The 209,155-nt window shown below is 49.8% G+C and overlaps 5 protein-coding genes and 1 non-coding gene across 12 annotated transcripts in view; 1 reads left to right on the top strand and 5 right to left on the bottom strand.

Annotated features, from left to right (window-relative positions):
* CENPA (centromere protein A) overlaps window positions 1–3,411 on the bottom strand; it is a 7,581-nt gene extending 4,170 nt beyond the window's left edge. The window contains exons 1-2 of one of the 2 annotated variants that reach the window (XM_070379252.1): window positions 3,172–3,411; window positions 145–254 (exon numbers count right to left, since the gene is read on the bottom strand). In XM_070379252.1, the coding sequence (XP_070235353.1) occupies window positions 145–254; window positions 3,172–3,265 (204 nt within the window). In that variant the 5' untranslated portion in view covers window positions 3,266–3,411. The remainder of the gene's footprint in view (window positions 1–144; window positions 255–3,171) is intronic. The other variant, XM_070379251.1, reaches the window with a different exon arrangement.
* A 4,950-nt stretch (window positions 3,412–8,361) lies between these two features.
* On the bottom strand, window positions 8,362–25,545 carry SLC35F6 (solute carrier family 35 member F6). The gene is made up of 6 exons (XM_005895705.3): window positions 25,347–25,545; window positions 16,390–16,462; window positions 15,142–15,313; window positions 14,443–14,655; window positions 13,648–13,758; window positions 8,362–12,117 (listed from the first exon to the last, which is right to left on the bottom strand). The coding sequence occupies exons 1-6, from the start codon at window positions 25,421–25,423 to the stop codon at window positions 11,648–11,650; spliced, it is 1,116 nt and encodes a 371-aa protein (XP_005895767.1). The 5' UTR covers window positions 25,424–25,545; the 3' UTR covers window positions 8,362–11,647.
* Window positions 25,546–45,253: 19,708 nt separating this feature from the next.
* KCNK3 (potassium two pore domain channel subfamily K member 3) lies at window positions 45,254–84,303 on the bottom strand. Its single transcript, XM_070379243.1, has 2 exons — window positions 83,828–84,303; window positions 45,254–48,579 (listed from the first exon to the last, which is right to left on the bottom strand). Exons 1-2 carry the CDS (start codon window positions 84,108–84,110, stop codon window positions 47,654–47,656), a joined length of 1,209 nt encoding a protein of 402 aa, XP_070235344.1. The 5' UTR covers window positions 84,111–84,303; the 3' UTR covers window positions 45,254–47,653.
* Window positions 83,919–187,737, top strand: CIB4 (calcium and integrin binding family member 4). Of its 6 annotated transcripts, XM_070379245.1 has the most exons (11): window positions 105,272–106,047; window positions 106,307–106,454; window positions 107,903–107,990; window positions 134,692–134,788; window positions 136,248–136,317; window positions 136,852–136,886; window positions 146,237–146,333; window positions 178,501–178,642; window positions 185,107–185,216; window positions 186,082–186,170; window positions 187,572–187,726. In XM_070379245.1, the coding sequence occupies exons 5-11, from the start codon at window positions 136,261–136,263 to the stop codon at window positions 187,600–187,602; spliced, it is 561 nt and encodes a 186-aa protein (XP_070235346.1). In that variant the 5' UTR covers window positions 105,272–106,047; window positions 106,307–106,454; window positions 107,903–107,990; window positions 134,692–134,788; window positions 136,248–136,260; the 3' UTR covers window positions 187,603–187,726. The 6 variants fall into 6 exon arrangements, with proteins under 6 accessions (XP_070235347.1, XP_070235346.1, XP_070235348.1 ...); XM_070379247.1 differs by lacking the exon at window positions 136,248–136,317; XM_070379249.1 differs by lacking the exons at window positions 185,107–185,216; window positions 186,082–186,170 and having other exon boundaries at window positions 187,572–187,737.
* On the bottom strand, window positions 134,324–134,396 carry TRNAE-UUC (transfer RNA glutamic acid (anticodon UUC)). Its single transcript has one exon. It is a non-coding gene; the product is annotated as a tRNA-Glu (tRNA).
* A 1,764-nt stretch (window positions 187,738–189,501) lies between the features above and the next one.
* Window positions 189,502–206,313, bottom strand: CIMIP2C (ciliary microtubule inner protein 2C). Its single transcript, XM_005895703.3, has 4 exons — window positions 206,196–206,313; window positions 192,690–192,963; window positions 191,024–191,136; window positions 189,502–189,663 (listed from the first exon to the last, which is right to left on the bottom strand). Exons 1-4 carry the CDS (start codon window positions 206,267–206,269, stop codon window positions 189,519–189,521), a joined length of 606 nt encoding a protein of 201 aa, XP_005895765.2. The 5' UTR covers window positions 206,270–206,313; the 3' UTR covers window positions 189,502–189,518.
* Window positions 206,314–209,155: the final 2,842 nt, after the last annotated feature.

Below are 209,155 nucleotides of genomic sequence, written 5' to 3'. Positions count from 1 at the left end.
AGTTTTCAGGAGCTGAAGTGTCCCTGATCAGATTATAGAAGAGGTCCCTTGCCGTTTGGGCAAGAGATGACAGGGCCCCAACACCCGGGAAATTTAAACAAAGGAGGCTGCACAGGGGTTGGCGGGAGGCTCCCTGGAGCTCACCAGGCGGCAGAAGGGGCTCTTTCTTAACAGCAGGTGTGTGGTCTTCTGAAGAGTTCGGATCTCCTTCAGGACTGTATGTCTCCGGCGAGCAAGTGGACGGGAGGACGTGCCTGAGAAAAAGAGTAGAGTCATAGAGTAAAAGGCAGTGGAAAATATGTGGTGTGCTGCAACCTGGCCATCAAACTGCCAAATGTGCATGCTCGGTCGTGTCCAACAGTGCAACCCCCTGGACTGTAGCCCATCAGGCTCCTCTGTCCATGGGATTCTCCAGGCAAGAATACAGCAGTGGGTTGCCACGCCCTCCTCCAGGGGGATCTTCCCAACTCAGGGATCGAACCCCTGTCTCTTGGGTCTCCTGCATTAGCAGGCAGATTCTTTACCACTAGCGCTACCCAGGAAGCCAAATAGTAGACTGTAGATAACAGGCTCTCCAAAGCAGGGATTTTTGTCTATTGTAGTCATTGTGGTAATCTTCAGCAACTGGAGAACAGTGGATCAGTGCTACATAAATATTTGTTAAATGAATGAATAAATGATCCTTTCAGGGTCCTACTGACCCTCAGTGATGATCCTTTGAGGGTCTTAATTTAAATGCTAACTCTTTCACGCATTACCTTAATCCTAACGTAATGGGAAGCCATGGAAGAGCTTTAAGCAGGACGGAGAGACGATACACTTTTATTTAAAGATCACTCCTGTTCCTATGTAAGGAAAGTACTGAAAAGGGACAAGAGTGGAAGTCATGTCATAGCCAGCTTAGGGTGGGGGCTTCGATGAGGCTTGTGGGAGTAGAAAAGCAAACAAGTGGCATGATTAGGACGTGATGTGGCGGTAGAAGTACCTGAACTTACATTTGGATTGGATGGACATGAGGCACAGGATGAAAAATCTCTTCCAGGTTTTTGGCTGTGGGAGGTTGTGCCATTTACTGAAATGGGGGAAACTGAGGATGAAGAGGCAGGAGGAGAGTAACCAAAAGTTTGCTTTAAGATATGTTTGGTGAAGAACTGACTCGTTGGAAAAAACCCTGATGCTGGGAAAGATTGAAGGCCAGAGGAGAAGGGGATGACAGAGGATGAGATGGTTGGATGGCATCACCAACTCTATAGACATGAGTTTAAGCAAGCTCCAGGAGTTGGTGATGGACAGGGAAGCCTGGTGTGCTGCAGTCCATGGGGTTGCAAAGCGTCGGACACAACTGAGCTACTGAACTGAACTAGTGTGACATACCCCAAAGTCACACTAGTTGGACATAGGTATGTGGAGTCAGAGGTGAGACCCAGGCTGGAGATAAACATGTGAGAGCTGTCAGAGTGGAGTCCTACTGGAGTCAAAAGGAGGGATGAACCCCCTGGGGAAGGGAAAGAAAGAAAAAGGAGACCACGGAAGTCCAACATCAACTTGCTCAAGAGATGGCATAGGCACTAACCACTGAGCAGAAATTACAGAGTGTATGTACCACGGAGTCAGGGGGATGGAGGGTTTGAGGAAGAAATGGCCCACTGTGTCGAATGCTTCTGAAAGACAGGGTAAGAGAAGGACACAGGCATGTCTAATAAAGTTGGCAACACAAAAGTAGTTGGTGACCTTGACAGGAGTAGTTCAAAGGCACTAGACACAGGGGTAATGGTTTTGAGGAGTCAGATTGGAATGAGTTGAAGGGTCACTGGGAAGAGGGGAAAACAGACCCATGGCGACACTAGTCTCAGGGCCTCCGTAACAATAAGAAAGAAAATGTATAAAAATGAAAAACCGATTCAAAAGTCATTATTTGTACATAATAGCTCGCTTGAAAATTTCAATTAAAGCAACTGAAAGACTATTAGGATTCACAAGAGAATTCAGCAAGTTCACTAGCTGCAAAGGTTATTTATGTTTGCTGCTGCTAAGTGCTTCAGTCGTGTCCAACTCTGTGCGACCCCATAGACGGCAGCCCACCAGGCTCCCCCATCCCTGGGATTCTCCAGGCAAGAATACTAGAGTGGGTTGCCATTTCCTTCTCCAATGCATGATAGTGAAAAGTGAAAGGGAAGTCGCTCAGTCGTGTCCGACTCTTATCGACCCCAAGGACTGCAGCCCACCAGGCTCCTCCATCCATGGGATTTTCCAGGCAAGAGTACTGGAGTGGGGTGCCATTGCCTTCTTAGGAAAGAAAAAAATTCTATGCACTATAGCAACATCTACAAAAAACCGATAATACTTTCTTCTCCCTGCTCTTAGCTATGGAGCAGGAGACAAGTAAAGAGGTTGCTGATGGTTAGGTCTCCCATCCACCAGACCACAGCCCAGAAACTGAGGACCACAGACCAGTCTTCTTTCCAGGCACATACCTCTGGAAGAGGACAAGGTGAGAGAACAGGTTGAGTTACGGCACTCTGGTTAAGGCCCAACACAGCTACTCACTGAAGGAAAAAAAAAATCAAATCACCCCCTCCCCCCCCGGAATACCTAAACAGGCACCTTCTAAAAGTAAACTGTTGTTGTCACAAAACTTTTGTGAAGTTGTCACCAAAAGTAGCCAATAATTTTTGCGACTGAAAAAAGCACAAACACTGATTTAAAAAAATCCCTGTGGGATTTTTCACCCAGTCTGTCCCGCAGACTGGATGACCTTGCTCAAGTTAGCAGGTCTGTCTGAGCCTGTTGTTCCATTTGTAAAATGGGCACAATATAAAGTTGAGTAACTTCGTATAAAGAGTTTAACATAATGCCTAGTGGTAAGCAGTCAATCCACGCTGTTAGAATCATCAAGAATGTCTAAGCCAGTCCTTTCTCTTCCTCGAAACTGCTTTCCTCAGTCCCCTCCGGGTTTTGGACCTTGCTTCCGTACCGATGCTGGACAGAACTGCTTTGCCCCCTGTAGAAGAAGGCCAATGGACCGGGATTGGGAGAATGGGCTCGATCCCAGATCAGCAAGAAGCCTCAGCTTTTCGTCTGTGAAATGAGCACGCGGACTGGGTCCGTACCCACCTCACAGACAGGCTGCAGGCAGACCGGCTCGGAGGAAAAGGGATCGTGGCGGGTTACCTAAGGACGGGGCCGGCCGGGGGGCGGCGGGAGCCGGGCTCGCGGGGCGCCTCCTTGGTGTTTCGGGCTTGCGTTTCTGGCGGCGGGGGCCCATGGCGGGCGCGCAGGGCTGGAGCCCTGCGGCTCCTTCTAGATCTTCTGGGTCCGGGGGCAGAGGCTGGGAGGGCCGGGCGCCTGGGTGCTACTGGAATTGCCCGCACCGCCGCCAGTTCAGTGGCGGCGTTTTTTAAAAACCGAATCCAGCGACTCCCAGTGGCTGTCTCGGAATGCTCCTAGCAAAGAGCGACTGCGGGGAGGACCAATGAGAGCACAGGCCCGAGGGGCTAACGGCGGTGGTGATAGGAGGAGACTGCAGGGACGAGGCGGATTGACGGTAGGAACCAGCCAATAGAGACTTGAAGAAGAGAAAGGAGGCGGGAACTACTCCGGCCCTCCGCTCGCTTGGAGAGGCCCGCATGCTTGATGGATTAGACCCAAGTAGTCCTGTGGCTTTTGGTCGGAAAAAGAAAGCTCCATTCTAACCATGTAGACGGTACGTGTGTGGAACGCATTTCTCTAGACGAATCACTTTGCGCAAATATTTTACGTTTTGCTCTATTAATCCTAAATTTGCTTTTAAAGATTCGGAGACAGGCCCAAGGAGAATGTGACTATTCTGTGCCTCGCCTGAGACTAGGGTCACCCCGAACACCCCACGAATGCGACTCAGAAATGAGCGTTAAGAAAAAAAAGAAAAAAGAAAGAAATGAGCGTTAACTCAGTTCAGTTGCTCCGTCATGTCCGACTCTCTGCGACCCCATGGACTGCAGCACGCCAGTCTTCCCTGTCCATCACCAACTCCCGAACCTTGCTCAAACTCATGTCCATTAAGTCGGTGATGCCATCCAACTATCTCATCCTGAACGCTATTAATGATCAGGGTCGTGGGATAGCCAGGATGGGGACTCTGACGATGAGATCAAGCAGGGCAGGCCTCAGCTCTTTTCTTGGATCACATGCTCCAGCTTTTCAATAGAATCATCCCAAGGGAAACGATCCTTCCCTTTCTGTTGGGAGATAATATGCTTGAGGGCAAATGTAGAAGTAGATAGTTAGAATAAAGGGGGTTTTATGCTTTTTTTGTTTATTTTACATTTTCTAGATGTTCTATAGTAACCTGTAATCAGGAAGAATGTTACAAAATCAGTGATTTTAGAGAACCCTTATTCACTGCTGGTTGGTGGGGATGCACATTGGTGCAGTCACAGTTGAAAACAGTATGGCGGTGGATCAAAAAATTAAACATAGAATGACCATATGACCTGGCAATTCCACTTCTGCATATATATTCCAAAAAAGAGCAGAGGCTTGAACAGGTATCTGTACAATAAGGCTCATAGCAGTGTTATTCACAATAGCCAAAAATGTCTAAGTGAATGAATAAATAAAATGTGGTATACACAAACAATGGAATATTATTCAGCCTTACCAAAGCAAGGAAATTTGTATACATATTACAACATGGATGAATCTTGAAGGCATTATGTTAAACGAAATAAACCAGACACAAAAGGACCAATATTGTATGATGCCACATATATGAGAAGCCTAGAACAGTCAAATTCATAGAGACAGAAAGGTAGGTTGGTGGTTGCTAGGGGCTGGGGAAGGGAGGAAAGGAGAATTATTGTTTAATGGGCACAGAGTTGTCGTTTGGTAAAATGAAAAAGTTCTGCAGATGAATGATGGGTGAGGGCTGCACAGCAAATGTAAGTGTACTTAATGCCACTGAACTCCACTCTTAACTAATGGTCAATGTGGTAAGTTTTATGTTGTGTATATTTTACCACAATAAGAAAGGAAGGAAGGAGAGAAAGAAAGGAAGGATATGGGAGGAGGGGAAGGAAAGGGTAGGGGAGGCGGGGAAGGAAAGGAATGTTTGGTTGAACCCACTGAGATATAGTCGAATGACAGAAGGCTGGTTGTTATTCAGTGACACAGAGGCACAAAGTCCTACTATACTAGTCCTCAAGACCTGTTAGTCAGACAAAGCAAATCTTCACTCATTTTGCTTTAGACCTCGAGTGCCTTCTTTGCCTTATTAGAAGTAAGTAGAAAATAAGGTGGGTTTCCAGGTGGCTCAGTGGTAAAGAAACTGCCTGCCAGTGCAGAAGATGCAGGAGACACGGATTTGATCTCTGGGTCTAGATGATCTCCTGGAGTAGGAAATGGCAACCCCCTCCAGTATTCTTACCTGGAAAATACCATGGACTGAGGAGCTGAGCGGGCTGCTGTCCGTAGGGTTGCAAAGAGTTGAATACACTTGAGCGACTGAGCACAAATGTTAGCACAACATTGCATCCCTAGTAGTTACTGAGCGACTGAGTAACAACAGAAATAAGGTAGAAAATAGGTAAGTAAGTAGTTAATCACACTAGGGGATTTTAAGTAGAACATGGGAGACCCCTGTAAGTTAATGATTACTCAAAAGAGCAGGTTTACTTAACCACAAGACCAAGCAGTGCTTTCTTAGCAAAACTGCCAAACAATTAAGCACTGGTGGCAGGAGACCCACATACTGCTCAGTGAGCTCAGCAAGTTAATGATCCCTAGGATATGCTCTCTGCACACATGAAAAAAAATAATTTGTAAACTGTACTTGACCATGGAGAGACATGAAAAGTATGAAAGACAAACAAGTTACCTAATTGTGAAGGGACCCATCTAGCATCAAAGTCAGGATCAGAATGGACACCAGGACCATCATCTTCAGAGCAGGATTTGGCACTTCTGGGAGAATGGGAGGCTGGCCCAAGGACAAGAATTCTGATTTCTGGAGAGGTCAGGGCCAGTCCTTGTATATATGTGGGTCTGGGGCTGGCATCTGGCCAGGCATCACCCTTTTTGAATGGCAGTGGGTGACTGAATTATGAGTGAACTCCGTGCCCAAATGGGCTCCTTTTCTTTGGGTATTAAGATAGACCATGAGCCCCAGGTAGTGGGTAAAGCCCCAAGTGGGTAAAGAACCCACCTGCCACTGTGGGTTAGACTCAAGAGACATGGGTTTGATCCCAGGGTCAGCAAGATCCTCTGAAGGAGAGCCTGGCAATCTACTATAGTATTCTTGCCTGGCAAAACCCATGGACAGAGGAGCTTGGTGGGCTACAGTCCATGGGGTCACACAGAGTCAGACATGACTGAAGCAACTTAGCATGTATGCATGAGCCCCAACCAGAGTCCCTGGTGCCCCTTGCTGGTCAGCACAGAAGAATCTCTGGATCATCAGTAGGAACAAAGACCATAGATTCCTGGAGATGCCTGTGAATATATCTGGTTCACTTCCTTTATCTGTGGGACAAGGAGACTGATGCCTGGAGAGGAAGGGGCTTCTCAGGCCACTAATTAGAGCCAGATCTGCAACTCTGGATTCACAGTCAAGAACTCTACTCACTGCATCAAGAGGCAATGGAACCCAAGTCTTTACCTTAGAATGAGGAACAGAACCTGAGAATAATATTCTGCATCGAATTTTGGTGGCCCTTTCCTCCTCTGACATTTATTTTGTAAATAAAAGCAAACAAAACACTATTTTGTACTGATGACTTCTGATTTTGTGATGCCCATGGTGATTTCCCCCTTGGCTGTTTCAGAATTTGGGTGAGAGTTCCTGCCTACCTTGAAATGGTAACAACTAACTCTCAACAACAGGCAGACTAGGTTGATGTGGGTCTATGGACCTTTAAGGCAGTATCTCCTTGAGTTGGCTGGCTGGAGCTGTGCTTGGGGATGCTCAGTGGGTCCACTGGTGATGGGGGGTGGGCTGAAGCCTGGTCCAGGAGACATAGTCTTTGGTGACAGCTTACACAATAGACCATCCAACAGCCAAGGGCTCAAAAATATAAGTCTACTCTTTGAATGTCTCCGATCTTCATCCTCTCCACCATTTCTCTAGTTTGAAAGTGTTGCCACTCACTTGTGTCCTACTCTTTGAGGTCCCATGGACTGTAGCCCGCCAGGCTCCTCTGTCCGTGGGATTCTCCAGGCAAGAATGCTGGAGTGGGTCGCCATGCCCTCCTCCAGAGGATCTTCCTGATCCAGGTATCAAACTCAGGTCTCCTGCATTGCAGGCCGATTTTTCACCATCTGAGTTACCAGGGAAGCCCTTCTATAGTTTAGACCCTAATTAACCAGTGTTTTTTTTGTTGTTTAATTTTTTGGCTGCACCACATGGCATGTGGGACACTTGTTCCCTGGTTAGGGATTGGATTCGATATCCCCTGCATTGGAAGCATGGCGTCTGGACCACCAGGGAAGTCCCCAATGGGCGTTTTACCAGTCTTTGCCTTTAGTACCTCCTGACGCTAGTCAAACCTGTCTCCATATAACAACCAGGTGATCTTTCCAAACAATTTGGGTTTCATCACTCCTTTGGCACCCTGCTATCCTAGGATGGAGTTCTAGTGGCTCAGCAAAGCCTAAAGGTACAGCACTACCCAGGGGCCTGTGCCACTCTCTGGCCTTGTCTCTTGCCACTCTCTGTGTTGTACTCATGGCCAGCAAACCAAGCTACTCACCTGCAGCTCTTGAATTCATCATCTGGTTACACACTTAACACACTTCTGTGCTTTCACCAGCTGTTCCTTGCTCCTAGAATGACTTTCCTCTTCCTCTCCTCCCAGCCTGGAAGACACCTGCTCATTCTGCGACACAGGTTCCAAAGGAGCTGACAGCTCTGAGCGCTGAGCCGCTCTCCCTGGCCCCACCGCCCCCGCCCTCAAAGGCTTTTCACTAGGAAACATTGTGCTGGGCTCCAGCTCCTTCCTTACACATCTGACTCTCTGGTTTTCTCTGACGGATCCAGTTCTTAGAGCACATCAGTTCTCAATCAAAGTTTGAATTACGGGATAGAAATCCTATATGTGTGTGTATATATATATATAGAGAGAGAGAGAGAGAGAGAGACAAGACAGATGTAGAAAACAAACTTATGGTTACTAGGGGGGATAGGGAAGGGAGGGATAAATTGGGAGGTTGGGATTGACATATACACACTACCATATATAAAACAGATAACTAATAAGGACCTACTGTACGGCACAGTGAACTCTACTCAATACTCTGTAGTGACCTATAAGAAAAGGCCATTACAGAGGCCTTTTACCTGTCTATCTAAACAGGAGTGGATATATGTATAACTGATTCACTTTGCTATACAGCAAAAACAAAACACTTTTTTATTTTTTGTTGCACCATGTGCCATGCAGGATCTTAGTGTCCTGACCAGGGATTGAACCCATGCCTCCTGCAGTGCTGCAGTGGAAACATGGAGTCTTAACCATGGGACCACCAGAGAAGTCCCTAATACAACACTTTACATCAACTATACTCCAATAAAAATTCTTTAAAACATGAAAAAAAAAATTTTTTTTTTTTGACAGAGTTCTTACTGAAGAAGGGCGATCTATAAACTTTTATGGCTATAGGAGAAACCCCCTGGTGACCTCAGATTTTCAAAGGATGTAGTCAACATAAGGCCGGGTGGGCTCTTAACCAAGGGAAACATGAAAGAACAAAATCAATCTGCAAGCACATCAGGGAGGTGAACACACTTAGGAAGCAAAGAACCTCCCTCTTGTAGGCAGCCAAAGTCTGGAGAGGTAACATCACTTGTCTAAAGCCACAGTCAAGGAGGGGCGGGCTGAGGACACAGGTCTCTGACTCCCTTTCTGCTTCTTCCCCCCAACACCACGTGCCCATCTGGTCCAATCCTCCTACCATCCTCATCAGGGGACTCTGACCATCTTGAGTGTGGTTCAATTGTTAAGAGACCTCTGGACGAGTGAAGGCAAATGCAACCGCCTGGCACAGTCCTAAGTCTCTCTTGTGGGCAGTGAGCCCAAGGGCTCCTCCAGGGCCTGGATGGCAGCCCTGGAGGATGCTCCAGCCCCAGGGTTTTCCAGGACCACTATGAATCGGGCAGGGACTGGTAAGTTCACAATGCAGATGGCCTGAATAACACTGTATCTGAACTGATAAGTCTGTTATCAGTCAATTCTAATTTTGGGGTCCAGGGCCCCCTTACCTTGCTCAGAGCAGTAGGCCACAGCTGCAGACGCCCCCACAACCCTCGAGGCTCAGTGGGAGAGTAGGGATCCTATCCTCTCCACCCCCATGACCAGAACAACACAGCACAGCCTCCCACACTCATCCTTTGAAGCCCCCCAGACACCAGGACAGAGAAGATACACCTCCACGGTCCGGAGGGGTACTTAGGTTCAACATAAAAATTTCACAAGGCATCCTGTTTTATCTTATAATCGACATGAGGTTTACACTCTACTCCACAATAGTGTAACAGAAGATCCCCCCAACCCCAAGCAAAACTGATGCTCTGCATCAGGGCTCTCTGGGACCTAAGCACCTGACAGCCACCCTGGTGGGCAGAGCAGCCTAACAGGACACTGCATTGCAAGCATTTACAGGTACCTTCCATTTATTACCTTAGGTTAATGCCCACAGCCATCCTGTGAGGCCTGGCCTCCCCATTTTAGAGATGTGAAGACCTAAAGCCAGGTGCCTGCGTGGGTGGCAGGCCTGACTATGATTCCCCCTCCCCATGCTCTGCTGCCCCTCACTCCACAACCCTTCGATGCTAAAATCCACATGGTCCATGATTTGTTTACTTTAGCCAGTCCTGGACTCCCAGCCCTGCTCCGATGGGAGAACGGGATGGGAAAGGACTGAGAACCAGCAAATCTGGCTTTGCCAGTCCCTGGCTCTGTGCATTCCTGAGAAGTGTCTTCCTCTCTGGGCTTCAACTTCTTCACATGAACAATGGGGGTTGGGACTGGATGATTTCTCTGGTGCATTAGAGTTTTTCCACTCTGACATTCTAGACATCACCTCCAGGAATGTCCTAACCCTTGTGTTTCTTCCTTCTCACTGAAGAGAAAAGTCCGTATTGCCAATTTCCCTTTGTTTTTAAAAATAAAACCCCTGAAACAACACTGTAAACCCCCCAAGCAGCTGTAGTCCCCACCTCCTCACTCTCCGTCTCCTTCCTCCTGTGATACACACCATGGCCCAGAGGAGCTCACGGCCCCCTGAAACTCAGAGCTGGGGGTACAGGATGGTAAGAACCTGCTGGATCCCCACAGCCTGAGGGCTTTGCTGGTAAGAGATTCCTTCCCCATGATCTATTTAAGGAAGGCATTTGGTGTTTTGTTTTCATGATAGAGCTGCCCAGGGAGTGAAGTGAGGCTCCAGAAACTACCACAGAGTGAGGACCACTGGAAAGAAGGGTTGCTCAGCTCCCTGGGGTCCCTGCTACCAGCACCCTCTCTTCAGGGGTGGGTTACCTGGAGGACAAGAGCACAGGATGTACTTCCGCCCAAAGATCCCAGAGACACTCGTATCGTAGGTGGGGCCACAGGTTTGGAATCAGGCAATCCGCACTTGGAATGTTGCCTCCATGAGGACATCACCTGACCTTCTCTGGGCCATAGTTTTCTCATCCACATCTGCCTGTGCAGGCTGTTATGCACTAACATGTTAGTTATCTAACTAACTAGAGAGCAGTGATAGCAGCATCACTCTGAATGGTAGACTCCTGGGAGACCCATCACCCTGGAGGGCTCTCCATGCAGTGGGGGTGCTGGGGGTGGAGCTGAGGCCCAAATGCCCTCGACACCCCAGCCTGCCACCCGATCATGTAGCTGCATGGCCAGAGCCCTGGGCAGGAGAGCCCTTTCGGCCCAACAGCTTAAAACTCTGGTACTCAGCTTCCTCAGCTTTAAAATGGAAGCTGAATCAGAGTTCATAAAAACTGTTATCAAGGGCTGCCTGGAAACCCCCTGTAATCTCTCCCAGGTGGGCAGGCCCGGGGGTGTGAGCGAGGAGGAGCACCGTGGGCAGGAGGCATTTCCAATAAACGGGCTGTTCCTCCTTCCCCAGGCTGGTCCTACACCATGGACACCTTGTACAGAGCAGGAGCCAAGGCCCAGAAGAACCTGGCACAGGGCTGGGGAGCACACAGCGTTTGCAGCAAGACCCCAGCTGAAACTTCAGTCTCCAGTTAGGGAATATCTTACAAGTCGTAGAAAACGGGGTACTTAGTTCTGTTAGAATTTGCTCACTGACCTCTCTTCCTGGGAGAACCACATTTAGCTTATGACTTAAGAGGAAGCCCTAGGGCTGCTTCAATTCTACCCCATGATTTAGCTCTAGTATTCCAGGGGGTCTGGGGGGCTGGGGAAGCCTGGCAGGGGTTGGGCATGGAACTCAGGCCTCAGAAGGGGCTGGGTAACATCTCTCTGCATGGGATGGTGACAAAGGAAGACCTGGATGTTGTGGCAGTGGCTGCCCTGGGTGGGGGTCAGTGGGGAGGGGGCAGGGTGAGGCCTGGGGGACAGAGCACTTGAGGTTCACCAGCCCACGTGGCCTCAGCCTCAGGGTGAACAAGGAGCGTCCAGGTGGTGGCAGAGGCCCCACAGGAGGCTCAGCTGGCACTGTTGATGGCAGTCCGAGAGCCCCCTAGCAGCCTCTCGTGCTCGCCTTCCTCTGCTGGCGGCCGGCCCCTGGACAGGCGGGCCAGCAGTGGGCGGTGCAGCCCGTTGTAGAGGGCGGTGCCCGCCAGGAGGATGAGGAAGCCGAGGATCTGCAGCGGGTGGAAGGCCTCCCAGCCCAGCGCCAGGCTCAGTGCCCAGATAACAACGGTGCGCAGGCTGTCCAGTACCATGCGGGTGGTGGCACTCAGCTCCTTGGTGACGCTGATGCCCGCGAAGTTGAAGAAGGCGATGCTGCTGATATTGCCCAGCAGCGCCAGCGCAATGAGTGGCTGTCGGCCCACCTGGCAGAAGGCGTCCAGCGCGTCCTCCAGGGTACCGCGAGGGTTTCCGCTAAAGGAGCCGGCAGGGATGTAGTACATGGGTACCAGCAGCAAGGAGAGGATCACGAAGCCAAAGAGGCCTGCGGGAGTGGAGGGAACACGTCAGGTTCTCTGCTGGAGCCCTGGTCCCACCGTGCCAGGGCTCCGCTGACCTCTGGCCACCCCTGCCAAGCCGCCCTCAAACCAGCTCCTTCCTTTCAGGTCCTGGAGGCGTCCTGCTAGTTAGAAACTCAAAACTGCCTACTGAATGGGCTCTGGCTGCCCCTTCTCCACTTTTAACCTGTGTTTTCTGACTGGACCAAGAACAGGAAATACATTTTATACTGTGACCAGTGCACAGTCATGTACGCACTGCCACAAAACAGCTATCCTTACAACATACAATGCTGTCTGATGTTTCTTAAAATTCGGTTCTATTCACTGACAGAAGGATTGGCTGGCTGCAAGCACTACATTGCTCTCCCAAGTGTGGAGAAACACAGCTCTCTAATTCAGTGCCGTTGGTCTGTGACAAGGAGCTGGACTGGAATGCAAATCAAGGCACTGCTTCACTCAGAAGTAGCTTCCCTGGTGGCTCAGATGGTAAAAAATCCACTTGCAATGCCAGAGACCTGGGTTCAACACCTGGGTGGGGAAGATCCCCTGGAGGAGGAAATGGTTACCCACTCCAGTATTCTTGCCTGGAGAATCCTCATGGACAGAGGAGCCTGGCAGGCTACAGTCTGTGGGGTCACAAAGAGTCTGACACGACTGAGTGACTGACGCTTTCAATTTCACTCTGAAAGTCATGCTAGAAAAAAAATAAGTGGAAGCGATCAGTGTGCTTGATGACATAGTCGATGTAGGTGGTTCACGTTTTGTCGTAGGCCCTCGGCTCACAGTGCGCCAGGCACAACCAGCTCCCCGTAGAGACTAAGGGTCACACCTTGATTGCATTGCTCTAATCCACCCTGTTAGTATTACATTTTTAAAGCACTGATTTTGATTTACTTTCCTGCTCAAAAACCTTTGGTAGTTTTTCCCTGCCTGTCATTTAAGATCTAAATCCGCTTGCCTGATGTACAAGGTTCTCTACAATGTGGCCCTGACATATTCAATTCCTGGTTATTTCCCCAACATCAAATGTGTACCCCTGCCCAAACTATTCCTCACTGGTTTCCAAACTCATGTCCAGCTCCCCACATCTCCTCTGCATCTGCAGTTCCCTCCTTCCCACTCTTGCCTGCTGAAACCTGCAGCTCAAATGCCACCTTCCCTGGGCCATGACACTAGATATGCTTGGCAAGTAAACTATCACTTGAGTAAGGGTGGACTGCCTGCTCCTTTCTTCGAGCAGCCCCACTGCTCTAGGAAGTGGTCGGCTTCCCTAAAGTGCGGCTTGCATCTTATTCATCTTCGCCTCTGTCCTCCTTTAGCTCCTGGCTGAGTGCATGGCACGTGTCAGAGTATTTGTCAACATGTACGTGGTGAAGGGAAGGATGGGAGGCGGCAGGCTCAGCCCTCCCAGAGGTCCCCAGCACCCACCGGGCCCTCACCACCTTTTCTCCACGTGCCACCCTGCAGGGCTCACTGCACCCAGCGCCCCCCTGCCAGCCCGTGTTCATACACACCCTCTGTGCCGACCGCCCGCAGTGGATGCACGTTGTGCTTGTACACAAACTTCTCCTCCAGCACCATCTGGATGGAGACGATGATCTGGGCCATGATGATCAACAGGTCCCCTGTGGCAAAAAGGAGGGGCCCAGTGTGAGGCCAGGGCTCGGGGAGACAGCTCCCTCAGGGACGGAACAGCCCCCCACGGCCCCTGACTCTGCAGGGCATCCCTGAGCCTGATCTCCTGGCCCCCGAGGGGTGGGGCAGGCCAACAGGGCAGGCACTGTTACCCCTCCCCTCTCGGGTGAGGCTCCAGAAGGCCCGCGGGTCTGAGGGCTGCACAACTGGGGTAAGTGGGTCTTTTGAGAAGCAATGAGGTTTGAGATGGATATTTCTGGCTTAATTCTGCCTCTGAGGGACCAGGGTGGCACTTCACAGTAAAACTGCTGCAGGCCTTCCTTTCCGGGGCCGTAAGACTGACGGTGATGACGAGCACAGTGCAGAGTGCCGGCTGATCACTGGGTAAGTGCTCAGTAAACGTTCATGCGTTTCCTCTCCTAGATCCCGTAGGTTGTGTGGCTGTAAGTAAACGTAGCCTGAGCCCTCTCCCTCTCCGACCTTCCCACTTCTTACCCACCCCTCTCTCATGCTGCTTGGCCCTGCTTGCTCCCATCACCTCGAGAGCAGGTGCAGGCCAACAGCTGGTACCCCACACACCCTCCCCCGAGGCTTGGTAGGCAGCAGAGCCTATCAGATGCTTTCTCCCCTGACTCTGTGCGGGGCAACCCCTGGACGCCTGTCCCCGGCCACACCTGTGATCACTTCGCTGAGCTTGTGCTGGCTGTCGTGCTTGCTCAGGAGGTCGGCCAGGCCCACCACCACCAGCCCGGCAATGGTCGCAAGGATGCCCAGCCACTGGCTCAGTGCCAGCCTCCGTCCCAGGAAGGCCACTGAAAACAGGCCTGTGAAGATGATCACGGCTCCCCGCAGCATCTGGAAGCTGGAGGCACTGGTCATGTTCAGCGCTGGAAGAGGACAGATGTGTGATGTGAGCTCCTGAGGGCCAGGCTGCTCTGTTCACTGAGGTGTCTTCAAAGCTGAAGGCAGCTGACACGTGCTAAGTACTCAGTGAATGCTGGTGGTATGTGTGTGTGTAAAGGATTGTGTGTGTGTGTGTGTGTGTGTAAAGGGGGAACTGAAGATGAGCTCTGTGTGTGTGTGTAAAGGGGTGTGTGTGTGTGTAAAGGGGGTGCTGAAGATGAGTTTATGAGGATGAGACAGAGGATGAGATGGTTGGATGGCATCACTGACTCAATGGACATGATTTTGAGAAAACTCCAGGAGTTGTTGATGGACAGGGAGGTCTGACATGCTGCAGTCCATGCAAAGAGTCAGACACGACTGAGCTACTGAACTGAACTGAAGATGAGCTGGGGGTGGGGGAAGCTCTTTCACCAGCATCCCCCTGGGGCCACAGTTTGAGCCCTTGGCAGCCTGGCCTGGCGACTCACCCACATACATGATGCTGGTCCCTGTCATGTCGCAGAGGGCTGGGGGCAGGAAAAGGAGAGGGTTGAAGGGCTGTTGGGGATCTGCGCTGGTGTCTGGGTGCCGCGCAGCTCTGCACCGGAGTAGGTAGAAGGCAGCCAGGCAGGAGAACTCTCCCAGGAACATGCCCACTGCCTGCAGGGATGGAACCAGGCCAGTTCAGAGCTGGAAGGAGGTTCACCAGCAACTAATTTTTTTTTTTTCTTTTGTCCATGCCACACGGTTTTGGGTTTCCCTGGTGGCTCAGATGGTAAAGAATCTGCCTGCAATGCAGGAGACCCAGGTTTGATCCCTGGGTTGGGAAGATCCCTTGGAGAATGGAATGGCTACCCACTCCAGGATTCTTGCCTAGAGAATCCCATGGACAGAGGAGCCTGGCAGGCTACAGTCCATGGGGTGGCAAAAAGTCAGACATGACTAAGCAACTAACAGTTTACATGGTTTTGGGATCTTAGTTCCCTGACCAGAGATCAAACCCAAGCCTTTAGCAGTGAAAACACAGAGTCCTAACAACTGGACCACCAGGGAAGTCCCATAACAAAAATGAAAAAAAAATCATCTTTCTTCAAGTAAGAGATAACCTATAAACCCAACATGTAAAACAGACAAACGCAGAGCTCCTGTGTGGGAGCTGCCTACGTCTACTCCTTAGCGCCTCAGACACCTCGATGGAAACCCTAAGGCTATAGAGCCTGGCCGGAAAACCCACCAGTCTAGGCCACTTCCTGGTCAAGTTCTAGATGGAGAAACTGAGACCCTGAGAGGCTCAGGAACTTATTTAAGGTCACAGAGCAAGTTGCTGGCAGAACTGAGGCTGAAATTTGTCTCATCCACTTCCCAGTCCAGCAATAAGGTACCTTCCATTGATGGTGCCTGCCCCGTCCTAGTGGGTCTGGGCTCCCCATGGTTGGAGAGCAGGTTTCACTAGGGGTTGATTTTTCCAAACGGGTCCTGACTTTGTCATGGTGAGGGCTGGCCTCAAGGTGTCCAGGACAGGACCACGCACCAGGACTTGTGCAGGCCTCCTACAGGGAACAGGGCCTTTGGCCCCTTCCAGGGGCACCCCACACCCTGGCCTGTGTTCTGGGGAGGGAGGCAGAGAAGTAGGGAGCAAGGGGGACTCCACCCCTAGGACAGGAAACAGCAAGGCCTCACGGGGGGACCTGCCCTGAGCCCTGGGAGACAGAGCTGGAGAGAAGAGGCACAGATACCTGGAGGAAGGGATGCTGAAAGCTGTGTTCCTGGCTCCCTCCACAGCCCGGGGCCACGAAGTTGTCCGCCCACCTGCAGCAGACAGAGAGAAAGTCAAACCCTGCAGTGCACGGGTTCTCCCACTTGGTCCCAGGCCTGCAGAGAGCTCACGCCTCCTGATGCCAAGAGGCCAGACTTAGGGGATTCGGCCCAGAGTGGGGTTCCCCCTTGAAGGGGCTAGTCTTCACAGTAAGCGGTCTTCACCTGGGAGTTGGGACAGAAAGTGGGGGCCTGGGCACCTTTAGCTGAAATCTCATGAACCGCTAGCAGAAATTTAGCATTTCTTCAAATTATAAATACACTATTGCAGGACCTACAACTCTGTCACACATGGAAATCACAGCTATTCTCATTTTCACATTCGAGTCACTGTAGATACTGTGAAGTATCACTTACACTCTTCACTAGTCAAAAATTACAGTAATCAGACCCACTGCTTATAATTTCATGTGTTAAGAAGTGCATGCACATACCTGTTACTATATTACAAACTGGCTTTTTTAATGTCTGGATAATCTTATTTCAATGCAATTAGGTTTTTCTGTAATCCTTGGTGTTTTATTTGCACACTTCAAAACACTACTCTAGGCTTCACCAGACTATCAAAGGACCCATGCTCAAAAAATATCGAGTCCCTGGTCTGCGGGTCACATGGGCCCTGGGAAACGCCCACCTGACACGGACCGCCTGGTCACCTTCACATAACCTGAAGGGTCTGGCAGGGTTTTCTAGCAGTGGCTTAGAAGCAGGTGGCAAGGACATGGCGCTGTGGAGTGGCCCGCCAGCCAGCGCCCAGCAGATGGGCTGACTCTGGCATGTGGCCCCACTGAGTCCAGAACCTGTCACGGCACAGTGCTCTGGGCTGCTGCTACCAACCATTCTGCACTGACCAACGTCTGTCACTAAAGCTCTTGCCCCTGAATTTCATTGTCACTGGGCTGTGTTATGTCCCTGGGATTGAATCTCTCCTTCATCTGAAAGCCCTTCATATATTTGGAGATGTTTCCACCTTCTGAATCTTCTGGTTAAGCAGCCCCTGCCCTTGCTAACCTTTCCTTCCCTGGCTGCTGACTTCTGGAAGTGCTCCGGTGGGGCCAAGCCCAGACCCAAGGCATGTGATCTGGCCTGGATGGAGTTGGGCAACAGGGAGGCCCCTCTCACGTGTTGGACATCCTGGTTAGTTGACCTGGCTTGGACTGTATCTGCCATATCACACTGCTGACTCAGGTCAACACAGGCCTAGGGCTACTTTCTATGGGTCATTGACCTGCCTATGCTTCCCCCACTCCGGACCATAGCACCCCACGCATAGGCAGTGGCTATCTTTAAAGTATAAGGCTTAGGTGTGTGTGTGTGTTAAGTCACTTCCATCGTGTCCGACTCTGCAACTCTATCAGCCATAGGGTCACCAGGCTCCTCTGTCCACAGGATTCTCCAGGCAAGAATACTGGAGTGGATTGCCATTTCCTACATGAGGGGATCTTCCTGACCTAGGGATCGAACCCACGTCTCTTCCATCTCCTGTGCTGGCAGGTAGGTTCTTTACCACTAGCGCCACCTGGGACTTCTGAAATGTCTTTCCTAACAATATCTGTCAAGAGCAGCTACACTGTGATCCCCACCTATCTTCCAGCTCCTCTCTGTACAAGCCTCAGCTCCCAGAGGGCAGGGAAGCCTTCTGCCTCCTGTGCCCTGAGCAGGGGCCACTCCGCTTGCAGATCTGAGTTTGACAAAGATCCTGAACCAGGGAGACCTGGGTTTGGTCCCTGGGTTGTGAAGATGCCCTAGAGAAGGAAATGGCAACCCACTCCAGTATTCTTGCCTGGAGAATCTCCATGGACAGAGGAGCCTGGCGGGCTATAGTCCATGGGGTTGTAAAGAGTCAGACACGGCTCAGCGAGGAACACACACAAGGCAGGGCTTCTCTGGGAGCTCTTTCCCACAGCTTGGGGCAAGGGCATGATGCCCAGATGCAGGCAGCAGGCAGGGCGGGCTGAGCGGTTATGGTAGCACGAAGCGGGAGGCAGAGACCACATCTACAAAGAAACCTGAACACATCCTAGGGCGAGTGAACAAAACAGGGCTATGGCAGACTTATCTCAAGGTGAGAGACCCCATCCACTCCCAAAGATGTGAGGAGGGATGTTAGGAACAGTGCTTGCTTGGGAACAGTGGAGGTCAAAGGGGAGCTGATGGGCCCTTAAAGAGAAGTGCTAATGTGCCTGGTTGGGAACGTAGAGGAAATCTGGGTCGGGGGATCAGGATGTAACCAGACCCAGTACCAAAGGGGCAAAGAAAGCCCCCACTAAGGACAGAAACTGCCTGTTCTCCAACGGGTCTCATTTCTGCCTAATCTGCAGTAGATTCTGGCTTGGGGATCCTTCCCCGTGCAGGACAGGCCAGCCGCCACGTGTATGGCCTACCCAGGTAGCCCACTCTCCAGCCAGACTCACTGTCACAGACAGAGCCCTGGCGGAGGGCCTGGATGAGGCAGCTGAGCGAAACAGAGAGAAGCAGGGCGAATGAAGAGGTCAAGCTTTACCAAGGGCACAGAGACAATGGCCCTGGAGCAAGTGAGCAGGTCAGAGAGAGAATTCCCAGGGCTCCTCCAGGAGGAACAGGGGAGGTCTTGCCAAGTTCATGGTCAACCAGAAGCCTAGGATAAGGGCTGGTATGAAAGCCCCTTCTCCTGGGGCCGCACCCAGAACACAGACGGGTAGGCTCAAGAAGACTCCGATCTGGCGGTGGGGCCACCTCCTGGAACTCCCGCTGGGCTACTGCCTGTGCACTTGACAGTCACAACTCACATCTGTGTGACTCTCTGGTCCCACACTCACTGTCACTAGAGAGGATATGAACTCAGCATCCAGTAACTTCCACAGCTTTCTTTGCTCCTAGAACCTAATTATACACAAATTTAAACTGTTTGGGTTTCATGAATGGACTTCTAGACCCCACTAGACAAATGGGTAGGTGGTGACTACAGTCCAAATGCACAGTGCTAATTTGCCACCTGGTTTGAGTTGCCCCCTGCTGGTGGGACCAGCCAGGCCTGCCCTTCCCTAGGGATGGGCACCTCAAGGAGCACTGGAGGGCTGGTGCAAAGCCTCCTCCCCTCCCCTGGTGCTGTCTCCTTTCTCCAAGGGTTGGGTCTGCCTGAACAGACTGGATTGGGCAGGTTCCCAGCAGGGGAAATGGAATCTTTTTGTATCTGAGGGACTGGGGCAGGCTTACAGCCCCAGGGATTAGGTGTCAGGACAGGCTGCCCCACCCAGCCTCTTGGGGCCAGGGAGGAGTTTAGGCCTGCAGTCACTTTGGGAAGGAGTCAGGCTTCCCAACTTGGCCCTGGGAAAGGTTTGGCTCACTGTGCAGTTACAGAAGCCCTCAGGTAGCACAGAACCACGGCCAAAAGCCAGCCCTGGCTCATCTGGGGGTGACATCAGTGACTCCCCAATGGGATAGCACTTGTCTCCTTGAAAAACGCTTCCCTAACGTGTATTTATAAATGCACAGTTCATTGTGTACTAACTTTGTACCAGATCTGTATTTCTCCTTGAACTGGCTGACCACTTCACGTGGGCTTTGTGGTTTAAGTCTCATAACAAGGACCCTTGTTTTAGAGACTGGGACTTGGGCGAGAGAGAGCTGTTTCAGCCTCATACAGTTAACGGGTGGATCTAGGCCCAAACCCACCTGCTTGAACTTATTTTCAGAAAAGGTAGCAGGATATATGGAAAGGTCAGACTTGAGACTTTTGAATGTCACAGGTTGGATGAGTTATAGATTTCTCACCTATAAAAGGGGGATAATGATGCCAACACTGATGAACTCGCAAAAGTAATAAATAAGACATAAAAGACCTGGCAGATGGCAGGGAGTCAATAAAAGTTCTTTTCTGTCTCTTCTCCCTTTCTCCTCTGCTGTTGTAATGCCAAAGAAGATGAAGCTTAACAGTTCTATGAAGACCTACAAGACCTTTTAGAACTAACAAAAAAAAAAAAAAAAAAAGATGTCTTTTTCAGCACAGGGGACTGGAATACAAAAGGAGGAAGTCAGGAGATATCTGGAGTAACAGGCAAGTTTGGCCTTGGAATACAAAACGAAGCAGGACAAAAGGCTAAGAGTTTTGCCAAGAAAATGCACTGGTCATAGCAAACACCCTCTTCCAACAACACAAGAGACAACTCTACACGTAGATATCACTATATGATTAATACTGAAATCAGATTGATTATATTCGTTGTAGCCAAAGATGGAGAAGCTCTATACCGTCAGCAAAAACAAGACAGGGAGCTGACGGTGGCTCAGATCATGAACTCCTTATTGCAAAATTTTCCTCTGGGCTGGGTGGGTGTGGCCCCAGCTCAGCTCCACCTGAAGGCTTCCAGGGAGTGTCCCTCCTCTGCGACCCATCCTGCAGAACAGATGGAGGGCCAGAGTGCCGAAAAGAGGAGGACAAACTCGGCCATCATCTCGGGAAGCTCCTAGTTTCACAGACAAGAAACCCAGGGGCCAGAGAGGGCTTGGGCACACAGGGAAGTTCTAGTGCCTGTGAGCCTTCACCCCCTGCTCTGTGCTCCTTCCTCAACACCGAGCACCTTCTTCCTCCTGATCCTTCCCACTTTCCTGGCTGAGGTGGGCCCTCCACTCTCTGGACACTCTTTTCTGGGGATAGCCATGGTCCCTAGGGCAGGAGGCCTGTGGGGACCCAGGAGGCTTAGGCTGAGGCCACATGAGGAAGTGCCTCCCACTGGCAGAAGCGGGTTTCCTTGAGTTCCCTGGGCCTCAGAGGGCTGCGGGGTGGGCTCGCCTTCCTGGGGGATGAGTCATGCTGGCGTGGCCTGGCCCAGTCAAAACTCCCAAGCTCAGCATTCCCAGAGGGGTGTGTGTGTGTGTGTCTGCGTGGGGCTGGGGGTTGCGGTCAGAGGCTGAGGAAGTGGCTGGTGTGGCTGTCTCGGATCCATCAGTTGTTGTCACCTTCCCGAAGAATCTGGGCCATTTCTGCTCACATCCTGGTGAGTCAGCCTCTTTCTCCTGTTCCGGACCTTAAGAAGGGCCCCAGGGCTTCTCCACCCTCTGGGGTGTCACAGCAGGTGGCTCACGTGGTAAGAAATGATGACAGCCCTTCCGTCTCTTAAGGATAAGAAGACTCTCCTCAGGAGCTCTTACAGCATGTTTAAGAGGTGGGGCAGGGATTTTGTGCCCATTTTATAGATGAAACTGAAGCTTGGAGAGGCCCAGTGACTCATCTAATCCCACAGCTGCCAAACCACATGCTCTCTCCTCTCCTACACTGCCCTCCCCATTGCAGGCTTTCTCCAGATTTCAGGCTTTCTCCAGCCAGCATTAACCCCTTGGAAGCAATTATCCTGTGCTGCTCACAGGGTGCGGGGGAGGGGCAGTTGCCAAGGTGAGAAAGTCAGAGCACAAACAGAAAGGAGATTGACAGCCCTTCCCCAATCGAGGCCCATGATCGCAGGCCCCCTGCCCCCTTCCTGCAGGGTCCCAGGACCCAGCGGGTCTGGTGGCTGGAGAACATGGCCCCGTGGCCCTTCATGGGGGGGTGGGCTTCACAGCCTGCAGAAGTTTAGGAGGGGAGCTGAGCCTTCCTGAGTGAGCATCTACTTGACCCTGGCTCTTTATGTACAGAACCCCAGCTGGATTCAGGAGGATGCAGTTCCAGAAGGCACACTGGTTCAGGCAGACAGCCCCACGCAGTGCCAGAGGAGGCCGAAATGTCTGTTCTCTAGGAGGCGCACCAGCAGAAGGCCTGGTAGTGGGGGAGAAGCAGCCACAGAAAGGAGAAGGGAGGGGACCTCTGCCCACACCCAAGGGCCTGCCTGATCCATGACTTTCCCTTCTGCACTCAGGTGACCCCCAGCCCAGCCCAGCCCAGGCAGGCTGGCTCCTTGCAGGGCACCCAATCCTCCTGAGTGGGCAGTGACCTCCTCCAGCAGACAGCTGACCTATGGTCGCAGCACAGCAGCAGCACGTGCTCACGCCCACTTCCTCATCCGCTGTCTTCAGTTCCCAAGAAGCCGGGGAGGGAAACATGCTCACTCGACAGCCCAGACACTGCAAAAGGCTACTAGAGACTCTAAACCTGAACCCTGAGTAAGCGTTGGGACAGAGGCTTCAGTTGCTTGCCACCCGGGCCCAGAGCAAAGGCACTCTGATGGCAGGGAGGGGAGATGCCACTGATAGGGTTACAGCGTCCATAGGCACATGCTTGTCTGTTTTTGTCCAGGGAGGTGTAAGAGGAAGCCCCAAGGAAGAGGAAGTTTGAGGGACTGGACCAAAATGCTGAGACCTAGGTTCTAGACACCAACCAGCTGAATCATATACACACATAAACTTTCCTTGGGACCTTGACTGTAAATTGTGGGGATTAGAATGGATAATTTCTATGTTTCTAACAACTCTAAATGCCCCTGAGAATGATTAGAGAAGTCCCCAGCTTCATTCATACTGGAGGTTAAGAGCATGGATTCTAGAACCAGACTACTTAGGCTCAAATACAAACTCTGCCACTTCATAGCTCAGTTGAACTTGGGCAAGCAAGTTACTCTTTCCAGATTCTCACTTTCCTTATCCAGGGACAAGAAATGTATCTACCTCATAGGGTGATTATGAGAATTCATTAACTCACGAAAGGCAGCTGGGGCAGGACCTGGTACATGCTATTCTCTCTCTGGGTATTAGCTGGTTAGCACTTACTTGCTGTGGTCACATTCCCGTCTGTCTGTCCCTGCTGGAAACTGGAGGTCAGAGTGTGATTTCAAATCGATAATCCCCATCAGGATGTACACCGATGCTTTCCCATGTTCTTTCTCTGAGAGCATTCTTCTTACAGTCTGGCCTCAGAACACTGCTGAGGGTCCAATACTAGGGCCTGTCACAGGTAGGGAGGCTCCTGAAAAGCCCATCAGGTCACAGGCAAAGGCTGGGTCCCCACCTGAAAGCCTCTTTCTGGCCTCTCAGGTAGCCTCCAGGGGCAAAGCCTCCTGGGGCTGAGGATCCTCTGGTTTCTCACCAGACTGGTTTTGACCTCTTTAAGGAAGGAGCTGAGTCAACACAGGTAACCTCAGTAGTAACTCAGCTCTCCTTCGGGACAGTGGCCATGGCACATCACAGCCACCCTGTAAGCACCAGACTGAGGCCTGGACTTGTGGGACTGATGGACAGTGACTTGTTCTGTGGCCTGCAGATCCTAACAGAGATGGAAGACCTCCGGTGGAGTTTCCTTTACAGCTAAGCGCTCAGCAAGAGGAGCACCCTTCAGGAGGCCTCAGGGCCCAGGAGCCCAGCACAAGACACAGACATGGCTGGCCAGAGCCCAATGGGAGAGACAGGTGGGCCCCACCCAGAGGTCCACTTTCCTGTGGAGAAGGGAGGACACTGTGCTTGTCAAGCATGTACACATCTGTCTCATCCACTGCAGATTCTAAGCATCTCAAAGGCCAGGACCTTCTCTTGGTCACTTCTGTCTTCTTCCCTGCGTCTAGGCAGTGGCTTCCATACTGTAAGTACCTTATACGTGTCTGAAGAATTGAACAGAAGACCTCTCTCCCAGACCTCTCTTCTGGGGCATTTCTCACATCACTGATGGGGTGCGCTGGGGAAATACACTCTAGAAAATGAATAAGATACAACCATCCCCACCAACCCCACGGGCCTGGGGCACAGCCCTCAGGTGACTGGGGTGACTCCCCTTTGCTTCGAGCCTGGCAAGACCCAGGTGGAAGTGAGGTCTGACTGGGAGAGGGTCACTGTCTACTGTCCTCCACATGCACCTTGGAACTGGCTCAGAGAAAGGCTGGGCTCTGGGTATTGGGGTTCTTGGTGGGCAGGGGGCAGGAAGGCCCGGTGCCGAGCTAGGGACAGAGAAAGAGCCAAAGGGCCATCAAGAGAAGGGGCTGTCTCTCGGGACCTCCTGCTTGTTACAAAAAGGAGACTGTGCTCGGTCCCTCAGTCTCATGACAGCCCCAGGTCATCAACCCCCAACCTTCTGAGAACTGTCCTTATGGGCCCATGAGCACCACGCCCTCTGACATCAGAGCAGAACCCCCTCTGCCTGCCCTGTCTGGGTTAACAACACTCCTGTTCTCCCAGGCAGAAGCCCAGGAGTGACTATTTGACCCTGTGGGTCAGGCCTTGTGGTTTCACTGTGCGCCTGGTCTCTCCCACCTGGCCCTTCCCTTTCCACCTCACCTCTACCTCCAAGGTCCCCTCATCTGCTCTGCAGCAGCCCTGGAGTGGTTTTCCCTCCTGCAAATTACTTTTCACCCTGACCACCAGGTTCACTGAATCACTTTCTCAAAAGCCCCTCTTTGATTGTGGGATAAAATCTAGCCTGGCCACTTGAAGCGAGTTACAATCCCCTTAGATCTTGCTGTTCCTGCTTCGAGGTTCCCACCACAGCAGAAATTCCACCCAAGCTTCAAGGCCCAGCTGAAACCAGTTCTCCAGGAGGGGCCTATGGAGCACCCCCTACTCTGTCATCGCAGCCCTCCATGCTCACGGATCACTCGGCTAACGTGGCATCTATCGTAGCCCTCCCCGGCCCACAGCTCCTGGAGGGCCGCGCCCCTGATGCCACCTTGGAATGGGCAGCAGAGAGGAACGCCCTCCCATTAAAGATGTTGAATTGGAAAGTGACTGGCTGGGATTAAAGCAGGGGCTCGGATCTCCACCCAGGACACTGCTTGCTCCTCCTCGCATTCCCCGGTGCCTTGCACCTCTTGGGTGGTCTATGAACCGCGTGAACCGATCAGAGAAACTGAGCTGGCTGGTGAGGCCAGGAAATGACAGCCGCGAAGGGGGAGGGCGCAGGAGGAGGGCGGGGGTCGTCAGCGCCCCTGCGGGCGGCTGCAGACCCTACCGAGCCCCAACCCCTCCCGGTCAGGCCCGGACTCACTTTGCCGAGAGTGTGTTGATGGAGCCGGTGACGAGCATGAGCCCGGCCAGGAACAGCTGGTACTTGGTCCAGGCCATGGCGGCGGATGCGGGGAGCGCGATACTAGAGGGTCCCCCCCGCAATCTCCGCGCTCGCTCGAGATGGTAGCTCGCTACCCGGTCACCCGGGGGTCTCGGGCGCGAGCGCTTCCGGGCCGGGAGTCACGTGACCCGAAAAGGCCCCGCCCCGCGCCGGCTCGCTCCGCCCCAGGGAGGGCTCCGGGCCTGGGCGTCTACGCCCGCGGTCTCGGTGTGGGTGCTCTGCCGGACGGGATTTGCGAGCGCTGGTCCCCACAGAGTGACTGGCAAGTCACGGCCCCAGGTGCAAAAGAGGCCCTTCTGCAAAAGAGGCTGATGGGGCGATGCAATGACATTGCATCCGTGGATGTTAGAGCACTTGGTAAACCCTTTAGAGAAATTGAGCTGAACAATGTCAGAGGCAAACCACAAAGTAGAAACGCCCCGCGTGGGAATCTCGTCTCTGCAGGGTACCCAGAGAACTCCCAGGTGGCCTGAGACTAGTGCCTAGAGATCCCAACTCGTGGTGTGGCTCACATCTTCCAGAAAAGTGGTGTAAGAGTAGTTCCTGCTCCCTGGGAGACCATTTTATAGCAAAGGAAGCTAAATTGAGAGAAGCCAAGTGGTTTGCTTTTGATCACACTACTGAGTGATGGAGGGGGGTTTGCACGCAGATTGTTCAGTGTCCCCCAAATCTGTGCCTTCTAAGCTCCTCCACCAGTCTCAATCCACTGCTCCTCCCTGGATTCCTGGGATCCTGCTCAGGGGTTTATGTGCAAAGGCGTCTCAGCTTTTGAAGTCCTACTCCTGGTTCTCAGCTCCCAGCCACCCTCTGTCCTCACCTCTGGGCCTCTGTCTGCAGCCCATGCTCATGTCATACCACAGGCTGGAGCTCAAGGCCTGGAAAGACCTGCTTCAGACCCAGTGAGCACATTGCTTCATCACTGCAGATCTTGTTGCTAGAGCTGCGGAGATGGGGCCTGCCTGCCCACTCCTCCTGCCTGCCCTAGGACTGCCTTGACCTTGTGAAGATGACCAGTGTTGAATCAGGAAAAACTCTCAAGGGGCTGGACCAGGAAGACCTGATAGAGAAGGTGTATAAGTGGGATTTGGGACAATAGTAGGAGGTCACAGGATAGAGGGGAAGGGCTGTCCCACAGGGGTGAATGGCAGTGCTTTGCCCAGAGGTATATGTGGGCATGGAGTATGTCTGGGACCCACAGATGATCCGGGAACTTTCCTACAATGTGGCCTGTTCTTTTCAGTCAGTGGGGAAGTCGAGAGATGCAGAAAGAGGTTTCTTCTGCGCTTATCTTCAACACCACCACCAGTTTCCGGTAAAGGGATTACTTCAGTTTTCCAGATATACTGAGTGAGATGCTGAGGTGTGTAGAGATGAATGAATTTCTGTCCCAAGGAGCAGACCAGCTCGGTCCACACCAGCTGCATAGCCCATCCCTGTGAGCTATGACACACTACAGAGCTGTGACACACTTGGGGGCTCTGGACTGTTCTCCTCATGTATATCAAGCCAAGGACACTGTCTTGAAACAAAAATTATTAATGATTAGTGGTGTCATCAGCCCGACATGATGTCACTAGTAGCACAGTCTTTGTCTCCACAGTCACATCATAAAATGAATTTTAATTTATCACGATGTTCTGATCATTCATCAAATTACTGTTTCTCGAGTCAGGAGACAAAAGGATTTATGGGCAAATACACTTGGAATCCTCTAAGTGCCAGGCCCAAAGCTAGGGAAGGGACCCCAAAGACAAGCAGGAGACCTCAAGGAGTTGGGATTTCATTGAGGAGAGCAGTGAGTTTACCACTCACCATGCAGCAACGTGAGGATGTGTAAGAGGCAGTGTCAGTCACTCAGTCCGGTCCAGCTCTTTGCAACCCTGTGGACTGTGGCCCCCCAGGTTCCTCTGTCCATGGAATTCTCCAGGCAAGAATACTGGAGTGGGTAGCCATTCTCTTCTCCACAGGATCTTCCCGACCTAGGGATCGAATCGGGTCTTCCACATTGCAGGCAGATTCTTTACCATCTGAGCTATCAGGGAAGCCTGTAAAAGGCAGACAGGATTGTGGAAGGGAGGGATCCCCCCGAGAGGGGTGGGAGTAAGGGCATGACAGTGACAATCAGAGCTGTCCTGGAACAGCCACCCAGTCTGTGCCAAGAGTTTGACCTCTGTGACCTCAGTTTTCACAGTAACCCCGTGTGCTAGAATTCAGGGGAGCTTTGAGCAGGGGCTTGAAGAATGAGCAGAATTGCTCCAGGTGCAGAAAAGGGTCGTTCCAGACAGAGGCAACCACGTGGACACCTGAGGGGTTGGCAGCCAGTGACCTACAATGAGGTTCTGAGTGTCTGCAGGTCTGGCTAGACTACACTTTCCACAGTAGAAAGTAAGGTTGACATTAGTGGTCCCAGGTAGCAGCAAGGCTTGGGGCCTCAGAAGATTGGAATTCTGAGAAAAGTAGAGAGGAATCAGGGTGGATACTGTGGACAAAGGATATAACCTGCCATTTCAGGAAATGGTGGCCATAAAGGCACCCCCCCCCACCCCGCACCTGCACCCTGAGGGGATTCAGTTTGGAGAAAAACAGGATGCTGGCCCTCCGTGGTTAAGGTGCATATCAAAGGAATAATTTCAATAAGCCCACACGCCTGCATTGCCCCGTACAAAGTAAAGCACTAAAATCATTAACTTGAGGTGTCTGTTTTTTTTTGTGTATGTGTGATTAGGAGGATTAATGTTAACATTAGGATTAATGTTCAACCACAGGTTTTTTGTTTTCCCCAGCAAAAACTATATATTCTGGCTCCTCCCTTACCTTTAAGGAACAGTTCCTCAGAGCTATCCAAGAATCGATTCCCAGGCTACAGTCATCAGTAAGTTCATCAAATAAAAGTTCTCCGTTTTTAGGTTTTTGTGTGTGTGTGTGCACACGTGTTCTTTTTTCAATTGACAATATGTTCATACACTGGCTTTGCAAAATCCTTCAGATTGTTATTTGATGAAATTCAGGGGTAGAGCTTCAGGTGTATTTTTGTTGCAGTGAAAAGGTAAAAGAGGTAAAATGGTAAAATGAATTTTTCTTTCTTTCCCTTTCCTGAGAGCAAAGAAGATAAAGAGAATAGTGAGCGGGCCTGATCATTCCTAGATTTTACTCTAATAACTGTTCCTAATCTGTAGTCTAGAACTAAGCTTGCTTTTCTCAAAACGAACTTGACACTATGTAACTTACATCCTGCACCTAACTCCCCCAGACTGCAGGAGCTGCATTCTGCACCTGTTATCTTTTAACTCCATGCTAATTACATCCTGTACCTGGTGCTTACCTTTACCCCAGACCACCCTTTGTGGTCAGAAAGAAGGCTGAAGTACAATAAACCAGAGACAAAGGGACCCAGTTACCGGGGTTACCTGACTCCAGCTCTGACTGTTTTGAGACAAAGCTAGAAGAATGCAAGACCTTCACAACTTCAAGCCTCATCATTTACCCTAAAACCACAAGACCCAGGCTGTACAAAGTCTCTCCATTCCCCTAGGAGGTGGGACACAGTTCCTGAGGTACTGGTCTGCTGTGTTCCCCCTCGGCTGGCTGAGGACTAAAGCCATCTTTGTTTCCTCCAAACTCTGCCTCCGTACTTTTTGTTCGACTTCAGTGGGCAGAGAAAGCCAAGATTATGGCAGTAACCTTTTGGATGCAAATTTGCCTCATGATTTTGTAAGTCCTGATTTCCTGGGTTTAGTAACATGTTCTCAAACGAGCCACAGATGTTATTAATACTGGGTACTTGGCCTGGATCTCTGCCCTCCTAAATTTCTGGGGAGATCTGGTGTCCTTGAGGATGCTGCTTAGGGAAGCCAGTGAGGACTATGGTGGCTGGGGACAGTGGCGATGGATGGGTAAGGTGAGGTGGGCCAGGGAGATTAGGGGCCCTCCGGGGCCTCCTCTCTTCCATTCTGAACCTTTACAAAGTCAAAGGTGGGTCAACCTTCTTTGGGTGGTGATCTTGCCCATCAGAGGAGCAGTTGTCTTCTACTTGTTCAGTTTTTATTGTCTTGATTAAATTTAGTTTGCCTTTAGGTGATCTTTAGGTTGCCCAAAGATCACCTAGAGTTACCTGCAAGGGGGCAAATGTAGCAAATTTCAGCAAAGGGAGGAAATTTACTGAGCATTAGGGCTTCCAAGGTGGTGTTAGTGGTAAAGAACCCTTCTGTCAATGCAGGAGACCTAAAAGACTTGGGTTCAGTCCCTGGGTTGGGAAAATCCCCTGGAGGAGGACATGGCAACCCACTCCAGTATTCTTCCCTGGATAATCCTATGGACAGAAGAGCCTGGTGGGCTGCAGTCCATGGGGTTGCAAAGAGTCAGACATGACTGAAGTGACTTAGCATGCATAGCATTCACGCATAGGGGTGCCAGAGCCCCAGAATTCTCCTGTATAGATGCGGTGGTGGGTGGTGGGTGGAGATAGGAATTTTTTCATGTATGCCTAAGAATGTAGAATCTTCAGGAGTGCAATGACATCTGTGCAAGTTGTCTTAGGTTGGGGAAGAGAGAGAGGCTAGGTCAGCCACTTAGAGCAAAGTGACTGGGTTCAGTCACTTAATCATACAGAGCCCTTCTTTGCTATCTGTAAAATGGGAACACCGTCCTCAGCTTGTTGTACCGAGAGAGAGAGAGAGAGAGAGAGAGAGAGAGAGAGAGAGAGAGAAAGAGAAGGCAGGCAGATGCAGAAGTGCAGGGGGAGGTGTGGGGAGAGTTACTGTACCTCCTGTGAGGTCAGGGCTGGTCTAGCCCAGTGGTGCCAAGGCAGATCTCAGGCTGCACATTAGGAAGCACTTCTCCTGATTTGCATAAGTGTGATCCAGGCTTTGGGCCTTTTCTCTCAAAGTCTAGGACATTTTGAACAAATTTGCATGCTACCTTCAAAGAGCCTCTAATTTCCAGAGTAAAGTGAAACACATCACTGCAAACTCCTGCATTTGTATTCAAAGCTTGTGAACGCCTGCCTGTGGCTTGTCTGAAAGATTGACCATTTCCCCAATCAATTTAATCACATTTTGGATTAAGGAAGTATAGCAACACGTGGGCAGACAGGCCAGGTCAGACCTGTTTTGACTTGAACAAGTTTTTGCTGTACGTCCTTGGAGCATTTTCCTCCTGTGCAGACTGTTCCCCGGCTAGAAGGTGCCCTCCTGATGGGCAGGCGACCAGACCTGAGTCAGGCTCCTTAACCTTCTTCTAGGACCATCTGTGCACTTTCTTATAAAATCCAGTTTTATCTAGAGCCCTGCTAAATCAGTTTAATTGGCACCTCCCCCACCCTCCGTATCCAAGGGGACCATCTTTGTTATCTGATCAACCTACCCCCCAGGGGATGTCTGATTACCCTGGCCTGTCTTCAGCAAGAATCCGGTTAAGTTGGTTCAGCCAAAATTCCCCTCACTCCTGATATTTCCTCTTGGCAATTTTCCATCCATTGACCCCTTCCCCAGCCCCAACCCTATAGATCCTGACTAAGCTATAAATTTCCCATGTTGTGTTTGGAATTGAGCCTTGTTCTATACTGAGGTCTCCTTCCCTCTATGGGAATCATCCTGAATAAAATTCTGTTTCTGTTTAACTAGTGTCCAGCTCTGTTTTGTCTTAGATGCTGGACTGTGTATCCAGTTGCCCATCTCTTCCAACAAGGTGGGCGTTGCAGGGCAGCCATCTGAGACTGTGGCTGGAAGGAGGAGAGAGAGGTCTGGGAAGAGTGGAGCCAGGATCAAGTCTTAGCTCTCTCCTAGGGGAGAGCCAGGAGACAATGGAACCAGGCTTGCCAAGGCCTCGAACGAAGGGAATGTAGATGCTGTGAACTGGTGCAGATGGGGTAGCTGTTGTTCACAAGCTCTTCCGGACTGACTTTGGTTTCTATGGCGACCAGAGATGATTAGATTAGGTGGCACCTGCTGCCTCCAGTTTCAGGATCTCATAAGGTCATTTTCAAATCTTTCCTTTTTGCCTTTCTTCTGTAACATCTTCTTTGGCCTTAAGTATTTAAGCTCTCATTATATTGAGTTTGCTGGTATATGAGACCAAAATGAATCACAACTGATAATTCCAGCAATTCCACTTCCAGGGATTTATTCTAAAGGGTTTTCCATATGTGTTTGTTAAAGCAGCAGAGGATTGGAAACCACGTAAATGTCCATCAACAGTAAAGTAGTTAAGTGGCAGCTCCATGTACCCCCGACAGGCTACATGGATCCTGTATCCATGTATGGCTTTACAAAGGGTGGTTTTACAAAGTAGGGCTTTACAAAGGGACAAGCAGTGTGACTTTATAAATGGACAAAAAGACTCTTTATTTGCTGATGTTCAGTGACTTCAAAGATACCTTACTAAGTGCCCTGTGTAGGAAATGCTACCATTTGTTTAAGAAAAAAATTGTAAATTACGAAGTTTGCTCTGGACAGACATGTAGAAATTGATAACCCAGGACTTGGATGGTGGAGGGCTAAAAGACTCACTTTTCACCACATACCCTATTGCTACCTTTTGGATTTTACATCATATGTATCTTTATCTATTCAAATATAGGTAATAAACAGAATAAAGGATTCAGTACCAGGACAATGGTGCACTGTGAACAGGACGGTTTGGTTTTACAGCTACTAGAATTGAGATCTGCTTCCAGACACATAGCTTCCCTGAAACTGTGTGTGAAGTCCACAGTCTTGCTACCATGAACTGGGTTATGATCCTGGAGACTGAATACTAACTTGCTGTGTACCTGTAGGCTGGTCACTTCACCTCTCTGAACTTCAGCTGGATCACCTGACAACCTAAGGGCCTCCCAGATCCTGCCGGTTGCCCAATACGAGGTTCACCACACAGCCACTAGATGGCGTGCTGCACCTGCAGCTAAAGGAGAGACGCTATGGCTGGGGCCCACCCAGCTTTGAAAAAGGTCTGTGAGTCACCTGAGAAAGCTTAACATCAAAAAGCAGCTCCCAGGAGTATCTTGGGCATCGTAAGGTGAGTGATTCAGAGAGACGTGGAATAACAAAAAGAAGCTGAGGGCTCAGCTTCTCTTGGTGCCAAGGGTAGAGGATGCAGTTAAGTGGGGGTGGCAGGGTGACCTACTTTAGAGGTTGCCAGGACCCCAGGTTTGGCACTCAAGGTTTCTGACTCCCTGTCAGTTTAGCGATTCATTGGCCTGGGCACAGATCCTTGAAGGATATGACCTATGGAATCAATGATGGGCATGTCTGTTGACTTCTCTGAGCCTCTGTTTCCCATTTGCAAAAAAGACATAATAGTCATATTATATCCTATAGGCTTGATCTGGCAAATAAACTTAAAAAAAATTTTTTTTTTGGAGTACAGTCGATTTACAATGTTGTGATAGTTTCAGGTGTTCAGAAAAAGTAAATCAGTTATACATATGTGCTCGTGTGTGCTCAATCACTTCAGTCGTGTCTGACTCTTTGTGACCCCCATAGATTGTAGCCCACCAGGTTCCTCTGTCCATGAGATTCTCCAGGAAGGAATACTGGAGTGGGTTGCCATGCCCTCCTCCAGGGGATCTTCCTGACTCAGGGATCGAACCCATGTCTCCTGTGTCTGCTGCATCTTCTGCATTGCAGGCAGATTCTTTACTGCTGAGCTACCGGGGAGGCTCCACATATACATATACTCACTCTTTTTTAGATTATTTTCCCAAGTAAGCCCTTCCAGAGCACTGATGACAAATAAACTATTATATGTAGTTCCCTTAGTAGTGTCTACCCCTGACAGAGAAGAGCTCAGTAAATGTAGCTGGTATGCATGTAAAGAGTGGAGACTCAGCTGCCTCCACAGAGAACTCCTTTTCCTGGGAACTGATATCCAGGACTGAGCCCAGATGGGAGGCAGAAGGTCTTCTCCAAGAAGGAAATTCCCCAATTGAGACAGCAGTTTTCTGAACTATTGTGCAGATGGAGCTAATCATCGCAGGGCTCACAAGGCATTCCCTAACCACTAGTGTAGACGTTTCTCAGATTTTACTTTTTATGGGGACATTCAAGGAAAGTACTGCCTATCTTTGCTTGAAAGCGGTTCTGTTTAAATGTTATAAAATGTAAACGCTATGGAATCAGAAGGGAGCCTGGCCTTTTAAAGAAGTTTTTGGCCAAAGCTAGCATTTAAAACTGCTGGAAATCAGTAGGGCTGTTAACATGTAATTTTTAGCGACTCCAGGCAAATGGCCTTTTCTCCACAGTGGAGATGGGTTTTAGCCAGGAGGGTGCAGGCAGGGCAAGCTTGTCAGGGGAGGACGTCTGTCTCCTCCTGAGTGAGACGTGACCATGTGGGCAGGGCATCAGCACCTTGGAGCTCTCTTTGCCGCTGAGTGGCTCCCTCAGCTGTGGAGGTGCCTGGAGGAAGGGGCGTCCTTCCCGACCACCCCCTTCAGCCCAGGCACAATGTGGACATTTTTCACCACAGGAGGTTGTGCCTTCTGGGAAGGGGCTCCTTTTCCATTCCAAGGGGAATCAAAACCACCTTGCTTCAGGCCTGAGAGTCAAGTGGAAATAAGTTTTCCTTTCTCTAGCATAGACAGAGCTGTGGGAGACCTTTACTGAAAGCATAGATCCCATTCTTCTTCACTTTCTTTCTCCAAAGCAGTGGTTCCAGCAGGTTCCTGTAAAAGGGAAAAAATGCAGATTCCCAAGTCAATTACCTGGAGATTACCCAAGGTCTGGTGAGCTGGTCTTGGCTAGCAGGGCTGACTCTGTACTATCTGATGGAAGGACTCCTGCGTAAGGGGTCTTGGGTTAGCACTGAATGATCCCAGAAGCAGGGGCTGCAGAAGGGCAGCAGAAGGACCACAGAGACCCCATCTCAGGGCTGTTGGCTGAGCTGATAAGCTGGGGCAATTCCCCCCGTGGGGGAAAGAGCAGTAGCGGGGCCCAGACTGAGGGCAGTGAGCTGCTGGTGGGAAGGACGTTGCATTTTCAGGCCTGGCTCTGCTCCTTCCCGCTCGTGTGACCTGGGCAGGTCGTTCAACCTCCCTGAGTCTTGGCTCATCAGTAAAAAGGGGAGAGTAATTCCTGGCTCATGTGGCTCCGGCATCTGGTAGGTGTTCAGCATTGGTGGCTGTTATGTTCCCTGTGGTAGAGAAATTTAACTTGGCCCCGGGGCCCTGGGGGACAGGCTTCAGGGTGTCTGCCTGTGCTGTGGGAACAGGGGAGAGGGTGAGCCTGTGCCCCACATAACTCTGCCCATACATACCCTCCCCCCTGCCAGGGACCCCGCGGCCAGCCTATCCAGGCATCTCCCTGATTCTTACTCTCCCAGTTCAGAGCGTGACTTCCTCCTCGGTCCTTCTCAGGTTTCAGGTTTTTGTTGGGTGATATGAGGCAGATTGAGATGCCTTTGGGGGGTTCCTTCTAACTCTTTAAATCCTGCGCAACGATGAGTTCTGTCCTGTGCAGACTGAGGCAGGGAAATGCGAGCCCCACTTGAGGCTTCACGGCCCTGCTGAAGACGGGATCTGGGCTCACACTGACTCCCTGGCAGCTCCCGGTGCGTCCTTGGTGACAAGGGACATTGTCCACATATCAGGGTCAGATTTTTCCCTGTGAATCAACAGGAAGGAAGAGAGACGTGCTCTCCACAAGTGTTAAATCCAGAGAGGCCTTTCAGTCTAATCCTGGCTCTGCCACTTTCCTTGTATGACTATGGACGCATTATTTTAGCACTGAGTCTCATTTACAAAAGAGGGACAGGATAAAGTGGTCCCTTTGGGGCCTTTCAGTAACGGCAGAGACAGCTTGGTCCTACCCTGAGCTATCTCTAAATTTCCTTGTGAAGATCCATCCTGTCCTCATGTTTTCTGGGCCTTTCTTGAGGTTGGCTTGGAAGCTAAAGCTCCCTCCTCTTAAGCGTTTTAGCTGTGGGACTTTAGATGAGTCCACAGGCTGAGCTGAAGCATGCAACCCTTATTTGTAGGGTTTGACTGCTTCACGGGTTCAGAGAGGAGACAAAGGGATCAACTGTAAAGTGCTGCTCTGGGTATGGTAGATTACAAGGTTCATCTTAACACCCCAGGCAGCTGCTGTTCAGTTTTGATGCCTGAATTGAAAACAGGATGACAGCAGTCTGGTCTCAGGCAGACAGCTGGCTCAACATCCTGGGAGCCCATTCAATTTGCACAGAGCTGGTCCTGGGGGAGGTGGTGTCCTGGGGGACCCACTTAGGTCTTCTGAGTTTCCTTAGCTGTTGGCTGGTAGAGGAGCTTAGTGGACATGTGGTACCTGCCCCTCCTGGCCTCAGCACACCCCTGCAGACCTGTGTTCCTCCTTCCTGCCCTGGAGGCTGGGCTTCTGGGGCTGCTGCCGCTGCTAGAAGAGCTGAACTGTGGGTTAGCAGCACATGTGACAAGGAGATCCAGGGAGATCCCAGCACAGGGTTTTGAAAATCTTTTCCCTTTCTGGCTATGCCACAGGCCCTCCTTGGCCTCCCTGGCAGGCAAGGGGTGGAGCTTGTTCTCAGGTCTGGAAGAGCAGCTGGGGATTTGGGGCCCTTCCAGCTCTTGGAGAAGGGCCTGCTGTGTGCCCCAACCACCCCCATCAGGCTGGTACAGAGATGGAGCAGTCCTTCTGAGAGCAGGTGTATCCATTAGGGTGGAGTGGGGGAAGGTCCCTGCACTTTGCTTCCAGGTATATTCTTGGAAACTCTAAATTATGTGCATTGTTCCTTTGCTCTGAAACTCCCCCTGGCTCCCTGCTGCCTGTGGGATAATACAGCCACACACTGCAGCTTGGTGGACTTGTCCAGGGTCTCTCTTTCACTCCCCTCCTCTTTTTTCTCTTTTCTCCTCCCGGTCACAAGTCCACAACTGTCTTTTGATCTGCTAAACTGCCTGCTAACTGTAGGTACTTGTGAGGCTCCAGAGATCTAACCATGAAGGAGACAGACCCAGAGTTCCCTTCCTCAACCCCATACCCTCCCCTTCCTAAGGCAGCTCTGAGCTCTTTCCAGTGTTCTGGAATTTTCTGAGAGGGTTGCCTTGTCTGAGCCTTCATTCAAGCTCCCGCCCCTGCAGTGCTTTTGGCATTGGCTACATTCCAGCCTTCCTTCCAGGCTCATTCAGGGCCAGCTCTGCTCTGTGTCCATCCCCTCCCTGGCCAGCTCTCCCCGCGTCTGCCCTTTCCTCTCCCTGGAAGGTGCATGTACCTGGAAAACCATCGGCACAAAACAATCAAGACAGTGAATATCCATCACCCTGGATCTTTCCTGGGCTCCCTTTTAGTGCCCCTCCTGGCACTGTAAACCGTCAATCTGCTGACCGTCGATCAGCTTACACTTGCCAGAGCTTTATATGGATGGAATTCTACAGTATGTCCTTTCTGCCTGACTTTTGTCACTCAGCATGATTGTGATGCATCCATGTTGCAGGTAACATGGGCTCATCCCTTCATGTTGCTGAGTGGTCACTAGTTCTCGGCAGGGAAATACCCGGTTGGTTTATCCATTCACCTGCTGATGAACCTTTGGCTTGTTCCTGTGTTTTGCTATAAGAAATAAAGCTCAGCAGCTTGTGTTGATATGGAGGCAGCACTACTCAGGGAGCTGGCAGCCCCCTGGCTCTGTCACCCACTCCCTGCATGCAGGTCCCCCCTCCCGGCTGAGCCTCAGTGTTCCCTTCTGGAACATAATGAGGACTCGTGGATCTTAGGGTGCCTCTGGCTCCCACAGCTGCTGTGTTTCTGTGTATGTACTGTCCTGGTCCCCCAGGGCCTGTCCCACTCTGTTGTGCTCACAGTGATGGAAACTCTGGGCACCTCGCAGCCCTCGCCTTGTTCTAGAGCTCTGAAGAGGAAACTCCCATTCCTCATCAGTTCCTGTGGTCTCAGGCTAAGGAGCTTGCAAAGGCCCGCCTGACTTGTGCACACATTCCCTGCAGTGCTCATCCCTGTTCTCCAACTGGGACTGGAGTCTATGCCTCATGTGGAGCATCCTCCACCACTGGCAGCAGAGAGCTGGCCCTCAGAGAGCTGGGTTTTCCTGCCTTGGAAGGTGGGGGGCTCGGGCAGAGGAGGTGCAGCTGGGTCTGCCCCTGCTCTCTCTCCCGGCCTCCCAGCAGCCTCTGCAGTGCCCTACTTAGACCCAGGGAGGGGTCTGTCCATCTGTTCACCGCAGTGGGCTGGAGGGGGTGGGGCAGCCACAGACTCAGGACGCATCTGCGGCGCCAGATCTGGAGGATTAATCCCCAATCATTTGGGTTCGGGGAACACTGAGCTCGCTCACGTCCCTGCAGCCTGATGTCACCCCTCCCCCAGCCCTCAACCTGCTGCTCCCTCCTGGGGGCTCTGGAAGGGCGGTGCTCAGGCCCTGTCTTCCAGAGATTTCTGGAGCAGCCACGGGTGCCTAACTGCCTGGGAGGGGAGCTGGGAAGGTGAGAAAACAGAGTAGGCACAGCTACCCAGAGGGTGTGGTAGCTGGTGTGGAAGGTGGGAGCCCTAACACAGGGTCAGAACCCAGTTCTGCCACTTGCTGGTTGGCTAGGTGACTTTAGGCAAATGATGTGACCTCCCTCACCTCCTCTCCTCACCTAGGAGATGGAGACAATTGATGTGATGAGGGATGTGATAAGGATCCGGTAACACATTTAGGCCAGCTCCTGGCATTTGCTTAATAAATATTCTGTGTTCCACCTGCCCCAGCCCCAGCTGACCTAAGGGACCTGGATATCAGTGGCTTCCTGTAGCAGATTCCAGCTCCTAGGTCATCTAAGTACTCCAGTGATTGCCCCCTGCCTCTCCCCTCAAGGGTAGACCAGTTGCCTGAGAGAGGAGCTGATTTGAGCCAAGAAGTGAGAAGTGGATGAGATGAGTGGTGCTCAGGCCCGGAGCTGGGGCTGAGATGTGGCTGGGCAGAGCTGAGCTAAATGAACATGCCCAGATGAAGTAGTGGGGGAAGGGGGTGAAGGCTGAGCTAGCAAAGAGGCACCTGCTATTTTCAGCAAGTCCAAATCCTCAGCTCAGGTCACTGACATCCCAGGAGACTAGACAGCTATGGACTAGAGAGCCCAATCACTTGTGAGCAATGATCAAACAGACAATTTTAGGGCACAGATAAAAGGAAGTGGTAAGTAGCCGGAGTCAGTAACAGTTCATGAAGAACATGCTGGAATAAATGTCACCCCCAATGAAGGGTCATCGATTTGGTTTTGTTCTCTTCTGATATTTTCATCAAAGTCTTGAATAATAGCACAGGAAGCTGGATTATTGAATCTGGGCGATATGGAGCTGGGAGAGAGCGGGAGTAGATTTAATAGTGGAACCAGGCTTCAACATCCAGAACATCATCAAAAGCCTGACACCAACCAGATGAGATTCTAGTAGTGCTAAGTCAGCGAGATCTTACACCAACATTAAGCAAAGCAACTGCTTCGCTACAGTGCAGGAAGAGACCTGAAAGGGACATAGCAGGCATTAACTGTTTCTCTTACCCTGGCATTTGCTATCTGGAATATGCACGGTCAAGGACAAAGAGATGTTCTCAGTCCTCCCCAGCCTGGATAAGTTAGCAGGAGATCAGAGTCAGGAGGGAGGCTCACTTTAGTTATGAGTTGTCAGCCTGGGGGAGAATGCTGTGGTTCCATCTTCCCCAGCCTGGCCAGGTTGGAGCCGAAGAAAATACCAGAAGGAGAGATGGCATCTTCTTCCCAGGTTAAATGTCTACTTAGCCAGGAACTTGCTCTTTCATCTTCCACTTATTTGAACAAGTCTGATAAACACTGGGGACAGGTGGCAGGAGTTCCTGGGGGCCATTCGCACTCCCTCTGTCTGGCATGGTGGGTGTTCAGTGAGCCAAGGGGACACTGGAAGATGGTTGGGCCACCTTTGGATTTTTACAGATTCCCCCAAGAAGGCAGGCTGCAGGGCCAGAGGAGGCTGGCCTTTCTGTGCAGGGGGACCCCCGCAGGCTGGAGCCTGAGGACACACTGGGTTGGCCTTCTGTGGGAGGGGGCACTGAAGAGGCTCCTGTGTGGGTTCTGGAAGCCCCCATAGGGTCCCTCAAGAGCCAGCACTGGGAGCCAGGCTACACGCTGGGCTTCCCTTGTCTTTCTAAGTCTTCATTCCAGCCAGAGGCTGTGGAAGGGCCAGAAATAGAAGGAGGGGGTGGGGAAAAGGAGCATGCCTCCATCCCTTTCTAAGTCCTTTCAATTGAAGGATGGTCTATTCTGGGAACAGGGAGAAATACAAGCATTAGAATGGATTTGAGATTAAAGTTTTAAACTAGACTAGACTGGGACTTCCTTAAACCCAAGAGTGACCACAAAGCTCTGCGATTGGCCCCAGCTGTTATTTAAGAGGCAGGAGTGGGAGAAGCAGGCTACCGTTGCTAAAGGCTATGAAGGCAGCAAAAACAAGTCCACCAGGTTCAGACAGTGCAATAACCCTGCAGGCTGTGGGGCTTTCAGCTGCCAGGAATGGAAATCCATCTGGGACTTACACTTTCTGTCTCCTGTGACAAGATGGCCTGAGGTCAGGGGTTCCAGGGGCTGCTCACTGTCACAGTGACGGATGAGTTCTGTGTCTGCTCCTTCTGCCAGCCTCTCTGTGCCCACAAGGTCTTCTCTCACGGCTGCCAGGACTCCAGGCATCACACGCAGACCTGGCAGGATCCGGTCAAAGTAGAGCAGCAGTTCCTCTTCTGGGATTTCTTTTAGGAAAGCCTCTCCCAGTAGCCCCCAGCAGACTCCTCTGAAGAACCCATTAATCAGAATGGAACACACACATACTAACCCAATCTTTGGAAAGATGCTTGAGGTCACTGAGACTGGCTTGTTTCCTGGAACTGGGGTTGGGGAAGGGTGAGCACCCAAAGAATGTCTCCCTCTGCCTTCGAGGCAGAAGGGCGCAGGGATGGCTCGATTAGGTAATAAATGCTGTCTGCCACTGGGCTTCCCCAGTGGCTCAGCGGTAAAGAATCCGCCAGCAATGCAGGAAAAGTGGATTTGATCCCTGGGTCAGGAAGATTCCCCTGGAGAAAGAAATGGTAACCCACTCCAGTATTCTTGCCTGGAGAATCTCATGGACAGAGGAGCCTGGCAGGGACTTAAACCCCATGGACAGAGGAGCCTGGCGGGGCTTACAGTCCATGGGGTTTCAAAAGAGTTGGACATGACTGGGGGACTAAACAGTGACAATAGTGTCTGCCACAGTGGTTCACACGACAAGCTCCAGGAGAGTTTTGGTGGGCTGCAAGCTCAGCGTGAGGTGGCGCCCATGTGTTAGATGTGCTGTTAAGTTGCATTAATAGGAGCATCCAGAGCAAGGGAGGGGAGGGTCATCACCTCTGTGCGGCTGGACCACCCAAGGCAGATCAAGCTCCTGGGGAAGAAGTAACCCAAAGCTCTTCCAGAGAAGGGCTGATGAGAGGTCTAGATGCACTGTTTATGGAGGTGTGGATGAAAGAATAGGATGTTTAGCCTGGAGAAGATTGGGAGGTACCTGTCCATGTGGGGAGCTGTTCTTGAATAGGAAGAATTCAATAGAAAGAATATGGCCGATGTCTCCATATGGTCATTAGAGATGCTTTTCAGTGAATCAAGGGGCTGCCTCAGAGGGCAAGGGTCCTGTAAATGAGGCTGGATGGCCTGGTAGGTAAGATGCTGAGGGGATTTTTGTTTTGTGGGGGAGGCTGGACTAGAGGCTTTCCAGGCAGGGATGTGCACTGAGTATTTGTCAGAGATTCCTGGGTGGGGCTTTGCCACTTACTAGCTGTGTGACCTTAGGTAAGTCACTTAACATCTCTGAGTCTTACCTTTCCTATCTACCAGAAAGAGGGTAACAGCATTTGCCTGCCAGAGTGGTTGTGAGATCTGTCAATTCGGGGGTACACAGTAGACATTCAATAATGAATAAACCCTTGATTCTTGAGCATGTCCTTTGCCTTTGGAGAAGAGTTGGCACAGTACCTTCTGGAAGCCAAAATTCTCCTTGGAACTTCTTGTGGCCTGGAATGAGGGAAGAATGAGAGTTTTTACGACAAGGGTGAGGACAGAGCACAGCACAGCCCAGGCCAGGCTCCCTGCCCCAGCAGCAGCCTCGGTCTCTCTCCCTAGTTAAACCTGCGCAGTTGGAAGGACAGGACCACTCAGACCCCGACACTGGGTCCGGAACAAGCCCAGGGACCTAGGCCTTCTTCCTACCACTCCAATCTGGTAGTCAGATCAGAATATTCTGTGGTCAGGGATGACCTGTTCACATGCTCCCTCTTCAGTAAATGAGAACTGTGGAAGCGTGTTGACTTGGGGACATGGCTTGGGTCAAAGGCATGACCATTTCCCGGGGAACCCCTGGCCCTTCCAGGTGAAGGGCAGGGGCTGTTTTTAAGGGTGTTCTTCTGCCCTTAATCCAAAGTCCAGGGCTCTGGGTAGAGTTTGCTCAAGTGAGGTGGGTAAAATGTTTAGGACTCCTTGGGGCTCTCCAGCTCAGGGGAACCAGCCTGGCATGCTGTGGGGGACAACTGGGGCCCAGAAGTACTGGGGCTGAGCAGGAGCCCTCATCCAGCACATCCATCATCAATATGGAAGTGAATATGGAACGGTCTGGGCTCTCAGGACCTTGTATCTTTCTTTAGTTTTATCATCTGTAAAATGGAAGTGTTAATCCTCGCCGAAATCATAGAGTTGGCCAATGAACCAATAAGACAAGGAAGTGAGAGGGCTTTGTAAATGGAAAATGCCCCTTGTGTGGACTTTGGGGAGTTCATGGCCAGAGGAAATTATGGAGAAGATCAGGTCAATTCCATCATAGCCCCCATCCTTGTGGGGGGGGGGCACCACCTACAAGGCCCTCCCCTGCAGCTGGGCGACGAGGGGCAGGAGTGTGAGTCTCCTGGTGTTTGTCCAGATGTAGATGTGGGAAACTGCCAGCATTGGAGTGACTCAATCTCGGAGATTAGCAGCTTTCATCTGAAATCAGAGTCAGGGAAGGCTGGGCGCTTACTCTGTATGGGTGTGTGGGAGGGGGCGTGGAAAATGAGACTATATCTGGATACCAGTCCTGGCTATCTTGCCTCATGACCTTGAGTGTCTCACTTCCTCTCTCTGAACCAAAATCACTTCCTCCCTTCCTCTGAAAAAGAGGAGCTGGACCAAAAATCTAGAGGGAGTGTGCATGTGTGTATGTGATTCTTCGCAATCTTTAATCAAGGTGATGGCAGTGCCTGAGGCTGTTGTTCTAGTATCACTGGGCGAGAGCCGGGGACCGTGTCCACTATGGACTGGGCAGTTCAAGGGCCCCTCAGGAAACAGAGTCTCAGTCTTCTAGCCTGAACTCAACTTCAGGACTGAGAGGGGGCTTCAGCTTCCTGCTACTCAGTGCAGATGGTGAGGTTTGCCCTGGGGTGGGGCTGTTGCCTTTTGCTCTGACAATGTATCTGTTCTGAAGTCCTTCCTTGGCCCTAGACACCCCTTCCCTGCCTCTGGCTTCCTGAGATAAGTTGTGGTAAAGCTGTTGGCCTTGAGGGGGCAGTGCTGAGCCTGAAAAAAGAGCTAAATGGTTCTGCCCACCTGAGGTGGAACAGAACTTCTTGGCTCCATCAGGATCCGTCATCTTTGAAGGGAGACATTTTAAAGTTATGGCCTCCCCTCACCAAGGTTCCAAATAAGAAACCACATGTCCTAAACAGCTCAATGGGCTTCTCAGGTGGCACTAGTGGTAAAGAACATGCCTGCCAATGCAGGCGACGAAAGAGATGCGGATTCGATCCCTGGATGGGGAAGATGCCCTGAAGGAGGGCATGGCAACCCACTCCAGTATTCTCGCCTGGAAAATTCCACGGACAGAGCAGCCTGGAGAGCTACAGTCTATGAGGTCGCAAAGAGTCCGACATGACTGAAGTGCTTTGGACACATGCAAACAGCTCTACAACTTCTGCCAAACCTTTGCTGAAGACGTGGCCCACCCTGGGGACAGGATGCAATGAGCTGGCTGAGACCGTGCCCTTCCTAGCCAAGAGGCCAGGGCTCAAATCCCGACTCTGCCACCAACCCACTGCCTGATCTTGGCAAATGAGTTGCTCCAAGCCTTGGTTCGAGCTGATGCATAATCGGGAATAAAATATGTATTTCATAATGCCACGGCCTTCAGTTAGAGAAGGAGTTATAAGCTAAGCTCCTTTTAGAATTTATTGAGGGGGAGAGGTCAACCTTCTCCCTTCATCAGACAGAGATTTCAGTAGGTCAGCTTTCCCAAAGTGCGCTCTGTGGGACTCAGTGTATGAGGAGATGCCGTGCAAACAGAAGAGCTGGTGCTGGGAGTACATTTGGGCAGCACTGGATGGAGCCCAGGTGAACAGCTGTGTCTGGGGCCAGGCTTCTCAGAACCTTCACTGAGCTAAGATGTCTTGGGATGCTTCACGCGTGAGCAATGTTTTTCCCCGCCCCACCCCTAGGGTTCACCTGACCAAGAAACTCTTTCCACAAGGCACACCACGGGACACATTTTGGGAAGTTTCCGTTGCAGGCCCTTTTCTCTCTTAGCTCCCAGGAAGCTTCAGTCTCCATCTGAGGCCAATGCTGAGGCACCATATCAGGCGGAATCATGGTATTTTTATACCCCTCCCTGTGCTATGGTGCTGGTTTGCTATTTTTGTTTTGCTGTACATATACTTTTTAGTGCAGGATGCCTCAGAGGCTGGGTGGAAGTGAGGAGGGTGAGGGAGGCATCATCTGGAGATAAAAGAGCCCGCGCAAGGACCACAGGCTGTTCCAAGCCCTTAGGAGCTATGGGCAGGGGCTGGGATGCTGTTTCAGCACTGCCACCTTTCAGATCACCCCTCGGAAGACTAGGATGAATGCAGCCCCTGGGGCATTGCTTCCAACTCTGATGATTTTGCTCTAGGCAATGAAGAAAGGAAGGCAAGGGTCAGCAAGTTTATGTTCTGTAGGAACTGCTTAGGAAAGTCAAAGCAATCTTGGACCGGTCACTGCTGACCTCAAGAATGACACTCTTTCTTAACTTAGCTGTTCTAAGAAAGATAGAGGCAGACAGGCTGTGGGCAGGAAGCCCTGGCTTTTGATGAGGTGTCTTATGTACAGATGAGCCAACAGGAGCTCGAGTTCTGCAGTGGCCAACCCAAGGGCTGAGGCCAAGCAGTGTGGTCCAGGGGCCTTCCCTCAGCTACAGGGAGCAGCCAGGAGTGCCTCAAAGGCTGGCTGTATCCTGCTTCCTGTAGGTGCCACCACTTCTTTCTCCGATTCCTGAATCCCCAGTAAATAGGTCTTTCTCTGTATCTTTCAAGTGACCTATGTGGGTAGGTGGGAGGACTGGGATAAGGTGCCCCTGCCCCTACCCCTTTTGTTTCTCTAGTGTTTTGATCTGCAGGGAGCAAACCATTAGTAGGGAGAGAAATCAATTTAGTGGGCTGTGACCAGCATTTTATAACATGAACTAGAACAGAAAGCATTAGAGTGCACTGGCTGTAGTACAGGTTTCATGAAAGACAGACAGACAGGTACATAGATAGGCATGGGTTGTGGTGTCAAAAGCCACTGTGGCTCGCACTCAGTGACATCTGGAAGCCAGTGGCTAGCTGATTCCAGGCACTGGCACCAGCTGGGCAGGGCCCATCTGCTCCTGGGTCTGTCCTGGGCTCTGGGGCCCACTTCCAGGCTGAGCTGTCCCTCCACACCCAGAGAAAAATGAACCCTGAAGAGAACCTCTATGTATCTCCCCCTGAGCTGCTGCGTTTGCTGTGTGTGTCCGCAAACCCCAGCGGGGGAGTGGCTGCTCCCCAGTAGCGACAAGGGTACATGATAACAGAGGCAGCTGAGCCTGAGCCTGGTCTCCATGGACAGTATTTATTAGGCGCCATTCTCGGTGTGAAGACAGATACACAGGAGGGGCTGAGGGCAGGCCGTGGCAGCTGCGGCCTTTGGGGTCCAGGGGCTGCCCGGGGTGAGGGTGTGGGCGCAGGGGCGTGTCACCCACATGTATTGCATATTCTGTGGCAGTGTGCCCAGGCATAAGGCATTGGGGAAGCAGAGAGGCTGCCTGCAGTGGGAGGGGTGAGGGAAGCAATGCTGGCCTTCCAGTTCGCTAGGAAAGACCCGGCTGGAGATGGAGCAGCCCACTCTGTGAGCGCCATTTGGCCTCCTTCCCCACCATCTCCCTGCAACTTTGGTTGTGGCTCCCTCGGGACTGACGGGACGGGACCCCTCGAGGGCAGGGTCACACACAGGACAGAAGCAGCCGGCACCGCCCCGCCCCCCAACGAAGACATACAGGGCACCCCCAGGTCCTGGGCCCTGCTCTCTATGGCACCTGGGCAGCCAGGTCCTCCCCACTGAGACAGGGCTCACACACAGACTTGCTCCCTCCCAGAGGAGCCCAGAGGCTGAGCATATGGTAGGGGTGGGGCTGGGGCTGATCACCCCGGGGGCCCCCACTCTAGCTTCCCTGAATGCCAGGGCCGGCCCTGCTCAGCAGTGTTAAGGAGCTGACACGGGAGCAGCGAGCGGGGGTAGTCTGGAGGGGGAGAGGCCCCTCACCCACCCCTCGATGCTGTCCTGAGTCGCAGTGCCAGTTCCCGTTCTGGGTGCCAACGGTGAGGAGCCTAGGGTCTCACCTCCATCTGCTGCACTCCACCTGGGCTTCCGGATCGCAGGTGGGACAGGCAGTGGGTACGACAGGGAGGGCCGTTCCTTGCTGCAGCTGTAGTTTCCCTCTAGCTCCTTGGGACACAGGTACCTTCGCTGTCTGTGGGGCCAGAGATCATGTCCCAGGAGGACACGCCTGTGGCTCTCTAGGCCACTCTGCTGGATTGCCAGACTCCTAGAGCCCAGCTCCTGGCCTTTCTTTTGTGAGTCTCAGCTTTGCTTACCTGGCCCTAAGGATTCCCCTCTTTATGAGGAAGAAGTTCAGAGACTGTGTGGGGGGTGGGGGTGGGGGTGAGCATCCTGGCCTGTGTCAGCAGCCCACTAAGAGCCCTGCCTCGTGGTCAAGTGGAGGATCAGCTGAGCCCATCACAGGCTCAGTCCTGAGCTCTGGTCCTGGTCTAAGGCCCAGCTGCCCACCCAACGCCGGAGTGTGCAGGCCAGGAACTTTGCTTGCAAAGAGCAGGCAGAGGAGTCAAAAGGCAAGAGCACTGGGGACAAACAGCCTGTGTTCTTGCTCCCCTTTGCCTTTTCTTACCCGTGTCACCTTGGGCAAGTCACGTCACACGTCTGGGTTTCAGTGCCATCTGTAAAATCGGGGTGAGAACTCCTGCCCTGGTGACTGGGGGGGGAGGGCAGGGGGGAGGTTGAGAATCGAAGGAATCGGTAGAGAGGACAGGGTTTTCCAACTCACTCCACAGATCTAAGAGTCAGTGATTAGTAGCAGCAGCCAGGGACCACAAGGAGGAAGTTTTCTGTCTGATTCCAAGGGTGGTGTCTGATCTGGAAGGCTGGGTCTGCCTGCAAGGATGTACCTGCAGGCCAGTTAGCTCTCATCTACCAGGGGGACCATCCAGCAGACTGTGGGCCCCCTACCTGCCCCTTCCCTTCTCCACCCCTCCTGCAGCCTGCCTGCCCCTGCTTCCATCTGCCTGCCCTCTGGGGACTAGCTTTAGGGACTGCTGGGTTTCCATTTCCTCCAAAACTGCAAAGCCATGCAAAACAACACCAAAGGGAGTGGGAGACTGGGAGACACAGCTGGGGATGAGTAAGGGGAGTGGGACTGAGTGGGGGTGACCTCGACAAAGACACCCTGACTTCTGGAGCCAAGGGAAGGTAGGAGACCTGGAAGGACAGAGGTATAAATAGAGATGCACACTTACACGGAACACTAATTTCCCTCCGGAAGGAGGAGGGGGAGGGGTTGGGGGGCTCTGGATACCAGCAGGGGCCTCTGCGAACTGGCGAGCTCCTTATTTTTCCAAAGGGATGGGAGGCTCCCAGCTTCTGCCTTCCCTCCTCCACTCCCCTCCCCCCAAGTTTCACATTTCTCGGAATTTGCAGGGCGCAGATGGGGACTCCGGGGTTCCTCAGAGCCCCAGCTCCTGCCGGCTGGTGCAAGCAGGCACAGTCGGAGATGGGGGGCAGGGGGAGGGTGGTGAGGGGTGTAGGGGCGCCCCCACGAGGCCGAAGGCGGCTGGGGCGGTCCCTTCGCAGACCCCTGCTGCTCCTGGGGCAGAAGCCCCCTTCCCCAGCACCCTGCCCCACCCCGCCCGTGCTCCTAGGTGCTCCAGGCCCCGGAGGGGGGCGTTCACACGGAGCTCCTGCGCTTCATGAGGCTGCGGAAAGTGGACAGGCTGTGTAGGCCCGTGGACACGGAGCTGATGGCGGAGCGCTGCGCCCCGCTGCAGAGACAGCGGTGCGAGGGCGTGTCGCTGTAGCGGCCGCCCCCTCCCGGCGATGAGTGGCTCTGCTCGACGCACGTGTCGGACGTGGAGAGGTCCCGCGGGATGATCATGGGGATGGAGTACTGCAGCTTCTCGCGGCTCTTGTACCAGAGGCACGAGCACATGGACTGGAAGTGCAGCACTTCGGCGTAGACATTCCGGAAGCCGCCGCCGCCGCCGCCCGCTGCGGTGGACGAGGCGGTGTCGGTGGTGTGAGCGCTGCCGCTCCCGCCGCCCGCGCCGCCCGCACCGCCCCCGCCGCCCGCCTGCCCGTTGCGCGTGAGCAGCGCGCGGTGCTCGGCGTCGCGCTTCTCGTCCTCCGCGTTCATGGTCATGAAGCGCAGCACCACGAGGTTGAGGAAGGCGCCGATGACCGTGAGGCCCGTGAGGATGTAGACGAAGCTGAAGGCCACGTACTGAGGCTGCGTCTGCAGCGCCTGGTCCTTCTGCAATGCCACGTAGTCGCCGAAGCCAATGGTGGTGAGCGTGATGAAGCAGTAGTAGTAGGCCTGGAAGAAGGTCCAGTGCTCGTAGTAGGAGAAGGCAGCGGCGCCGATGCACAGCGTGCTGATGCACGAGAAGAAGCCGATGAGCACCATGTTGGCCATGGACACGTCTGCGCGCCGCATGCCCAGCCCCCGCTTGGCTCGGTGCAGCAGGTACTTCACGAAGGTGTTGATGCGCTCGCCCAGGCTCTGGAACATGACCAGCGTGAGCGGGATGCCCAGCAGCGCGTAGAACATGCAGAACACCTTGCCGCCATCGGTGCTGGGTGCCGCGTGGCCGTAGCCTAGGGGAAAACGGGGCAAGAGGAGAGAAAGCACATGCTGATGGGGCTGCCCTTCCAGAAACCTGCCTCCCTTCCCCCTGCTCTCTCCTCATCTTCTGCCACGGTGGTGTGGAGTCTGGCCTCTTTTTCCCGACAGGGAAGCCTGGCCTACTGCAGCCCATGAGGTCGCAAAGAGTCGGACACGACTGAGCGACTGAACTGAAGAAAAGACAACACACAGTTATGGGCGCATCCTTGTTCCCAGGCACGGTGCTAGTTCCTCACTGATGAATTTTCGTTTATTCTTCTGATCACTCCCTGGGGGTCGGTAGAGAGGAAGAGGAAGCAGGGAGGGTTAAGTGCCTTTCCAAGGTCACGCTGTTTGGAAGCAGAGCAACCTGCCTTCAAATTAGAGTCTGTTTGATCAAAGACCCGACCTTTTTCTATACCCAGAAGAGGAGCTGACTGATGCTGCTGTTGGGAACTTAGTCATGGATAGCATGAAGAGCACTGGCGAATCAGCTGGGAAACCTGGCTTCTAGTTCACTGCTTGTGGGCATTGGACCTGTTCCTAGTCCTCTCCAGGCCTCAGTTTCCTTGACTATAAGGGAGGAGGTTGGACTTACTGAGTTCTGACATTCTGGGATTCGATGTGAAGGGAGGGAAACTGGGTTCCTTGATGAGTTCCTTGCTGCCAGCTAAAGCTTGGGGGGTAGTTCCCCACTGGGGCTCCCAGAGGCAGCCGGCCCACTCGTGTCACAGAAGGGGAAAGGAGACAGTCCCCTCCCCCCATGAATTAGTGCTCCACAGTCCTCATCAGACTCTGTCTGGGGCCCTGTGGTCATCCTCTGTGCCTGCCCCCGAAGTACCATCTGTCCTTATGGGGAGGTGGTGTTGCCTTTGTCAAAGCAAGAGCCTTCCAGGTGTTACTATCACCAGGCAGGCAATCTCAACCCATACCATGCCCACCCTGCCCTTCAGTCCTTACCCAGCCAGGAGCCAGGCAGAGGCAAAGCCTCCCTGTGAGCCAGTTATCATATGGCCTCAGTTGAGAGTTCTGCCTGGAGGACTTCCCTGATGGTCCAGTGGACAAAAATCTGCCTGTCAATGCAGGGGGCACAGTTTCGATCCTTGGTTCGGGAGGATTCTACATGTGTTGGAGCAACTAAGCCTGTGTGCCACAACTACCAAGCTGGTGTTCTAGAGCCTGCAGGCTGCAACTCCTGAGCCTATGTGTTGCAACTACTGAAGCCCGTGCGCCTAGAGCCTGTGCTCTGCAACAAGAAGAAGCCCCTGCAGTGAGAAACTCGATCAACATAGCAAAGCGTAGCCCCTGCTCACCACGACTAGAGAAGTCCTGTGCACAGCAGCAAAGAACCAGTGCAGCCAAAAAAAAAAAAAGTTCTGCCTGGAGACACAGAGGTGAAAGGACCCTGGATGGAAACTCTGAAGCCATTGGCACAAGTTCTGGCCCTGTCATTAGTGGCTGTGTGACCTTGGGCAAATTACTCCCCCTCTCTGAGCTGGTTTCCTCATTTGTAAAATGATGCCTACTGGTCCTGGCCCTGCTTCCTTCACTGGGTTATTAAGATACTTATTACTTTTATCAATAGATTATTATAATAAAGTAATGCTTTCTATTTCCCCCTCCCTTCTCAGCCTTACCAAACTTAACCAAATGCCTCTTCTTCCCTGCAGCCATCCTGGATTGCTCACAGCTGGAAGCGATCCCTGCCTTGAGTGGCACTGAGAATGTTCAGCTTTGAAGTCCAGGCCCTGCTCTGTCACTCAGATCCCCCAACTACATATGAACAGCTAATATTGGCTTGGGGTCTGTGGGAGTGGACATTGCTGGACCTTGTCATATTCCTCCCTACCTGCCCCCCCCTCCCACACACATTGCCAGCCAGGCCTGTGGGGTATGCCCCAAATTCATTTGGTGAGTTGATGGCAAAGCGGGATGCCATCTTCCCTGGTGTCTGATCTGCATTCAAATCCCTACTCTGCTATGGACTGTGTGTGTGTTTCGTTTGTTTGTTTTAAAACTGTCTGAGGAGGACCTCCCTGGTGGTCCATTGGTTAGGACTCCTTCCACTGCAAGTGGCATGGGTTCGATCCCTGATTGGGGAACTAGGATCCTGCATGCCACTCGAGGTGGCCCAGAAATAAAAATAAAAAAACCTCCCTAGCCTTAGTTTCCAACATCTGTTAAATGGGGCTAATAACTAGCACCTGCATCACAGGGCTTTAGGGGCAAAATAAGTGAGAGAATGTGTATAAGGCACTTAACATAGAGTCTGGTACATATCAAGTGCTCGATAAGAGCTCACTGTGATTAATAATGAATGAAGCGCCAGGTTTCCTCCACATTTCCAAGAGATCACCTGGGCTGGTGGACAGCTCTGTTCCAGTAAAGTCAGCATCGCTGTGAATCTTAAAGCTTAGGGAGGTCTGGGGTGCGTGAAGTTGCGGGCTGCTCTTAGATTGGGTTCCCCTGCTCCCCAACTATGGTAGCTGGTGACAGTGTCATCCCTTGCCAGGAGCCTAGATAGCTGAGCTCTGGAGTCGCTGGGCCTGGCCTGTCTGGGCCCCAGCAGGGTGAGAACAGATTGTGCCCGCCAGCTTGGCCACGGCAGCCAGACCACAACTCACCTAGACAGCTGGGCGGGCCCCGAGCCAGAGCAGCTCCTCATCCTGTCCTTCCCTGTCCCCCAGCAGAGGGTGTTGGGGAGAGCCTGGCACTGTGGCTGGGGCTGAACACAGATTGGGAGGCATGGACCAGCCTTGGCTTGACCACATGCTGGCTGTGTAACCCTGGGCAAATCCATTCCCCTCTCCGGACCCCTCTGGCCTGCTCTACACTGTGGGGGTTTGAGCTTCAGCTGTTAATTCCTACCCTGGCCATCACCACTACAGCTGCCGTCAGGAGTAAAAGAGAGAGAATTCCCTACTGCTCCAGGGATTAAGACTGCATGTTTCTGTGGCCAGGGGCCCAGGTTTGATCCCTGGCCAAGGAACTAAGACCCCAAAAGCTGTGTGGAGCTGCCAAAAAAAAAAAAGTATAGCAGAGACTGGACATGAAAGTACTTTGGAATTTGTGGAGTTCTCGAAGGAAGGAGCAGTGAGCGGATCTCACAGGGGAAAGCCGGCCTGAGAGTGTAGTCCTAAGGATCAGGAAGTTCCCGTGGGGTCAGGCAACTGTATCCCACCGTTTGAAACATATGCCACTGTCACCACCACTGCCACATCGTCTTGTGTTTGTTCATAAGCTGGGACTGTTCCTGATCCTCCATCCTTTAGGAAAACCCAATGCCTGCCTGCCTGGCAGCCTCAACGCCCACTGTGGCTGCCCACAGAGCCCCCCACCCCCACCACAGAGCCTCTTGCTCCTGCTACAGCCACTGTCCTGTCCAGGGTGGCCCCTGCCTAGACATGCCTCACACTCTCAGTCAGATGCCCTCCAGGGCCCACTCTCCCTTCCTACCACACGCTGAGGCTTCAGATCTTATCCTTCAGATACATTTTAAACTTTAATGCTCAAAAACTTCCTACAAGGTCGTTATTATGACTATCTCCATTTTTTATGGTTGGAATAATGAAGGCTGGAGAAGCCTCGTGAGTTGGCCAAGGCCTCTAGACACTCTGACTCATCGCTCATTCCAATGCCTCAGAGCCAATTTATCACCCAGAAAGGCAACCAGGATGGGAAACTGAGGCCGCAGAGAAGAGCATCCCACTAGGAGCCCTGTCCCTGGACACTGCCCTGAGCTGGACGTGGGAGAAATGGCAACAGGGGTGCGATGCCAAGGCATTCGGACGCTTCTCCAAGCATCGGGCCTAGGCTCAGTGTGCCCCCGCCCCTTCACCCGTTCTATTGTCACTGGGGGAAAGAGCGAGGGAGCTGGGAGGACCTGCTGACGTGGGCACCCAGCTTGTAGGGGTGCCAGCTGGGGTGGAGCCTCTCCCTGGGGGCCCTGGAACTTCTGGGAAGTAACTGGGCGTTTGGCAAGGCCTGTCTGCCTGCCAGAAGGCCAGCCGCCTGCTGCAGTGCTCGCCCCCATCAGGCTTGGGTTTATGAGGGAGAGAGGGACTAAGGGAGTCCCCATTTTCTCCTTCCTGTCCAGCCCCGCACATCTCAGGGTGAGGGGCTCCCTCTGTCCTTGTGTGACCCTGACACACACAGAGGCTGTGCTCTGGGGCTGATTCTCTGAGGGTCCTCCCTCACAGTACCTGATGACCTGCCAGCCAAAACTCTCATCCTGACCAGGAAGCTCAAGCCCCTGCCTCTCAGAGTGCTGACTGGGGCTGCGCCAGTCCCCTCTTCTCCCAGCCACCTTTTCTGAATCCACCATAGACTTAACGATCCTCAGAGCCAGAAAAGTCCTTACTGACTATATGGCCTAGTCTTTATGTTGTACAGATGAGGTAATGGAGGCCCAGAGAGGGAGAGTGACCTGCTCAAGGTCACACAGCTAGCGAATGGCAGAGCCAGGACTATAACCTGGGATATTCCATCCCAAACTCAATGCTCTGGCCTCTGGCCTCTGTCTCAGTATAACCAACGTTGACCTGTTCATTCAACCAGAACCCAGCAGCCCCTGCTTGGGGGCAACCCAGCTAAGAGATGCCTAGAAACCTGGCTGGAGCATAGAATTTACCTGAGGAAGCCAGGTGGCTGGGTGTAAATAGTCATTATGAATATTTTGAGACAACAGGAAAAATTAGGTGGGATGGGAACCTTGGGGCCTCAGTTCTTCTCTTTTCTTCCCAACATCACCAAGGGGCTCAGAAATTTGCTGAAGCTCTGTCTTCCAGGGAGACGCAGAGGGTTGGGGTCCAGCCCTCCCTCTTACTGAACTTTTTCTCCCTGTGGCCTGTTTCCTTCTAATCAAAACACAAATAACCAGCCTGAGCCCTTGGTAATGGCCTTGGCTGGGTTGGACTCAGCGGTGTGGTCCCATTGACCTCACATGCCCGCAAGCTTGAGTGCCTGACCTCTCACTCTTGGCCTAGCTGGCAACACGGTTAGAACGCCGGCCACAGCCTTGGGTGGAAGTACAGTATGGGACTTGGAGACTGGAGATCAGGGACTCTGACCCGGCTCTGACCATAACCAGCTTGTGCCTTGGGCAAGTCCTTTTTCTTCTCAGGGGTTCAGTTTTCCTCATTTGTGACATGGAAAAATAGGATAAGATAAAAGGTCCTCACCTTTCCACCCTGGCTATGGATGCCTTTCTTTTTCGGTTTACCCACTCATTCATATAGTCTAAATTTTGAAGGATTTTACATACAAAATATAATATGTTGATCAGTACAGTGTAGCTACTTCCTAGAATAGGCACTGAATAGATAATTGTGAAAAAATGAATTATTTTCCCATCAAAATTAATTAGAAACACATTTGCCAATCAGAATTTCTGATTAACATGGGATAACTGATTTTAAGAGACTGAATTAAGTTATTGTTATGCTTTTTAAATAATGAAAATGGATATTTCTGTTTTCTACAGGAATCTCTGCAGTTTCGTGGGACTCCAGCCTCTGGAGTCAACGAGATTTCAACTGTGACCAGGTTATTTAATCTTCTAGGTGCCTCAGTTTCCTCATCTGTAAAATGGGAATAATGATGCACTGAATTCATGGAGTGGCTATGGGGATAAGTTAGTTGACTTAAAATGCTCAGGATGTTGTGTGTTTAGTCACTCAGTCATGTCCAACTCTTTGCGACCCCATGGACTATAGCCTGCCAGGCTTCTCTGTTCATGGGAATTCTCCAGGTAAGAGTATTGGAGTGAGTTGCCATGCTCTCCTACAGGGGATCTTCCCAATCCAGGGATCAAATCCAGGTCTTCTGCATTGCAGGCCAATTCTTTATTGTCGGAGCCATCAAAGAAGCCCAGGGATGTTGGAATCAATAAATATTAATCATTATTATGAATATGTGGGGAAACATCAAGATTAGATGGTTGTTAAAGTTCCTTTCAGCATCCACATTCTGAGATCAGTGTTGCCCAAAGGTAGATTTCCTAGAATACTAATTTCATGGACTGTTAATAACTGTTGGGTGAGAAAAGGGTTGCTTAGTTAAATTAAATTGCAGGGAATGCTGAATTCAACTGGATTCATTGTCATTTAAGTGGAGGCTATATCAGAGCCCTACACGTGTTTGTGAGCAAGGTCAGACAAAGTTGGGAGAATGTGCTTACGTTTTCCTGCTTATGTAACCTTGGAATGCTTCTCTTACAGTGCTTATTGCTGGACAAATGTTCCTTGGAGCAACAGTTTGGGAAACATTCTTCTGTAGCATCAAGAACTCTATAGTTCCTTATTCCAGGTCCCTGACTTTGAGATTCTCTGGTGTCCCGCCTCTGGTTGGCCCAGCCCCTCTGTAGATTAGAAACACACAGCCCTTGGCAATGCCTAGCTGCAACCTGTTTCTGGGTTCCCCGCAGACTTAGTTATCTAATGTAAATACGGCCCTGGCCAGGCTGATGTTTGCCCTAAGAGAAGGTGGATGAGGTGACCTGTGGCCAGAGATGCCCCCAGGCTGTGCGCTCTGGGCCAAGCTGGGCTGATGCAAAGCTGCACGTGGGGAGGAGGTGTGACCTCAGGGTGGTATCTGGGCCTGGTAGGACAGCCAGAGAGGACTGGGGGCTCGAGAGAGACAGGGCAGTTCCTGGGGACTGGCTGTGAGATCCTAGGTGCCCCCCGAGGGGGTGGGGCTCTCCTGCTGGGCCTGCTGAGGGCCCCTCAGAAAGGCCCGCAGAGGACTAGCAGGCACAGACAGGGAGCTGCCCCCTCCGTACAGAGGTGGCAGCGGTGTGAAGCCAGGAAATAGGAATGGAGGTGCTGCTGGTGCCTTTGGTGTGTTAAAGGAGATGTGGCGGGAGGAAGCTGCCAAGATTGCCCAGGCCTTCGGGAGGGAGGCAGGAGAGAGGCTGCCCAGCCTGGTGGAGGTGGGGCAAGGAGGCAGGCCTCCTCCTTCCATCCTCCAGAATCCGGCTCAGACCTCGCCTTTTGCAAGAACCTTCATAGCACCTTCCCAGGGCTGGAGGCGCCTCTCCCTCTGCCTGGCTCCCAGGCCTAGATTTGTGCAGAGGAGCTCTGCAGGACTCTGAGCTTCCGGAGGGCCTGCAAGTCCCCTCGGTGTCTGGCACAAGGCCTGGTGGGTGCAGCTGCTCAGATAACGCTGTTCAGCCCAGACAGCTGAGAAGTATGAGATGTGGATGAGAGAAACCTCCTTTAGACACCCAGGGTTGGGGGAGGGCAGGGAGGAGAGGCCATTGTGACTCACAGCTCCTGCTCTCCCGGTGGCCCTCAGGACCCTGCGAAGTGAAATCAGCTTCAGGGCCCAGAAGGAATCCCCTCTGTCCCAGGCCTGGCTAAGGCCTGAGGTAGGCATGGGAAACCACTCACGCTTCAAGGATCTGGCCTGGGAGGAGGGACCAGTGCGCAGAACCGGGTCTGGAGTTTGTCCCCCTCCAGGCCAGAGCGCCAGGGAAGGACAGTTCTCAGGCACAGCCCCCCTCCCTCGGCCCTGCCCCTCTCGAGGGCCTCTCTTCCCATCTTCCTGGCTCCTCTTCCAGCTTTTGTCTCTACTGCCCACCATGGTCCTCCCCCTTCTCCACCTTCCTCCCCAACTTTCCCCTGTGGGGGCCTTCTGTCCTCTCCTCTTTCTCTCTTTAAGCTCGCTCCCATCCACAGGTGCCCCATGACTCTGGCTCAGGGTCTTCTGATGTAGGACAGTCCCCCTCTTCCCCCCTCCCCAGGCCCACATGGGATTAGGGGGAGTTGAGGAGGAGGGGCGGTGCTGGTGTCATGGAAAATCGCCGCGGCAGCCAAGGTCAGTGTTTGCAGACACAGCCTGGCCTGAAGCCAGGCCTGCCTCCCTGGCCAACTCCCTCTGGCCTATCCCAGAGGCCAGCTTTGCACAGGGGCCCTCAGAGGCACCCCAGGGCTGTTCTGGGTCCCAGGGGCCAGGGAGCCATCCGTCCTGGAGTATGGGAGACTATGTATTTCAACTTGTTCTTTTTACAGATGGGTAAACTGAGGCCCAGAGAGGGGCAAGGACAGAGCCAGGACTGAAATCCAGGGCACTCTGATCTTGCTCAGTCCTCATTGCAGAGGGGAGCCCTCAAAAATCTGTTCTGGTAGGACAACGAAGAGTGAAGTTTGTTGTAAGTGTCCATTAAGTCAAAGGCTAGCTTGAGGTGGGTGATGGGGCCGAGAGAAGCAGACCCAGATGATGAAACCACGGTCTTTGACCTCAAAACACCTTCTGTTTGAAAGCAAATCAGATGCAACATCTCAGGAGAAGCACTTTGAAACCTTCAATGCCCCATCCAAAGAGAAGGTTGTTTTTACACAAATTATTAAGATGCAAGGCAAAAGTGGGAAATGGTTCAGGAAGAGTTTAAGATGGAACCTCAGGGAGAGCTAATGGTGAAGAACTCCAGTTCAGGTATCAGGAAGGGCTTCACGGAGGAGATAGTATTTGCCCTGATCACTGAAGGATGGGTGGGAAATACAGGGCTCTGATGGAAGGGAGCTGCTAAAACAGACACAATGCTGGGAAGACACGTGGCATGTTAGGGGCAGAGAAAATTAACCCAAGGCTGAGTGGCATTCTCACTAATGGAGGGTGAGGGGGACATGACCAGACTCTCTCAAGAAGGCAGCTACATTATACATCTCAAGAACCTTGGAAATGTATCTGCCTGTGACCCTGCAATGCCACTTCTAGGAATCTCTCCTGGCAAAAGAACCAGAGATCGGAACTAAGATTTATGAACAAGGATGTTTATAGCAGCATTTTCATTGTGAAAAATTGCAAACAGTCTGAATGTTCATCAATAGGGTCTGGCTAGACATATTAAGGTATATCTATGTGGTGGAATATTGTGCTGCCATTAAAGTGCTGTTCTTAGGAGTCTCTTAATTACATAGAAAGACTACTATTGAATATGACATACAGATGGTAGGATACAACTCTTTATGTAATGGGTTCCCACAGTAAACATACAAATATGAAAAAAGTAACTACACACACACATACACACACATAGAAATAGAAGCTAAAAAGCTCCTGAGAGTTTATCTTTGTATCATGAAGTGAAGTGACAATCCCTCAGTCGTGTCTGACTCTGCAATCCCATGGACTGTAACCCTCCAGGCTCCTCTGTTCATGGAATTCTCCAGGCAAGAATACTGGAGTGGGTTGCCAGTCCCTTCTCCAGGGGATCTTCCTGACCCAGGGATTGAACCTGGGTCTCCCTCACTATAGGCAGATTCTTTATATCTGAGCCACAGGGGAAGAAGCCCCTTTGTATCATAGGCTCATGATTAATTTTAATTTTCTTTTATATATATTTTCTACAGAAATCTATTACTAAGTAGAAAGCAATGAATATTATAACAACAGCAAAAACTGGGGGTTATTTGGAGCAGAAAGTTCACTTGAATAGAGAAAGTTGGTATGGGAGCAAAGTTAAAATGTGAAGAGCTTTGAAGGGGAGGGGCAGGAATTTAATCTTAACTTGAAGGCATTGAGGAGCAATTGACAGCTCCTGAGTATGGGAGGCCCATGCCAAGGAGGTACGGAGATGGATTTTCCTGGCACCCCTGTGCATATTGGTGGGGATGGCAGTGAGAAATGGCAGGAAGGATGCAACAGGAGACTTCTGCATGGTTCCATTGTCAAGGGCTCAGGCTTAAACTAGGCTCAGGAGGGAAGAGCGGAGGGGAAGAAGGGAGGAGAGAGGAAGAAAAGAAAGGAGAGGGGAGAAGGGAAAAAAGTAGATACACCATGTGTGAGATGCTCTCATATTTACTTGTGGATTTAAACTATAAGGCCCATGTGTTAGTCGCTCAGTCATGTCCGAGTCTTTGTGACCCCATGGACTATAGCTTACCAGGCTCCTCTGTCCATGGGATTCTTCAGGCAAGAGTACCAGAATAGGTTGCCATTCTTTTCTCTGGGGATCTTCCCTACCCAGAGATCGAACCTGGGCCTCCTGAATTGCAGGCAGTTTCTTTACCATCTGAACCACCAGGGAAGCCATTTAAGGCCCATGAGGGCAGAGATTTTTGTCTCTTTTGTTACTACCAGTTTCCCCATACTTAGAAGAGTGCTCAGCACATAACTGGCATTTAATAAATCTCTGTAGAATGAGTGAATCAAGGAAAGGAGACCTCAAAGATGAGCCTGAAGGTTGAATGTGGTGGAACCAGGGAGGATGGACAGAGCATGAGGCCCAGAGTGGGCCGTGTTTTGAGCAGCAACCCTGGGTGTCCCAGGAATGGTACCGACCTGGGGACTGTCAGGGCTGTTCTATGCCAGCCACTGCATCAGGCAGCCATGGCCCAGGCCTGTGGCCTCTCTGTATCCTGTGACCAGCTGGACAGAACATGTGTGAACTTATAACTTCTAACAGATTGGATCTGGTGGAGTTTTAATTAAATGAATCCACCAGGGACAGTCTGGCATTGAGAAAGGAATTCTACAGCACAATTTAAAGTGGACTTGGCCACCTCAGCAGATGGCTGGAGATGCCAGTCCCCCCGCACCCCCCGCCCTTGTGCTTCTTGAAAGGCTGTGTCTGTAAGTCTGGCATCTGGCTGGCCTGAGTCCTACACTTACACACTCTCTGTCTCTTCCTGCTTTGCCCATGGAAGAGAAGCAGGCTCGTGTTGGCATCTCTTTGTCAGACTCCCCCAAAAGGGACTGAACTTCTCCCAACAGGAAGTCTTGCTGGGTCATGGGGGCAACAGTGGCCAGCCTGGGTGTTCCCAGTTGACTGCACCACATGTTCTGGAGCTGAACCTGCTGGGAGCCTGGCCACCTGAAATTGCATCCTGCAGGCAGTGTTGTGTGGGGTGCAGCAGGGCCCAGAGGGTACGGTAAGCAGGCATGGAGTTAAAGAACACCCAACCAGGAGTCAGAAGTCTGGCTCTCATCCTAGTTCTGTCACTACCTTGCTGTAGGAGAGAAGATGGTGAACTTTTTCCTATAAATGGCCAGATAGTAATATCTTAGGCTTCACAGGCCTTTTGATCTCTTGCAACCACTCACCTCTGCCATCATATCAAGAAAGCAGCCATAGACAATATCTAAATGAATTGGCATGGCTGTGTTCCAATAAAACTTTATTTACAGAAACTGGAAGTGGACCATATTCAGTCCATAGGCCCTAGATGGCTGAGCCTGCTATAGGGTCTTTGTTAAGGCATGTCAGCTCCCAAGCCTCAGTTTTCTTACCTATTATATGGGATGTTCAATTAGAAGATTATTTCTTCTCTGACAAGCTATATTTTAGGATTTAATAAATTTCTAGCTCCCTCTGTTCCACATACCATACATAGGCCCTGAAGAGAGCAATGGGTTTTGAGCAGGGTCTGGAGCCCAAGCCTGCATGTGAAACTGGTATTCACAGCTCTTTGGAGGCAATGGCTGCATTTCCCGATTTCTGAACACTGTTCATGCTCTTTTCCCCTCCCTAATAGGCTTCTACTCCTCCATCAAAGCCCATCCCGCAAGTCACTCCCTTTGTGAAGCCTTCCTTGATCCCACCCACCTAAACAAATCCCGGCTCCTGGAGCCTTTTGTTCATCATTCTCCATTCCACAAACATTCATCCATTCAGCCCGCAGACACGTTTTGAGCCCTTAATATAGGCAGTGCTCTAAGTTCTAGAATAATAGCTATGTCTGTGTTGTACTTAAGCAGCACTCTGTCATTTACAAAGTAATTTCTCTACATTCTATTGTTTAAGCTGGCACAGCAATCCTATAGAGGAGGTGTTTACATTATTACTATTATTTTCTATTTTACAGATGTGGAAATTGAGGCTCAGAGAGGTAAAATGTTGTATCTTAGGCCATATATGCCAGAATCAAGCTTGAAATTCAAAGGCCGTTCTCTCACCATTGTACTTGGCCACCTGGGGACCCTCCAGGGTGGGATGGAGTCAGAAGACCTGGGTCTGCTTCCAGCTGTACCGCTGTGATCACAGGATCACAGGCAAGACCCCGCCCTTCTCTGGGCATGGGGTTCCTCCTCTGGGAAATCAAGAGCTGGAGGAGATGCTCTTGAGACCTGTGACATTCTAGGATCCTGGGCTTACGGAGGGGCCACGTTCCCTCCCCTATGAACAGTGGAGAAAGTGGTGTTCTCAGGGGGACTATCGAGTCTTCAAAGCCATAGCCCTGAGCCTCCATGTTATGCGTGTTAGACCCATAGTTGCTGGGACACTTTGCAGAGCTGTCCCCGCCAGCACTGAGCAGAGGCTGGGCACAGGGTGAGAACCCTTGGACTGTCTTGGGGAATGGAAGGCTGGAGCCAGGCTGGCCCCGCTGAAGCAGAGGGGCAGCCAGAACTGACTCCAGAGACAAAACTGAGTCCTCACACAGCCTCCCAGTGCAGGAGGCTGCAGAGAATCAGGGAGGAGACTGAAGCACGTCCCTGCCTGTCTCCCTCGGGAAGTCCTGCTGGTCCCCAGATTCTCCCTTCTAAATGCTGAGCCCTGAGGGGCTCCTAGCCCCACCCACAACTAGCTGGAGGGACCAGTCTAGGGCCTAGAGTGTCTCATTTTCGCTTCTTTTTAAAAAATATTTATTTGTTCCCTGGTGGCTCAGACTGTAAAGAATCTGCAGTGCAAAGGACCCAGGTTTGATCTCTGGGTCAGAGAGATCCCTTGGAGAAGGGAATGACTGACTCCAGTATTCTTGCCTGGAGAATTCCATGGACAGAAGAGCCTAATGGGGTTGAAAAGAGTTGGAAATGACTGAGCCCCTAGCACTTTCACTTCCATTTATTTATTTGGCTGCGCTAGGTCGTAGTTGCAGCATGCAAGCTTAGTTGCCCCGTGGCATATGGGACCTTAGTTCTCTGACCAGGGATTGAAACCACGTCCCCTGCATTGGAAGGCAGATTCTTAACTATGGGACCACCAGGGAAGTCCTCTTTTTACTCTTTAGTTGCTTTCTTCTTCCTTCTTCTTCTTTCCCTCTTCTTTCCTCCTCTTCCTGTTCCTTTTCCTCCTCCTCCTTTTTGTCTCATTTTCTCCTCTCAGTCTCTTGCTGGATGTGGAAGATGGGGATGGGGTCTTGAACTTCTAAGGAACTCTGTGCCTGGCGCCCAGTAGAGCTAATGGTAAAGGTTATGGTAGCAGTGATGTAGAAGCAGCCATAGTAATGGTAGTAATAATAGTAGCAGCAATAGTAATAGTAGTAAGTCATAAAGCTTACATTTATGGAGCATCTGTGTGCCCAGCACCATACTAGGTGCTTTACATACACTATTTCATTTAATCTTCACAAAAACTTTATGGGATAGATATTATCTCCACTTTCCCTATAAGAAAACAGAGGCACCTAAAGTTTCTGCAACTCATTCAAGACCACACAGCCCATGAGTGACTGAGTCAGGGTTTACAAATTCAGGCCTATCGCCTCATGCAGCCTAACCAGTGTTAGTTCATTAAATGCTCCATCTGGAAAGCAGGTTCCCTGGTTTTGAGCTGAGGAGACTAAGCTGAGCGGCTGGGTGACCAGGTGTGTGGTGTGTGGCAGAGCCAGGCTGAATCCCGTTGTCTTTCTCACACATACCAGTGGCCTCTGTGGTCTCTGGACTGGGTTCAGGGATCTGGGTCCATGGCCCATCTGAATTCCCAGATAGTCATGGCAGCTTGTTCCCTGTCTGTCAAAGCAGGTGCCTTCCCCGGTTCTTTCCAGGCCCTTCTCCCAAGAAGCCAGGTCCAAGCGTTTGCTGGATCTCCACAGAAGACACTCTCCACTGGCCCAGGCCAGGCCAGTGGTGGAGGAGCTCAGAGCCAGCCCTGGAAACTGGACTGAGTGGGCATCAATGGGGGCCACAGGGAGGCCACAGCACTTTGCTGGTCTCAAAAAATCAGCTGGAAAATCAACAAGGTAAAAGGGCTTTATTCCCTCTTTGCTGGTCTTAATTAATTGAACAAATATTTTTTAAGCACCTACTACTTCGTGCCAGTACCAGGCTGAGGGTGGGGAAGGGTCACGGGGCCAAGGATGGCTCGGTCTTGCCCTCCAGGAACACAGACAAGTCAGTGGGCAGGTGGGAGAAGACTGTCCTTTAAGTGAAGAGTTACGCTGGATATGGTGAGTCTATGCAGAGGGGCCCTTCTGTGGCGGTGGAACTGCAGACACCCAGGAACTAGAAGGGAGTCAGAAGGCATGCAATGTTGCCAGTGATCCTGTGGCTGGGAACATGGTCTCTGAAGATGTCCCTGGACACCTGGAAGCATTGTTCAGGGTGGATGTGAACACCTGGCTGGTGCACCAAGCTGCTTGGTCCTGCTTGTCACTAGAGATTGGATCAAGGTTCGTCTGAGGCCGTACTCTCTCTCTCTCTCTCCTTCTCCTCTTTCATCTTCTCCTTCTTCTTCCTCCTCCTCCTTCTTCATCCTCTACCATTTACTCTTTTTTAAAGTACACTTTTAATTTCAGACCAATGTTAGGTTTGCAGCATTATTGTTAAGAACTGCCTTCCTTTTTTAAACACTCAGAGCCTCCAGTGAGGCGTTGCTGGCTGCTATGTTTCCATCCCATCCCCATTGCCTTCTCCCAAAAAGGCTTCCTCCTGTTCTGGGCTGCAAGCGTCCCCTTCTCTCAGCTCTGCACACAGCATCCATCTCTACCACTCCTTGGCCTCTTGGCAGATGCTGCCTAGTGTATTTAGCCATCTCCTTAATGCACAGCAATGCCTCTGGGAGCAAAGCTCCTTTCAGACAAGTCTGCTTGTGCAGAGTGGAAGTTTGGCGGGGCAGCTGGCCTGGGGTGGTGCTGGACACTGGACAAGGCTTTTGAGAGGCAGTCAGGGCCTAGGTCTGGTCCCCCAGGTGGGGACTTGTCTCCTGACCTCCCCACCCTTGTGGCTGGGTCTGGAGTGGCAGGAGGGAACCAGGAGTGGGTGGAGTGTAAGAAGGAAGGGGAGAGAGTGGGGGACAGCCATAGGCCAGAACAGAGCCTATGCTCTCTCTGCTCTTAGTGCCTCTACTAACAATGGCAACAGTATCAGGAACCCAGACACCCTTGCAGCAACCTTCCCTAATTTTCACCAGGACCTTCAAGGTGGGCATTATTAACTCCATTTTGGTGAGGAAACCAAGGCTCAAGTTAAATACTACTATTCCCAAGGCCATGCAGGTAAAAGTTGGAAAAGCTAGGATTCAACCAATATCTTTGGCTTTCAAAGTCCAGGCGCTTTCAGATGTCCCTGGGACCATACACTTTGTGAATAGAGCATGCAAAATATGTCCCACAGGTCATCATTCTAAGACCATCGGAAGCCCCTCAGGGTAGGATCTGGGTCTTAGTCTTAGCTCTCTGCATTGATCCTGGTGGCATCCTGCCAAAGACCATCTGTTCTCCCCTTGCCTGCCTTCTGCCAGTCTGATGAATCCAGAAGTTGAATGGCCAGTCCTTTCTGTCCCAGGGAACAGCCCCCTAGAGGTTCTCTTTGGAGAGTCCTGGGATGCTCCAGTAAAGGCCTGGGGTCAGACACAGCAGGAGGTGAGGAGAGGGGAGCTGGAGGGCAGGGGGCTGGGGCCTCCAGGGAAGCTCTGGGGAAGAAATGTCTGGGATGGCCGCCCTCTTCCCACGTCTTTGGAGTTGTCCTTCCTGCCACACCCTAGTTAAGGATGGACCCAGGTAGCACCTTTGCACCAAATGGCCCGGGCCCAGGCCACAGCAGATTGGGCCAGGGCTGCACACCTGGTCTAAGAGGACCCACATTATTGGCTGGATAGACCAATCAGGTTGTCTCTCCCAGGGACTGGGCTGAGGGTTGAAAGCTTGCACAGCTTTGGGGAGCTAAGCTGCCAGGCTACCAACAGCTGGGTCCTAACTGAGACCAGAGGGAGCCAAAGCCACATGTAAGTCAGGGTTATAGGGGAAGAGAAGCCAGAGTGAGCAGAAACAGCAGAGACAGGGATGATGTGGCCTGATAGAGATGGAGAGAGAGGCCTGGGCTTCTGACTGGTGACCTTTGACACTGGCTAGGTGGTGCTGTTTCCTTTCAGAAGTCCCCTTTAACTCATCCTGGTCCAAGGAGACACTGTGCCCTGGCTAAGCTCCATTCGCTACAGATGGAGAAGCCATGCTCCCGAGCACCGGGTCCCAGGTGTGTCTGGCAAAACGAGCAGCACAGCAGAAGGGCCCTGGCTGGGTTCAGGGAGATCCACACGGGCACAGTGCTCTATAGTGTTTAGTAAAGTGAAAAGTGAAGTGAAAGTTTAAGTTACTCAGTAGTGTCTGACTCTGCGACCCCATGAACTGTCCATGGAATTCTCCAGGCAAGAATACTGGAGTGGGTTGCCATTCCCTTCTCCAGGGGATCTTTCCAAGCCAGGATCGCTTCCAGGTGTCCTGCATTACACACAGATTCTTTACCATCTGAGTCACCTGGGAAGCCCATAGTGTTTAGTAACATTCCTGTGAAATCCTACAGCAGCCCTGTGTCATCCAACGGGCAGGAGTGGTCTCCATCAGATGTCTGGGGACATGGAAACCTGATAAGATTGGCGTCTCACCTAGAGCTGAACCTGGGACCCAGGTCTTCTGATTCAGGCCTGCTGTTCTTCCGTAACCCACAATGCCTTTCTGATCCCTTCTTATTAGGTAGCTGGGTCACTTTGGGGTTAATGTGTGTGCGTGTGCTAAGTCACTTCGGTCGTGTCCAATTCTTTGTGACCCCATGGACTGTAACCCTCCAGGCTCCTCTGTCCATGGGATTCTCCAGCCAAGAATGCTGGAGTGGGTTGCCATGCCCTCCTCCAGGGGATCTTTCCAACCCAGGGATTGAACCCGTGTCTCCTACATCTCCTGCATTGGCAGGCGGGTTCTTTACCTCTAGTGCCACCTGTAGTACAAGGCCAGGCATGTGGAGGGTCTCAGAAAGTAGAAACTGTTGTCAGTATTATTTTTTAAAGTCGGAAGCTTTCCTTAGTTCCCCAGATGCACACAGCACAGTCCAGGGATTTCTGGGCCCAGCATGTAGGCTGTGCACAACCTGATGCATTCCCTACTTGGTCTACTCAGTCCCGAGTTCCCCAACACTTCCGGTCCCCTCTGCACTTCCTCATGTTGTCAGCCTGCCCTGAGTTGCCTCCCTCATCTCTTCTGCCCTCCAAGGAAGGACAGCTCCAAGGCTGCCCCCTCTGGCACACCTTCCAAAACCCCCTGTTGGAAGAACGGCCCCTTTTTCTGCCCCTGCCACTCTCTACCAGGTGTTGGGTTTTGCCTGGAGGTGGGTGCTTCTCCCACCTTTTTCAGTGTCCATGGTGGATCCCCAGCAGATGCATGGAGTCAACCTGGATGGATGGGTTGGGTTCGGCAGGGAGGCCTTGGAGCGAGCGTGGCCCCCGTGGTCTCTGTCTCTGCCACCTGCTTCCCACTCTCCTTTCTGGTCATGGCTAGTGGCCCAGACAGCTCTGGGCTAGCAGGGAATTGGGGAGCAGATGCCAGGAGATGTGAAGGAGGTTTTTCTTAGGCTCAGCATCCTCCCCAGGGCTCCGGAGCTCAGATGGTATAGGTTGGCACAGGGCCTGGAGGAGAGGGACTCCAGGTAACAGGGACTTCAGTCTGGAGGCAGCTGCCAGGACCTTTTCTCCCTCTGAGCCGGCCTGCAGACGTGGTGTCCCTACCTCCACCACTTACACACGCATGTGTGTGCACATACACGCTCACTCACTCAAACACTCCACACGTCCCCCAACGTGGCATCTTGGCTCGACCTTGTCCACCATCCAGGGCAGAGAGCACAAGAACCAGGGGGACAATGGAGACAGACAGGCCCAGCAGCAGGTACATCTGCACTTCAATAAACGGAGAGGTGCCCCCACGGGATCTGGCCTCTGAACTCCTGCTGTCCCTTCACATCCTCAGGGATCTAAAGAAGCCGCCAATCACAGCTCCTCCCCCACACAGGCTCAGACCTGACCCCGAGTCTAAGATTCCACAACTCTCCATGGAAACACAGCTCACTCCACTCTGGTCCTATCGGAAATGTTCCTGAGGTGGAATGAAGTGAGACTCAGGCCATGGCTTCTCAGCCATCTTCAGGGGCGACAGCAAACAGCTGTCCCCATCCTTGGGGACACTGCCATTTACACAGAAACAAGGAAGCAGACACTCAGCCCCAGCCTGCCTCCTGCCGCCTGACTCACCGGGCTTGTCACCTCTTCTCTGACCTCTGAGTTACCAGCCTTTTCGATCATCTCCGCCATTCCACCTGCCTTGAAATCTTTCCATCTACACGGCTGCCCAGAAGCAGATGAGAGCCCCGCCCAGCCAGGGTATAATTGGAGAATGACTTCCTGGCTCCTATGGCCTATAGACGATGCCTGTTTACGCAGGGAGGTCCTGAGCTTGCTTTCTGCGGTGCCTAGTGCTGCAGGTGGGCAGACCAGGCATTCTCCCCAGTGCCCAGCTCTCCCCAGCTACTGCTCACAGTGCTGCAGTGCCTTCTCCTCCATCCCCCCACCACCCCCACATGGAATCTGGGCGAGCTGGCTTTCTCTGCCCTTGACTTTATTTAAATGATTAAACGCCTCTGTCACTGCTCCCTCCTTCCCAATTCAAAATAGTCTTAGCTGAGCTTTATATAGTGCTTACTATGTGCTGCTGCTCTAATGAGCTAATATACGTTACCTCTTTTAATCCTCTAACATCCCTATTCTGTAGGTACTCTTATTATTCCTATTTAAAGATGCAGGAACTGAGCCACAGAGAAAGAAGTTAAGGGACTTGCTCAAGGTCACACAGCAAGTTCTTGGCAGAGCAAGGCTCTCCCCATACTGCTTTTCCTTTTGCTTGGCTCTTTTCTTCCAATTCCCATTCCAGAAGTGGTGAGGCCTCCCCTCTCAAGGTGGAAGCCCTAATACCACGCTGCCTCTGGCCTTGGACTTTTCTTACTGACTCTGACTTACCGTCCATTTGAGGGTATTTTTAAACTGTCTCTGCTATCTTCTCACTATTAGCCTTGGGTCTTCAAGAAAGGGAAGGGACAGAAATAGGGAGGGAAGAAGGGAGGCCTACCATGCCCCTCTTGCTTTCTCCTCTCACCCATCAGGATGCCCCTGTTTCATCCACTAAGACTCCTATCCCCAAGAACATCAGGAATTTTCTGAGTACCAGACCTAGTACTCTGTGGGCCGGGCTGCCCTAACTACATGGCACTTTGGGACCAATTAGAAAAGAAATGGGCCCCTCGGGGTGGATGCAGTCCCTGGGAGAGTGCATGGTAAGCAGGCTAGACTTCAGCAACCCACACCCTTCAACTGGATTTTTTTTTTTTTTTTGCACAGTGCACAACCTGGACAATCATACATGGCAATCTTTACTGTTGGCCTCCTCATTTTCCTTCATATTCTGGCCATGCTTAACCCTGATGGCCAGTCCTCTTCCTCTCTAGAAACCCAACTCTCCTGCTCCCCACTGGTGCTTTGCAGTCTCCCCTGCTGCAAAGGGAAGTCTTTGCAAAGACTTTGAAGTCTTCCTCTGCTTCCTTCTCATGCACCCTGATTTTAAGAGGGGACCAAGATTCTGCCTGGGCTGTTCTGACTCTGGTTCCAGAGAGGCCACCAAGCTCTGCTCTATGCTGTGTCTCCACTGGCCACCTGTCTGAAGTACAAGCACCCAAGCCTGGCTTGGCCACTGGCACCCATCGTTCCCCCCATGTTGGCCTCCCTGTACTGTCCACATTCCTCAGTCAACCAGGCTGAACATCTTGCCTTCCCCTCCTATTCTCCCCCCCCCCCACCTAGTCCTGGTTGTTCTTCTTTTACTAGTTCCACCCTTTCTTTCTGTTCCAACAGCCACCCCAAGGGCCCTCACCCCTTCCAGTCTGGACCTGGGCAGCCGTTCCTCGCTGTCATCCCCCGGCAGCTTTCTAATCTTCCTCACACCTCCTTCCAGATTACACTCCACTCTGCACTTGTCACTCCTCTGCTCAGAACCTTCCACGACTCCCCGTTGCCTACAGGGAAAGAAGCCCACACTTTCAACCTGCCTTCAGCGTCCTCCACCATATGTCCCTGACATTCTTCTCCAGCCTCGCTGCTGCACCAAACCCAAGGAGAGGGTTTCGGAGCTAACTTTTGGCAGTGCTTTTCTGTAGCTGAGCTCTTGGGAAGGCTTCTAGGGAGGAGGTGCAGGGGGTGGGTGCTGGGGTGGTGGGAGTTCTGTGCTTGTCACAGTCCCCGCTGCCAATGCCCTGGCCCAAGCCTTTTAATGGCCACCAGCAGTCTGACAGGTGCCTTTCACGCTGGGCAGCCTGGATTAGAGTTCAGCCAGACTGAAATGTGGACAGCAGGTCTTGGGTGGTGGTGGTGGTTGAAGGATGAAGAGAACAGAGGAGACTTTCACAGCCTGGGAGTCACTCAGGTGAGGAGGCAGGCTTGGCTTTTAGGGAATTTAGCAGGACTGTGGGGGGCAGCCTGTTTGCAGGCAGACTTAATTGCAGTACTCCCTTAGGTCTGTGCAACATTTTAGTGGATCACTCACCTTCTGAGGGAGATGCAAGACTCACTGTCATTCACCCCACTGAGAAAGTAGGAAGCTGAGGCTTGTGCAGGTGAGACGACTTGGTCAAGGTCATGAATACAAAATGTGTACATCAAAGGCAGGATGGGAGTTTTGGGTGTCAGGCGGCGGGCCTTCCACGCCAACCCACCTGCTGGCCGCAAGTTGGACCCAGGCTTTCTGCACAGCAGAAATCTCCCTTGGCATCCAGTGAGGGGTTGGTTAACCAGGGCCTTCAGCAGGGAGCCCTGGGGCAGGGGTGCAACTTGCCCTGCTTCACTCCTGGCCCAAACTGGCACCACCACCTGGGAAGGGCAGCCAGCCAGCCACGTGCCAGCATTACTTTAAAAATAAACCAGGGAAGAACGTGACTTAAAAATAACCTGGGGGACATGTGAGGAGCTAATTACTATTGCAGCCCCCTGGCAGAGCTTTGGGGAGCACGCTTGAGCCCCATGGTTCCATGTGTTGGGTCCCCTCTGCTCATCTCTTCCAGGTGGGGCCCGGGTACCAGGACCTCCCAGAGCAGCTGGGGGGCAGACAGGGCCTCAGAATCCTGAGAGTAGGAGCTGGAGGTGGCTCTGGGCTTCCTGGGAAGCCTCCCTCATCTTGACCTGGATGGGGACGCAATAGAGGGAGGGGAGCACCTAGGCTGGGCAGAGAGCTCCAACAAGAGTCCTGGGCCCCACCCGTGTCTTCCCACTGGAACCAGACTGGCTCCAAAAGGGACTCTGAGGTTCCTGACGGCCCTGCTTCATCTCTGCTGTTTTTGCCAATTACATCTCCCAATTGAGGACTCCTGAACCCCACTAACCACTGAACCAGTCCCCAGAGAAGAATTTAGAGACTCATCTCTGTGCACTGGGGTAAGACTGCATGGCCCTCCTGGCTGGCCCCTCCTGGCTACTCCCATAGGCATTCTGGCCTGTGAACTCACATCTCTGGATCTTCAGTGCCAAGAGGGCTTGGTCTGCAGCCCAGTCAGGCCCAAAGAACCCCCCAGGCTCTTTCCCCAATGGCGGTCAGAAAAGCAGGAGCCACGCTCCCATCCCGAAGGCCCCATTCCTGCAAGGCTACCGGTAACTCTTGCAGATCCCCCCTACTGTCGGCACATCCTGAAGCAACAGGGAGGATGGGACACCGGGCCCAGCAGAGACTGAAGCCGAGGACAGTCGTGTGGGATCAAAGAGAAAAAGCAGAGCTTTCCTGGCGGAGGGAGGCAGAAGCCAAGATTGCTGGAAGCTGACAGAAATGATCAAAGGACAAGGATGGATGGGAGGGGAGGAGGGAAGGAGCAACAGGGGAGAGGCAGGCAGAGAGGCAGTTGGGGGAGGGGGCTACTACACGATGGGCTGGGGCTTTGAGATCAGACAGGCCTGGACTCAGGTCCCTGGCCGGGTGCCCTGAGCCAATAATCTGGCTGGACCTTGGGCCTCATTTGCATAATGGACATAATGATGACTACCTCATGGGCCTCTGCAGGAGCTTTGTAAAGCATTTATGAAAAGGTCTAAAAATGGGGAGCTGGGATATTGTTTGTTCTCTCCCTGCTTCTCCTGGAATCAGGCCCCTCTGTTCCAATTCAGGCTGGTCAGATACAGTGGATGCCCCTACCGCTCTTTCCTTCCCACGTTCCAGGAACAAGCTGTTGAATGTTACACCATGTTTTCATGGTCAGTGTCCCCAGTGGTCACCACATGGTCAAACACACTGGTTGTCTCTGTGGTCTTTTGACTTGATCACCCAGTAGCAGTGGGCTCAGCCGACAATTCTCTCTCTTCTGAAACAAGGCCTCCTGGCCCTGGGAACCTACACTCCCCAGGATCCCTCCAGTGTCCTGGCAGGTCCCTTTCCTTGCTTTACCCCCCACTGCTGGAGGAAGGGTCTGTGCTGGGCTCTTCTCTCTCATTCTTCCTTCTCCCCAGTTGATTTCATCAAGCTGCCCGACTCTAAATATTATTTCCATCTGATAAGACCTAAATTTATATCTCAGCTTTGACCTCTCCCTTGAGCTGGTAGACTTGTCTGTCTAACTTCTGTCATGGATTTGTAATAAGCATCTCAAAATTAACCTCTGTGTCTAAAACAAGAAGTCTGGAATTTCATCTCATTAACAAACATTTGCTCTCTGGATTTTATTTCCTATCTCAGTAAATGCTCAGTAAAAGGTAACTTCACTCAGTTGCTCAGGTCAAAGACTACCATTGATTATTCCCTTCCCCCCACTCCCATAGCCCTCTGGCTCCCTCCTTCCCCACAGTGCGTACATCCTATCCATCAACAGGTCAGGCCAACTCTGTCTTGAAAACACATCCTCCATCCACCTCTCTCTGCAGTCTTCTCAATCTCCACCTGAGTCCTACCCACCACTATTCTCTCTTTTTTAAGTTACTGAGCTGCAGCCTGGCTGGTCTCCCAGCTTCCCTCTTATACTACAGCCAGCTGACCTCCAGCAGCCAGAGGGAACTGGTGAAAATTTTAAGTCATATCCCACCACAACCCCGCTTACAACTTTCCAGTGACACTTAAAAGTAAAATCCAATTCTTGACCATGGCTTCCAGGGCCCTGCGGGATCCAGCCCTTCCCATGCCTCCATCTCTTTGTTCAGTGTGCTGCAGCCACACGGCTGTTAATGCTCCTGTTCCTCAAACATATGGAACTCTGGAAGGCTTCCCCAGATGGTCCATCCCTCCTTTCCATCGCTCTCTACCCCATTCTCCTGTTTTACTGATTCCTGGCACTTGTCACCATTGAGATGACGTTTTTTGTAATCACATAATTTATTTTATCAACTATCTGCTTCCTCTGAAATGTAGGCACCATGAGGACCAGGGCTGAGTCCCTGGGGCCTGGAGTGGTGCCCAACACATGGAGGATGCTCAGAAAAAGAAAGAGAATGGAGGAATGACTGTGAGGGTGCCAAGGGAGTGGAAAGAGTCAAGAGGGCTGGGTTTGAGGACTGTCTCTGATATTGAACTGCTGGTGGCTGGGGCAGGACTCTCCCCCTGCACCCTGCTCTGGTCTCAGTATTCTCATCTGGAGGAGAGAAGGGCTGTGCCGAATTGATGATTTTCAAAGAACTCAAAGGACCCCAGGAATTGTGGTAATGCCATCCATTGCCAAGCTGAGCCCTTATGGGGCATGAGCTTGCTGGCATCAGCACCCAGACCTGATGCCATTCCAGTCAAAGGCTGGGGAAGGTGCTTGCTGGCTTGTGTATGCTCTATAACAGGTCATCGTGTAATGTTCCATGGATATTTTGAGATAGCAAACCATTGTGAGGACCCATGGGGCTCACCCCAGCCGCTCAGAGGTCTAACAGGTCTAGGTGGGGTGTGGAAGGTTGGTCTGTGAGCAGGACCTTAGCTCCTAAGGCCCTGGAAGCCTCTGAGCTAGCTGAGGGTCTGGACTGTAGGACCAGCTCAGGTCCAGAGGCAACCTGACAGGAAAGACTGTCTCAGCCTCTCTCCTGGCCAGCCTCCTGCCCGAGAGCTCTGGCTGAGGTCAGCCTGCTCTCAGCATCATTGCTCCCTCCTGAATCCCATCCTCGACTACTGTAGGAGCTGCCAGCTGTTAGCAGGCCCCCCCTCTTTCTGGATGGGAGGCTCCTGCATTCCAGCTGTCCCAGGGGCTGGGGCAGTGGACTTGCTCTGCTGATAAGCAAGGCTGCAGCCACAGTCAGAAATGCTCTTTCCAGAAAGGGGTGACTTGGAGGTCCTGTACAAGGCTCTATTCTTGGGAATGGACCCAGAGGAAGTCCCTCCAGGGCTCAGCCATCACGGGGTGAAGTGGGGACAAGAGCATAATCCTGGGTAGTGAGCATCTCAGGAAGGGTTGGAAGTGCAGGGGTTGGAGTAGGTCCTAGCTGAGCTGGAGCAGAGACAGTCCAAGCATAAGGGCTCAGACACCACCAGCCCAGTCCCTTGCAAACAAGGCCAGGGTGGGATGTGACTTGCTGTGTTTCTCATAGCCAGGTAGGAACAGAGCAACAGTGGAGGGGTCTGTGTCCCCTACTTTCCTTAGCTCAGCTCTGCAATGTCATCAGTCACGGCTCCAAGAAACGACATGTAGCCCACCTCCATGAATTCGGTGGATGATCCTAAGGGGCAGAGAGGGGGCATCAAGTCCTCTTTGGTGCCTGGGGAAGATGAGTGCTTAGGACTCTGGGGCACAGAGCTGGGCACAGCACCCAAGGGAAGGGGGCTGCCACTAAGTTTGGGTCCAGGTTTCTCTTTCTCTGGCCCCGCCAGGAGGTGGACCCGGAGGGGTCTTTCTCTGTCTGACCCTCCTGGTAGAAAATCGATGATGTAGGGTTATGCTGAAGATGGGCTCACTCTGGCTCAGCTGGGCCAGATGGTATCTGTTCTTGGGTGAAAGATGCTCACAGAGCTGAGGGGGCTCTTCTGGGCTGATCCTCTTCCCTAGGGTCATTCGAGAGCTAAGCCACGGAGGAGCCACCTCCTGTCCCAGGACTCCCGCCGAGACCCTCTCAGTCCGCTTCTCTGGGGGGAGTGGGACACATCCTTCTCCTGGAGCCATCCACTGACGCATAGTGTCACTGCCACCTGGCTCACCCCAGGAACTCCAAAGATTCTTCCTCAGCTGCCCCTTGACTGTTTCTCAAGTACCAAGGAAATCCAGAAAGAGAATGCTAGCTGTGGCTGGCAAGTGGCCCAGTCTTCCGAGTACAGAATGCTGATTCAAATAAGCTCTCTTCTCTCCCGTGCTTCCCAAACCTGGCTTCAGATTCCCCTCACCAGGGGAATTTTTAAAACTACCAGCCTCCTGGGCTTAGCTTAGGCCTAATGATTTCTCTCCTGGGGGCAGGGCCTGGACGCCCATTGCTCTGACTCTAAACGACTACTTTTCTGGGGACAGGCTTTCTACTCAGCTCACAGGGTCCATCTTCCCTGTCCTCCCTCTGCAAACGGGGGGCGGGGGAGTAGGTGGATTGCCCGAGCTACCCCCAACCAGGCGTCTGGCTCACTCACTGGCTATTTTTAAGAACCACCACTCTATGTTCATCTCTAATCTCAGGTTTCCATCCTGTTCAGTGCACGGAACTAAGAGCACTCCGTGAGGCCTGGGGTCACTCTCTCCGGGCTTTTTCACCAAGGCCTGACAGTTTGGGTCTCCGAAGAGAGCCCCTAGACAGTCCTGTGGCCAGCGGGCTGGAATGAGCTTCTCCGGATGTTTCTCGGATGGTTATTTCTGCACTGGAGCTGTGGTCAGGAGAGGCCCTGCACATTCCTGAAGAGGGACACTGAGTCCATGCCAAGCCATGGAGCCTCGAGCAGAGATGAAGGGGTCTGGGAACAGGGCCCCGGGGTGGTCTCTGCAGAAAATGTCCACATAGCAGTGGGTGACAATATTATCTCCTTCAGCTCAGTGCTGTCCCCTGAACACCATCCATAAGCCTGGGTTTGTCCTAGGCTTCAGAGCGGACTTTTGCCCCAGAAAAGGAAGCGTGGAGAGGGGAGGAAGTAAAAGCACTTCATGGGGGCTGGCTGAGGTCTGCTGGGTGACCAGGGTGGGGCTGAAGTCAGACAATCAGGATTCAGGTAATGAATCCCAGGATTCATTACCCTCTGGTTCAACTCGTTCAATTGAGGTGACCCACTGGTTCAACTGGCATGATGGAGGTACCTGGTGGTTCAATTAGGATCAAAGGGGCATCCCATCCTGATCCCTGGTCAGGATCCAGTGGGAGAACACAGGTTGGGTCTGTCACTTCTTTCCTGCAGTGCCCGTCAAATCAAGTCCGCCTTCAAGAGTCCAGAACTCGGCCCCCTCTAAGACTGCTTCCCTACACCTTCTCCAGGGCACACTTATGATCCCAGCCTGTTGCATGCTTCTTCCTTACCCTGGAACTCTCTCACTGACAGTCTTCACCTGCTAGAGTTCTCATTCTTCATTCATGCCTTCTTCAAGTACTACCTGCTCCAGGAAGCCTTCTGAGGTTCTTGTTCTGAGTCTCTCCACTAGCATTTGAGCTTCTATGGTGGCTCAGTGATTAAAAAAAAAAAAAAAGTCTGCCTGCCAGTGTGGGAGATATGGGTTTGATCCCTGGACCAAGAGGATCCCCATATATAACCATTCATCTTGTGGTTTCAGAATTCCACTGGACCAGGGGCTCCTTGGGGAAGGACCTGGATCTAGTTTTCTATTCTCTTGTGCTGTGTACTTAGTAGCTCAGTCATGTCTGACTCTTTGTGATCCCATGGACTGTAGCCTGCCAGAATTCCTGCTGGAATTCAGTCCATGGAATTCTCCAGACAAGAATATTGAAGTGAATAGCTATTCCCTTCTCCAGGGGATCTTTCCTGATCCAGGGATCAAACCCAGGTCTCCTGCATTGCAGGTGGATTATTTACTGTCTGAACCACCAGGGAAGCCCTTCTGTTCTCTTAGAGCCTGGTATAGCGTCTGATAGAAGATCTCAGGAGATCTCAACAATTTTTAGTAAACTAAAAATGAAGTTTGGTAAACCTAAAATGAAGGCTAAAGTCAGTGTCGTTTGGAAGGTGATCCAGAGGGTCTGGGAGTCCCTAGGACATGATGAGTCCCATTTTGGGTTCTCTAAGTCTCCAGGCTGCCCCTTTGAAGATCAAGAATCAAAGCATCTCAGAGTTGGCAAGAACCTTAAAAGTCACTAATTGCAGCTCCCAGAGTGATAAATGGGAGGTATATGATGATCTTTCTGATGAGTCAACTTGGCTAAGATTCTGAGCTTTTCAATCAAGTACTGATCCAGAGGTTGCTCTGAAGGTGTTTTGTAGATGTGATTAAAGTCCATAATCAGTTGACTTAAGGGAGATTATCCTAGATTACTGGGTGGACCTGAATCAATCAGTTGAAATTCCATAAAAGGTGACGAAGACTCTCCTGAAGAAGAAACTCTGCCTGTGAACGGTAGCTTCAGCCCAAGCTGGATGGAGTTCCAGCCTGTCCTTCCAATGTCCTGCTCTATGGATTTCATTCGCCTAGCCCGCCACTACCACTGTGCAATCCAATTCCTTGCAATCCTTCTCTTAATATATAACCCCTGTTGCTTGTGTTTCTCTTACTGATCCCTGACTGCTATAGGTGACCCTGAAGCTGCTTCTGGGGTGAATCATAGCCCTGCCCCAGCCTCAGAGGAGAGACTACCAGCTCTGAGACCATTGACTCTGACATTCCAGGATCAGATTCCTAAGGATTTTTCCAGTCCTACACAACCTTGTTCTTAAAACCACAGTCCCTAACTCATGCCTAACCTCAGAAGTCAGGTCTCCAGGTTATTTAGATCCTTGCTACTCAAAGCATAGACTGTGGGTCAAGAGCATCAGCAGTCCTTTGGGGGCCTTGTGAGAATTGTAGACTCAGACCCCACTCCAGACCTATTGGTTCAGAATCTGCATTTAAACAAGGTCAACCCAGTTATCAAAGAAGACCATTGGGGAAGTATTAACCTAGATAATTCTGAATTGCTGAGCAAGCCTTCTCCATTTTCCCCTGGGGAACAGTTGTTCTGTACAGATGGGGAGACCAAGGCCCACCAGGGTCATGCCTGTGTCTCCCATGAGTAGGAGGGTAGCGGGGAGAGAGAGAGAGGGAGAGAAGAATTTGTCTAAAGAGAGAGAAAGAACTTAGTTTCTACTCCCAGGCCAGGCTCCTGCCTTGTATTCCCTGCATCCACATGATTCCCTCATGAAGGCATCCTTGTGTGTCACTGGAGGACGTGGGAGTGGGAAGCAGGGGTGGTAAGGAGCCACTCTGGTGAAGGGGAAGCTTGGGATGTTGGCCCCGCTTGGTAGGAATCCCAGGGGCCACAGGCCAGCTCTGGAAATGGGACAGTGAAGGCATGCCTGCAGCAGCAGCAGTGTGGGGTGGCTCCAGATGAGGGGCAGGTCTCCTGAGCCACCTGGGAGCCGCCTGAGTATGGGCAGTTTCTGGACAACGGGGAAGTGTGGACAGACTGGGAGCCAGTCACATCAGTTGGGCCAGTGACTACTCTTTCGACAGCCACAAAAAGCCATTTGTCATGCACTCTCCAAGGACCAGAGGCTAACAGGGGAATCAGCAGGGGACTCCAGGCAAGCAGGACAGATCGGTTGGCAGCCTGCTTTGTTCTCTGTGAGCCTGGGAAGTGAAGAGGGGGTGAACAACAGGGAAAGAGGTGTCAGGAAACAGGGCTCCCTTCTCCTCCAATCAGAAGTTTAGTTTCCACACTGTTAAATGAGAGACCTAACATTCTGATTTCTCTCTGGGCTAAATGCTCAGTCAGTCCTGAGGTCATGATATCCTGAAGCTGAGGTCACAGCTGAATGCCCTGAGTGACCCTGGTACCCACCCTCCACCATTTGTGAGATTCCTACAGAGAGGAGGGCAGAGGCTCCGTGGGGAGCAGGCAGCTGCATAATTCCATGAAAAGATAGAGCCCTGGGTGTGTAAGCCCTGTTACTGTCATTTTATACTTGTATAATCCTGGGCCAATTTTTGAACCTCTCCAAGCTTTCCTTGATCATAATAGAAGGATAAGGCTTGCCCTAACAGGGTAGTTGTGGGGATATAGGTGGTAAGAAGCACCTTGGAGAGTGCCTGACATGTTACAGACACAGGTCAGTTCCTTGTATCCAGGTGGGGATGGAGTGGGAGGGACGGAGTGCCCATCCTGGGTCTCTGCTAAGGTTTGCCTAAACCCATCACCATCTCAATCAGAGCTGGGTCTCTTCCCTGGCTGCTGGCTGTCGGCAGGGAAATCGTTTTTACTTTTTTTTTTTTTATTACAAAATCAACTCACAGATTTACCGTTTGTGCTGCCAGCTGAAAGCTGTTTATGGCAGTGATTTGCACTACATTCATCTGTGCTTGTTTATGTTTTCTTTGAAAATACTTATTGTGTGTGTCCTGTCCACACTATGTATGGCCAGGCCTGTGTCTTCTATTTCTGTCCCATTCTTGCCCACACGCCCTCCATGTCTCCAGCCTCCAACCACGATGTGTGGGAATTGGACTGCAGGAGGAGGCATGATGGCCAGAAGGACCTCTGATCAAATATACCCACTTGGTGAATGAAGAAACTGATGGCCAGAGGGGACCAGCAACTGAGCTTAGTGGAACTGGAACTTTTGTCTCCTTGTTCCAGTCTAGGATGGGGTCTCCTCATTCTCCCTGACTGGTTTGCTGCAGGGTCTGTCTGCTCATAGAAAGGAGCATGGCCCCTGAGCCTGGATATCAGGCAGACTCCAGGCATGAGCAAGGACATGGGAAGCTGGTTTGGGGGAATGGAATTAGGAGGATGAAGGGAAGGATGTGGCAGGTTCTGGTTCCCAGTCCCACTGTCCCCACCTGTTAGGAAGGAGTAGGGGTAGCTGCAGTCATAGTAATCCTTGGGAAACAGAGCAGTTCCCTTCTGTAGGAAAAGGGATAATACACGAGCAATAATATTAATAACACTTACAACTGTAGATACTGTTTATTAAGTATATACTCGGTACCAGGCACTTCCTTTACATTAGCCCATTTAATCCTAGGAGGCTGATATTATTCTCCTGTTTTGTAAATGACAAAACAAGTTCAGAGAGACCAAGTAACTTGTCCAAAGTCACGTAGCTAGTAGCAGGGGGTGGAGGTGGTAAGTGGAGATGGGGGTTGACAGATGAACCCAGGCACCCATGTTCCTACACCACCCCCAGGAAAGGCTGTGCAGTCGAAGCAGTGGGGTGGTCCATGGGCAGGAAGGATGGAAGGACCGACTGAGAGCGGACAGCAGAACTGTTTCCGGCTGAACTAGCCCTCCATCCCCATGGTAAGTCAAGAGAGGTTGGGAATAACCAAGTGAGAGGCAGACAGAATGATGCAGGGGCTTATGAGGAAAACAGGCTGGGGTGATACAGAGGTCTTTACTCTGGGCATCCAGAGGGTTGTATCTGCAACTTGCTATGTGAATTTGGGCAAGTCACTCACCTCTATGGGTGTTTGGATGACTGCTAATGTCTCCTTTCACACTTTTATTGAGGACTCTGGGATTTTGGAGGGTGGTAGGTCACTTCTGTATTTTCTTCCTTCTTGGAAAGGTGTAAGAAGTTCAGGTTCCCTCATGAGCCCCCTGCTTGAATTCACAATCTAAGGATTCCCAGGCCATGTGGTGAGCCTTAGGAGCCTGTGTCCTGCTGAGAACAGGCTGGAAGCTGGGGAGAAAGGAGAACAGGTTTTCCATCCTACCTTCACTAGCTAATCAATCACCTGGTCTCTTGTTGTCTTAGAGCCACAAGGATTCCAGGGACCTGCAGTGAGAGAACGGGCACCTGTGAGCCCATAACAGCCTCCAGGAGGGCCTGTGCACACAACTGTGACACGTGGTCTGGGTTGGTCAGGGATCCCAGCACCAGGGAGCAGAGGCTGGCAGTAGCATCCTGGAGCAAGAGGCCCTCTCCTTCTGGGGAGATTTTGCCAGGGGGAAGAGACAAATCTTGGCTGCTTAGCATCCCCAAGATACAAGGCCTGGGCTGGGTTCTTGAAACAGAGAAAAAACTGGCAAAAAATCCAAGGGCATGGGAATCAGAGAGGCTCCACTAAATTCATACATTCAAGTCACAAGACCATGGTGAGTCACTGACACTCAGAGCCTTAGGCTCCTTTGCTGAGAAATGGGGATAATAATGCTCATCCTGAAGGGCTGGTGAAAGAATTGAATGAGGGACTGCAAATGAAATATATGTGTGTTAGTCGCTCAGTCGTGTCTGACTCTTTGCGACCCCATGGACTGCAGCCCACCAGGCTCCTCTGTCCATGGGATTTTCCAGGCAAGAATACTGGAGTGGGTTGCCATTTCCTTCTCCAATGAAATGTATACAGCTTGCCAAAGAGGAGTTATTAAGAGATGGCTGCCATTGTTAATGTTGCTGTTGCTGCTGTTAATAATGATAAATAGATAAATAAATAAAGAGGCAGAGTGAGGCTTCCCAGATGGTGCTTGTGGTAAAAGAACTCATCTGCCAATCCAGGAGACACAAGGGACATGGGTTTGATACATGGGTGGGGAAGATCCCCTGGAGGAGGGCATGGCAACCCACTCTGGTATTCTTGTTTGGAGAATCCCATGGACAGGGGAGCCTGGTGGGCTACAGTCCATAGGGTCACAAAGAGTTGGACACGACTGAAGCTTGCCAAAGAGTAGTTAATAAGTGGTGGCTGGCATTATTATTGTTGCTGTTGGTGCTGTAAATAATAATAATATTAACAAAGAAGCAGTCTGCGCAAGTGGGAGGAGTAGGGGCCTTGGAGTCAGTTTTGGCTACCCCACTCCCATCACCTCTTTGGTTTCTTCTCACTAGAAAAAGGGGGTGGCACCAGCTGATCTCAAGGTCCCTTCCTGCTCTGACAGCCTCTGGGCTATGAATAGATGAGGCTGGGGCCCCGGAGGAGTCTAATGACTCAACAGCTAGAGAGGTTAAGCTTTCCCAGAAAAGTGTTTCCGTTTGCGTTTGATGAACTTAGGGCCCAACAAAGGAAGGGTTTCCTGTCTGGAAGACTAGGGATGAAGGAGCTGGAGGAATCCTTGCAGTTCCTGGAGGCTGTGACTAACCAGGTGAATGACTAACTCAGACCCTGCTGACCTTCAACCAATCAGGGCTGCTCATGACCACCCTACGAGCTGGCATCACTAAACATGTCTTGGCCATGCCAGTCCCAGCTGGCTCTGGGTTTCACGGCATATGGAGGCAGAGGAAGCAGCCAAGAAACTGGCAGGGGAAGGAACACTGGGTTTTGAATCAGAAGTCCCAGCTTCTTGCTCTAACTCCACTGCTCACCAGCTGCATGACTTTGGGGGAGTCCTTTCCCCTTCCTGAGCCTCTATGCCTTCATCTACACTAAGGGATCTAACTACCTGCCCTGGAAACTTCCCTGAGCTATGAAGGCTGAGACTTAAGAGATGAGATGAGAGCACATTGTGAACACTAACACAATGAATGAATGAATGAGAAATTTTGTCATCATTCTATTCCAGTAGGATTCCTGGTCCCCCAGGAGACCTATTTGGGTCCCCAATGTGGTCAAGTGGACACAGACTGCTGCCTTTGGGTTTTGAGTCAAGATCAGTCTGATGTAGGGCCCTTTCCAACCATCTGATCACAGCCCACAGAGAATTTTATTAGACCTGAGCCCATACGGATAGCTTCCAGCCAGGTGGCATAGCCAGAGTGAGAGGTGACAAAAAGCCAGGAATCATTGGGTGGGGCAGAGTGGGCAGTGCCAGTCTGGGGCCCCCACAGAATTAGGGTGGTGCTTTGATGCTCTCTCCTCTTGCCAAGAACCTTATAAATAAATAATCACCACAACCACACTGTCTGCCTCTGCCCCCAGCTTTTAGCATCTTTCTTGGTGAGGACTACAAGCACTTTGGAGAATGGCAGGAACAGGAGAGGAGGAAGGATGATGCCCTCTCATGTCTGCACACCTTAAACCCATCAAGAGCATTCTGTGAGTGTTCCTGTGTATTACTGGGTACTGTGCTGGCACTAAGAGCAAAAAGATGGGAACCACAGGGCCCTACCAACATGGAGGTTAATTACACCTCCTGTGGTTAAAGAGACGAAATACTCCTCCTGAAATGTAAATAGCCATGCAAAGCAGCCTACACTGTGTCACTCAGGTCTTCCTGACAGCAAGTCCTGCAGTCGTCCAGAGCAGTGGCCTGGGATCCTCTGGAAGACTTCAAGGAGGAGGTGGGGTTTGAACTGGACCTGGAAGGTTAGCTTAGACAAGATAAATAGAAGACAGAGGAAAAGGCAAACCATACAGGCACACTTCAGGTTTTCTCAGGGGACAGGTGGGCTGCAGTGAAGAGATCATGTCAGTAAGAAGTGAGAAATTAAGTTGGACATAGAAATTGGAGCCAAGCATGAGGTCCTTAAAATTTGGGATAAGGAGCATGGGATTATGGATTGCAGGGGAAGCAGGGGGCCATTGAGGGCTTCTGAGAAGGGAATCAGTATGGTCACAGCTGTGCTTTGGGGAAATTCTTTCTGGTAGCATTGTCTTTGTGAGCTTGTCCTGAGGGAGAATGAGGCTGGAGGTAAGGAGGTCAGTGGGAAGTTACTGTGGGGCTGGGGACCAGGGTACTGAGAAAGATGGAGGCATACACCAAGGGTGAGATATATGGAGAGAGAAGGGGGTGATTTAAGGATGTTCAACGCTCCTGAAACCCTGGCAGGTGACTGGGAGGTGGGAGAGGGGAAGAAACCCCAAACCAAACCCAGTCCGGTCCTTCCCAGGAAAGCAGGCTCCTCTTTGGGCAGACCGGAGTCTGACCAACCTGCCCCAAATTCCCAGCATCAGCAGGAAGCAGAAGTGCCCCCACTTGGGCCACATTCACTCCTGGGGTCCTTTCCTTCATCTTCCAGAAACCATGTAGCATAGATCCCTGTGGTCTCCAGACAGCAGCGGAATCTCAGGGCAATCCTGCAGTGGACAAACTGCAGGCACAGCGTCCAGTTCTGCTTTTTACCCCTCTCCACTCCTGTTGACTCCCAGGAAAACACTGCCATCTTGTTATGGGCCATGCCAAATGGCAATGAGCCCCTGGGAGCTCAGCCAAGGTTAGGAGGGGGACCAGTGAGAGAAGCAGGAATGAGAAAGACAGAGGAAACAGCTCCTGGAAGCATCCCAATGAGCTCTGGGGGAAGGTGGACTGGGAGGAGCCCTTGAGATCATTTCAGCCAACCCCTTGTTGTCTGGAGGTGAACTTGAGACAGGCAGGGGAAGGGACCTGCCCAAGGTCATATAGTGGGAAAAGTGATAGAGCTGAGCTGGAATTGTAGTCTTGGGGGTAGACACGGTGTTCATTCCTGTTTGAACACTTGAACAGCACATCAAGGGCCTCACTGGAGATTCTTTCCTGGATATCCGCTTGTGTGTGTACCTGTGTGTGCACCTGTGCCTATACTGTGAGAGAGCCTGAGTGTGTGTGGCCTCTTACACCATGGTCCGCCCTGGCTGGAAGAAGGGAACTGGGGCCATTCCTATGAGGTGACTGTTTTCCTGGGACAGCAGTAAAGAAGGCAGACAGGGTTGGATCTGGCTTCCAGCACCAGTTCTGCTGCCCTAAGAAAATTAAAGGCACTGGCTGGCAAAGCCTAAACTCCTGGAGCTGGGCACACACACCCATGGACACACACACACACACACACCCCAAGCAGTACTCATAGCCACAGTTATGGAGTATTTCAGACACCCGAGTGGCCCGCTGTGCCTCGGAGTGCCAAGTAGCTGCACCCAAACGTCTCCCTAGAGCCCCAGCCGGTGTAGACACTCTGGGGTCCGAGATCCCATGTGCAGAAACACGGTGGAGCCCAGCGCTCCCCACCACTCACACTCGGCGCCCTGCTCCAGGGCCCGACCCGGCCACACCCTCCTCCTCAGCCTCCGCCGGCTGTTCCTGCCCCTCTCAAACACTTCAGAGTCCCCTGGGGCCCTCTCGCAGCCTGGCAGGGACAAGTTAGGGCTGGCCCTGCCGGAGAGTCAAGTCCGGAGCCAGGATTCGACGCCTCCCCCGAGCCTTGTCCCCGCGGAGCAGACACGCCAGGCTGAACTCGGGTTTCTGAGAGCGCGGGGTTCTGCGCCTAGACCCTCTCCGGGGGGAATTCCCCAGCCCCAGTCGGCTCCGGACTCGCCCAGAACCTGGCGCCCAGCCCCTTGGTCCCCGCCCCCCGCCCGGCGAGTAGTTACCGATGGTGGTGATGACGGTGATGGCGAAGTAGAAGGAGCCGGCGAAGCGCCACTGCACGCCGGCCTTGTGCGGCTTGAGGCGCAGCACGACGCGCTCGAGCTCCTCGTAGCCGCCCTGGCTGAGGTTGTAGCGCGCTCGCAGCTCCTGCTGCCGCAGCTCCAGCCGCTGCCGCTCGATCATCTCAGGCTCCGACTCGAGCGCGTCGAAGACCGCGGCGCCCACCAGCAGGTAGGTGAAGGTGCACACGATGAGCGCCAGCGTGCGCACGTTCTGCCGCTTCATCGTCCCGCCCGGGCCGCCGCCGGCCCCCCGGCGCCCCCGGCCCGCGCCCCGGCCCCAGCCGCCGCTGCTGCTGCCCCGGAGGCGGCCTGGGGCATGGCTGCGCTCGCCGCTCCGCGCGCCGGGCACCCACTCCGCGCGCCCCGGGGCGGCCGCCGCCAACGCCGCCGCTGCCGCCGCGGAGCTGTCCCTTCAGCACCACCCACCGCCCTCCTCCGCCCGGCCCCGCTCCCGCCCCCCGCCCCCCGCCCGCAGGCCGCCTCCTCCCGCCAGCCCTCCCGCCCAGCCAAATAAGGACTGGGGAGACGCGCCGAGGGAGGGAGGAGGGGGGCTGGCGGAGGGGGAGGGGAGGGGGAGCGAGCGGGAGAGCCACGGAGAGACCGGGCAGGACAGAGAGAGAGAGAGCGCGCGGGCGAGAGGGAAGAGACCCAGAGAAAGATAAGTAGACAGACAAACGCATATAACTACAGAGGAAGAGAGAGAGGAAAAAGAGGCAGAGGGGGGTGTGACGGACAAGGAGATGAAACCAGAGGGAGGCTCAGAGACACAGAAAAAGAGGAGGCAGGCAGAAAAATACAGAGTGAGAGAGGTACAGAGGGAGAGAAGAGAGGTACAGAGGGAAAGACGGAAACGGAAAGAGCGGCAAATGGGAGAGAGACCTGGATAGCTGGAGATGAACTGATGCCACAGAAAAGGAAAAGGAAGGGAAGGGGAAAGGAACCGGGTAGATCAAGCCCTTACCCCACCCCAGTCCCATCCCTCTACCAAAGTCACAACAGGGATTAGCTGGACTGGACCCCGGGCCTTGCGGTGCTGCCCTCCACTATGTGGATGAGGAAACGGAGACCAGAGAGGTCCGGTGACGTGTGAGGGCACACGGTGAGTTGGCGTCAGCACTTGGACTCAGCCAAGCTTTCCCGCCTCCCAGGCCAGAGGCCCTCCCCTGTGCCAAGCTGCTGGCTGTCTTAGAAACAGAAGGGCACAGCTGTAGACCAGGGCACGCATGGGCCAACACCCAAGGGAAAGCCCTGCTCTCGTGAAATGTGTCCCTTCCTGGGTTAGCACAGCGCCTGGAACTGGATGAGGAAGCACATGCTGGTAGCCTGGGATAGTGGCACCCAGTCCCAGGTGCCCTGTTCCACTCCCCAGGGGCCTTCAGGGACAGGCTTGACATCTAAGGCCTCTGTCCTGCACCAGCTGACCAGGCTGGGCTCAGGCTGGGCTGCCAGGGATGGCACTGGACACCACCATGGGGCATCCCCACAGAACTGGGATCTAGCTGGAATAGGACAGGTAAGGGGCCCAGAGCAGAAGGTTCCCTGACCACCTGGAGGAGGAGCCAAGAGACCTCCTCCTATGCCTTAGATTTTTCATTTGTCAACATGGTGCAGTGGCGGTGAGGAGCGAAGGATCTGGGACCCGGGCGAGGCGTCACTGCCCCTCTCAGAGTCTCGCTTCCTTATCTCCTCGATGAGGTGTCACAGCAGATGATCCCAAGCCTGCTTAGCTCCAGACAACTCCAGACTTGGATGGGCTGAGTGAGCAGAATGATTGGAATGCAAATTCCGCTGCCAAGGAGGGTCAAAAAGTCTTTCACAGGACCCTGGCATGGGCCACGAGGAGAGACATGGGAGAGGCCCCAGGGCCCTTGACTCAGGGTGGGTTCAGGAGGCAGCCAGCCACAAGCGGGAGTACCATCAACCCACATCCTGGGCTGACTGTCACTGTGGGTCACTCACTACACTGCTTCTCCCAGGAAGGCCACACACCTATCCCTTCCTTCCTCCATTCATTCAACTAGTATGTATCAAGCATCTGCTGTGTATCAGATGAAGCTTGTTACATTCATTATCTCTAGTCTTTACCACAATCCTGAAAGGAAGAAATAGTTCTGTCCATTTTATAGATGAGGAAACTGAGGCCAAAGGCAGTGCAGAGAATCCCCCAAGGGCATGCAGCTGGGAAGAGCCTTCCTTCTGCCTCCCAAGCCCATGTTCTTCTCCATAACTCTTCAAGCCTCATTTTTTCCCCCACTGTAAATGGGATAGCTACTTATACTACCTTTTGAACAGATTGTTGTAAGGGATCAAAGAGGCTGACATGCATGCAAATCAGACAGTATGAGGCTGTATAACTTCTCCCCTAAGACTTGGGTCTCTGACCAGAGCCTGGTAGGAGGGCCCTATTGACTGGACTTTGTCCCCTGCACCTCCCCTCAAAGTTCTTTGGGTTGTATCAGGTTCTTTGATCTGCCACAAACTTTCTGGTCCTGCCCCTTTGGCCCTGAACTCAGCCTATTGCAGAATTTCCCTCTTGGCATCTTCTGGCTCTTTGGAAGAAAAGTACTGCCTTTCCTGGCTTCCCAGGGGTGGAGGCACAAGTTAGGTTCTACGTAACTAACCACCCCAGAAGCCAGTTCCCCCTAAGCCAGTCTAGAGGAGCAAGTGGTTCACCAGGTCTGGTTTTCAGTGTGAAAGGCTAGGTGTCCACGGTCTGTTCACCGCTGGCTGCCAGGCCAGACTGCTATGCAGAGGAAAGGTGATGTTATAGGGAAAGAGCTTTGGAAAAGGGGAAAAGCTCTCTTTAGGGGCAAGGCATTTATTATTAATTATGATGAAGCTTGTTCTCACAGTACTTCAGAACCGGAAAGACCTTTAGAGATCATCTAGCCCAACCTTCTCATGTTACAGATGAGGAAACTGAGGTCACGTAGTGAGTATGGGGTCCAGGATATCTGTGCCATGGCTGGGGTTTTTCCTGCTACCTCCCATTATGCTTGAGACAGGACTCCTGCCAACAGAGGAACCCAGTGCCCCTGGAGCCCAGGAGGGCAGCCTAGGTCTCCTCCTCCTGCCCTTCCTCCCTTCCCTCTTTTAAGGAGTGGGGACCAGCTAAAGTTTCTGAGTAACCCTCCAGGACCTACAGGCAGGAGTCCCTTGGGCCAGCCCTCGACCTGGGTGTGATTGGGCCTAAGGCCTCAATGCCTATCCCATTCCCTTCTGTCCAGGACTCCCAAGACTGATCTGTCTGTACCTCCAACCCCCTGACGAATTTGTGCCACCCTCTGCCGAAGGTCAAGTGTCAGAAAGCACCTCTGTCAATCCAGTCTGTTGTAAAGGATAAAAACCGCTCAGCTATGGCTTCTCTACTTTCTTTTTTTTTTTTTCAATCCGTTGGTGACTCTGGTGGAGGAATCTTTGGGCCAGCAAGAGAGATTTTTTAATATCCTTTAAATTTATACTGGTCAGTCTTCTGTACAAGGATTTTCTGAAATCCTGTCCAGTACAGAGAACACAGGGTGGAGAGCTGAGAGACCTGGGCTGGGGTCCTGGCTCTGCCACCTGCTTGCTTGTGGGCCCGTCACTCATCCCAGGGCGTCTGTTTGCACAGCCATAAATGGAGGGGTTTGGATCAGGGCATGTCTGTTCCCTTCATTTATAACGTCCCATGACCTTCCTGGCCTGCTTCTGCTTCCCTAGTTCTTCCCAGAATCAGATGAAAAGAGGGTATAGCCACTGCTTTTAAGACTTTACTTTGTGAGGAAAAGGACAGTCAAAGTTAGGATGAATGGCACAAAATTTAGTTATCATTAGTTGCTGCGTATTATTATATACTAAATATCACACACATACTATTTTCCTTTTTTTTAAATTGGGGTATAGTTGATTTATAATGTGACAGTTTGCAGGTTTTCACAGCAAAGTGCATCAGTAATACATATACATATAACCACCTTTTTTAGATTCTTTTCTGTTATAGGCTCTTACAGAGTACTGAGTAGAGTTTCCTGTGCTTATTTTCCAGATTTATATTCTACCCCATTCCTAAGCTCTAGGCACATCCAAAGATGCTTTTCTTTTTTAAAAAGGGGGCGTCACCTTATTACTTTTTAAAGTGTAGCATTTATTTATATTTTGGCTGCGCTGTGTCTTAGCTGTGGCACGCGGGCTCTTCGTTGTGGTGTGCGGGTCTCTCTCTAGTGGAGGTATTCAAGCTCAATAGCTGCAGTGTGTGGGTTTAGTTGCCCCACGGCATGTGGGACTTTAGGTGCCTGACCAGGGATCAAACCTGCGTCCCCTGCGTTGGAAGGCGGATTCTTAACCACTGGACCACCAGGGAGGTCCTCCATTTCCAAGTACTTATATGCTTCACTCTTGGTTCACGTGGCTCCGATCAGCTGGGATGCTGGTACCTCCTTGTCCCCTCTATTATCTCTCTGTTGAACTCCTATTCAGGCTTCAAGACCCAACTCAAAGGCCATACTCTGAACGAATCGTTCCCCAGTTGCCTCCAGTCAGAACCACTGGCTCCTTTGTGCTTTTGCAGGATCCTATGTAAGCTTCAACTAAGTAGACATTGTCTTCATCTCTGTCTCATTATCTTCCTTGGGGCGGGGGGTGGGGAGTTGTACTCACACTACAACTCCCGGAATGGGAGCACTGTACTTTACACATCAGAGTCTCCCCACATGTGGACTCAGTACGAAGTGAAGGGCTTAAAGCATCCTTGCTTGCTGGGATAGAAACTGGCAGTGAGGCCAGGGACATAGACTGCAGAGTCTATGGGCAGAAAAGCCCCGGTAATCTGCTTCTGTGACTCTTTCCACACTGATATTTCAAAGACTGGAGCGAGCCCTGCCTGGCTTAGAGGAAGAGGATAAAGATAAATTTGAGAGTCTGGAAGCCTCAGGAAGCATGTAGGGAGGGGGCTGAACTGGGAACCCAGGTCCAGGAACTTAGTCCCAGTGATGCCCCCTACTACCAACTAGCTGGCAGACTCGAGAGAGTCACTTTGTCTTTCTGTGCCTCAGTTTCCTTTTCTATAGGATTAAAGTGTTGACTATCTTGAGAAGGCTCTTCCCACTCTGACCTTCTATGATGCTAATGACAGGTCTAGCCCTGTGATTAACAATGCTCATTCTAAAAGGTAGAGAAGGAAATGACAACCCCCTCTAGTATTCTTGCCTGGAGAGTTCCATGGACAGAGGAGCCTGGTAGGCTACAGTCCATGGGGTCGTAAAGATCTGGACATGACTTAGCGACTAACACTTTCACTTTCAAAGGGTTGGGAATGTGGTCTGAAGGATGAGGGGCCCAGAGCCCTCTCTTTCACTTTCTAGACCCCCTTCATTGACCAGTTTGGCTGGAGGACTGTGCAGTGGGTGCTGAGGAAGAGGGAGAAGGGGCAGACCCCTAGTCAGACAAACTGGGGTTCAAATCCTGGTGCTATCAATTACTACCTGGACCAGAGCCTGCCATGAAGTTCTGGCTGGACCAGGCCTAAGCTCGGCAGGGCAGGGATTGATTGGCCTTAGTCCTCTGCATGCTCCACAGTGCTTGGTACAGCCCCTGGCACAGACGGAGCTCTGGAGACACTCCTCCAGCCATCCAAGTGGCCCTGGTGGGGCTAGGTGGGTTGGCAGGGCCTGGAGTCCATGGTCCACTGTAGGAAGGGGTGTCCGGAGCCATCTCAACATCAAGCTGGGGCAGGAGGGTGGAGGAGTGGTGCTGAGAAGGGGGAGGAGGAACCTGGGGACCCAGGAGCAGCGGGAGGTGGCTGACACGGAGAGTTGCCCCAGGGATCCTGGCCCCTGAGGGCAGGTTGATGGGATTCAGGGCACCCAGGGTAGGACCGAGGTGTTTCTTGGTGTGCCTCTGTAGGGAGAGACATGAAGGATTAGTCTGGATTTACAGAGCATTACCAGTCCCAGTGCAGCCGGCTTGCGTTTGTCAAGAAACACTATTTGTTTAACATCTCAAGCCCAAACCAAACACAAAAGGCAGCTGCTCACAGAGGAGAGGCTCTGGGAGCTGTTAGGGGGAGAGTGCTACCCCTGGAGGTGGACACCTGGCTCTGTTCTCAGTCCTGTCCCAGTGGGCTTGGTGGCCAGCTCAGACATAGAGCCAGGTGTCCTGCTTATAGAGTGAGAACCAGCCAGTTTTCATGCAGATGCTGTGGGGACGGGCTTGCTCCCTCAGTTAGCAGAAAGTCTCAGTCCAAAGTCGACACCCACGCACTGGACAGATCCCAGTCTCTGGAGACAACCTTCTTGGTGGTCTCCCTCTTTCACTCAGAATATCACGCAGAGATGAATATCCTCCTGTGTGTCCTTAGGGAATTTCCACTGGGACGCATACTCAGAAGTGTCACGGTGCTTGTGCCCACTGCAGGCCCGAAACACCACCAAGCTGTCCTCTATGTGGCTGTCTTGGTTTTCACCCTCCCCGGCAGTGCATGAGTTGGCCTGCTTAGTCCTCACCGATGCCAGTATGATTCACTTTTCTGTTTTTGCTGCTTGTATGTTTCACTGTTTTGATTTTTTTTTAAACTAATTTCCCCCTTTCTCTCCCTTTCCCTTCTCCTTTTAACATCTCACCTCCCCTACATTACTAGGGTCTTAGACAGGCCAGCAGGTGATGAGAGAGTGTGATCTGGGAGAAAACCAGCTTCTGTTCTCCAGCCTGGTGTGTGTGTGTGTGTCTAAAGGAGGCTGTGAGCTTGAGACTTTCAATTTCAGGCCTGGTCTCCTTTTCCCTCCTTCTTCTATTTGCCAGCCCTTGTCATTTTCCCCTCCACTCTCATTCTCCTCTCTGTTTGGCCAAGTCTTATAGAACAATTAAAACTAGAGGAAACCTTAGCATGGACAGTGCTGATAAGGAAACTGAGGCCTGGCAAGGGGAGCTGTACCTCCAGACCTCACAGCTTGCCGGGCCAGGGCCGGGACTCGAGCCCAACTCTCCTGACCCGCAAGCCTTTAGCGGCAAGGCAAGTGCCCTAGACTCTCTCCCTTCCCATCGTTAGAATTAAGTCCCCTAAGCCTGTCCTCAGTAGAGATTCTGGAGTGGCCATGACCTGTATCTCTGACAAACCTGAATTCTCTGTTGCTGCTAAGGAAAAAAATAAGCCTGGAGATCTAGTCAACAGCCTCACAAATCTTAAAATCCTCTTTTGCAGGTTTATGGCTTATGAGAAGCAAGCAGAGGCAGCCTGTTCTCAGCACCAAACACAATAATTATAACAGCACTTGCAATGATTAATCAGCCAGTGACTATTGAGTGGAGTCCGTGAGCATGCATGGCAATGTGTGTGTGTGTGTGTGTGTTCATCCAGGTGGGGGAGAGGGCAATGGAGGTGACTGTTTCCAGCGAGCAGGTTTTAGATGTCAGCCCCAGTGGAGGGGCTGGGTTGCCAACTTGACGCTCCTTGGGTAGAGAGTCATGATCTGCCTGGGGCTGCAGCTGTTTCTCCTGGGAGAGGAGTCCCATTTCCTGTGGTCCTGACTCAGCTGGGCTGAGCTGGGCTCCTCACCGTACTGGGAGAAAGGAACTGATGACCAGAAGCAGGTTCCAGGCTGGTCAGCCAGATTAACGAGAGGCTTTACCTGCATGATGTATACAGCAAAACCAAGGAACTTGGGATGTTCGGCCTGGAAAAAAGATGCAGAGGACATGTGAGCTGTCACATGGAGGAGGAATTAGCTTTGTTCTGGGTGGCCTAGGAGGGGCCAATGATCTGTGTGGAAATGCTCCAGTGAAAGAGCTTTCGGCTCAAAATGGATGGAACATTCTCTATATCTCTGCAGAAGCAATGGGCTGCCCAGATGTAATGAGCTCCTGGTCAATGAAGGTATGCAGGGATGGTCTGATTTATCCTTTGGGTTCAGAGTTGTTTTTTTTTAATCTTTTTCTCCTTCCAGTTTTTTGAGGTAAAATTGACATATACCACTACGTAAGTGTGAGTTGTACACTATAATGATTTGACTTACATATATCATGAAATGATTACCACATTAAGTGTAGTGAGCATGCATCATCTCATATAGATACAAAATAAAAGAAAAAAAATTTTTTTCCTTGTGATGAGAACTCTTAGGATTTACTCTCTTAACAACTTTTGTATATAACATATAGCAGTGTCCATCATTTATCATGTTGCATACTGTATCCTGGTACTTATTTATCTTGTAACTGAGAATTTGTACCATTTGACTGCCTTCATCTGATACCTCCTCCCTCCACCCCCTGCCTCTGGTAGCCACAAATCTGATCTCTTTTTCTACGATTTTGTTTGTAAAGTATAATTGACCGGTGACACTATGTTAGTTACTGGTGTACAACGGTGATTTTTCTATACATTACAAAATGATCACCACAGTAAGTCTAGTTACCATCTGTCACCAAAGATATTACATTATTATGACTATGTTCCACACACTGTACATTTCATACCCATGACTCACTTATTTTGTAACTGGAAGGATGCACCTCTTAATCTTCATCACCTATTTGGGTTTGAGGCTATTTCAGAAGACACCAAGGAGCTAGTACGGTGCTGGCTCATGGTAGGCCTGCAAGAGATGCTTTGTCACCTGATTGCTGACAGTACTGAGTTTGGGGGCTGGACTAGATGCACTTCGTAGTTCATTCATGGAACATTTCCTCTGTGCCAGGCCCTTTGACACTGCTGGAAAGGCTACAATTCCCTGGCCCCAGGAAGGGTTGGACCTGGGGTTCTTGTTGAGTCTTCACAGCACTGCTTTCTCTCAGCTCCCCTGCCCATCCCCAGCCCAAGTCCCCTCCACATATACCTGCATCATGCAGAGGCCCAACACTTACAGGTAGGAGTAAGGGCCTAGAGGCCCTAGGGCTCCAGCAAGGGAAATGAGCCTCTGGCAGGCTAATTACTGGGGACTGATTCTATTAAGCAGATAGCTCGCTCTAGGCAAAGCAATTACATCTAATCAGCCCCTTGCAGCAGTCCAAAGGGACAGCCGTTTGAGCCAGACACACGCATGAGTAGGAACATCAAAGCAGCCGGAGGCTCAGGCCTGGGCTTTGTCTCAGGCCAAGGGCTGCTCAGAAAGTGGTCCCCTGGCCCCTTCCGGGGGCTGCCCAGATCTCAGGCTGCTATGTTGCTACAGCTCCACGAAGCAGCCCTGAATGGAGACTCAATGACCCATACTGATACTCGGCTCTGCCACCAAGGACCTGAGTATCACTGGAGAGTTTGCTTCTCTGTCCCAAGACTCAGTTTCCTTATCTGTCAGATGAGAAGGATGGACCAGGAAGGATCTAGTCCAAGTCTGAAACTGGAGTTCATCTCGATATTGATCTGTATATTTAGAAATGTCCTAAGAGGGAAGATCTAACACTGTGTTCTTATTTAAAAAAAAAAATAATAATAATAAATGGATAAAGAGGCAGGAGGAAACTTTTGGAGGTGATGGATATGTTTATAACATAGATTGTCCTGATGGTTTCATAGATGTATGTATACTTATCTCCAAATGCAACAAGTTGTATACATTAAATATGTACAGCTTTTGTGCATGTCAGTAATATCTCAATGAAATGGTTTTAACTAAAAAACAACCCAAAGATGTTAGTCTATCTAGTCTACCTGGTTTGGATTCTAGTCCAGGCTAAAATGAGTTGACCACTAGAAGAGAATTTTTAAAATCCTCAAACATGGAAATATATGCTGCAGGGTCTAATTATTCAGGCTTTCTTTTTTAAAAGCTGAAATAATGTATTTTTTAAATACATTACAAATGCCCTCCTGGAACTTTTTGCCTCTAGAAATTCAATGAAATATGTGTACCCTAAAAACCAGACAAGATTTTTTTGACAGTGAATCTGGCTTCCAGATTCTTTGAGGAAGCTGGGTCATGTCAGTGGGGTAAGGAAAGGGAGAAGAGGTCCCTGGAAGTGAGGGGGTGATAAACAAGATGGAGACAGGAGGGTCCCTGGGCTGACAGCGTCTATTCTATCTGCGCTGGTTCCTTTCCCTGAGGAAGAACTCCCTGCGAGATACCTGGATGCTGTCAGAATGCTGAGGGGGAATTTTTTTTTATGTATTTAAAACTTTTTTTAAATTTTATATTGGCATATAGTTGATTATGCCAGGCTTCCCTGGTGGATCAGATGGTAAAGAATCCACCTGCAATGTGGGAAACCTGGGTTCAGTCCCTGGGTTGGGAAGATGCCCTGGAGGAGGGCATGGAAACCCATTCCGGTATTCTTGCTTGGAGAATCCCCAGGGACAGAGGAGCCTGGTGGGCTACAGTCCACGGGGTCGCACAGAGTTGGCCGACTGACAACTAAGTGCAGCACAGCACGTAGTTGATGGACGATGTGTTAGTTACAGGTGCACAGCAAAGCGATTCAGTTATGCACACACATGGATCTAGTCTGTTTCAAATTATTTTCCCATTTAGGTGATTTCAGAATATTGAGCTGAATTCCCTGTGCTATACAGTAGGTCCTTGTTGGTTATTGCATGTGCCAATCCCAAACTCCCAATTTATCCCTTGATCCTTCCCCTTTGGTAACCATAAGTCCGTATCTGTTTCTGTTTTGTAAATAAGTTCATTTGTATAACTTTTTTTTTTTAGATTCCACATATAAGTGATATCATATGATATTTGTACTTCTCTGTCTGACTTATTTCACTTAGTATGATAATCTCCAGGTCCCTCCATATCACTGCAAATGGCATTATTTCATTCTTTTTAATGGCTGAGTAATATTCCATTGTGTATATAAATCACATCTTCTTGTCCATTCATCTGTCAATAGACATTTAAGTTGTTTCCATGACTTGGCTATTGTGAATAGTGCTGCTATGAACAGAGGGGTGCTTATATCTTTTTGAACCATGTTTTTATCTGGAAATATGCCCAGGAGTGGAATTGCTGTATCATATGGTTCCTATATTTTTAGTTTTTAAAGGAATCGCCATACTGTTCTCCATACCGGCTGTACCAATTTACATTCCCACCAACAGTGTAGAAGGGTTCCCTTTTTTTCCGCACTCTCTCCAAGAATGTTGAGGAAGAATTTAAACATCAGTTCCTCCCAGCACTAACATTCTAGGATCCTGGGTTGGTACTAAGCAACTGATGTGACCCAAACTCAACATGTGGGCAGCCTAGTGGGGAGGACCAGGATGCAGGAGAGCTTTGCAGTGACCAGCTGTGAGACCTGGGCAAGCCATGGCCCTTCTTTGAGCCTCAGCTTCCTCCTCTACAGCACAGGAAAATGAGGGCCATCTCCATGTAGGCTCTTTCACATAGTGGTTGGGGGACTCCAAGTGAGATGATGAATGTGAAACTGAGAGTAATTAATTAATTCTATTAAAAGGTGAGAATGTAAACCAAGAAGCTTCTGTATACCAAAGGAAACTATCAGTAAAATGAAAAGGCAACCTATGAAATAAGAGAAGATATTTGCAAATATTTGCAGAGATATTTGCATATATCTGATAAGGGGTTAATGTCCAAAATATATAAAAAACCACACAACTCAATAGAAAAAGGCTAAAGCATTCAGTTAAAATATGGGCAGAGGATCTGAATAGACATTTTTTCCAAAGGAGGTATACAAAGAACCAGCAAGTACATGAGAAGATGTTTAACATCACTAATCACCAGGGAAACTCAAATCAAACCCTTAATGAGCTACCACCTCACACCTGCTAGAATGACTATTATCGAAAAAGACAAGAGATGACAAGTGATGATAAGAATGTAGAGAAAAGGGAACTCTCTTGCACCGCTGATGGGAATGTAAATTGGTGCAGCCATTATGGAAAAAACAGTATGGAGGTGCCTCAAAAACATTAAAATAGAACTTCCGTGTGATGCAGCAATTCTACTTCTGCATATTAATCTTGAGGAAATAGAATCATTATCTCAAACAGTATCTGCACCCCCACTTTCATTGTAGCATTATTTACAACAGCCAAGATTTGGAAACAACCTAAGCATCCATCAGTGGATAAATGGATAAAGAAAATGTGGTATATATACAATATAAAAAAGATATAAAATAGAAGAAAATTCTGCCATTTACAGTAATTTAGATAGACCATGAGGGCATTATGCTAAGTGCAATAAGCCAGACAGTGAAATGCAAATACCATATGACCTCACTTTTATGTAGAATCTTACAATAACTGAACTCACAAATACAGAGAGCAGATTGGTGTTTATCCAAGGCAGAGGGTGGCACGTAGGCTCAGTGGGTGAAATGGTCAGAGGGTAGAAACTTCCAGTTGTAACATGAGTCCTGGGGGTATAATGTACATCATGGTGACTATAGTTAACAACCCTCTAATGTGGATTTGGAAGTTGTTAAGCGAGGAGATCTTAAAAGTTCTCATAACAAGGAAAAAAATTATAAGTATGTGTGGTGGATGGATGTCAACTAAACTTACTGTGGCAATCATTTAATAATATATACATACATCAAATCATTAGATGTAATATATATATGTCAATTATATCTCAATTTAAAAAAAGAAAAAAGATAAGAATGTTATTATTAACAACAGCTGGAACCCAGGTCTCCCTCTCTAATCCGCCCTTTCTCTGTTTTGATTTTCATGACTGTAGCTTGAGAGCAGGATGGCCTTGCTGGAGCAGACCGTGGGGACCACCTGACTTCCAGCTTTCCCTAGCCTGGGTGATCTCGGATGGCCAGCGCCCATGTAATCAGACCAAAGCCTTGGTCTGTCATTGAAAAGAAGTCTTGGCACTGACGCAACCAGTGGCCTTGCTGGGCCAAGCATAGCCTTTGGGTGTTTGTTGCGGGGAGGAGAAACAGCCTTAATTCAGATGTGGCTTGAGGACAGCTGGTTTCCCTGGATCAGACTGGCAGGAAAGAGGAGGGAGGTGGGATATAGGGGGTGGGGGCACCAAGCTGTCCTGGACTGACCTGCTCATCAGCACCCCCATTAGTCACTTGCCAGGAGGGAGGCTACAAGGAAGAACCATGTTATTCCCCATATTATTCTGAGAATGGTGGGAAGGAAGGCTGGACTGGAAGGCTGTTGGAAAGCCTGGAGTGGCAGCCTAAGAAATCTGCATGGCTGGATGGAGGCAGAGGAGGAATGTGACGCGTGCTGGGGCAGAGTTATTCCCTGAAGAGATCACAGCCCTCAGAGCCAAGCCTGCATCCCTCGGTGTGGGCTCCTGTCTTGTGTGATCTTCCCAGTCTGCCTCTCTGGTCTCATCCCCCTTGCTCTGCTTAGGGCTCTTTGCACCAGCCATTCTGTAATCTTCACAGTCCCTCCAAATGTTTCAGGCTCTTTCTTCCCTTTCTGCTGGAAACGCACATTGTGCCAGCTATAGATATGATCATACTTAGTGTTGCCCTTGGAATGGCAGCATTCCCATTTTACAGATGAAAAAACTGAGGCTCACAACAAAGCAAATGGGCTAAGCTCTTACAGGTAAATAGACAACAGATTCAGTATTCAACCCAGATCAGTTTGACTCCAAATTCTGTGCTTTCCCTCTTTTGCCACACTCCCTCGCCAGAAAACGATTGAGTGAAGAGCTAGGCAGCAACAGGGCAATAGAACAAAAGGTGCTATCTACACAGAGACTGGCCCATGGCTGGAGCTTACAAATACTAGTTGAGTGAATGAATGAGCAGCTCAGAGAGGAAGGCTGTAGGTGGGGTCAGGACTCAGCACCTGGGCTTGTCCCTGGTGGGACAGATGCTTGACTTTGAGTAGGAAACAGGGCAGAACTGTGGATGAAGCCAAGCGGCACCAGCTTGCCAAGGAGCTGGGAGAAAAAAAACGGCCATGAACGAGCTGGACTCGGTGACTGATCCCAGATGGAGAGGAAAGAGGAGGCCAAGTTGTCCATGGCCCAACCTTAGCATGGTGCCCCAGCACCCAGTCCAGGCAGGGGCTTAGAAGGGTCTCCACAGCTATGCACATATTGAAGGATGCCTTTGAGGCTTTGATCTAGGTGTCTGGGAGAACAGCCACGTCTCCAGCGCATGGAACAATCTGAAGGGGAAGGGACCATCCCACCCCTGGGTGGAGGTTGGTCCTGGTACTGGGTCACCGTGGGCAGGCACAGGTGGGTTCCTGGGCTCTGCGCTGTGTGGATGTCAGGTGACACAGAGATGGCATCGTCCGGTGATCCATGGAAACCACAGCACGTCAGGGAGCTGCAGATCAGCGAGGAGGCAGCGCTTAGGTGGAAGGGCACCGAGACGTCGGGGAGATGGAAAAAGTGATGTCGTTAAGGAACAATGTGGCCAAAGGAATGAGCTGTAATTTGCTGGATCCAAAAGGACAAACGAGAAAACGGCTGCCAGAGGCCCAGGAGTGTCTGATGATGGCCTGACACGGTCCTGGGGGAGGGACTGAGCCCCAGCCCAAGGCCAGAAGGGAGTCACCCCATAAGCTCTGTGGACCTTTTCTGTCCCCCTAATACCTTGCCAAGCAAACCCTCCAGTCTATTAATAAAGGCTTGATGAATTGAGTCAGGACAAACCTCCTGGCCAAAGAACTCTACCCTCTTTGAATGGAGTGGATCTAAGGAGGCAGCTATGAGGAAGAGGAGAGACCATAGGTTCTTTTTGTTGTTGTTGTTAAATAATTTTTATTTAGTTTTGGCTGTGCAGGGTCTTCGTTGCTGCATGCAGCTTTCTCTAGTTGCGGCCAGTGGGGCTGCTCTCTAGTTGTGAGGGCTTCTTGTTGCAGTGGCTTCTCTTGTGGAGCAGGGGCTCGAGAGCACAGGTTCAGTAGTTGTGGTGCACGGGCTCAGTTGCCGTGAAGCATGTGGGATCCTCCCAGACCAGGGATCGAACACGTGTCTCCTGCAGTACCAGGCAGATTCTTAACCACTGGGCACCAGGGAAGTCCAAGAGCATAGGTTCTGAGGTCAGCATGCCTGAGTGGGTTTCTACTTTTTTACTCTAGTCAAGTTGAGAACCTAATTCGCCTTGGGTGGGGCTCCAGCTCACCTGCTACACTGTGGGGCCCAGTCTTCCACAGAAGGGTGTTCTCTCCTGCAAGTCTGGGGCCAGGGAACTTCAGGGTCTGATGGACTGGGATTCCAAGAGGTGACTGACCTCCAGGGACTTCACTGGGCCGTACGAATGGCCACACCAAGGCCTCTGTCCACCCATCAATGGTGAACCCAGACATATGCTCTCCTGTTTGCCCCAAAACTCAGTTTGAAGAGCATATCCAGTATATGTGTGGTCCCATTGTCATCTCCATTTTTTCAAGGAAGCAGGATATCTCCAAGATCCACCTAGATGGTAAGTGGGGGAAGTGGGACTCCTGGGTGGCCCCCCACAACACAGTACTATCTGTACATCTTCCTTCTCTCTCTGCACACACCTGTAAAGTCTCCCCCAGGGCCTGTCATTGTCCTCAGCTGCCAGGTCAGTTCTCCTGAACTCCTTCAACAATAAGTCCCACTTCTTATCTCCTGTATCTGAGCCCTTTCACTCCCAGGCTGGACCAGTCTCCAAAAGATTGGGAGAGGGCTGCAGAAAGGGAAGCCCGACACCCCTGTATGGAGAGGGAAACACGGCACAGAGCTGGCCTGAGCCAAGGTCAGGCTCCAAGCTTTCTTGTCCTCAGGTCTGGCGAGAGCTGCAGAGAAAGGCAACAGGCAGAGAAACACTGTTCTGTTTTCTTAAGCTCCCAGCTGGGTCTGAGAACACCAAATCCTCTTTGAGAAAACAGAAAGGGGATTAAAAAAAATCAAGATATTAACCTTTTGAAATTGGACACCCCCCTCCATATAGAGATTAATTTCTCTCCTAAGCGGTTTTTTCATTTCTGTAAACATGTTGATTCATGCCGGCATCATGGCCAGCCTGGATTATGGATGGATGGAGAGACAGATGACCTCATCTCAGCCCTGTGCGTACCCAGGTATATGTGTGTGCACATGCACACACGCACACACACACCTGGAATAGCAGAGAGCCCTGGACAAGGAGTCGCAGATATTGGGCTTTATTTCCAGCTCTGCTGCTGAACCTCAGATTCTCATCTGTAAAAGGGATGCTTGGACCAGCCAGGTTTCTCAGATTCCTTACCAGCTCACTCTCTGGCTCTGCCTGGCAGTGTAGGTTGCCCCCTCCACCCTCACCCCACCCCGCCCTCGGCTTCTCAAGGGCCCTGCATGTTTCTCCCAGGATTTCTCAGATAGCTTTCAGGCCTGAACAGCAAGCACAGGCAGGGCGGGGGAGGGGAAGCATGCACTTTGGTTCTGTGTGGGGCCAGAGCAGCTTTTATGGTTACTTCAGCTCTGCTATAAATGCAAAGTCACCTGTAAAACACCCAGCACGTGATCTGAGAACATGGTTGGTGCTTCTCCAAGCGGATTCCTTCCCTTTCCGCTTCCTCTTTTTAGTTTACCTGGGTGCTCACACCCATCTGAGGCCTGGTTCCTTTCATCAGCCTCATCCGCTGGAGAAGCCACATTTTTTTCTAATTTTAGGTTCCCCTCGGCATGTGTCACGTGGCTCTAGGATGAACTAGAGAATGGTTCCCATTGCTTTTATGATGAAGAGCTGGCTCCTCGGCATGGCCTGCAGGGGGCTCTTGTGGATCCGCACTCCTAACCTCCAGGCTGGCCTGGCAGTCCTGCCACTCTGGGCTTTGGGAGCCTCTTTCATATCCCATCCTGTCATGCTGCTTCCTCCATGGCTCCACGTGAACTCTGTCTCCGCCCAGGTTGACCCCTGTGTCCACCTGGTGCACACACCTGCTCTTCTGATGGTCCTGCCTCCAGGAAGTCCTCCTTGACCCCAGGGAGGTTACATCCCTTCTGCTGTGGTCCTCTGTTCCCCTTTCCTTCCAATGACAAAACATCATCATAATGAAAAGACCGGTTGTACCTAAAGCATCAGATGTCTACCTTCCTCACTGGGCCATAAATGCCAGGAGGGCAGGGACAGGCCAAGTGTCTGTTTGATTCAACACTGCTCAGTGTCTGGGCTCCACAGTAAATGAATGAGTCCAACTGAGTCTAAAATCACTCTCTTTAAACTCAGCTTAGAACCTTCTATGAGGTCCAGGCAGAACATTTCCTAAAATAGCTTCACTCTTCTCTTCTCTAACTCTGACCTCCACTAAAGGTTTTCTCTTTTCCCTACTGATGCCACAGATTCTCAAAACCTCAATTTCTTTTTAAATATACTTCCGACCTGCCTACACCAACAGCCCAACCAAGCAACAGTTTTCGTATCCACATTTCAGTTCCTTCCACCTTCCGGCAAGCCCAATCATTTCCAAACCTTGGTTGTGTTCTGATTCTTGAGGCTGCAGCCAGCTGTGGTTATTCTCAACTCTTGCTGTCACGGGGGAGGAGGGTAGATGTGGGCTAGCCCTGACTCAGCGAGGACCGGGAGAGAGGCGCTGAGTGTCCTCAAGGGCCTTGGGTAGGGCTGGGCCACTGAAGTGGTCTGGTTCTGGCTGGAGCAGAGGTTATGTGAATCCCTGTTAGACAGTCCTTTTGGCCAGTGTTCCTCAAAGGATGCTCATAGAACAATGGTGTCTTGAGATGTTTTGCAAAAGAAAAATCCTGTGCTCCAACACATTTGGGAAATTCTGAGCATCATTCAGAGTTAGTTCTTGTTTGCAAGCTTCAGATGCTAACTCTGCTAATTTAAGCTTAAATGGGATTTCTTCTAAGAATCTTGGGTAGCTCACAGAATCTCCTGTGGGGTCAGAAAACCAAGGTCGGAGGCAGAGCAGCCAGGAACAATGCCCAAAGTCATATTGTAGCACTGGCCCCAGGAAGACCCCATGGTTGCTGATGCCAAACTTGTGCTTTATACTGCAGCTTGTGCCACCGGCTCTACCAACACTGGAAGCTGCTTCTAGAACTGCCATCACTGTAGCCTCTGGGAACAGATTGTAACTGCTGCCACCACTGCTGCCATCACCCCCATCAGAGAGGCATCTGCACAGTCCCTGCTTCCTGGCATCACGGTCTAGGGGTGGAGTGAGGTCACGTGCCTGCACCGTAGCTCGAGAGGCTGGGTGCTGTGAGTTCCATATTTCACTTTCTGCTTCTGTACTGGGAAGCAGCCTCTGCTTGAGCACGCAGGGGGAATCCTCGAACATAGGAAGGGAGGGCAGATGCTGATTGGTCCAAAATGACCACTGTTCTCTACACTGTGGGCCCTAGCCACCTACCTCAGGAGTGTGCTGTGCTCTGCAGGGTCTGCCATTCTTAATACGATTGACATTTGGACTGGGCACTTCCTTGTGGTGGGCTTTCCTGGGCATTGCAGGATGTTGAGCAGCATCCAGGCCTCTACTCACTAGATGCCAGTAGCATCCCTCCAGTGGTGACAGCTAAAAGCATCTAAATACATTGTCATAGGTCCCCTGGGGAATGAATTTGCCCCCGGCTGAGAACAACTGCTCTAGGATATGTGCAGGAAACTTGTAATATGTTTGAAGAAGCAGGATTGATTTAACCTGATTTCCCAAACTTATTTGACTATGGAAACTTTTTTTTTCTAACTCCCTTTGATTCTGTCTCATAGAACTTACTTCTTTGGGAAATGCTGAGTTGATAACTGGGGGCCTCATTCTACATGTTTCATGGAGGTTGGAGGATTGCTTGTGGCCACACCTGGTTGAGGTCCAGCTTCGTGAGGACCCACTCTCTGGGGAGTTAGTTGTGACTCTCGGACACATCCCAGCGTCCAGCAAGGAGCTTGCAGAATGCCATTCACCACAGAGTCAGTCTTTTCCTCTTGGATGTGAACCTGCCCTGCAGACACAATACTTCTCTGACCCCCAGGCACACTGCCCTAGGGACACACCTCCACCTGTGGCAGCCCCCTGGAACCCCTGCACTGTTCGACAAAGGTCTCTCCAGATTCAGGCTCAAACATGGCTGGTCTCCAACATGCTGGCCCAGCCTCCCTGCACGTTCGCTGTATCCCCACATGTCCACTAGGTCAAGGCCCACGGAATGCCCTGGATACACGGCCAAGTCTGCCCCAACCCAGGAAATACCCCACCACCATGCTGCAGGATGGGCTTCACAGGCCCTTGCAGAGAGAGGCCACCACTCACTGGCCTTACCTTTGGGGAAGAGATTTTGGAGCTGCTGCTGCCAGGCTGGAAAAGGAGTGAAGGGAAGCATGTGTCCTTGGCAACTCAGGTGTCCGTTCTGGAGACTTCTGTGATCCACAGTTTTCTGCATGTGGATGGCTCCACTCCTGTGTGCAGCTTCACATTTGGAGCTCATTCACGTGGCTTAGAGTATCTCTCACTGACCTTGGCTCTTCACCTTGGAAACCTGGGGCTTTGGAAGTATAAGAGTGTCAGGGTTAGACAAAACTGTGTTTGATCTTGGTTACGGCTTAATGGTAGAATGATCTTGGCCAGGTCACCCTTCTTTTGGAGTTTTAATTTCATCATCCATGTAGATTTTTAAAAAGCACTTTATCTGCTCCTACATTTGATCATTCTGGATTCTAGGCCCTAACAGGTGGCTCCTGGGTGAGTCTCACTGAAGCCTTCCTGAGGGTTTAGGGGCTCAGGTTCTGGACCCCAGGATGCATCTTCGTGGGGCAGGGGAGACAACGGGAATGAAAAACAAAGGCTTGAAAATGCCTTGGATCCCAACCAGCCAGAGGATGCGCGAATGGAAAATTCCTGCTGTGTATCAGAGGCCCACCTGGCCCGGGTGACAGCCAGCGAGCCAGACACACAGGCCCCACGGCGGTGTGTTTAGACAGCAGTTTTCCTGCCCTGGTAGAAGTTCACCCTGCCCCCCACCAACGCTCATCCTGGGGAGTGGGGAGGGGCACGGGTCCTCACTCAGGCCCAGGAAAGCTTCTTGTGTCTTCATATCTGAGCAGGGGCTGGGGAGCGGTCCTGGGAGCTGTGATAGGAAGAACGAGCAGCGGGAGGCCTGGGTTTGGCCACCGTCTGCCATGAGCCCATCTCTGTGACTCAATCTAAGCCTCAGAGCCCTTGTCTGGGTGTGTGGGGCTGGACAGGGCAGTCTGCAGGGTCTCCAAAAGCCTTGGCAGAGGCCTACCTTCTCTCGGAGATCCCACATCTGCCTTGGGAGAGGCCAAGTTCCCTATCAAGGGCAGGACCTGGGGGCAGCTCTCAGAAGCTGCCTCCACCCTTAAGATCACCATCCCAGGAAGTTGGCCAAGCCATGGTCTGGGGCTATGGGACCTCTCACTTTGCCAGCACTCTGAGCGCCCACTGAGGCCTCAGGGTGATCCCTGGGAGGCAGGCTCAGGCGAGTGTCATGAAATGGACCCACCCTACTCACAAACTGGGGGCAGAGGGGTGGAGGTGGTAGACCCAGAAGAGGCTAAGAGGAGCCCTGAGCCATAGGGACAATGTTGTCCAACACCATTTGGGGGAGAGTCCCTGAATATGGAGACACTCCAGGGACAAGGCCTCATGCTCTAGTGTGGCCTGGGAAGGTCTCTGGGCAGCATCACGGCCAGGATGGTGTGGCCCTCTGACCTCACACACAGCCCACATACCCAGCCTCATGTGTCTAGGGGTCAGACCACACTGAACACATTGGCCAAGGCTGACCTGCAGGTCCTGACTCTTGGGAGTTTGATTGGCAAGTTGGGCCCATGGTTTGGATCAGTTCTAAGAGCCTGACAAGTCCTAGACTGGCATAATGGTCAATTCAGTAGGGTCATGCCATTGGGAGGTCCCTTGATCAGTGCTGCTTGGCCTACTGGACCCCACCATCCCATCCCCTTGAATTACCTCTTCTTAACTCAGATTCCCACAGAGAGAATCCCTCTCAGTGCCTTTTACCTCTCCCTTGGGTGCCAAGAAAATGTGACAAATTTCCACCCAAAGACACCACTGCTTCTGAACTCTGCCCATGCCCAACCTGTCTTGGCCCAGACCATCCCTTAGGCACTTACTTAAAGGAAAGTGCTGGAATGACACTGCAGACAAGCTGGGGCAAGGACAACCCTGGCCCAGACGACAGCTCCCTCTGCCTGGCTGATTGTACTAGCTCACTGGAGAGGGTTTCCTGTCCTCATCCTGGCCTACCCCTCCCTTCCTTTCCTCCATCCTTCTGTCTAAGGCCAGAGTTCTTTCTCTGAGCCCCCTGGTCACTCAGAAGGAGTGGTCTCTTTCTCAGATCCCAAGTCAGCCCCTCAGCCCCGGGTCACACCTGCCTTCCCTGAGGTCCCAGCTGCAGGGGCTGCCAGGGACTCACTCCAGGGAAGCTGTCTGCACATACCACCCCACCTCCCAACCCCAGGTCAGTTTCAGAACCCCTTCCACTCAGGAAATCCCTTCTCTTGTGTTTTGTTTCCTCACAGTTTCCAGCTTGTGTTTTTTTCCTTCTGATTCTTTACAGGAGCTCCCAGGGATTTGGAAGAAAATCCTTGCTTGCTCCTTGAAAGAAAAGCTATGACCAACCTAGACAGCATATTGAAAAGCAGGGACATTACTCTGCCAGCAAAGGTCCATCTAGTCAAAGCTATGATTTTCCCAGTAGTCATGTACGGATGTGAGAGTTAGACTATAAAGAAAGCTGAGCACCGAAGAATTGATGCTTTTGAACTGTGGTGTTGGAGAAGACTCTTGAGAGTCTCTTGGACTGCAAGGAGATCCAACCAGTCCATCCTAAAGGAAATCAGTCCTGAATATTCACTGAAAGGACTGATGCTGAAGCTGAAGTTCTAATACTTTGCCCACCTGATGCAAAGAACTGACTCATTGGAAAAGACCTTGATACTGGGAAAGATTGAAGGCAGGAGGAGAAGGGGACGACAGAGGATGAGATGGTTGGATGGCATCACTGACTCAATGGACATGAATTTGAGTAAACTCCAGGAGTTGGTGATGGACAGGGAAGCCTGGCGTGCTGCAGTCCATGGAGTCGCAAAGAGTTGGACATGACTGAGCGACTGAATTGACTGAGGGATTTGGATCGGGCTTCCCAGGTGTCTCAGTGGGTAAAGAATCTGCCTGAAATGCAGAAGATGCAGGAGACCTGGGTTTGATCTCTGGGTTGGGAAGATCTCCTAGAGAAGGGCATGGCAACCCACTCCAGTATTCTTGCCTGGAGAATCCCATGGACAGAGGAGCCTGGTGAGCTACAGTGTATAGGATCGCAGAGTTGGACATGACTGAAGTGACTTAGCAGGTATGCACCCAGGGATTTGGGTCACCTGGAAATCTCTTTCTTGCCTCTTGGGAGAACAGAGTCAACATGACAATGTGCATCTCTGAAGTCCAAGGATGCTCCGTGATGGGGATAGTCGGGAGTGTGCACACATATGTGTGTGTGTGTGTGTGTGTGTGTGTGTAAATGCACATGATTTGGGCACAGACTGGGTCTGCACAGAGAGACAATGTCTGCCTCTTACAAAGGTGATCACAGACCTTCTGCTCCCTCTTTCCAGGTCAGCCAGGCCAAGTGAGGGCAGGTTCTGAGAGCTCAGCTAACTTCCCTTCTGAGTCACGCCACAGAGCAGGGCATGGTTTCCAGGAGTCTGAACCCTGCCTCAGGGCTCTTTCCATCCTGCGCTGCTTGGATATTAAGAGAAGGAGGTGTGAGCCCAAATATCTGTAGTGGGGGTGGTTTGGAAGGTAGGTTAACCCTGGGGAGGGGTCAGTCCTCAGTGGGGTGTGGGATGGTTTTTGGAAATGATCACCAGAGGATTCACTCACTTTTCCAGAGCACTCCTTTGGTCCCACAGCTCAGGGTGCATCCTGATTTATGAGGCGTGGGATTCCAGCAGCTCTGAACAGGGTTCTGGTTTCTGCCCGGCTTGAGCTCCCAGGAGCGGCAGGAGGGAGGGGCTGGCGCTGGAATGTTAGGAGTTAGGAGGTTGAGGGAGCCGAGCCTGTTAGAAGTTAAGCGGGCATCTGCCTAGGATGGAGGGTGATTCCACCTGCCTTTGGCTATAGACCCTCTGGCTACAAAAAGAGGATGAGCGTCCCAAAGTCTTCGGGAAGCAGTGTCCTCAGAGCAGGTAGGCCCCCTGGACCAGCAGCAACTCCCCATCGGCCCCCCTCTGGGGGGCTGGTCACTTTTGCTTTGAGACTGAGTTATTTGTCACAAAGCATGACAGTGTTGATTTGAGCCACCAAGAAAACTTGTGCACTGTGGGTTTTCTTCCATTTAACAGATGAGGAACTGAGGCTAAAAGAAGGTTAGGTTAAAAGAAGCTGAGGGCTGCCAGGTCTCACAGCTAGAAAATGGTCAAGCCAGTTTCCAAACTGACATCTTCTAGGTCCAGTCTGTCCACGAGCACAGATGGTGCCCCCTAGCCCACAGAGGGCCAGTGTTGCGCGGGGGAAGGGACCTGAGTGTTTAACGATCAGGTCTAGGTTCCCATCCCGCCCCCACTAGTACTGACTGTGTGAACGGGGCCATGTTGCCAAAGCTCAGTTTTCTCATAAATAAAGCAGAAGTAATCAGAGATGCACTGGAGCTGGCTCATTCTCCCTCTCAAAAGCCAACTGTGTGTATTTTTCAATTTCTCATTCAGTCGTATGAAGCTGGTTAGCTTGAAATGGGCCACAGCAGAATATTGACACCAAAAAGTCAGTTGCTCAGTCGTGTCTAACTCCTTGCAATTCCATGGACTGTAGCCCACCAGGCTCCTCTCTCCAGGGAATCCTCCAGGCAAGAATACTGGAGTGGGTAGCCATTCCCTTCTCCAAGGTATCTTCCCAACCCAGGGATCAAACCCCACATCTCCTGTATTACCAGCAGCTTCTTTACCGTCTGAGCCATCAGGGAAGCCCAATTTACACCAAAGAAATGAGCAAACCTGCAAGTCAGGGCTTTGCTCCCCAGAGGGCTGGTGGTTAGCATGTCCCAGATTATCCCTGGGGACAATCCTTACCCTATAGGACTGAAGAGTGAATCAGATAAAGTCTGTCAAGTTCTTACCACCATGTCTGGATTGGAGCCAATACAAATGATCAGCAACAGTAAATGTCTTATCTTTTCTTCATCCTTATCATGTTTGATCCCTTTATTCACTCAGGAGAGTAATTTGGGCAAGAGGAATTTTCTTCCATCATATCGCTGAAGACACTGAGGCCCTTAGGGACTGAGCACAGAGATCCTAAGAGGTGAGCCTGGTTCTGAACCCAGATATCTACGCTCCTCATCCTGGGCCCTGGCCACTACCCTTGACTGCCTTACTGCACTGGGCAATTTAGAGTCTTAGAAATACGGGGATTCTAGAGCCAGAAGGAAAGTTAGAGACCACCTATAGACAGTTCAGGTCCCTCATGTCACAGACAAGGAAACAGAGGCCCGGAGAAGGGAAGGACCTTCCCAGGGTCACTTTGCCAATTTTGGCCCAGATGGAATTGGGCTCCCAGATCTCTGGATTCCCCATCTACATCTCTCTCCACTGGACCCAACTGCCTGTAGACCCCTGAGCCTGGGTGGAATTGTCCTAGCCAGACAGCACGGCTGATGCCCAGTATGAAGGGGATGGGATGGCTGTTAGGGAGACGACCATGTATCCATTCTGGGGAGAGGGCATGTACAAATAATGTGATTTGTTCTGCCTTTAACATCAAGTTATGTGAAACTGTCCTGTGCATGCTGACATTTTGCCAATCAGCAAACAGTGAAGAACCAGAGACTCCCAGAGGCAGGCAGACCTCTGGCCTCTGTGTGCAGCACAGTGCTGGTGTTAATGGACCAGGGCTGGACCTGGCTCTGAAATCCCCACTGCCCTGGTCACATCCTCCTTCCTCTTTCCATCTCTCCCTTCCTCCCTCCCTCTTGCTTCCTCCTTCCCTCCCTCCCTTACCTTCTTTTCATTTAACAAATATTCACAGATTGCTAGCCTTCTGCAAGGACCCCACTTGGTGCTAGGGAAGCAGAGATGAATGTGGCAAGGTCTTACCCTAAAGAACTGCACAGAAGAAAAAGCAGAAACAAACATGAGGACGAGCCACCTGATGGAAGCTGTCCAGAGGCCAAAGCGGCTCGAGGGGCACTGCGTAGATCAATTGTGTTTGTGGAGGAAGGGTGTGGGGGGGTGAGAAAGGACATTTCTTTGCAAAAAAAAAAAAAAAGCAGCTTCAGTAGCACTGAAGAGGTAGGAAATAGCCTGGAATGTCCTGGAGATTGTAAACACGAGCTTGGATTTACAGTGTAAGCTTTGGTCTGGAGTCGCACAGGCAGAGTTCAGAATCCTTGGCTATGCTGTGAACTGTGTCACTTAGGCAAGTCTCCTCATTTGTAAAACAGGATGATAATTTTCACCTCACAGGGTAATTGTGAGAATTCACTGAGATCATTTATTCAGCAAGGGATATTCTGGGTACCTACTATATGCCAGGCACCCTTCCAGGCATGAGAAACCACAGGGAATCAGATGGGTCAGGTCCCTGCCCTCGTGGAGCCTATATTCTAGTGGAAGGGGATGGACTGTGAAAAATACATAGCATGGTGTCAGGTTCTTATAAGTGACTGAAAATAATAAAGCAGGTGTTTGGGGTGGCTCCCTAGGTGCAATCCCCAGGAAAAGAGGATTTGTCAAAAGTGTGGTCTCAGAGTGTGTGGCGGTGGGGAAGGGAGGACACAAACGAAGTCCGACAGGGGTAGCCTCAGCCTGATCCCACGGGGCTCAGGGTGTGAACTCTGCCGGGAGGGGTCGCAGCCTAGACCAGGGGACGACGCCGTGGGTTAGTATGTGCTTTGCTGGGGTAGTGTCTGGTGCACACATTAGCCATGGAATGAACGCCCTGCCTCTAGACCCGCTCCACCGCGCCTTGCTGCCGTGCGATTCTGTGATCCACAGCAAGCTGCGCTTTTCCCGTGCCTTCCCCGTCCTCTCATGCTGGGCCTCTCTGCCCCTGCTGTTCCTTCCTAAAACACAACCTCTCCACTGCTCTCCCTGGAAAATTCTTAGTCATTCTTCAAGTCTCAGCTCAAATGCTGCCTCTATGTCTGTGAAGACTCTCGCAGGACTTCTTGGGGGCTTGCTTCTGTGTAACCTCTGTAATGGTCATGACCACCAGTGAGGCAATTGTTCAGTCGCTAAGTAGTGCCAGACTCTTTGCGACCCCATGGACTGCAGCACGCCAGGCCTCCCTGTCCTTCACTATCTCCTGGAGTTTGCTCAAACTCATAGCCACTGAGTCAGTGATGCCACCCAACCGTCTCAACCTCTGTCGCCCCCTTCTACTCTTACCCTCAATCTTTCCCAGCATCACGGAAATTTGCCTGTTCACAAGCCTGTCTGCCCACTAGGCTGGGACCTCCCTGACAACTTGGAAAGGTTTTTTTCAGCTCTGGGTCTCCAGAATGTTGGACACACAGTAGGGCCTCAGAAAATATTTGCTGAATAAGTAAATGGCTCTGTCACTTAGTAGCTTTGTGCCCTCTGGTGAGTCAAATAATCTCTCTAAGGCTGAGTCTGCCAATCAGTAGTTGTAACTACGTCTAAATTATCGTGTCTTTAGGAGGCCAAATGAGATAATGAATATAAACTCTGAAGGATTATCCAGATGTGATTTTTTTTTTTAATAAAACGGTAGAAGAGGAAAGGTCCATTTTGGAGCTCAGCATCAGCTGCAGGGACCCCAGGGACCCAAATTGCTCCAGAAGCCTGTGGCTCAGTCTGGAAGACTTCTGGAGAACATTCCAGTAGAAGACCTCTGAGCAGGTGTCAGATTAGCACTTTGCCTTCTCTGACACTTTATCTCCCATCAGCCAGGGCTTGAAACTCTGGTTCTGAGGAGGAGATATAACACCCATGAATCCTCTTTCTCTGCTTTCAGTAACTCAGTAATAATAATACACATGCAAGCCATTGAAATCAAGAAGAGTAGGAGTTTCTACTCTTGCCAATTGGACACAGGACTCATCTGTGGTCACCACTGCAGATGAATCTTGCACAGGGATGTCTCAACTCTGTAAACCTTGATCCAGCCCATATCCAGTCTCTTCCAAGGCTGTTCTTCTTTTCCTGACTCTCCGAGAAGACTGTCTTCCCTTACCAGGCCCACCTTGTTCTTCCATGTTATCTGCCTGATACAGAAGAACCATCCATTATCCTGGTCTCCAAGAAACCAGAAACAGGACCTTTCCTCCATTGTCCCCTGGCTTCAAGTTCTCCGGAATCCTCAGTGTTGTTTCCCCTTTGGTCCCATCTTGATGCCATCCAGGATTTGGGGGCCTTTATATCAGCACATGGAAGAATTTAATGTCTCCAGAGTCCCTCCCTCAGCCAAGTATATGGCCTAAAGTACTTCCCTTTACATATGAGATAGTTATTTATCCTTTAATATATCATCGTCAAACCACTCCTTAACTCCAGGTGGCCTGTCTTGCTTTCCCACCATTCTGAAATACTTTTCTTGCTCTTTCTAAGATACCTATGAGCTACTCAGTTAATTATCTGATACAGCCTGAGCCTTCAAGTTTTAGGCCCACTCCCAAGCCATTTAGCTAGTCCCCAATACAAATGAATCCTGGTGAAGATCCAATATTGTAGAGACATAAATTCTTTCCAAATTAATCTATAAATTCAGGGAAATCCCAATAAAAACTTAATAAGGTTTTAAAAATGGAAATTTACAAGCAAGTTCTAAAAGTCAACTAGAAGGAGGAAAAATGAATAAGAATAGCCTGGTGAATTTTGACACAGTAAGAACAAGAAGGAAAAAGCTCTTCCACATATAAACATTTGTTATAAAGTGAGACCCGGATTTGATCCTTGGGTCAGGAAGACCCCCTGGAGAAGGAAATGGCAACCGACTCCAGTATTCTTGCCTGGGAAATTCCATGGACAGAAGAGCTTGGTGGGCTACAGTCCATGGGGTTACAAAGAGTCAGACACGACTGAGTGACTGACGTTGATAAAATGGTCAATTCAGAGGGATACTGCTATGTGAACAGATAATCTAATCAATGGAAGAGAGTAAAGAAATAGATGCATGGAAATCTAGTGTATGAGAAAAGAGCATTTTAAATCATTAGGAAAAGACTGAGTATTCAAGAATGGTTTTGAGACGATAGATCACCCACTTTGGAAGAAATTAAATTAGATAGTATATTGGGTTTGGTTTTACTTTCTGAAAAGAGAATTCATTTTACTATTCTAAATCAGAAAGATATTTATGGAATCTATGTATAGCTGCCAGAAATGTAAGGAGTGTTGGAGGAAAAGACTTTAGGATGAGCTTACCAGAATAACTTCCAAAGTCAGTGCAGAAGTGAGCCACTGAAGAGATGTCATTGCTGCAGTCTGGAAGCTGTCAGATAGTAGTAAGTTTTTGCCATGGATGCTATTCTAAAACTACACCATCTCTGCCAGGATCTGTGCTAGTAAAACGGAGGCTGTGCTGCCTTTTTCTCTAGGTGTCTCAAAGTTTCATGTGAGCTGTATCTGCTTAGATCTTTTAGGAAGTAGACATCAAGATAGAGTTAGAAGGCCAGGGAATTTGTTAGGACAATGCATGTAAAAGATAAAGCGGAAAAGGAGCAGGAATGTAGGGAAAACCTTCAGAGTATAATTTAGATGTGACATCTGCGAAAGGAAAGGAAGAAGGAAAGAAGGTTGGGTAGAAAAAGCTTCAGACTTTTTCTAAAACTAAAATCCAAAGCACTGACAACATCAAATGCTAGCGAGAATGTGGAGACGTGGGAACTCCCATTCACTGATGGTGGGAATGCAAGGTGGGGCAGTCATTTTGGAAGACAGTTTGGTGGTCTCTTGCAAAGCTAAACATAGGCTATTGTACAATTCATCCATCCCAATCCTAGGTATTTACCCAAATGAGTTCAAAACCGCAAAAACCTGCACATAAACCTTTAAAGCAGCTTTGTTCATTAACTCAGTAACTGGAAACAAACCCTGATATTAGTATCTTTCAATAAGTGAGTGGATAAACAAACTAGGGTACATCCTTACAATAGAATATTATCCAGTAATAAAAAGAAAGAAGCTATCAAGTCATGAAAGGACATGGAAGAGTCTTAAATGCGTATCGTTAACTGGAAGAAGCTATATACTATATGATTCCAACTGTATGATATTCTGAAAAGGGCAAAATTATAGAGACAGTAAAAAAAATCGGTGATTGTCAGAAGTTCTGAGGGAGGAAGGGAAGGATTAATAGATGGAGTGCAGAGCATTTTTAGGGCAGTGAAACTCTTCTGTATGGTACTGTAATGTTGGATGCATGACTTATGTATTTGTCAAAACCCATAGAACTATGCAACACAGAGAGCCAACCCTAATGTAAACTATTCATTTTAGTTATTAAATGTATTGATATTGGTTCATAAAGTGTCACAAATTACCATACTAATGCAAGATGTTAATAAATAGGGAGCCTTTCTGCTCAAATTTTCTGCAAACCTAAAACTGCTCTAAAAATAAAGTCTATTAAAATTTTAAAAGTAATGAATATACTTGGAGAAATATACTTGGCAGTAAATATAACAGATCATAGTATGGTGGCCAAACACTCTAGTTTTCTCAGGATGGCTTTTACAGTTAAAAACTTTGGCTCTGTTTATACCTGCTGTCATGGTGTCCCATCTGCTTTAGCATTTGTTAGTCTCAAGGTGTCTTCTTGGCTTGAGTGATACATTATGTGGTCACTCTAGACAAAAGGCTATTTTACATATATGTGTGTATGTATATATTTATATACATAATAAAATAAATATATAATGAACTCTTATAAAGCAATAAGAAGATACATTGCTCAAGAGAATAATGGGCAAGATATATGAATATGTGTATATTCACATGTATTCATAGTCACACGATTATGTGTATGTTGCTAGCTCTGCCATAAGAAATTATCACATATGGGGTGGCTTAAACAGCAGAAATTTATTTTCTTGCAGTTCAAGAGGCTAGAAGTCCAAGATCAAGATGTTGGCAAGTTTGATTTCTTCTGAAACCTCTTCCTTGCACTTGCAGATGGCTGCCTTCTTTATGTGTCCTCACATGATCCTTCTGAGCACACGCAAGTCTGTGTCCTAATCTCTTCCTATAATGACCTCATCTTACCTTATTTCTTTGAAGGCGCTGTCTCCAAATATAGTCACATCTGAGATGCTAGCGGTTTGGATTTCAACATATGAATTTGCAGGTGCAGGGGGTGGGGGGCGAGGGAACACAACTCTGACGATAACAATACACAATTCACAGAAGAAGTACATATGTCCAATGAATAGATGTCAATATGTTTAATATTATAAAAAAACAGAGACATGGAAATTTAAAATAATAATAACTGACAACATCCTCCAATAGAATGACTAAAAATAATAAAATAAAATTCTATCTAGGGTTGCCAAGGAGGTGAGCAATTATTCTTTGTTGGTGGAACAAATTGATACAGATTTTTTGGAGGGCAAATTGACAGACTCCATCAAAATGAAAAAATACATATCCTTTGACCTATAAATTATACTTCTGAACTTGATTATACAGAGATACTCAAAGCACAAAGAGACATACATAAAAATGTTAATTAACAGAACTTTTTGTAATATTTAAAAATTGAAAAAATATTTAAATTCCTATTAATAGTTAAATAAGCTATGATACATCCACATTATGGAATATTACACCGGAGTTAAAAAGAAGGAGGTAGACCTATGGTAAAATGAATAGCACATAATATCCTATGAATAAAGTAGATCTATGATAAAATGGAATCACAAAACACAGTAAGTAGCTCAAAAAAGTGGAAATTGAGAACAAAGAACAGACAGAACACATAGAACTCAAGTAGCAAAATAGTAGATTTAAACTCAACAATATCAACAACATTTACATTAAGTGTAAATAGTCTAAATGTCCCAATTTAAAAATATAGATTATGAGATTTTTTTTTTTTAAGTATGACCCAATTGATATTAAGAAACTCACTTTAATTATATCCATAATAGGTTCAAAGTGTAAAGTTAGGGATTCCCTGGGGGTAGTGGTAAAGAATATGTCTGCCAGTGCAGGAGACACCGGTTCAATCCCTGGTCTGGGAAGATCCCACATGTGGCAGAGCAACTAAGCCCACGCACCACAACTACTGACCCTGTGCCCTAGAGCCTGGGAGCCTCAGCTACTGAGCTTATGCGTGGTAACCACTGAAGCTTGCATGCCCTAGAGCCGTGTGCTCTGCAGTAAGAGAAGCTACCGCAGTGAGAAATCCGTGCACCGCAACTGGAGAGCGGCCCACTCGCCACAACTAGAGAAAAAGCCTGTGCAGCAACAAAGGCCCAGAACAACCCCTCAAAATAAATAAATGAATAAAAAGATTTTTTGGAAAAGTGAAAGGTTAGATAGATCAGATCAGATCAGATCAGTCGCTCAGTCGTGTCCGACTCTTTGCGACCCCATGAATCGCAGCACGCCAGGCCTTCCTGTCCATCACCAACTCCCGGAGTTCACCCAGACTCAGGTCCATCGAGTCAGTGATGCCATCCAGCCATCTCATCCTCTGTCGTCCCCTTCTCCTCCTGTCCCCAATCCCTCCCAGCATCAGAGTCTTTTCCAATGAGTCAGCTCTTCGCATGAGGTGGCCAAAGGTTAGATAAAGATATACCTAAATCTGTTAATACTAGTCAAAAGAAAGCTGGAGTGACTATATTAATATCAGACAAAGTAGATTTCAGAGCAAAGACTATTTCCAAGGATAAAAGGAGTTATTTCATAGTGATAAAGGGATTAATTTACCTAGAGAACATAGTAATTCTAAGTGTATATGCACTTCATAAAACTTCAAAATGCATGAACTGAAATACAACTGCAAAGAGAAACGTACAACTCACAGTTATAACCAATATTGCAAATCCTCTTGTCATTATTTCATAATTTTCTACTCTTATTATATAGGCCTTTCTTTATCACTCTAAACTCTTAAGTCACCATTCAGATCATTTTTTTTAGTCTTTAGTTCCTCTGGTGTTAATTAACCCATTTGTTGGGTCAGTGGAATATCCATCTTGGCACTGGATTTCCTCACATATAATTTTGTAGTTTTTGTCTGTGAGCTCATCTTTAACAGGGGTTATTTTCCACAAGAGTCCTATAAGTGCTCCCTGCATTATTAAGGCTTCTCTTGGGGTGATTTCACTATTGCTTCCATCTACTCTTTTTGGGGTTTGTCCCTTCTGATGCTCTGTGGCTTTAGGTTTGTGTTTCATTTCTGGTGTCTAGAAATTTTCTTTTTTTGCTTTTGAGTTTAGCTGTGCTTTAAAATAAAATTTAAAATAACTATGCAATGTTTCACTGTTTGGAGCAGGTCTGGGAAATTCCCACATCTGTTCATTTGTATGTTTTTATTGGATGTCTTGATATGGCTCCCTTGACAAAACTTTGAAATCAGTCTTCACCAAATCTCTTTCCTTGTTGTCCTTTGTCCTGGAATTATAAAATTACATTTTGTCCTGGAATTATAAAATTACATTTTATAATTTATAATGAGTTTATAATAAGTTGGATTTGCTTTTAAACTGGAAAAAAATGAAATTTTAGGATTGCAAACTACCTGTCTTTTAGGATGGAGATTTAAATTTGATTTATGGAAGATGTTCCTTTGTTTTCAAATGCCCAGCTGAGTAGGCCCTTTTAGTTATGCTAATACAAAGCAAAAATCTATCATTCTTGGCGAGAATGGGAACACACTTACGGGGCCCTAAAGGAGATTTCTTAATCTAAAATGTTAATACTCTTTAGTAATATACATTGAATGATTTGTAGAAGTCTGCCTCTGAGCATTGTTTTGTTTAGAGCACCACCATCTCCTAATTTGGAATCAGACTACACTATGCTTGAAGCTGGTGTGTTCTTGCAAAGTGGTGTGTGTTACTCTGGGATCAGTTGTTTGTACAAGATAAGGAGCTGAGATGGAGAAGAATGTGGGAGAAAAGTGCTCACTTCTTCAACTTGGGCTGGAGAAAGCAACTGTGCAAAGAAACGCGACCGGGAGGGCCTGGCGCAGCCCAACCTAGACCCGGGACTTGGCGTCCCTCTCAAAGCGTTGCATTAACCTGACCATTCTGACTTTTGGAAAGTGTTCTGGCAGATATTTTGTTTTGATATTCCTATTGCCAGTAATGTATAGAAGAGGCAAATTCTGGGGCAGGACAAGAGGTCTTGGGAGGCAGCTCTTAGCTGGGAGTGAGAGGGGAAAAACTACTTTCAAGAGCTGGGATGAGGGTGGGGTCATTGCTTAGACCTGAACTCCAAGGAAGAGGGATACTTAGAAGGTGCCTGAGGGTGGGAGGAGAGTCAATTCTGAGGGCAATGATAGGATGCTTTCCGGTATGTACTTCTCTTCCTCCCTAAGATTTCAGGCAATGCTGTTGACTTGTGTTTTGCTGTGATGTAGAGAATTAGGAACGGAGAAAGCAATGGCACCCCACTCCAGTACTCTTGCCTGGAAAATCCCATGGATGGAGGAGCCTGGTGGGCTGCAGTCCATGTGGTCGCTAAGAGTCAGACATGACTGAGGGACTTCACTTTCACTTTTCACTTTTCTGCATTGGAGAAGGAAATGGCAACCCACTCCGATGTTCTTGCCTGGAGAATCCCAGGGACGGGGGAGCCTGGTAGACTGCCATCTATGGGGTCGCACAGAGTTGGACATGACTGGAGCAACTTAGCAGCAGCAGCAGAGAATTAGGAAAGAGCTTAGCCCATGTATTAGGCAGAGGGACCAATATCTGCCTGGCTCTGGGTGTAATGGTAACTTGGGGAGAGATCTGGGCAGAGTGGTAGGAGGTGCAGCTGAGCAGGGAACCAGGGGCAGAGCATGAAGGGCTTTGTAAGTCATTTGAAGAAATTGGACTTTATCTTGTAGATGCTGGTGAGCCACTGAAGGATATTGAGCAAGATGGTGATGTGATCAAAGTTGCATTATACAGAAAAAAACCCAGATGCATATCTCATAAATTTGTAGTCAGCTGGGGTGGACTTGTGCTATTTTGTCTGGCCAGTACCTCTCGTATCCTCCTGTGGTAACAGACCCCTTCTTTCCTGTGGGGGAACCTATTCTGTTTGAGTAGGACAGAGCTGATTGCCATCTTCTAGGAGCCTACACAATCCTCTCTTTCACATGAACCAATATTTTTTTTTTCTTATTTAACCAAATATGCCACATTTCTCTTGCTCATAAGGGAGAATTCTCACTGATAGTTGTGTGTTCTCCCTGACTTTCTCTTCCTTAGACTCAATATCTTCATTTGACATTTGAGATGGTTTCTAGACCCCTCCCTGCAGGGTCTTCCTCCTCTAGAAGGAAGAAGTGTCCTCCCCACCAATGTCCCTGGGGATCCCCCCTCTCAGGGTTGTATTACAGTCTAGGACATGATAAAGTCTCCTCTGTAGAAATCAAGATAAAAGGTTGATACTCAAGGATCAGGTTCTGGGGGGAACTTTTAGGGGAGCCTGATCATGGCAATTCATGACTTGAGGCATCTACTTCTATAAAGAATGAAACATCTTCCTGTCACACAGGGAATTCTCAGAAGCCACCACCTTGAATGACTTCAGTTTCTAAGTGGAAGGGAAAATAGAAAGGAGGGTGTCCTCCTGATTGGCCAAAAGGATCCCGGGCTTGCCTGAAATATAGATGGAACCACTCAGTCATCTTAACTGGCCATTAATGAGCCGATTCATAATTTAAAAGAGACTTCAAGAAACATCAAGGGGAAGAGTGCAGGGAGACAGGCTAAATGTGTCCATTTCATTATCTGAAGGGGTGTGTGTGTGTGTGTGTGTGTGTGTGTGTGTGTGTGTGTGTAGAAAGGAATAGTGAGCCCACTTCCTTCCAGATCTCACAAGGGTTTCCATAACCCTCTTGGTTACAGTGAGCCAAGGGCCTTCCTTCAACAGAACAGGCTTGGATTCTAAACTCCTAGTTGATGGATCTTCTCAAGAGCCCTTTAGAGACTGCTTGAGCCCTCACCAGGCCCTGCTCAGTTTCTTCTTCCCCATCACTTAGTAAGTTACACACAAGATTAAAACTCTCTGTCTACCATGGTGGGTGTGCCCAAGTCCTATGGCCATATGGGGTCACCTGGCCTTCTTTTTAAAAAGTAATTACTCATTTATTTGGCAGCACTGGGTCTTAGTTGCAGGACATTCAATATTTGTTGTATTCTGCAGGAGGTTTTCGGAGAAGGCAATGGCACCCCACTCCAGTACTCTTGCCTGGAAAATCCCATGGATGGAGGAGGCTGGTAGGCTGCAGTCCATGGGGTTGCTAGAGTCAGACACGACTGAGCAACTTCACTTCCGCTTTTCACTTTCATGTACTGGAGGAGGAAATGGCAACCCACTCCAGTGTTCTTGCCTGGAGAATCCCAGGGATGGGGAGCCTGGTGGGCTGCCGTCTATGGGGTCGCACAGAGTCGGACACGACTGAAGTGACTTAGCAGCAGCAGCAGCAGCAGGAGCTTTTAGTTGCAGTCTGAGAACACTGTTGTGGTATGTGGTATCTAGCTCCCTGACCAGGAATCCAATATAGGCCCCCTGCATTGACAGTGTGGAGTTCCAGCCACTGGACCACCAGGAAGTCCTCACCTTGCCCTTTACTCTCCAAAGGAAAATGGATCAAACTCTCAACCCACAGTAGAGGGAAATTCAGGGTTTTCTGCAAGACTTTCAGGGGATTTGTTCCCAATCCCCCCTTATCAGTTTCTATTGAATTATTTATAATTCCCCTCCTTCCTTGCTTCTTCCCTCCTTTCCTTTCTCTCCCCCTCTTTCTCTTTTTTTTTTTTCTATTTTTGCCCCGTGAAGCTGTTTTCCTCTCTCTGCCCTGTGTCAAGACAAACCTGAAGCACAGGTACTTTCCCTTGATTTTCCTAAAGTAGCCCTAGCATAGGGTCTCTGTGACACATTTTCCTCCAAGTGGTAAGAATCCACCTGGCAAAGCGGGAGACCGGGAGACGTGGGTTCGATCCCTGGGTCGGAAGATCTCCTGGAGGAGGAAATGGCAACCCACTCCAGTATTCTTGCCTGAAAAACCCCATGAACTGAGGAGCCTGCGGGGCTACCATCCAAAGGGTTGTAAAGAGTTGGATGCGACTGAGCGACTGGGCATGCGTGCGCACACACACAACTGGGAGAGCTATGTTGCATCTTCTCACAGAAACCCCTTCAAGGTGAATATCAGATATTCCCTCGCTCTTCCCCACCCCAACAGCATCCATATGTTTCCAGCCTCACTCCCCCTCCGCCCCTCTGCCCTCCCACCCTGAGCCAGTCTCCCACAGCATCATTTCTCCTAGGAGCAGCTCACCCCAACCCTCTGCCCAGACCACCTCAGGGCCAATCTCTGCCTGCCCAGAAGACATTAAGGGCCAGTTTGAAAATTATCTTTTCCCTCAACACAATCAAATTATTAGTCTTAACTCCTTCCTCCGCTAGTCTCTGCAGGCAGGTAAAGATTCACCATCCCTTTGATATGAATTATGCCACCCCCTTGGAAGGCAGAAGTGCTGGAATAATTTTGTTGGTTGTTTAAATCACAGCTTTTGCCTTCCTGCTGCTCAAGTTTAAGTATAGCCCAGAGATGTTTTCATTGGCTCCACCTGCCTAGTTTGAAATATCGTCCCTGCTCTGGCTCCACCCCTCCCTCGTCAACACCTCCCGAGCCCTATCCTATGACCCTGATACACGTGCTTTCTCAAAACAGCTCAGGCCTGTTTCCTTATTTCCCAGTCCTTGCTGTTTCCAAGTTGGAGAACCAGCCATGGGGACCATAGGAAGGCCCTATTCTCACTCCTCCTTAGAAGTCCTAGGATCCTTGCTGTATACTTGGGTCACTCTGTCTCTATGAGGCTGAGGGTTTCACAGTGTGCGATTCCAACCCAGGGCCCCTGCAGCCTTACATGGCCAAAGAATCGTGAGCCCCAGCAAGTCTCACCACCGGGGCACCCAGCTGATGCAAAGTCTCAAGAAATGTTCACAGGTCTACATCAGAGCTCCAGAGCCTTCTGGACCCTGGAGGGAAGCAGTCTGAATGGAATTTGGTCCCCCAAATGTTACAGCCACATCCTGAGTGACTCTCCCTCCGTCATGGTGGCCCAGCCACACTGGCCTTCCTCCAGCCCCTCAGAACCCCAACATCCTAGACCACCAAGGCCAGGAGCCGGGACAGCCTCTGCCTCCATAGGTAGAGAAACGTGCATGGATTCAGGGTATGTTTGGAGGCAGAAATGGTCAGTTGTTGCAACAAATATGGCACTGGTGAGGGTGCTAAGCCGGCGGGAACCCTCTAGTCTAGTCTAGGGCCGTCCTCACCAGCACTCAGGCACTTCTTTCTGGCCCTATACATGTCATTGAGGCTCAGCCAGCCTCGGGGGAAGGATGCTCAGGGAGAATGAAGACTCACCGAACTTTGCTACCAGTTTCAAAGACTCCCTCACAGTGATGTCAGAAGGGTAAGAACTGGCGGGAGCAGAGGGTGGGGGAGACCGTGGCAAGGGAGTGGCACTGGGCTTCCCCACTGGATCACTGTGGGGGTAGGACACCCCAAATGGCAGTGGTCTCCAGGCCCTGAGCCGTCCTCATCAGCTGCCCCTTCTCTGCATCAGTGAGGAACAGCTCCCAGCTGGGCCCGCTGATCTAATTTCAGGAACCCCCTCTTCTAAGAGACCGTTCATACTCAGCTTGTTCTCCAACTCCCAGAGGCCTTCTGGCTGTTTTCCTGCTTCAGATCTCCACTGACCAGCCCCGGCAGGTGGGTGATTCAGTTGATTGGGTCTTCCTGGAAAGAGATTGGGGGCACACTTTGGGACTGGAGAAGGAGGCAGGGTCAGGTGGGACAGCGGAAGAGACAGAACAGCGAGTGGGGGCTTGGTGTTAGAGGGATGGGCTATTTGCTAAATAAAATTTAAACCCTTGCCAGCTTTTCTGCCAAGAAGAGAGAAGTGGCTGATGAAAACCATATGTCTCTAAGTAAGTGGAAGTGAGGAGCCCGGCTTTGTTGTGCGAGTATGTTGATATGGCTCCTGGTCTCCCGTGCAATGGAAAATCTCTATTTTAAAGAATACAATGTTTAAGAGGCACTCTGAGACAAGCCACATTTCGCAATTAAGTAGTTTACAAGGTCAGCAAAGGAAGGACAAAATAAACCAGCTGAAAAAGGTCTTGCTCAATACCAAAATTTGTTTAAAAGTTCAATGCTACAGTCCGAAACTGTAATATAGGCTTGTTATGGAGTGTTACAAAAATAGCCCAAAAGATGAGGCTCTTTGTGGATGGAGAAACAATTAAAAATGTTTTAAGTATTGGTTCAGATACTGATTTCTTAATGTTTAAAAAAAGTAACTTAAAAATGCAAACTACATCATTTCTTTTTTTTTTTTTACTTTTTCTAAACTGACCCTGGAGGCAAAGTAAACCCAGAGACACAAACAGAATGAACTACTGTTCACTCTTTGCGGAACAAGATTCAAATTTCTTCATCCAGCATTCAAATTCCAGCAGACTGTGGTTCCAACTGGCCTTCTCTGAATTTTTTGCACAGAATGCTGCCGCTGGCCCTGCCAGCCCCACACCCCGCCCTCCATCCTGTTTGCAGGCTGCCAACTGTGAGGTTTCACAGGGCACTTACCTGCCCCTGAGGTGCCCTTCCTTCTGGCTGAATGAAAAAATGTTAGCTGTTCTTCGAGGGTATTAATTGCTGAATTCTATCCATGCCACTTTAATTTCCATTTGATTCTGGTGTATAGATCGCAGTTCTCTGGTGAAATTCTCCCTCTTGTAATCGATTTTCTTGACCATTTAAATCACAGTTATTTAAAAGTCTATCAGATAACTCCACTATCTGGATCACCTGTGGGTCTGTTTCTATTATAGAGATACTCTTTTTTCGGACTGTGCTGGGTCTTTGTTGCTACATGCAGGCTTTCTCTAGTTGTGGCAAGTAGGGGCTGCTCTCTCACTGTGCTGCACAGGCTTCTCACTGCAGTGGCTTCTCTTGTTGCTGAGCATAGGCTTGGAGCACAGGCTTCAGCAGTTGTGTTGCCCAGGTTTAGTTACCCCACAGCGTGTGGCATCTTCCCGGACCAAGGATCAAACCCCTGTTCCCTGCATTGGCAGGCAGATTCTTAACCACTGGACCACCAGGGAAGTCCAGAGATATGTTTTTGGCTCTGACCGATGTTGTTTCATCAGAAAGGATTTACTTCGGCTTTCTGGAAGGCAGTTCAAGCATTGGAAGGCCATCTTTATCCAGCCTGGGGATGAGCTGGCTTGAAGCTGGTGATCAGACTTTGAAGGCTCTCTGTTTCTGACTCACTCTGTTTCTGACTCCTAGCGCTTCACTCTTCTGGGGTTCTCCCTGAGAATCTGGTTGTGTTTTAGAGTCCCTCCTCTTGGGTGGCCCTTTGAGTTCCAGTTTACTTCCCCAGCCCCATCTTACTGCCCCAACTCCATTCAGCTTTCTGGTCTCTCAGTCATGCCTTCCACTCAGCCTTCCCTGCTCCAGCCGATGCTGCTTCTGAATCGGCACATGCCTTCTGGGAAGAGGGACTGGAAACTGGGAACTAACCTACTGTGCTTCTGTTCTCTTTCTCAGACATCTTGCTCCTTAAGTCCCACTTGCCTGGGTATTTTGAACTCCAAATTTTTCTCCTTACCCTATGAGATCTCCAAAACCTCTAACTCAAGTTCTCTAACTCAGTTCACCATCACTTTCTGCTTGTTTTTAGTCTCTTGGCCCCATGCTGCTCATGAGCCAGGGAGACCTTAAGGGTAAATGTAGCACCGAATGTCACCTCCATATGCTCCCAAGTCTCTAGAATCCTGACCTTTCAAATCCCAACTGCCTGTAAGTAGATAGCTTTTGGATTTTGTCCAGCTTACTCTTGGTGAGGGAACTGGTCTCTAAAGAGTCATCCTGACGTTACAAGAAGTGCATCCTCTAATCGCTTCTTTATAATATAAGCTCCCTGAGGGCAGAGAATGTGTCTCCATCACAACTGTGGTCGCAGGAGGATCTCATTCACAAGATCTGAATATCACCTACGCTGGAACATTTCCAAATGTCTGTCTCCAGCTCAGAGATCTGTTTTAAGCTCTTAGCCCCATGGACCAAACTGCCACTTGTCATCTCCAGGAAGCTGCTTCATAGAAACTCAAGACATCCAAAGTCATGTTCTTCCCCAACATCTGTTCTTCACTGGGGCTCCCAGGCTTGGGAAGGGGTGTGTCCTCCATCTACCCTGCTGCTTATGTCAGAATCCCGAAGGTCCCCACTGGCAATCCGCACCCACCCCCCGCCCACATCCGACCCCCCCAGTGCTGCTGATTCCACCTGAAAATGTCACACAAACTCATCCAGCTCTTTCTCGCCACTGCTGCCCTGTCCCAGCACTGTTCCCCCCTCCCTCGTTACTCAGGAGTCTCCTCACATTCCTCCACAGAGCCAGGCTGGCCTCCGTCCAGCATGTTCGCCAGCCACCCTAGGAGCAGAATGACCCCTTGAACACAAAAATCTGATTATGTCATTCCTCGGCATAACACCCTTCAATGACGTCCATTGCTCTGAGGAAAGCTTTGAAGATAAACCCTCATGGAGTCACCCACCCCGTGTGTTCAAACCCCAACCCCTCTTCCAGTCTTGCTTTTCCTGACTCTTGCCCTTGACACACATTCCACCCTTAAGCCCTTCTCAACTCTGCCAGCACCTTCTTGAGATCCTTTCTGCCTGGTGGCTCCCCTGCCAGAAGACACCCTTCTCGTCTCCTGTCTGATTCTCTTCTGTGCATCCTTCAGGTCTCTGCTAAATGTCCCCTTCTCAAAGGAGCCTCCCTGACCCCTAGAACTGGTTAGGCGTTGTCACTGTGTCCTGCACTCTGTTCGCAGCACCGGCACGGAAACAACTGCAGAGTTAACCAAGCGATTACTGATTACGCTCCTCCCCATCAGATGCCAATCTCCTTAAGGCCAGGGCTATATTTGTCTTGATCACCACCACACGCTCAGCACCAGCAAAGTGCCTGAGATATCTTAGAAGATTTGTAAATAATTTTTTGAATCAGGGAATAAAAGATAGAAGTCCGCCGGCACCCCGCCACCCCTACCCTGCCAGCCACCAAGCAGAACGCGGTGTAGGGAGAGAGAGGGAGGCTGGAATGGGGTTTCTAGTTAGCAAGTGTCTCTGAGAGCGTGACTCTAAAAATAAAGAATGCTAAATTACTGTCTAATGCCTCTTCTTATTGCTGGGCTTAACGCACTGGCCCGGGAGCCAGTAGATTCGGGTTCCAATCCCAGGTCTGGCACAAATCATGACAAATAGCATTTTTATAATGCTTCACAGTTTACAAGACATTTCCACAGATAGGATCTCATTAAACCAGCTCGATGACCTCGGGCAAGCGGCTTTTAGAGGCCTGTTGGGAGGGAGGAGACCTGGGAAGGAGCTGGGTTCCAGAACCCACTCTGCCTCAACTCCCCAAGGGATCTCGCGAGAGTTCCCTGCCCAGCCCCAAGTCTACTGTAAAATGAAGGGGACCAGCGAGGTGATCTTTGAGGTTTGTCTATAGGAATTTAGAACTAAAAATTCAAGACGGCTCCCTGGTCAGAATGCAGAATCTTTGGAGTGTCCTTTTTTCTCATGTAGCAGGGCAGCGTCCCAAGAGGTTCCCAACAATGCCTTGGGTGTCCTGGCGAGGTGTCCTTAAAAGTGGGACTGAAACCAGCATTTTTGTGCAGTTAGTTTACTTGAGAGCTGATCCCAGGACACACGAGTGAGGGGCTGAGGAGAGAGATGGACAAAGAGGAAGAGCCCAGTTGGGAGTGTTTGTCCAGATCACTCTGTTTCAAGGGCTGTGACCTCGACCTCATCAGGCCCTGCTGAGAAGCCACAGAACGCTTCCCACAGCTGTCACCCAGCCATGCTGGCAGGGGACCTTTCTTTATCAGTTCCCACCTTGACTGGTGGATGGTCGCCCCCACCTTGGAATGTCACCCTAAACTTCTGGGCTATGCTTACCCCAAGGCAGAGGAAGCTTCTCATTAGAGCAATTCTTGGACAGAAAACAGAGAGTCCTTGAGGCAAGACTCTGAGATGGATCAAGCTCTTTTAGACCTGACCCCAGAGCAGCCCTGGAAGTCAGAGTGGAACCCAGGTCACTAGGGCATCTGATACAAGTTGCAAAGGGGCAGGGGTGCCACTGTCCAGCCCCACGAAGGAACAGGAGCTGGGGCTTTCCTTACATACCTTTCTCCCCAGTCCTCGACCCTCTGAGTGCCCAGGTCCCCCACCCTCTTTTCTGCGAAGTTTTGTGGTGTCCTGGGACATTGAAAATGGGATTGGGAGTGTCTGTCGACCTGAGCAATTCAGAGGGGCTCAGCAGAGCCTTGGGAAACAAAGTGTTGTTCTATTGGCCCCTCCTTGAGTGACAGCTAGGCTGGACCCATGAGTCTCTGGTGCGCCTCCTCCTTCTGGGCAGTGAGTGGTGCTCCCTCAATAGTGAGCAAACGCTTTGTCTGCAGGCTCGAGCTCCCCAGCCTTGGCAGTGGCAGTGGTCCCAGCCCTGCGAGATCTTTGCCCCACCTCCCTGGTGGCATAATACTTCTTCTCTGTCCTTTTATAAACTCTGGACTCTGCTTCCCTCAGCCTTCTTTTGGGATTCTCAAAAGCCTGATTTGTTAATAAGAAAAAGGGATATTGGCTGTTTCTAGCTCTTTTCCTCTACTGTAACAATTTTACTTTTCCCCCAGGCAATGTGAACGGGAGACTTAAAAAAAAAAAGTCTCTCATGATAAGGTGGAAAAAGAACACAAAGATTTAAATTTCAAGATATTCTCTGTCCACATTCTTCCTCTGGATAAATCTGTTTAACCCCCAAATAAATTTCACTCTTTCTTTGGGGAGGAAGTGGTCTCTTTCTTTTACAAAGACTGGGTCTAGTTCTTCATTTCTCTAACTGTACTCCAACCCACCTCAGATTTCCTAGTGTTGTGTAATAAAGAATTCAGATGGCTTATGTCCGTGGCTCGAGGGAGGGAACTACTATACCCTTCGGATTTCCCAAGTGATAGGAGTGCGTATCTTTGCTCTTCCTGGTGGGCTGTTCAGACCATGTCTGAGCTCATGCTAATGAGATGACTCAGGGTGGGGGCTGGCTGTGCCAGAAAGACCGACCATGCAATTAGAGGGTTGAGTTTTGAGCCAGCTGATGTCAGCCCGACCTCTGCGGAGGAGTGGAGGGCTGGAGAGTAAGTTCAGTCACGTGCCTGATGATTCAATCAACCATGCCTATATGATGAAACCCCAATAAACATGCTGAACTCGGGCTCGATGAGCACTTCCTGGTCAGTATTACATATCAACGGTCCAGGAGGCGGGTGATGCGTCCTGAGGACACACAAGCTTCTTATTCGAGACTCTCTGAGACTTGACACTCACTCTGTGTCTCATCCTTTGGCTGGTCCTGATTGGTATTCTTTATAATACTAGACATCAGTATACTGCTTTCCTAAGTTCTGTGAATTGTTCTAGCAAATCACCAAACCTGAGGGGATAATGGCCCCTTAGTTAGAAGTGCAGATGGCCTGGGAACCCCCAGAATTTGCATCTCATATCTGAAGTGAGGGGAGTCTTGGGGAGGACTGTGCCTTTCACCTGTGAAGTCGGCACGAACCCCAGGTAGTTAGAGTCTACCTGGGGTTTGTGCAAACTTGCACTGTGCCCACATGTGCATACCTGCTTCCTACCTCACCTGGGAAGCCTTGCTCATCTGTCATGGGGCTGGGTCTTCTCCAAGCATAGGCCCATGTCCCAATATCATCCCAGAAGCTGGACCCAGAGGCAGGAGAACTGCCCTTGAGTTGAAGGTGACATGTGGTGTGGTGAACAGCCATCTTGCTTGAAGGCAGTGGGCAGTGTTGGGGAGTGCCTGTCCAGAATTCTACACTCTTCTCTCCTTTCTCCACTGTCAGTGCCCAGGCTCCTTCACTGGGCTGGTGAAGGTCACCAGGGCCCAAGGATCCCCCTCAAGGCTGGAGCTCTCCCTGGCTTCCTAGGTCCCCTCCAGGCACTGTTACTTCAGTGATCTTCTCCTGGCCTGGCCATGGAGTCTTTCCTGGGTGTGTGCAAGGTAGAGTTTATTCTCTGAAAAATCCCAGATCTTCCTCTTGGACTTCCATTCCCTAGACTTGCCATTAATCATATTTCAGTATCTTCCAAGTTGGATTTCTTTCCCGTATAAATGTTCCATCTATTTGAAGCCCTACTCTGTTTCAGGTCCCCCACTCTTCATCCCTACATCAGCCCTACTGCCCCGCAGATGATGTAAATGGGAAACAAAGAACAGGTTTAAACAGTCTCTTTGGATGAGCCAGTCCCTCTGTGTAAATATTCAGTGTTTCAGTTGTGGTCACCCCTTTCCCTGGGTCCAGAAGATCTTCTAGAAGAGGGCGTAGCAACCCACTCGAGTATTCTTGCCTGGAGGATCCCATGGACAGAAGAGACTGGTGGGCTACAGTCTATAGGGTAGTGAAGAGTCAGACACGACTGAGTGACTAGCAGTTTCATTTTCTTCTTTCTTTACCCCGAGCTGTATCAGGGTGCTTGAGTCAGGCTCACTGGCTGTGGGGAAGAGTCCCTGTTTGTTCTGTGCATTTTTGCTGGGGCCCAATAAAGCATGACAGTCACCTCTAGCCTTTGGGGTAATGTGCTGACCCACACTGTGGAGGTCCATGGTTTCCCATTGCTCCTGGGGAAAGTGCTTTCCTGGGCTCTGCATCCTGGCTAGGCCTTTGCCTGAACTCTCAGTACTCTCAGTCCCTCTGGTGGTCTCCTTAGGGCATGAGGGAGCTTCTGGGTCCCCTGCATGGCCAGGGACACCAAGAGCCCTGCTGTGGTCACACCTCCCCTGCCACTGGGGCACCTGTACTCTGCACTGTGCTGGGAAGGGCCGAGACCATAGGCAGAACTCTAGAGACATGCAGCCCTACCACCCTCCCCTTCAGTGAGCTGGAGGAAGGGTGACTCTAATACCAAGATTCTCAGCACCCAGGAGTCCTCACTACTTTCCTCATCCCTTCTGTCCCCAAGACGACAAGGTAGGCCTTCCACCCTTTTTCTTCCTGCCTCCCAGGATGCCCCAAGGTCTGCACCCCCAGACCTGCCTCTTGCCACACCAAAAGAATTGAGAAAGTCCTTTCTCCATGCAGAGGGTGACTTTGCAGTCTGCTCAGCTGTGGGGAATTCAAACAAAAACCTAGTTGATGTTCAGAACTTGGCAGCTTGTTCCAGCAAGATTTCCCCTCCTTGCTTCCAGTGCTGAATAACTACAGTGGGTGGAGCCCCCTGGGCCACAAAACTCTCTGCCTGAGGAAATGGATCTGAAACTATTCCAAAATCTTATGTCTCATGTATACATTCCTTTAATAACATTTATGGTGGGCCTACTATGTGCCAGGCACTGACACACTCCTTAAAATAATTTTTAGTAAAAACCTTATTAAGATCTAATTGACCTTCTATACAGGGAAGCCTGGCATGCTGCAGTCTATGGGATTGCAGAGTCAGACATGACTGAGCGACTGAACAGCAGCTATACACTTGGGTCTACGTGTACAACTCGATATTTTCCAGTGTATTTACAGAGTTGTACAACCATCAGCACCATCTAATTTTATTTTTAGGTATTTATTTTTAAGAGGAAACAAATGTAAACAATCTGTTTTCTCCTATAAAAGATGACTCTGATCTCTGGTCCTGCTCCACTTTGTCAACTTGGTGGTGCCAACTGGTTGTAAAATGAACTGTTCCAAACAGAAACAGAAAACAAGCACAGATTGCATGATGTGCACACCTATGGGGCCTGCATCCAGGCAGTTTCCTAGAAGAGGATGCTGGTGAGCCCCTGACATCTCATATCCTGGCATGGGTGAGCAGAGAGGGTGTCCCTGACCCTGGGGATTCACAGAACTGTGTCCCTTTCCTTTATTGACTTACCTCTGTTTCTAACACTACATTTCTTAGCACCATCTAATTTTAGAATATTTTTATCATCCCCCAAAGAAATCCTATATCATTAGCAGTAAACCCTCTCTGCCATACTCCCCTCCCCCAAACTCCTAGCAACCACTAATCTACTTTCTGTCTCTATGGATTTGTCTATTCTGGACATTTTATATAAATGAAATCATACAATCTGTGGCCTTTTGCAAATAGCTTCCTTCATTTAACATAATATTTTCAAGCTTCATCCACATTGTACCATGTATCAATACGTCATTTACTTTTATTGTCGAATAACACTCCATAGTATGGATATGTCACATTTTATTTATATATTCATCAGTTGATGAACACTTGGGCTGTCTCTGCCTTTTGGCTGTTACGAATAATGCTGCTATGAACACTCATGTATAAGTTTTTTATGTGAACAAATGTTTTCATTTCTTTTAGGTATATACCCAGGAATGGAATTGGTGGGTTGTATGTGTTAAAAAACAAAATTCATCTGAGTAAGTTTTAAAGTTCTTATTGGCTTTACTTAAGGATTCATGTGGAAAAGGAAATGGCAACCCATTCCAGTGTTCTTGCCTGGAGAATCTCCATGGACCCTGGAGCCTGGGGTCGCAGGATCGGACATGACTGAAGCGACTTAGCAGCAGCAAAGATTCATGAGTCAAGTGGCATTCAATCTAGCAGGGAGAAAGGAGATCTGAGGAGCTCTACAAAGGGAAAGTTTTTAAAAATATTTATTTTATTTATCTGGCTGCCCTGGTCTTAGTTGCAGCACACCAGATCTTTGGCTGTGGCATGTGGGATCTAGTTCCCCAACCAAGGATCGAACCTGTGAACCCTGTATTGGGAGTGCAGATTCCTAGCCACTGGACTACCAGGGAATTCCCAAAAGGAAAGACTTTTATAGGCAGAAGGGAAGGGGAATAAGACAGGTATAGTAGCAAAGTGTGGATTGCTGTGCTGCTGCTGCTAAGTCGCTTCAGTCGTGTCCAACTCTGTGTGACCCCATAGACGGCAGCCCACCAGGCTCCCCCGCCCCTGGGATTCTCCAGGCAAGAACACTGGAGTGGGTTGCCATTTCCTTCTCCAATGCATGAAAGTGAAAAGTGAAAGTGAGGTCGTTCAGTCGTGTCCGACCCTCAGTGACCCCATGGACTGCAGCCTTCCAGGCTCCTCCGTCCATGAGATTTTCCAGGCAAGAGTACTGGAGTGGGGATTGCTGTGACAAGGTCACTTTTCCTTCAGGGATGCAGGGGTCTGTCAGCCTTCACTGGTGCTGATTCCTGATTGACAGGTTTAAGATTCCATTTCCGGGAGAGCTGAAACTGTAATTAAGTTTCAGTTTGGTGATGTGGGGCTTAGTATAAGCGACTCCATTTTGGGCATGTTGTCTTGCTTTTAACATATGGTAATTCTGCTTAATATTTTGAAGAACGGCCAAACTCTCTTCTAAAGTGGCTGCATCGTTTCACAGTCCCACTAGCAGTGTAGGAGGACTCCAATTTCTCTACATCCTCACCATCCTAGTGGGTGTACAGGGGTACCTCACTGTGGTTTTGATTTGCATCTCCCTCGTGGCTGATGATGGTGAGCATCTTTTCATGTGCTCCTTGGCCATTCACATATTTCTTCTTTGGAGAAACATCTATGCAAATCCTTTGTGCATTTTTTTAGTTGGGCTTTTGTATTTTATCATTGAGCTGTTAGCTTTCTTTCTGTATTCTGGATACAAGTCCCTTCTCAGTCCTTTTTGAATTTGAAGAGACATCTAAATCAAGGTTGGGGTAGGGGTGACCAATTTAACAGTTGGTGGAGTTCATTGGCAGGTGACAGAAACCTTGCGAAGAATTCTTTTTATCCCACGCAGAGGATTCCTGCAGGGAGGGACCCTGGAGGGGAAGCATGCAGAATTGTCCGGGCAGGCCTGGGGCTGCTTTCTGTTCAGTTCAGTCGCTCAGTCATGTCTGACTCTTTGTGACCCAATGGACTGCAGCACGCCAGCCCTCCCTGTCCATCACCAACTCCCGGAGTTGACTCAAACTCATATCCAGTGAGTCGGTGATGCTATCCAACCATCTCATCCTCTGTCGTCCCCTTCTCCTCCTGCCTTCAATCTTTCCCAGCATCAGCATCTTTTCCAATGAGTCAGTTCTTTGCATCAGGTGACCAGACTATTGGAGTTTCAGCTTCAGCATTAGTCCTTCCAATGAATATTCAGGTCTGATTTCCTTTAGGATGGACTGGCTGGATCTCCTTGCTGTCCAAGGGACTCTCAAGAGTCTTCTCCAGCACCACAGTCCAAAAGCATCAATTCTTCGGCACTCAGCTTTCTTCACAGTCCAACTCTCACATCCATACATGACCACTGGAAAAACCATAGCCTTGACTAGAAGGACCTTTGTTGGCAAAGTAATGTGTCTGCTTTTTAATATGCCATCTAAGTTGGTCATGACTTTCCTTCCAAGGAGCAAGTGTCTTTTAATTTCATTGCTGCAGTCACCATCTGCAGTGATTTTGGAGCCCCCAAAAATAAAGTCAGCCACTGTTTCCCCATCTATTTGCCATGAAGTGATGGGACTAGATGCCATGATCTTAGTTTTCTGAATGTTGAGCTTTAAGACAACTTTTTCACTCTCCTCTTTCACTTTCATCAAGAGGCTCTTTGGTTCTTCTTCACTCTCTCCCATAAGGGTGGTGTCATCTGCATATCTGAGGTTATTGATATTTCTCCTGGCAATCTTGATTCCAGCTTGTGCTTCATCCAGCCCAGAGTTTCTCATGAGGTACTCTGCATATAAGTTAAATAAGCAGGGTGACAATATACAGCCTTGACATACTCCTTTCCCAATTTGGAACCAGTCTGTTGTTCCATGTCCAGTTCTAACTGTTGTTTCCTGACCTGCATACAAATTTCTCAAGAGGCAGATCAGGTGGTCTGGTATTCCCATCTCTTTCAGAATTTTCCAGAGTTTGCTGTGGTCCACACAAAGGCTTTGGCATAGTCAATAAAGAAGAAGTAGATGTTTTTCTGGAACTCTCTTGCTTTTTTGATGATCCAATGGATATTGGCAATTTGATCTCTGGTTCCTCTGCCTTTTCTAAATCCAGTTTGAACATCTGGAAGTTCATGGTTCACATACTGTTGAAGCCTGGCTTGGAGAATTTTGAGCATTACTTTACTAGTGTGTGAGATGAGTGCAATTGTGGGATAGTTTGAGCATTCTTTGGCATTGCCTTTCTTTGGGATTGGAATGAAAACTGACCTTTTCCAGTCCTGGGTCCACTGCTGAGTTTTCCAAATTTGCTGGCATATTGAGTTCAAAATTTTCACAGCATCATCTGTTCATTTGCACCCTTTTCAGAATCCCTGCCAAAGAGCAGTTTGAGAGATTTAACTAGCTGGAGGAAGGTAAGGATGCTGGTTGGTTAGTGTACTGGGGCAGAATTGCATGGGGATTTTTCTTTCTTTTTTAAGGAGCATGGGCTTTTATCTCTTGAGCAGATGAGATGGCATGTAGAAAAGCATTTTGGAATTACAAAGTGATGCAATGCAAATGTGAGGTGACATTCTTGTGGTTACTATTGTTAATTGTAGGAACCAGTGAAAGCCCTTTCTAGGTTGAGAGCCTGTGTGTAGGGAGGGGTGGAGTGGGCAGGAGTGGCGAAAAGGGTCATGTGAGGGCGTGAAAACTAAAGGAGAGAGGAAGGTAGCAGAGTTTGCAAACCTTGGTTACCTGTGTGTGAAGTGAGGCAGAGACATTTTTGTGATTTCTGGCATATTTCTTCACCACCTGTCTAATTATTTACTTAATATTTTTCTTTAGATTGTCTCCTATTTCTTTTCACCAGGTAATATTTGTGAAGGGAACATATCACAGTTATATATGGCAAGTGAAAGTGTTAGTCGCTCAGTCGTGTCCGACTCTCTGGGACCCAATGGACTGTAGCCCACCAGGCTCCTCTGTCCATGGGATTCGCCAGGCAAGAATACTGGAGGGTTGCCGTTCCCTTCTCCAAGGGATCTTCCCAACCCAGGGATTGAACCCAGGTCTCCTGCATTGCAGGCAGATTTTTTACTGTCTGAGTCACTAGTGAAGCTTGAATCTTTTTCAAAGTGGAGGAAACAGTATAAATAAACATAAGGAAAGCCAAACAGTGTCATTAAATTCTAGCTGGATGTCGTTGCTTTCTGGGTATGGAAAACTCCACAGACTTAGCCTGGTTCCCTCTCCTTGTGGCTCAGGTCTCCGCTCAGATGGCCGCTCCTCAGGAAGCCTCTCCTGCCCACCCTTCATTCTTGCTTTATTTCTCTCATAGCCCTATCACAATCAAAGGGGTTGTTAGTTTCCCTATGGGCCTCTGGTTCCATCAAGGTAGGGCCTTGTCTGCCTGGCTTAATCATTCTGTTTCATTGCCTGGCTCAACAAAGAGTTAAGTAAGTAAGCCACACCATGCAGCTTGTGGGATCTTAGTTCCCCGATCAGGGATGGAACCTGTACCCCCTGCAGTGAAAGTGCAGAGTCCTAACCACTGGACCACCAGGGAATTCCCTCCAGTGTGTTTTTGCTCTCCTTGTAGTGTGTGCCAACCAGGTGTTAAGGGCACGTGCCAGTGCCTGCCGCCACTTGCACCTCCTAGGACAGGACAGGAGGGCTGAGAGAGACTTGAGAAGGAAGCAGCCTTCTGGGGTGCAGCCCGGCAGCTCTCCTGGCTCCCAGGCAGCACTGGGGAGACCCCCAGGCCTGCAACCTCAATCCAGGCTTCAGATCCTCCTTTGGCCCCTGGCCAGCCAAATGACCCTACAGCATCACAGAACCTCACCAACTTCCATCTTCCCCAGGGCCTCTGTGAGGACAAGGGACAGTCACTATGGACACAGACTAGTGAAAGAAGCTGCTCAATAAATGAGAACAGAAGCTCAGACGGTTTACCAGAAGGTGAGATGTAATTACTGACTGTGTCTGCTCACGTCCTACCCTTTCTTTCAGGCCCAACTTTTAAAAGTAATCATATTGTTTCCCCTTTAATAAGAATTTATTGTGCCAGGCACCTTTCTAAATTAGAGGTTTGTATATCTATCATTTAATTTTAGCCTTGCAATAATACTGTAAAGTAGAGATTTATTATTCCCATTTTACAGATGAGGGAACTGAGGCTCAGAGTAGTTTTATGACTTGCCCGAGGGGATGCAGCAAGAAGTGATGCAACCTGTCCACATTCTTAACTATGACATTGTAACAACCACCTAAATGCCACCACCTACATGAAGATTTCCTGCCTAGGGTTCTCCTCTTCTAAATACTCGTAATTCATATTACCTCTCTGATCACATCTACCCAATCTCCCATGGTGTGTGTGTGTCTGTGTATGTGGCAAATATTAATTTCTTGAAGGCTGAGACCACATTCACCCGTCTCTTCCAGGGTCAAGCTGAGCACCTGGCATCCTGTAGGTACTTTACTTGTGTCTGTTTAGTAAATAAGGATTGAAGGCTCCTGGGTTTCTTCTGCCAGTCTCCATCTCCATGGAGGGCAGATGGCGAAGAATAAGCAGCCACATTTCCAGGGATATAAACTAGCTCTATGAGAAAGTTTCTGAGCTGTTTACCTGGGAAAGTGTGCAGAATGAGGTAGGTACAAAGACCAGGAAGCTAACACTGGCACTGAGACCAGGAGGAGATGGTTTCGGAAAGATACTCCTGGATAGCAATACTGAGGTCTGTGCTAGACTTCATCTTTCTAGATTCACTTTCCACTCTCCTGTCCATCCCCATGGGAGATTGGAAGAAGTGGAAGGGATGGTACAGGGGTACTGATTCCATGTGTGTTGGGCCAGGACTGGTAGCGGCTCTGTGGTTACTAGCCTGGATTCTGTGCTATCCTGAGTGGTTTCCATACACCCTGATCTTGTCTTTGGAGAGTCCCTTTAATAGACCCTCTTTGTATCATCCTGATTTGATTGTGCCCTTGGCTTCTGCAGGGAGAGGATGGATGGGGTGGAATGCCCTTTACTGTGCTCTTTGGGCCACTTCTGGATGTCAGAGTCTATGCTTACTCATCTCTGTGTTCCTGCACCTGGCATAGTCCTTGGGCCGTGGTTCTAACAGCTAACACTTATTGAAAGCTTATTATGTACAAGGCGTTGTTATCTGTATTGACTCAAATAATCCTCATCACAATCCCATGACCTTCATCCTCAGTTTACAGATGAAGAAACTGAGACACAGAGAGGCTGAGTGGCTTGTCCAGGGACACATGTCTTGTCAGCTTTTGGCAGATCTGGAAGGTTGGCTCATGACTCTTGAACCTGCTACTGGGCTGCCTTTCTGTTCGCTGTTTTGGGGATAATGTCCATTAGCCTCTGGAACCAAAAGAATCTATTTCTTTGCCCACTCAGGGACTCAGGTAGAATGGGCAGAAGGTGGAATGCAGGTTACCATGGCAACCGATTACTTGGTGCACAACTGGTGAGCTCTTGGGGCTGAGGTTCTGCTGCTGGCAGAGAGAAGGGTGGGGTTGGCATGGGGCAATGTCTGAGGTACCAGATGCACTGGGAGGATTTGGAAGAATACCAGGTGGGTAGATCAGGCAGGAGATTCTGGGCAGTGGCGGGAGCTTCCTGAGGCAGGTGGGAGGGGTGGGAAAACTCTCACTGTGGTCCCTGCCTTCACTAAACCTACATCCATGTGACCCAGACTGGCCCTCAGAGGGCCCCTCCCCATTTGTTTCCTGCTCCAGATCCCAGGGCTTTCGCCTTGTCTCCGATCCTTTCTGTAGGCCTGTACCACTGTGCTCCCTCCCAAGGCCATCAGAGACGGGGCACTGTTTCCTCCTCTGCCACCACCTTGGGCGTCTGCTGCTGAGGGCTGGGAGCCTCCATTCCCTGGTTGTTCAATGAGAGCATCAGCTTTTCCTCCCAACCCCCGAAGTTTCCCACTCCCCAGAGGGCCAGGGCAGGGCTGGATGGAGTGGGCAAGTCACCTGTCTGTGGTTTGTTTCAGGCCTTGACCTTCTTGACCAGGAATGAAATCCTGTGGTGAGTAGAGGGGGCCCCCTTTCCCTCCCCTTGGAACTGAAATCTTACCCTGGTACAGCCTCACTCTGGTCCCTGAATGTGGTCCCTGCCCAGAGCTACAAAGTCCTGGAGACGAGTCTGTCAGCAGACAGGCAGAGACAGACCCCAGGCCTGGAGGGTCCAAGGTCACGATTCCCAGGGCCCTACTACAGTGAAATGTCAGATTGTAGGTTGCTATGGGATCCATGGCAAGGTTTCTTCATAGAACCGCAGAGGTGGACAGGGCCTTCCTGGGATGATGAGGACAAGGAGGAGAGGACTTAGGAAACAGGTCTGCAGTACATACAGCGAGGTGGTCCTCTATCTGGGTAAAGCTGATGCCCCACTGAATCTTTCTTAGTCCTCCCTTCCCTCCCAAGCTTCGCTTCACTGCCTCCCAGCATGGTGGGTGTAACAGTGCGCAATCCACCCCCTGTTCTTATGCTGGTGATGGCCAGAGAGGAAGGCTCTGGGCCAAGACAGCCAACACGAGGATCCCTCATGGGACCGCAGAGAGGGTAGACAGCATGAAAGATGTGAGAGCACTCAGCCTGGGCCAGGTGCTCATCAGAAACTCGTTAGAGGAGGAAAGGGGGTCTCTAGGGCATTGTTGGTGGGGTGAAGGGAGGTTGGAGTGAGGAGACTGCCCTGAGACCCACAGAACCCTCTAGCCTCTTTGTCTCTGCTGGACTCACCCTCCCCAGACAACACCCAGCCTGGAAGCTGCACTTCCCACTCAGGGTCCCAGGCAGGGCAATGATTCTGCCCCAAGCATGAGACTCTCCCGGCACGGAGGTGGGGGGCTGATGGATGTCCAGGGCACAGTAAGTGATGGAGACCAGGGACAGTCACCAGATTACATCGCTTTCCTTTTAAAATGAGTGTTTGCTCATTTTAGAAATAAAGAAAAATATAACAAAACTCTACATCCTACTACTTATACATCTCATTGATATTTTCTAAAAAAGGAACACTTGCATAAAAATGAAATAAAAATTGTAAAGTAATATGTGAGCATGGCCAGAAAATCCAAATAGCATAAATATCCTAAAAGAAAAGTAAGTGTCCCTCTCCTTCCCAGGCCTTCTCCCTGATGATAACCCTGTTCACAGTTGGTTTCTCATCAAGGCTTCCACAAAAATTTTCATAGATAGATCAAATAAATATCCTTCAAAAATTTTATCTCATTCACACTGCAGCATTTACCAATTTATAGTGTAGCATTATACTGTTCTGGACCTTTTTTCTTTTTAAGTTTTCATGTTGGCTATCTTTACATAAAGCACATAGAGATATGTCTCATTCTATGACTATGGGACATTCTTTCCTATAGAGGAAATATCATTCATTTTACAACCTCCCCCCATAACATACACTTAAGTTGTTTATGACTTTTAGTTCTATCAATAACGTTATAGTAAACATTTATGTAAAAATAGCTTATTTAATTGATAAGCTTTTGAATTGTGGTGCTGCAGAAGACTCTTGAGTGTCCCTTGGACTGCAAGGAGATCAAACCAGTCAATCCTAAAGGAAATCAACCCTGAATATTCATTGGAAAGACTGATGCAGAAACGCCAATATTTTGGCCACCTGAGGCAAAGAGCCAACTCATTGGAAAAGGCCCTGATGCTGGGAAAGATAGAAGGCAAAAGGAGAAGAGGGCAACAGAGGATAAGATGGTTAGATAGCATCACCAACTCAATGGACATGAACTTAAGCAAACTCCAGGAGATAGTAGAGGACTGGGAACCCTGGTGTGCTGCAGTCCTTAGGGTTGCATACAGTTGGACATGACTTGGCAACTGAACAAAAACAAACCTTATTCAACAAGTGAGAGTAAATCCATAGGAGAGATTTCTAGCTGTAGAAATGGTGGGCAAATGGTGGACATGTCTAAAATGTCAACAGGAAGGACAGGATTGTTCTGCACTAATTTATTCTCTCTCCACTTCAGCATGACCATGCCTGCTCCTCTTTCCATCTAGAAAGTTCAAACATTCTCAGATGGCCTTTTCTGGATCCCTAGGGCCCCTCACATGTGCCCCATTCCCACCACCAATGCGGTGGTGGGAGTTGAGGTGGGAAAATCAGTCAAAAGAGAGGAGGATGGGAGGAAAGCCCTTCCATCTCGTGTGTTCTCTATTGGTCTTTGAGAAAGATGTCTAGTAGGGAGCTGTCTGTAGGGACTCCTCTTTTCTGAACTGCCCACACAGGCCGTGAGACAGCCCCTGCCTACCTCCTGTTTCAAACTTCTCTCCACTCCTACTGAAAGTGAGCCCCTGGTGGGAGGGGCCTCACCTCATCTGTTTGTACTGGGGAGGCAGGTCACAGTGAGTGAGGCCAGCAAAGGCTCCACTTCAGCCCAACTTCTCTAACCAACTTCTCTCAAAGCCACCTCCTGCCAACCCTGTCTTTTGTCTGTGCCATGCCTAAGCATGAGGGCCTGGTGCCTGGCCCTTGTGTAGCCTCTGCCCATGAGACTCCAACCCTTTGGGCTCTAGAAGAACAGGATGGGTCAGTGCTGGAGGAGGGATGGGGATGGCAGTGCTCCAGGAAGGCAGAGAGGAGGTGCAGTGGCTGGGTGTCTACTCTCTTTGTGTTTCACCATCATGGAGACTTTCAACTGAGGCAGAGCAGGACTAGCATGAAGTGGGGACAAAAATGCTAAGATGTGTGGGGTGATACCAGGGAGAGCTTTTTGCTGCTTCAAACCAAGGTGAGTCTCCAGATTAGGAAGACCACACTCTGGGGAGCAGCTGAGGGTGTAGAACAGCTGTCAGGAGCTGTGAAGAACGGAAGAGAACAGGGGAAGGACTGGAAGCCTGCTTCAGGATGGGAGAGGCACTTTGACCTGGCCATTGCACTTGAATCAAGAGGGCATGGATGAAATAAACATGGATGGACCCATCCATCCGTGGCACTGTCCTTGGAGAGAAGGAGAAGTTTTATGTTGGGTGTGGATTAGTGTCTTCAAGGCATATTGTAAAGTTAAAAAAGCAATGTGCCATAGTTTCCAGTGAATGTGGAGAACTGAGCATTTTCTTTTATTTATTTTCCCTACTAAAAGGACAGCTAGGATTAGAAAAAGAGAAAGAAACCCATAAGGGAGAACTCAAGAGATGAAAGCAGATGAGAGAGAGAAACAATTTTCAAAGTGGAAAACAAAGAGATCCACAATACGGACTTAGAGCTGAAAGTTGAAAGCAGATTGCTGGAAAACAGGGATTGGGGTGATGGAGTCAAGGACCCAGAAAGGCTCCTTTCTGAATGCCAGGATGAAGGCTCGGGTGAAAACAAAAAGATGGCTTTACATGATTCTCCTCTTGCCCTGCAATCCACTCAGCACCCCTTCCCCAGCCCAGCAGAGGACAGGAGCTCGCCATGTGGAGAGAGCTAGCCATGCAGGCTTCTGACTCAGGACCACCAGGAACAGAGATGAGCACGGATGAGCTGCCAGTCAGCTCGTTACAGACTTGGCAATTGCACATGAATTGAAAGCTGAGAGACACTACGTATTTGAAGGAAAAAAAAATTTTAAAGCCTACATTAATTTATTTCAGGACACCAGAGGTATTGAGAAGATCTTAAGAATGTTCACAGAGGAAGAAAACAGAATACATACAGAGGATCGGGAAGTAGAATTTTAGACTTGTGCTGGAAGATGGTGGCTGAACAGCTTCAAAATCCAAAGGAAAAAATTCCAATGTAGGATTAAGTCATAGCTAAACTATTAATCAAGAGTAAAGGTGAAACAATACTTTTTGACATGTGACTTCTAAAAACAATTACCTCATGCAGGCAGCTTCTGCAGTGTCTATTAAAATTATCAAGTAAGCTAAGTTGTTCATTAACTTTAGTGAGTAAACTAAGAAAAAGAATTCCCTGGTAGCTCAGCTGGTAAACAATCTGCCTGCAACGCAGGAGACTCTGGTTTGATTCCTGGGTAGGGAAAATCCTCTGGAGAAGGGATAGGCTACCTATTCCAGTATTCTTGGTCTTCCCTGGTGGTTCAGATGGTAAAGAATCTGCCTGCAGTGCTGGATACCTGCATTCAATCCTTGGGTTGGGAAGATCCCCTGGAGAAGGGAACGGCTACCCACTGCAGTATTCTGGCCTGGAGAATTCCATGGACTGTGTAGTCCATGGCATCACAGTCCATGGCATAGCAAAGAGTTGGACACAACTGAGCAACTTTTACTTTCAAACTAAGGAAAAAAGAAGACGTAAGAACCAGAAAACAGAGGGCCGCAACACATGGAATTTCAAAAATGAAAGTGAAGAGAAACCCGAGGATGACAATGCAGCAGGCATGAAAAGCAATGCATCCAGATTAGAATTAAGGAGTCAGGAATTCCAGGAATGATACCTCCAAGAAAACAAAATGAACCTATGGATGATATAAGGTATACAAACATATGAAGAGGAACTTCACAGTTCTGCAGAAAGTTTGGGAAAGAAATAATAATAGAAACACTGAAACCTAAGCAAAAGAAAAACAAACAAAGAGTCTTGCAAGAAAGAAAATGTAATCACGTTGTACTAGGGAACTCAGCTGTGAGCAATGTTTGAATCATACATATATAATATGTAATAATACATACATATAACAATAATATAAATACTGAATTTTGATTCAGGAAAATCATTTTATTTTGGGATGTTAGGGGAAGAACTAGTATATATGTGCTGTGCTGTCTCTCAGTCGTGTCTGATTCTTTGCAACTCTGTGGACTGTAGCCTACCAGGTTCCTCTGTCCATGAGGATTCTCCAGGCAAGAATACTAGAGTGGGTTGCTACGCCCTCCTCAAGGGGATCTTCTCAACCCAGGGATTGAACCAAGGTCTCCCAATTTGCAGGCAGATTCTTTACCACCTGAGCCACCAAGGAAGCCTAAAGTAGGTTATGCTGCTGCTGCTGCTGCTAAGTCACTTCAGTTGTGTCCGACTCTGTGTGACCCATAGACAGCAGCCCACCAGGCTCACCCATCCCTGGGATTCTCCAGGCAAGAACACTGGAGTGGGTTGCCATTTCCTTCTCCAATGCACAAAAGTGAAAAGTGAAAGTGAAGTCGCTTAGTCGTGTCCGACTCTTAGCAACCCCATGGACTGCAGCCCACCAGGCTCCTCCGTCCATGGGATTTTCCAGGCAAGAGTACTGCAGTGGGTTGCCAGTGCCTTCTCTGTAAGTAGGTTATAGATAGAGATAAATTCTCTCTTTTTTAGCCGTAAGAGGTCACAACATAAAGTCTGCAATGAAAAAATACCAAGTGGCAGTATCAGCACCATCTCTAGAAACACTATGCAAATATTAAGTAAAAACCAAGAGAAATAGAAAAACACTAAAAAAAAATTCAGCTTCTAGAGAGCAGGGGTAAAGAAGTGGTATAGAATACTGTGTATTAATAATATTATAGTGCTGTTGGCTTTTAAAAACCTATTTCACTCTTACTTTGGTAAACTAGTCTGGTACATATAGGGTGCTACTTTTAGTAAAATAAAAGGCTGTACGTGCGTGCATATGTACACACACAGAGAATATCTTAGGAAGGATACACACACACATATAAGCTGATCCTAGGTTAACTCCTTGGAGGGACAGGATCATGGATTACATTAGGGTTAGTGTCCATGCCTTGTCTGTAAAGGGAAGGAGCAGCTTGGATATGGGTTCCAAGCAACACCGGCCGTGGCTCGGAGGCAGATGGCAGTGATGCTCAAGGGAGACAGCAGACACCCTGGGCTGCCAGGGCTAAATCGGGCCAGACTAAGCCCTGATCACTTCTGAACAAGTTTCCAACATCACCTTTGACACTGTGTTGTGATTTTCCTATGAACGTGACAAAGAAATGTGGCTTGGATGACAGTACATCTGGATAGATTTAGCCAGTTGAAAAAAAAGTATCCAAGAGACTGATAAGCAGGGGAGCAGGGTGGCTCTGCCCTTGTCTAACGCTTTCCCACCTCCTTATCTGTGACTTGCATGAGACAGAAAGGCCTGGTCACTGGATCCGCAGATGACACCTAATGAGAGGGGCAGACCACATGTGACAGCTTCTTCCCCATCCAGGGCTGCCCTGATTCAGCTCTCTAAGAAGGGGTCTGTCCACCCTAAATGTCTAATCTGTGGGAGTCTTCTTGCACATCCCGTTGGTCTCTGAAAGAGCAGGGTCCCCTTTGTCCTCAGCTTCCAGGTTAGCCCTCTCCGACTTTGGTTAAATTGCTGTTACATTGCCCCCACCTTCCAGATGTCTCTATGGAATCAGTGCACAGGCCCTCTGGGGCCCTTATCTTCACCTGAGGCTCTGGACCCTGAGTCTGGGACTTGACTCAGGAAGGGCACATGTGGCTTCCTTTAGATCTCCATGTCTGAGGCTGGGTCAGCCTGACTCAGTTCGAGCTATTTCAGGGCACATTACATTGCTCAGGGATGGCTCCTGACATGATCTTGGGCTGGATTTAGTTCTGGTAAATGGGATCCTGAGGCTTTGCCCCAGTTCCTGCTCAGGCTAACCTGACCATGAGGCCCCTGGATCCTCTGAGCACTCTTGAGGTCCCCAAACCTGCCAGTCTCCATGCCTTGTCCTGGCTGTTAGCTCCTGGTCCACCTGGAGCGCCAGAAGGTCAGCAGACAGAGGCTTGCTTCCTAGGAGTCAAAGGCCAGAGTCTGAGGCTCAACTTTTTCACTTACTTGCTGTGTGACCTTGAGTGAGTTTCTTACTCTCGCTGAGCCCCAGTTTTCACACATACAAAAAGTATGTATTCAACCTAATTGTTATTAGGTCAGTTAGATGATCAGATCTGCACAGGAATTAAAGCAGTGCCTGGCATAGAGGTCGGTTCTGAGACCGGTGTAGCTGTCATTTTCATGGTATTTTCATCTCCTTTTTGTGAATGAGGAAACCAGCTCAAAGAAATGAAGCTATTTGCCCAAAGTCACACAGCTTGGAACCAGTAGATCATAGAACCAAAAGTTACCTTTCCAGGCTAGAGATGAGGCCATTCATAAAATACCTGTAGGCCACTCCATGGTGAAAGGGACAATTGACTCCATGGGATGGGGGTGAAGCCCAGGTCGGGGAGCCCAGACTGGGATGGAAGGGGTGTAACTGGAGACTTTCACTGGAGCTGTGTTCTCAGTCCTACATGTACAATTCAAACACAGAAGCATGTAGAACCTATAGGTGCCTGGGCTGACACTAGCCTTGAATGAGAATCTCTAGAGTTGATCCTTTCACAAGCTCCCTGTGTGCTTCTGGTGTGGGACCCATCCAGTCAAAAAAGGCTAAACTGGAGTGTCTCAGAGGCAAGGGATGGACCGGATGCCAGAGAAGGGTACAGAATTCCTGAACTGGAGGATGGAGGGAGCTAGCTGAGATTCACTGCACAGAGGGGACCCGGCAGACCCAAGGTCCTGCAGAGTCAGAGCAGTGGAGCTGGTCTCCCCCACTGTCTCAGCCTCCCCGCCCGCAGACAGCCTCTCCCCTCATCTGGCTAGGTGTGGAAGGGAGACGCAGCTTGGGCTGCTTGCTTTCTGGCATGCGAGATGTGTGAGCTTTTTAAATGGCTTTGACTTTTGAGTCCATTAGTGATTAATTCTGAGTTCCACTTAGAGCCAGCTGATCCATATTTGGAGGAGAACATTTTGTGGCAAGCCGAGAAGCAGCCACGATTCATCTGCGGGCAGCCCACCCACTCGGCGGCCTGGGAAGACACGAAGTCTGGGCAGGGCCCTCCCCACGGTACCTGCTCCCCGGAAGTCTCTCCAGGGTGGGGAGGAGGTGCTGAGAGTCTTTCACCTGGGACCCTTTAGAGGTGGGCAGCACAGCCTGAGGAGTGTGGCTTAGGGTTCAGACCCCCCTCGACTCCTTCCAAGCTGAATGACCTGGGGCAGACCCCTTCAACTCTTTGAGCCTTGGTCTCCACATCTATAGACATCATCACCCCTATATCTATCCCACAGGGTTGCTGGGAAGATTCATTGAGATAATATGGTTGAATGCACCAGGCACACAGAGCTTAAAAAACAAGAAGCGGGTAACCACGGCAGTGGGGGTTCCCTCTCTTCCCACCCCCCGCCCCCGACCCGCAGCCCTTCTGAGCCCTTCCTCTCTGGGCTCCTGGGGAAAGAACTTTGGCATCTGCAGCTCTGGCTTCACGCCCACCCCTGTGTAACCTTGGGCAAGGTGAGTATTTTACCTCCTTGAGTCTCAATTTCCTTCTCTGTAAGGAAGAGATAATGGTCCCTTCCTTGCAAGATGGTTCTGTAGGTCCCACCAGAAATGTCCACAGGAGTCGGCAATGTGCAGCAGGCACTCCTAGTGAGGGGTCAGAGTGGGGGACACCCTGCGTGTCAACCATACAAGTGCCCAGCCTCAGAGAATTCTTTAAAATTAATAAAACATACTGTAAGTCAGTCTGCTTTCTTATTACCCCACACTAGGAATTCTAACAATGACAGTGATCAAATGCTCCTTGGGGCTAGGGGCAGACCACTGCCAGTGCCCCCTCCCCTGGAGACCACTGGACACACACCCCTGACCCCCACCCTGGGTACAACGGCTTTCCTCTCTCCTTGCTGTCCTTCAGTGTCCCCACCCAATCTTTTCCTAGAGACTATCTCCCTTCACCCATTCTACACCCCACTTTTCAGCTCCCTCCCCACTCCCTTACAAGGTTGATATGGTCCATGCTCCAGAGTGTGGGCAGGGAGGGCTCCAGCATGAGGGCCCTGCTCTCCTGGCCTGGGGCAGAGTTCGCTCCTACCCTCTGCCTTGCAGCACCCACACGGCCATTCATTTCCCCCTCTGCCTGCCTGTCCCTCACAAGCTAAATCCCCTGGAGCAGGGAGGAGGCCCGCAGACAGACATTGATTACTGGATCGATGAGGACAGTTGCTCAGTCCCATCGTCTGGATCCAGCTCACTGGCCTCGGATGGCTGTGTGGGTTGCTGGCTGCTTGGCCACACCCATGGAGTGACCTCTTTTTCCTGGGATGAGGGTGGGGCTGGACAGATGGCTTGGGGTGGCATCCTGGCTTCCCCAAGGCCCTGCTGGTTCCTCCATCCGTAAAGGAGGGACTGAAGGAAGGGAGGGCAGAAGTCCTTTCCAGTGCACTTGCAGATTGTGTTCAGGCTACAGAGCATATGGGCTTATCTTTGCATCCCCCACAGCGCATGCGCTGGGCACACTGGAGCCCCAGGCATGTTTCTGGAAGGGCAGGATGATTTATAACTACCAAATGTGTGTCAATCAATCCTCCAAAGGGAGCCTGCAGGAGGCAGGGGGCCTGCTGGTCCCCACCTTCAGTCCACCCCTGCCTCTCTTCTCAGTATCCACGACTCCTTCCTGAAGCTCTGTCCCCCTGGGAAGTACTACAAGGAGGCCACACTCACCGTGGACCAAGTGAGCTCCCTGCCAGCCCTGAGGGTGAGTCCAGGGGGCGGGGTGGAAGGGATGGGGCGGTGTCACTGGAATCTGCTGAGTCTCGGAAAGTGCTGGTCTCAGTGTGCTCACCTGTGAAATGGGCGGGGTGGCGGGTGGCTGGGATCCCATGTGCTTCCTGAGGCCCGTGTACCCACATAGGCTGTGCTTTGCTCCAGCCGTCAGTGCACCCCACTGCCAATCTCCTAGGGACCGTCCTTGAGCACTGGCTTCTGTTATAAAAAGACCCTGCCCTTCCCCCAAGGCACCTGGAAGAGCCCAGAGGTGCACAATAAAGGGCTCCTAAAATTTTAATTAAACTTTGTGCAAAGAGGCAGCGTCATATGAACAAATCACAGCACTGTCAGACTTGCTGATTTTTCATTTGGGTCTCGCAGAATAATGGTTTGAAAGTGTCATTGTACAATGAAAGTCCATCTTCATTTCTGTCTGAAACAAAACTGGCTCTGAGCGCTGTGGGCACCTCTTTAAAGAGGGCCCCGGGAGGTGGGTGCAGGGATGGGAGTGGGGGGTGGAGGGATCCTGAGGAAGAGACCACAGAGGGGTTGGAGGGGAGGGGAAGGGGCAGCCCCTCCCCAGTGACAGACCTGTTCTAGGGTAGAAACAGAAGGAACACAGAGCCTGGGGCTTGCAATAGAGGCTGGAGCCTAGAAGACAAGGAAACCAAAAGTGGGGGAGAGAGGGGGGCAGGGGATTAGGTGAGCTGAGAGCAGAATCCTCAACAAGGTGACATCCCTGGAAAATGTCCCGGCTACATAGTGGGGAGCCTGTCCTCTTAGGACCCCTGACTCACACAGACACAGCTCTGCACATCCCCACACCCCCAAACACTCCTACTTGAGGTGGGGAACATCTCTCTAAGACCTAGACTATCCAAACAGGGAGCTGGGGTGAGGGGAACCCAAAGGCCAGGCTGAATGGGGAGCTTCTGCCCTGTCATCCAGGATGGGGGACAGTGTCACGGGTCAGTCCCAGAGTACCCAAATGCTAGGCTTGGGGGAAAAAAAAGACTTGTAAATCGCCAGTCTAATCACTGTCAAATGCTCTCCACTGATTTTATCCTTTGGATAACTGAGTCCCCAACAGGGGAACAACTCACACAGGGCCACGTGACACCGCAGAACCTGGAAGTTAGACAGGACTTTGACCCCCGGGCCGGGCCTCCATTTCTAATCAGGGCTTGGCTCTGACATGTGCCTAGGACTGCCAGGCGCCCTAGGGAGCAGCTGGCAAAGACCCACCCTGGAGGGCTGGCACAGAGGGTGTTGGTATGACTCGTGGCCTCAGCACTCTGCATGGACCCAGCACACCACAGTCACGCCTAGGGGCTGTGATCAGAGCCCCAGAAGAGCAAGCACTGGACTGGATCAGAGGGCTGGGTCCAGGCCCAGCTCCATCACACTCCGAAGATAACGCATCTCTCCTCTAAGTTTAATCTCCTCTCTGTACAACAATATGCACACCCTGTGCGTGTAACAGACCTGGCAGGGATGAGCCATCGTCCTCTGCACCCTCCGTTTTGTTCCCCATCCTCTCCTTTCTTCCACCTGGAGGCTGGGCTGGGGCTCCAAGGCTGGAGAAAACGGACGAGGGGCAGATGGCAGGAGCACATTGGCCATGACCCCGGGTGGTCTGGGGTCTACTTGACCTCGGGCTCGTCATCTGGCAGTCAAGGGCTGGGCGCTGATGCAGCAAGAATGTGAGACTGCTGTAAAGTGCTGCAGTGTGTGAGGGTCTGGGGACGGACAACCGCCCAGGGCCCAAGAGCCCCAGGAGCTTGTTCACCGGACAGTGGCTGGGAGCTGAGTGGGCGGAGGGGGTGTGTCTTGGGATGTGATTACTTTAATTTGACATTTCTTATTTCATCCTTCTAAATGGTCATTATTTTACCCTATCCTACACATAAAAACCAAATCATTGCAGAAAAATTGGAAAGCATAGAGAGAAAAGCAAAAGTGTGGTAAAAATCATCAGGTAGCCTACCTTAAAGAATGACCATTGTGACCATCTTACCTTGTTTCCTTCCATACTTTCATTTTTAATGTGGATCTATATGTGTTTATTGGGATCACATTGACTTTTTTTGTATATTGGTTCCCCCCTCCCATTTTGGATTCTTTGTTGCCTTTCCAACTGTTTCTGAACAGCCAGTACCATCTCCTGAATTGAGGACACTGAACCTTTGCCACATGGAGAGAGCTAGGGCGCAGGGCACAGGGCCAGGAGCAGAGGAGCTGGCTTTGAACTCATTTGCCAGGCAAGTGATCCCAAGCAAGTCACTTCACAAGAGGAATGACTGGTGGTGAGGGGGAGCAAATAGAAGTCAAAGAAGACTGGGAGGCAAACGGTACAGAAGGCAGCTGTTTTCCTGCAGGTGAAAGGGCTGCTTCTAGGGGCTCCCAAGTGTAGGCCTGGGTCCAAGGACGAAGGTTTCTCCACAATACAAAGTAAGCACTTTGTAATCATCAGAGCTGTACATAGAGGAAGTGAGCTCCCTGTCACGGAAGGGCACCAAGTGGGAGCGGGCCAAGCCTTAGCTGGTGGCATTTCAGCACATGCTTAGGTGTCAGTGGCCACTGGACTGCATGCATTGGTGCCCTTCTCACCCTCTGCGGTTCTGTTTCTGACCCGGAGCTTGGTCTTACTCTTCTTTGAGTCATCTATTACAATATGTCCCAAACTCTGGATGTTCATAGTCCAGTGAAATCTGCCCCCCCTCCCAAAGTTATTATTTTGTGGAAGGACTAGCTAGTGATGCTAACTTTCCAATTTTGTCAAGTAAGGACTTAAGAAAACATGTCATCCACAATCATCATTTCACTTTGTAAAGATATTAATTTTAGAACAAAAGTGTAAGAAGGATCCCAGAAGCAACAACTGTTGTTTCCATACACATCCCTTTTTCATTTTATTTCTCTCCCTCCGTTCTTGGTTGTCAAGAACATTGTTGCTGATCATTCCTGGTCCTCAGACTAGCTTTGGGGGATTAAGATCCAGGACTCAAGTTTCTCTCTGTGCCTTTCTGATCTTGATTGAGGCAGAAAACTGAGTTTCCCAAAAGAAGCAAGGAGAGGTTTGATGGGAGGTAGGGACCTAAGTACCCCCGTGTCCTCTGTGGTCTGAAGGATGGGAGCTGGGTGACTCAGCCTGTGCAGAACACTTCTCTGGAAAAGCTTGGAGAACAGGGCCCAAGGGAGCTCTGGATACCGGTATTACTTGGCTCAGGGTCTTGAGTGATCTGGGAAGAAAGTTCTGTTTTCCTAACTTGGATACACTCGTGGAAAAAGGAGGTTGGCTAACATTGGGAAGGGTCTGCCCATCGTGGAGGGCAGGGCAGGAGCAGCCTGAGCAACAGAGTCCAGCAGGGACACAGGAAGGCCCTGTTAAGCCGGGGCTCACTGCCCCCTTTTATCCAGAAGTTTCTGGGGTTTTTTTGTCTGCCGCTCTGTTTGGTATATTTAAACATGAATTAGCTCAATGTTTCTGTTCTTGTAAATAACGATCTTCCTTTCTATAAACACTGATGAGTACTGGCATGGTGTGACCCACGTGGGTTTCTAGTTTCCGAGACTCGGACAGCCAGCAGCAGGACCTGGGGGAACATCTTGGGTTCTGGTAGAAGTACCAAGAGTCTGGTAGAAGCTCCCCTAATGAACAGGGCTACCACATACCTCCGGCCTCTTTCCATCTCCCTTTCTGGGGCTCCTACAGGCAGGTGGTCTGGGCACAGCCTGATCCCTACTATGTTTTATTGCAGCATCAAATCTGAAAAAGCACCTTGAGGTTTGGGAACACGCCTGAGGTGTCAGGAGTTGCTCCAGGTGTGGCTTCTGAGGTTTCAGCCCCAGTGTTTCTGAGACTTTCAGAGGCCTGCTATAGGCTGAGCCCATTTGCTTGAAATATGTGTGTGTGTTAGTCTCTCAGTTGTGTCTGACTTTTTGTGACCCAATGGCACCCCACTCCAGTACTCTTGCGTGGAAAATCCCATGGACGGAGGAGCCTGGTGGGCTGCAGTCCATGGGGTCGCTAAGAGTCAGACACGACTGAGCGACTTCACTTTCACTTTTCACTTTTGTGCATTGGAGAAGGAAATGGCAACCCACTCCAGTGTTCTTGCCTGGAGAATCCCAGGGACGGGGAAGCCTGGTGGGCTGCCATCTATGGGGTCGCACAGAGTCAGACACGACTGAAGCAACTTAGCAGCAGCAGCAGCAGCAGCAGCAGGACTGCCACCAGGCTCCTCTGTTCATGGGATTTCCCAGGCAAGAGTACCGAAGCGTGTTGCCATTCCCTTCTCCAGGGGATCCTCCCCACACAGGGATTGAACCCAGGTCTCCTGCATTGCAGGCAGATTCTTTACTGTCTGAGCCACCAGGGAAGCTTAGAATAGCTTGGAATGAACTCACTCCCAAGGCTATGGACAATGAAAAGCCCTCATGGTTATTCAGCCTCTCCAGAAACCACCAGAGTGGGAGGGGCAAGGATGGGATTGTGTTTTTTAATTAAAAATTATATATATACATACACACACACATATATTGAAGAAGGAAATGGCAACCATGCCAGTGTTCTTGCCTGGAGAATCCCATGGACAGAGGAGCCTGGCAGGCTACAGTCCATGGGGCTGCAAGAGTCGGACACAACTTAGCAACTAAACCACCACTATATAGTATTTAAATAAATTTTTTATGCAGGCTGAGAATCAAGTTGCCCTATGGGGACTGCCCTCCCCCGTTTCCCTTCTCTGGAGGCAACCATTTTCAGCCCCTTCTTGATAACTCAGCCTTTGATTTCTATCCCCGCACCCCCACCCCCAAGAGAAGAGGCTCTTTGTCACTCCCACACCCACCCTGCCTGTATGTAACTCCCCGTTCCTCTGCCCCTCTAGTACAGTTACCTAATGATTTCAGTTCAGTCACTATACAGTGTTTCCATTATCATGGCTGAATGTGCTACTCAGAGCTGAATCATGAGATAGACTATGGTTAGTTTTCCCTTTTTGCACATTTTTTGTTGTCTTTCCTAGATTTAATCACTGCTTTTGCTTAGTTTTCTATGTATTTATTAGTAAATATGACACCAACCCCCTGCCAATCATCTCAATCTCCTCTAAAGGCATTCAGAAGGGAGATCTTTTCTGAACATTCCCTTTTCTTGGCAAAATTTCTCTTGGAGTCCTACAATCCACTCTAATAAGGGCTGGCCAGCCCTCTGGAGCCTGGTACTTGTTGTCGGTCTGGAATCTCCTTCCACAGTCGTCCGGCTTCTTTCACCTCGCGCTTGAATCTTCCATTTCCTATCTTTTCCTCTTTCTCTCTCTACTCCCTTGTTTTGGTGGAGCACATACTCCGGTAGCTTCCTTATGAAGGGTGCATGGGGGTAAGTGTTATGACACCTTACATATCTGAAAATGTCTTTATTCTCTCTTTACACTTGATTGGGAGTTCAGATGGAGAATTATAGGTTCGATATCAACTTTGCTTCAGAGTTTAGAAAACATCAGTCTATTACATTTTCACTTTCACTGTTGTTACTGAGAAGTCCAAAGCCCTCTGTTTTCTAATCTCTTTTTTGTGATCTGTTTTTTTTTTTTTTTCTTTCTGAAAACTTGGAGGCTTCTCTTTGACACCAGTATTCTGAAATTTCCAGCAATGGGAGTTAGTGTGGGTCCTTTTCTCCCAGTACTGGGCATGCAGAGGACCCATTCAGTACGGAAACTGTTCTTCCATTCAGGGACACGTCCATGAATTATTTCTTTGGTAATTTCTCCCTTCTGTCTTGTTTTCTCTGCAACATTCTTATGCTGTATATCCTGGGTTGGTCCTTTATGTTTCATCTCTTCTCTCATATGTTTCATCTTCATCCCTTTGCTTTTTCTCTGGGGAACTTTACTCAACTGTATCTTCACCTCCAGTTTAGTTGTTCACTTCTGCCATCATGCTTTTCATTCCCAAGAGCTCATTTTTATTCTCTGTTTATTTCTTTAAAAAAAAGTATCCTCATTTTTCCTGAATGTAATGTCTTCTCCAACCTGTAATCCAAGGTGCTGTTTCCCATTAGCTTTGGGTCACCTCTTTCACATCAGGGGCCTTCCTTGAATGCTTAGTAACTGTTTTCTCATAATTAAGAGTTGGGAGGGTTGCTGCTAAAAATGTGTTTCAGAGCTTGAGTCCCTGAGTGTGGTTTATTAACTCGGAGCTTCCCTGAAGGGACCTTTTTTTTTTTTTGAATGTTCACAACCACTCTAATTGTAAGAACCAAAAACTAGAAACAACCTAAAGGGCCATTAGCTGGGTGGCTAAACTGTGTACCAGGCAACAGTAGTCAGTAACATGTGATGAACTGCCGAAACGAGGGTCATGGCTGAATCTGACACGTGATGCAAAGTGGAAGGAGCCAACACAAAACACTAATCCCATTTAATTTCGGGTACGTGGCCTTCTGGGAAAAAGAAAACTCTAGGGCTGAAAAAAAGATCAGTGGCAACCAGGAGTTAGGGTTATGAGAACATTTACTGCAAAGGGAACTTCTGGTGGTAGCAGCAGTGTTCTCTGTCTTGGTTGGAATGGTTGTCTCCAATGTCTAAACTCAGCAAACTGTAGTCTTTTTTTTCTTTTTTTTTTTTTTTTAAATTTCAGCTATGCGGTCTCAGTAGTTGTGGCACTCAGGCTTAGCTGTAGCCTATAGGACCTTAGTTCCCCATAGGGATCAAACCCAGGCCCCCTGGCTTTGCGAGCCTGGAATCTCATCCACTAAACCACCAGAGAAGTCTCCAAACTGTACTCTTAAAAAAAAAAAATGGTGAGTTTTACTTTATGTAAATTCCCTTAATAGGGGAGTTTCCCTGGCAATCCAGTGGCTGAGACTCTGCATTCCATTGCAGGGGGGCATGGGTTCAATCCCTGGTCAGGGAACAAAGATCCCACAGGCCACACCATGCATAAAGGGGCCATTTCTTGAGGACACGCTGGAGAACAGAAGTAAGTTCTGGCTGCCAGGATTCTGGTGCTCAGTCAGGGAAGAGAACTGGTGGAGGTTCAGACTCCAGCACATGTATATTGATTTAATTTCCAGTTCTCAGCCGTGGCTGACGTCCCCAGAGCAGAGAGCCTCTGTTACACTCTCCCGAACAACCCTCTGTGGGGGGCTGGGGAGGGACAATCACCCCCCAGCATCAAAAGCAAGGGAGGTCTAGAACTCCAACTGCTTCACAACACTGTCATCAGTCTCTTTTTAGCTAACATCTATTTCCAGAGCAACCTGACATTTCGAGGTCCAGAGCCTCTAGAAACTTCTGGGATGTAGAACTGGTTGGTAATGAGTTCCCTGCTGCAGGCTCAGGGTCCTGCCCTCTGGCATCTGCTGGGTCAGTTACCTCTCGTCCACCTGCCTCCTGAGTGTGTCGCTGAGGAATTGCTGCTGTTTCCTTGTGTTCTCTCTGGTTTTGTGGGTCATGCCTCTAAAGACTCGTTTACTGTAATTGTAGTGGGTGTCAGAAGGGAATGAAAATAGATGCGACTGTTCAACCTGTCATCTTTATAAAGGATTGACACCTGCATTCCTGATATTCAGTAACACGTTTTGAAAACGTTTCAAAAACACCCTCTCCTCATTGATGCTGCCTCGGAATCTTCACACAGACAGCAGCTGTCCCCACACTTTTTCTCCTGCACTCTCCACAGCCAGCCTCCCAAATGCTCCGCTTGGCTGGTATCCTCTGAGCCTTACTCTCATGCTGTTCCCTCACCCTTCCCACCCCTACACCACCCTCCATCCCAGGCAGGCTGCTCTGGGAGCCCCTTCCCTTTCCACAGACCCCTGGGAAATGTCACTCCTTGTCCTATCAATTACCGGAGAACAGTTCCCATGGGTAAGGGACATTTTTTGGAGTCCGATGAATAAGGGTTCTCACTCCTGGTCCTCAGTGATGCACCCTAGAAGCGCTTATGCATTTATCATATGTTGTACACTAAATGAGGTGTTGGGGGCTTAGAAGATCTTTTCTCAGCACATTCAAGGTTAAGAACAAACAGGAGAATAGCAAACCTTGGGGGGCTTTGCAGAGCTCTGATTCTCAACCCCAGTGCTAAATACTGGGACCAGGTGGTCCCAGCCTACCCAGTGGGCACAGTCCCTCTCAGAGACCCAGCTCCAGACCTCTTGGTCATGCTGTTGGCATCCACTCCTAAATTCTGAGGATGCCAAGTGGCTTCTGGGGCAGCCAGGCAAGTCCGGGTGCAGCACCCCTCCCAAGGGTATGGGTGGGACCTCTCTAGTACCGTCCTGTGACTGGGCCAGGGTTAGTGCTCAGCCCTCAGGCACCTGCACTCAACTCTCCCGACAGCCTTCGGCTGGCTGAGTTATTATCTGCATTGACAGCTGGGGAAGCAGAGGGTCAAAGGGGGTAAGCAAATCTTCCAGTGAAAACTCTATTATTATAAATGACCATCCTGCTTTGTCTGGCGGAGTCCCCAGCTGGAAGGGGTCCCAAAGGCCCTTAGGTTCTCTTTTTCCATGGGTGATGGCACATGGGGAGAATTTGAATCCACCTGTCCATCTGAGAAGAGATCAGGGTGCGAAGGACAGCAGTGACTAAGGCGTCTGGGAATTTTCCTAGTGTACTTTTGGATCAACTTTGTCAAAGCCTTCTCATGGCCACCACCTCCCTGCACCTCCCAAGGGTAGAGAGGCCTTGACAGATGAAAAAACTAAGGCCCACAGATGGGACATGACTGTCCAAGGTCAAGGGCCCATCGAAGCCCGAGCCAAGGTTGGAACGCTCACCTCTGGCTCCACCAAAGCTTTCTCCACACTCCATGTTCTGAATTCCCACCATGTCTTCTGATGGGCTCTGTCTGAGGTTTGTTCCTTGATGAGGAACTAGTCTGCCTGCCCCTAACATTCACCACCTCTCGGCTCCCGTGAGCTTGGGGCTGTCCTCTGAGAGCACCAAATTCAGCCAGGGGACAGAGAAGTGGGCATGGAGGGAAGGTGGCAGGCTAGCAGTGGGTGGGGGTGTCTTGATCACCCCCGGCCCAGGCCAGGACAGCAGCGCTCAGTGGTAATCTTCATGCCGTATTTAGGCCACTGCCCTGAACCCCTCCCTCACTCTCAAATAGTCTCCCTGGCTTGTTAAAAATAGCAGCAGATTGGATAGTTACAGCAATCCTACTTTCCAGCCCCAAATGTCCACTACCATTAGTCATGAGCCTCACGGTTACAAGTCCTATTCACGCTCAGCCTCATTGGCTCCTCACCAGGTCTGTGAAGCACAGACCTGCTCTGCAGGTGAGGAAGAGGCATCTAGATTAAAAGCTCTACCCACAGTCCCACAGTTGCAAAGATGCATTTGCACCCAAGACCTGTTTGTTTTTCATACTTCTCCATCTATTGGGGAGGACGAATTCAAGGCCTCCAAGCAGGCAACACATGTGGGTGTGTGTATGTATGTCTACCTGTGTGCACATGTGTGTAATAGGAGGAGAAAGGAGGATGGGAAGAAGCTGGTGGTCTGGACAGTCAGTGATTGAAGGGAGAATGGCTTTCCCGTCTCTGGCTGGGATGCTCCCAGAACCTGCCCTTAGGTGGCAGGTCACACATGTGGGTCTCATGTGCGGGGAAGGCCTGCCCTTCACTCCAACTCATTTCAGGAGGGCCCTTCCCAGAGTCCAGTCTCTCAGGCTCCAGGGGCAGGCCTGGGAATTGTCAGATTCCCTGGTCCCCAAGCCAGGCCCCACCCCTAGTGCCCAGGGTTCCCGCGTGAACAAATGTTCCACTGAGAAAGGAGAGAGAACAAAGGGACGGGACTGGCCTGCCAAGCACCCCAGCCCAGCCTCCCAGGCTCCCACCCAAGGGCTCCATCTCACAGGGCCTAAGGTCACTCTGAGCCTTTCATCTGTCCCTCCCAAGATAAATACTGGGGGTGACTCAGGGCCTCCCCAAACGGAGCTGGCAGCTTCAGCTCTCTCTCGCCCAGGGCTGCAGTCAGGGCCACCCCTGTCTGTTCAGCAGAGTTCAGATCACTGGCCACTCTGCCCCACCCCCCACCATCCCAGCCAGCCCTGAAATCTGTGCCCAACTGGGCTCTGTGCTGGGGCATTGCACACATAGCATCTCATTTAATCCTCAGAGTTATCCGCATTTACAGCTGGTGAGCAGAGGATCAAAAAGGGTCACACAGTTGATGAAAGGCAGCAGAGTCTCAGCCTCCAGGGCTCACACCCCCTCCACCAGTGGGAGGGTCCTGACTCCCTGATGTGGAGGCAGGGCTGGGAAGGCAATCTGGCAGCTGGCTCACTCCCCGCGTTTTCAAGCATCATTAGATCTTTTTCTGACAGCTTCATCAGTTAGCAGGGCTCAGAATTGGCAAAAATCCTTATTTAGACATTCAGCCAAAGAATTAAGAAGTGGTTCATTTCAGAAAAAAGCTCAGTGATGTAGGACGCAGTCTCTGCTCTGGCCCAGCAGCAGAGAGAAAGGATCTGGCCTCCAGCCTTGGCCACAGCGCAGACACGGCAGCCCTGGGCATGCCACAGCACTTCCCGAGGCCTCAGTTTCCTTGTCTTCCCGGTGGATGTATAATGCCTCCCGCATAGGTAGTTAGGAGAGCCTGGACAGTGGGGAGAACTCTGGGTTCTGGTTCCAGCTTTTCCCTCCTCTGGTTGCCTGGCCTTGGGCCAGTTCCTTCCTTCTTGGTCTCAACTTTCTATGTAGACTCCAGGGCAAGGCACGAGACCTGTGGCTTTTAACTTGGGGCAGTGGGGCTGGAGGGAGCCTGTAGGATGGCCAAGGGCAGCCCGTTTCCTAGTGCATGCCAGTGGACTATGCTACACCTGTAGCAGCCTCTGCTTGGTGCCCCTCAGTTCAGTTCAGTCACTCAGTCATGTCCGACTCTTTGCGACCCCATGGACTGCGGCATGCCAGGCTTCTCTGTCCATCACCAACTCCCAGAGCTTGCTCCATCTCATGTCCATCAAGTCGGTGATGCCATCCAACCACCTCATCCTCTGTTGTCCCCTTCTCTTCCTGCCTTCAATCTTTCCCAGGATCAGGGTCTTTTCCAATGAGTCAGTTCTGTGGTGCCCCTAGTAGGGGAAATGTGGAGCCCTTCCATTGCTTCCCTGCGTGCAATCTGCTTAACCCATATTTCACATGGTAACGAGGGCGAGGTGTCTGGAACAGGACTGGAGAGACATTTGGCTTTCATTTGCATAGAGCTTGACCATTTCCCCACCATCTCACATGTCACATCTTACTGGACCCAGCCAGTAAGTGGGAAGTGGCTGTGGTGGCTGTCTGCAGTTCAAAGCAAAATCAGAAACCGGGACCATGGACTGCAAGTCTTGCTCACCTTGCTCCTTCTTCCATCGCTTACTTCTGAGAGGCGTTTCTCATCCAGCCACACCCACCCAGTCCTGTAATCACTTCTGTCAGTGACTTGTGTTTCTCTCAAATCTCCCGAGAGCACTTGTCAGGCAGTTGCCCCACCGCCAGAGGCAAAGCAGACTTGGGAACCAGGTGGGCCTGAGTCTGAATGCTTCAGGGCGAGTCACTCAACTCCGCGGAGCCTTGGCTTCCTACGCTTTGAGATGGGAAAGACAACTCAGTCCGCTTTGCAGAGCATTGGGATCCAGTGAGACGCGAGTCCAGCCCTCCCCAGGGGCACACACTGTCTCATTGCTTCTCCCCAAGAGGGTTACCTGGGAATCAAGGTGAGAATGACCAGCTCATTGCTAGATGAGGAAGTGGAGGCTCTGGCAGGTGGAGGGCCTGTCCAGTGTGGAGCCAGGGATGGCCAGGCAGGGAGCAGGTGCCCTGCAGCACCAGCTCCCCTGGGCTCTGTCCACTGGGAAAGACATTCACGTGGCAGAGGTGGGAAGTGAACCCGGGCTTCCTTCCAGAGGTGGTGCCTCTTCCCTCCCTGCTGCAGATGACACTGATGGGACTGTTTAGAGTAGAGCTCACACCCGAATTCCCCGGGGGCCCAGAGGGAACAGGCTGCAGAGGGCTTTGGGACATCCTTGTCCAGCACCCTGGTCCCAGTCCTGTGCTCTCAGAGCACAAGATAAACAAACCCCATCTCAGCTTTTCAAGAGTCCTGGTCCCCAGGGCCCTTCTCAGCTTTGCTGGCTTGGGGGTTTATTCTACTCATGTCTTTTCTGATAACTTCATTTGTGCCCCCAGAGACCTCAGGCTTGTTTAAAAATAGAATAAATAATGTTGTTCCTAAAGTGCCCCCTCCCCGCTTTGGGCCTCCTAATGAGGTGCTGGCTGGGCTGACTGGGGCTCTGTTCCCAGGATTTTCAACTCTCTGCAGGCCTCGGGCCCCTACTGCCTCTTCTTCCCAGCCGCGTGGGTGTGGGGGAGGCCTTGTGCTGCTCGCCTGGAGCTCCAGGCCAGCACAGCTCTGCAGAGCTGGGGTGTGGGGACCCATTCACCCAGGTGGAAGGCCAGGCCAGGCCCGGGGCAGGCTCGACCACAGAAGACCCCGCGAGGGAACTTCCACTTTTCTCAGCTCTGGCCTCAGTCCCTGACATAAAACAGGCCCCTTGTGTGTCTGGGGCTGAATGATGCCTCCAGGTTGCAGCCCCTCAAGTCTCCCAGGTGCATCAGGCTTGTTGTTCCAAGTCCTGGACCAGAGTTTATATTTTGTATGTGGCCTCAGTTTTCCCTGCCTGAGAAATGGACCTACGGATAGCAGCCCCACCTACCACAGAGGGTCTGTGTGTAGCCTGCAGGAGAGGACGGCTATGAAAATGCTAAAATGCTCCAGGCGGCTGGATGTGATTTCAGGCAACAGTCAGAGAATAGCACCTGGAGGCAGGGAGTGGTTGTTGCCCTCTGAATGCTGGGACACTTCTGAGTTTGTTTTATTTTTTTAATTTTTATTTTAATTGATGTATAGCTAATTTACAATGTGGTGTTTCTGCTGTACAGCAAAGTAATTCAGTTATGCATATATATATTCTTTTTTATATTCTTTTCCATTATGGTTTATTATAGGCTAGTCAATACAGTTCCCGCTGCTATATAGGAGGATCTTGTTGTTTATGCATTCTATATATAGCAGTTTGCATCTGCTAATCCCAAACTCTGACATTCCTCCCCTCCCTGCCTTGGCAACCACGTCTGTTCTCCACGTCTGTGAGTCTGTTTCACAGATATGTTCACTTGCGTTGTGTTTTAGATTCCACGTGTAAGTGATATCAACATGGTACTTGTCTTTCTTTTTCTGACTTACCTTCACTTATTAATAGTATGATAATCTCTAGGGCCATCCATGAAATGCTGCAAAAGGCACTATTCCATTCTTATTTTATAGCTGAGAAATAGTTCTCTTGGGGCTTCCCTGGTGGCTCAGCAGTAGAGAATCTGCCTGCAATGCAGGAGACGCAAGTTCAGTCCCTGGGTTGGGAAGATCCCCTGGAGAAGGAAATGGCAACTCATTCAATATTCTTGCTTGGGATATCGTATGGGCAGAAAAGCCTGGTGGGCTACAGTCCATGGGGTCACAAGGGAGTTGGACACGACCTAGCAACTAAATAATAACAACAACATTACTCTTAAAATCTAGTAGAATTATCGGGAAAAATTAAAGTTGTTCACCACTTGTTAGTTACCAACCCACAGCTGCAGATTCATATTTTGGAATATATCTAGAAAGGTACAGGGAGAGACCATGAAATGACCTGGGGCTTCTTCCGCTGAACCTCCATTCTCATGGAGCATTTCCTGCCAGACCTTGTAGGAGAAGAGCAGCCCACAGCCTTTGGTCTGAGGGCCAGGGGCCCAGATCTTCCTGGAGTCCAGCCTTGCCCCGCAGGGAGCAAAGCAGGAAAGAGAAGCAAGGTCTTATATCTAATGCCTTTGGAAGAAAAGTTTGTTTGCTTTCAGAGCAAATTTTCCCTGGAACCTTCTTTTTTTGTTCTGATTTTTAAATTTATTGTTAAAACAGTATGTTGGCATTAAAATGCATTTCCTAAAAAATAATTCCTTAGCACCCAACCATCCTAACAGAAGTTGTCATTTTCTGTTTTCTTTTGCCACCTTTTCCCCCAGGCACACTTCATTTTACATCACTAGATAACCAGATACAATTTTATTTTGTGCTTTTTTCCATTAGGCATAAATGTTTTTTTCATGTTGCTATGTAGTCTGTGTTGGTATCATTTTAATGGCTGCATAATTGCATTGAGTTCTGATTTACTCAACCATCCTCTCATTGCAGGCCATTAACATTGTTTCCAGTTTTGGATATATATATTTTTGCTACTATAAATAATTTCTGAATAAACATCTTCATGTATTGCTTTCCTTGTTTTTAAAAATTATTTTCCTATTTAGATTTCCAGGTTCTCCTTGGAGGCATGAGCTAGGTAGGGCTGTCCACTCTGGAAATTTGAATTATGCAGCCATTAAAATGATAATTATATTGACTATGTAGCAACACAGAAAAACATTTACCTCTTATGGGGGATGCATGCATGCATGCTAAGTCGCTTCAGTCATGTCCGACTCTGTGCGACCCCATAGACGGTAGCCCACCAGACTCCTCTGTCCCTGGGATTCTCCAGGCAAGGATACTGGAGTGGGTTGCCATTTCCTTCTCCACTTATGGGAGAATAAAGGCACAAAATAAAAACTGGGCTCTTAAATATCCTTAAACCAAGTCAATGATAAAAGAGAGCCCTGTGACGTCTTTAGAGACCTCTCTCCAAGTTGACACAGATGCACAGAGGTCACTTCCCTGTGGTTTTTCAGCAGGCGCCTGTGCGTGTTGTTCAGTCCAGTCTTCTGTCGTCGGTGAGGGAGTGTGTGAGCGCTTCTCCAGGTGTGCCATGTGGCAGGGGCTGTAGAGCTCCCTGTGGCTCTTGTGACCCAGCATCAGCTCATCTTTTCCTACTCCCTCAAATGCCAGGATTCGCAGGACCCTTTTCAGCCCTCCTCTTGGTCCTTCTTGAGCTGCATCAGCACTGGCCATAAGCATGTTCTTCCCTCTCAGGCTCCACCCACATGCTGACCCAGGAACTTGACATCTCTGTATGCATTTTTCCCCACATTGTGATGTAGCATCTTCCTGGAACACACTCCATGCCAGGAGCTCAGGTCTGAGGATCTTATTTGGTGAAGTTATTTAACCTTCCCACTCCTTGGTTTCCTTCACCTATACAATGAACTTGACAATATCTACTGTTGGGTTGTAATGAGGCAACATGTGTGCATGTGGTTCACATCACATCTGATAATCAGTAAATGTTTAACAAGCACCAGTTTCTCTCTTTCTGCCTGTCTCCTTGGGCCCAAGGGAAAGTGTGGATAACGTGCGATGCATAGAGATCCAGCCAACAGTAGGTACTACCGGGAACCTAATAACAGTTTATATGGTTTTTCTGTGGAAAAAGTAAACAAAGTTCCAAATAGCCAATGTGAAAACACGCCAAAACACAATCTGTACCTGTACTTTAAAGGCAGTTTACACAAAGCAGGAAACAGTGACGGAGGCAATGAGGTCAGCCAAGGCAGACCAGGCAGCGGACAGTTTAGGGAAGAGCCCAGAACAGAAGCCACTCTGATGCCTAGGTGATGATGGATCATGGCTGGCTGGCTGGGTCCTTCAAAGTCAAGGGCAACTTGCTGGGGGATGGGGCAATATTCCCAGGATACGGGAGGAAGAGAAGAGTAGGACATTGGGGGTTTCAGTAATCCAAAATATCAGGGATTCAAATAATAAAGGACCTTTCAGTTGCTTCAGTTCAGACTAAGAGTCCCTGAGCATCACAGCAGAGAGAGAGTAGCAGCTGTGAGTGACACAGGGACTGTGCTGTGAGCCCATTTCAGTTTCTATCAGTTGTTTCCAAGTGAGGGGTGAAATAGATCAACTGTTGTGGCTTAGAAGTATTAATAAAAGAGAAATTGTCATCCCAACGCAAAGATACACATCTTACAGAGTTCACAGGGGAACATGTTCCCAGGGCACCCAGGGTGAGTGTCCCCAAACAGCTGCAAAGCAGCCCCAACACCATCTGAGAAGCCCTCCTGCTTACAGACAGGAAGGCAGCTTATAAACTATGGGCCAGCACCAGGAGGGTGGGGGACAGGGCAGCCTGCAGCTCCGCTCCCGTGAGAAGCAGAGTGGCTTCTGTTCTGGGCTCTTCCCTAAACTGTCCGCTGCCTGGTCTGCCTTGGCTGACCTCATTGCCTCCGTCACTGTTTTCTGCTTTGCGTAAACTGCCTTTAAAGTACAGGTGCAGATTGTGTTTTAGCGTGTTTTTACATTGGCTATTTGGAACTTTGTTTACTTTTTCCACAGGAAAACCATATAAACTGTTAGTAGGTTCCCAGCCTGAGCCACAAGTGGACACTGCTCACGGTACAACAGCGTTGAAATTGAGAACACAATCCCACTGCAATACTCTCTGAGTCCTCATGCATCTGGGGGTCTCCCTGCCCCCTAAAATTGAGTTGAAATAGTTGGGATCTACCCTTCTTCCAAGGAGTCTATGCCCTGTAATAGTACAGAGCTTCCTCCAGTCCTCTGTTCTTTTTCTGGGGGATGGAGCAGAGGGTACAGGGAAGAGGGACTCATGTCTTGCTTATGTCCCTTCTGCCTCCATCTCCTGGTCACCTGCTTCACTTCAAATTTACCCAGACAAAGCCTCCAACCTCTTCACTGGTTTCCACAAAACCACTCAGGCCAAGCGCTATACAAATTTCAGTCTCACCACTGAAGGTTGGGGAGGAGAGGTCCTGGGGAGGGTCCCATCTTAGAGCATTTGCACTCCCCACCTCCTCTCTCTCCTCCCATCCGTCCCTTCTCACTCTCTGTCTCCTGAGGATCCCCAGCTCCCCCTACCCCACACCAATCCCTCCTCTATTGGGCAGAAAGCTGCTCTCTCCCTCCAGGCTTCCAGGACCCGGGGCTGGGGGGTGGGGTCTTCCTACCTGCAGGACCCACTTCCCCAGATGCCAGCTGCTCTTGAGTGTCAAGAGCCATTTTTCCCTTGTTGTTCTAGTAATTCCACAAAATAGTAAAGCTGGGGGATTGAACCGGGGAGTCATTTATTCAACAATAGCACTTCACTTGGTGCTCTGGGAGAAGTGGCTTCCATTAGAATGGTAAAGGCAGTAAATGGAAACATTCCCTAAATAAATCTGGTAGAAATTGAAAGAGAGAAGTTAGACGGGAACAGTTAAAGGACATGCTCATAGGAGAGACAGTTTGTCACAGGTGGAATTGCCTGTGAGCGATGAGAGAGCCAGAGAGGCAGCCCCACGTGGGCCCCGGTGATATAACTTGCCAGTCTCAGCGGAGCTGGGCCACAGCCTGTGGAGGGGAGGGTGATGGAGAGAAGTTCTAAGGAGAAGGAAGCTTTGTGAGGTTTCTCTGCAAGACGCATGTTTTGGGGCTGGGTGTTTGCCCTGGGGTGAGACTACAGGTTGTCTGCGCTGTACACCCCACCCCAGTCTTTGCTGATGGGAGGCTGTGTCCCAGAAGGGACAGTCCAGGGCAGGGGAGGGGGGTGGACAGTGCCTGATGTCATGTCTCTGCCATTTCTTAGCACTGTGACTTTGACCAGGTCACTTAGTGTAGCACCTGGGCAGCTTACTAAGTCATAGATTCTTGGGTCCTGCCCCTGGAGGTAACTGACTCAAAGCGGCTGGTGGGTTCAGGCAGGTAAATTTTGATTAAAGCTCCCTGTGGGACTCAGATGCACAGCTGGTGTGTTGCCTTCTCTGGGTTTTGCTATTGTCAACCACAAAATGAGGTTATGCCGAGGTTGGCACTCCACATGTTAGCCCTGTTCTTGCCTTCCTTCTCAGAGATCCTCTCTCCTTTGAGTTCCCTGAAGATTTCACACGGCAGTGATGCCTCTGGCTGCAGTTGACAGGTGTCCCTGCAGACACCCTTGGGGGCCCAGACCAACATTTCTGTGCCCATTGGCAGGCAGGGTCAGCTACTGGCAACATGTTGGCCCAAGTAGCAACTTTACTTGGGAGCTTTAAATCGACAGCCCTGCCAGTCCCTGGGGGTATTGGTGATGCACATGGAGGAGTACAATGAAGTTGGGTGGAGAGATTACTAATAGTAGTTAAAGTTTATTGGGGGACCTGCCAGTACTTGGTGTTTTGCAAATATGATCTCATTTGATCTCCATAAAACCCCATAAGCAAAGTTATGATTCTGCCCATTTTACAGATGGGGGAAAGGGATGGGGGGGAGTTTCAACAATCTGCTCAAGTTTACACAGCTTGTCTTGTTATTCTTGTTACCAGGAACTTGAATATTGTTTAATGTGCTGTAAGACACTGCAGAGCTGCTCTCAAGTTATTAAAATGCTAACGTCCAAATATGCGTAGAACCTTCTCTGTAATATGGGCAAGTCACACTATTGAAAAATTGAGATTGTATAAACCTCAAAAGCTACAAGGAATCTTGTAGATGTCAAATAAAAAGTTGCAACTCTGTAGTCAGTCTGACCCCAGAGCCTTTGCTCCTTCCACTTCCCACCTCAAGACTCATGCAGCACAATGCCAGGCCCCTGGGCCACCTCAACACCCAGGCCTGTAGTCCCCTGAGCATCTTGATGTTAGCAGGTGGCACTTCGAGGAGGATTTTCGGGGCAGTGGCAGGTACCCACGGGCCTAGAATCAGGGCAGAGACTGGTGGGGTCTGAGCCAGGTCTGGGCCACGTGGTCACATGGATGTTTAATAATATTTAACATTTTTACTGCCTTTCTCCCTGATTTGTTCCATTAGCGATGTGCCTCCCGCTGCCGGCGGGACGCATCCTCAGCCTGTCGCTGCCAACCCATCTGTCACCAGGAGACAGCTCCCTCACGGGCCTCTCTGTTTTTAAACTTCAGGAAGGCTGAACATCTGAAACACAGAGACCGTGTCCCTTTCTTATAAACAACTCGTGGGAAGGACGCCTCCAGGGCTTGGCCAACAGAGGGGGTGCATTCACCTAAGCGAATTTCTCAGGTCCACACGTCCTGCCCCCCAACTTCCCTGAAATGAAAATGCAAGGCTTCTCGCCACTTGCTGATGTTACGCAGGCCACTCTGGGCCTCGAGGGTTCAGGGTCCAGGTTAAGCCCCACCGTTGCCCTCTCCTCCTCAGGAGAACCTGGAAGGGGAGGAGACAACTGGGGAGCCGGTGGAAAAGGAAGGAGCGGCCCTGTTTCCCCAGCTCACCCCCACCCACCCTGTGTGCTCTGGCTCTGTCTCCTGGCTGGTTTCTCCTTCTCAGCCCTTGGTTGGTCTGTCTCCCAGCACTGTTCGCTTGTCCTCTCGCTTGTCCTTTCACTCAGCTTGTACTTGATTCAGATCTTCTTTTATCCTGCCTGAGAACAACCACTGTGGTGCTAGCGGTAAAGAATCCACCTGCCAATGCAGGAGACAGAAGAGACACAGGTTCAATCCCTGGATTGGGAAGATCCCCTGGAGAAGTAATTGGCAACCCACTCTAGTATTCTTGCCTGGAGAATCCCCAGGGACAGAGGAGCCTGGTGGGCTACAGTCCATGCGGTCACAAAGAGTTGGACACGCAACTGAGCATGCACCTACCTGCCTGTGTCTGCAGAGGCTTCTGAAGAGATCTGGCACGTTCAGGGTAGTATGGCCGTAGACTCTGCAGGGACTTCTGTAAGTGCCTAGACTGAGTTCCGTAGAAGGCAGAAGTGATGACTCACTTGGGGGCCCCAGGACCCAGTTCAGGGCCTGTTACCATGGTAACTCACATATGCATTGCTCTGATGGCTTGAAGTTCAGGCTATGAGCCTGTGTCTCATCTCTAGTTGAGCAAGCCGCATCCTTCAGTTTGGCTGGTTTGTTCTCTGAGCAAACACCAACTTCCAGGGGCATGGGACTCAGGATAATACCTCAAGCCCTGCCTGCTCTGTGTGTGCAGGAATGTGATTTTTGAGAACTTTTTTGGGGGGAAAAATGCATACCCAGTGAAGTCAAGAGTAGAACTGCAGACAAAGCATTGACTTAGGAGTTTGAGTCCTCCTTCTCTAGGCTTTAGTTTTCACTCTTTGCAAAACATAATATGTATCATACCACCTGCCTGCAACATAGTCACAGCCTTACCTAACCACTTGTACCCAGTAGGTGCTCATTCTTGGGATTGAAAACTGACTGAATGACTCGACTCAACACTGCCACCTTCTGGTAGAGTTACTCTGGTGCTGGGGGGTGACTGTTCAGACCCAGAACTAGGAATTCCTCCTGGGCAGATGGGCCGAGAAGCTCCATCCAAGCCACTGTTTCTGGTGACAAGCTCATCCATTTCTTAAGGGGCAGCACAGGTGCTCCCCAGGTAGCACAGGGTTAGAATAGGCTCCATCATCCACTAGTTGTTAGACCTGGAATTCCTGATCCACTCTTCTTGTAATGACCAACTCCCACCAAAGGGTGAGGGGCTTTTTTTTTTTTCCATTTAAATACACATATAAGTCCTTTCTTTTTAAATAGAAGTACTTAATGTTGTTCATTTTTCTGTACACACTGCTTTCACTATATACCACAAATATACAGTGCTGTGCTTTCATTTTTATTTAGTTCAAATTATTTTCTAATTTCCCTTGTGATCTCTTTGATATTTCCAAGATATCTTTATGTTTATTGATTTCTAATTTAATTTTGTTGGGTCAGAACATATTTTGTGTGATTTAAATCCTCTTAACTTTATTGAGACTTCCTTTAAAACTCAGAATATGGTCTATCTTGGTCTATCCAAATGTTCCAAGTGCATTTGAAAAAGTGTGTATACCACTTTGATAGAAGTGCTCTATGTCAAGTAAATCAAGTTGGTTTATAATCCTTTCAAGTCTTTTATCCTTAATGATTTTTTTGTGGATTGTTCTGTCAATTACTGACAGATAGATGTTGAAAATTCCAGCTACACATGTGGATTTGTCTCTTTGGAAGGGCTTAAAATGAGAAAAAAAAAGATATTTTATGTTTTTTTCAGATATTTATCACTTCCAGTGCTTTTCATTCTTTTGTGTAGATCCAAGTTTTCCTTCTGGTATTTTTCTTCTCCTCAAAGAAGTTTTTTTAAAAAATATTTTTTGTGGTTCTGATCTGCTCCTATGAATTCTCTCAGCTTTTCTTTGGCAGAAGAAGAAAGTCATTTGCTTTAAGTTTGAAAGATATTTTTGCTGGGTATAGAAAAATTGGACTAGAGCCTTTTTCCTTTCTCTCTGAGAGTAATATTCCATGTCTTTTGGCTTGCTTAGTTTCTGATGACAAATCCAGAGTCGTTTTTGTCTTTGTTTCTTTATGTGTATGTGTCCCCCCACAATACCTCCCTCCTCAAATATATTTCTCTTTATTGCTGGTTTTTAGCAGTTTGATTGTGCTGTGTTGTGCTGTTTTGCTTCAAGTTTCTTCTGCTTGGATTCTGTTGAACTTCTTGAATCTATGGATTTATCATTTTTCCTCATCATGCTTTCCTCTACCTTCTGGAATATATATGCTGCTGCTGCTGCTGCTAAGTCGCTTCAGTCGTGTCTGACTCTGTGCGACCCCATAGATGGCAGCCCACCAGGCTCGCCCGTCCCTGGGATTCTCCAGGCAAGAACACTGGAGTGGGTTGCCATTTCCTCCTCCAATGCATGAAAGTGAAAACTGAAAGTGAAGTCGCTCAGTCGTGTGCGACTCTTCGCGACCCCATGGACTGCAGCCCACCAGGCTCCTCCGTCCATGATAGCATATTTATAATTCTTGGTTTAACATTTGCACCTGCTTATTCTATCATTGGTGTCATTTCTGGGTCTGTTTGTATTAATTGATTTTTCTACAGGTTGTAGATCTTATTTTTCTACTTTTTTTCATGACTGGTGATTTTTTTATTGGAGTATGAACATCGTTAGTTTTACATTGTTAGGTGCTTAATGTTGTTGTATACCAGACCACCTGACCTGCCTCTTGAGAAATCTGTATGCAGGTTAGGAAGCAACAGTTAGAACTGGACATGGAACAACAGACTGGTTCCAAATAGGAAAAGGAGTACGTCAAGGCTGTATACTGTCACCCTGCTTATTTAACTTATATGCAGAGTACATCAGGAGAAACGCTGGGCTGGATGAAGCACAAGCTGGAATCAAGATTGCCAGGAGAAATATCAATAACCTCAGATGTGCAGATGACACCACCCTTATGGGAGAGAGTGAAGAAGAACCAAAGAGCCTCTTGATGAAAGTGAAAGAGGAGAGTGAAAAAGTTGGCTTAAAGCTCAACATTCAGAAAACTAAGATCATGGCATCCAGTCCCATAACTTCATGGCAAATAGATGGGGAAACAGTGGAAACAGTGTCAGACTTTATTTTGGGGGGCTCTAAAATCACTGCAGATGATGACTGCAGCCACGAAATTAAAAGACACTTGCTCCTTGGAAGGAAAGTTATGACCAACCTAGGCAGCATATTAAAAAGCAGAGACATTACTTTGCCAACAAAGGTCCGTCTAGTCAAGGCTATGGTTTTTCCAGTAGTCATGTATGGATGTGAGAGTTGGACCATAAAGAAAGCTGTGTGCCGAAGAATGGATGCTTTTGAACTGTGGTGTTGGAGAAGACTCTTGAGAGTCCCTTGAACTGCAAGGAGATCAACCAGTCCATCCCAAAGGAGATCAGTCCTAGGTGTTCATTGGAAGGACTGAAGTTGAAGCTGAAACTCTAGTACTATGGCCACCTGATGTGAAGAGCTGACTCATTTGAAAAGACCCTGATTCTGGGAAAGATTGAGGGCAAGAGGAGAAGAGGATGACAGAGGATGTGATGGCTGGATGGCATCACCGACTCGATGGACATGGGTTTGGGTGGACTCCGGGAGTTGGTGATGAACAGGGAGGCCTGGCGTGCTGCAGTTCATGGGGTCGCAGAGTCGGACATGACTGAGCAACTGAACTGAACTGAACTGAACCCCTGTGAGAAACAAATTTACCATCTAGAGTACAATGTTGGTTTATGGGGGTTTTGTCTTTAGACTTTCAGTACCTGATTGAAACATTATTTTCCAAAGTTGCTTGGTCAGTTCCTCTTTCCCAAATTCTTTCAGTGCGATTTTGTCACTTATTTGTACATAGTTACTTTTATTTGTCATGACCTACATTTCATCCTGAGTTCACTAACATCCTGCAGTTTAAAATTTTTTAATTTGTAGCCAGTAAACTTCACTCATTGTGGTATACAGTTCCATGGGTTTAAACAAATGTACTAAGGTGTGAAGCTGCCATGACAGCTGCACCATACGGAACAGTTTCACCGCCCTAAGCATTTCCGTGTGAGGCTTCTTTGTCGTTAACTCCGTCCCCTTCCCCCAAATGTTGGCAACCACCCAGCAGTTTTCCATCCTTATATCATACTTTTGCATTTTCCAGTATGTCTTACAAATGGGCTCATACATTATATATTATTACACCTGACTCCTTTTACTTAGCAAAATACATTTAAGAATTGTCCATATTGTTGCACGAATCTACTTATTGCTGAGAAGTATTACGTTGTATGGATATGCCAGTGCCTGTTTATCCATTCACCTGTTGAAGTATATATTGATTGCTGTGGCTTGCCTTTTCACTCTTGTAATGATGTCTTTTGAACTACACACATTCTCAATTTTAATATATTCCAATTTATGAAGATTTTCTCTCATAATCAGAGCTTTGTGTGTATTACTAAAGAATCTTTGCCTCACAGTTATGAAGGTATTGTGCTACGCTTTTTTTAATGATTGGTTTTCCACATTGGATCTATGATCAATCTTGGAATTGATTTTTGTGTACAGTGTGAGGTAGGAGTCAAGATTCCTTCCTTCTGTGTATGGATATCCACTAAACCCAACATCTCTTATTGAAAAACCTCTTCTTTCCCCTACTCCATTGCAACGTGATCTTTGTTATACATGAGGCACCCATATGTGTATGGGTCTGTTTCTGGAATTTCTATCGGGCCATTGATTTGTCTGTCCTTGCATCAGTACCACCCTAAACTGATTACAAAAGTCTTAGCAAGGTCCTGATGTCTAGCAGTGTAAGTACTTCAGCCTTGTTTCTCTGCTTTAGGATTGTCTTGGCTGTTCTTGACCCTTTGTATTTCCATATAAAGTTTAGAATCAGCTTGTCAATTTCTACAAACACATCAACTGGAAGACTTTAGAACCTTATTAATTCTGCAGGAAATTTGAGGAGAATCAACATCTTAATAATATTGAGCCTTCCAAGCAAAAAACATGGTACATCCAAGAGAAGTTTTTAAAGCCTCTAAAGTACAAAAGATTTTGTTACACACCTCTCCCAGGACACAGGGTCTGCTCACCTAGTCTTGCACAATGATGAGTCATCTTTCAGGCAGTGCTTCTCTCAGTGAGAGTCTGCTCCAGTAACCTAAGGGCTCCACTCAAGGTCTAGGAGGGGCTGGCTTCTTGTACAGATACCTCCATCCATGCGTTTCCTTGCCAGATGCTTTACATCCGTTTAAAATTTTAAAAATATGAACATTTGATTTACGAACATAGGAACATTTCAGATGAACATATCACTTGAAAATGATATGATTTATCATTTTTAAAAGAGTTGGCAGCAGACAAATGAGCAAAAAATAAAGCATTATTTTTAAAAAAAAACAGTAAAAATTAAGAAAGATTAATTAGTAATGAAAATATCAAATGAAATAATGCTGTTTGATCTTTTTTTTTTTTTAAAAATGAGATGTTAAGAATCAAACTGTGTCAATGATGTCAATATTGAGTCACTAGTGTATTTTTGTGTGAATTTTTTCCAGCAACTGCAAAAAGCTCTTCTTGACTATGTGCTAGCTGGAGGAATGGTGAGGAGATATTTTTAAGCTAAGTCCAAATATTTCCCCTCTGACTTTCATCTTCAAATCAAATCTCTTGTTCAATAGCTTTGTGAAGAGCTTTTATTAAAAAAAAAAAAACTTAGTTTTTTGGCAGGGACTGAAATCTTTTTATTTACAAACTGTAGTTTCTGTTTCCAAAAAAATCCTCAGTGTTTGGAGTTTATCTTCACCTTCTTTAGTTTTGTCATCCTGGATAGAGACTGTACTACCGTTACCTGTATAAATTTCTACATTGACATGTTTATATTCCCTTGTTCAGAACACCTTCACACTAGGGCATATGTTATTCTTGAAATGGAAGCATTACTTTGTCAATTGTCATCTTCTTCCCTTGGAGGATTGAAGACTGCTAAATGAGTGTGAAATTTTATGCAGACAATAACTCTCTGGATGGGTCCCAAATTTTATTAGTTCAGATTTCAGATTGTTAAAGTAAGAGCAACAAAAATCTAGAATACAGTAAACTGGAACTGAGCTCATTAATGAGCCATGCTCCCTCTCCTGTGTTTTTCCAGCTGTTCTGTCTGCCGCTGGCTGGGCTGGGCCAGACCTGAGGACTCTGGCTGAGTTGGCTCTTGGCTCAGGGTGGAGAGATGACAGAGGCATGGAGGCAGCTTCCCCTGGGCCTTTAGAACTCTCCCTGCAGCACCATCAGCAACCCTCTGCAGGGAGCTGCATGTGTGCCAAGCACACCTTGTCATGGGCAGTCTGTGTCGTGGGAACTCCCTTTGGAGAGTGATGTGGAAGGGAACCTGGGGGGAGGGAAGCTGCCCTTCTGGACCATAGACAGGCTTGGGACACTGTCCTGGAAGGTGGCCCTGGACCTCACAGAGAACTATACCAGTTTAGAGCTATACCAGTGCCTGGCTTCCAGGGCCCAGACACAGCTCTGGTGACCTAGGTCTAGCCCTGAGACTAGAATGCTCTGCTCCTTGCTCTGTTTCTTCCACCACTCCCCAGCCTGATGGCCCATTGCTGCCTCCTTCCAACCCCCAGGGGTTCTCTTTTCTGTAGCATTTGCTCCTATTGTGTTAGAGCTCTCAGAGACTGGGGGCCACTTTTTTGACTCCAATCTCATCTCCATTTTTGCACTTCTTGTAAAAAAAAAAAAACTTTTTCAGGTCATGCTTGGCCTCATCGCCACCATTCTGTTTGATAGTTATGTGGCACAGGCCAGCGTGGCAGGAACAGTACCAGGCAGACTCAGAAGATCCTAGGCTGGGCTCGTTGGCTGAATGACCTTGGGAAAGTTGCTCTCCCCATTCCCCGCTTCCCCTTCAGGGCCTCATTTCCACATTTGTGATTATGAGCGGGTTAATCTAGATCAGAGATCTCCAGACATTTTTGATCATGCACCCTCAGCAATAAAATAAAATGGAGTACATACCCATAATATGCATTTATTCACTTATAAACTTTATGCCTTTACTACAGTACTAAATGTTATGAAATAAACATGCAAAATTAAAAGTTAAATATGTGAAATATATATATATATATATTCTTTTGTCTGTACCACACTGCTTGTGGGTGTTCTGACCAGAGACTGAACCCAAACCCTGGGCACTGGACGTAGAATCTTAACCTCTGGACCACCAGGGAATTCCCTACATAAAAATTTTTTAAATAAATTCTCCTTTACTTTACATAACAAAATTTCCTCCTTTCACAATTTTATTGTTTGCTTATAATTAATAACAGTGTCGGAGAAGCAATTGAATATGTTTCATTTCTCTTTGGAATCTTGCTTTAACACTTTGAGACAGAGAGCCATTCAGGAGTCTGGTCTAGCTGGGTTTGTTTTTAATGGCTAAAGTAGTTGATCCAAAGAAAAGGATGTATCACTAGCTACATTAAATTATGGTACTCATTTTCAACCCCAACCACCAATTAAAGACTTTTGATTGAAATTAAGCTGGTTGATGCCCATCTTCCGTTACGTGAGTCAGCGGCTCTTACAAGCTAATTGGCAAGCCTTGCATATTGTATATCCACTTGTTAGATTTTTAACAAATGGACTGAATATCCACTCTTAACCTGGACCACTTTCAAACAGATTAGAAAAATATGTTTCTAATATTTTCAGATATGCAGATAGAAGCATCTTTATAGGTGATCACAGGAGATCACAGATTGTCAACAACAAAAATCTCATTTTCAAAAATCTCAGGCATTCTCTTCAAAGCATGAGTTTGTTTGGAAAATCAAACACTTTCTCACTCAATATTATAATAAGTCATCCTTTACCTTGAAGAGTGAGAAGAATTTGAGTTCATATTTTGGTGGATATCTCTGAGGTAGCAAACTGCCAACAGCCACTTGTCCTCAGAAAAGGCTCACCAAATTTCGAACTCTTGTCTTTTTGTACAAGAATACATCCTCTTTAACTCTGATGACTATTTTAAGTGCACTGCCAGAAGATAACCAACAAGCCTCTGGGTGGTTCAGAAGATTTTCATAGTCATTTTCCTTCTGATTATAAATCATTTTATAAGTTTTACTATATTAAAAAAAACTGATCACACCAATGCATCCCACAGCACTTGTATATATCTGGATTTGAGCTCTTGACTACAGTAGCCTGAAGGAAATTCTGCGGGGAGTAGTTTCACACGTATCAACATCCTTGCACCCCTACCCAGAATCCATTTTCATCAGGAAGCAGCCACTCTATCAGTGATTACACTCAGACAAATTTTCTCATAAATGATGTCTTTATTAAGGAAGTAATGTACTGTTCAGTACACATTGCCTCTTCCCTTTAGTGGCTCACAGAAATGTGGTTCCTCATGTGTTTCATTATTGAAACAGAATCTAGGAACACCATGATAGAAACAGCCGCATTTTCTTCAACTATTTAATACATTTTGTGAAATTTGTTCTAATGCATATTTCTGTGCACCTTCAGCAAAATTTTCTCTGATTCATCCAATAGAACCTGTGGTCATCATATTGTGTTCACGTTCTATTCTTGCTACCAGCAGGTACCACACCAACAGCCGGCTTCCCAATCTCTATGAGACAAGGTGTGTGTATGTCAGGGGTGCGGGGGTGTGTGTAGGTGGATAATAGTCATGTGATATGGGTCTAAGGGGGAATGAATTGACTTCCTGGCAATTATTCTTCCTCCCCCATCACGCCCAGTAATTCCAGAAAAAACATCTACTTCTGCTCCATTGACTATGCTAAAGCCTTTTTGTGGATCCCAACAAGCTGTGGAAAATTCTTAAAGAGATGGGAATACCAGACCACCTTACTTGCCTCCTGAGAAACCTGTAAGCAGGTCAAGAAGCAACAGAACCAGACATGGAACAATGAACTGGTTCGCTGGTCACCCTGTTTATTTAACTTATATGCAGAGCACATAACGTGAAATGCTGGGCTGGATGAAGCACATGTGAAATCAGGATTGCCGGGAGAAATATCAATAATGTCAGATATGCAGATGACATCACCCTTATAGCAGAAAGCAAAGAGAAACTAAAGAGCCTCTTGATGAAGGTGAAAGAGGAGGGTGAAAAAGCTGGCTTAAAACTCAACATTCAAAAAATTAAGATCATGGCATCCAGTCCCATCACTTCATGGCAAATAGATGGGGAAACAGTGGAAACAGTAACAGACTTTATTTTCTTGGATTCCAAAATCACTGCAGATGGTGATTGCAACTATGAAATTAGAAGACGCTTGTTCCTTGGAAGAAAAGCTATGACAAACCTAGACAGCATATTGAAAAGCTAAAACATCACTTTGTCAACAAAGGTCCATCTAGTCAAAGCTATGCTTTTCCCAGAAGTCACATATGGGTGTGAGATTTGGACCATAAAGAAGGCTGAGTGTCGAAGAACTCATGCTTTTGAACTGTGGTGTTAGAGAAGACTCTTGAGAGTCCCTTGGACTGCAAGGAGATCCAACCAGTCCATCCTAAAGGAAATCAACCCTGAATATTCATTGGAAAGACTGATGCTGAAGCTGAAGCTCCAATACTTTGGCCACCTCATGTGAAGAGCTGACTCATTAGAAAAGATCCTGATGCTGGGAAAGATTGGGGGCAGGAGGAGAAGAGGACACCAGAGATGGTTGGATGGCATCACTGACTCAATGGACTTGTGTCTGAGCAAGCTCCAGGAGATGGTGAAGGACAGGGAAGCCTGGCGTACTGTAGCTCACGGGGTCTCAAAGAGTCGGACACAACTGAGTGACTGAACAACAACAATCCCCATCACTCCCAGTAAGGCCAAGTAGTAGGGGCAACCCAGGGAAGGGTTGGTATCTCATTCCATGGTTGGATAGATGCTTAGGCAGTGAGCTTATTGATCTGAGTGCAGGTGAACAGAACAGGAGATGGGACTTCCCATTACATCTGATTGTATTCTCATTGTTTCTACCTCATAGAGAAGAACTCTCATTTTAAGTATGAGAGGAATCTGCCCTGACATTTTCTTGTTCACTTGCATTTGCATCGTAAGCATTATCTTCAATTGTGGTTTCCTTGCAGGAATCTTGTTAAGCCACCTATCCATTTGTGAGAGTTAATTTAGTTACAATTTGGCAAAGTAATCTGTAAAGCCACTTAGCTACGTGCATGCGACCTGGAATACATCACACTAGATAGATCTTATCAGGATCCATTTGAGGCAGGCAAACCAAGCTTTCTAGGGAGCATGGAAGTGAATGGACAGAGGAAACAGGAGCTAGTTTGGAAGACCTAGCAGCACAGTCCAGATTCACCTGGACTCTGGCCACTCCTGAAACAAATTTAAGTATATATATATGAAATTAATTCTGTCAATTGAAAATCTTATTTACAATGCAGATTTCTCAATGTATTGGTTTACTAAGGCTGCCATCACAAAGTATCACAGCTATGTAGATTAGACAGAAATGTGTTGTCTCACTTTCTGGAGGCTGGAAGGCTGAGGATCAAGGTGTCTGCAAGCTTGGTTGCTTTTGAGAGCTGGGAGGAAGAATCTTTTCCAACCCTCTCTCCTAGCTTGCAGAAGTTTTCTGGCAATATTTGGCATTCCTTGGCTTGTGCCTGTGTCACCCAGATCTCGGCTTTCATCTTTATGTGATGTTCTCCCTGACTAAGTGTCTCTGTGTCCAGATTTCCCATTTTATAAAAACACCATTCATGTTAGGTCTGGGGCCCACCCTAGACCTAATATGCCCTTAACTAACCACGTCTGCAATGGCCATATTTCCAAATGAGGTCACATTCTGAGCTATTCGGGGTCATATAAAATTTGGAGGAGATGCAATTCAATCCATTATGCTGGGCTGTGCCTCAGATCTTCTAAAACAGGATCTCTGAGGGCAGGAGTTACAATTCATGTGTTCAAGAAGGACCTCAGATAACCAGTATGCTCATTAAGGCTAGAGATCTACACAGTCATGGGAAATGACTCAGAATGTCCTCTCTCTCATCTCAAGTGCATACACCAAATAGAATTAAACCATAGACTTTCATATTGTAGCTGAGTTCAAAAGAAACGAAACAGAAATGTTCATGATGAATGTCTCCAAAGTGGAGACGTTAAAACCAGAGAGCAAAGCGCTGGCTGAAGCTAGGGCAGCTCTGAGGAGTGATAGGCAAGGTCATGGGTCCAGAGAGGCTGGGGCTGGGGTCCAGCGAGGGAGCCGATAGGGTGTGTGTTCTGTGGAACTACTCCTTTTGCAAGAAGCCTAGAGCCTTGAAGAGATACCTTGTCAGTCAAAGGGGACTAGAAAATCAATTAAAGGTTTGTTTCCACTAATCAAAACTTTGGAAGATGGAGAAACTGCTGTGTGAATTCGCAGAATCAAATAGCTTTCTTAGCTGAGATGCATCTAAGGAAATGGAATTTTGGTTGATGAGAAGGGAGTGATCAGGGGTCAGTCTGGGACACCAGAAGCACAGCTGGGATCTGATAAGGCCTACCAGTAATAGGGTGAGATTAGAGTAGACAGAGGCTGGATTTCTGAGCAATTGTGGGCCAAGGAGTCCCACGAGGTGGGGATGGATAAGAGACACAGAGAGCAGGAGGAGGAGATTGCCAAAGATGAATATGTTACTTTTAAATATTCCCAAGATTGTTCTGTGCCTTTAACTCTCCTTAAATCTGCCCATTCCCAAAGCCCATCCCACCTGCCCATTCCTGGGGGCTGGAGAGAGAACAGCAAGGTGGCCTTCATGAGCTGCCACTGAGCTGGTGGAGAAATGGCTTAGAACCTTGTGGTGCTGGCTCAGAAGAGCCCTCTCATGAATGACCCTGGCCAGGCCCACTTTAGAGAAATCAGGGTTTCTAAAATCACATGACGCTTCCTTGTTTGGGACTCAAAATTGAGAATTAATTGGTTTAAAAATGAAAACTGCTGTACAAATTATAATATCTTGTAGCGGTTGTATACCAACTTGTAATAATATCTTGTAGTAGTTGTATACAACTTATAATAATATCTTGTAGTAGTTGTATACCAACTTAGAGCTACCATCTGTTAAGTGTTATTTATTGTGCAACTTTAGAGTTTTCCAGGTGGGGGTAGTGGTAGAGAACCTAATGCCAATGCAGGAATGTAAGAGATATGAGTTCAATCCGTGGGTCAGGAAGATATCCTGGAGGAGGGCCTGGCAACCCACTCCAGTATTCTTGCCTGAAGAATCCCATGGACAGAGGAGCCTGGAAGGCTACAGTCCATAAAGCTGCAAAGAGCTGGCCATGACTGAAGCAACTGAGCACACACACACATACAACTTTAAACCTATCCTGTTTAATCCTCACAACAGACCTATCAAGTAGGTATAGTATTATCCCACCCCATCTTGTGGATAAGAAATCTTAGGCTCTGGAGATTATGTAAAATGATCACTAGTAAACGGTGAAGCCAGATCTGAAACCTGGGTCCGTCCAACTTCTACATCAATATGTTAATAGTAGTTAAACATGGAGAGTGAATCAGGAACAACATTTATCCCATTTTTAATATTATGGGGGGTGTTTTCCAAATTTTACATATAAATTAATAAACATAAAAAAAGAATAACAACCGAAAAATGAGGCTTTGGGAAGTACCTGCAGGAGAAGGCAACAGTGGGGAGAGTGATGTTAAGTGTGATCCTTCATCCTGGGTACGCTCCATCATGTCCATGATCCTGGCTCATTGACCTAACATCTACTCCAGTATTTAGGTTGTTGCTCTTGCCTTCTTCCCAAACCCAGGACACTGTGCTTCTAATAGATTAATGAGGTCCTGGGAGGCGTGAACCTGACACTGAAAAGCCTCCTGCCTCTTTCTCCTCCCCACCTACAGGTCAACCCTTTCAGAGACCGAATCTGCAGAGTGTTCTCCCACAACAATGTGTTCTCCTTTGAGGATGTGCTGGGCATGGCGTCTGTGTTCAGCGAGCAGGCCTGCCCCAGCCTGAAGATAGAGTACGCCTTCCGCATCTATGGTGGGTGCTATGGGGATTGAGTGGTGGGACAAGGGCCATAGAGTAAATACCACATCTGGAATCCATCAGCATCAATGCATTGGTCTGATGCTGTTCGTTGGGGATTACTTGAGTATGAGGGGTATTATACTTCTCAAGTACTGTAGATCTTTGTTTTTTTTAATGGTTGAGAAGTCCAGCTCTAATGGATTGATGACTTCCCTTCCATGTCACCAGAGACAGGCAAATGGAGTCACTGGTGCTGATATTCCATATAGCAGCATGGGCAGGCCAGAAAGAGAAAGAGAGGACTATATATGGGCATGAAGGGGTTATGCTGGTTCTGTAAAAGTTAAGAGATTTAAAACACTGAAACTAGCTCAGCCACTAAATAGCTGAGAAATCTTGGGCAAATCGGTTTATTTTTTAGAGCCTCAGTTTCCTCATCTTAAAAATGAGCAAGTTGAGAGATATCATCTCTGAGGTCTCATGACACTTTTGGGAGCTGAAGTTCTGCTCTTCAGCCTCATGAACCCCTAGCACATCTGGGGCCCTGGAAATTCCCAAAAGGAATCAAAAGGAAAGAAACAAAGCCTTCAAACAGATCACGTGCAAGGCTTCAAGCTCATCTTGCCAACCCCTTGGGCCAAAGGACTCGTCCATTTAGGCTTGTGTGGTCTGTCATCTCGCCTGTCTTCCTTCTCTACCAGCTCCTCCCACCCAGTCCCCACATGGTGGACGCCATCTTATTCCTGCCTCAGCCAAGCGGACTTGGATAGAATGGAGTGAAGGGGATTTAAGCCAGAGGGACCTATGAAGTCTCAGTGTCTCATCTCTCATGTAAAAAGGGCTTAATGATATTTTTGTATTTGATATGTCTTCAGGCTTAGTATCCAGTAAACGCATAGGAAATCATAAGTTTCCCTACAGAGACAAGCTGAGTAAGCTCCTATCATACTGTCTCTTCTGCAGAAAGCAACTATAAACTCTAAACAAAATGTAAAAATCAACTACCTCAGGCACTGCATAGCCACGGAAAGCACAGATTTAACACTTGAAAAAAGGAAATGGTACTGAACGGTTCTCCACCCCCCTCCCCCAACTTTTAGTTTTGTACTTTTCCAGCCTGAAGGTGAGCTTCAGTAAGTGGCATCATACAGGACTAATAGAAACCCTGATCTCTTTCTGACTTGAAAAATCAGAGTTTGGGACACCTTTCCCATCAAAAGTGAAAAGAAGGGACAGTCCATGAAAGAAAGCCAGAAGGAGCCAAATCTCATTCTGACCTCTAAACCATAGATACCAGGGTGAACTCAAAGCAACTCAGGTAAGGATGAAAGAACTGAATGGAGAATTGAGCTGCCATTGCATTTTACAAGGTCCCTGAGTGAGAGGGATTGCCCACTAGAATAGAAAATTCATCACTGTTTGGAAGAATATAACAGAATCCACAGTTTCTACATAAAACATTTATAATGTCTAAGATACAATAAAATTATTCAGTATCTTATTATTTTTTAAACGAAAAATGATGCATTCCCAAGAATGAGGACTGACTCTAATATGAGCCAGATGTTGGAATTAGCTGATAAATATCTTCAAACAGTTATTATAATTATGCCCAATGATATAAAAGAAAATGGGCTCCTAATGAATGAAAAGATAGAAATTCTCAGTAGAAAAATAGAAACTATAAGGATCAAATGGAAAACACGGAACTCAAAAATAAAATATCTGAAATAAAAATCTACCATTTGGGCTTAGCAGGAGAATCAAGCCCACTCCAGTATTATTGCCTAGAGAATCCCAGGGATGGGGGAGCCTGGTGGGCTGCCGTCACTGGGGTCACACAGAGTCAGACACAACTGAAGTGACTTAGCAGCAGCAGCAGGAGAATGAAGATGAGAGAGTCAGTAAACCTGAAGACTGATCAATAGAATATAATCTAATCTGAAGAACAGAGAGGAAAAATATGATGAGAAAAAAGAAACAGATCCTGAAGGACATGTAGGACAATAGGAAGGTCTAACAAATATCCAACTGACATCTCAGAAGGAGAGGAGAGAATAAACAGGGCAGAAAAGATATCTGAAGAGATAATGGCCTCAAATGTTCTGAATTTGATATGAGACACAAATTTACAGTGAACTTTAAGCAGGGTAAGTACAAATGAAATCATAGACCCAAATTCAGTTGGCTTAATAGTCCATTCAGTATTATTCCTCCTTCCTTACCCCAAGTACTGCTGGGAGTCCCCAGGGATTTCCAAGCTAGCCACAGCATTCTAGTTCGTGAGCTGTGATACTTTCGTCGGCCCTTCCACCACAGAGCACTTGCTGTGCTGTCTCTAGCCTCTTCTGTCTCCTGTTAGTACTCTTCTGGATGGGCCAGCTCTTCTAGGTGGAAAATGCTGACCCAGACTAGGTGCTCTTGTCTTACCTGTGCAAGTAACATGAAGTTACCTGTGTAAAGGCAACCGAGGAAGAGCAGCAGTATATTAGTTTTCCACTGCTGTGTAATAAGTTACCACAAACTTAATGGCTTTAGATGAAACATACTTATAATCTCACAAGTCTGGGCCCAGCTTGGTCGGGTCCTCAACTTAGGGTTTCACAAGATTGCAATCAAGGTTTTGGCTGGGCTGCAATCTCACCTGAAGAATGACTGAGAGGGGAGGAACCCACTTACAAGTTCACTCCAGTTGTTGGCAGAATTCATGGACATGACTGAGCGACTGAACAACAACAACAGAACTTAGAACCCTGGCCTTTTGTTGGCTACCGCCTGCATACTGCCCTCAGGTTCCAGAGGGTGATCTATGCTCCTAGTCACATGGGCCTCCCAACATGGCCAGTTGCTTCTTCCAAGACAGCTAGGGAGTCTCTTGGGCCAGACTGCTGGCAATATAACATATTATATTATAGACATCTCATCTGTTGCCAAATCCTGCTGCTTAGATGTAAGTCCCCACACACACTAGATGGGTGTGTCGATTAGACAAAAGCATGAACACCAAGAAGAGCAGATCATGAGGGAAGGAAGGCACTAGACTTTGTCCACCATAAGCAGTGTGGAATCCATGGCAGAAGTGAAGCAGGCTTCCTGAGGGCCTCAAATGCAGCTGGAAAATGCTCAGGAAGCCAGGCAGCTCCTTTCTCCTTTTTTCTCTCTGCCTGCCTAGTCTCTTATCTCTGCTTCTCTCTGTGTACCTTCTCCTTCTGCAGATCCAATTTTTATGCCTCTGTGCCTATGGATCAAAGATGACTACCCCAGCCTTCACGTGACCTATGGGCTTCACTCTGACTGACGGGCCACAAGCATCTCTGTCTCTCTTTTCCATTTTCTCGGGAGATGCTTATCGGCTCCGTGAAACCAGAGATCCAGCTGCCCTTGGGTTAGGTGACCAAGCTTGCCCAGTCATCCACAACCAAGAAGAAGCAGCTTCTGAGGCCAATCACTGGGAGTTGAAATGCTGCTCAGAGATGGTAGGGTAGGCTGGGCAGATGTTCCAAAAGATATCTGTCTCAGCTGTCTTCCCATTGTTTCTAGAGCTAAACAAACAAAACCACCAAACCTTCAGGGAACTAGATGAGTTCCCTCAAGACATGGGAGCTCAAACGTCTTCAGCTCATGAATGGGGGGAAGGTCCTCCCTCCTGAGAGGTCAGGCAGAGTCCTCAGGTCACATTGAGAAGCAGACACTCCAGGCCCCTACACTGTCCTTGTATCTTCTCCTCTCTACCCTCCTCCAGGGCCTCCTCGAACAGTTTCCTTCCTTTTTGAGCTCCAGTGCAAAAGCAAAAAGCACAGAGCCTTCATGCAAATCAGTGGTGCAAATAGATGCCTCGGGACTCGTAAACTCCAAGGCTTCATCAGCTAGACTCAGGCAAATCTGAATTCTCTTCGGGCTCAGAAGATTGCTACCTTACAGAGCTGTCAGCAGGATTGAAGATAGGACGTGTGAATCTCTGAGCCTGGTGCCTGGCCCGTGGTGGCTGCTCTATAAATTGAGGTGGTAGTGGTAGGAATGAAGGAAGAAGAGGAGGACTAAAAAGAAGGGAAAGAAAAGGAGAAAGAAAAGAGAAGAGAGGATGATGATGTGATGGCCTCAGCAATCATCCTTAGCCAGTCTGAAGACCTAACTCAATGTTCTAATCCCTCACTACACCAATTGTGGCCTAGATACCAGCAGCAGCATCACTGCCAGAGAACTTGCTCGAAATGTAGAATCTCAAGCCTCAGTCTCCACTTACTGAATCAGAATCTACCTTTGAACAAGACTCCCAGATGATTCCTCTGCACCTGAAAGTTTCAGAAGCATGGCTCTAACCCACTGATTTTCCATCGCTGCCAATACTGGAATCGCTGTTGTTCAGTCACTGAGTCGTGTCTGACTCTGTGATCTCCTGACTACAGCATGGACGACATTGGAATTACCCAGGGAGTTTTCAAGACCTACCCTTGGGCCCCAGGTGCAGAGACTTGATGTGATGGTCTTGGGTATGCCCTGGTTGGCACGCTTTTTGAAAGAGCCCTGCAGGATTCTAAAGTGCAGCAGAAAAAAAAAAAAAAAAGTGCTGAAGAGTTACTACTGCTCTGACCTACAATATTAGTTAGGACTGCATTCAGTTACTTGTAAGAGCATCCTTGTTTGAAAAAAAAGAAATCCTGGATTCAGGCAGTCCAGAGCTGAGGTAATGGCTCCAGGAGGCAATCAAGGGCCCGGGCTCCTTCAAGCCTCCTAATCTCCCATCTTTAATGGGACTGCCGTCCTCAGAGTCAATGTATTCTGTGCCTACAGGTATCTCGTCATCCCAGTCAAGGAGAAAAAGAAATGGGAGAGGGGATAAGGACAAAAGGAACATTGAAACACACCGACGACATCTACTCTTCTTTAACAAACTTTCTTGGAAGCTCCACCCAGCAAACTTTGGCTATAACTTAATTGGCCAGAACTGTTACATGGTCACACATAGCTCCAAGGGGGACTAGAAGGCTGTGTATTTTAAGCTGGGCATAAACATGAATTGCAATTCTGTTAGGAAGAAGGAAAGGGCGAATGGCTGTCGGTCAAGTCCAGCCGGCCAGCCACACCTACCCAGGACATACCTCCTGGCCTCCAGTCTCTGCTCTGAGGGACTGTCCTGGCCTCCACCTAATCGATCTTCTCTCAGCGTCTCTGGGGAGACTTTCTACCTGTTGGAGACCAGCTTCCCAGCACTGCTTTTCTGCTCGGGTCAGCACGGCTCCCACCAGCTGTGAATTACCCTCAGACAGGTGCCATAGCACCAGAGGCTGATCTTCCCAGCATCTGACATGGGGATGCTAGTGGCTGGGAGCGGCGAGGGAGGCAACCTCAGTTCCCGTGGGAATAGTGGTGAAGGCCTGCCTTAGCTCACTCACTCAAATGAGCTAATCTTGTGAAAGTACTTTGTAAATTGCAAGGAGTAACATGACAGATCGGGATGATGACAGTCAGAGAGTTTGGGGGACACCTGAAGGCTGAGCCCACCAACTCGCTCATCTCCCTTATTGCTGGGAAACGGCAAGAAGAGCCCTCCTCTCTCCCCAAAGTGGCCAAGAACATGGGTCATGAGGCTTCTGAGGCCACATGGGCTGCCGGGTAGCCCAGAGCTCCCAGCCCTCAACCCTTACCCAGGCTGTTCTGCCCTGGCACCCCCAAGGGAGGAGAACTGTCCAGGACTACACTTTACTCCAGCAAATTATTCTGTTTTCAGATGGCTTGGGATCAAAGCCATGTTGCTTTGCCGCAGTCTCTGCATATGGGAGCTGGGCCAGCAGGACCCCTGGAAACACTGCGGGGGGTGGGAGGAAGGCTCTCAGGAGAGGCTGCAGGGCTTCTCACCCGCAGCGCAAGGTCACTGCGGGGCCCCACTCCCTCTAGTCCTGACGCTGGACCCTCCCAAGCCCCTCTGCCTCTCCCCCACTGGCTCTGATCCATCGCCTGTGGTGTGTCACAGCGGAGCCATGTAGGGAGCGCTTAGATGAACATCATGGGTTTCAGTATCCAGTCCCCGTGGCTGATTACCATTCAGCAGGGGAGAGCCACCTGCCTAAAGAGTGAGGTGCTCAACTGGACCTTTATGTCCACACCCTTCCTTGGAGAACAGAGACCAAGGTCTTGGCTCCACCCCCGAAGGGTCCCCGTGGCTCCAGCAAACTCATTCCTCCATTCTGGGCCCAAGTTAGCTCTAGCTGTCATTCTTCAAAGTGGGATATTACACAGTTCCTAAGGTTGGCATGTTTCATATTCAACGGTCATCACATTGAATTGAATTTGCCTTCTACTGCTGCAACTCCCCACACTTAGGCCTGCCCCAGGTCCCCCCTGAGTCTCAGGTTCTAGGCCCACCTGGCAGAGTTGGGCTCCTCGGGGCCTCCCAGAGGCTGGTGGGAGCCTGCAGGTTCCAGCCAGTGTCCTGGCCCAGGACTCCCTTCCTCTGAGGCCCCGCCTCCTCTTGGCAGATTTTAATGAGAATGGCTTCATTGACGAGGAGGACTTGCAGAGGATCATCCTCCGGCTGCTCAATAGTGACGACATGTCAGAGGACCTGCTGACCGACCTCACCAGCCATGTGTGTGCCCAGGGCTGCGGGGGGCGGGGGGCGGGGGGTGGTGGGTCTGGCCATCACCGGAAGCCTCTTGATGGCAGGCAAATGAGGGGCTCTGGCGGATGCACACTTGCTAGAAAAAACTACCCCCAGTTTCTGTCCTTCCTCCAGGACCATGCCTCCCTTCCTGGGTCCCCAGAGCAGTAGCCCAAGGCCCCCATCCAAGGGGCCCTCCCACCAACCCTGTAGCCACTGCAGGCAGGTGGGCCAACAGCAGCACAGCCTCAGATGGACACGTCACAATGTCCCCTTCCCCACACTATAACAGCACCACACAATGCCCAGATGTCCTCAAGTGAGAGTCCAAAGGACATGAAGACAGCCCTGGGCCCATCTGTCCTAAGAGCACGAGAACTCTTTGGTCTGGATGGGAACTAGGAGCAAAGATAAAACCACGAGGGCTCCTGGCTGCGTCCCACCCTGACTGTGCACCTCGCAGGGCAGCGCCCCTGCCTGTGACTGGGTGACAGGAGCGGGTGGGGGATGTCACCCTGTCCATCATCCCCACATCTATTCTCACTGCCAAGTTTGTGCTGGAGACACCAAGAGGACTCTTGCCCAAGATGAGCTCAGCCCACAAGGTCCCAGACAGCAGTGCACATAACCTCATCTCTCTGCATCTCTGTGTCCTTGTCTGGGGCAGGACTAGGGATGGGAGTGGGGGCAGGGAGTGGAGAACCTGCCCCCAGGGGACTCTAGGGATGCTAAGCACCAGGCAGAGAGCCTGGCTTGTGGTAACACTCAGCATGTGGTCCCTGCCCCCCAGCCCTGCACCCCCATCTCACTTTCTGATTCTCTGCATTCTGGCTCCTTTTGCGCCCCTGTCCAGGTCCTGAATGAGTCAGATCTGGACAACGACAATATGCTGTCTTTCTCAGAGTTTGAACACGCAATGGCCAAATCTCCAGATTTCATGAAGTAAGGTGTTCTGGAGTCGGGGGGTGCCCAGCCTAGTGGGGGAGACAGGAAGCTCCCCGCCCCCAGTCTCCCTGAGCCAGCAGAGCACCTCAGTCTTCCCAATGAGGTCATGAGTTTCCAGGGCACTTTGCAGATTCTTTCAGAATCAGCAATACTGGAACTTCTGAGAAATGAGGTAACCTGGAAAGAGACAGGGCATGGAGTTTCAAAAGGCAAAGCGGAGATTGCAGTTCAGGCATTGCAAGCAACGCGGGTGGTCCAGACTTTAGGTGCTGTCCCTCTCCAGCCAGCGCAAAGCCCACTGGGCTGCAGGACTGATCTGGGGAGTCCCCTTTGCCACTGTTAGTCCTGCTCCCCTCCCACTACAACCTCCAGTGGCCACTAGGAGCTGGGGACTGGCACCAAACCCGGGTGGGGGTGGGGCAGACAGTGAATATGCCAGTGATGGAGCTCAGAAGAACTCAGGTGGAAAGGGGCCGTAAGGGTCATATCTGGTCCAGACACTTCTGGACAATTGGCCATCTCCATATTGGCTGTGTTCAACAGTTTTATTTGGGTCCCTCCAGCTGTGGGAAGTACACCACCCCTGAAGGCAGCCCATATCAGGAGGACCAGCCCGGTTAGGGCAGTCTTCTCGCACTGAACTACATGTTTGCCTGTGTCTGCTGTTCCTGCACCCTGTTCTGCCCTTGGTCATCAGCCAAGGTGACAGCAAGGACAAATGCCCCTTCAAAATGGTTTAACCAATCAAAAATGAACAAAACCAGCTAGGCCTCATGGAGCACCCGGCTAGGAGCCCGGAGTCTCTGCCTCTGTCCTCAGCAGCTCTGGTCTTTGCTTTATGTGCAACCAGAAATCTCTGCTTTGCCAGGCATGAGACCAAATGTGGCCTCTCCACAGTGGTCAAGTTTATAGCTCTTTGGCTCCCAATGACCCTCAGTGAATGTCCCTCGGCTCTGACTGAATTCCCAGAGAATCTGATTGGCCAGTCCAGGCAGGTGTCTGGCCCTCTTCCAATCACCTGGCTGGAGGAGATGGCCCTTCCTTCCAACATGGCTGCCCAGGGGCTCTTTTAGAGAAAGACAGTCCATACTTGGACCACCCTACTTGATCCTCTTCTTCTATAACAGCCCAGCACACAACTGAGGCTGGAATCTGTCTGCCTTGAGTGTTTTCTTTGAATCACTCCCCTTTCTTTCCACTGGCTCCAGCACCACAAGGTTGTGACTGCCTTAGCATTCTGGAGCTGCTCAAAGGAGCTTTAAAGAAGGCTTTGGGGTGGCTTGGATTGCTGCAAGCTGACCATCGCTCAGACAAAGGGACACAGAGCTGTGAACCCAGGAAGTAGAGGGGATTTTACAACTTCAGGCTTGAGGTAGCTAATGGAATTCCTTCTTTCAGCTCCTTTCGGATTCATTTCTGGGGATGTTGACGTGAACACAAATACCTGCTCTGGTGGCCTTGAAGGGGACCCCCTGGAACTTGGAATTCAACCCTCTGCAGGCACTAGAGGAAATCTGACTAGAAGAATGACTTTGTCCCTATCCCTCCCTCACTTCTAGAATATTGTTCATTCAATAAAGCAAAATTAAAGCCTTTCCCTTTTCCCATCAGTTCATCATATTTTGAACTGAACTGAACATTATATTTTGAGTGCAAGGTCATATAGAAGTAATTTTTTATTAAGAACTGCTCATTCCAGGGCTTAAGTTTGCCAGTGTCTGAGATGTGCCAAGACTGAGATTGGCCAGTCTTTTTGAGGCCAACCCATGTCACAGCGGGGACCAAGCCAAACCAGATGAAATTCACCAGGAGAATATACATCTTGCGCTTACTTCCACGGGCCTCCCTTCAGCCTCTCTCCTTGCATCTCGGGTGCAGGCTGTACAGAGCTATGCGCTGAGCAGTCTTTCCAATTGGTGCCTGGCTTCCCAAGACATCTTGGCCCCACTTGACACCCCTGCACCCTTGGGACATGACAGTATGTGACCAGCAATCAGGGTTTATTTGCTTTGCCACTCGGCCAAACCCTTGAATTAATGTGGCCACCACAGGGACTCTCTGGAGCCCAGTTGGTTTGGGACACAGGAGAAGCCCCTTAGCGGGTCCATAAAAGCTGTCAGATGCCTACCTGATGGGCTTTTTTCTTGTTTTTTCTTGTTTACACTCTCTTCAGGGAGGAGGTGTCTAAAGACTGGCTTACAGGGGAAGGGCTGTGCTCACCTTCCCATGAACCTGAATCTGCTGTGGTCGCATTGTCTTTTGGGGAAATAAGAACCCATTTCACTAACGCAGGGGAACTAAGAGCCCTTTCTTAATGGAGTCCCTTGATCAGATCCAGGGGGTGCTAGGATGTTGGCATGCACCCGAGGCATGGGTACACACCTGGCCCGAGGTTCCTATCCTAGATCCTGTCTCTAAAGGAGCTCTTGTGACCTCTCCTGCAGGCCGGAGGCCACCTAGGAGGTGGAGGTGGGGAGCAGCACCCTCCACAACCTGAGCCTCTGCAGCCATCTCAGAGTGTGAACCAGGAGCCCAGTGTCCACTCTTGGCTAGGGGCTCCTGACACACAGCGATACCTTGAAGATTGACTTGGCCTCAGGTCCCTTCCCCTCCGTCACTTCTAGAAACAGTCCCGGGGCGATGCCAAAGCAGCCTGTCCCTGCCAGTCAGGGCAGGATGGAGAAAGTGGTTTCTTCCTTCAGACACCACAGGGCCCTCCGGGATCTGCGTCATCCCTGCCCCTCAGCCCCCACTTGGACCACAAGTGAAGAGTGTAGGGGGAATACCAGCAATTGGGAGTCCGAAAGGTCTGGGTCCACATCCTGGCTGTGCCACTTCCCAGCTGCGTGAGTTTGGACAGTTCTCTCCACCTCTGAGCCCCAGGGTCTTTATCAGTGAAGTAGGGACAACACCCCCTCTCTCACAGGCTGTCATGTGAGTGAAAGGATGCTGAGCCAGGGCTCAAGTGGGATTTCCTTAGCATCTGACTAGTGTGAGTGGTCCAGGACCACTACCGCCTCCTTCTCAGTCATGGCCTAACGGGACCCTTGATTATCCCAGTGGGAGCAGACGGGAGGGCTCACTCTGCCTGAGTGCCTCAGGACCCCTGCAGTCCTCCAGAGAGAGGTGGGTGGGCCCAGCAGGGGACTGACATTGCTTTTTGTTGGTGCTGACACCTGGGGTGAGCATCCCACAGGTCCCTCAGACCCCAAGCTGTGTGACCCTCAGGCACTGTCCAGCTGAGGCCAAGTGCTCCTGGAGCTCAGAAGAGAAGAACATGGGATGGTCATGGCTAAAGATTTTATTCCAGAAAGCCAACCTTGTCAGGGCCGTGGCTCTCAGGTGTCACGCTCTGAATTCAAAGTAGCAGTCCCGCCTTTGCCGCTCCTGTGGGGAGACCCTCTTCCCCGATGGGAATGTCTGGTAGGTCCTCAGGTTCTCAGGGGCCACTCTTAATAGATGCCACTTCTCCTTCGGGCTCAGAGGAGGCCTGGGGGGTGAGGGTGGAGCCAGTGTCATGCAGTGAGCCAGGCCACCAGCATGAAAAAGGCCCATTTTCCAGCCCATGATGCTGGCTCTGCTGGCTGCTGGTCAGCTTAGCATCTGGTAAGTCGCCCTGCACTCAAGATCAGAAGGACTGACTCAGAGCCACCCCAAGGTGGTGAGATGGCCAATCTAGAATCTTAGCATTGGTGCTGGGAGATCTGGGTTCCCTCCAGTTCTACCTCCTACTAGACTTGCCATCTGTACAAGTCCCCAAAGCCATTACTAAGTCAGTTTCCCTTTTTAGAAAATGGGTCCATCTGTCCCACAGAGAAGAATCTGTGCATGCTAAGCTGCTTCACTCCTGTCTGACTCTGTGCGACCCCATGGACTGTAGCCCACCAGGCCCCTCTGTCCATGGGATTCTCCAGGCAAGAATACGGAAGTGAGTTGTCATTTCCTTCTCCAAGGGATCTTCCCAATCCAAGGGTCAAACTGGTGTCTCACGTCTCCTACATTGGCAGGTGGGTTCTTTACCACTAGCACCATCTGGGAAGAATCTATAGGTGATGTTAAATTGTATCTTCAAAAACCATTAAACTCTATGGAAAGGGTTGCTGCTTTATCAGTAAACAACAATGGCAAGACTCGGGGCTCCTGAGGCAAGCAAAGGTCAGAATGGAGTTGGAAACCCAAGATCTGTCCACTAACCTTCCGATGCCCCCTACTCCATAGGACACCTCAGGGCACAGACTTCAGACCTCCCTGCCTGGGCGTCAGGAGGGAGATCAAGGAAACAACATGCCTGGGTTATCTCACAGGGCAGAGATGGCCTCCCCTGGGAAAAGAAGCTCTACCAATTAAAAACCGTGATATACTTTCATATTTCTTAGACTGTTGGGCTTTGAAAAAATATGGTCGAGTCCCTAGGAGTACGTTTCCTCTGAGTCTACATCAGGGCTGGAGATACGGTCCCTGTTTTGTGTAGTACTCTGTAGGTCCACCAGAGGGCAGCAGCTCCTTGCTGCACGGAGTGGCTGCGCCTGCGTTTGGACCTGTGTAGCTCCAAGGCTGCCATGGCAGAGGAACGGTCCTGCAGCTTCAGGCCAGCAAAGATGATGCGGTTTGCCGCCAAATTCCCAGTGCATCTGACCAGGCAGATGATCTTCCTGATTCTGCCCATTCAGGTTCCTGGCCTCCCCTCCTGAGGCTCACCCCCTAGCTCTGTTTAACTGTCACCCTGTGTGCTGCAGGAGTTAAAAGTTTTAACTCGTTTCTCAGTCTGGGGGCCTGCAGGCCTGGCAAGAGCCGGCGCCCTGTGGACACAAGCTGGTGAATGCGCGGAGGAGGGGAGGGAAAGCACTCACAGGTCGGTGGGGATGGGGTACCGGTCCCACTCCTTCACGGGCAGCACGAAGTAGGGGACCCGGTGCACCAAGCCTGTCTTGTCTTGATAGTGCTCCCGATGCCGCTGCGCCATCTACAGTCCAACCAAGGAAGAGAGGACCGGTCGTTAGTGCGCGGGAGTGACCGCGGGCGCCTGCTCCCTCCCCGGCTGTACCTTGGCAGGGGCTGGGGTCGTCTCCCCTCATGCCCCCAGAGAAGAGTCCCCAGCTGGGTGCCCTCCTGAGCCCCAGTTCCTTGTCTGGCTCCTGGCGATAATGATACACCCCACACCAGCTGTGCTGGTCGAGTCAATGAGGCAGGGGACAGCAGAGGTGAGGTATGTGAGGCCCCGCTCAATAGGCGGCCCAGGTAAGCTATATGCGCGCGTGTGTGTGTGTGTGTGTGTGTGTGTGTGTCCGGCTCTTTGTGACCCCATAGACGGGCTCCTCTGTCCATGGGCTTTTCCAGGCAAGCCTATTGGAGTGGGTTGCCAGAATGGAGTGTCTCCCTTTCCCTCCCTCCTGGAGAGGCTGTGCTCCCTGGGCCCGACAGCATGGGTCCACAGCTCCTCAGAGTCTGACACCATCAACCCGGCCATCTCTCCTGGGGAAGCAGCCTTCTCATGCCGTTCTCCACCCTGGGGACCAGGAGGCATCCGGGTCCCTGAAATCAGGCTAGGAGGGATGTTTGCAAAGATGTTGAGGGGCCATGAGGTTTCCAAGACCACAGCAGAGAGGGAGCCCTGGCCTCCCCAAGGTGAGCGAGCGTCTGTGAGCCTGTGGCCCTCTGGAACCAGGTCTGGGGGAGCAGGATAAGGACAAGATGGGGGTACGGGCAGACACCCCTCCATCTGCCTCTCTTTCCCCAAGGGCATGGGGGTCTGAAGTCAACTTGGTGCATTCGTACGTCCTAAGTCGCTTCAGTCAGTGTCCGACTCTTTACAACCCTATGGACAATAGCCTGCCAGGCTCCTCTGTCCATGGGATTCTTCAGGCAAGAATATTGGAGTGGGTTGTCATGCCCTTCTCCAGGGGATCTTCCCCACCCAGGGATCAAACCTGCATCTCCTCTGTCTCCTGCATTGGCAGGCGGCTTCTTACCGCTAGCACCACCTGGCTCGGGCTCATCCTTAAAGAGCCAGTGAAGCAGGAGTTGGTGTTGGGTGGGCACTGGGATCTGGTGTACTGTGAAGAGTAGACTTGGGGCTGGAGCCTGGCTGGGGCTCTGCAGTCCTCAGTGTACGATATTCATACTGTGGGTGAACCTTAGGGCTTTTGCTCAGAAAGGAGGTAAGTGAGGGCCCAGGGGGAGAGGCGACGACTGGGGGGAAGTGATGGCAGGAACACCCCAAAGGCTCCCAGCTCTCACAGCAGCAGGGGAGCAGGGGATGAGCCACTGGACCCCCCAGAGTGGGAAGGTCAGATTTGAGGGGGCAGTCAGAGAAGCAGAGCACTGAGCCCCTCCACGCGCCCAGCCAAACTCACCAGGTTCCCTGCTGGCTCAGGGGCTCTGCAAAAGCTAACAGAGGCGCTCTGGAGGCTGAGAGTCTCCCCGGGCCACCAGCCGTCACTCCCTCCCCATGGCAGGGGAGAGGGGACGTAGGGGGAGTGAGGAAGGGGTGGCCGGAGCCCAGCCAGGACCGCCCACCTGGTAGAAGTGCGAGAGCTCGGCCCAGCGGCTGCTATCCAGGTTGAAGCGGGTGTAGCTGGGGGTGTGCAGCCAGCAGTCCCGGGTGAGGGCGCGGTTCCTCAGCACTTGGGTGGGGTTCGGGGAGAAGATGGTCGGGAAGTGGCCGCCTCTGCTGAAGGCAGTGGAGCTCCTCCCCAGGGCTGCATTGCGCTGGTCCTGGAAGTACTTGAGGGTGGTGGTACCGTAGGGGGAGCCGAAGGAGAAGGCCACGCCAGGAACGTGGCCTTTGTACCTGAGAGAGCAGGGCAGGGGGCGGTGGAGGGCTCCAGGCTAGTTCCTTAAAGACTGCGGGCGAGGTCAGTGGGCCCCGCTGGTCACCTCCTGGTCTCAAGAGGCTTCCTAAGGTGCCCGCCCAGCTCAGGCCTCAGGAAAGGACACATGAGAGAGATGCTGGGCCTCTACCGCCCCACAGAGATCTCTCCAGACCAGAGGCTCACAAGGGGGCCAGGACACCGGGTCCAGTCCTGACCTCCTCAGAGAGGCTGTAGGCAAATCACTTCTCCTTGACGGGCCTCCATTGATGGAGGGGTTGACCTGAAGGTGCGGAGGCCACCTGCACCTCTGAAAAGATAGCGCTAAGCCATGTCTGACTCTTGCAATCCCATGAACTGTAGCCTGCCAGGCTCCTCTGTCCATGGGATTCTCCAGGCAAGAATACTGGAGTGGGTTGCCATTTCCTTCTCCACAGTTCCGAGGTTATGGCTGAAGGGTCAGGGGTCAGGGTGGCCAGGGCTGCAGCCTTCCAGCCTGCCTTCCAGCACCTCGGCCTCACACAGCACCATCCACTTGGCCTGGAGAGCTCGCCCAGCTTCTGGAGCTCCTTCACCCTCTGTGACAAAGGGGGCCAGTGGAAGGGACAGGAGGAGGCAAGCAGAGCCCCTTGGGGACACAGAGCAGAGCAGAACAGACCCAGCATGCTCAAGAGCCCTGGTTAAGCAAGACTCACACAGAGAGCACGGAGACTCGTTTGGGGAGAGGGTGAGGAGAGTCAGTGACATCAGAGAGTGTGGGAATCGGATTTGGGGCAATAATACCAAGAGGTCAAAGCCTCCTCCCGTCAGCACAGCTCCCCCAACCGCCCCGCCCCGGGCCCTCACCCTCAGAAACATGGCCCTGTCTCCCTCCCGCCTGGTTCTGCCGTTGGAGTCACTCTCCCGGAGCCGCTGATGGCCTTTCTGCTGCGCTGGACGATGTGGACCACTGTCATCTTGAAACATCACTTGTGGTTTTTATTACACTGCTCTCTTGTCTGCTGTTGGTTTTCATCAACCTCTCTGTCCTTCTCATCATGTCCCTCCTCTGTCCACTTCCTTTGGGGTCTTCTTGGCCGCCCCCCCCCCCGCCGAGTCCTCCTGGCGATGGCCCCCATGCCCTGGCCTTAACCCTCACCAGTGTGTGGAGGACCCCCGGTCTACATCTCCAGCCCAGAAGCTCCCCCCAGGCTTCAGACTCCTGTGTACAGTTGCACACTCTGCGCATCTCCCTGGGATGTCCCCCAGGCCTTACTTCCCACCTTCCCCAACACTCTAGTCCCATCTCAGTGAACAGCACCCTGCAGATGTCCAACACCAAACAAGCATCCGTCTCCCCCAGCTTCATCCCTCACATCCAATCAGCCGCTGAGCCCTGCAGCTCCAATACCCCCACCTGAGCTCAGGCTACCTTGCCTTTCACCTGGACTTCAGCAGAAACAGCCTCCCTGCTCTCCTATCTGCTCTCATACCTCCAGCCCATTTCCCACACTTCAGCCAGACTGAGCTTCCTGAAGTCAAGTCCTTAGCATGGTGTTCCAGGCTGTCAGTGTCCTGACCCTTGCCTTCCTCTCCCTCTCATCAGCCACTCTACACCCTGGTTGTAGAGAGCACTGCAGTTCCGAAGTGGAACTACTCTCCCGGCTCCCTTTCCCCCTTTTCCTCTCACTCTCCCCACTGCCAGGGTCTTGCCCTGTGCCTCCTGCCATCAGGAATGACCAGCCCGCCCCTCATCCCCTACCCCCCGCTCTTTGCCTCCAGTACTGAAAGGTCCTTTAAGTCTTGTTCAAATGGCAGTTCTTTGAAGAAGCCTTTTCCTTGTCGCCTCTCCCAGGTGGGTCTAGGTGTTCGAGGTGGGTCCTGCTCCCTGTTCCCTCTGTGACCTAAACCCCTCTCACCCTGTCCAGCTGTTGTCTGCTTACTTCCCGTCTTCCTGCTAGACCGGGAGCTTCTCAAGGGTGGTGTCTGATCCCGTCTTACTCATGTTTTATCCCCAGTTTTCAGACAGGTCGGGCACATGGTCTGGGCAGGAGATTTCTATTGAACAAACAAGGTGAGTGGCTGACACCCCGACAGAACCAATGATGTTGGACCTACAGACATCGAAGGCCAGTGGCCACGCTCCAAGGCCCTCTGGTGCGTCTCCTGGGGTCATTTCACTGCGATGCTCCAAGTCTTACTTCCTCTCAGTTGAGCTCACTCCCCACGATGAAAACACTCACAGGGAAGCCCTGGAAGCATGGGGAGGCTGCCAGGCCACTGCTACATCGACGGCTTCTCCGTTTCAGAAGCTCATCCTGCACCAGAGGCCAAAGCACAGTGAGGCCTTTGAAGTCATGCTTCAGCATGACCTCTGAGAGCCGCCCTGGGCCTCAGTCTCCTCACCAGGAGGATAGGTGTTAGCCTAGAGTTAGGCAGAAATGCATGATTGCATCTTTGGGTGAATGGAGAGCAAGTTAAGCACGGTGGTTACTGACACACCTTCCGATTGGCTTTCCACTGAAGGCATTATAGGAGCCCTTCCCAGTTCCTGGTCCTATCCATCCTCCATGGCTCCACCTTCCTGGGGTCCTGCAGCATCTGAGGATGTCCCTGCCAGAGCAGGGAGCAATGGAGCCGCTGAACCGGAAGCAGAGGGGAGACACCCCCACTGGACTTGGGCCTGTCTCCAGCCTCGTCTCTCTTGTCCCTTGGTTTCTCTCTGCCCTGGGGTCCTAACCCTCTCCCTCCTGCTGCAGCGCCCTTCCTGCTGGCCCCACCTGAGTTCCCTGCTGGCAGCCATGTCTCTGGCCCTGGGAAGATGGTGGGGTGGCTGAGTGCTTGTAAGCCTGTGGGGCCACCTTGGCCACTTCCAGAATGGAGTCCTCCTCTTGGCCCATGGCCTTCACACTCCTGGGTCTGGAGCACCCCCTCCTGCCTCACCAAGGCCTCCTTCTTCCAATCCATCCCTCCCTGTCTCTCTTGGCCTCTGTCCATCCTCCCAGTCACCTGAGATCTATCCTTCCTGAGCGTCTTCCCTTCTGCCTACAAACATGCAAAGCTTTGCCTAGGTTGCAAAACCCTACACTTGGCCTTGCTGCTCTCTAGAGCCCTTTCTCTTCCTTCGTTTCCAAATTTCTCCCGGGAATGCTCTGTACTTTCTGCCTTCATTTCTTCTGCTCTCATGCTTTTGTTGACCTCCCTCAGTCTGACTTTTGACCCCATCACTCACATATGAGCTTATACTTCTTCATTAAGGTCATAGAAGATCATCCGCTGGGAAGACATATAACCTGAGGTACAGAGTCCCTGAGAGTTCTTTGTTTTGTGTATGAAATGTAATAAAAATATCAGTTCAATCATCAAGAAGCCAAAGACAAGCAGTGGGGAGATGATTCTTCCTTCATCCCGAGGAGTCCTTTGTGTAGAGGGAGCTCTTCCATGTTAGAAGTGGAGGGCATCTCCCTGGTGGGTGAAGCCCACTCTCCTTCCCCACTTTGTTTGGAAGCAAGGAAGCCCACCCTGCTCCTCCATACCCTGTTTTGGGGGATGCCCTCTGCCCCAGCCCTGCCATCTCATTTGAGGGTTCAATGTCAGCCCCATTCCCTAATGCCAGCTTCCCTCTTTTATCTTCTTTCCCAGGTGGTTCAGAATGCAGCAGATGAAAGAGGTGCTGTAATCTACCAGTTGTTGCCAAACCCCAACACAGAGAAAATAAAGCAACAGAATGAAAATGAACCCCGTCAACAGCATTCTGCACAGAAGAGAGCGCGACCCGAGAATATGGAACTGGCCAGCCCTCCAGGTGGAAAGGCAGCTGCGTGAAAGAACTCCGGAAATAGAGCGCCCAATGCTCTTCCTAAGACAGTGTTCAGTGATGAAATCCTGCCAATCAGCGATGATTCAAAAGGGAAAAAAAACACTCAGGAATGTAGAACCTCTGTTAGAATGACTGGTGGTTACTTCGCATCTATTTAAGTGCAGAACTAGGAATAGCTACTAGGTGAAGGCTGGTTGCAGAAAAGAATGTAAATGTTATAAAACCTGTCAAAGGAGAAAATAATTTAAGTAAGAAAAATTGAGGGGTGGGTGGGAGGGAGATGGGAATGCACTTAGGATTTTTAAAGCACAGCCAACCCATGGCATCCAAAATTGAAACACGTTGGTAAAAATAACATAATTACTCTAACCCGGTAATGGGTTTTATTCTCTCTCCCTCTCCTGTTCTCTCTGTTAGAAGGAACTTTTAGAAACAAATATCTCTTGTGATGAATTAGCATTTATCTAAAGTCTGTTCTTCTGTTTTACTTCAGTGTCTTTCTCTTCGGTTGAGTTTGAGTTAGGTTGCATTTCATGCTTTTCTTTTTGAAATAGTAAATATGGTATGATCATCTTTTTATAAAATTGTTGTCTATCTTTCTATCCATTGTCCACACACCCATCCATTTAGCCTTCTTTCTGAATATATACATAAAAAGAAACCTAAAATGAAGGTCAGGTTAATCCTAGGTGTTTGGGTTTGGGGTGATTTGTTGAGTTCATCTTTACTTGAACAGGTAATATTTTTTAAGTGAGTCAGATGGCATTAAGAGTTACTTATGGAGCTCAATATCGAAACAACAAGCAACCCAATCAAAAAATAAGAAGACCTAAATGGCCATTTCTCCAAAGAAGACAACTGGGTGGCCAACAAACACATGAAACGATGTTTAACATCACTATCAGAGAAGTGCAAATCAAAAGTAAAATGAGGTACCACCTCACACCAGCCAGAATGGCCACCATTAAGAAATCTGCAGATAACAAACGCTTAGAGGGTGTGGAGAAAAGGGAACCCTCTCACCCTGTTGGTGGCCATGTAAATTGGCACAGCCACTGTGGAGAATGGCATGGAGGTTCCTTTAAAAACTAAAAATGAAACTACGATATGACCCAGCAATTCCACTACTGGGCATATGCCTTGAGAAAACCATAATGCAAAAAGACACATGCACCCCAATGTCCGTTGCAGTACTGTTGATAACAGCCAGGACATGGAAGCAAGCTAGACGATACATCGATGGTGAATGGATAAAGATATGGTACATATATACAATGGCATACTACGCAGTCACAGAAAGGAACGAAAGTGGGTCATTTTGTAGAGATGTGGATGGACTTAGAGTCTGTTGTACAGAATGAAGTCAGGAAGACAAAAACAAGTATATATTCACACATATATGTGGAATCTAATAAAAAGTGGTACAGATGAACCTGTTTGCAGGGCAGAATAGAGATGCAGATGTAGCGAATAGACTTATGAACACGGGGAGGGGAGAGGGATGGGTGGGATGAATTGAGAGATTGGGACTGGCATATATACACGTGTGAAATAGACAGCTAGTGGGAAGGTGCTATATAGAGCAGGGAGCTCAGCTCAGCGATCTGTGATGACCTAGAGAGGAGGGATGGGGCTGGGGTAGGAGGTTGGTTCAAGAGGGAGGGGATATGTGTACACTTATAGCTGATTCACTTTGTTGTACAGCAGAAACTAACACAATGTTATAAAGTAATTATACTCCAATTTGGGTTTCCCTCATAGCTCAGTCGGTTAAGAAACTGCCTGTAATGCAGGAGACCTGGGTTTGATTCCTGGGTCGGGAAGATCCCCTGGAGAAGGGAATGGCAACCCACTCTAGTATTCTTGCCTGGAGAATCCCATGGACGGAGGAGCCTGGTGGGCTACAGCCCATGGGGTCACAAGAATTGGACACGACTTAGCGATACTCCAATTTAAAAACAGAGTTACTTTATCAGGAAGCCACTGTGTGCTGGTGAGATGCTAGGTGTTGACAATGCGAAGGCTGCGTCCCTCAGCCTGCCTTCATCACTCCTACCCCTCACTCGGTGTTTACTGATTCCTGGAGTGGACGTGTGTGCTAGGCGTGGTCAAGGATCCAGTGCTATTAAACATGAGGAGGGAAGGCCCGTTCCCATGGGCGGGGTGGGGGGTGTTGCATGGGAGGAGAGCTGGTGGAGCTCCATGAAGGGGTCTCCATTGGCGGAAGCTTTTCGGGAAACTTCAGCAGAAGGGAGGACAGACCCAGGTCTGCCGCTCTTTCCCTGCTCTTCTACTAGGCGCTGGTGTTGCCCCAGAGTCCTTTTCTCTCTTCGGGGACCCACTGCCTCTGGGAGAGCTCATTCACACTAGACGTCCAACACCAAGGACACCCAGATCCGTGTCTCCAGCTCCGATCTTTCTTCTGGCCACAGATCCACACATCCAGGTGTCCACCGAGGGCTTGCCGGGGGCATCAGACTCAGCACAACCAAAACTAGCCTGCTGTTCCTCCTGGCTCTCCTTGTCCTGGTTAACACCACCTCCATCTATACAATCCCCCAGAAACCAGGCCTCACCCTACTAATTGCCACATCGGCCTCTCTGCCAGTCCTGCTTCTGCTCCCTCCTTAGGGATTTCCCATGGCCCTCCACCCTCCCAGGGCTACAAGCCCTCCTCTTTGCTTAACTGGGCAGCCTCGGATCTCATAGTAAGTCCCCTTGACCAGCGGTCCCCAAACTTTATAGCACCAGGTACTAGTTTCATGGAAGACAATTTTTCCGCAGACAGTTGCGGGGGGTGGGGCGGTTCGGACTGATTCCAGCACATTTCATTTACTGTGCACTTTATTTCTATTATTATTGTATCACCTCCACCTCAGATCATCAAGCATTAGATCCCGGAGGTTGGAGACCCCCGCTCTAGACCCAGGCTCACCCCCTGCAGCCTGTCGTCCACACTGACGACAGAGTGATCCTTCATCATCAGATCCCCACGGTGCACCCCCTCCTCTCACTTTCCCAGAGGTGCCCTATGCCCTGGACACGTCACTTACATCCCTGGGGACCTGCCTGCTCTCTGAGCTTTCACACACGTTTCTCTACCTGGAAGGCTGCATCCCCGCCCAACCAGGGGGCTCTCACCCTCACTCACAGAGCCAGGCTCCCTGTTGTCTTCCCCGACCACCCGCCTACCCAGCATCTCTGCCCCACAAAAGGATTATGACCCTTCATCCAGCTGAAGGTCCACATTAGGTCATCTCCTCTGCTAATGTGAGTTCTCCTTTACCCCAAAAACCTACAGTGCCCCTGACCCATGACAAGTGCTCAATAAATGTTCGCTGGGAGAGGCATAAGTCCAGAAGCTGGGGGGAACCGTGTCCTGGAACATCAGGCTTCCATATGCCAAGGGCACACAGGCACAAAGCATCCCGCCCCCGGAGGAGGGTGTGCATCTCAAAGAAAGGAGCTTTAGAAAGGTGACGTGTCTTTGTGATTCTTCTCTCTGCCACACTCCTCCTCTGCTCCCTGCTCTCCCACCTTCTCTGAATGCCAAGATATTTGCATCCCAATAGAAGAGAAGCCCTCTCCTCTGCAGAACCTCCTAAGGTTCTGCCTGGAATCTGGATTCGATTCAGCTCCTGCTGCTCTGGATGGGGTGTATGAGGTGTGCCTGTGCATGTGTGTGTGTGTGTGTGTGTGTGTACGCACACATGTGCAGGCATATGCACACAGTCATATTTATTTAGCTCTCAGGGGGCACACCTTGACCAGGTCTATGTGCCCATTCTCTTACATTTGTGACCCATGAGCATGATCGCCCAGTTCCATGGTAGAGCCCCATTTTTGTGGAGTGTATGGTGGGCCAAGGTGGAAAGAACAGAAGGGAATGGTATGTTTCACAACTGGGCATCGGATGGTCCCTACAGCACCGTCGCACCTCCTCCTCCTCCTCCATCCCTGCCCCTCATCCGCCTGCACACCACACAAGCTTGGAGACGGTGCTCAGCCTGGTCCACAGCAAAGGCCCACTGTGGTTACTATGTGCACAGAGAGCCACCCCTCCCTCCCTCTTAATAGCACTGCTTGGCCCTACAGCTAACATTCAAATTAATTACTGTGCACCATCGGGGATCCCATGAGCAGCTTATTAACTAATTAACTTGTAACTGTTCAGTGTGTCCTCATTCCATGAGCGCCCTCTTCCCCACCTACTTCCTGCTGAGTATGGTTTTGATCAGATCCCTCCCCGGGCAACAACCTTCACGGTGCCCCACCACCTGGGAAATGAAGAACAAACTGGGCCAGGTGAAATGGGCCCTCTTTGACATGGGCCCTGTGAGAGGTCTTTCCAGTCCAATCATCCACTTCCTTGTCCCAGTGTGACCAAGCAGGACCCTATGGGGCTTTCCTAGGACACAATCCCCCCCAACCCCGATCCCCCAATCATGTCCTCTGCCTGCTCTTGTCTGTAGAAAAACTGTAGCTTCCTAGGCCTTCCCCGAATTAAAAAGAAGAAATTTCATCAGAGATGTGAGAAAATGCAGAAAGAAAGGGAAAGGGTCAGGCAAGACAAAAATAATACTAGTTTGGCCATTAAACAAAGTCAAGCACCTCTAGTTCCTCCTCAAGGACTATAGATAATATTCTAAGCCATGTCCTGTGAGCCGTGGTGCCGATACTGAAACACCCACCAGGTGGAAGAAGTTAGTTGCATGCTGCCCACAAGTGCATAGACCCCAGACTGGTTGGAACCAGAAGGTTGATGATGCTGACTCCTGATTACCTCACTACCAACCAGTCAGAAGGATGCCCACAAGCTAATCAGGCACCCCAGAACCCTCCATCCTCACCCTGTCCTTAAAAGCCTTTCCCTGAAAACCGTCAGTGAGTTGGGGCTTTTGAGCACTAGCTACCTGGACTCCTTGCTTGGTGCCCTGCAATAAACTTAGCACTTCCCTTCACCACAACCCAGGTCAGTAGGTTACCTTTACTGGGCACAGGCGAGCAGACATAAGTTAGGTTCAGTAACAGCTTTGCCACTCCAGGCAAATAGGCCATTTTTTGCTTTCAAAGCATATCCTGCTGGTACCTCCAGTTCATGCCTTTCCCTAGGGCATCCCCTCCATCCAGAAGATGCTTCCTCCTCTCCCCAGATTCTGATCTTATCCATCCTTCAAGATACTTTCATATATCCCCTTCCCATCAAGCCTCTTCTGACCCACCCGTAGCCCATGCCCATCCCCACCATTGAACTGTCTCTCTTCTTTGTGCCTGTCTTATGTCTCAGCCCACACTCTGCTGTGTTGTAAACATCTGTGCCCTGGTAAATTCTTCCTTTCTGAATTGCAAACTCCACGGGGAGAGAGGGCTGCACTACTCATACTTGCGTCCCTAAATTCCTGGTACTCAGTAGGTGCTCTGGAAATATTTGCTGAATTGATTACCAGCTACCAGAGGCTCAAAAAAAGACTTTGATAGGGTTACAACTTCATGTCCTTGCACACTTGGTGCCACCAGGGTCCCCACGACCCAAGCAGCTGTGCCATATTCACGCTCAACCCTCACTGGGGCAGAGCTGCCACAGGCAAAAAAAAGCCTTGTGTCTATGTACGCAGGGTTGCTTCGGTCATGTTCAACTCTTTGTGACCCTATAGACTGTGGCCAGCCAAGCTTCTCCATCAGTGGGCTTCTCCAGGCAAGAATACTGGAGTGGGTTGCCATCCCCTTCTAGAGCACTGTATTTCCTGCTGCCCTAGCCGCCAACTCCCCTGTGTAAGCTGCCAGAGCCCCTGCAATCTAAGGAGCTGCACCATCTCCACACCTGGTCCTCACTGGGGCAGACCCAAGTACTCCAGGGCAACCTCAGGAGCAAACCCCAGTGGACGACCCACATGCAGAGGTGGAAATAAAACCATAATTGAAACCCAGGGGCAGTGTGGCTAAGGAAGAAGACCCAAAACCTTCCCACCAGCTCTACAAGCTGCAGATTAAATCCACATGATCAACTAGGCAGACTCTGTGTCTATGGAATATATAAAAGGACATTGAGAGCTCCCACAAAAGAAAACACACTAGTTCTGATAGCTGTGGACATTAGAGGCAAGAACACACAGGAGCAGGACCAGATTAGAGTCTGAGCTTTCCCAACAGCAGGTCCAGAGACCAGCGCAGTGTTGGAGGGCATCCTAGGGAGATAAGGTGGACTGTGACTCCCAGAGAGGGAAAGGATGCTGACAGCAGAGACTCAAGAAAAACATTTATTATTCTTGTGTTTTGACTTGTTCTGTAGTTTATTTTGGATTTTTTTCTTTTTTTTTCCTTTTTTTTCACTTTTATGTAGTTGTCGATTTATTAGCACTATGAAATCTAATTAAGCTTTTGAGTTTTTTTTTTTTCAATCACACTTTTTATTGCTGTTATAAACTTCTGCCTCTATGTTGGCCTTTTGCAGTTCTGTGGAGTTTTCCTTTTCCTTCTTCTTTTTCTTCTCTTTTTTTAATTTTTAATTTTTTTAACCTATTAAGATTTTTCTACATTTATTCTTTTTTGGCTTTTCCTACTTTTCTTTTCCCCTTGCAGTTAATCTTTAATATTTACTGAATTGAACTGACAAATGGGAGCACATTTCTAAAGGCTGATGACTCTTCTGGAGAGAGGGAGAGTCCCTGTTATGAAGCCTGAGTCTTCAGGGGCCCATCTCCTGTTTTTAGAAAGGCTCCCCAGTCCCTCAGGGCTGTGTGAGTGGCATCAGGTACCCAATGGGGCATATGCATCTCCTACATCCTCCTGGGCAGATGGCCTGCGTTTTGTGCCCAGGGATGTGTTTGGACTGGGAGATGGGTGAGGTGTTGGGGGAAGCAGAGAGAGCCTGGATCTGCCCTAGAAGCAGGAAGCACAGAGTCAGTGTGCTTGAAAAGCCTTACAACCCCAGGGACTCTGACCCAAGAGCTCTCTGCTCACTGCAGAGATGGGACAGAGGCCAAACAATGGCACAATATCTGTGTGCTGGTCCACTAAGGGACCAGATGGAGCATCCTATTCCCCTCAGTACCTAGAATCAGGCCTTGAACACTGTAGGAATCTAACTGATGATAATTGCTAACAGCTGCGGACAGCAGGGTGTTGACATCATAGAGACCTGGCTGGTGAACCTGATGAATGACCTTGGGCAATTTCTCATCTGGGTTTTTGTGAAGAGTAAAAAAAAAAGTTTGTAAAAAGCCCAGCTCAATGCCAGGCACATAGTAGGTGCTTATACATAGGAGTTCACAGTGCTGCTACAGGGCATCAGCAACCTGGTGGCAGCCCAGCTGCCTGGAAGCATCCTGGAAGCATCACCAGCCTGAGGTTCAGGCACGTCCCCCCTGCCCAGACCTCAATGACCACGTCTGGAATGGGAGGTGGGATGGCTGGACTACCTGATTTCCGAGGTCCTTAATATTTGTCAATACTCTCTGCCTCTATGAATAAAACTGGTAAGGGGGATGATTTGAGTGTTACAAGAGGCTAGTTGCTCTTAAAATCCTGTGATTAATCTTTGAAAAGGCACATAAAAATAATAATTACCCAAGTGTGGTGAGAAACCTTGGATTCGTTCATTACATTAATAAAATCACCAATGAGGTAGCACTCAGACATATAAGACAACTCAATCCATTCCTTGTTGATGAGAATCTTTAGGGCGAACACATCCCTCCCAGAAAGATCCAGCTGATAAAGTAGCATATATAGACTCAGCTGCTCATGCTTGAAGCCTTATTTATGATTCACTTGTTATCACAATTTCTAGATCAATCACAGGACAGGGCACTCAAGGGAACTGCAGATAAGTGGTATGGATAGAGAAGCGTCCTAGGATTGCTTCTGAAACATGCAGCTTTCCTCCCTGCAGTCCCAGACAGACTAGGGGAGCTCTGGGGGAGGGTTAGGTTCCAACGAAGACCGTGGTGGGCTTAAGAAAAAAAAAATATCGATGTATAAAATCAAATTTCATGCTAAACACCCAGAATATGTTGTAAACACCACTATCCAAGGCTGCAAAGACGGTTTAGAACTAAACCTTCTGTATTCACACCAGACTGAAACCCATCCAGGGCAACCTCCCTCTCCTCATTTGTTTGTCTTAACCCAACATCTGGCCCATCCCAAGCACTCAACATGTCTTTATCAAGGGAATGCCCAAATGATTTAAAGGATTAATAGGAAAATTCTTATTCACCTTTTCTAAGACACCAGGCTTGACTTCAGAAAACAACTGTGACCTGGTAAATCAGCTTTGCCAGGTGGGAGCCAAAGCAGCTTTTGAGTTCCCCAAGAGCCAGGAAAGGCCTTGTCTACAAAGGGACTGGCTTAAAGCTACAGTGCCTGCCCCTAGTCACTGCACCACCTCTGTGTGCAGAAATGACTTTAACATCACAGCTCCTCCATGTCCTGCTTATTCTGCTTCAAGACAATCCAAATGTCATATAAAATAAACAGTGGGACCTCTTCTTGATTTTGTGGTCTATTTAGTTTGCAGAAGAAAGCCTGTGTTTTTTCACCCACACAGAGTTGGTGACTGCAAAACTCTCAAGACATTAATTTCATTCATCCATTCAGTTGGGATGTGCAGACACAGTGCAGGTGGATTCTCAGAACCCAGCCCCCATCCTCAATGCTCATGTCGACTGGTAGGAGAGAGAAGACCGTCTCACACCTTGGAAGAGAAGGTCGGAAGTGGAAATCTCACTTTGAAAGAAAGGACCAGACAATGGTAGGGAACAGTCAGACTTGCACCTTAGAGGTTTGGAGTGTGAAAGGAAAGGTAGGTTTCCTTGGAGTGAGCAAGGAAAGGTAGGTTCGGCCCTGCATCCGATAATGCTAAAGGCCGGGAAGCTTTCAAAGGCAGCATTCTTCGAGGATTAAGTGAGACCAGTGGGGGCACCCACGACGCGTCCGGATTCTTTCATCTCTGCTTCCGGGTGCGCACCCGCAGGCATCCTGGATGCTCGCACGGTGCTGAGGGACAAAGAGCTCACTTCCTTCCCCAGGACACCTCATCCTCTTGTTTCTGCCCAGCGTCTCCAAACACCAGCCCCACATCTTCCCCTCCTCTCCCTGATCCGGACCCCATCCGCTGTTATCCCGGGCAGACGGCATGGAGCCCGCTAGGTACGGACTTCCCACTGAAGGGCAACTGGAGAGCCCCTGCCGCACCCAGACACTGCATGGTCTGAGAGTGCAAGGCCCTGGGGAGACCACCCCACCAAGTGAAAACTTGGCCCAACCTGGTTCCTTCAACTTCAGACTCCGCGGGGGTGGAGTTTCGAGGCGGGAGGAGGGTTTTGTGAAGGGAGTAGAGGAGGGATGCCCCCAGGGACTCAGACCCCCACTCCCACCCCAGGTTCAGGCGGGGCTGACGCGCGGCGGTCTTACCCGGGCATGAGGCCGGGGGGCACGTAAGCGGCATTGAACTCTGTCAGTAGGGTGCCCGCGCTGCGAGAGGCCATGATGGGGGCGGCGAGCGCGCAGCGAGCCCGGGCGCTCCGGCCCCACGGTCAACAGCACGGGTCACCCGGCAACCGTGCGCCTAGCAACGCCAGGGTGGGGCGTGCGTGTCCGGGGGCCCCGCACCCCTCTCGCTGTCCCCTTCTTGGAATAGCCGGCAGGACGCGCCCACAAGATGTCCCCCTATCTCCACGAGCTCTCTTATGTGACCCCAGCAAATCGTCGCTCCCACCCAAGCCTCCGTTTTCTCATCCTTGAATGGATGCATCTTGCGGCTTCACTGCCGGCCCGGATGCGTCATGCTCCGATGCCAGTCGCGGACGCAGGTGGAAATGGCGCACAAAGCCGCAGCCGCAGCGCTGCTCAGCCCAGCGCCCAGTGGCCATGGGGACCCCAAGAGCCGTCGCATCCCAAGGTTGCCGGCTGCGCCTCAGTTCCATGGGGCCTCCAGAGGGGGCTTTCAGGCGTGTGTTCTGCTTGACGTTTGCCGAGGACTCTCTGTAATTTAATGTGTGTGTGTGTGTATGTGTGTGTGTGTGTGTACACGTGTGCGCGCACACACACACACACAGACGTGCGTCAGAATGAGGGACATTTTTCTCCTCAATCTCTTCTTTCTCCCTGGGAACTTCCATCTCCTCTCTTCCCTCTCAAACTACCCCACAAGCCTGGTTTATAGGGGCAAAGCCAATCGTGAAAAGGCCTAGAGTGCGATTCATATTTGCCCCGTCTCTGCAGTTCAGTCCCTCCTGTGAATCCAGGGTTGGGCCTTGCCCCAGAGAGCAAAGCTTCAGAAGGCTGGGGTGAGATTTCTCTGTTATAGTATCTGCCCCCACCACCCCGTGACTTTGGTGCCCCCACATCTGGATTTCTCCAGTGACGCTCACACAGCCCTGGGCCACATGTAGGGCAAGGCGGGGGGCCTTAGGTCTTTAATTGGGGGTGGTGGTGCTGAGTGTGATGACAGACAGCCTTGAAGGCGCCAGGCTCTTTGCATCTCACCCCCAATCTGCTCCCCAGCTCCCCCTGCAGCAGGCCGGGAGTCAACAGTCTGTGGTTCTGCAGTTTAGCCTCGTCCAGCACAATCTCACTTCATCTGTCAGATGAGAGGTGTTACCTTCATAGTTCGACTCTGTCCATGGCAGCTGATGAAAACGTCAGCTTCCAGAATCCTCAGAAGGCCCTCTGGGACCAATGACAATGGAACTGGGGGCCCCAGGCTTCCAAGAGGTCCAAGAGCAGGAAACCTGCGGCCCAGGGAGAAAAAGGAGCTGAAAGGAAAGAATGGTTGTAAAGGAGGTGGAAGAGTTTCCACCCATCCTCCAAAATGCAATCATATCTGTTGATTTCTAAATTCTCCATGCAGAATGTAGGCTATGATAAGAACAACATTCGTGAACGTTGTAAAAGAACAGCAATTAGCGCAAGGTGTCACACTCCAGGAAGGTGGTCCTAATGACCCCCACCCCCAGACAAGGTCCAGTGCCCAGTCCCCACCTCGATTCACAGCTTCTGAGCTGATTCCGCCCGTGGACCCTTTGCCCTGGGTTCTGTGTGTCTATGTTCTCTTCTTTTGCTTGAGGGCCAGTACCATATCATATGCACGTCTGAAACCCCGCACCTGGCACTAGGAGTTCAGAACATGTTCACTGAACAACTTTATACTAGAAAGTGAAAGCGCAAGTCATTCAGTCATGTCCAACTCTTTGCCACTCCATGGACTCTACAGTCCCTGGAATTCTCCAGGCCAGAATACTGGAGTGGGTAGCCTTTCCCTTCTCCAGGGGATCTTCCCAACCCAGGGATTGAACCCAGGTTTCCCACATTGCAGGTGGATTCTTTACCAGCTGAACCACAAGGGAAGCCCAGGAATACTGGAGTGGGTAGCCTATCCCTTCTCCAGCAGATCTTCCCAACCCAGGAATCGAACTGGAGTCTCCTGCATTGCAGGCAGATTCTTTATCAACTGAGCTATCAGGGAACTAACAGTCAGCCCAATGGGTAATAGTCAGGAGAGTAGAAATTAAAAAGTGGGCTCTGGCTTAGGTATCAGAAGGGTCAGTGGCTCAGCTGACAGGTACTCTGTTCTGACCAGGTGGAATTGCTACAGCTTTATAGATATGGAAACTGGAATTCAACAAGGCTCCAGGCCTTGCTTAGGGCAAGTTCAAGGACTTTTTCCTAAAGATGCACAGGTCTATAGGAGGCCTCATGAAACTCAGCCCCTTCTTGAGAACCTCCAGAGGGCCTAGGGAGAGGATGGACCTTTTTCCCCTGTAATGCACCTACAAACCTTACAAAGATCACCTGTTAGCCTTAGGGCTGGAACATGCTAGTGAATTTACTTTTTTTAAAAAAGAGACATTCAACATCTATTTAATTAGACATTCACTTTTATTGCATAAATACAATATTCTAAAATATTTTTAACTCAATATGACTGGATAAAAGTGAGAAAGGAGAAGAATTTGAGGAATGGAAGAGAGAGAAGGAATTAGAACACAAAGAAATAGAAAAAATAAGATAGAACAGGAGGGAAACACCTAGAAGGAAGGAAGCTCTTGCGACATCCTACAGGTCACTTGGACTGTAGAATTCGAAGGGAGTAACCTCTTGTCACATGCTGTAAGAATTTAATATTTCTTTGTTTTTAACCTTTTGACTGTTCAGTTAGGTCACCACGATCACTGTTTTATCCTGTCAACAGTCACTGAATAGCCTACCATCCTCAGGAGACTGTGCAAGCCTCTAAGGCTGCACAGGGGCAGCGGTCCAGGGTCTCCCAGCTCGGGGGTCGGGGGAGGTAAGTAGAGCAGCCCAACGAAGCAGTGGATGAGAGGGGGTAGGGGCATCACAGACAAGGACCGACCCAGCTCAGGTGCCGTGCA

Source organism: Bos mutus, chromosome 11 (genome assembly GCF_027580195.1).
Source record: "Bos mutus isolate GX-2022 chromosome 11, NWIPB_WYAK_1.1, whole genome shotgun sequence".
Taxonomy (NCBI): domain Eukaryota; kingdom Metazoa; phylum Chordata; class Mammalia; order Artiodactyla; family Bovidae; genus Bos; species Bos mutus.
This window is presented reverse-complemented; position numbering and strand designations above follow the sequence as displayed.

Bases quoted from the DNA above. Each gene is read 5' to 3' on its own strand.
- KCNK3 (XM_070379243.1), bottom strand. From the start codon at position 84,110: ATGAAGCGGCAGAACGTGCGCACGCTGGCGCTCATCGTGTGCACCTTC. The intron at 48,580-83,827 runs GTAACTACTCGC...GTTTTCCCCTAG, and splicing joins CACCGTCATCACCACCATCG to GCTACGGCCACGCGGCACCC.
- SLC35F6 (XM_005895705.3), bottom strand. From the start codon at position 25,423: ATGGCCTGGACCAAGTACCAGCTGTTCCTGGCCGGGCTCATGCTCGTC. The intron at 15,314-16,389 runs GTATCTGTGCCT...CCATCCCTGCAG, and splicing joins TTCAGCATCCCTTCCTCCAG to GCAGTGGGCATGTTCCTGGG. The intron at 13,759-14,442 runs GTGTGGCCGGGG...TTTTTGCCACAG, and splicing joins GCTCAGCGAAGTGATCACAG to GGGACCTGTTGATCATCATG.
- CIB4 (XM_070379245.1), top strand. From the start codon at position 136,261: ATGGGCAGAAGGTGGAATGCAGGTTACCATGGCAACCGATTACTTGGT. The intron at 146,334-178,500 runs GTGAGTCCAGGG...CCCCACCTACAG, and splicing joins GCTCCCTGCCAGCCCTGAGG to GTCAACCCTTTCAGAGACCG. The intron at 178,643-185,106 runs GTGGGTGCTATG...TCCTCTTGGCAG, and splicing joins GTACGCCTTCCGCATCTATG to ATTTTAATGAGAATGGCTTC.
- CIMIP2C (XM_005895703.3), bottom strand. From the start codon at position 206,269: ATGGCCTCTCGCAGCGCGGGCACCCTACTGACAGAGTTCAATGCCGCT. The intron at 192,964-206,195 runs GTAAGACCGCCG...CTGCTCTCTCAG, and splicing joins CCCCCCGGCCTCATGCCCGG to GTACAAAGGCCACGTTCCTG. The intron at 191,137-192,689 runs GTGGGCGGTCCT...GTTGGACTGTAG, and splicing joins AGCTCTCGCACTTCTACCAG to ATGGCGCAGCGGCATCGGGA.